This window comes from Symsagittifera roscoffensis, chromosome 2 (genome assembly GCF_963678635.1).
Source record: "Symsagittifera roscoffensis chromosome 2, txSymRosc1.1, whole genome shotgun sequence".
In the NCBI taxonomy this organism is placed as follows: Eukaryota; Metazoa; Xenacoelomorpha; order Acoela; family Convolutidae; genus Symsagittifera; species Symsagittifera roscoffensis.
In genome coordinates, this window is record NC_087063.1 from 36,681,717 (window position 1) to 36,890,806 (window position 209,090).

At 35.0% G+C, this 209,090-nt stretch overlaps 5 protein-coding genes across 5 annotated transcripts; all 5 read right to left on the bottom strand.

Moving 5' to 3' along the window:
• Nucleotides 1–8,053: 8,053 nt before the first annotated feature.
• LOC134839805 (ovarian-specific serine/threonine-protein kinase Lok-like) lies at nucleotides 8,054–143,792 on the bottom strand. Its single transcript, XM_063855428.1, has 7 exons — nucleotides 143,783–143,792; nucleotides 26,712–26,801; nucleotides 22,763–22,868; nucleotides 9,820–9,947; nucleotides 8,420–8,507; nucleotides 8,214–8,279; nucleotides 8,054–8,145 (listed from the first exon to the last, which is right to left on the bottom strand). The coding sequence occupies exons 2-7, from the start codon at nucleotides 26,745–26,747 to the stop codon at nucleotides 8,054–8,056; spliced, it is 516 nt and encodes a 171-aa protein (XP_063711498.1). The 5' UTR covers nucleotides 26,748–26,801; nucleotides 143,783–143,792.
• LOC134839430 (arylsulfatase J-like) lies at nucleotides 37,329–55,136 on the bottom strand. Its single transcript, XM_063854976.1, has 9 exons — nucleotides 54,811–55,136; nucleotides 48,958–49,171; nucleotides 48,009–48,223; nucleotides 44,881–45,053; nucleotides 44,402–44,589; nucleotides 41,329–41,539; nucleotides 41,092–41,187; nucleotides 38,323–38,536; nucleotides 37,329–37,684 (listed from the first exon to the last, which is right to left on the bottom strand). The coding sequence occupies exons 1-9, from the start codon at nucleotides 55,006–55,008 to the stop codon at nucleotides 37,607–37,609; spliced, it is 1,587 nt and encodes a 528-aa protein (XP_063711046.1). The 5' UTR covers nucleotides 55,009–55,136; the 3' UTR covers nucleotides 37,329–37,606.
• LOC134839439 (uncharacterized) lies at nucleotides 67,608–69,670 on the bottom strand. The gene is made up of 2 exons (XM_063854988.1): nucleotides 69,331–69,670; nucleotides 67,608–68,306 (listed from the first exon to the last, which is right to left on the bottom strand). The coding sequence occupies exons 1-2, from the start codon at nucleotides 69,662–69,664 to the stop codon at nucleotides 67,672–67,674; spliced, it is 969 nt and encodes a 322-aa protein (XP_063711058.1). The 5' UTR covers nucleotides 69,665–69,670; the 3' UTR covers nucleotides 67,608–67,671.
• LOC134839032 (signal recognition particle subunit SRP54-like) lies at nucleotides 81,406–83,377 on the bottom strand. Its single transcript, XM_063854428.1, has 2 exons — nucleotides 83,114–83,377; nucleotides 81,406–82,959 (listed from the first exon to the last, which is right to left on the bottom strand). Exons 1-2 carry the CDS (start codon nucleotides 83,366–83,368, stop codon nucleotides 81,679–81,681), a joined length of 1,536 nt encoding a protein of 511 aa, XP_063710498.1. The 5' UTR covers nucleotides 83,369–83,377; the 3' UTR covers nucleotides 81,406–81,678.
• On the bottom strand, nucleotides 89,679–91,525 carry LOC134839018 (U3 small nucleolar RNA-associated protein 25 homolog). The gene has a single exon (XM_063854408.1). It carries the CDS (start codon nucleotides 91,482–91,484, stop codon nucleotides 89,697–89,699), a length of 1,788 nt encoding a protein of 595 aa, XP_063710478.1. The 5' UTR covers nucleotides 91,485–91,525; the 3' UTR covers nucleotides 89,679–89,696.
• Nucleotides 143,793–209,090: the final 65,298 nt, after the last annotated feature.

Consider the following 209,090-nt stretch of genomic DNA (forward strand, 5'->3'; position numbering starts at 1 on the left):
AAAGGTTAAAAGTGTGTACAAGATGCAATATCGATTAGGTAACTTTTTAATTGTGTACAGTTTTTCTAGTGTTTTTCCGAATTTTTGTGCAAAAATTAATCAAATTTTTTAACATGTGTGCGAGTTCGGAGCACTTAACTCAGTTCTAATTGTTTTTCAATGGTTTACCTTGAACCTCTCATCTATTCTCATAATTAAAAAGAAATTGAAGAAATTAATTACAGAAAACGAAGTTAAAACCAAACAATCTTTATTTACAAAAAGATTTAATCAAAGAGCTGTCGAGCAGCAGAAGAGTTCTGGAGGTTCTCTATGGAACGCAGAGCTGGACGAGGTTCCATTGCTGGTGGTTGTTGTGGAGGAGCGTTTTGAGGCGTCATTGTTTCTGAGAATCCCTCATCTTCATCTATTGTGATGGGGTTTTCGACTGATCCTTCCTCCTCCCAAGGAAAGAGGAAGTCGTCGACTGGTTGAGCCACAAATCTTGAGTCAGGAATCTCGGGGTAGTTCATTCCCACATGCTCAGACACTTCCTCCATCATTTGCATTGTTCCAAGTTGGTTCTCTGTGATGGGAACTTGCATCATATGATGTTCGTTGAAATCCCTTCGCATCACTTCCACCATGTGCCAGACTTGGATTGGGATATCCATTCGTGCCAGAAAAACTCCAGAGACTGTTTCTCGCACTTGAATTTGTACTAGATCAGGAGAAAATTCTACAGAGTACATGAGGTTGCTGTTTTGCATTGAGAAGATCATTTTGAGCAATAAATTGAGTACAAGAGTAAAAATAAGAAAGAGTTGAGAGAGGGGTAGTTGACGGAAGATAAGTTGAAATTAAGGTATTGATAGCTGAGAGAGCAGGTAGTTGACGGTAGTTAAGTTGAAAATAAAATGATTTTTAGTTAAGAGAGAGGGGTACCTTCAACTGGAATGTGTGGGTTTAACCAATTAGAACGGATTTTCCTTATTTGGATTGTAGTCGTGTCCAATCAGATTTTAGTTTCCTTCTATGGAATTCTTATACAAAACTCGTGTCCAATTGGAAACAAAGCTACATTTTACACATTGTCGTTTCCAATAACAAAAAAGTTCATTTTTGTTCTAGTTGTCGTATCCAATCAGAAGACGCTTTTAAGGACTTAAGTTTTCCAAATAGGTAAAAATGTACACAAAAGCAATTGCAAAAATAAATGACCAAAAGTTGTTTGCAGTAAAAATAAGAAATATTGCTGATTTAAGTAACAAAAGAAAGAAAATTAATAAAAGTAACATCTCTGCAACTTTTTTCATCAAGTTAATTGAATTTTTTGTATGTAATCAATGAGAAATTGCTGATTTTTGAGTAGATAGTCAAGTTCTTTCATTTTGATGTAAATTTGGGAAGATAACTCAAAGTTGACGAATTTTTCAAAGCAAACTTCTGGAAATCTGATTCCAAACCGAATCAAGCAGGATTTTGAACTTTGAAAATCCTTACAGAAATGAAGGAATAAAGAACTTTGCTGAGGCGTTTTTACAAATTTGGGTTTTGGATAGGGGATAAAAAGAGTTTTTGATATATTATCGTACGATTTTTTGATCAATTTCAAATTCTCGAGAATAAACAAAATTTTTTTCCTTGTGAGGTGTAATTCAGCCGTAAGTTTAAAACTTTGATACGCAATATGTGAATCCAAAGTAAACTCTTTGATTGAGTAAGTTTCTCTGAAGAGACCTTTACTTAGTCGGATAACTCTATTTTGTACAATAAAGACGTCCAAAAAATTATGAAAAAAGTAAGAGTCAACATCTATTTCATCAATAAGAAAATCAATTGGATTTTTTTCTTTTTTCTTATAAAGTAACTCGAGGAAGCTCAAATGTTTTTTGATAGACATTTTTCAAATAATGATTAAGGTTTTTTAAAAATAATAAACAATTCACTTTTAGAAAATGCTGAATTCTGATTGGTTGATTTCCAACAAACAGTGTTACTAAAAGAATACTCAATTCTGATTGGTTGATTTTCTCTAATGAAAAGCAAAAAAAACGTATTTCATTCTGATTTTCTTTTACGTTAAAAGCAACTGCTTTATACTTTGTATAACTACTTGAAATAAATTACAAATATTTTTAACAATTCAAAGTAAGTAAAAATTATTTTTATTAAATTTTTTGGAACATTTTAAATCTCCCACTTCGATATGTACCAAGTTCTAATCCCTTTATATTGAGACTTAAAAATTCTCCCATTTTTTAGATGCCATCGCTGAATAGAAATGAGAAAGTGAAATGCGAGGATTGTGGTAAAGAGTACAGGAGGGATCATGCGGCTCGACATCACAAGAGTTGTGCGCGAGGAGTTATTTCTTGTCCGGAATGTAATTATTGTACTTACAACCAGCAAGAAATGAAACTCCATACGAGCAAGAAGCACGTAAAGTCAAACCCAAAGTCAACAAAGTGTGTATCGTGTGAGAAAGAATTTCCAAGCTATTATTCACTTCAACAGCATCGCAAGAAGGATCACGGAATGAAAGCTAGAAAAACAAATGATTCTGTTGCTGATTTGAATAAAATCTTGGAAAACGAGGAGGATAGTGATCAGCTACGAGATGAGTTGAATGCCTGTCAACACTTCTTGACAGATACTGAGATGGAAAATGGACGCCACAAAGTATTCAATTTTCAACTTTCAAAACTAGATCCTAATCTAGTTAATGAAAAACTGAATCAAGTCTTTGAAAAACTTGATTGTGCAGCAAAAATCAACATTGCCTTGGGATTTGTCTTACGTAATATAGAAACAAGCGAATATCGTTATTTCTACGCTCATGAAAATAACACACTCTTTGATAAATCTATACTACTTTGTACTAAAGCAGACTTGACAACTATACAGAACAAGGTCAATGAGCAAGATATCATTGAAATTTGTACACAAGAGAGACAAAATACGAAATGGCGATTCAAGCTGATCACTAATGTGACCATTTTTGCAGCCTTACTGAAAAATGTACCTATGGGATGTCCAGATTCTGTGATTCCCGAACCACTTCTGAGGAATAACCATGTTAATTGTTTGATTTCGAATCAAGACACAAAACAACCATACAATGACAATTTGTGTTTGTTTCGAGCGCTTGCAGTTCATTTACATGGAACAACTATTCTTGAAACATCCACTTCCAAGATCTTTAACGATTTTCTGGAGAAATCGGGTTGTGATCCGAAACAGTTTCGTGGAGTTTCGATGGATAATCTACCAGTAGTTGAAGATGTAGTAGAGAAAAACATCTTTATCTACGATATAAACATTGAAGATGGAGACTTCGTGGGAGAATTAGCTCGGAGAAGTATCGGTAAATATGAGAACACAGTGAAACTTCTACGATACAACAACCACATTATTTACGTCAATAACATCGACAACTTCTTCAAATGCTTCCGATGCCCAACTTGCGATACATTTTTCCACAAAGCAGACCACTTCAACAAGCATCTCCTACGATGCAAAGATCGAATCAAAAACATTTACCCCAAAAATGTTTATACTCTACGAGAGACGTTATTTGAAAAACTGGATGGGTTCAATATTGAGTACACAAAAGAACAAACCTTATTCAAAAATGTCGCTATTTTTGACTTTGAATCAATTTGCGTGCCATCCGAAGAACTAAAACCAACCGAAACAATAACTTGGATCGGGAAGCATGAACCCATATCAGTGTCAATTTCATCCAATTTGCTTGACAAACCCATTTTTTTGTGTGACAAAGGTCCACAATCCCTCATTATTGACTTTGTGGCAAACTTGGAGTTGTTAGCCGAAAAAAAATAAAACCGAAATGCGATCAAAGTTTCTGGAAATTGAAAATAACATCAAAAAGCGATTACACACAATTTTCAGCATACTTAAAGAACGAGTTAGTTTCAACAAGATTGAAGCAAGAGAGTTTTCCGCGTTTTGTTCAGAGAAATTTCAAGTTTAACGCGTTTTGTTCGGTTATTTCAAATCAGCCCTATATCACGTCAAAAAATACGATTGAAACACAACGCATAGCTAGCTATGCTATGGTTTTGCAAAAACAGCCAGTTGGCCAAACTAGGTTGGAACTCAAATAGACATAAAGAGAGTAGAACCCAGCCTCATACTGCAACGGAGAACTCATGATATACTGTTCGGTGAAGTGAACCTCGTAATCCCTCATACACGAAGGACCGAATGCGCGAAAAGAAAAATCGGCCAATCAGATTTCACCAAACTAAAATTTGGAAAGAAAGTAAACATTTCCAGGGACTGAAAATTGATATTGGCCGAAAATATTAACGGCGAAAATATGCAAAATTTTTAAATTGTCACTGACCGCCGCTTAAATGGAACAATTTTTTTATTTCAAGGGTTCAGTTATGAAAGAAGCAAATTGTTGCATCATTTAATTCATTTTAGTTGAATGGCAATGGATTATTTTCAAAAAAATTGACTTCCTGATAATTTTTGTCGGCCTATGGCTCACAATTTTTTCGCCCATTCAGCTCTTCGCGCATGAGAATAGCCCCCGAATTGAACTCATGGTTACGTAGCAGTATTTAGACAACCGCGTATTCAGACTTGTCAGTATATAGCTAAATACCGTATAAACCAATCAGAATCGAGACAAGGAAGAAATGAATTACTAATATTTATTTATTTCGTAAATTTGTTTTCTCATCTCGATTCTGATTGTTCAAAACAGTATTTGCCAGTATGGTTATTACAGTAATTGTCTGCGGGTGCCGGATATCAAGCCGACGGACTTCAAGCCGAAACGTTAAGTTAGAGACTTCAAACCGAAAATTTTCTCCTTAAGTCATGATAATTGAATTATTTGAAAACTACAAAATTTCCCATTTTCATGATCTTTCCTCAGTAGTTACAGGCATTTTCATAAAACTATCCTCCGAATGCGATGTTTAGGAAAGTTCTAAAAAAAAACTATTCACGGCAATTTTCTTCTTGTTTATAATTTATGCATTTCAAAACCGGCTGATATTACGAATGGATGCCAATCCTAAGTGATTCATTGTCAAGAATAACGCTTATTATGGACTAAACAAGCCTAAATTTTTGAAAGGCAAATTGTTTTTGATGGAAAAATAGCGATTTGAGGTGCTTATAAAGTTTCAATTTCGGCCTGAAGTCCCTTCGGCTTGAAGTCACATCGACTTGTTGTGCTAGACCCCAATTACGCGTATAAAACAATTCAGTTTGTAAATTTTTCACCTTCCTGTTAGAATTGAGATAGCACAAACTTACTGCAGCGATCAAAGAGAGAAAGCGTCCAAAGTGGACAAATTCACAAAAAAAGTTACAAAATGTAACCAATAGTAACTAGTCCCTTAAAATTAACCAGTTGGCACTTGTAGGTCATGGTGCTAGGGCTTTTAGCAGACAGGTTTGTTAACAGACACAGAACAATTATAAAGTTTGACAGCTAACTTCAAACGCGACATTGGCGATTAGCAACCGCTTGTTCCGCTGCGCTTCAATTCAACACGGGGAGGGTTCTCAAGCTTAAAGGACCGATTGCTTGAAAGATCTCATTTAATCAAAATCGCTAAACGTTTCTATTGGCTAAATGTCTTTCTCACAAAACCGAAGTCAGTATTAACCGAAAATGTACTAAATCAAAGGAAAATAATCAAAAATATTACAAACTGCGGGTTACAACCGCATAACGATTCAGATAATCATCAAGATTATTGAGTTCAAAACCAAAAACAAATTTTCAGACTTGAAAACTGTTCTGCTTATTGTCTATTTGTCAATATTAACTTCAATGGCCTGGATTTATTTTCTTTCTATGAGATTTTCGCGATTTACTTTGAGATTTCGAATACTCAATTCTGATTGGCTGAAAGTAAGCCAAAATTAATTTTCGGTCCTTCAAGCATGAGGGACGCCGCCGTCAACACGAGTGTTATTGTGCGCGTAAACCTTTGTTTTGCCGCTAAATTAGAATCTTGTGTTATTTGAAGTTGATAGTTTTAATGTTAAATCGCGAGATAATTGTCTTGGGCCCCAGACTGAGCGTCTTTTTGAGCTGGGCCCCAGACTGAGCGTCTTTTTGAGTCTGGTAATCATCCATTTATTACCTTTGTCTCCTAAAAGAATTGTTTGCTAAACGATCGTTCCCCGTAGGTCATATATCCTTAGAAAGAGTTCGTTTTCTCTTTTGGATCAATCATCCTCCCAACCAAGGAAGCTCATAGATTTCGCCCGATGCTGAATTTCTCAATTATAACACTACGCTCATATACACTGCTGATTTAAATTAACCGGACAAAACGAGCTAAACTTGAAATTTAAAACGCGTTTTTCTCAAATTGTGTCGAGTTTAAATTAAAACTTATGAAGATAAAAATTGCTTAAACTTTAAGCAGAATTGAAATTTGTTTCGTAAAACTCGGGCCAAAAATTTTACCACAAAACTTGGTCATTTTGGCTTTTCTTAGTCAATCAAAAAGTACGCCAAAAACACCCAGTCGATCACAGACATAATTATATCAATATAATTATATTGCAAGCCTTTTAAAAATTGTTTTTAAATAAAAAATTGATTTTTTATTTAAAAAAATGATATTATATATTGAAAAACAAAACGAACTTTTTTGTCTATCAAACAAAAATAAATCAACTTATACAATGTTTTGGAGAATATACCCTGCTTAAAATTTGTTGGGCTACGTTAGGCGCTTACTTTGAGCTGATTATGTCTGTGATCGACTGGGTATTTTTGGCGTAATTTTTGATTAAGTAAGAAAAACCAATATGACCCATTTTTGTGGTAAAAATTTGATCCCGAATTTCACAAAACAAAATACACCATATTAATTCTGCTAAAAGTATAAGCTAGGTTTGTCTTCATAAGTTTCCATCTAAACTCAACCCATTTGAGGAAAACGCGTTTTAAATTTCAAGTTTAAAGCGTTGTGTCCAGTTAATTTAAATCAGCACTGTATCACGTCAAAAAATATGATTGAAACACAACGCTTGGCCAGCTATGCTATGGTTTTGCAATAACAGCCAGATCGATAGACTAGGTTGGAACTCAAGTAGACATAAAGAGAGTAGAACCCAGCCTCATACTGCAACGGAGAACTCATGATATACTGTTCGGTGAATTGAACGTCGGAATCCCTCATACGCGAAGGACCGAATGCGCGAAAGAAAAGGCCAATCGGATTTCAGTAAACTAAAATTTGGAAAGAAAGTAAACATTTCCAGGGACTGAATATCAATATTGGCCGAATATATAAACGGCAGAAATATGCAAAATTTTCACTGACCGCCGCCGAATTGGAACAACATTTATATTTCAAGAGTTCAGTTATCAAAGAAGCAAAATGTTGCTTCATTTAATTCATTTTAATTGAATGGCAATTGCTTCTTTTCAAAAAATTGACTTTCGGCTAATTTTGTTTTCGTTCCTTCGCTCAAGATTTTTTTTCGCCCATTCAGTTCTTCGCGCATGTGAATAGCCCCCGAATGGAACTCATGGTTACGTAGCAGTATTTAGACAACCGCGTATTCAGACTCGTCAGTAAATAGACAAATACTGTATTAACCAATCAGAATCGAGACAAGGAAGAAATGAATAACTAATAATTAATTATTTCGTAAATTTGTTTTCTCATCTCGATTCTGATTGGTTAATACAGTATTTGTCTGCTTACTGACGAGTATGAATACGCGGTTGCCTAAATGCAGTCCGCACTCCGGAACTCACGATTGGCAGAAACCAGCACAACTTAATCAACGGTAATTAATACCGCAAACTTGATGCCACTTTAACTTATTTCCGTCTTTTTCCTACTCATAATTTACTTCATATGCCATAATTCTGCATTATACAGTTTCGTCTTAGAGATTTCAAAAGCAAAAATGCAGGATATCCTTTATCTGTTGAAATTTTAAATCTGCCTTGTTCAAAAATGAAACCCGCATATAAATAATTACAACTTTGATTGAGAGACTAATTGAAGAAAATTAAGAATGTAGGTTAAGATATGAAGAACCACATAGCTGCTCACTTTCCGAGTTGTTTGGACACGAGGTATTTGTCGGCCACATCCGAATGCACACTGCTAGAGGTCGACTTCGCAGACACAAACATGAACACTAAAGAGAACAGCTACAACTAATCTAGAACATCTTTTCATCGACCCACTAATGTTTTTGCCACTTACCTTTTATGGAGTTAGTAGCTAAGGAAATTTCATCATTGGACTGCAATACGTGGAACTTGTTTTTGCCTAAATACATAGAAGAACAAATCTTTTTGGCTGAAAAATCAAGAGATTCGTTTGTACATTCTTTAAAACTTCGGACTAGCCGTTTTTAGGTGTGACAGATACTGAAATATTTGAGCATAAAAGTGGGACAGATAACTTACCGACTTTATTGCCATTGACAAGAGTTCCATTAGAACTGATATCTTGAAGAACTACATCGAAGTCATCCATATCTGCACTGCAAAGTTGCTAAAAAGAACTGAAAATATAACTGTTCGAAAAGGAACATCCTATGATCCTAAAAACCTTTAATATTTAACAACTTTTCTGGAAAATAAATTAAATCTAAGCCAGAAACTTCCCCATTTCGATTTAACACAACCTACGTTGCCACAAGTAAATCCCTTTCAGCGTATAGGTTCAAGAAGATAGCCAACAAGACAGGACAGCTGGTGAAGTGTCAATGGACTCTTTTTTTTGCAAAACTGAACTTTATATCACCTTCACGCTCTTTAAATAGAAACGTACGGATGTTTATTTTCAAAAAAGTATAAAAATGTCAAAAATTGGACATTTAACAAGGATATATCTGATTTTTATCATGTGCACAGAAAACACGCTTTTGCAGAGGAGATTAAGACATCTCCGTTTCACGAATTTCTAAATTTTAGAATTAGCATGATCGTTTTTGCGAAATAGAACAAAGTCTAAAATTGGATCTTAAGGTCAAATATTTCGTAAGTTCATAGCGGAATCCTTACCAGTATTGGAAAAACAAATGCTTGTTCATTCGATTGAAGCCTTAATCTCCAATTCCGCGCAGTAGTTTTCTGCGAGGAAATCAATAAACTTCCAAAAACGCACAGAAACTCAAAAAATTGAGCTTTGCTAAATCCGAAAATCCACAAAACTTGTGCGTAGTTGCAATGCAGACAAAACACCTACACCGGTTTTTTCGACTGAACCCTATGCCTCAAGTTTTTGACAAAAGTTTTTGACGAAATTTGGATATCACCTGAGGCCATAACTCGTTTTCTACAAAAATTCGTTCGGGAATAGCAGCTAATACAGGTGAGACTTCACAATGTTTTTTCGATTGAATGAACCCTTAATCTGAGATTTGACATGCTAGTGTCCGAAAAAATAAAAATAATTCAAAAACTGGGCCGAAAATTCTCCCGTCTGAAAATGTCGAGTAAAGTGAAAAGAGACAGGCGGAAATTGCAGGCACACAAAAAGTAGCCGATCTTTCCATTCAAACAACTTTTTTGAAAATCGGTAAAACGATAAAAGCAAAAATGTTCCAACGCGTCTAAAAACCATACATTTTTATGAAACCTATTTCTATCAAATAAGAGCTATCCACTTATAAACCAGATACAAAAAGAAGCAAAAGTTAACCAAAAATGATGCTGCAAACGTGCCACCAAATTAATGACCCCTTATATTTGCGACTTAGGCTGGAAAAAAAGTGCAAACCTAATGACAATACGCTCCGAATGTGTAAAAATAAATGGAGAGAGGTTAGATTAAAGAGCTGTAACTATAGCTAGGTGTTTACCTTGTGGATGATGAAGTGTTTCTTAGAAATGACTGCAAGCGATGCACTGGAAAAGGCGTCAGCTGGGAGAATGCAGTCACAATCTTCACCCTTTCCAAATGAATACTTCTCAACAGGCTCTAACAGAACTGAAACGAAACACACTTCAGAACATACGCCTTTTCAATTAACAACAAGCAACTCCGCGCAAAGTTCAAAATATAGCAAACAGGCAGTTGGAAAAAGTCAATGAAGGCAATTAAACTGAAAAAAAAATAATGACTTGTTTTTTTTTAAACTTCAACTTTGGGAATTCAAAATAAAAATTAGATGGCCTTACAACGTGTTTGAAAAACTATGTATGATTACCACTTTTTTGATAACAATAACTCAATTTGAAAAAAAAACTGGATCATTAGGTAAAGTTTTAAAGTTTTTCTTCCGCTGGGAAATCTGAAAATTAAATTCCTCTTTCGAAACTAGAAGTCGATCACGTTTTTCATGACCTATACCCTTTCGCTAATAGATAGTGGAATTTGCCTTCCTTTTAACAATGAATTGAACTTGAAAAGCAATCAAAAGTCAAAACAAGGAAAAATAAATTTGAGCCTGACCAAATGTTAAGACTTTTCCTGAAAAAAATCATCTCGACCTAAACAGCTGCGTTCATCGACTCTTAAAAAGCTTTGAACTTGAACAAGGATAGAAGAATCGTTTTTAATCTTGTTTTTCGCCAATCTTGCTGCTGTTTTTCGTTCAATTAGGGCAATTGATGTAGTTCAAAAAATGGAAAAATAAGATAATAGTAGCAAAAATGATTCGAATAATCGCATTAGAATTGAATCGAGATCTATGTTTCATTTGTATATTTCGTCCTATTCAACATGAAATATGGAAACTTTCACACCAGTTTTTCTCGAATATATTTTTTGAAATTTATTGTGAAAACCCAATCAGGGCTGAAAAGGCTCTTAGATGATACTATACTTGACTACCTACGGATTGGTATTGAAGTAGTCGCAATCGGGCAGTAGAAAAATTACCACCTAATCAATAGTTCTTTCTCATCCCTTTAGAAGGTGGTTGAAACAAAAAAAACTAGCATCGTTTGGAAGAAATTATACACAAGAAAATGTTTGATAAAAATTTATGGAATTATCGTTTTGCATTGCTCAAAACTGTGGTAGCAGATGTCACTGTGCATTGAAGCAAAATTTGTCAGCAGACTTTTAGTCAAAACTGCTCATAGGAATCAAAGACCAAATTTGGGTTTTACGTTGTAAACCTTTTGAAGTCATGGCCAAAATCATTTGATCTGATACCAACCTTCATTTGAATCCTAACAAACAACTTGCAAAAACGAAAAAACAACTAAAATAATCAGATCACTTCATTTTAAAAAAAGTTCAAATTAAAAGCAAAATGAAATGCGGAAAAACTCGGTCGAGGCTTTTTTTCCTGCGTTTAAAAATCAAAATAATGATAATTGATTCAATTGTTACAATTTTTTTTTCTGAAGACAGAACAAAAGTTTGAAACTGTAAAATTTCAACTGGTTGGGTAGACGTTCATTTTTTGTTTCTCTGATTGAGTAATTTGGACAGTTAGAAGACTAGCTCCTGCTATTTTTATTAGGAATAAAAAAACGATTTAGCGTTCGCTGAATTCCAGAAACTTGGATGAATTTGTAGATATCTCGGTATTCAAATCAATTTACTCAGGCAGAGAGAAAAATGAATTACAATAAACACGCCGGTAGAGATTGAACAGTTCCAAAAATGTATTATATTCCACTCAGACAACATTCGCCCGGAAAGTACAAAACGACGGGAAAAAAACATAATTCCATAACGATTGGGTAGCATCAAAAATAGCTCTTATGTATTTTCAAGCGCTGAACGAAGTTAAGTAGTTACATGCAAAGTTGTGAACGCAAGGCTTCCATATACCAAAAGGTGATTCCTAAAAATGGGGCTAAGACCTCTCTTTTTATAAGTTTTTATTAAGTAGAAAAATTCCACATCCATTGGAGATGGAACTTTTCCTAATTCCTAGCTCCTCATAACCTGAAAAATAACTCAAGACGATGAATAAAATTCAGGACAAAAAGCTAAAAGTCAAACAGTTTAAAATACAGTCCAACTGTAAGCTATTCCAGACATGGGATCTCCATCAAAAAGGCAGCCAGCCTCTTCACCGCTGGGAAAAGTTATCACAAAATATCTCCGACTACCCGTTGGGTAGCACAAAAAAATAGCCCCTGCTATTTTTTTCGTCCGAAATAAGAGAACGAAAAAACATTAGCTAAAAATCTGCAAACTTGCATGATTTGTGGATAGCTAGGGATTCAAATCAAATCACTGAGGTAGAGAGGAAAAGAGTTTAGCACAACCCCACAGGTTGCAATTGAACAATTTAAAAATTGCATTTTATCCATTAAAACAACATTTGTCCGGAAAGTACAGAACCACTGGAAATTAAACCTTATTCAATGTAGATAGTTTAGAGTCAAAATGATCTTTTATACATTTTGAACCGTCTCTTTCTAAGCCATTCAATGTGTTCCTTCGTGAATCGGGTCAACGTTGGTATTTGAAGAGTAGTGGCCGAACGATTGAAGTTAACTGGTTTCATGCAAAATGAAGAACGCATGACTGGATCTCAGCATCCACATACCATAAGGCCGCTCCTAAAAAAAGGGCTGATACCTCATTCTTTTGTTGTTTTTGTTTAGTAGAGAAATTCTATGTTTATTGGAGCTGGATCAACTCTTCCCTAATTCCTAGCTCCTCAAATCCTGAAAGATAACTAAGGATGTTAAATTAAATTCAGGACAGAGAGCTACCAATCAATATGCAGTCCTCAATACAGTCTAACGGTAAGTCATTCCAGATCTGAGATCTCCGTCAAAGTAGCAGCTTCTTCACCAACGGAAAAAGTTATCACAAAATATATCAACCTTCCCGATGTGGAGCACAATTCAAGTAACAATTGTATTTGCATTATTTCCCTTTAGATTCCCGTAATTCCTTCGATCACTAGTTCTCCACTAAATCTCTGTCGTTTTTCCGCTCAATCTTCTGTGTTTTCAGAAAAGATTGGGTTTATCAGTTGGCGCGAAAGTGAACTGTTCCTTAGCCTTTACTTTTTATCTATTGCGTCATTTAATGTCCTTAAACATCTTTCCGGACAAACTGCATGTTCCCAAACACCAATCATTCCGCTCGAATGGCACGTAAGCCGAAATCATTTCGTTAAGATTTTGATATGAAACGAAGAAAAATAATCTCGAGTCAGTTTCGAACATCGCCTCGACCCTCTCTCGGCCACATAAAGAGGAAGAATGAAATTCTCGATGTTATTATTTTTTAAATCAGACGAATTAACTCTAAATACATCAGTAACGAAGAGCGGACAGCTAACAAAATCATAAGGGTTGCCAAATGCTGCCCTGGTTTGAAATCAAATTAGATGTATCAGATAAGATTACTTAAATGCAACCGCTGAAGAAAAAGATCTTGCAAATGCCCTAAAAAATACATCAAAATAGTATGGGGCACCATCTCAACAAGTTGTACATCTACTGAACAAAAGATGGTTCAATTTGAATGACATTAGCTTAACTGTAGTATAAAAAACGAAGTTACGATGTTTCAAAACGGATTCTTTTGCAGAAAATATTTGAAAACTCATTAGTCGTTGGCACCTTTAATCGGTTTCATTACAAAAAATTAAACTTGTTCACATAGCGATTACTGATTCAACTAACGATGTCTCCTCCCCTAAATCCCTTAGCATCAAAATCATTGAATGGTACCTTGAGAGTCAGTAAACACCTAACTGAGCCGATGCGGTAGTAACCAGTGAAGAAGTCCAAGTAGGAGCTTTCAAACGCCAAAAGCGATTTGAAAACCCACATCAAAATTGTAAAAAATTTGGCAGCAGACTTACGCGTATAATTTGTTCTATTTAAATAACAGTTGAGTTTAAATACAAATCATAAACAAAAAAATTGATCAGTTCTTCATTGATTAAAATGAATAGATCGCGCACTTGGTGAGCAATCTGTTAAACATTGGCTTGAGAAAACCAGCAAAACTTGTGGTAAGAAGCGAATTTTCTCGAAGTAAGTTATAAAGCTTTGTTCTCCAGTAACTAGGTGACACTCATTGAACTTTGCTTTCCGACAAAGTGTTTTAATTAAACTAAAGTTGCCCTTCCAGTATTGTACAAAACCGCATATTTAAAGTTCATTTACATGGAGCTGGTGAACTGTTAGAAACCTTTTCATCCAGAAAGGCATTTCGTAGGCTTTCAAATTTTCTTTTAAAGTAAATTAACCGAAGTGTTTTTCTTTCGTATCATTAACAGGGGCAAAAGATTTGTCTAAATAGTACAACCGTAAACTAGAAAACCGTATTGCAATTTGGTTTAATGCTAGACCTTTAGTATTTGATTAAAACAGTCTTATGAACATAATGACGTACTTTCGGAGGATGCCACATTGTTTTCTAAGCTTGGCTCGATCGAAATCAATACGAAAATTAATGGATATCTTGGTATCCAAATGAATATTAAGATATTTGCAAGATGAAGCACGTTTTATGGGCATGTTACTAATATGAAATTGATGATTGCAAACACTACACAAAGATAAACTAACTTAAATAGTTTTTTCCAAACTCAGGGACAATTTATTAATTATTAACATTTGCTGACAGCTTCTAAGTCTTTATTGAAGTTTTCAACGGAGCAGTTTAAACAAAGTATACTGATGTCGTCTGCAAACAAGAACGTTCACTTAAAAAGCAGACATTTGGAAGGTCGTTTATGTATATAAGAAACAAAGGTGAACCTAAAATAGAACCTTGAGACGCGTTACACTTGAGAATCTCTGCCAATTTCTAACACTGATAATTACGCCATATATATCTAATTTTCGAACACAGATTCAGCCAGATGTTTCAAAACAGTAACAATCGCAAACGCGCTTGCTTTAACAACGAGGTTATTTATTCCATCAACACCAGAGGAAGATTTATTTTGCAGCTAAGAAAGAATAGTGTGAATTTCGAATTCCGAGACATGATAATTACGCATGCAAAGACTCGCTGTGATAAGAAGTTGATCAAATGTTAGGTTTGGTATGTTAATGGATAGATAATGACGTACTTTCGGAGGATGCCACATTGTTTTCTAAGCTTGGCTCGATCGAAATCAATACGAAAATTAATGGATATCTTGGTATCCAAATGAATATTAAGATATTTGCAAGATGAAGCACGTTTTATGGGCATGTTACTAATATGAAATTGATGATTGCAAACACTACACAAAGATAAACTAACTTAAATAGTTTTTTCCAAACTCAGGGACAATTTATTAATTATTAACATTTGCTGACAGCTTCTAAGTCTTTATTGAAGTTTTCGACGGAGCAGTTTAAACAAAGTATACTGATGTCGTCTGCAAACAAGAACGTTCACTTAAAAAGCAGACATTTGGAAGGTCGTTTATGTATATAAGAAACAAAGGTGAACCTAAAATAGAACCTTGAGACGCGTTACACTTGAGAACCTCTGCCAATTTCTAACACTGATAATTACGCCATATATATCTAATTTTCGAACACAGATTCAGCCAGATGTTTCAAAACAGTAACAATCGCAAACGCGCTTGCTTTAACAACGAGGTTATTTATTCCATCAACACCAGAGGAAGATTTATTTTGCAGCTAAGAAAGAATAGTGTGAATTTCGAATTCCGAGACATGATAATTACGCATGCAAAGACTCGCTGTGATAAGAAGTTGATCAAATGTTAGGTTTGGTATGTTAATGGATAGATAATGACGTATTTTCGGAGGATGCCACATTGTTTTCTAAGCTTGGCTCGATCGAAATCAATACGAAAATTAATGGATATCTTGGTATCCAAATGAATATTAAGATATTTGCAAGATGAAGCACGTTTTATGGGCATGTTACTAATATGAAATTGATGATTGCAAACACTACACAAAGATAAACTAACTTAAATAGTTTTTTCCAAACTCAGGGACAATTTATTAATTATTAACATTTGCTGACAGCTTCTAAGTCTTTATTGAAGTTTTCGACGGAGCAGTTTAAACAAAGTATACTGATGTCGTCTGCAAACAAGAACGTTCACTTAAAAAGCAGACATTTGGAAGGTCGTTTATGTATATAAGAAACAAAGGTGAACCTAAAATAGAACCTTGAGACGCGTTACACTTGAGAACCTCTGCCAATTTCTAACACTGATAATTACGCCATATATATCTAATTTTCGAACACAGATTCAGCCAGATGTTTCAAAACAGTAACAATCGCAAACGCGCTTGCTTTAACAACGAGGTTATTTATTCCATCAACACCAGAGGAAGATTTATTTTGCAGCTAAGAAAGAATAGTGTGAATTTCGAATTCCGAGACATGATAATTACGCATGCAAAGACTCGCTGTGATAAGAAGTTGATCAAATGTTAGGTTTGGTATGTTAATGGATAGATAAATTCCAATCGAGGAAAATTAGGTATCTCGCCGCTATTTGACTTTTTTAAACAATAAAGAATTTTGGAGGTATTTGTAAATTCTTTAGTTTCATTTCAAAGCAATTGCCTTAAGTCACCAATACATTCAATTACAGTTTTACTTCAGGCATTTTCGAAGCGTAGCCTTTATCATTGTCGCACTATTGTTTTAGCCTATATATTTGCCTTGAGTCACCAATACATTCATTAAATTTATCATAGAACTAAATATTCATGCATTTTAAAATTTCAGTTAGTTTTACTTCGGGCAATTTCGAAGCGTAATCTTGCTCCTGGTTTTGTTTTTGAACCAGGCTTTATGCAGCCTGTTATGCTTTGCAATTACGTTTTTATATGATTAGTCAACTTTTGGCAATCGGTTTTCCGTTCTCTTCCTTTGGATGTTTTCAATGGTGCGAACTTATCTAAAACACTATGTATATTCGACTGATATTCAAATAGATCATCAAATGATTTTGTTGTGTCAAGTTTTCAAAATCCAGTAACTTATGCACTGAAGCAATATTTAAGTCATCCATCTACCAATGACATTTCTAGAAAAGTGTATCACGATACGTTTTTGACAATAGCACGCTGGTGTTTGTGGTATTTAGCTCTAAAACAATTGGGTAATGATCAAGGAAGGATTGACTTTCAAGCGTATAGGCGAGTTCAACATTATTATCTTTTACTATCATATGGTCTAACAGAGTCTCGCAGGTAATTCCTAATCTGGTCGGATGATCAATGAGTTGGTTGAGTTCGTTATTTTCGATGACATCAGTGTATTTTGATGACAGGTTGATTGCTTTCAGAACCTTAATATTAAATCACCGCATATTTTAGCTCGATGCTTTTTGTTGTTAATGTTTTATAACACCTTTTCGAATTCTTCTACAAAAGCAAATTTGTTATCTTTGGGAGGGTTGTAGACCAGCATCATCCCGAAAACTTCATTATTAACTTTAGCTAAAACCGAAATACTTTCAGCCAATTCAGATGCAAACTCTTCGATTACAGTTACGTTAACCTTCAATTGCATCATGACTCCACCTCCCAAGCCTTTTCTAGATTTATTAGTTATAGTATTAGAACCTTTTAACCGGTAGCTATTGTGATCATTACAATCCTTCAACCATGTTTCACTCAGGCAAATTATATCAGGTGCTGACTTAAGGCTATGCATTAGTCCTTCCAATGCACCGTGGTAATTTTGCGTTACCGTACAATCAATTTTAAAAAGTTAGCACATTTTGAATTAGAAGAATTCAACGACTTTGAATACAGTTGCTACTGTTTCAAAAAACTGCTTTTAATGTCTTCCATCGTGTATTGAAGCTTCTTTCCTCCTTCGTATAGCCCTTTTATACAACTGATGCTGTTTTCTTCTTAAATTTGAAATACATAATGCCCTCTCGTGCCCAAGCTGATTCCACCTGTGAGTCTTGTTTCTTGAGAAGTTCTACTTTGGCTAATCGTCTAGAGAAGCGCACTATGATTCGGTCGTGAGCTCGTATTTCGACCAGATAACCAATGGGCAATAGAGATATGTCTTTCAATTTCAGCTCCAGTTCCTCTAGTGACATTCAGACCTTTCTCAAAGCTTTTGCCGTAATCTTCAAGATCGGCTTCTGACACCGCTTTTAAGTTACCTTTTCTAGCCCGAGCTCTATTGTTTTTTGTCTCCTTTAAAACTGATTCGTTGACATCGTTCAGGCCCTGATTTATCAAGGATTTGAAAAAGCACCCAATGTTACTTCCAATTTCGCAACGCATTTTGAGATTTGCTTCTTGAGAACTTTTCAATACTGGACTCCATGACCTCATTGATATTGAAGCTTGATTCAGATATTGCTGCCAAATCAGGATCAGTGAGGCACAACTTCGTTTTGGGGAAGATTTTAGAATAGGTGTTTGGTCTTGATATCTGAGTTGTGGAACATAATTGCTATCATCTTGATTATCGCATTCCTCTGGTACATCTGTAATATCAGCAGTTTTGGTTTGTGAGTATTCCATTTTACTTTTCTGAAACTAATTAATAAGTTTATCAGATCGAAAAGACTAAACCATTTTTACTCGACTCTTACTTTAACAAACAAACCGTAAAGTGGTCGACACAACAATCTAGAATAACACTGAATAAAACTATACCACTCGTGACAAATTTAAGCGCAAGTACGCAACTTTTCAAACTTTTATCAGATGTCTAACTTTACGAGAACTATTTAGATGCAAGCTTTTGCTCTACTCATTTTAATTCCACCTGTTTTGACGAGAAGGGGGTTGAGGGGGATGAGCTGGGCCCACTTCTTCTCGGTTGCCTCCCCATTCTGTCCATGTGATCCATCCTCATTTTCATCCAGATCACTGCATTATTGATGCGTTTCTTTACCACAAAACAATAAATACCAAACAAATAGCGTTTGCTGAAGTCCAGAAACTTGGATGAATTTGTAGATAGCTCGGTATTCAAATAAAATTACTCAGGCAGAGAAAAAAATGAATTACAAAAAACACGCCGGTAGAGATTGAACAGTTCCAAAATTGTATTATATTCCACTCACACAACATTCGCCCGGAAAGTACAAAACGACGGAAAAACATAATTCTATAACGATTGGGTAGCATCAAAAATAGCTCTTATGTGTTTTCAAGCGCTGAACGAAGTTAAGTAGTTAAATGCAAAGTTGTGAACGCAAGGCTTCCATATACCAAAAGGTGATTCCTGAAAATGGGGCTAAGACCTCTCTTTTTATAAGTTTTTATTAAGTAGAAAAATTCCACATCCATTGGAGATGGAACTTTTCCTAACTCCTAGCTCCTCATAACCTGAAAAATAACTCAACAAGATGAATAAAATTCAGGACAAAAAGCTAAAACTCAAACAATTCAAAATACAGTCCAACTGTAAGCTATTCCAGACCTGGGATCTCCATCACCGCTGGGAAAAGTTATCACAAAATATCTCCGACTACCCGATGGGTAGCACAAAAAAAGCCCCTGCTATTTTTGTCCGAAATAAGAGATCGGTAAAACATTAGCTAAAAATCTGCAAACTTGCATGATTTTGTGGATAGCTCGGGATTCAAATCAAATCACTGAGGTAGAGAGGAAAAGAGTTTAGCACAACCCCACAGGTTGCAATTGAACAATTTAAAAATTGCATTATATCCAATAAAACAACATTTGTCCGGAAAGTGCAGAACGACTGGAAATTAAACCTTATCCAATGTCGATAGTTTAGAGTCAAAATGAGCTTTTATACAATTTGAACCGTCTCTTTCAAAGCCATTCAATGTGTTCCTTCGTGAATCGGGTCGACTAACTTGTTACTATTTGAAGAGTAGTGGCCGAACGATTGAAGTTAACTAGTTTCATGCAAAAATGAAGAACGCATAGCTGGATCTCAGCATCCACATACCATCAGGCCGCTCCTAAAAAAAGGGCTGATACCGCATTCTTTAATTGTTTGTGTTTAGCAGAGAAATTCTATAGTTATTGGAGCTGGATCAACTCTTCCCTAATTCCTAGCTCCTCAAATCCTGAAAGATAACTAAGGATGTTAAATTAAATTCAGGACAGCGAGCTACCAGTCAATATACAGTCCTCAATACAGTCTAACGGTAAGTCATTCCAGATCTGAGATCTCCGTCAAAGTAGCAGCTTCTTCACCACCGCAAAAAGTTATCACAAAATATATCAACCTTCCCGATGTGGAGCACAATCTAAGTAACAATCGTATTTGCATTATTTCCCTTTAGATTCCCGTAATTCCTTCGATCACTAGTTCTCCACAAAATCTCTGTCGTTTTTCCGCTCAACCTTCTGTGTTTTCAGAAAAGATTGGGTTTATCAGTTGGCGCGAAAATGAAGTGTTGGGTTCAGAAAAGATTGGGTTTATCAGTTGGCGCGAAAATGAACTCTTGCTTAGCCATTACTTTTTATCCATTGCGTCATTTAATGTCCTTAAACATCTTTCCGGACAAACCGGATGTTCCGAAACATCAATCATTCCGCTCGAATGGCACGTAAGCCGATATCATTTTGTTAAGATTTTGATATGAAACAAAGAAAAATAATCTCGAGTCAGTTTCGAACATCGCTTCGACCCTCTCTCGGCCACATAAAGAGGAAGAATTAAATTCTCGATGTTATTATTTTTTAAATCAGACGAATTAACTCTAAATACATCAGTAACGAAGAGCGGACAGCTAACAAATTCATATAAGGGTTGCCAAATGCTGCCCTGGTTTGAAAACAAATTAGATGTATCAGATAAGATTACTTAAATGCAACCGCTCAAGAAAAAGATCTTGCAAATGCCCTAAAAATACATAAAATAGTATGGGGCACCATCTCAACAAGTTGTACATCTACTGAACAAAAGATTATTCAATTTGAATGACATTAGCTTAACTGAAGTATAAAAAACGAAGTTACGATGTATCAAAACGACTTCTTTTGCAGAAAATATTTGAAAACTCATTAGTCGCTGGCACCTTTAATCGGTTTCATTACAAAAAATTAAACTTGTTCACATAGCGATTACTGATTCAACTAACAATGTTTCCTCCCCTAAATCCCTTAGCATCAAAATCATTGAATGGTACCTTGAGAGTCAGTAGACACCTAACTGAGCCGATGCGGTAGTAACCAGTGAAGAAGTCCAAGTAGGAGCTTTCAAACGCCGAAAGCGATTTGAAAACCCACATCAAAATTGTAAAAAATTTGGCAGCAGACTTACGCGTCTGATTTGTTCTATTTAAATAACAGTTGAGTTTAAATACAAATCATAAACAAAAAAATTGATCAGTTCTTCATTGATTAAAATGAATAGATCGCGCACTTGGTGAGCAATCTGTTAAACATTGGCTTGAGAAAACCAGCAAAACTTGTGGTAAGAAGCGAATTTTCTCGAAGTAAGTTATAAAGCTTTGTTCTCCAGTAACTAGGTGACACTCGTTGAACTTTGCTTTCCGACAAAGTGTTTTAATTAAACTAAAGTTGCCCTTCCAGTATTGTACAAAACCGCATCAAATTTGAAAATTTTATTTAAAAATCTTTCTGAATGTAACCCTGAGACTGATCGCACAGCGAATATTTAAAGTTCATTTACGTGGAGCTGGCGAACTGTTCGGAATCTTTTCATCATGGAAGGCATTTCGTAGGCTTTCAAATTTTCTTTTAAAGTAAATTAACCGAAGTGTTTTTCTTTCGTATCATAAACAGGGGCAAAAGATTTGTCTAAATAGTACAACCGTATACTAGAAAACTAGAAAAGCGTATTGCAAATTGGTTTAATGTTAGAGCTATAGTATTTGAGTAAAACAGTCTTATGAACATAATGACATACTTTCGGAGGATGCCACATTGTTTTCTAAGCTTGGCTCGATCGAAATCAATACGAAAATTAATGGATAACTTGGTATCCAAATGAATATCAAGATATTTGCAAGATGAAGCACGTTTTAAGGGCATGTTATTAATATGAAATTGATGATTGCAAACACTACACAAAGATAAACTAACTTAAATAGTTTTTTCCAAACTCAGGGACAATTTATTAATTATTAACCATTTGCTGACAGCTTCTAAGTCTTTATTGGAGTTTTCGACGGAGCAGTTTAAACTAAGTATACTGATGTCGTCTGCAAACAAGAACGTTCACTTAAAAAGCAGACATTTGGAAGGTCCTTTATGTATATCAGAAACAAAAGTGAGCCTAAAATAGAACCTTGAGAAGCGTTACACTTTGACCTCTGCCAATTCCTAACACTGATAATTACGCCATATATATCTAATTTTCGAACACAGATTCAGCCAGATGTTTCAAAACAGTAACAATCGCAAACGCGCTTGCTTTAACAACGAGGTTATTTATTCCATCAACACCAGAGGAAGATTTATTTTGCAGCTAAGAAAGAATAGTGTGAATTTCGAATTCCGAGACATGATAATTACGCATGCAAAAACTCGCTGTGATAAGAAGTTGATCAAATGTTAGGTTTGGTATGTTAATGCATAGATAAATTCCAATCGAGGAAAATTAAGTATCTCGCCGCTATTTGACTTTTTTAAACAATAAAGAATTTTGGAGGTATTTGTAAATTCTTTAGTTTCATATCTGTAATATCAGCAGTATTGGTTTGTGAGTATTCCATTTTACTTTTCTGAAACTAATTAATAAGTTTATCAGATCAAATAGGCTAAACCATTTGTACTCGACTCTTACTTTAACAAACAAACCGTGAAGTGGTCGACACAACAATCTAGAATAACAGTGAATAAAACTATACCACTCGTGACAAATTTAAGCGCAAGTACGCAACTTTTCAAACTTTTGTGAGATGTCTAACTTTACGAGTACTATTTAGATGCAAGCTTTTGCTCTACTCATTTTAATCCCACCTGTTTTGGTGAGAAGGGGGTTGAGGGGGATGAGCTGGGCCCACTTCTTCTCGGTTGCCTCCCCATTCTGTCCATGTGATCCATCCTCATTTTCATCCAGATCACTCTAGTGAAAAACAGGGGGGTAATCAACATAATATTACATGTTCATCCACGCTCATTAAGTAGTTGAACAACAAAAATTTTGATCTCATGCCTAGTAGCATCGAAGGGATGCATTATTGATGCGTTTCTTTACCACAAAACAATAAATACCAATCATTTTGCAAAAAATGGTTTCTCAGGACTGGTAAGCACGCAACACGGGCATCCATAAAGCAGTTCTGCAAAAAGCAATGCCAAAATTTTTACATAACGCCAACAAGATTTTGGTCAAAAATGGTTTAGAAGTTTCGCGATTGCTTCATTTGTCGGCAATTTTGAATGCTGTGAAAAACAACGTGCAGGGATTCATCGAACACTAAGTACTAATAAATAGCAAACAATTTGGCTTTAACCCGTAGTATCGCGACTTAGTTTTCCTAGTTTACAAAAATCATTTCAAGATTTTGCTTTCATTAGCAGTTTTAACTTATTGAATAAATCCCCGGGCTGAATCTTGGTGATTTCCTATTAAACCCTCAACTCAAATTTTGCTCTGACTTCTTATTTGGACAGTAACCACTGTAACACAGACTTCAATTATTTCAAATGTTATTATCTTAACCGATGGCACCTGAGGATACATTTGGAAAAACGAGGAAATTAGCATAGTACTGATTGATCGGTGGCACCAGTCAGTGGCACAATTGGAAAATCAAGAGATTTTCATGATCTTCCGCCATTCATCGCCTGGCTTTTTGTTTCGTTTTATGATCTCTTTCTTATTCTTTCTCTTTCACTGCTTCTGATCTTCAAATTTTGCATTTTTGCGTTCATCTTGTTCAGACTATGAAACAATGTCGGCCCTATATTTTACAACATTTTCTAAGGCGGAGGTAAAATGAGCCAAGTGCTGATACTCATTAGGTAACGGATTCTGTCGATAACATTTTCAGAAAAAACCGGATTCCAGCGATGACCGTAGCAGAAAATTAAACTTAGTGAGAGTTTTTCTTAATCATTCATTGATGCGTTGATCTCAGGAAAACGATGGTACAAAGTGAGCACCAAACCTTTTGTGTTTTATTTCAGTTCAACTTACAATTTCAGAAAAAAATAAGTTTCTTTAATACGGATGTGGGGTTTCCTTGATGACGATTCGATTGTTTTTCCTGAATGACGATTCGGTTGTTTCTTGAGATATCCTCAAAAAAAATTGTTCACACCCTCGAGCAGCAAAAAATCGAGGAGGACAGAAAACTCTGATTTTCGTTGCTCTGCGATAAAGTTTAGTTGTTCAATTGTGAACACGCCATAACATGAAACACGTTTTTTTAGGAGAGTTTTTAGTTCAAACAAAAATTATAATTCTGGGTGATGGACACATGCATTAGCGCAAAATTACTTCCCTATACCTGTAAAAAAAATTAAAAAGCAGCCCCAATTAGCCAAAACCTTGCTAATTTACTAACACAGAGGCGAAGCTGACCTTCGCAATACTTGCGATACAAAAATGAATGACTATGCTTAAAAACAAACGAATGGACAAATAAGAAAGGAAAAAAATACTTCAAAATTCCGTTTTCGTCAAACAAAAATTATAAAAAATTGCATAAAAAACGCCAAAAATCCTGGATAAAATTACTGCACCTTTGGAAACTTTACATGGATATTTCGTAATGCCAGAAATAAGCCAAACCTTTATTCAAAGAATCCCTTTCTGTGGGGACTTGGCCGACAAAAAAAAGCAGACAGACGATAGGAATCGACCTCGAACTCTAAGTCTTTGTCTTTTCAAGTTACGGTTTTACCGCTGTGCCAAGTGCGCAGAAATCGCCTTGAATTTAAATTTATAATAAGCAATTAACTCACGTATAAAATTCTCACGCGCAAGTTCTTTGAAGTTGTTTACGGTTAAGAAGTCTAGTACCCGGCTGCAACACCCTTGTTTGTCGAAAGGGAAAAAAATCGACGTCTCGATCCTTGATTGTCGCAATTGAAGTTTTTGATTTTGGCTCGACCTGTCCCAAAAAAATTCTCAGGCGTGGGGTAGAAATTTTAAACCAATTTTGACTACCTCGAAGAAAACTCAAAAGAGAAAAGAAAACACCAACACAAGAGCTGTACAGCTCATCACGGTGAACCGCTGTTGTGCCCCTGTTTTAAGAACAACACGCAATTTTATTTGGTTATTTTTCTGGGCTGGGTAATATTGCTTCACCCTCAAGCAACGAGCACGGATCATGGTGGGCCTCGAACATCCGACCTTTCGATTGAGAGGCGGAGACGTAACCACTTCACCACCGCTCCCCTAACATGCTATGGCCTGAATATCTGCTCTGAGCTTTTTGTTACTTCGACTAAATGTAAGTGAAGAGTCTTCCTTTCAAAAGCAAAAGATTTTTGGCTTGTTAACATACATAGGTGAATCAACATGTTGAAAAAGCATACTAACATCTGCAGATTTGTCATCTCCATATGAAAGATAAAAAAGACGTTTTAATTTGAAAAATTCGATACAAACGTTGAAAAACTCTCGTTATTTTCTTATTCAAATAAGGACCTTCGTAAGAACAGGCTGTGATATTTTTCTACAAACATGTACAGCAAAGAGCAACCGGCGGATCTTTTTAAAACTGTCATTGCAACAAAAAAAACCATCAAGTAGAATTATGCAAGCTCTGAATTGTTTCAAAAACATATGGCATCCCAGAACTGTGTGTTGACAACACTGCACATTTGAGGATGCCTTCTCTGAAACAATTCTGACCTTGGGAATTTGTAATTACATTGCATCATTCTGGTTCACGTTCCTTTTTAGCGAACTCGAAATATTTAATTACTGCTATGGTTTTACCAAAAATATTGGACAACGTCTCAAAAATCTGATATCATTCTGACCTTGAAACAGAGAAAACGCACTGAAATTTTACCCGAAACTCTAAAATTGCATTCGAACTGTCAAAAGAGCAAAGCAAAGCTGCGCTTTTTCAGAGACATATTTTGTTGAATAAATACCTTCAAATAATTTCTATTCAACAATGATCTGCCATGCAGTTTATCAAACTTCAAAAAACATGAAAAAAGGGACAAAAAAGTGTTTTATAAAATGACATTCAATTTCAAAAAACTGTTTTATAGTTAATGCCAAACTGGCAATATTTTTTATCGGCCAACGAATCTGAATGAAGTTAATTAACCTACAACTGCTCATTTCGACGTTGGATTTCAGTTTAAATACCGTGCTCAAAAACTAATTAACATAAAATTCTAGAGGTTTTGACCTATTAAACTTCTCATGTAACCGATACTGCCAACAATTTGGCATTAGCTATAATTAGTTTCAGCTTGAATTATTTACCCAGCTCAAACTATTTCTTGTGTGAGGGCCTAGCATAGCCCACTAGATGTCGCCACGATTGGCATAAATTTGGGAGTTGCGGTTGAAAAATTATTGCCCTTTATCAGTTCAATTCGCTTTCTCGGATCCCACAGCAGTTCGTTGTGATTGATGATACACATTTAGATCATTTGACGATTAAAAATCTGACCGCACATGGGTCGTCAGTATATGATTGTTGCCGGTATATGATTGTTGGACATCTTTATCACTTAGAGGGAGAAGAGGAATGGTGGAGTGGGGAACACTGTAAGTGGGCATATTTGGTTGGACAACAATTTGATTCCACGTGTGGCTCCGTGCTCCTACTCTTATAAGTGTCCTTTACTCTCCCAGAAAAATAAAGTTATCCAACAATCCACTGTTTGGGTCAGCTAAAAAGTACTGACTGGCTGCCGGTCAAATTCAACACAAGAAGATTAAATATATCAGGTTGATAGGAACGAAACCATTCAAAAATCATCTTACGTAGCAGTCTTCGATAGCAAGTGTCTCGCCGTACATAGTTCAAACGAGGATGTTAACTGTCATTTAGACCTCTTCAGTTTCATGATACCTGAAAATTTTATCAGACATGTATTATTTCTAATGTGCGTATCAGCTAGCTGCAACTAAAAATTGAGCAAGGAAGCAAAACATTTATTTCAGGTTGTAATTAACTCTATTTAAAAAAATTAAAATATGGTTCAATTAAGATCTCAGAAGAACAAGGGAAACTTATTTAAATCTGCTAGCCTCTTTGTTTTAATCACATCCTAAACCTTAAAAATTAAAATTAGACAGAGTTACTGGGCTAACATATAACACCTCATTCGTTGCTGCAAAAAATAGCGAAAAAAAAACGTTCGATTTTTTATGACTGTTCGGTCTATAATCTCTGGTCATTTTTCGAATTCTTCCTTCGAAACTGAATTTTGAACGTAAGCAACTGCAGAAATATAACGAAACCCTCAACTAAGAACTTGAAAACTTACCTAATCAAAGGATCTCATATAGAATATCAGTCTTCAGTAATTCTTTCGTCAAGTTTTCTAGTGAACAGAAAAAGTTAGTTTTCAATCCCAACTGATAAAGAAAGAAAGAAGAAAAATTTTCTCCGGTCATTCATTACATAAATTTGGCAATTCATCGTTATAAGTAATTATTAAAATGAGACTCGGAGAGGATAGACAACGGGGCCATATGGCCCACAAACGCCTCCCCTAGCTATGCATACATCTTTCACAATCAGTAAAAGATTTTTTTTTAATGTTTTTAGAATTTGTTGAAAATTTGTAATTTCATCCATATCTCCTAAGCTACGAGCATTTGGACAGTCAAGTATTGTCATTTTAATCCGGAGCCTATATTATACCTTCGCTAGCAGGCAATGTCGGTAAAAAAGAAAAAAAAACTAATTCAAATTTAGATTTTTGAACTTTTTTTTCAAAATCGTAAAATCGTCCATATCTCCTAAGCTACGAGCATTTGGACGGTCAAATATTGTCATTCTAATCAGAAGCCTATATTAGGCCTACGTAAGCAGCCAACCGCCGGTAAAAGAGAAAAGTAAAACAAAAATTTAAAATTAGATTTTTTTTTTTGAATTTTTTTTTAAATCGTAAAATCGTCCATATCTCCTAAGCTAAGAGTTTCTGTAAGGTCAACTTTTAGCGTTAGAACCTCAACCCTAGGATACACATCATTAGCATGCAACTACGGGTTCAATACTTTTTCTTCTGATAATTTGAAAATGTAATCGAAATCGATTTTTTTTTCTAAGTTTTTGAATATATATTTTTTAAAATCGTAAAATCGTCCATATCTCTTAAGCAAAGAGATTCTGGAAGGTCAAATTTTAGCGTTAGAACCTCAACCCTAAAATACAGCCCCGTCAGCATGTAACCACGGGTTCAATAAAAAAAAATTTTATAATTTGAATATGTAATCGATTAACTCTTCATTTTGCACTAAAAATACAGTTTTAAATGTTTGACAAAATGTTAGTAATTCTGTTTTCGAATATCTTTCAACATCCTCGGGGATCAACTTTTGCGCTGAGAGAAGGTTGAAAAGCTTGGTAGCACGATATCGAACGGAAAACCGATCGATTTTTTCCTTACATATGGGTTCAGCTAATAGTTTTGTTTTCGACAGTATCTCGTCCATATCTCCTAAGCTAAGAGTTTCTGTAAGGTCAACTTTTAGCGTTAGAACCTCAACCTTAGGATACACATCATTAGCATGCAACTACGGGTTCAATACATTTTCTTCTTATAATTTGAAAATGTAATCGAAATCGATTTTTTTTCTAAGTTTTTGAATATATATTTTTTAAAATCGTAAAATCGTCCATATCTCTTAAGCAAAGAGATTCTGGAAGGTCAAATTTTAGCGTTAGAACCTCAACTCTAAAATACACCCCCGTCAGCATGTAACCACGGGTTCAATAAAAAATTTTTTTTATAATTTGAATATGTAATCGATTAACTCTTCATTTTGCACTAAAAATACAGTTTTAAATGTTTGACAAAATGTTACTAATTCTGTTTTCGAATATCTTTTAACATCCTCGGGGATCAACTTTTGCGCTGAGAGAAGGCTGAAAAGCTTGGTAGCGCGATATCGAACGGAAAACCGATCGATTTTTTCCTTACATATGGGTTCAGCTAATAGTTTTGTTTTCGACAGTCTCGTGGCCCTTTTTTTCTTTTCAAAGGAGAACAGATTGCTTAAAAAACTTTGAGAGAGAGACTTTGTGACAGCACGAAGCACGAACTTGAGTAGTTCGTAAACATGAATTTCAAACACCGATAAGAATTTATTCTCTAGAAAAATATCACGAGAACTATCGCTACGCTTTCGAAAATAGATGAATTTAAGAATTTTCTTTTGCAGTAGAAATAAACATTCAAGCGAACTGTAACTACAACAACCGTATATCAGAATTCCGTATTGAATGATAGGAACCACATTACTTCTATAGTATTCAAGCAATTGGTTTCGTGGCGCATAATGTCAGTTTCGATAAAATCCCGCATTGTTTTCCGAGTCTCATTTTCACCTAACAGATATGACTTCGAAATGATTATTTATAGTCAATATATAAACCTAGATAATTACAAACAGGTTTATTAATCACCTCTGAGCAATTAAGTGTGAGTTTTGAATTGGAAGCACTTTTTATGCTCATTTGTATTGTCTTATCATTATTTATAATTAGCTTATTTCCATGTAACCAATGGTCAAGATGACGAAGATCATCTTTAATATCTATAATCTGGCAGCCTATAGCAGTTATGTTGGTGTCATCTGCGAATAAGATTACTTCTGCTGTTTTACATGTCACGGGCAAATCATTAATGTATATAAGGAAAAGCAACGGTCCTAAAATCGATCCTTGTGGGACGCCGCATTTTATTTTTTTTCCAATCTGAAGAAACACCATTTACTTCAACTCGTTGTTGACGATCGTTGAGGTAGGACCTAAACCATTTAAAGCAATTGTCTCTAATGCCATATGCATCAAGTTTCGTCAGAAGTATTTCATGATCGAGAGTATCAAAAGCTTTTCTTAAATCAAGGAAAAAACTATAAGCCTCCTTAAACGAGTTTTTAAGTCTTATTTTTTCAGTTAGCTCAACAACTGCTTCTATTGTACAATGTTTTGATCTGAACCTAAATTTCTTGCTATACAACAAAGCGAATTTTTCATGTTTGCGTAGATTCGATTATACATTGTTCTTTCGTATACCTGGCTCCATACAATAAGTAAAGAGATTGGCCGGTAATTATTTTCATCTAATCGGGAATTGTCTTTATGAACAGGAATTACTTTTGCTTTACGCAAAGCAGAAGGAAATATGCCTTTTTCAAAAGAAAGGTTGACTAGAAACGATAGGAATGGGGAAGTAACGTTTTTAGATGCTTTCACTATTTGATTGCTAATATAGTGATCCCCGGATGTTGATTTGTTGTCTAGTTGACAAATAAAATCGTTGATTTCTGATGGCATTGTACTGTATAGAAACATTGACCAATTTAATTAAGGTACTGGAGGTGGAGATACATTTGGAATATCTGTTTCCAAGTTTTCACCAATGTTGATGAAAAAATCATTGAATCTATTTGCTACATCTTTTTCAGTTGGATTATCATTTAGTTTTTGGCATGATTTAAGAATGGGCACTTTAAAACGAGATATAGATTTTCCATTTAGCTCATTAAGTAATTTATATGTTTGTCTTATATGATGAGGGAGACAAGCTCAATTTTTGCAACAGTGGCAAAAAAAGAAAAAACTAAAATTCAAGAAAACGCAACCATAAGCCATATTATAATGTGAGCTTTGGAAAAAAAATACAAAAACCACGGTATTTACCTCAAGCTTCCGCCGATATAGCTCATTCAAGTGATATAATGCATAAACTTAGCCAAAAAACAACAAACAGAGTGAGAACGCTAACACTTGCACAGAAAAAAAACGAAATTGAAAAAAGCTCAAACAATTAATCTGATGTGAGGCTACAGGTCTATCAGACACTTACACTAAGCTGAACTTTTGTTGCTTAGGCTATAAATAAAACTCTTCGAAATTAGTTTTTAACATGAAAAGTGCCGCGTACACAGGCAGCTTTCGCAATTTGTATTGCGAGGGAGATTCTCTGCGTAAGAAAATTATCTGCCCTGGGTTCTTCGGTACACGTGCTCATTGGCTGAAAAATATATCCATCATTAATTAAATCTCTATATTTGGTAGAGTTGCGATCTTCCGCCTCGGCTGCCGCCACTCCGGGATGAGAAACCAACCCTGTGCTCATTCTACTAGGGGCTAGGGAGTCAACTACCGTTACATTCCACAGGAGCTGCCTAGCAACATGCCATGGGACGAGCGTTAAGCGGTCTCGTCGCTTCTGCTCTGTTCTGTGGAGGTGTCGTAGCTCTAAAACAGAAGGAATATGAGCGGAAGAGTACTTTGGTCTATAAGGGCAATTGAACTGGAGTGCCTAGAGAAGCTCTCTGCACGTTTCAGACAAGATAGGCCCTGCCATCCATCTTCAGTTACATCTTTTCCGCAAACGAATCTATGTTTTTCACGAATTTTTGAACCTAGGCAGAGTCAATTGCACTTCTAAGCTACTGATTTGACAATTTTAATCTTAGGATTTTACGCGGAATGAAACTCAACCATTGCGATTCGAATTTATCCTGGTAAGCATTGAACCTTTTTACATCAGTGGGTTCTAGTTTTAAAATCAATTGAGAAGTTTAGTTATCAAAAAAAAGGCTTGGTGAGTTTTTTTTTAATTCCATCTCCGGAGCTACTTCACGAGCGTCAAAGAAAAAAGACAGGCATTTTGGTATATGAAACTCTTTGGCCACTATTGTATCTGAGAAAAAACAATGCCAATGTCTTATCTGAGACTTTCTCCTTGATTGAAGACACAGATGTCTGCTGAAAAGATGGTTTAACACAAAAAAAGATGACCTTGATTGATGAAAAGATAATGGTTGCCGATATATGTTAAGCAATCCAAAAGGTCAGACAAAAATTTTAAACGAAGAAAAATTTCGATGAGGCAAACGTTGGATTATAACAGCAGACAATTACGCGGATTCATTTTCTAAAGTGGTTCTTTTTTCAGCCTAATCCCAATTGACTTTTACAGATATGGCTTTCTTTGCACCAAACTAGATACCGAAAAAACAATCCATAGAAACTTTAGTTTGTATCAGATGACAGATCTAAATTAATTGAAAAAAACTTACATACAAGAAATTCAATTGATGCAACATGGCAAAAAATGAAACAAAAAACTTCGAAATAGTTATGGTTAATTTTGAAAGCTTTGATTGATTAGCAGAGAGTGTCTTTCCAAGAAACCTGTTCAAGCAATAAAAGTGCTGAAAATTTCAATGCAACTTTCATAGCCTTGATTATTTCTTGAATCGAGAAAGTTTTCGGGAGAAAATGTTCAGCAATACAATTTTAAAAATTTCAAGTTGTTTTTGAAAGGTTCAGGTAGCTGAAAATGGGTAATAAAATCTACAGCGGATAAATTCTACAGCCTGAAACATTTGAAGTTGTTTGCAAAGTTTTTTTTCAGCAGGCTAATCAAAATACAAAATTCTGAAATGCTTTGAGAAACTGTTTTGATAGCTAATTGCTTCGCTAACTTTTGTTTCATTTTTAGTGCAACTTTTTTCAGCAAGAAAAAATTGAAACAAAAAATAAGTTAGTCTCATAGTTCTAATTGATTCTCGAAAAGCGAGAACCTTTTTAAAGCCTTCTAATAAAGCGATAAAACTAAGAAAAAAAATTAACGTTGATAGCTTGGGTCACTTCGTGAAAACTTGCATTTTTAACACTATCCTTGCAAGAAATGCAATTACTGCTACTACTAATGTGTTTATACTCCGGTTTCCTATTGTGGCGGGGTTGGACATTCGGAAAGCATTCAAGCTAATTAATGAAGAATAACACGTTTTTTCATGCGATTCGAGCACGGCAGTCTGTGGATTTGAGGCCAAAAGTATTCAGGTTTTGTTCAACACAATCAATCTAGCATTTTTCGGCTTTCTGGTGGTCTTTTCCTTGGGACTGGAACATATCTGTTGATTTTTGCGCAGATTCATTTTCTCTTCGATGAACGTCGCCAAACTGTGGTAGCCGCGACAGCACTTGTAGCTTGTACAGATCAACAAGACCTGCTTCAATGGTAACTATGTCTTCATGGGTGCCTCCTGCAATCCTACGCAGAGCCTTCATATCAGCATTCTTGAATAAATTGGATTTTGCCTTGGTCTGCGCACAGGTTTCCGAGCCGTACATCAGAACTGGCCTGAGACAAACTCCGTAGATATGACTCCTTGTAATCAAGTCAATATATATTCAGCAGCAGAGGCGCAATTTGCCGCCATTCCGTCCAAAAAGCTGATATTCTGATAGATTAAGTACGTTTTGCATCACTGTGAACGGAAAACATATCACCAGATAGCAGAGCTCTTCGACAATACTCAGTATTTCCAATTAATTGATCCGCAGAGTCGCATTCTGGTTTGAGTGATAATTGGAAAGATTATTTCATCTTGGACAAACATAATTGTGATTATGTTAATTTATTTTCGTCAGGCCGCTGTATTTTTGATGGACCTATCGATTACAAAAATTGAAGCGTATTGAATTGACGCCAACTCCCTTTAAGCAACAAGCGCATGGATATTTTCCGGTTTCTTGAAGAATCTTTGTTTCATCCACGTTGATTTTTAAAACGCATTTTTGCAAAGTCTTGTTAGCATATCACAAGCTTATCTGCTTATAGCATATCCCATGGTATTATAGAACGGCAGTTTCTTTTAGCCTCTTCCATTACTTTTAAGAATAACAATGGACTAAATACCGATCCTTGATGCACGCCTACTTTAATTTCTAAGTAATCACTACACTCTTTTGGCCGAAGAACTCTGGTGTCCAATTCGGTAAACAGACACATTACTAGTCGTACCAGATTTTTGATTACTCTGTTGCCTCAGAGCGCATGGGATCAATTCCCTGGAAACACTTTTTTGAGCTCAACAAATATGTGATGCAGGGTTTTTTTCTTTTCCGCAAACAGTTCTTTCAATTGTCTAATGAAACAACGGCATCGGTAGCTGATGTTCCACACATAATTCTAAATTGCGTGTCATCTATTTTCATCAGTTGTCTCAGAAGTTTCTCATGCGCTTATTTTGAAAAATTTAAATGCGTGTTCCAATGCTTCTAAAATGCTTAAATGCTTGTTCCATAGTTAAATGCGTTTTGCATGGTTAAATGAGTGTTCCATGGTTAAATGCGTGTTCCATGGCTTCAAACTCTTCTAAAATATTTAAAGCAAGCTATTTCAGCAGAGAGAACTGATATCTGGAAATGGAGCGCGAAAAAAACTCAAGCGATGATACTTTCGAATATCATTCGTTTTAATTGTAGATAAATTAGAGTAATAAAATCAAATCAAGTAAGGTATTGTTACTGAATGAAATATAGTTAGTTAATCACTAACTCAGCCAGTTAATGAAATTTTGCGGCATGCGCCTAAGAAAGCTTTGCAAATAAGCTGAACATTTTCAAATTTCATCATCCGTGCTCATTTCACAAAAAAGGCTAGTGCCTATTTTGATAACCTCACGATTAGTTACACAATAGGTTCTTACATTTATATAATTTTTTCTTTAACTAGTCGGAAATTAATTGAAAGGAAAATAAATCTATGCTTAACCCTACTTCTTTCCTTGTAAAGATACAGCTATATAGATTGTCCACAAAAAACAAGATATCACATACGCCCGTCAAACCAGCTGATTTACGAGAAGCATGAGACTATGAGGAAAAACTCATAAAAAAGAACATTTTGCTTGTGCTGGCCGAACATTTCATGGTCAAAATTTAATTCAAACGTAGTAAGTTCTCACGAAAAACCTCAAAACAATCAATTAAACCAAAAAACTTTACAAATAAAAAGTGCGCAATCTTTTGTTAGAAAGCTTCACTGGTGTTAAACTTAATAACTTGAACAGATGAACAATTTATTCAATTTGAACATCTTACAGACCTACTTTTTAATAAAAAACAAGTTCTCGGTCTGAAAACAAGTTCTCAGCCTCTGTCTTCGCATTAAGCGATTTTTTTTACTAATGATTGCCGATATTCACTAAATACTGTAAATTTCATTATCTAGCGAATTTTTGCCACGCCGCAAATATTGGATTGTAACTGCAGACTACTACGTATTTTAACTTTCGACGCTGGGCTTTTTTCCAGCCTGCTTTTCTTTGACCTTATACAAAATTGGAACCAGAAAGTGTGCTTTCCTGGAACCTTTATTTTATAACAGATGACTCAAGGAATAAACTGAAAAGCTGAAGTTAAATCACATTCACTTAAACTTTTTACTCGTTTTACAATTAAGGCTAGTGCCTATTTTGATTACCTCACTATTCATTGCCATAGTTTTTGTTGAAAATTCAATTAAACTAGATTTATCTTCGCTAAACTTTATTTTTGCACTTAAAAGTTTGAAATTTTGTACCAAAAAGTTCTTCAAACCCATTTCATACGATTAGGGTCGCATATATTCAGCTGAAAACATTCAGTCCACAATAAAAGGTCCTTGTTCACATATGGTTTTGTGGCTTCAAATTTGCTAATTAAAGCAGCCCATTTTCAAAAAGCTTGAAGATATGAGCAACAAAAACCCCATAAAATAATATTTTGTTTTTAGACAGATTACAATAGTCAAAAAATTTTAAGCAAGCAACTGGAAAAATTTCTCCAAATGAATTTAAAACTATTGAAAAATGTTTAACACTCCGATTAAAAACTTCGATTATTTGTTCAGTGAAGCAATAATCAGCTATCAGCAGTTGGCTTAAATTTAGACTTAGGGATGCTGATTTTGACACTCAATAATTGAAACATAAAAAACCGCACAGAAAAACAAGGATAGCCGGTTACTGTGCAAGTAGCACAGAATGTTCCGACCATAGTCTTTAGAAAATTATTGTTTAAGTTTTTTTTCCAAATTATTGTAGTTTTTTTCTACTTGGTGTGATAAAAGGATCTGACGTAAAAATATAATTTAGACATATTAGAAAGTCATGGTATTAAAAGCAAATTGGTTAAGAAATTTTTGTAAAAAAAATGACTAGACAGCTAGAGAAGACATATTCGAAAATAAAAAAACTCCAAAAACTAGTTTTACTTGTTTCTATGAACAGAAAAACCCCAAAAAACAACTTTTTATTTTAAGACAGACTTCAATGGTCAAAATATTTTAAGGAAGCAACTGGAAATATTTCATTTCTCCAAATGACTTTCAAAGTATGATCGCTCCGGAGCATTGAGTCACAAGTTCTCAATCTGTTTCAAAACCCAGCAGCACTGAATGCGCTTTGATTAAGCGGATATCATTCTAATTATTTAAATTTACCAAAATAATTAACGCTGCACATTAGATTTAGGAAAAAAAGTTAGTTGGAAAAAATGATAATTGACTCAAAGAACAAAATCGCAATCTCGACACTCTTGAAATTCTAAGAACTCTCATAGTTGATCATTTTTGATAAAAATAATTTAACTAAAAAACTGTTCATTTTTTTATTCCGCTGGAATATCTTTATATTGAAGCAACCACTTTTGATACATTAAATCTCATTCACGTTTTTTGCGCCATTTTCACTTTGATTAATTAATGTAGAGCGTAATTTGCCTCCCATTTAGCAATTTAAATTTAACGCGCTTAAATAGAAATCTGCCCTAGAACACATTTATATCGTAAAACACAAAACGGATGTCGAAACAAAATCAGGCATCGAAACGAATTACTTGAGAAAAAAATCAAACTTTTGCTTGAAAACTAAAAATAACAAGTCTCAGACCACAAAAAAAAGACAAAATAATTCAAATGTTCACGCTTTTTTGTTCGGGGGTTAGCTAGCTTAGAACACACTACCAATGGCTTTATTATCGTACAAAAAAGCAATTGTAACTATGAATGAATAAATATGAAGTTTTGATGCTCACTCATATTCATCTAAAAATCGAACATTTCGAACTTTTTCTCGACCTTGAAAACAGTTTTCAGAAATTTATAATTGAGTCACGACTGTAAAGTCTTTAATATGACAAATTATTCTATCCTATGTGAAATTTAATTGCAGAAACTGTTTTTGCATGGAAAATTCTAGCCAACAGACAGTTGGAAATGAATCAATGAACGCAATTAAACAGAAAAAAAATACTGGCTTGTTTTTTGAAAAATCTCAACTTTCGAAGAAAACATAGATAGCCGTAAATCTCTAAGTTTCTAAAGCAAACTATGATTGTCACTTTTTTCGATAAAAAACCCAATTAAAAAAAATTGTGTCAATAACTAAATTTTCTCTTGGGCTGGGAAGTTTCCTTTCCTTTTAAAAACGGAACAGATCTGAACTTAGAAAGGCATCAAGAGTCAAATTGCGATAAACTAAATTTGAGCTTGAAACAAAAACGAAATAAAATCATCATAACCGGTACAAGGATCTGAACAACGTTCATTGACTCTTAAAAAGCGGGGGAAATATAACACGCTCAAATGCAAGTTCCTTCTCACTTTATAGCCGAAATAAAAAGCGGAGACATTTTTTTTCAGATACACTCCAGCTGAAAAATAATTTTCATCAGATTGTAAAATTTTCATCAGTTGCGGGTCAAAAGAACACAATATCAGAAACACCATACGCGGATTAGAAGAATGGATAATTTTTAATTTCATCTGTTAGAATATATACACCAAAATGGAACCAGTATTAGGCACACAATCAATTTGAAAGCATTTCAGTAAGTATCTCATCGATACCAAATTGTTTCATTCCCATGGGCCCCAAACATTGCCTCTCAGAGCAGGATTCGCTCTCACATCTGGGGGCTTGATGATTGACGGCACCTGAAAATTGCATTTGTAACGCATATCTAGTAACAATTATTGATCTTCCTCATTTTATATGCACCATCAGAGTGGTAACTTACAGATCTTGTTATATTATGAAAGCCGATAAATTATTCTGGTAACTCAATTATATCGAAGACAAAATTCTTATTAGTTATATACTGCTTCGAATACTTCGCCATGTGGGGAGTATACGGCGTAGGGCTTGTTTTTCCGACTGATTTTAGAAAGGAAAGGATTTCTCGTAGGAGCCAAGTGTCATCACATTACAGCTTTATTGGTCGTGATTCGAATTCCAAAAAAATGTGCCGAGAAAAACAGATTTTTCTGGTTTGTAACTGCTGTACTTATATCACTTGTCGGAACATTGTCTCATTCTTTCACAGCAACCGGCTATTCATATTGCATTTATTAACATCCTTTGCTTTTGCATGGATTTAAAAGGCTTGAGCTTCATGCGCTTCACTAGATAGAGTTCATGTAATATCAGTTTAGGCGTGTATTAGCTAACAAAAGATTGATCTTTTTTTGTACAATCGAAGTGTCCTTTTCTCAAATGAGTGAAGCAAGCTCCCATCTTCAGAAAAAGATTTATCTTCTTAAATCGGTAAGTCGGTGATTTGACTTGGCCATACCATGGTGCTGTTGAAGTGCTCCAATCTGGCCATTAGCTGCGTCACTATCTCGGGGTGAGTGGGTGCAAGATTGTTGTATTCGCATGGATCCTCTTGGATATTGAAAAGACAAACCCCCTCCTCGCCATCTTGAAATGTGCATTCTGAGTAATTCTGGGGAACATTGCATTCTACTACAGGTAACTTCCAACCGTTTCTGACGTAGATGCGGTCTCTGAAATAAGCAGACAGAATCAATAGAAGACACAGAGGCGAAGCAGATTTTCGCAACACTCAAGATACAACAAAACAGTGCGTCACAAGAAAAAGAATAGAAAAAGAGACGGAAGTCAAGAAGGAAACTCGGCTAGTTTCAGCCTAGTTTCCAAATGGCCGTTATTGAGGCCAGAGCTTTTTGCCTTTAAATAGGGTGGAGCGACTATACATAACAGATCCTTTATACCTGCTCTTTCCATTGAAATCTTATTTTAAGTTTTGGCGAGGTAGTCTGACATTCCCCCGGTAAAATGTTCGAAGAACCTTTGAAGGTAGAGAAAGGTGAAAGGAGACAAGGAAATTACTCAGACACACAATGTAGTAATCAGTCTTTTTGTTGGTACCAAATTTTTGAAAATGGATAAGTTATTGTCAAGATACTAAAAATTTAGCAAATTTGAAAATAAGAAATGAAATCCCATACATTTTCATAACAACTGATTTTGTCAAACAGGAGCTTTTGCCCTCGAAACTACGCAATATAAGTTGACTAAGCGGACAAAACATACACCGAAACCGTGTAACCGAAAATAAAATTTGAAAAAAGATTAAATTATTCAAAATCAGACTGGGCAAAATGACATATTACAGAACTTTCACTAAGATCAAAAACACTTTAAAATCAAAAGAAAATCCATGTTTTACCAAGGAAGCCGATAAAAAACAAAACCAAAAATATACAACCTGACTTAAAAAACGGAGAAGGAACCGGAAGAAACTAGGCTGAAAACCATGAATCCGAAAAAAATCAACTTTTATTAAATTTATTTAAGTCTTGAAATTAACATCGTATAAAATTAACCATTCTGTGAACTAAGTTATTTACGGAAAAGTCTAGTAACCGATTGCAATACCCTTGCTTATCGCAAGGGTAAAAAAACAAATACGGGTTTGCCTAAGGAGATCTTTCAGTTATCTTTCAGCTATTAGCCCAATCTAATTTCACAGCTTTCGTCCAGATTTCAAATGACATGTTAAATTTGGGCTCCTTAAAAACCTACTAGTCCTTATATGCATTTTATATACATCTGAAAAAAAACATAACAATATACAGTTGGAAACTAGTCAATGAACGCAAAAAAAAAAACAAATAGTGCCTTATTTTTCGAAACAATCTCAACTTTTGAATTTCAAAGAAAAAAAAGATGACCTTAAAGCCTTTTGAATTTCGAGAACACTTTATGATTAATATGTTTTGCTAAAATTAACAGTTCGAAAACGCTGTATTGACAGGTAAATTTCTTATTTCGCTAGAAAATCTGTGTTAAACAACACTTTCGAAACTAGATTTCTATCACGTTTTTCGTGACCTTTTCACTTTTGCTGTTTAATAGTGGAAGTTGCCTTCTTTTTAAGAAAGAAAATGAATTGAATTTAAAAAGAGATCAAAACTCAAACCGCGAAAAATTGAAACTGCACCTGAACACATTTTAAGACTTTTGCTGGAAAAATAAACAAAAAAATCATTGCGACATTTATAAGAATCTAAACTACGTTCATCGACTCTTGATCAAACGTACGTTTTCCATTTTTTAAGATCAATTTTTAAGCAAAAAGGGAGAGCCAGTTGCTCCAGATATACCACCGAAAACTACGATCTCACTGATCCCAGGAATACAATTGTGAAAAAATATATATATTTTAATTAAAACAATTTTTCTAGTTTTTCTGAGGTTTTTTAGAGCAAAGAATTAGATTGAATAAGACTGAATTAGATATTACGCCGCAAAATTTGGGAACCGGTTATTATTTTTAAAAAAAAAGAAAAAAGTCAAGTATAATTACACAAGGAACCATTAGGAGGCCAAACTGTTCACTGGATAGGCACACAATTTGGTGTCTGTAAATCACAGGAAACCAGAGAATGCTTTAAACATGGTCCAAAAAGTAAATGGTCGCCATTTACAAAATTTCCGTGAATTCCACACACAAAATTTTGTAACGTAAATTTTGTCTGCACATTGGTTTTGTTGCGGATTCAGCAACAAGCGAATAAAACGGGTTGTTCAGAATTCCGCAAAAAAGTAAGTAGATTCCGCAAATTTATGTGGATTCCGCTTATAATTTGCGGATTCTACTTGCATTTATGGATTCCACGACAGCTTAATTTTACTAAACACATCAATTATTATTTGGATATGGATTCCACAAACTGTTCCGTAAATTTGCTGCGGATTCCACAAATTGTGTTGCGGATTGGGTTGCCTGTTTTTGGAACGATTTTGAGCAATTAAGTGTTTTAGCTATTTGTCCGTGGAATCCAAAACACCAAAGAAAATCAAAGAAAACGGTTGCGGATTCCGCGGCAATACTGTTTTTGTCCTGTTGCGGAATCCGCTCAAAATTCACATAATCTGAATCAGGGCCAATAAGGCTTCAATGCGATATCACACATGAGTCCTACGAGATTTTCTTGACGTAAGGGCGATTAATCATTCGGGAAAAACAAACCCCCCTACGCCATAGTTCCTTCCCTCTTCGAGAGGTGGTCGGATTAAAAAGCGGACTGCGTACCTGTCAGTTTCGTTCAGTGGTCCAACTGAGTATGACCAATCGTATGGAGATCCATCTAACATCCCAGACGTCACGTGATGCAGTTTGTAGTCGCCTCTTTGACACAAAAACTTCATGTAACTACTTGAATATTAAAATGAATTTTAAAAAAAATCATAATTTTTAAATTGACGTCCCAAGTGGTTCCAGAGGATCCTCTACGTCAGAATCTGGCTGAAATACAAACTTGAAACTTACACAATGATCGCTGATTCCCCGTACTCCTCATATATATTAACAAGCACCTCGTCCCTTGGCCCTCTCCGACCACCAAAATCCTCACTGGTCATTTCACTCCACTGACTCATTCCATCTATATCATCCGGGAGGTTTTCTGGGTTACCACCTGCTCCTTCCAGCAGTGTGGGCAGCCAATCGGTGATGTGAAAGTAATCAGAATACAGCTTGCCTGAAATCAAATTTCATTGTAATTTCCAAAATTCCAAGTTGTGTGAGAGCAATACTTCAGATTATTTGGTTCAACGGTTTATGTACATAAAAAAAACTATGATCGCTATAATACCGAGCACAATATCATATATTATTACAAATTCCGTTCGTTCATAACGTGTACATTTGAATTTATCGAAACGTATTGTTCCTGCTAAGAAAAAAGTGTCGGAATACTTGTGCTCGGGTGGATTTTATTATGAATTCCTAAAAAGTAACGGAATATTTATGCTTGAGATAGCTTTTTAGACCAATTTCGGCGATGGGAACAAAAATATCCCAATGAAGAGAACGATTCCCTTAGTTCAAATTCAAAAACTGTCAATTTGACCAAGTTCCTTGACTAATTTACGCGCCTTTTTGAAATTTATCGATCATACGAGCACGAATTAATAAACAGTTAACAGACAATTGGAACAGATCCAATGAACGCAAAGACACAGCAAAAAAAAACGAATAATGAATAACACTTTTTGATAAAATTAACTCAATTTGAGAAAACTCAATACTAGAAGCCGATCACGTTTTTTGTGACCTTTACACTTTTCCTGTTCCATAGTGGAGTTAGCCTTCCTTTTATCAAACAAATTTTTTTTTAAATGGAGAATTGTTCTGAACTAAACTAAATCTAAATTAAATTGAGGCAGAAAATTGCTCACATTAATTCCAACTAATAGTAATTTATATTTCAGATTGGCAATTGAAGGAAAATAGCGTTCTTAGTTTATCAAAACTAAAATTTAGTTTATCTTTACCAAAAAATTATTCGGAACTAGTTAAGGAGCAGTCAAAACAAAACATTGATTCACTCTGAACGGCTTAAATGTCCTGGCCTCAAAATTAAAAAGATATTTCGACTGCGATCAATTTTAGGACAACGGCGAAGCAGAGCTTCGCACCACTTGTGATACATCACAAACAGATCATGGCAAGCTGGCCATTAGTAGTAGACAAAGAAAGTATTAGAAAAATATCGATAACTAGGCTTATTGAAATCTTCAGACGCTCTTCTCGATTGAAATTTATTTTGCGGGAAACCTATTGATTAAAACAATTGCTGGCAGTAAGCATGGGGAAAATATCAATCAACAAATCATCCGACAAAATTGGGAAGACGCCCGATAATTCGAAAACATCTGAAGTTGATTACTTCAAACTTTGCACATGAATTCAGCTTGCACATGGATAAAAGTATCCAATCCAGGGGCGGATTAAGGGGGGGGGGGCGGACGCCCCCCCCCCCCTCAGGGATTTGACCCCCTGCCGACCCAAAGGGTCCCCCCTTTGATACTTTTTCAGAAATCCATTTTTGGCCGACCGACCCTAAAATTTTAGGCGCCTTCGGCGCCAATACATGCTATTTTTGAGGGGGAGCGCGCGCCAAAAAAACGCATTATTTTTACAAAATTTTTCAAAAAGTGCCCAAAAACGGCTTTTTTGACTGTTTTTTCAAAAAAATTTGCCTGCGGCGCAGAAAATTTTTGCCAAAATAAGCGCAAAACAGTGCTTTAGGAGAGCGCGAAAAATAAAAATCAATTTGGTCGACCTAAAAAAAAAAAAGGTCGTCAAAATTTTGGAAAATTTTTTGAAAATCCGCCCCCCCCCCCTCGAGAAAATCCTAGATCCGCCCCTGATCCAATCCCTTCAAGCGGCACTAAGTCGATAACGTGTTCGCCGAAACTTTTAAAACCGAATAATCCGCTCAGCGATAAAAAAAGGAAAGCAATAACAAGTCTTTGTTGGATTGCAACAAACATAAACACTTATTTCATCACAAGCAAAGCGGAAGCTTCACAACAGTTGCTATACAACACAAAGACAGCCTTGTAAATTAACAGACAGATAATGCGGCGGAAGCAAGTCAGTCGAGAGAAAATTCTTTTTTAGAACGACCTACAAAAAATTGCAGACGCAAGTTGAGCCGAAGACAAAATGATTTCATAAAAAATTTAAGATAAAAAACTTCGAAATTCGAAGTTTTTACGCCCTATATTTTAAAACGCAAACAAAACAATCTAATTTTGCATTTCAAGTGACAAAAAATGGGGTGAGTAAGTCAATATAACATAAATCGAATCTCGTATTAAGTCCTACCCTCTGTTGGCAAGCTCGCAACACGTTGGCGCGACTGCGGCGGTCACTATTTTGTTCATTATGTTTGTTGAACAAAAAACAATTCTCGGCCTGCCGGCTTGTTAAAACAATTATTAATTGGGACTGTTTTTCGGACTGTTTTGTATCGGACTATTTTTTCGTTCATTTTCATACTTTTCCGGACTGTTTTGTATTGGACTGTTTTGTATGGGACTGTTTTGTACAGACACGTGAAAAAACAAGGTCGGGCGGGGTCTCGTACCCAAGATATTATGTTCAGCATTCGCATGCTTTACCTCTAAACATAAGGCCTGAATGGTGTCCGAATTGCATAAAATAGAGAGGTATACATGCATACATTGACACTTTGTGGAAAAGAAAACAAAGTCCGGCCGAGATTCATGAAAAATTGTTAAATGAAAAGATCTAGTTCCCAATAACAAGACATTTGCTCTCGCATATGTAAAAATATGGGGGTTCGAATATTGCGAAACGGGATAATTGGTGCGCGCTATTCACCAGTTTTATATTAAAGCGTAGCGTGAGCGAAAAATTATTTCGGCTCATAAATCAATCAAAATTGGTCCAAATAACTGGGAAACATATCACTTCGCACTTCACCTTGCGTTACTGAAAGAATAGCAAAAACAGAAATCTGGACTAATGGGAGAGAATTTTTTAAAAGTTTAGTACAACCCAGTTGTCTACTAAGATGAATAAAATCTACCTGATGGAATTCCAGGCCCCGATACTATTGCGGGCGTTCTGACACCACCTTCGAAGTTGTTGCGCTTCGCTCCTCTCAAAGGATAATTTGACTGACCACACAGTGTACAAATTTGGCCGCCATTGTCGGAGGCCACAACTATTATGGTATCATCATGAATTCCCTCTTGCTCCAGAACTGCTACCATACTTAAGAGGGATCAAATCAAACATGAGACAGTTAATTTGATTCATGGAGCCAAAAAAATTTATTTCCCACCCCCGCCAATTTTGTTAGTTTTGTTGAAGGAAAAAACCATTTTGTGCAGTTCGCTTCAACTATATATCTTTATTTTCATCATCTAGATACTAAAAAAACATATAACATTATGGCCCTTGCATATTCAAGTACATATATTATATATTGAATGGGTTTAACGTAACACTAAGAAGGAATGGACTAGTGTATATATGTTATCACTTCACTTCACTTAACCGCACCTTCCCACTGAGTCGTCCACTGCGGCCACCTGAGTGAGGTAGTCTCTCCTGGTGTCATTGTATACTCCGTGGAATCTGTGGATGAGTGATGTCTTGCCCTGGGTGGGACTATGGACCCCCCTGTGGGAGAGGTAGAGGAAGAAGGGCTTGGACTGGTCTCGCATCTCTATCATCTGAGCAACATGAAAACAGAATGCGGATTAAAGATTGTGAAAGTGCTGGGAAGACTATAATTGGAAGGCGGCGCTTTGCTGTAGACATCTCGCGTTTCAAGATTCCCGACCTTTCTCTGAAAAACCGAAAGTTAGCGTGAAAATTTTAAGCAAATTAGGTGAAAATTGGAAAAACTACTTAATCAGAAACTCAGCCGACAAAATCTGAAAAAAAACAACACGAATTCTAAGTGAAAAATGAATTATTTTTCAACTAAAATTCATACTAAAACTTAGTTGGAACGCAAAACAAATCCATGTAGTCTGAGTTGTAAATATCACACTGTACTAGGAAATACACGTAATACAAGTAAAAATCATTTAAATAAAACCAAAAATGAGCCGAAAAAAATTAGAATAAAACCACAAATTCAAAAACATAGCGAACAGACAGCTAGGAAAGAGTCAATGGACGCAGCTAACGTAAAAAAAACACTGACTTGACTCTTTTTTTTAACAAAAAAATCAACTAATAACTTCAAAGGAAAAATAGAAGACTATAAAGCTCATTGAATTTCTAGGACAAAGCATGATTGAAACTTATATGATTGAATTGACCCAATTTGACAAAACTATCAATAGATTAACTTTTTATTCCGCTGAGAAATCTGTATATTAAAACTTTCGAAACAGGAAGTCGACCACATTTTTCGTGACCTTTACATTTTTGCGCTCGATACTGGAGTTTGCCTTTATTTTAACAAAAAAATGAAGCGATCTTTAAAAAAAACACGATTATGGGAAGCACGAACAATCTGTACGATAAATCGTCAAAACCGCTGATGAGCCCTGTAGTGGTTTCTGATGAAAAGTATTATTTATTCAGAGCCCTACAACGCAATGGATTTATGTTGGACTGAAGTAACTAATTAGAAAAAAAGGAAAATACGCAACGATCAGTAGATTCAATGATTGCTAGAAGGATATCACCAGAGAGCTAAGCGTGCTATATTACAGTCATCGACGTTTCACGTTCCGAAAAAAAACATGAGTGAGGATGGCCTCCATCCTAACCCGTCTAACATAAGGGAGCGAGCGGCTGATTTTAAAACGGACTTCCAGAAAAAGGAGTGATATTCATAAGTTTTTGATAAGTAATCAAGTCCAGGTAAGGATCTGAGATTTTAATGGTTTTAGAGGTTTCCATCAGACGGTATATAACTAGTAAGTTAGCACCACGAAACACCAGGCCTAGATTAAGGCCGATTATTTACCAATTCAGGCTCAGATTGAAGAGTCGAAGAATAAAAAAAAAACACGGCAATTTTCCGAAGCAGAATTTTTCATCCGCCAGTTACCAAAACTCAAAATATTAATTTGACGAGCTTAAAACTAACTTTTTCGGGCTTCAATTTTAAATTTCTCCTATTTAATCAGATTTGAGCCTGCTAGCTTGCTTTATTCGCTCGAACAAAGACAAAAAATCAAAAATTTGCAACCGGTTTTTCTCAACACTGGGAAAACTTTTTCGAAACATTGTAATGTCGTTCTTATCACGGTTGGCGCAGCGAAAGGCAGCCATAGAGGCGACATGGCAACGGCAGATACTCTTGGTGGCTAATGGGGACCAGTCACCGAGAGCTTCAGCGGATAGAGGAATGAAAGTGACACCTACCTCATAGCAGGCTGAGGCATGTTTGGCAACCTTTTGGTCGTCAGAAATTTTAAGTGCGTAACCGGCAGAAGTTCCAGCATGGGAGAGGGTGGCAGGTTGCAGGGAACTTATAACGGTGACTTCCAGAGCGACGGGACGACCACGAGACTAGCAAGGTAGGAAAATGTCGCCTGAACGAGAACAAGGACGGGTTTTGACAAGGACTGGAGAAAGGGCGGCTTAGGAGGCAAGGTTGTAAATAGTGTCGCGTAAACGGTCGCTGCGGTGGATGCGGTCACCATCGGAGGAACAGGCGAGGGCGTGGTCGCTGAAGACATCCAAGCTCTTGGAGCAATTATGGCATGAGGACTCTTCGCTTAAGAGAGGTATGCCTAGTCGGAAACACAAGGCGACTCTGAACTCAGCGGCAGACAAGGAGAGACCGAGTGCCTTCAACGGGACAGCCGGAATCCAGTCGCCACTATTGGCCAGAGAACAGGACAACAACCTTGCCTTTTCTCACTCCGTGGTAGCCGAAGCAGACACTCACGCCAGCTGGCGCCACTGACGATGTCGGTGAGCTTGGTTTGAGCTTTGGGGGCGAAAGAACATCGGACAGACTGAATAGTGGTTCGTGGCCTTGGAGCGCGGAGACACAATTCTGCACAGAGCCGAGGCTTGCTGGGAGGGGTTGGTTATGATCTGGTTAGCGAGGGTCTTGGTGTCGACATAACTGCCTAGAAACGCGGGATTGCAGAGCTTGGAGACGATGGGCAGCACAATGCCTCCCTTCGAAAACCGGTTTTTGCTTCAAGAGCACTGTGGACAGCGCTGTAGAAATCTGAGAGGGGCGAGGAGAGGGAGCTGGGGTCGCAGGTCCAAAGGCTGAAGATGATCTTCGGAAGTGCAGCGCAGCTGCGAAGAAGGTGGAGCTCCAACTAGGGGTCTTCGAGCAAGCGAACAGACTTCATGAGTTCCTTGCACTTCTCGACACCTTAGGAAACATCCACTGAACAAACTCTTGGTTGTCGGAAACTGGAGCGCCGAATAAAACAAAAATAAAAAAACTAAAACACACCCGAATACTAAGTTCCTCCCCTTTTTTCAATGGTCGGAACAAAAAACAAAAAAATTATTACGGCCTATAAAGGAGTCTCTACTACGTTCGTCGACTCTTAATTACCTTTGCGATGCACGTTTTGCCAATCAAAAACTCCAAATGTGCAAAGATCATCAATCTTGAACAACAAATTTGGAAAATATTGTTTGACCGCAGGTTCAAAATGGACTTTAAACATTTGAATTCTGGCAAATTGATTTACGATCCGAGCATGCTGTGTGAACAAATCAGTAGCATAGTCTCCGTACAGGTCCCACATGGGTTCCGAGTAGTTGCACCCCATATCCCAGTGCATGTCTAATCCCCAGAAGCCCTCAGTCTCTCTTGTGTGCATATAGTAGTCTATCCCACTTTCGTACATCCCTAGGAACGTATCGAAACCACGTCTGGTTGGCAAGTAGGGTTCTTGGAAATACCCTGGAACAACATTAAACCAATTGAGTAACGACATAAAAGAGCAGAGTAAAACAGAAAGCTGCAAACAATAAAAACATTGGCAAAACATTGACAAACAGTAAAAACATTGGCAAGGAAAATGAAATTTCATGGCCCGAGAAAGGAAACCAATGCAGAACAAGACTGCTCCTATATCAGGTCAACGCCCTGAATGTTCCGACAGCCCCTTAATCCATGTCGAGAAGTTTTTGGGAAGAGAAAATATTGAAAAGCTATACACTTTGGATAATATCAAAGATCAAGTGTGAAAGTTTGAGTCATAAAAAAGCGGGATAATTCGCATTACGTTTTTCCGTACTATGAATGCAACCTTCAAATCGCACATAAATTGGTCCAGCGGATAGCCAAATGGGCAATTTTCAAACTCCATAAACTTTGCAAAAACTTGGAAGTAAAATATCTTTTTACATTTGATTTCAGGGACTCGATATCTTCAATGGGGAACAAAATTTTCATGTTGAAAACTATTATTTCGATCGCCAAAAACTGACTGAATAAAAACAATCACACCAAGCATAAAAATTTAGTTTTCTTTGAAAATCAGAACATTAATTTTGCCTTTCTGTTTCATTGGTAGGAAGCTGCAGACAACTTCGCACAATCGACCGCAAGCTGTTGTTTGTATCAAAGTAAGTTTTGGTCATCATCAATTTTCTCCATCATTTTCTTTAGAACCTCAATCACGATGGACTTACCAACATGCCACTTTCCGACCGCGTGAGTGTCGTATCCGATATCCTTAAAGTATTCGGGCATGAATCGCTCGTCCAAGGACACCCCAGCTGGAACGGCTCCTTCTATGACCCCGTCCTGCAGCCCAATGTTGATCGCATATTTGGAGGTCATCAGGGCACCCCTGGACGGACTGCACACTGGTTGGGTGTAGTGGCGGTGCAGCACTGTACCATACTAGTCAAAACAAGGACCGTCAATAATAATATATTATCTACTGGTGGTTCGACTACTACCTTTGAAAGCATATTTGTATCGCATGAGTTAATATTTTTCCAGTTTCATCATGCCACAAAGCATCAGATATTGGTATTTTGCGGTAATTCGGAGAAAGTGGGAATGAAATTTGTATGTGTTCTTTCTATGCACAATTAGGGTGCACGTACAAAACAGTCCCAAGCGAAACAGTCCCATACAAAGCAGCAAAAAAAGTCCTAAAAAAGTAGTCCCATACAAAACAGTCCAAAACCATTTGAGTTTTTGACGCTGATCGTTTGGCGCTGATAGCGATGATTTGCACTTTGGAACATCAAAGATGAGCGTAGTTGAAGAACTAAATTTAGAACAAAAACTCAGATCTAAATCAAAGGCCTCATGGTATAATGGTTAAAGCGTAAGCCTCAAACTCTAGAAATCTAAGGATCGAATTAACGGCCACAGAAAAATGGACTCAAACTTAGAAAGTTGGGTGAGGAGGAAAAGAAATCAAAACCTTGTATGTATCCAATATTTTGCCAGTTTCAAATCGACCCTAGCTCATCATCATCATCATCATCATCATCATCATCATCATCATCATCATCATCATCATTTCCTTCCGCCTTGTCCCAGTCTACTGAGGTCGGCGGGGAGCCCCTGAATTGCCGAGCGCCATGATTCCCGTTTGAGGGTGTCTTCTTTCCTGAGCCGGCGTGTTTTCATCAAGCTCTCCACTTCACATATCCAAGTTTTCTTTGGGTCTCTTTCCTTCCACTTCCAGGTCGAGTGCCAGACGAAACGGGTCTGCGGTATCTCTTCGCATAACATGACCGGACCATCTCAATTGACTGGTCTCAACCACACTGAGCACAGGGCAATCGATATTCAAACGCCCAAAAAGTTGCCCGGTTGGCACACGGTCCGCTAGAGAGACTCCACACATCATTCGCACCATGCGTCGTTCAGTAGACGTGATGCGTTGTTTAGCGAACGCATTTAGTGTCCATGCTTCACATGAGTACACAAGGACTGTATCCTGTCAGTTACAGTGACTTCCATATCACCACTTGCATCTATGCAATGGCCAAGATAGGTGAATTTGCAGATTTGCTCGAGTTCCCCAAAGTCTTCTTCAGTGCGAGGCTGAGTGTCCTGACAGCCTGTGCACGCTGAGAATTGAAAAAATTCAGTGAATTTGACTAACTTCCCGCGCAGCCCAGAGCAACGCCTATGCACCCACTTTTTGCATATGGTGCACATGATGGAGTTAGCACCAAATCGCTTGCCACAAACACTGCAGGGGTCGAGTGCAGTAATGGTCTTCGACATCACTGGCATACTAAGAGCTTTAGTTTTACCAACGTTCACTTTCAGGCCTTTGCGCTCCATTGCTGTTTTCCAGTCGTGATACTTTGCAAGCACCTCTTCGACTGTTTCACCCGGAAGTGCAATATCATCTGCGTACAATAGCTCCATGATGTCATTTCTTCGCATCGACTCGGTGACGTACTGCATGACTGCTATGAATAACAGAGGGCTCAGGATAGAACCTTGATGGACTCCCACTGTGACTTCAATCTTCAGACATTTCACCGTCCACAAGTACCGCTGTTCGTGTAACCAGTATACATAGCCACAACTACCTGCACTTGTAGCTCTGGAACTCCTTGGTACCGCAGTGCCTCAATGATTGTCCGCGGGACACGGTCGAATGCCTTCTCCAAATCAATGAAGATCCAATGTAGCTTCTTTCTTTTCGCCAAGTACTTCTCGCAAATTTGCCTTGTTACGAAGATCGCATCTACTGGCCCTCTTCCGGGCATGAATCCAAACTGTGTATCAGCTATTCGGATTAGCTTCCGGAGACGAGTTTCTAATCACTTCTCAACAATCTTCAAATCGAGACCCTAGCTCAATTTTGGAAAATCAAGGAAATTAATCGAACTTGGAAAAACTTTTTGCTTGGCAATACGGAATAAATTTATAACAAAATAAAAATATGTTCATAATTTAATATTATCAGTACACCCCCTCAGAGACCCAATGATAACGTCAGATTGATATGCCTTAATCATAGTCATTAAATTTTTACCGAGATTTTGGTATTTAATTTTTTTAAGTCTAGCTATTTTTTGTCCTGTATACATTTTTCCCAATTAAATGTCGTTATTTTTCTGTTCAGCCTTGAGCTTCCGGATGAGTTTTGGAAAGGCAGGGTGCTTGCTATTGATTAACTTTACAAACTTGCTGTTCCAACCGTCTACAACGATGATGGTGCGAGGAAGTTCGTTTTATACTCTTTGATGGTAACTCCATTGCTCTTTGTCAAATCTGGGCTTCTTTCGTCCTCGAAAAGTCAGTCTACTCATATCTGTCCTCCAAATAGTTGTAAATTCGATGAATTTCATCGGATGATAGAGCTTGCAGAACTCAGCAGGGACGTCTTCTACGGGTAGAAACGCTGTTGACAGAAGCAATCGATTAAGCTCACGAAGCTTAAGTTCATTGCTTTGACTCAAATCGAAAAAAAACTTAATTTTAGCTCTCTGATGGGTAGCTGCCATTGAGTTTCGCATAGCTTTCTTCAAAATCAACTGTAACGTTTAGGGGACTCAACTTTTAACACATTGAGAAAGCGACAATAAGTTGATTCCTTTTTATCGGAAAGCAGAGCGTAAACGAGAGGTATAAGACATCCTCGAACAGAAGCGTGTATTTATAAACTTGGTAAAATGCACTCGGAGCAGTCAAAAACGTTCAATTGAAGAACCAATCATCTGACAGAACAAGCATCTCTAGCCCAGGTAAAGTGGCGAACACAGTAAGCTGATCATCATCTTGGGCACCAGAATCGTATCAAAAAAACGGCTCCCAACGTGAGTTTTCTGTAGGGCCAGAGGTAATTCAAAGCCAGTCAGCAAAGTTGACTCTGCCATCTTTGGTCTTGTTTTGAAAGTTTATTTACAGCTGGTTAAATAAAAGAGTAACTTGGTAAATGAACAACTGTTTCCTGGGCTGCAAAAATAACCTGCCGTGGTGTTACATTCGAAACTGATGTTACAGCTTTAAGCGTTTTCCTGAACTTACTTTTTCGATATCAGCCGGATAGGGGAAGTGAAAGTGATCTTTAACGATCTCAAATGAGTCCTTTTTTGCACGCACACGTCCATTGCAACTCCTTTATGCACAGTGCCAGGAAAGGAACAAATTGTCGGACAGTGTTCGGTGTTTATTATATGCACACCCTTCATAAATTAGTAATTTTTATTTAAAAGAAAAAAATCTTTTGATAGTAAGTGAAGTGTTTCCACTGAGTGATGCCGTGTTCGCAAAAAGAAACAACTTAGGAAACCTGTATGTTTCAACTGGATTAAACAGAGTCAATTTTTCAATTGTGTTTACTTCTATGTTTCGCGAATTATTGCTTTTAATTAGTGGACGCTGCTGTTATCTAGGTAGGTTTATATTCTCTTCTATAATACCAACTATAACCCGGATTAGTTAATTTCAGAAAATTTAAATCCGAGCAAAATTTTCTCCGTTTCTGGAACAATTGTCACTTTTATCAATTGAACTGTTTTTCGGGCTACTTTTTGAACTTTTTTGGGACTGTTTTTCTGGACTTTGATATAATTTTTCGGACTATTTTGTACAGGACTGTTTTGTATAAAGAGGACTGATTTGTAAAGCCACGAAAATTAGTTAGAACAAATAAGTTAGACATCCTATAGAAGATGAGCTATCAGAAGCGTTTAACTACTCTGCCTAACTAACTTAATTAGCAATCAGAAGGCTTTAACTGACTTTAGCAAGGACAGTCCATTTTCGTTTTAGTTCTCACATTCCATGTTTTTGTTCAGCGAAGCTTTTTTGCCTTGAATCTTGCACAGCAACAAGCAACCAACCATTTTTGTTCCGACTTTCGGAGAAAACGGAATAGTTACGCTTGGTTTGGTTTTTTTATTCAGTCAATTTTTAGCGATCGAAACAATAGTAGTTTTTGACCAAAAAATATGCTCCATTGAAGACATCGACTTCCTAAAATCAAATTTACAAAGATATTTTACCTCCGATCATTTTGCAAAGTTTTGGGAGTTTGAAAATTGCCAATCTGGCGATGCTCTGGAAAAATTTATGCGATTTTTGAAGAATTAATTCATAATCCTGAAAGCGTAACGCGAATGATTTATGCGTGAACAAAATCGTTCCAAATTGAATTGAGGCTAGCTAATCGGTCGTACTAATTTCGAATAAATCCATTTTTCACACTTGATCTTTGATTTTCTCCAAAAATTACAGTTTTTTAGTATCTTCGTTTCCCAAAATATTATTCGATATGGATTAGGGGGCAAAAGGAACACTCAGGAGTTTGCCCTGACATACGAGCAGTTTTTTTATTTATCTGCTATTGTTTTAAACTTGAAAATGCACAGCAACTGAAAAGTTTTCCACTCAGGTTATCCAGAAACTACCTTGTGCACAAATACCAAAACTATCCCTTTATTCGCAAACTTAAAGCGGTACAAGTGTAATAGAAGGGTCCCGGTAAAAAGCAGTGTTAGAGAAAAAATTTAGACAAATACTGCAATAAACTAACTCAAAATGCAACCGTCGGTCGTTTTAAAACTTTCTCGAACGTAATTAGCGTGCCTAAATCGCTCAAATTTATTCGATACTTTAATAAAACTTTTTCTCAAACGTAATTAACCTGCCTCATTCGCGCAAACTTATTCGATACTTAAATTGACGTCATCAAAGCACTAAATTGAATAATTTTGAGGAACTATTTACATTAGGGGACCAAGCTAACATCCTCCCCGCCAAAGCAGGGGGGGGGAGGATGTTAACTTGGTTCTAAGTGAAAATTATCAGCCGATCAGAATTGGCCATTTAACATGAAGCGATTTTTGAGGACAGTGAATTTTGAAAAAAAAAATCAGAAATTTGCTTCGATTTGCATTTTCATAACAATACTTAAAACGCTGACGCTTGAGCTTACGGCGGCTTCAATGCTTGGCGTAGTTCTTTAGCTCACGGTATATAATAATTTACACAGAGGCGAAGTTGCACTTCGCATACACAAGCAAAAATATGACCGATAACGCTACTGTGAAAATGAATGAGTTAAACTTTCAGTCTAAAAAATTTCATAAGTGACGCACGCCAATATCGAGTGACGCACGCTACATAATTGCTAAGTGACACAAGCCTATTTATACGCATTAGCAGTACCAGTCAATTTGAAAAACGAAATTTACCAAGTAGCATGCCTCAATTTATAGAGCGGACGCATTTAAACTAGTATACGAAAAAATTCATTAAAAACATTTGACCCTGCCCCGGTTCGAACCCTCTTATTTTGCTGCTACTCTCCTTCCCAACCTCTACGCTACAGATCCATGATGCATCAAAGCTAAAGTGCTATTTGCAATACAATAGTATGTGTTAATATCCTTAGCATTGGCTGTACACTTAATAGCTGGATCAAAATGAGCACTTTCAAAATGAACACATTTAGTCTTAACAATTGCATCGCAACAATATTTGCGACTAAAAAGAAAGTTCAAACTATAACACAAGCTATGCTTGTGTAAAAACAAATTTTAGACGTTCCCTACCTGCGCCAATTTGTCTATGTGGGGTGTCTTGGTCTGAACACTTCCGTGGTATGAAACATCGTTGAAACCCAAATCATCAATCAAGATGAACAAAATATTGGGCTTTGAAATTTGTGTTGCAACATTTGAAACCTGGAACACTAATATTAACAGCAAAACTTGGATCAATGGTTTAGTGATGAAAGATGTTAATAACATTTTAAAGTTTCGAGTAATCCAAAGAATGCTCAGCGTCCAATTTCTATTATTTTCATCATGAGGCTAGATAAAGCGGTGTCAGAAGTTTGGTCCTTATATTTAATTTCAAATATTCAACTCTTCTAATTCATCGTCTCAACTTATCAAACGAGATAAAGATGGTTTACTTTGGGCGTTTCGACGGTAGGCTAACAAGCCGAAAATAAGATTACCATTCCAACAAGACGAAAATTAATATTGTTATGCACAGTAGCTTGCCGAGGAGGAGGGGGGGGAGGAGGAGGTGGCGATCGCGTCCTTCCTCCATCAATTCTGGTTGCCAAATTTCTCCAAAAATTCCCCTTTGGTATAACTTTACAAAATCCATTTTGGGCTGGCCCCAAAATAACTAAATTTGAGGAAGCGCGCGCCTAAAAAACGCATTTTTTGTCAAAACTTTCCAAAAATCTTCCGAATTTTGGCCTGTTTTTTAAAAAGTTTGCCTGCGACGCAGAAATTTTTTGATAAATCAGGGTCTTTTTAGTAATTTGTGAGAGCTCGGAAAATCAAATCGGCCGACCTAAAAAAAGGTACGCAAAAATTTCAAAACTTTTCGAAAAACTGCCCCCCCCATAAAAAACTTCTGCGGACGCCACTGGTTATACAATTCTCTTTTTAAATGCAATTGTTGCGTAATTCTGACGTAATTTGCATTATTCTGATGCAAATTTGGCTTCAATATATGGCGGTTTGTTGAGCCTCCGCCGGATTAAACGGTGTTTCACTTCATAAATTGCATAATAGATCCTGAATGGTGAACTGATATACGTCTAATTGTCATGTCAGAATCTGACGACAGAGGCGAAGCAGAACTTCACACCACTTGCGATTCAGAGAAAAAAAAACTAAGTTTCCTTCGTTTGTCCAATTTTATAGAAAACTGAGAAATTAAAACAAAGCCGGAATAGTAAGACAGTAAAAAAATACAAAACCGTATTAAGTAATGACAAGATTTACACCTCATAACTACAAATCCACAAAAAATCATAGCCATTAGTATGCTAATTAACAGTCACTCGTGTTTTTTCGAGAAAAGCCATTCACTAATCAGATAGAACGATAACAAAAAAAAACTGAAAACAAATTTTCAGAAAAATGCAAGAAACATAAATCCACAGCGACTATGGATGGTATCCGTTAAAAAGAGGAGCTGAAAAATACGTCATCAAAAGGACTCACCAAAGTTTTAGAATTCTTTTACGATTTTTATCTCACTACCAGCTCGTCTGGTCATGTCTCGGATTATCGAAACTTTACGACAAAAATAAAATACAGGATATAGCTTTACCACAAACTGCATTTGCATGAGCACTCCACTTCAAATTATCGGCAACAAATATTCTCATGTCTTTTTCGCAATGTGATTGTTCAAGTTCTCCCGATTCAATTCGTAGTTTTATTTCCCCTTTTTCATTAGAACGAATTGAAGTGACATATATCGGGGTTGAAAAAACATTTGATTTTCGAAGCACCAATTCTCTAAGATTTCGAGATCATTCTAAGACCTGACGGGTCCTTTATCGAGCGTAATTGTAATAACTTAGCATCGTCAGCAAGCATAAAAGGCTTTGATTTCATCTTACGGTCAAAGTCGAAAACGTACAGAAGAAATAGCAGTGGGCCAAGAAGGGAGCCTTGTGGCACTCCGCTTGTAATAACAAAGTACTCTGATGCTACATCATCAATTTGTACAAACTGAAATCTTTTCAACAAATGGCTTTCAAAAACTTTTATCGTACTTGTAGAAGAGTTTTATCGAAAAAACAGAAATATTTGTGCTGTTTCTGCGTAACACAGAAGGCAGTTCATCATTCCCTCTGAAATTCGTGACATCGATAGATTCCAGTATGGAAAATATCCTAGGTTGTGATGTGTCGCAGTGGCTTATGATAACATCACTCTTGACTTCAGGGACAACTGAAGTTTGTGCAACCACATGAAAAAAGACAGAATGAAAACATGCGTCAAGCAAATTGCATTGATTTAACATATCAGCAGTGATGTTACCCCATCGCACAGAAAGTGGGATTTGTGACTCTTGATCTTATTCATTTAAAACACTTGAAAAACGGCTTTATACTTCGGTTAATTGCTAATATAGCTTCGCAAACTGTTGATCAATTTCAATCATTGGTGTAATCTGGTTTCTAAGCGTGATATTTTTTATGTCAAGCACAAATTTTGATGTCTTTGCTGCTGTTGTTTCACTGTTTTGACTTTTTTGATTAGGTGATGTTTTTCTGGAGACCCATGGATGTAGACTGCTTTGATGTTCTGTTTTAAGGGGAGCATACTTCTTCAAGTGAGAATTCATCCAGATGTACCTCTACTTGATCATATCGTTGATAATTGACCAACATTTCGGCAAAACTGGAACATTTTCGTTGTTCTGAGGGAGTTTTTCATAATCAGACATTTGCATTGCTAAATTTTCTCTTCAAAGAAATTTGTGCAGCTTCCGTCGAACCATTCAAGCTATTTTTTGTTGGTTTATGATCTGAGCAAGGAAAAAAGTGGCAAAAAAAATTTCCTACTTAAAAAGATACGATTGCTTAGGCACTTTTTAGATTGCCTGGGCCATTTTAGGTACTTTTTGGAAAGTTTTGACCAAAAAATCGCGTTTTTCGGTGCGCGCTCCCCCCTCAAAAATTGGTATATATTGGCGCCAAAGGCGCCTTTAAAAAACTTTTAGGGTCCGTAACCAAAAATGGATATTGTACAAAGGGGGACCATTTGGATCGACAGGGGGTCGAATCCCTGAGGGGGTGGGGGCATCCGCCGCCCTAAATCCGCTACGGATTAAAAATCTCACAAATTATCCGATCGTTCTCTGAAAAACAGACAGAAAGTTGAGGCCTTAGGCTGCTGTAAAGTACAGTTTATCTAGAAAAATTTAGAAGGAAATTGCAAAAAAAAAGACTTAATCAGAAACTAAGCCGACGAAATCTAAAAAAAAAACAAATGCAAAATCAAGTTTTCTTTCTAAACAAATTACGAAGGCAATACGATCCACGTAGTCTGAGTTGTAAAACAGCACTGTACTAGATAATACATATAGATTTTACCAATTTATATTCCTTATTAAATAGTTCCAGATAACATGATCGATTCGAGGAGTGGTAATTGACACTCCCTTCATCCAATCAATCGCTGTCGGCCGATTTGCTGTAAAGTCATTCGTGCGCATTTTGTGCGACCGCATCGAGGATCGAATCACATATTGCGTGTATGTGCGAAAAACCTGGAAGGAAAGCGACCATCAATCTGAGCGACCAATTTCTTGCGGTGAATTGCTTCACGCCTTGGTAGCCAAGCAAAGCAACTTTACCTGTGGCAGTTCGGACGTTTGCGTCTACCACAGGCTATCCATCAATTTCTCTTCGACTATGATCAGTATCTCTGGGAGACAGCATGCATGCAAAACATGCAAGGCACCAACAACAAATGCAAAAATATTTTATTGTGTAGTGTGCTCGAGTGAAATGCATTGGTCAAAGTAGTGTACTGGCTTCTCCGAAATTCTTCTGCGCGAATTACAGAATAGCAGAAACAATGTTATTCTCATATGCACAGTTACTTCTACAACAAGAGTCCGAGGTATCGAAGAATTTAATGAAGGCAGAGTAAAGTGCGAACTGGTCGAGATGAATAACATATTAAAACATTTGGACGTCGAGGCTGAAATCAAGGATATACGGAGAGTGGGAAAGTACGATGCGAACCGAAAACAACCTAGGCCACTCTTACTAACTATCGGCAATGGTATTGAGAAAAGGCTCATATTGTAATCTAGGCTTAGGACTCTCTGAGAGTATGAAAGCGACAATGTGATGAAGTCTGGAAAAAACGCGATTGTTTCCATAGTAGATACCTCTCAAAAGAAGAACAAGAAAAAGAAAATAGAGCATTACTGCTGCCAAGGGAACGAATCAATGAAGGTGAAAATTCTAATCAGAGACTTTTGCTAATCAGAGACTTTTTAGTCTCTGATTAGCAAAAGTCAGAGAAATTTGCTAATCAGAGACTTTTTAGTACAATCATACGAAAACGGAAGATGGACCGCTACTACTAATTAACTAAGAACTCAACGACTAGCAACGCCTCCGCCATTTCTTAACATCTTATCATACAATGTTCGAAGCATTTTAGATTAACAGCGCCGAACAACTTTTGTGAACGCTCTCTTCTCACAGACAACAATAGACGTTCTTTGTCTTTCGGAAACGTGGCTAGTTGAAGATGTTCCTGAAAATGGGATATTCCTCAATGGGTACGCAGTCCACAGATCCGACAGACAGTGTACGTCCAGTGGCGGCACTAAGCATGGAGGTGTTCTAGTCGCAGTTCGAGAAGACTCACTCTCAACTACTGAACTCAAACTTTTCCCAACTGAAAGAAGTGACAATGACGCCGTTACAGCTCTTTGCAAGCGAAATAACTCTATTTTTCTCGTGTGCTCAGTCTACTGTGCACCAACAGTGTTTATCGATGGAGTCTAAAAAAATTCCAATGCTTAATGGCCTCTATAGATAGAACTCGGAGATGCTATGGATGCCATTTCACCATCATCACAGGTGATATCAATTTACCGTCTACAGATTGGAACAACATGACTTCAGCGGATACCTTTGAGTCAGATGTGTTAGAACTGCTTGTCCAATATATGACTTTGAGCAAATCATAAGAACCATTGACAGCGGTCACTTGCTATCAGTATTTCTCGCCAACAATCCAGAAGCAATCCTCAAAGTTGTTGAACATAAGTCATTACACAAAGCCTATCGAAATCTGGGAAAGGCGCGTTCCAACCACAAGCCGTACTTGATACAACTCTCCCATGGATTGCCCGTGAATAAACGTGAACTGACTAAGAGTTATTCGTTCGCTCGAGTGGACTGGGACGAGGCCACAAAATACATCGTGGAAAACCCTTTTCTGCCGAGATGTTTTAGCAATGTAGATGTCCTGACAACTTCGTGGTATGACTGGATTGCGAAAATCCTGGAAATTAATGTAGAAAAACGGACTAAACATAGACGGGATCTCCCTTTCAGGGTTTCATCAAACACTTCTCATTTGACGAAACAGCTGTCTTCCTTGCGGAACAAATTCAACAAAACAGCGAAGCCTTCGATCGGAGTCAAAATTGACGTAGCTGAGAGAAAATTGAAACAAGCAGTACACAACGAACACTCAATTTATGAAGACAAAGTCTTCAATTCTCGACAGTTTGACAAAATTTTTAAATACTTCAAATGCGTCAAGCAACCACAAGGTATACTTGCCATAATGCATCATGAGGAAAAAGCCCAAACAAACTTTGAGAAGGCCGAGCTTTTCAACAAGTTCTTTCAGAGCGTTTTCAACAACAAGTCTGCGGAGTGGGTCACTCCCCATACCAATGATGATCCACAAAATGATTTGCGGCTGAATCCGACTCGCGGAAACCTAGCAAAAACTCTGCGAGGCTTGAGCTCTTCGAAGGCTAGAGGACCAGATGAGCTTCCAAATTTATTCCTGAAAAACCTAGCTGAAGCTCTGGCGCCGTCACTTCAGATTATTTTTAGAACAAGTATTTGTAAATGTGTATACCCAGAGAGATGGAAAACATCGGAAAATATTCTAGTGTTCAAAGCTGAAGATCGCACACTAGTGAAGAAATATAGACCCATCTCACTTCTAAAAAAAACGATTCAAAAGTTTTTGAGAAAATTATTTTCGATGCAATTTATGAGAAAGTACAGCCGTTGCTACACTGTTTAGTTTGGTTTCCGTAGACGACGCTCCGCTATAAACCAGTTGTTAGTTAAACAAGATGCTGTTTACAAGGGCCTTGACGACCACTCTGTCTCTGAACTTTCCGCCATCTATGTCGATTTTGAGAAAACGTTTGACATGGTTGCACATGATAATCTACTGCGAAACGTTTTTGATATGTGTATCAAAGGAAGCGTTTATCGGCTGCTAAAAAGCTATCTGACACAGAGAAGACAAAGAGTTCGCATTGGTGGGGAAATATCATGCGAACTCGAAGTAGGTAGTGGAGGTCCACAGGGGTCGATTCTTGGGCCGCTTCTATTCCTCATATACATCAATGATCTTCCCAACTGCATCACCAACCAGGGTGACCACTTGGTCTGTAATTACAGACCGGTCTGTAAAGTCTGTAAAAAGTCTGTTTTTTTTTTACATTGGTCTGTATTTTATTGCTGGGCAAAGTTTTCATTGACATTCTGCTTTAATCAGGGTTCCTACCAATGTTAAATATGTTTCAGATATGCCATGTGTCTTCTCTCAGACTATCTTTACGACAGTTTAAGATTTGTTTCTGATTTCTTCGACAGAGAGTCCTTTGAGAAATACATTCCGTCCCAAATTCTTCTGAATCAGATGTCTGCAGCAAGCCATCTTTATAAGGAATCTGAGAAGCAGCGCATGAGAGAGGAAGACAAATTCAAAGTGAAAAGCAACGAGTTGCGTCGGCAAATTGGTATTTACCAACGGAGATCGTCAAAAGTCCTCAAGCGCGAACTGTCAGAAACAGAAAAAGAATTGGCAGAAGCCGAAAAAGTCCTTCAAAATATCAAGGAGAAGAAAGAGCGACTCCAAAACGAACAAAGGGGAATTAATTCCCGATCAGATGACATTTCAGCGAAGATTGTAAACGTGATCTTGAAATAATCATTTTGTTCTTTTTTGTTGTAATTTAAACTATCATTCGAAATAAATTTTTTGTGGAATACTAGTTTTCGCTGCGTATTCAGGCTAGTCTGTATTTTTTCACGCCCGAAGTGGTCACCCTGCCACCAACTCGACTACCTCGATGTTTGCAGATGGTTTAAAGTCTTCAACACCAACAACAAGGTCGGCCTCGTGGAAGACCTTCACAAAGTAAACAAGTGGTGCCTAGAGCATCGTATGTCTATCAAAATTCAGAAATGAAAAGCGCTTACGTTAAAAGGTTCCTCTACTGATTTTTTGCTCTGTGGTTCAAAAATAGAATTTTCGAGTTGTGAAAAAGACCTCGGGGTAATGGGGAACTCGCGATTGACTTGGAGTGAACACGTCAATTTTAGAACTCAGAAAGCACTCAAAGCGTTTTTTCTACTTAAAAGAGACTGCTCACCAACCATCAGCTGGTCCATTAAGCTCAACCTCTACTGCGGCATGATTGTTCCTATTTTAGTTTATGCTTCGCAAGTTTGGTACCCAAATAAAGGACACACGTCTACTCTGGAAAAAATACAAAAAATGGCCACGAGTTGGATACTCAACTACCAGCTACCAAGTTATAAGCAACGCTTAGTCTTTCTTAGTTTACTTCCTATTACTCTTTAGAACGAAACGCACGATTTATTGTATCTCTCAAATGTCATCGCTGGTAGATATGACTTCAACTGGGAAGACTTCATCTCCTACTCTGCGGATGTCAACACGAGGACGAGTTCTGGCGTCAGGTTCAATATTCCTAAAACTCGGATTCAATATTCATAAAATTAATGGAAACTTTTGGTTCCGGACAACTGTGCTTGCCCACAAACTTGACAATTGCATTGACTTCCACAACTCTATTGGGCTAAAACCTAGACTGAAAAAAAAACACTACAGGAGCTATTTTGTTAATACTTGTTCCACGGACAGACCTTGCACCTGGAGACTATTGTGCTTTTATCCCAACTGTAATGGATCGTGAGATGTTGCTATGTATTATATTTGTTTTGGGCAACGCGCACTTCGGTTCCAGCTTTTAGCTTGGGCCGAGAAGCCACAATATTATTATTATTTTTATTATAGCAATTACTTACTAAATAGAACGCAAACCACAAAGCCGAAAATAAAAAACATTTTTTTGTCTATCTGTCAAAAACAAAACTAGTATGGACTATGAATCAAGCAGCCATGCCTGTATATGACTGTTTAAAAATCGCACTAGTAGGCGTTCGAAGCTGCCGGTTGCCTACGTATTAAAAAGAAAGATGTTTATCGAAAAATAGTGTATTTCCGCAAGTAAACTAACTTCTTATCGTATCAGCCGACTGTTCTATAACACATGTGTATTTTTTTCGTTAGTTTAAAAAATGTAGAACTTTAATTTATACACTATTTCATGAGCGGCAACCTGTAGAACACTCTGGTCATCAGGAGCGGATTTATGATTTTTTTGAGGGGGAGGGGGGTAGGGGATGGACGACAGAGGGCTTTCGGAAAATAGTTCGAACTTTTTTCAGGTCGGCAAAATTGATTTTCTGAGCGCTAACAGAACACTAAAAAGACTCCATTTTGACAAATTTCAATTTTTGAAGAAGAAAGAGGTGAAAGGTAATGCGGTTTTTGGGCACTTCTTGGAATATTTTTGACCAAAAAATTGAGTTGTTTTCAGCTCGCGGTACCCTTCAAAATAAGCATTTATTGACGCTGCTATTGTAGTTGTTGTTTGTTTGGGGGCGCGTCCGGCATACTCTCGTTCACTTCAAGGGACATTGCGACCTCCGTCGGCCGAAGCCACAAGTCTATTGGCGTCAGGTTCGTTCTATTTTGGGGACAAACAAATAGTAGTAACGCTGTGTGGGGTGAAGGTCAGAAAGACAGTTTGGAGTAAGATTTTGGTCTATCTTAATCAATTAAGTATTTAGGTAGGGGCTGTATCCTAGTCTTATTCGGGCAAGCGTATGCCTCATCAAGCGTTGTAGTGTTTGTTCTGTTTTTGTAACTTCTGGGGGTCCTTAGAGGTGAACTTTGCACTCGATTGGTGTGATTATTTCTCACGCAGAGGCAAAGCAGCGCTTCACACCTCTTGCAATACAAAACCAGAAAGCCGCTAAGTGCAAAATAAAATAAATTAGGTATTAAAATAAATTAGGCTAGTTTTGAAACAAAACAAGCCAGGACAATAAAAGAGAAATCGAATTGGTAGAGAACTTACCGAGCGGTACCAAGTATGGATAAACCTCCAAGCAACCCTTTCAGCCAAAAAGAATCAACGATACTTAAGACCTGAAAAAGCTAACGAGCCCTCCTCCCCTCACAACACAAACACGCATTATAAAAATGTTCGCTCGTCAAAAGAGGCAATATGAGGCCATTACGCCGATATAAATTCCACTCGAAACCTATCAAACCGAGAAAAAAGTAACCAAGAACCAAAAGAGCCAAAAAAAGTTGTCATAAAAACAAAAGCTATAATTTCTACTAGCGTGTAACGCACCTCCGGTGATTCGATTTTTGAACAATTTATTAAGAAACCGCATATATTGAAAATTAGATATGGAACTTTTGAGTGTATTCTGATAGCACGCAATTAGAGGATTCGCAATTTCACATTTTGTAATGTTTTTTTATTCAAGTTTTTTAAATTTTTTAATCTCGGAAAGTAAATGCAATTGCATTCAGACGCAAGATTTTCAACTCCTGGGAGTGATCATACAGTACCCAACTACCGTGTTGTGAATTTGAAACTTTGAAAAACTTCCTAACTTAACTTTTCTAAGAAAACTTTTTGAAAAAATCATAGAAAACAAAACTTCATATCTTTCTGAAAGTTTTTTTTTGAAAAAAAAAAATAACTTAAAACGTCATATCTCGAAATCAACAAAGATTTCAGCTGTCAATTTAGGAGGCAAGATTCGCAAGCCCTGAGAGCACTCTGACGGTCCCAGCTACATAGTTGGGAAGTTTGGATTTGAAAAAAAAAACTTGATTTAAGTTTTGAAAACTTTTTGAAAAATCACAGAAGGCGTCATTTCTTGAAAACAAAAAAGATTTGAGCAGTGAAATGTAGGAGCAAAAATTGCAACTCCTGTGAGTACCCTGACAGAGCCAAACTATAGATATGGAAACTTCAAGTTTTGTGAAATTTTTTATATCTAAGTTCTTTGAACAATTTAAAAAATAATACATAACAAATTAACATCTTGCAAACTACGAGCATTCGAGCAGTTGAATTTGAAGGCAAAAATTGCAATTTGGAACTCCTGAGAGTACCCTCACAGTGCCCTCATATCTGACTGAAAAAATACAAGGATTTGAGCAGTCATATTTAGAAGGAAGAATCGCAATCCTTGAGAATACCCTGACAGCACCGAACTAAAGATCTGAAAACTTGTGAAAAAATCGTAAAAAAATCACTGTTTACTGATTTGACTTTGGAAGCCAAATTCTCAACCCCTTGGAGAACCCTGACAGCATCCCACTATTTGGCTGCTTATTTTAATCTCGATGAAATAAAAAAAATCAAACTGGAAAATCTTAACCATTGCGAATACGATATAGCTTAAACGTGAAAAAATTCTTTTGTTAAACATGCTAAAATAAAACGTTGAAAAAGCTTGAGCGTGGCGAGATAGTAAAGCCCACATTTAAATATATAGTAGATGAAGATTTTATCAATTTGTGCAATCCAGTGAGCATAAAAATGATATTTACATCGAAACAACAAAAAATTAGGTCACAAACCAATACAATATAAGACGAAATAATTTGGGCGGAATAAAAATTTAAAGCAAATCAAAACAAAAACATACGAAGTCATGAAAATACAAACAGGAGAAGGCGAAGCTGCACTTCGCAAACACTAGCGAGAGCACGACAAATAAACAGCTTAATTAAGTGAAACAAGACAAATAAGAAAAAAGCCTCAAATTGTTAAAACTGCTACGTTTCGGATTCGAGCCTGTGACCTCGAGATTTGAAGTCTCACGCCCTGCCCTCTCGGCCACGAAGGCTTAACACTTGGCAAAATTTAGTCATAAATAAAGCAACTACTTATGCTACTAAATTAACAATGCAATACAGATATAGTGGCAGCAAATAAGTGTAGACACAGTTTTGCAAGTACAAATTCTGAATATGACAAACTGGAGGCATCCACGCGAATTTTGCATGATATGAATTGGAAAACCTAAAGCCACATTATTTATAAATTGTGCATTTCAAAAATTTAAAAGATATATTGAGCTAGAAAAATTTCTGAAACCGAGTTTTTAGTAATGTTATGTTGTTTGAAAGAAATAGCTTTTTCTGGTTCGATTGATGAATTAAAAATGCATCACCTGTGTCATCTTATTACTATTCGAATGTCAAAGCATATGCTATGAAAAAGCTGTAAAAATGCCTCAAGAGTGGCACCAAAGTTTGCGACTTAGGCTGGAAAAAAGAAGGTTCTTCCTAATACACTCGCTTCGCAAATGTGAACCCCCTCAGTGCTTAAGAGGAGAGGAACCAAAAGGCCGCGATCGAGGGCCCTCATTAGTATAGACGAAATAGGGAGCCGGCTAAAAGACGCAGTCTCCGACAAGGAAAACCGACCTGTTTTGTCAACTGACAAACAAGTCAACAGAGAAGCACAAAAGTCCTTAAGAGCCATTTTAATGGGACAAAGACGGCTAATTATAGCGATTTCACACGTCGTCAACTCAAGTCCGCCATCAAGAAACTAAAAAAGGCTCAAGTCCGGGACCCAACTGAGTGAGCAGCGAGATGCTGGCTCAGCTCCCCGACCCGGTACTGCAGGCGCTTCTCGCCCTAATCAGCATGTTATGAATTGGAAAGCATTAAGCTACATTATTTTAAAATCGTGCATTTTAAAAACTTGTGAGATATGTTGAGTTAGAAAATTTCTGAAATCGAGTTTTCAGTAATGTTGTTGTTTAAAAGAAATAGATTTTTCCAGTTCGATTGATGAATTAAAAATGAGTCAATTATCTTAACTTATTACAATTCGAAAGTCAAAGCACATGCTAATAAAAAACCGTGAAGGTGCCACCAAAAGGTCGCTAGTGTAACCAATAAAAGCAACTACAATGTGAAAAGCGTACAGCAAAAAAAAACAATTATAACAATTATACGATGTGGCAACTAAGTTAAAAGTAGAAAAATAATAAGCCGAGAATTTTTTTGAAACGAAAAATTACCTGTTTGATAAAAAGGTACTGTTAGCTTTGAACCCAGAACCATTGTCGTCCCAGGCGTATTCTTCATGTCCAGGCCGAGAAGTTTGAATTCAATATGAACTAAACCTATATTTACCAATTCTAATATTGACCAATCTGTTAAAAAAGTTTTTTTTACGGGAAAAAATATCTAGTACCTGATTGCAATATCCTTCGAATTTCAAAGCACATGCTAACAAAAAACCGTGAAGGTGCCACCAAAAGTTCGCTAGTGTAACCAATAAAAGCAACTACAATGTGAAAAACTACAATGTGAAAAGCGTGTTTTAAAATTGCTGTTTATAAACGCTCTTAGGTGGTTAAAATTGTTGAAGGATCACAATGGTCTGCTTCTAATAAACTTTTTCAAATGCCTCGTTAAAAGAGTTTAAAATATTCACGCATTGCTGGCGGGGCGGTCGAGGTTGAGTATAGTACAAAGAGAGGGGGCTTATTGGCGCCTTTAGAAAAATTTAAGGTTGGCCGCCGACAATGAATGTCATAAAATAATACCAAAGGGGGACCCATTGGTTAGTGAGGGGGTCGAATCCACCAAATCCGCCCCTGCTGATCAGGACGATTGTTTTCTGCTATGATACAACCAAAAACTGTTGTAAGCATTGATTTCAAAAATTGAGCTCACCAAAGTTTTATTTCACAACAGCTACTAAACGTGTCTCGGCAACTATGGATTGTTTTACACAGACTGCACATTACTAGTCTGTGGTATGTCGTCATTATGTGAGTAGTTCAAAATAGTGTTTGTGACTGCTGTTCTGCAGAGAGGGCATTTGAGCCTGATGAGGAAACAGCAGCTGTCACAGACACACATGTGTCCACAGGGCAAAAGACACACACTACTCTTCTCCACCTGACACACAATACATAGCTCCTGCCCCAAGTACACTTTCTTCAGGGGGTAGTGCTGATTCTCTGCACAGAGTAGAGACTGGAGAAGCAGCGCCGACTTCCGAGTATTCGAGACATTTTTTATGTGATAAACAGATAGAACACCACGAACTCTTTGATGAGGTTGTGAGGTATTTGCAGTGTTGTTCAGCATTGTAACCACAGTTAGCGGATACCTCGATCGGCTGTCAATTGGCTGGTCACGGTTAATGTTCACCTCAAACATAATATTTTCCGAATGTTCTTTCGGTTGGATGAGCAGATTAGTGTTGAACAGTTGCATGGCATGAGGGGAGCTGCAGTTGTGAAGGAATCTAGTCACAGTTGAGATGGGCACATTGTATGCCGCCAATGTTGTGAATACTGCATTTGATATACGCTGTTCTGTGCCACTCCTGTTTACGTTCACTTCCAATTTGAAATCTAAAATCATTGACCCCCCAAAAAAACTCACTTATTCTTCAAATAACATTTTGTTGCCCAAAAAGTGCCAGGTTTAACCTGAAGATCTCACTCAGCAATTATTCCCATGGTATGCCGTTGATAGCCTATGATAGATAGTTTTTTACGATTTCATCGAAATATAACATGAATCACATTTTCAAAAGGAACATGAGCCCCTGATTGCTTTTTTTTTTTTTTTTATTAGCCCCCGGCCTGCTCAGTGCAGGACCAACCGTGGGGGAGGGGGAGATGTCATCCATTTTGCCGCAGCCGGTCCCACCTTGAGGAGGCGGATGACACTGGGACCCCTCCAGCCGTGACCGAAGCGGGATTCGAACGCATGACCCTCGTGTTAATAGAGATGTGCCTAACCCCTGATTGCTGTGCAAGAAACACTGAATGCTCCGACCATAGTAAATAAAAAAATGAATCGTATTGAAAAAAGAAGACTTTTTAATTGCAAAAAAAAATGATTTTTTCAAATCTATATTTTTTAAAATTTGTTTCTATTCTTTCTATCTTACAGATTCTTTTTAGCAAAACACCTGAATAAGATGAAAAACTGCAAGAATGAGAAAACATAATAGCTACAACAATGATCAACTTGTAGCGGCATCAAATTCAGGAAGCCAGCCTTTCGGCAAATTTCTTCTTAACTAGTCTTAAATTAGAAAAATTCAGACCCATTTTTCTCGACACCGTATATGCCATAGTGGTCGAAACAGCAAAAAAAGAAAGATACAACTTTTTGGAGCGGTCGATCAGACCGATCCGACTCATAATTTCACTTTAAAAATTTAATGCTTTTCTAGCAAAATTGAAATCGCAAAAATCTGTGAAAAATGAATGCAAGGAAGTACCTAGATTCGATTAATTTTCTTTTCTACATGATTCAAAAAATCTTGAATAATTGTCAGACTATAAAAAGTGACTTAACAAAATGTTTGTACTAGGCAAACATATAAACTTAAGGGAAGAGAATAACTTGAAACATTCATCTCACTTGTCTGGGATTGAGCAGTGAAGAGTGGCGACACATGTGTGACTGGGATATCCACTGAATGAAACTGATTCGTGTCTAAGGAGGAGTCCACATAGTTCATGCTGGGGAAACTGACTCTGCCTCCTGGAATGACGTTCCCCTCGTTCTCCAACGCGGCCTCCATTCTCTGATTCTCATTCAGAGCCCGAATGAACTTCTCGGGATGTGTTATCATCTGGACCAGGAACCAGACAAAAAGTGCAATTGAGCAGATGCAGAGGCAATAGATGAGCATGTGGTACTGGTCCAGTACTATGATGTCATCATTTGAGTCGGCAGAGTCCATGGCTGCCATTAATCACATCTGGATGATGCCAAAAAATTAATTCAAAATATCTCATGATATCACGGTTTCAAGTGTAGCAAGAAGGCAGAAAAAAGCAATGGTTGATTTGAGAAATTGTATTAAACTGAGTCTTGCTTTCTTTGGGAGGTAGACTGGATTGAAATAAGGTAGCCATACTTCAGTAAAAAAAACTGCAACCTCAGATTTCAAACCCTGTACATCCCCTTATTTCATCCAAACTTTCGCGCTGTAAATTGGTCATAAAAGCAAAAAAAAGACCAACTTTTTTACATTATTGCGATACATGCGCAGAAAACGCAGAAATTGGAAAAATATCACACCAAGGCGATGCAGAGCTTCTCGCCACTTGCGATACAACACAAACATAGCTTGACAAACTAGCAATCAGAAACTGAGACGAAAAACAAAGCTTTTTGAAAAAGTCAAGGAAAGCTAGGAACTTTGCATCAAAAAGCGGTTAAATAGCCGAAAATTTTATGAGCAGGCATTAATTGTGCCACAAAAAAATGCTTTCCTAACAAAGCTAGAAAACTTTGAAAAACTTTCAAATTAGCTCCACTGATGCAATATCATGCCAATAATCCGATTGAGTTTGAGCCAAAAAAAACTTTCACGAGTAAATGAAAAAAAAAAAACGAAAAAAAAGCGAATTTATACCGGACCGTAGTTGGTAATATTAAAACCAAGATTAAAATAAATCAACTATTGATTTTAAAAAAAAACGAAATTATACCGGACCGTAGTTAGTAATATTAAAACCAAGATTTTAAAAAATCAACTATCGATTATTACGGGTATATAATCTTCGAACCAATTTGAGAAAATGATTTAGTGCTTTTGTCGGACAATTTCTTTACAACAACAAGCCCATGTTCCGATATGATGAGGTTTGCTGGTCGTGAGCACAATCATCGCATACGTAAAAATCCCGCGCATGTTAATGGACGGCGAAAAAAGTTTCAAAGAAAACTTTTAAAATTAAGTTCTTTTTAATTATGACGAGGTTTTTTCAGCAAGCGTTTCAGTTCAGAAAGAATAGATCTAAGTTAAGCCAACTGAAAAAAACTCGCTTGATATCTCCTATGAAACTTCTTTGAGTTAATCAACATCGTCAAGTTGACAGGAAATCTAAGCAATGCAATTCATAATAACCTGAGCAATAAGTAGCCCAGGACACTAGATGAACTCTTCATCTAAATTACACCCATTTTAGTTAAAATGAAGTGAAACTGTACGTTGTGTCTGTTAGTAACTGATCAAAATTTTTTGACATAATAAAACATAATTTGACGGCGTCTCAATTTCATGAGGACATTTGACTCTGCAATTTGATGAAAATTAACACTTTTTTCTAAATCGAACAATTAAAAAAGAGGCTTATCCGAAATTTTTGTAACTGGCATATTTTGAACCCAGACACAAAAGTAGAAAAAGACAAAGATACAAAGAGTAGACCAACAAAACGCCTTTTCACATTTATTCTAAAAAGTGTATTCATACGTAACTGAAAAAAATTCAAAAAGAAAAGAATATACATAATTAAAGATGCAAAGGATTTTCAAACACAGAGGCGAAACGGAGCTTCGCATCCTTTGCGATACATCACAAGGGTAGCATTCCAAGCTGGCAAATAGAAAATGAGACGGAAAAAAAAACATGTCAAAACAGTAGTTTACAAAACACGCGCTGAATTAATTATAAAAAACACTGATTATTTTTCACTTCTGATTTTCACATATCTACAAAATCAGAGTTATGTTTATAATTCAATTATTGCCTTTCAAACTACACCACAAAATAAAAAGACTAAGACGATGAAATCTGAGCCGAAACCACTAACGAAAAAAAAGCAAAAAGAAAATATACAAAATCGCAAAATCCGGGTCAGTAACTTTATAGTTTACAGCAGTAAAACAACAAAAACTTCAACTACAATGGAAATTGCTTACAGCTGAAGCAAAATCAGTGATGTGTCAACTAAGTCGACAAGAGAAAGTCCGGTTGGAGGGGTCTCAGTGTTAGCCGCCTCAAGGTGGGACCGGCTGCGGCAAAATGAACGACATCTCTTTTATCCACCAGGAAAAGCCTCAGCTGGAATAAAAAACAAAAAAAAAACGTCAATTCAACATCCGACAATTCAATTTTCCCAGAAAAAAGTTTTCAGTTTCAACCATAATCAGCACCCGTTAAGTTATGACTAATTTGCGAGAGCTCACCTGACAAATTGCAGAGCCCGTGCAATTCGAACCAGCAACCATATGCTTGCTGGGCACCATCACTAGCGCCAATTTTCTGTAACACTGAATGATGTTAAAATTTCGTTAATAGTTGTATATCGAAACTACTTTCGCCATTTGTTTAAGCAAAAAAAATTACAAAGGCGAAGCTGCGCTTCGCAAACACTAGCGAGATTACGGCAAAAAGCAGCTCTATAAAGTGCAATAAAAAGAAGAAATAAGCCTCGAATCAGTAAAAACTCGGCTTCGTCTTGGGTTCGACCTGCAACCTAGAGAGTCTCACGCACTAACCACTCAGCCACCGAATCTTAATACATCAACCCACTAGCCACATATAAATGAAATAAAATACAATATGAAATTTCCAATGCTACCGATCGTGATTATAGCTGAACTGTCATCAAACAATAAGTGCTTCAAACTCCAAAACAATTGAAGATTGAACACTTTTTTATTTCAAAACAAAATTGAGCCAGTTTGAGAATTTAGGATCAATAGGTAAATTTTCTTTTTGCGCCAGAAATTATGAAAATTTAAATTCATATTGAATTAGAAGTCGCTCAGATCTTACGCGGCATCTCCATATTTCAATACCGAAAGAAAACTTACAACAAAAAGAATTTTCTAAATACCTGTTTCGATAGTCAAAACAAAAACAATATCAAACTTCAAATAAATATGCAGATCAAATCAAAAACCAACCATTCGCTGAAATTAAAGCTCTGTTATACCGAGATGAAAGTCGACCATGTCTTCATTTGATTCTTTCGATGAGATGTTGTTTGCCTTTAAAAAATTCATTAATTCTCTTTCATGCCTCAGAAATACATCGGTGGTCAAAATATTAGTCAAGTTAGCTTTGTAGTTTTCTTTGAATATTTCTGGACGAGCAAGTTGAGTTTCAATTATCCAAAAGGCCCATATGAGCAAGAAATGTCGAGCCTTATTGTCTTCCGCTACTTTTAGGAACTCGCTCGCCAGACCGTGCAAGTAATGAATCGCTTCTTCTTGAGGCATATCGAAAGGGCAAATGGCTAAGAAAGTATAGATTGCACAAGCTGATATCTCGTCAACTTCGAGAGCTATCGATAGATCTAATTTGTAGTTGGCTCCTTTGTCATCACTAAACCAAATCCTCTGAATTGTGAAATTAGCTAAATACTTTTTCATGGTTTCCTTACAGCCTTGAATATAAAACAACAAGCTTTTGATAACTAACAGCAGCGTTTCATGCTCCTGAAATCTGACATTTTTTACAGCCAACAGAAGACGCGGCACTTTTGCTTCCATAGTTATTTCTGAATTTATGTCAGCGATGATGGACTCGAAAAGTTTCTCTCCAACGAGGCTCGCCGGAAAGGTAAGGCAGTCGTTTGAGCTAAGAGTAAACAGCTCTCTTTGCAGTGCCAAGTTGCATTGAGAAATAGCCTTTTCTATTGCTGCCAACAGGAAAGTGAATCTGATTTTGTTTCTGTACTCAAACGTATTCAGAAACAAAACTAGAATTTTTAAAAGTGTACTTCTAATAACATTATTCACGTTTTGTGGCCTCAAAAAATTACAAATAATATTTTCTAACATTTCATCGTCAATTGCCTCAAGTTTGATTGAATCTTCAGAGCTTATTTCCTCTTGCTCGCGTACTGCAGCAATCAAAATCAACTTTTTGAAATTTTGGAAACACCAAAACTTAACTAACTCAGCAGTTTTTGGATGGTCACTTTTGTTATTAAGATACGCATTGAGGAGCTTCGCAAATTCCATCTGCAAACGAGGATTCTGCAGCAAATGAGGATAGTTCAAGAGTTCCATTTGGAGGACCCCTAATTTGGGAAACTGCTTCATGACTGCGGCGACACATCGTAAATTCCGAATATTTTCGACTGTTTTCGAAAGGAACGAAATGAACTCGCAGACTTCATTCTCATTACATTTAGATTTAGAGGCGGATATTCGGATTATTTTGTAGCTGTCGTCTTTTTTGAACTTGACTCGAAGATTGGAGTCTAACTTGGGAATCCAGTTCAACAATGAACAATGTGCTGATATTGTCATTTTCAAACTAAAGTAAGAACATTTGGTCGTTGTGCAAACAGCACAGAATTCTTCGCGCCGTACTTATATTTGCATTGAACTTTTAAATTTTTTAATAGGAGGGGAGGCTTTGCCTGAAACCAAACCTTGTAAAGTATAGTGTCTCCTGAAACCAACCTAAGCCAGTATAGTTTAATTGACGTATGGAACTACGTTGCTTTCATTTTTGCTTACAATTGTAAAATACGACAGTGGCTTGAAAACAACATATTCGGACATTTTTTCTCAAAACCGAGCCAACTTTTTGACTGTAGTCCGCATCACGTCTAAAAAATTTTCAAGATGATCCATCACTTGGCCTCGTACGACACGTCTCTGTGGTTTCAGAATTTCAATGAGAAAAGTACTCGAATACAAAGCTGTTCCCACTTGGCTTGAAAAACATTTTTGAAGGATGCGTCGTAATGATCAAATACGCCCGTGTTTTCGGCAGTAGCACCAGAGGGCGAATCTGAGGATTGACGAAGTTTAAGGGAAAAAGTCGTTCACATATTTTTATCATTTCTAAATATTTTTTAAAATAATACACAGGTTTGAATATGGTACAGATTTGCACCCTAAGTCTTTTGGAAAAATAGAAAAATTTTGCTTTCAATTGCCTGGTAACAAAAATAACGGAGGGTGCCTTTCTGAGGAAACAGATTATGCCCCTGCAACTCGTGCTTAAAGAACGCACACATATTAGGTAGGTTAACACATAGCAAGGTGTATATATCATCTGAAAAAATGAGCTACGGTATAGCCTGAAACCGAAGAGCGATAGTCTGCGTACGAATTCGCGTTAGTCTGAAGATAGACGTCAAAGGCTAGGTCAAGCGCGCTGAAGAAGATAGACTTTGAACTTAACTCTAACTAAGCATCCGAAATAATTGAATGACTCAGTTAGACAAGCTGTTTACATAGAAAAAAAATTTTACGTTCCGTTTTGTGGACGCTTGTATATCGAATGCGTGAAAAGCAAGCTTTGAGAAGTAAAAGAATTTTCTGCCTATGGGATTCGAATCTCCGACATACAGATTCAGAGCCTTATACGAAGAAAGAAAATATAATTCTCGAAAATCAAATCAAATCTCACTAAATTAATATCAACAATTACTTAATTTGAAAGTAAGGGGGATAGAAGAAAGGCATATACCATGCCTATATAATCTCTGCCTTGATCATTTAAACTAAGATTGACAGCACACAGCATTTTTATTGCAAAAAAAAAATAAAAAAAAAATACAACACACATTTTATTTCCTCTTTTCCTCAAAAAAAATTTAAAAAAATACAACACACATTTTATTTCCTCTTTTTCCTCATGTATCGTATGAAGAAAAACAAGTGTTTTAAAAAAATTGATACCACTAACAATTTTCAAGCAAACAAGAAATTCAAATATTAATCATAATAATAATTTTTAAAAATCATTTATTATTGTTGGTTGTTAATATTTTCAAGGAGAAATCTCAATATCAAACAACCAAAACTGGATTTTTAGGTATATACTAGGAGTTTGAGTTTCTGAGCTCAAAGTCAACCTGAAGTCATATTCAAATACAAAGTCACCCTCAAACATTATTTCTCGAAAGCCACAAGGTTCTGATAATCTATATTCTGGGGTTGAACTTGCAGTCTCACCCATGCGTCAGGTAACATGCAACCACACGGTTTCAAATCAAAAAGTCGGAAAAAAAACGTTTTAAGTCTTCCTAGATATTTCACAACAAGTTTTTAGACAACTACATTTTTCTGCTGACAGATGAAACAAGCATTTTTTTCTTTACGCAAGTTACCAACTATATAATTGTCCTCAGGGGCGGATTTGGGGGGGGGGGGGGGGGGGGGGCGGACGCTTCGTCCCCCCTTTGGTACTTTATCAGCAATCCATTTTTGGCCAATCGACCCTAAATTTTTCTAAAGGCGCCTTCGGAGCCAATATATACTGTTTTTTGAGGGGGAGCGCGCGCCAAAAAACGCGATTTTTTGTCAAAATTTTTTTGTGCCCAAAAACGGCTTCTTTGACCCGTTTTTTCAAAAATTTGCCTGCGGCCAGGGGCGGACGCCCCCCCTCAGGGATTCGACCCTCTGCTGATCCAAAGGGTCCCCCCTTTGATACTTTTTCAGAAATCCATTTTTGGCCGACCGACCCTAAATTTTTCTAAAGGCGCCTTTGGCGCCAATATATACTATTTTTTGAGGGGGAGCGCGCGCCAAAAAAAAACGCGATTTTTTTGTCAAAATTTTTCAAAAGTGCCCAAAAACAGCTTTTTTGACTGTTTTTTCAAAAATTTGCCTGCGGCGCAGAAAATTTAGCCAAAATAGGGGCAAAACAGTGCTTTGGGAGAGCTCGAAAAATCAATTTGATCGACCTAAAAAAAAAAAGGTTGTCAAAATTTTCGAACTTTTTTTGAAAATCCGCCCCCCCCCCCCCTCGAGAAAATCTTAGATCCACCCCTGCCTGCGGCGCTGAAAACTTGACCAAAACATAGTGTTTTTAGTGCTTTAGGAGAGCTCGAAAAATCAAATTGGTCAGCTAAAAAAAGGTCGTCAGAGTTTTCGACAATTTTTTGAAAATCCGCCCCCCCCTCGAGAAAATCCTCCTAGATCCACCCCTGATTGTCCTTCAATTTGTGAACAAAAACATTTTTACAATGCAATTACATTTTTCCAACATAAACTGTTATCAATTCAGTTTCGCTCAAAATATTCAACTTCTTATTTCGATGTCCTATACCTTGCCAATTTCGCTACACTATAAAAGCTCTCACTGCCTCCTAAATACCAGGCATCAAAAAGTGCGGAAAAACATGAGGCTAATACACCGAGGCAGTACGTAGATACTGAAAATGAGCCCTAACATCCCTTCTAGTGAAAAAATCTGGACAGACAAAGAAACTGCATAAAATGATCTATAAGCAACTCTGAAAACTTTATGCCCCCATCACAAAATTAACGCACAGATAAAAATTACGCCCCTCAAGCGCCATATTATGAAGCGAATAAACCGATAAAACATAAGTTGAAACCATTTAAGCCAAAGAATTCTGAAAGAAAACCGGAAACAAAAACGCCGAAAAGAAAAACCAGTAAGAAATAAGTAGACTAAACACAAAAAACGTAAGTGCTTACTTGAAAAATAAACATTTGGGAATTTTGAACTAGCGCTAGATTCGTGTTTACGGTGCTCCACCATTTATCGTGGCAATTGCTTCCTAAAACATATAAGTGAATCAACAGAATTGAATGCAACCAAAAAAACTAGGCTGGGGGCAGCCAACTGCGATTTCTTCTTTGTAAATTGAATAAGTAATAAACACTTTGTTATGTTGCTGCACTAACTTCCGCTTCAAAACTCAAAAAACAACATTTTTTTCTGAATCGTTTCGATAAAATGAACGAATTCCTGAAATTACTAGACTCTCTCGAAAAGATCTGGTAGCAAGACAACCATATCTGAAAACTGAAAACAATGAACCTTAGCATGAATTAAGTTGAATGGATCTCCATCTTCCAACTTAAAAAGGGACGGCCAAATTAAATTCTGGAAGCATCTAACAATTCAATAACTTGGAGGAAAACAAAGAAAGCTAGATTTCTACGTTGAAGAATATTTATTACACAGAGGCGAAGCTGAGCTTCGCACCACTTTCGATACAACAATTACAGGGTTAAAACAGGATGGCGCTCACAAACTAGCAAAGAGGAGTTCGAAAGATGTTACCCTTGAAAAAAAAACGAAGGAGAACGAAAAAAAATAGAAAATTATGTAATTTTTTAAAGAGGTCCAAATGCTGCTGATTTTGAGCATAAAAAAATGGCGCCACAGTCTTATCGCTTTCATATATCATACCGAGAGCTTGCAGGAAAAAAATAATTGGTAAATCAGCCTAAAAAAAACAAAAAAATTGAAACTAACTATTTTATATCGTCAATGCTATTTTATAAGAGGTCAAAACTATTTTATAGAGTGGAAAAAAAATAAACAAGAACAAAAAAATTAATTTAACAAATCGAATTAGTAAAATTACAAACTATTTTTTTCAAAAATGTCGAAAAAACGGATACTTAAAATCCTAAAGAGCTCAATAACAAGCTCTGTATTTGCAACAGAGAGGACTAGTATTTGCAACAGAGAGGACAATGAAGTCAATGAGTCCAGGAATGGGCCCTGTGACCAAACTTTTTACGGAAAAAAGTCTATTACCCTATTCCATTACCCTAGCTTATCGCAAAGTTCATTAACACATATAAATGAAAAATCATTCCACTTAGCCGACTGCTTGTTAAAGCTTCAAAATCTAACCTTATATTATATGTCTTGATGTGGAGGCTGGTAGCATCAAGCAAAGTTTTTACTTTCAAATTCAAACTATTTACGAACCAAATAAATCAAAGTTTGAGGTTCCCGACTTGGAATGATTTTTTTCTACTTCATTATCAATATCAAAAACAAAATAATGATTTGCCTATTTTTTTTTACTTATATGGTGTATAACTAGAGACAGGTCCTTTAGGAAACTTCCAAAACTTTACCTATATGTTTATGTCTGAGACAACTGGAATTTCTATCTTTTTATTTTTAACACAGAAATGAGACCCTAAAAAGATGACACCCCACCACAGCGCTTTCCAGATTTTAGATTCAAAATTTTAAATTGAATAGTTACTTTAATTTCTTCACTGATATTCTTGTTTAACTTGATCATTTCATCTTATTCGCCCGAACGCATGTCAGTTGCTGTCAGGAATTCTTTAAGCAAGCATTAGTACTTGACATCAATCAGCCTGTTTTTGCAGAAAAAAAATACAAAAATCATCATATGTTTTACACTAAAAGATTTGAGCAGCCAGATTTTGAAACCGGTGTCTCAACTCCTAATATAATATAACCCTGATAGCACACATCATACCGTTGCTTTTTTCAAAATTTGTGATAAAAACACTCAAAAATCAATCTTTGAATGTTAAGATAGCGAAAAAGCAAAAACAGCTGTAAGATTGAAGCATTCGCACTCCAACAGATGTACATTACGAGGCACTTTGCACTGGATAGGTGCACAATTTTGTGTCTCTAAGTTCCTGAATTCCAGAGATAAATCTTTCAACATGTTAAAATTTTGTCTGAACAATCAAAGAAAACGAAAGAACAAAATAAAAACAAATAGAGCGTCCTTGTTGCGGAATCCGCTTACAATTCACAAAAAAAAACAGCTTTGCCTCGTTATGTGTGTTGAAAACCGTAGATGACTTCGTGGATATTTTCAGCTTTGCAAAATTTTGTCAATTTGACAAATCAGCACAGGGACTACTTAGACTTGACTCAAGTGAAACAACTGCTAAATAATGCTGTTAAAATAGTAGCTTAAATAAAAGTCCATCCATTGGAAACCAATCCAATAAAAATAAGCAGAAACACCGCAGCCAAAAATGATATATTCCCTGCAAATATTCGTAATAGCAAACTATATTAGAACGCATCTACTAGATTGATTTTAATCCGCTAGAAATAGCAAGCATTACAATAATGATAAACTCACATAGAAGCATCACATGAATAAAGGTTTTCATCAAATTAACTCTTCCGAAGAAAGTGGACCAATAATCTGCCTTTGCAAAGATTGCGAACATTTTGGCGCTCCGGCAGTGGATGGCGCCCAGAAATCATCTGAGTGCGTGTTCACATCGCACGCGCGCTGGCTGCCATTTCCGAAGAAAGCTCTTGCAACTAAGTCATAGCGTAAGGTGCTCCAGTTAAGTGAGCTCTGGGTCAACCTAAGTGTTTAACATCCAATTTAAGCCGCTGACAATTTTGAAGCCGCTATAGTTTTGAAAAATAACTGCCCTCTACGTGAATCAAACCAGGTGTCACGATCCTTCAAACAATCTGGCTTGTGAAACACTTTATACGGGCTCGCTTGTTTAAATTTAAGACCTGATTACATCACAAATTATCTCATCTAATATTCAATATCTATTCACAATTTCACATTCTTTCAAAGGAACTTTTACAAATGGGCAAAGCAGAGTTTCACACTAACTGCGATTCAACAATAGGTTCTACATCTTCAGGGTAAACGTTTACTGTAAAAACAGCAACATAAATTTCACATTTTCACGCAATCAAAGACTTCAAAAATTACGTAAGATCTAGGCATTTTCTACCCCTTATGATTAATCTGAGGTCACTTGGCAAATTCAACTCTGGCAAAAAAAATTGTTAAGAAGAAAACTTTTGGAGGTATTTATTGTAGGCGGTATTGCTCGGAACGCAATTACTTCGGAACTACGTAGCTAACAGACAGTTGGAAAAGAGTCGATGAACGCAAGGCAACAAGAAAAAACTGACCTAATTTTTTCAAAAAAAATGAACTTTCGAGCTTCAAAGTAAAAACTATAAGGCCTTAATGCTCTTTGAATTTCCAGAAAAAACTTGTGATTGATAATTTTTTTTGTAAAATTAACCCAATTTGAGAAAACTGGATCAATAGGTAAGAATTTTGTTTCGCAGGGAAATCTGACAATTTTTGTAGCCTTTACACTTTCGCTGTTCGATTAAGTAGTCTGCCTTCCTTTTAAGAAAGGAAATGAACTGAAAGTTGAAAGAAATCAAAAGTAAAACCGCGAAAAATCAAATTAGCATAAGTCAGCCTAGAAAAAAAAACAAGGAAAACTCACGACTTATAGAAGAGTCTGATTTACGTTCAACGACTCTTAAAATCATGCCCTTTGAAAAAAATTATGATTGACAATATTTTGATAAAATAACTCATTTTGAGAAAACCGGATCAATAACTAAAGTTTTGAGTCCGCTGGAAAATTTATACGTAAAAATCCATTAGAAGGCGTACACAACTTTTCGCATCATTTCCACGTTCGTATTGAGAGAGCGCAATTTAAGAACTTAACTCAAAAGTGCATATATACCTAAGTGCATTCATAAATGCATTAATATGTTTTAATGCAGATCTGTAGTTATTAGAGGATTTTAAGACGTTTTCCCGAGAAAAAAAAACCAACAAAAATCAGCAAGGGGTATCTATGAGTCTTCACTATGTTCAGTGACTCTTGAGTAAAAAGTCGAAAATGATTGGCTAATTTTGTGCAGTAGCAACCAAGCCGACAAACAAAGCACGATTAAAAATTTCTGTCACAAGGCTATTTATTGAAAAAAAGTTCCTGACTGTATCAAACCCCGGACCTTTCTACCAGCTGCCGAGTGCGGATTAACACCTTTAGTTTCATTAACATAAACTGGTGTGTCAAATGGTTCTAGTGACTTTGTTAAACTATTGGTCAACCAGAAAAATTCAATATTCCGATTTGATAACACTTGCGCAAGCGTACTTTTTTTCTTCTAAAATCTAACTCATACCGGCTCCTCGTGTAATGCTGTGAACTAGCATTAAAAACAGATAAGTTAAATATCAATTTTATACATTAGATATGCTGCAACTTCCCCATAAATTCACGCTTCATATAACCTACAGAATTTGAAATACTAATTAGGAAAAAGAAATCAACCCAATAAAATTACGACGCCGTAGTTGCGTTTGTTTCTTGACAGGAAATTATTGCTCAGACTACTAAGAATTATAATTTCTGTCACCAAATGTAAAAAAAAGTTCTGAACAATATATGAGTTCTCGTCAGAAATTGCGACATAATTACACTAGATCAAAAAAGTTTTCACATGAAACCAAAGTTCGGTCCTCCTCCAGGACCTTGTCCGCCTCCCCCTCCTTTCTGAGTGCTGGAAAATTGCTTCATCATATTCTGCAGTCCACCCATGCCACCCATCTTCTGCAACACTCTGGGATCCATCATTCTCGCCATTTCCGTATTTAGCTTTGCCATTTGACCTTGGTTCAGATTCTTGGGATTTATGTCTCCATTCTTACCAAATAGACCTTTGATTCCTCCCATTTTGCGCACCATCTGAGCGAATTTGCCGTATTGCGTGAGCAGTTCTTGCACATCCCGGTTGGAAACTCCAGCTCCCCTAGCGACACGTGATACTCGGCCCGGTTGTCTGGAGAAGATTTTGGCACCTTCTAAGCTATCCAACTCTTGGTCGTTCATGCTGTCCATAATAGTCATCATTTTCTTCAGTCTCGCCATCGACTCTTGCTCGGTAGATTTGTTCATGAAGTCCTGACTGAAACCAGGAATCATATTCATTATCTGCCCAAACGGACCCATCTTCATGATGTTTTGGAACTGCTCGTACATGTCTCGCAGCGTAAACTGTCCTTTATGTAACTTCGTCATTAGCTCCTCGTTGTCATCTAGTTTAAGTTCTGTCACTTTCTCGAAGAGAGAGTTCAAATCACCCATTCCCAGTAGTTTTTGAATGAACGCTTGAGTTTTGAATGGTTCCAAGTCATCGATATGTTCACCAGTTCCGATAAAAACAATCGGAGACTTCGTCGCAGCAACAGCTGACAGAGCACCTCCACCTTTCGCATGGCCGTCCAGTTTTGTAATGATAACGGAGCCGATGTTCACGTGCTTTTTGAAAGCTGCTGCCTGACCTTCGCAAGCTTGACCGATTGAGGCGTCCATGACAAAAATAACCTGATCTGGCTCGACAGCATTGTTCACTTGCAACATTTCCTCGAAAAGAGACTCTTGCTGTTTGTGTCGTCCGCTCGTATCAACAATAATTATTTCAAAATTCTCTTCTTTAAATCGATCCACTCCTTCTTTGGCAATCACAGCTGGATCGGTTTCGACTTGGTTTCCATAAAAAGGGATTCGCGCTTTTGTCGCATTCTGCTTCAACTGATCAAATGCACCCGCTCGGAAAGTATCAGCACATACCAGACAAGTTCTAAATCCCTTCCGTTGGTAATAATAGGCCAGTTTAGTACACGTTGTCGTTTTGCCGCTTCCTTGCAGACCGACAAACATGATGATGTTCGGCTTTCCTTTCGTGGGTGTCCACGAGTCTTCTCCCGGATCAACGAGCTGGAAAAAAAATAAATTATCTAAGACCTTGAATCTTCTAAAACCAAAGAAGGTTCTCTTGGCAATCATGTTTTGTCATTATTTTGAAATGAAAACAAAGACCGCTAAGGTTTGCCTTGATTAGTGGATAAAAACTCTGATAAGAGCCAGATACCTTGACGAGTTCCTTGAAAACAGCTGCCTGAATCATCCTTCGTTTGTTCAGACCACTGGCCATGTTCTCGATATCTATCTGGGCCTTGATGTTGGTTCTCAGCTGTTGCACCAGTTTCACATTCACATCGCTCTCCAGCAAAGCCCTGCATACCAAGTTCAGGGTGTCTTGGAATGCCCGTTCATCAATCACTGTTGCGCTGTTCAGGCTTTTTAAAGCGCCCGTTATTTTACGGCCCAGCTCTGCCAAAACCATTTTGAATCTGAAATAAAACAAGAAACAGGTTAGTTTTCAACATATGAGCATGAAATCCAACTTGCTAGTCACAAACCGAAAACTGTCTGACAAGCCAAGCTTCTAGACAGAGGTAACATTAAAAATGGGAGGATTTAGAAGTAAAGACAATGAAATAAGACTTTTTTTATTAAGCACAGCCCCAGATCGACCAGCAAATCTTGCTAAAGACCCCAAACAAGCAAAATATGAGCAAAAAAATCTTATTGCTGGCAAATTTTCAGAAAACGCCATAGGAAACTTAGGCTAGATAGTGGTTTCCAAGAGTTACCAAAAAAACTTTTCGATCGATAAACCAACCTAGATCGGCTTCTTTTCAAAAGTAAGCCTGGACTAGTGAGTGAAGGCATATAACTACTGACTCTTTAGGACATTTGAACAAAAAAATTATAACAAATTTAGTGTGATTTCGACATTTGAGTTTTTGTTGAACAAACGCACAGTCAGGCAATTATCATCCACGTCATTTTCCACAACAATCATTCTCAAAGCTACCCATTGGTTTAGCAAACAAAGTCTCTCAAATGTTTCAAGCTGCACCTTCGATACGGCTGATCCTGAAGACCGATCGAAAGAAGCTAACCGACATTTGTGAGCTTGCGCTGCCAGTTCACATTGGTGTGGTTTTAATTCTCTCAAACCATCCCTAGGGACCACAGCTCCATCGCCATAATCAATGTATTCCACGTAACATTCTTTGGCATTGGTCGTACCCTTGTCGGATATTTTGGCTCTGAAATAGTTGCAATCCCCTGCATCGTAATAAGGCGCCGCACAGAAAGTGCCATTAATGATTGAGGCTAAGGGGTTCAACTTCTCGAAATTAATTGCCAGGTCATCTTGTAATTCATCCAACAAACTAGCATTTTCATCGACCGCTTGCACCCAGAAACTATCCACATCTTTAACTGCAGAAACATAAACGTCGAATTGACTGCCTGCAGAGGACGAGGCTAATTTGGAACTAACTTTTATACTGAAATTTTTGCTATAAAAGTTGGTAAGAAGTTCATGCAAAAATTCTTCTGTTCTTCTAACTTGAGAGCAAGTTCCGCTTAATGATAGATTTTCATTCAAACATTCAGTTGTCGCATGCAGTTCTGGATTTTCAGTAGCCAAAGTGCTTTGAATTAAGTGTCTCAAATCCAGTGCTTCCATTACATGGCTTGGCACAAATATTTCTTTCGTTCCCACTTTACTAATCTCTGCAAGCAATAACTTCAGCTCATCGAAAGCTGGTTCAACGTACCCTTTGAAACCAGAAACTGCAACAGAAAAATTATTAGATGAGGTGTCGCAGTCCATCTTCACGCGCACTTTATGCTTGTCTTCTATAGTTGCCAATTCGTGTTGCTGATTCTCAAAGAGGTCGTAAAACGTCCCTCTGCTCACAGGCATTTCCAGAGCCTTGATTTGGGAGAGAACAGCTTTTAATGCCTTTCGGTCTTCCAAGTGCCTGAGTATGAATTTTATAATGAACACGGTTGGAAAGGCAGAAATACCAACAACAAGAGATAACCATTTAATTTGAATCTTGTCGAGCATCGCATCAAAAATCTACAAACAATCAGTATGTGAATACTCACTGAATTCTTTGCCTTCGAAAAAAAAATGGCAGCCCACAAAATTTCAGAAAAAGCTCATTAATTAAGTTAAAGCATGTTTATTTTAGTGAAAGATTCGAAATTTAATCCTCTGCACACATCGGACTGTTTTTCGAACACAAAATGCAAGTAGAAGCAACCAAGCCATCAAAACTGGAATAATTAATTTCATCGCACTGTGAATTCTTCAAATACACATTCACCCTCTGAACCAAGTAATTCATGTTCTTTCGGAAAAAAATCAGGATTCAAACCAAAAAAAAATTAAATTTGAACGCGAATTAAGTTAAAACCGGCGAAGCGAGTTTCGCGCCACTTAAAATACAAAGAGTGTGAAAGTAATGGAAAAAAAAACAAAATTTGAATGAAAAGCTAAGAAAAAGCACCGTTCTCAAAACATATTTCAACTGAATTATGTTCAAGGTGAATTATTTAAAGAAGGGTGTGCGAGTTGGATTAACCAGGAAGTTTCTATTAATTATGGTAAAAAAAAACAATTAATTGAATCATTCATAATAAAACTATTTGCCGACTTTTTATATACAGAGGCGATGCGGAGCTTGCATCACTTGCGATACAAAACAAGCAAGCATAATTTACATAAGTCGAAAAAAAGTGAAAAATATTGAAAAAACTAGGTGTAGCAATAAATAAACCTTCGTATGTCTTGATAGACGTTCATTCTAGGCAAACATGCCAACATTTAATTAGCAACGGGAAAAAACTTACGAACAGGAAACAAAGCCGACAATCTTTGAGCAGACACAGTTGAGCCGAAAACAAGATTTTATAGAGAAATAAGTTCAAGTCCCTCCTGAAAGTACAATGAACAACACTTAAAACTAGAATAAAATTCACCCACCGCGCAAGAAACCGGGATGTGTCAACGAAGCTGACCATCTTTGAGCAGACACCGAATGAGCCAAAAAAATTAAAAACAAACTATTTTTACAAAAGTTTTTTAAGAACCCACTGAAACTACACGGAACACCGAGGCGAAACTGAGCTTCACACGACTTGCGATAAAAAACAAGAAAGCCACAAACTCGAGATCTATCGAAAAACTAAATCTATCAGAGTGAATATGGTTTATTTTGAACTAAAAACGTGCCAAGTCAATTGAATATAACATTGGCATCGAAACAAAATTATCAAGCGGTAACAAAGCCGAAAATACATTAGAAGAAACCCTTTAAGCCGAAAAACATTCAAAGAATTTATTAAGTATCCCTCAGCCACAAACATACACACTCACACGAAAAGATTATAAGCGCGTCAAATGAAACAAAACGAGGCCACTTAGCCGATATAGTATTGGCCGAATCCTATTAAGCCGAACAAAAGGAAATCAAAAAAGCCGAATTTTCAAAAAAAAATTCAAGACAAAGTAGCGTGTAACGCATCTCCGGCACTCATATTAAACCGCATATATTAGAAATAAGATCTGCATTCTTTGAGTGTACTCTGACAGCACCCAATTACAAGGTTGGTAATTACATTTTTGTTAAGTTTTTTATACAAATTTTGAAGAACCATAAAATTTTGTGTTTTATATAAGTTTTATATAAGTTCTTCGGAAAATTTAAAATGAACTAAGAAACGTCACATCTAGGAAAATAAAAGCAATTGAGCAATCGCATTTGGACGCAAGATTTGCAACTTTTGAGAGTACTCTTATAGAACCCAACTACAACGTTGGGAAACTCAAATTTGAGAAACTTTACCTTAAGTTTTCTAAAAAACAGAACCACAAATTTTTTTTTTGAGAACCAGAAAAAATTTCACATCTCGAAAACTATCAAGATTTCAAGGCAACATTCGCAATCTTTATAAGTACTCTGACAGCACACAACTACAGGGTTGGGAAATTAGCTTAAAAATCTTCAGATTACAACTGAGAAATAATAAGTGAGTAATTTCCAGAAAACTTTGGCTTTTCATTAAAAAAAAAAACTGCAGCTAAATTTCAAACCATTCGAATCGTTTTCACTTTATCGATTTAAAATGAAATTTCTCGAGCCATACGAGAATAAAGATGCTTAAATTCTTGAGACTACCTCCAATTTCGGACTAAAAAAACTAACCAGAAGCTTAAAATGCCTGGCATCTACTTCAAATCTTTTTCGTTTTAACAGAAACTTTTGGAGGGCACAAAAACTAACAACCTTAGGAATTACATTTGAACTGAATTGATTAGAAGTAAATTTACTAAAATGAAATTAGTTTTCGAAAAACTATTAAAACGCTAGTAAAGCAGCAAAAAGCGAGCAAGTAAAGCGACAAAAATAAGGCCGAATTCAAACTTATATTTCAATTTTTATTACTTGTTTCTGTAAACCTAAATTTTTCCATTGAAAAAGTATTGAACAAATCTTGAGAAACGCTATATCTGAACAAAAGTTTTGAGCAGAAAAAGTTAAAGGCCAGATTTGCACCCTGAGAGTTTCCCCTGAATGTACCTTGACAGAACCCCACCGTTAAGGTTGAGAATTTCAAGATCGGTTAGTTTTTCACTTTTTTTAAAAGAAAAATCATTTAAAAAATATCACCTCTCGGAAAGCAAAAAAGAGATTCTAATTCCTTCTATGAAGCTCAGTTGGGCTTGTGTTAAGCCTAAATCAGCTTCAGAACATTTCTAGAGCTGAAAAACAGCAAACTTCAAGCTTTTGCACCTAAAAACAGCAAAATTGAGAGTCATAATTAGAGAACAGATTGGCAACGCCGATGAGTAACTGACAGGAGCCCGAAGAAAAGTTGCAACTGAACGTACCCTGACAGCACGCCACCATATGATTGAGAATTTCAAGTTCTATTAATTTTTTTTATATCCAAGTTTTTTTGAAAGAACCCATATCTCGAAAACCAAGATGATTTGAGCAACCAAACTTGGACACCAGATTTGCAACCACTGAGGGTACGCTGACAGCACCCCACAATTGGGTTGAAAAGTTTCTAGTTCGGTTAGTTTTTCATTCAAATTTTTGAAAAATAACTTAAACATATCTTAAAAAGCACCAAATCTCGAAAATCAAAACGATTTGAGCAGTTATATTTGGACGCCAGCTTTGCAACCCCTGACTATTCCATGACAATACCCCACTATAAGTTTCAGAAATTCAAGTTCGGTTAGTTTTTTTCTATCTCGTAAATTTTTTTGAAAAAAAAATCATAAAAAACGCTTTGAGCAGTCATGCTAGTAAGCCATATTTGCAACTCCTGAGTGTACCCTGGCACCATCCCATTATGGGGTTGAGAACTTCAAATTCGGTCAGTTTTTTATAACTAAGTTTTCTGAAAACAAATTGAAACCATCATAAAAAACACCATATCTCGAAAACAAAAAGATTTGAGCAGTCATATTTTGACGCCAGCTTTGCAACCCCTGAGCGTAGCCTGACATCAGCCCACTATAGGGTTGAGAACTTAATTAAATAAATTTTGAAAACAAAAAATTTACGTTGTGAATAAAGGAGAAAAAAAAAGTTAAAGCATTCACGTTCCAACAGATTTGACTCCAACGTCGACTTGAGTAAACAATTCAAACCTTGCAATGTTTTGGCCTTTTAGCAGACCAACATAACGACTTCATAGACATAAGCCAAAAAATTTAAAACATTACAATATACGAAATAGCTTAAATATGCAAAAATTCTTTCGTGAAATATGCAAAAAGTACTACGTTAAGAAAGCTTAAACATGTCGACATAGAGACTTCTTAAACATGTGTCCAGTGAAACGCCAACTAAATAACCTATAGACAATAAACTGATCAAAACCTTTGGCGAAAAAAGTCAACTACAGCCAATCACAGACAACTGGGGGAAAACACTTTTGAATCTATTGCTTTTCACTAAAAGCCTTTGACAGCTCTTCGTTCAAAACCGATCAGAAAAAATCTTCAGATTACAACTTAGAAATAATAAGTGAGTAATTTCCAGAAAACTTTGGATTTTCATTTAAAAAAACTGCAGCTAAATTTCAAACCATTCGAATCGTTTTCACCTTATCGACTTACATTGAAATTTCTCGAGCCATACGAGAATAAAAATGCTTAATTTCTTGAGGCTACCTCCAATTTGAGACTACAAAAAACTAAACAAAAGCTTAAAAAGCCTGGCATCTACTTCAAATCTTTTTCGCTTTAACAGAAACTTTTGGAGGACACAAAAATTAACAACCTTGGGAATTACATTTAAACTGAATTGATTAGAATTAAATTTACAAAAATGAAATTAGTTTTCGAAAAACTGTTAAAACGCTAGTAAATCAGCAAAATGCGAGCAAGTAAAGCGACAAAAATAAGGCCGAATTCAAACTGCCGACAAAAAACATCTATTTTCTGCTGCAATTTTTTGCAATTTCAGTTGCATCAGGTACAGTGATTAGGAAACACAAATGGATGTCAAACACAGTGATGACTTAATTTGCCTAGCATGAAGTGATGACTTAATTTGCCTAGCATGACTAAATTCTAGCATCCTGTGTGTAAAATCATTTACGGTCAAAAGTCTAGTACCCTGTTGAAAACTGTAAGAATATTGCAAAGATAAAGACTTTCCCATGAAACAAAAATATCAACAAGATATAAATGTCAGAACATCGCTCAGTGCTCGATTTCAGGGGACTTGCTAATCGCAAAGTTAAACACCTTACCAAAGTTAAACACCTTACCACTTCGAAATACGTTAATTACCACCAGTTATAAACATGTGTGTCAAATTGGATGAATTTATCAACTTCTTACAGTTTTCTTCGTTAACAATTGGTAGCAACCGCAATGCATCGTACTGGCAAAATATAGTACTACAAGACAACTCAACCGAATCACTGTTTGCCCCGATTCCGATCATATTGCACAGCTCGGAGTAGAAATGGTCATATCTCGGCAGTTGGTAGAAAAATAGTCGTTCAATTCCCTTGAAGAACAACCGGTTATAAAAATGGAATCTTTCAGTCATCAGCAAGAACTTCACTTCGCCTTTGCGGAATTTTTTCATTCTATCTCTAGCTTTTTTGTACGTGTCATATTCAGAAATGGGAACGAAATCATACTTATTACGCCTCAAATGGTTTCTTACTTTGACAAAGTCGTAATAATCTGGTATGTAAATGACTATTTTGCATTTATGAAGCTCACGAAATTCCTTCAAAATGTGATTGCAGAAAAAACCAAATCGTTCATTATCCTGCTCAGAGCAAGAACTTGCAGCAAATCTTCTGAACACATGGACAATTTGACTAACAACGCGATTTAGCTGACCTTTACCCACGTTGCTTATTTTTTCTTCAACAATTCCCGAAATGTTATGGCAGAATTTGGAGCTAATCGAGTTAAACTCAGGTGCCTTAAATCTCGAAGTAATTATGTTTTGCCGAAAATATTTCATTTGCTCGTCAAGACACCATTCGTGAACACGAGCAAAATTAGCTTCGTGCGCTTCCGTAGGTTTTTTGTTAATAATTTCGAAAATTGAAATTACATGGGACCAATTCTGCATCATCAACACATCTGCCTGATCAAGGTACAAAACTTGAATGCTTGAAAGAAAATCTTTGTCTCCGTGTTTGTCTTTTATATCTCCCACAATTTGAAATAGACCAAGGGGCGATGCGACGATTATATCAGAGCGATAAAAGTGAGAGTAGAGACGTATCTGCACAGGAGATACACTCAGCCCAAATTTAAAATCCTCGTCAGTATTTCCATACATCATATCCAGATAGTCTTGCGCTCTGTACTCGCTGATAGGTTCATGGCCATCCGGTCCATAATCTATCTCAAAACGCTTTTTCTTGGTGATTTTATGCTTTTTACTATCTTCAAATAAGCGGAAGAAAACTTTAATAATATTGTATGCAGAGTTCCTGAAGGGTGTCAAAATTAAGCATGAAGGCCTGGTTATACATTGATCCCTATAGTCATCAGGTTGGTATTCAATCTGCTGTTCGCTCGCTCTCTTCAATTCCCTGTTATTCTGCAAGACAATTGTACGCGATTTTAAAACATGATTCAATATGTGGAGACTAACGACCCTTTGTATTTCTTGCAGATTGTTTGAAGTAATCAATGAGCTCCGAAAATCCGAATAATCTACGAGCACTTTCATTATACGGTTTTGCAACCCAGTTAGATCCCCAAAATTTCCAGTAAACATTTTTTTAAGACGCGGCAAAAGTGATTGACTATTGAAATTTTTCTTTTGGTGGTCCTCATCTCCATTGATGACTGCTTTATTAGAAACGGTTTTCACTTGATCTGTTTCAAATGCAGTTAACGAACCTCGGAAGAACTTTCGATACAGGGCATCTTCCTTGTATATTTCTCTACTTCTAAGTTCAGCTAAACAATCTGCTTCATTCTTGTCAATATCGGCGACATCATCCTCTACTGTTGATGTTTTGTCAATCTTTTGTTTCTTCGCTGAATCTTCATCAGGATTCTTTTTTCGCTTTCCAGATGCAGAAATTAACATTTTCAATCAAAAAAAAAACATCAAAAAATAAAGAAATATAATTTGAAACGAAGTGGGCAGTATACGTTCAAATAAAATGTTTCTTAATGAAAAACAATGAAAGAATTAATTTGGAGGGAACCGGTTTCATCTATAACAATCGTCCCCTTATGTCACATATGAGGTTAAGAAGAATAGGCCCTATAACCATTGGCTCAAGGACACTATCATTTGTGTTTTTGCACCTCATTCTGTAGGAGCCAATTCGGCTCGCTTAAGACATGGGACTACAAAATCGTGTTACAACTTAAAGGCCACTACCAAAATACACCCCCACCACTCTAGAAATAAGAACGTCCCCATGGCTAGGTCCCCATGGCTAAATACCTAAAACACTCGAACGCCGTTAAAAACAGGGTTAGAAACTCAAGTATACCATTAGTTTTTATAGGACAGTGGAACTTTGATCCATTTCAGATGGATCAAGCTAAGACCCGCCTTATCTCAACAATACTCACACGTAGACATGAATCTAGGCTCGTAAATAATTCAACTAAGATAATTCTGGAAGTTTAAGTAATTAGCTTTAACTCAATTATTAAATAGTTTCAGATACTTGAAATGTTTACCGGGGTAGCAATGGTTGCCCCGCGATAAAATGTCCGACAGAAGATATCACTTGCTCAAGACATCATCTTCAAAAAAGCTCCTGATTGCGGATTCTCAAGCACGCCATCTTGATTTTCCAAATTTCAATATCTTGTCCCTACCTGGGGCCCGAAAAAGTTTTCGTCATCGGAATCCCTCATCGTAGTGAGAACCGAGCTCGATCTGCAAAAATAAACGAATTCCTAAGAAAGATAAAAGGAACTTGGAAGTTTAGAGGAATGAGTTAAAAAATCCACAGCTCATATCATTTGAAAACTGACGAAGTGCACCTCAGTGAAGAAGGTCTGAAGGGCATTAAAAGTATTCTCAAGAATAAAATCTTATACGATAAACATTCGAACATCTGCAATACAGAAGGACATCTGGTATATTACGAGTGTCGTTTCAAGAACTGTCAGTGCCCCTATTAACGTAAGTAGAAATAGTGAACCGCAGGCCTCCCCTTTTCGGGAACCACCAGGTTTGTCTATTTCTTCTTTTTCCCCTGAGTGAGCCACAGGCCTCCCCTTTTCGGGAACCACGAGGTTTAACTGTTTTTCTATCCATAGTATAAGCAAAAATGGGCAAAAACTGCAAAACATGTAAAAGAGGCTTTGCCGGCAACGAGAAAACATACACTTGTGTCGCATGCAACGCTCAAATGCATTTGGAACCAACTTGTGTTGGGTTGTCTCTAGTGGCCATAAATGGAATAAAAGAACTAGGGCCGAATGTCATTTTGCTTTGTAATACTTGTGTGCAAAATAATGAACGAGACAACTTTATAAGATGCAAAACCCTGGCCAACATAGACGAGAAGCTCTCAAACATTGATGTAACTGAAAGCCTTAAAAGCATGGAAAGAAGACTTACCGATTTAGTAGATCAAAAAATTGGAAATGCAATGAAAACGACATGCGATAAAGTGGAAAAAACTTATAGTGCCGTTGTAGCTGCTGAAACCACCACCCGGATAAATCAAGCTCAAACCCCTCAACATGCTGCCAGATCTAACTCTGATCACAACAAAAATCAAAGTTTTAGGATACAAGGGGTCAAAGAGGACCCTGAGAAAACAAAAGGAGAAAACCTTGTCCCAACAAATGACGAACTAAACGAAATACTAGACATAATTGGAGTGAAGCCGAAAATAATAGAACTAAAACGACTGGGAAAATTTGATCGTAATCGAATGAAGCCAAGAACACTGCTGGTAACTGTACCTAGCGAACATGAAGCACGACTAGTACTAGCAAAAAGCCGAGAAAAGCGAGAACAATTGGTCGAAAAAGAGGTCTACCTGCTACCAGCATTGACCAAAGAGAGTGCAATTAAAGAGAACGAAATCCTTAAGAAACGAAGACAACTACTAGATGAAGGCGTTCCTCGCGAAAAGCTGAAAATAAGGAATTTAGAATTGTTCAATGATGGTGTGAAAGTAACTATTGACACTGAAGTTCAGGAACCCCAGCATTGACTAGGATTCCTCAACATTCTGCAACTAAATACTAGAAGCCTAATCAACATAGATAGAAGAACTAAGCTAGCAAATGCAATTGCAGTTGGAAATTTTAATGTCATATGCTTAAGCGAAACTTGGCTTAACGAGAATATTCAATCATCAGAGCTTTTTCTAAGTGAATATAACATCTATAGATCTGATAGAGCTATTGTGAGTGGTAAAAACTGTCACGGAGGCAGCCTAATAGCTGTCAAGAATAGTCTAATTACCGAGGACTTATCCACCAAACATGACATTCCTGATTCATGTGTGCTATGTAGTATAAAACTTCATCAAACTGAAATGATAATTGGCTCATTCTACAATCCGCCAAAAAACAGTAATTACAGATACAAAGTGCATGAATTTGAACAACTGATCAAAGCCATTCCTAAAAACAAACCGCTTCTCTTATGTGGGGATTTAAATTTCCCAGAAACAAACTGGAACACCCTCACCAGTACTGACGAGGAAGAAAACCAAATACTGCAAATTTTTGAAAATGGACTCTTTAGGCAGGCGATAGATTTCCCAACATGTGTGAAGAACATACTAGACGTAGCCTTTTATCGGAATTGCTATACAAGTGCCGAACAAGATTTTAACGTTTCCAAAATTTATGACTGCTCAGATCACAATGCCATAATATTGTCTATTGAATGCACGGTATCAGAGCCGAAACCATACTTGGAAAATTTTAGAAGTTTTGGAAATGCCGATTTTGAAGGAATAAACAATTTTATAAACGAGAACCCATTTGAACCAGTATGCCACACAAACATTAACAAAATGCATGATGAGTACACCCAATATTTGGATGAAATCATTAAGAGTTTTGTGCCTCTCAGAACAAGACATAGGAAATCACTTCCACCTTGGATAACAAGTAGCACTTCAAATTTGATCAAAAAATTACAAACAAAACGGCAATCATGTATACTCAAACCGACCAACTACAGAAGACAACAAGTTAAACTGTTTGAAAATTTAGTAACTGAATCATCGGAATTGGACAGGAAAAACTACCAAGAGGAATTGTTTAGAACACGGAACACTAATGTAATTTTTAAACACCTAAAGAACTTGAATAAACATACAAGTCTTCCTAAGTTACTCATAAAAGATGAAGTTGAAAGCACAAATCCAAACGAACAAGTCAACATGCTAGACGACTTCTTTCATTCAGTTTTTAATCCTAAAGAAAGTTTTAGTATTAGAGATATTCAATTTGAAAATACCTTGTTCACGAATTTTGATATATCGAAAAAGACAGTAAGTGAGATTTTATCAACTCTGGACGCAACAATGGGTTGCCACCTAGCTTTTTTCAGAAAACGAACCGCAATATATGCAAACCGATGAACAAACTTTTGAGAAACGTAAAACGCCTACGAAAAATACCTGATTCATGGAAAACAGCTGCAGTTACTCCTGTTCACAAAAAAGGTGACCGAAAAATGGTGAACAACTATCGACCAGTATCGCTATTAAATATTGACAGCAAAGTCCTTGAAAAATGTATATACAAAGACCTGTACCCTTACTTTGCCTGGTATTTGACGAAACATCAACACGGTTTTACTAAAGGTAGATCAGTTTTGACAAACATGCTCTCTTTCCTGAAAGAAATATATGAAGCGCTTGACAATGACTCTAACGCAGAAATTGTAGCATTCTACACTGACTTTGCAAAAGCCTTTGATAAAGTTCCGCATTTTGATCTACTTAAGAAAGTTGCACTTATAGGAATAGGAGGCTGCATGTTAGAGGTACTCTATGACTATTTGAAAAACAGGAAACAGTTTGTACGAGTAGACAATATCAGCTCAAAAGTTTTAGAAGTCACTAGTGGTGTTCCCCAAGGATCACTTTTAGGACCACTGCTCTTTTGCATTTTTATTAACGACCTACCTGAAGTACTCAAATTCTCTGAACCATATATTTTTGCGGATGATCTTAAACTACTTTCCATCAAAAAAACATCAATTGAAATTCAAGAAGATATGGACAAAATTCAGCAGTGGGTAACTGAAAACAAAATGGAATTAGCACTAGATAAATGTGCAAAAGTAAGTTTTAGGGGCGGAGACGCTAACTTTATGCTTTTTGGTGTAGTGCTTGGAACATCGATGGTTGTGAAAGATCTGGGAATTTTTGTGTCGGGCGATTTAAGTTGGAAGGTACACATTGAAACAAGATTAAAGAAGGCAAACCAAGTACTGTACCTCCTGAGAAGAAACCTATCAGCAAAGATAAATACGTTTGTAAATTTAGGCCTGTATAAGTCACTAATACTCCCAGTGTTATTATACGGACTCTCATGTACACATATATCGAGGGGGGATCAATTGCAGTTGGAGCGATTTCAAAAGAAAGTAATCCGATGGATCACTGGAAATAAAACGGGAGTGTACATCAACGAACTACGCTTGCTAAACATTTTACCCCTGCCCATGTTCATCCAGCTAAATAACATCTTACTTCTTGCCAGTCTTGATTCTAATGAACGAAATGAAATAGTTTTAAACAGGCGAACCACACGGGCTAGAAATACAGAAATTTTTGAGATGCGAAAAGTGAGAACGGAAAAAGCGAGAAACGAATTTGTTTTCAGAACCAGTAGCATTGTAAATCGATTAGAACCATATATTTATTTTGATAAACGAATCGGCCTCAAGACGAGAATTTTAATCACGATGTGGAAATTTGTAAACGAGAGATTTTCAGAAATGACAACGTGCACGTGGCAATTATTCTGTGATTGTATCACGTGCAGAAACAAGTGGACATTGTTTTAGAGAAGACGCCGGGACCAAGAATCCCAACAGCAGTGCTGTGAATCCCCAACAACAACAACAACAACAACAATTAGTTTGTTCAACAAAAGACTTCAATTACCCGGTTAGGGAATAAATCAACAATGAATATAGTAATTTAGTTTAGGTAATCACTTGTTTTTGAGCCATGTGCTAGCATCATCTGAGTATATGTCTCGGGTTTAGTGAAAAAGTCAATTAACATGGGCCTTTCGTCATGCGACGGTACGTGCACAAGTTGGATAGGACCGTACCAACGCTATATAAAAATTTTGAGAATGCTTTAAAATTGTAAATTCAAACAAACGTTTTCGCACATTTTTGTGCATCTTCAGGTTTTGAAAATTCTAAACTATCTGTACAAAATGATCAAAGATCATAAAAAGTGTCATACACATCATTATTTCAAAATTTGTAAGAATTCAACCAATCAAAACTTTACAAATATCACTGAAATTATGTAACAACTATTATGTAACATTTTTAAGCATTTTGTCCCAAATTTTTGAGAGTTTTCATACTTTTTGTTTTCAAAATTTCGTTTTGTCGCTAACTTTTAAGCTAACGTGTAAGTTGTTTCAAAATTTTGTTGTTTTAGCCAGAATTTTTCGATTCTGGAACTATAGCTTTAGTGTCAGCTCCCTTCTTCTAAACTCGTCGCTTGTGTTAATTGCCGGTCTCTCTTTCCTAATGTGCAGCGCCTCTAATGTAAGTAACTTGATGCTCCCAGTGTTATTATACGGACTCTCATGTACACATATATCGAGGGGGGATCAATTGCAGTTGGAGCGATTTCAAAAGAAAGTAATCCGATGGATCACTGGAAATAAAACGGGAGTGTACATCAACGAACTACGCTTGCTAAACATTTTACCCCTGCCCATGTTCATCCAGCTAAATAACATCTTACTTCTTGCCAGTCTTGATTCTAATGAACGAAATGAAATAGTTTTAAACAGGCGAACCACACGGGCTAGAAATACAGAAATTTTTGAGATGCGAAAAGTGAGAACGGAAAAAGCGAGAAACGAATTTGTTTTCAGAACCAGTAGCATTGTAAATCGATTAGAAACATATATTTATTTTGATAAACGAATCGGCCTCAAGACGAGAATTTTAATCACGATGTGGAAATTTGTAAACGAGAGATTTTCAGAAATGACAACGTGCACGTGGCAATTATTCTGTGATTGTATCACGTGCAGAAACAAGTGGACATTGTTTTAGAGAAGACGCCGGGACCAAGAATCCCAACAGCAGTGCTGTGAATCCCCAACAACAACAACAACAACAACAATTAGTTTGTTCAACAAAAGACTTCAATTACCCGGTTAGGGAATAAATCAACAATGAATATAGTAATTTAGTTTAGGTAATCACTTGTTTTTGAGCCATGTGCTAGCATCATCTGAGTATATGTCTCGGGTTTAGTGAAAAAGTCAATTAACATGGGCCTTTCGTCATGCGACGGTACGTGCACAAGTTGGATAGGACCGTACCAACGCTATATAAAAATTTTGAGAATGCTTTAAAATTGTAAATTCAAACAAACGTTTTCGCACATTTTTGTGCATCTTCAGGTTTTGAAAATTCTAAACTATCTGTACAAAATGATCAAAGATCATAAAAAGTGTCATACACATCATTATTTCAAAATTTGTTTTAGCCAGAATTTTTCGATTCTGGAACTATAGCTTTAGTGTCAGCTCCCTTCTTCTAAACTCGTCGCTTGTGTTAATTGCCGGTCTCTCTTTCCTAATGTGCAGCGCCTCTAATGTAAGTAACTTGATGCTGCTGGACGCCTGTCGATTATTTTCCATTTAATTTCAGACTTACCACTCTCACTACCAAACTGCCTTATATGCTGTCCAACTGGGGTATCCTCTTTTCTTGTGGTGAGATGTCGGACCGTCTGGCCAACAAAGATGGATATGCACCCTCAACATTCAAGTCTGTACACCACTTTTGATTTCATAAGAAATTTGAAATGATAATTCAAACGTTTTCGAACATTTTGTGCATCATCAGGATTAAAATTTTTTACAATACTTACAAAACGATCAAAGATCTGAAAAATGAGAAGCCTGTCTAAAAGGGCTCTAAAACTTTTAAACCAATCAAATTTGAACAACTGTAATTACATAATATGATTACGTAATCATGAATAACTTTTTCGTGTAAATTTCTGAGATTTTTTTAGTTTTTTGTTCTTTCATGGTTATAAAATTTCGATTTGGGAATATTTTTTGATTCTGACATGTCAGTTTTTTAACTTTTAGCCATGTTTTACATAGACTATAATTTTGGTGTTAACTCCCGGCTCCTGAATTCATCGCGTGTGTTGATCTTCGGCATCTACCTCCAAATATGCAAGGCCTCTAGTGTCAGTAGCTTATGGGTGTTGGCTGTTTGGTCTATAATCTCTGACTTCAGCTCAGCAGTACCGCCTACCTCCTTATTACATTCTAACAAGTGTTGTCCTACTGGGGAGTTCCCTTTGCGGTGTTCATCGACCCTCGTGGCTAAATGTCGTACTGTCTGGCCGACATAGGTGGAGTTACATCCACTACATATAAGCTTGTACACCACTTTGGATCTCAGTTCACGAGCAAAGGAAGTTTTGAAGGATGGCAAGCATTTTTCAATTTTCTTGTTGTAAAAATCATTTGTGCCCCGGATAATAGCCGAACCTTTGCAGCTAATTGAGATGGATTGCCTCGATATTGCATTGTAAGAAGGGGGGTGAGTCTTTCAACCATTTTTCATTTCCCGGTTCTGATGCCTTCACCTCTAAATTTTTCTTTCCCTCAATGATTTTGTTAAAAATTTCAAACACTACCCTGTCAGACCAATTTTTTGGATATTGATTTTCAATCCATTGCTTCCGATTTGGTTCCAATGCCTGGTCAAAATATTCCCATGTTGAGGTACTTCTGAAAACCAATAACGTTTCTTTTATACTGCAACGGTTCGCAGCCTCTGAAATTTAGAATGGTGCCGGTTTCAGTGGGTTTTTGGTACCAACCACATGTGACCTTTTGCTCAATCCACGTTGACATTTAAGTCCAAAAAGGCCAAATTACCGTTACTATCAAGTTCTTCTATGGTGAACTGCAAGTTCGGATGCAACTTATTGGCAGCCTCGAAAATTAACCCAGGATCGCCCTTGACCGTTCTAACTATGTCGTCCACATATCTTATATAAACTTTAACACCATTCACAGTCCGATCTGCTTCCTGTTGTTTTTTGCAAGTCATGCAATACCAAATTGTTTCAGCGATGTCTGCGTATTCGGAATTCGGATTCCGATATGTTACCACGCCCTAAGTGGTGCCCATTCAAACAAGCTTTGCATTCTACCCCTTTTGTCCGATATGTCACCTTTTTCTGACATCTAGGGCACACTTCCTTGTTACCCTCACTTAGCAAAGTCAATTTTGAGACTTCTTTCTATAATGCAGGTTCGTATTCTTTGAGCCACAAATTGGCCAATATTACTGCAAGGGAGGCGCCCATTGCTAAACCGTCTTTTTGTACATAGCACAAACCATTGCATTTAAAGTGTATTTTACTCACTGCCAAATTCAGTAGTTTTTTCAAAGTCTTGCGAGATGTTTCCGGAGGGTTGACTTGCTCATATAATCTCCTCAGGACTATTTCAAGCGCTTCCTTGAGCGGCACATTAGTGTGCAAACTCTTTACATCAAGGGAGATTATACTCTCGTCAGAGTTTAACTCAGTTTTCTCCAAGATCTCCCTGGCCATTTGAGTGTTCGTTTCTATGTTTGACCCCTCAATTTCATCAAAGTAATTTGCCAATCTTTTATTTAGGTTGTCATATGAGCTACCAGGTAAAAAAAAGGACGGGACGAAGTGGTGTGCCTTGTTTGTGTACTTTTGCTAATCCATTTAGCCTAGCCGGCTGCGCTCCCGTTGATCTCAACCTATTATACATCGCTTCGGTAATCTCGTCCTTCTTTTTCATGTCGAGTAATTCTTTGTTTATGTCTTTTTCAAATTTCATAATCACGCTGTCTGTCAGATTCTACCTCTAACTAAATTGTTCTGCCTGTAATGAATCTTTCAGTTTTTTCTCATATGTCTCCTTTTCCATTACACAAAAACCCACCTCCCTATCAAACGGCACTGCCAGAAGAACGTTGTCCTTCAATTACTTTTTGGCTTTTTCAACAACTTTGTCAGAGGGGGTCTGTTTCACATTCTTAGCATATCTCTTTGCAGCTGCTTCAACCTCACATAATTTTTCTCCGGGTACTCTATTTATCTTCAGTTCAGACAAAAAACTATCCATGTCAGCAAGGAAGTGAATTTTATTGAATTTGTCTCGTACCGGATGTTTTGGTCCAAAACTTAAGACTTCCCGCACCAAAGCGGCAAAATCACTTCATCTAAAATTCTAACTGACCTTTCATCCAAGTTTTTTAATGGTCTATCCTGTCTTTCCCAAAGTTTTTCAAGCTTTCTCTTGAGTCGGCTTATCAGGTTATTGACAATACACCTTGCTTGCTGGTTCAGATAGAATTTAACCGAAGGCCACCACTTTTAATCTATACCCCTTCTCACTACCTCTCTTGCTTTTACTAGGTTACCCGATGCCTTGACCCTATCCGCATTTGCCTGGCTTATCTCAGATCTCAAGAGTCTCAGTTGGAAGCTTTGCACCGCTTGATTCGAAACAACACCGTTATCGGGCACGCGAAACCGTAAAAAGTCTGGTATAATGTCGTTATGGAGACATTTTCTCATCTCAGAAAGTTAATTCTCAGAAAACTGCTATTAATTTTATAAAAAACTTTTAAATAATCTAATACAAGTTTCCAAGTGAGTTTTATTTTCAGGACCAATTTAAGGAGTGGTGGTGGCAGCAAAATTGCGGTCATCTGTTCTTTGCAGGCCACGAGCACTTAAACTCATGTGGCACTCAGCAAAAAAAAACTGTCACAACAAAATCTTACCAATTATTGGTCATTCGGTTCCGGCTGGAGGTCCCCAGCCAACACCTCCGCTCTCCGCGCCCTTGCCCTGCGGCGCCCCTGCGATGGTTTCTTGGTCTGGGCCCGTATCCTTGAGAAATTGCCTGGCAGGTGGTCTCGATAGAACAGCAGCACCCGTAGTGACTTCAACTCCAATTCACTTGACTGGTGCAGTTGAAAACATTCACTGAGGACCGCAGGATTCTGTCTCTTCCTTCTAGAGATAAGGCTACCAATTTTTTTTATGACGATTATCTCTGTCTTCCGCAGATCCTCAAAAATATCGGGAGTGCCCGTTCTCCTGCAGTAGACAATGCCACTAATTTGTCTTCGCTTTGATTGTAAATACGCCAGTAGTTCATCAAGTGGGCAGGGCGTATAATTTTTTGTGCGATGTGATTGTTCAGCACGTCGTGCCAGATAAAATTCTGCTTACTGGCCAGAGGTTGCAGTTCCAATAACACTCGTAAATCCTTCCCCCTGTTCAAGGTATTGGGGTTCAAAGAAAGGCCGGGGACTGCGTAGACCTTCTGCTGCGTCTCTCTCCGTTCCTCTTGCTCAAGATCTTTCAGGCTGTGATAAAGGGAGCTGGCAACTACAATCATCGAAACTTTAACTCAAACACTACTGTCATTATGACCAAAAAATGGTAATAAAATTCTGTACAAATAGAGAAAAAATTTTTTTCGAACTAATGACTGTTTTCCTTAAAGGAATATAACAGTTTGCTTATAGCTTATCGCCAAAAAGGGTTAGAATTTAACAAAAATGGTTATAAGAAATTTAAAATGTTAATTCAAACGTTTTCGCTTTTTTTGTGCATCATCAGGATTAAAAATTTTTACAATATTTACAAACCGATCAATGATCTGAAAATTGAGAAACATGTCTAAAAAGGCTCTAAAGCTTTTTAACCAATCAAATTTGAGCAATTGTAATTACATATTATGATTACGTAATCATGAATAACGTTTTCCTATAAATTTCTGAGATTTTTTAGTTTTTTGTTCTTTCATAGTTATAAAATTTCGATTTGGGAGTATTTTTGATTCTGACATGTCAAGTTTTTAACTTTTAGCCATGTTATACATAGACTATTCCGAGGGTTGTGCACTGGAAAAGGAGGATTTTAGAGGGGGCATACAAGTTTTCATTTTCCTCGTCGAGAATATTATCAGCTTTTTTTTGCTAATGTCTGACTGTGATTCCCTCTATATTGGACCATCAAGATGGGTGGTGATCACTGCTATAATTACAGGGCTTTTTTTTCTCAGCCATGTTCTTTTTGTTTTTGCCCTCGTTGATGATATTTTCAAGGGCATGGGATGCAACCCGCGACGACCAACTTTCCAGATATTGGTTAGCCAACCACTGCTCACGGTTGATTTTCATAGCTTTATCATATTCTTCCCATGTTGACGTACTGCGGAAAACCCAGTGAACAGTTCCTTCAATCACACTTCTCTTGTACTGAAGGGGGGCGCAGCTTCTAAAATTTAGTATGGTACCTGTATCTGTTGGTTTTTGATACCACCCACAGCTAATTTTCCTGCTTTTGTCAATACTTATTTGTAAACCCAAAAATGCCAAATTTCCGTTTGTGTTTGGTGTCTCTATTGTGAACTGTAAATTTGGATGTAGTAAGTTTGCAGCCCGTAGCACTTTTTCGGGATCACCCTTCAATGTTCTCACTATATCGTCAACGTAACGGAGAAATAACTTAGCTTGCTGCACTGATTTATTTTTCTCTCTGATTGCGATGCATTTTCTACAGTTCCAGACGGTTTCACTTAAATACTCATCATCTGATATATCACCGCATTTTACGTGATACCAGTTCAAACAGCAATCACATTCTACACCTTTTGACCTGTACGTGACTTTCTTATTGCACTCGGGACATGTTCCGTTAAGATCTTTCTCGGGCAAAAACATTTCGGGAATATCACTCGATAGTGCAGTTTTGTACTGCTTCAGCCAAAGATTTGCTAAAATAACGGCAAGAGATGTCCCCAATGCCATACCATCATCTTTCTGAACGTACCATGTTCCATTGCACTTGAAATGGACTTGACTAACTGCCATATTCAACAGTCTCTTCATGGTTTTCCTAGCAATTGATGGTGTTTCATCTTGCTCATACAGTTTTCTCAGAGCTATATCTATTGCTTCTTTCAGTGGAACATTTGTGTACAAACACTTCACATCTAGAGATATCAAATTTTCATTGGGCTCAAGATTAGTGCTCTCTAAGATTTCTCTCGCATCTAGTGAGTTGGTTTCGATGTTTGCGCCCTCATTTTTCTCGAAACATTTTGCAAGAACCTTTTTCAAGTTATAATAGGAGCTACCAGGCAAAGAGAGGACCGGTCTTAATGGGGTGTTCACTTGATGCACTTTCGCCAACCCATAAAGCCTGGCGGGCTGCCTCACAGTAGACCTCATCCTTGTGTAGAGACTCTTCCTTGTTTCATCTTTTTTGCTTATAGCCAACATCTCCTTATTGATGTCTCTTTCTATCTTCAAAACAATCGCATCACTTGTTCCTTTATTTTTGCTGAAATGATTTGAATCTAATGTATCCGACAACTTGATCTCATAGGTGTCCTTTCTCATTACACAAAAACCCAAGCATTTGTCATACGGTACCGCAACTAATCCATTACTCTTCAGATACTTTCGGGCCTTCTCAATGCTTTTGTCAGATGGTGTTTGTTTCACCCTTTTAGCACAGGATTTTGCCACAGCTTCGATCTCCCAAAGGGCCTCCCCGGGGACTTTATGATTTTTGAGATCCAATAGAAAGATGTTAATGTCGGCGAGAAAGTGTGTCTCATTAAGTTTATCCCTGACGGGATGCTTCGGCCCTAATGCCAGCACTTGTTGTACCCAATTTGGTAATTCAACATCATCTTACCGAACCCTCACCTTGCTTCCCTAGAACTCGGTCTTGCCTTTCTGATAGTTTCATTAGCTTCTTCTGATGGGTCTCTTTGAGTGTTGCTGTCTGTCTTTGTCCCCTAAGACTTAAATATTTAATTACCGAAGGCCAAAACTTCTCATCTACACCGCTCTGTACTACGCCTCTCTCCCTTTCTAGTTTGACTTCAACGTTTTTCTCATCTGTCCTTGCCTTGTTTTTCTCCGTTCTTAAAAGATTTGTCTGAAAACTGTGTACCGCTTGGTTCGAAAACACCCCATTTTCCGGTACCCTGAGCCTCAAAAAATCAGGTATAATGTCTTTTTCTAGACAAACTCTCAAAAATTTAACACGTTGATGACAGTTGATAAATTTAACATATATGGACGCATAATCACGGACTAATTTCCAAATGAGTTTGTTTTTTAAAGTCCAAATCAAGATTGGAGGTGGGAGTACAACTGTGCTCATTGGTTTGCAGGCCACGAGTAATAAACCTCACGTGACACAAAGCATTTCAAATAACCCAAGCTTAACTCAACCTCTCTGTTGAAGCCTCTTCGTCAGTTGGACCAACAGTTTCCTCGCCTATGTTCACCAGTCTTCTGTTCTCCGCCCTCCTTCTCGATTGAGATTTCTTTTTTAGTGTTTGAACGAAGCTTGGACAAGACAGCTGGCAGGTTGTCTTGGTGTTCGAACACAATCCGCAAAGACTTTAGCTCCAGCTGGACGTCCTGGTGCAGTGCCTGATATTCGTTGACCAGCTCCGTTCTTCTCTTCCTCTTTGAAATGAGACACTTTGTAATAGGAATGACAAGAATACCCGAGCTGATCAGCTGGTTCCTGATATCCGGTGTACCGTTTCTCTGACAGTATACAATTGAGCTGATATTTGTCAGTGTCTTCAGGATTTCTGTCAATTCATCTGCAGTGCAAGCTCTGTAATTGTTGTTTGTGCGGTGGCTGTTGATAAAATTATTGATGATGTCGCGCCACACCACCACTTGACGTTTTTCTGCTAAAGGTGCCCTGCAGAGTAGGCTTGGGAGGTTCTTCTGTGGGTTCGTGGTGTTCGAGTTTAAATAAAGTCCCAGAAAAGCCAAAATTTTGGGCAGAAATTGTTCTTTTTCCGGGTTGCTAAGTTGTTCCAGGCTGTGGTAGAGGGAGCCAGCCGCTACAATGTAGAACATTTCAATTCTAACATGGTAAAATGTAAAAAGATTTTTCAACTAAAAAGATTTCTCCACTAACCAGCTCCGTGACAGTTGATAAATTTAATCTGTGTTATAATCGAGGAGAGCCGATGTATTTAAGTTTGGCTATATATATACATCGGCCAAATTTAATGAATAAATCAAGTCAATATTAATGCATCAAGAGAATTGTCAATTAAAATTTACCCTCCTCGATTATAGCACAGATAGAATTGTCTATCTTGGATGTATGTTAAAGATTTTTGCACCCCCTAAAGCAGAGGAATGCACTCCTCAGAAGTACAAAACTAATTTTTGTTCTTATAAAGTTAATTATGTCCGAGTATGATTCGTTCCATTTCTCGCTTAGTTTCTCTGCTAGTTTCTGGATGGTTTTTGTAGAGCCTGGTGTTGCTCCTCCGGTACACGCAAAAATTAGTGGAACAAAGCTGCTGTGTTCCACATCCAGAATTCTTTGTTACTATTTTAATGTTTTGACAATCTGATGACATTTGTAGGCGTCAGATATATTGTTGGGGCAGGATTTAGCATGTGGGTTGAAAATTTTTACATCGAAAAAAGGTTCGACTGAATCGGCCTCCCCAGAAGCCATTTGACTTGATGTCAAGTTGAGCGTCAACTTCAGTAGTGGCTGTTTTGTTGTGTAAGCTTTCGCCTTCAAACGATTGAAGTTTCGGCTCTATTTCAACATGATGACATGCTTCGTCCAGGAGTGTCACAAAGGTATCGCGAATTTCATTATGTCTTAGGTGAGTGTATCCACCTTTGGGACAGTGTAGGGAGTGAATCGGTGTGAACGGTTGTCCACACGGGCATGAATGTGCGGTGTTTGGTGGTTCCCATCCATATCTCAGATGTAATCCATCTTTAAACTCTGATTTGTTGAGGGGAAAATTGTATCTTTTTAAGAATAGCACGCTTAGTCAATTCCATGCTCCTTTCTGTGACGCTAGATTTATTGTCAGTTTTTTTTCTGATGAGCAGTTTTCCTTAACTTTAGCCTTTTTTGAGAGTGTGATATTCTGTCTCTCAGTTTTGATGTTTCTATTTTTACGAGTTTGTTCCGTTTCAGCTATTTCTGGATCACTGTTTTCTAACGGATCACAAATGGCTTGTGACCACTCATAATTTCTGGAAAAAAACCGTGTACCGAGGAGGTCTACTCCTCCCATTCTCAGTGGTAGTGCAAAAAGGTTGCGATTTTCATCGGTTATACGGTTTTTACCAGTATTACTAGGAAGTTGCTGATGTCTTACATTTTTCTTAATTTCATCCATTTTCCTAAATGCTTTGCGGAGTTGTTCTGGTTAGAAAGCTTAAATTATTTTGAACTCCCTTTGTGTAGACGGAGTACGCATTTTGTGGGGATGATTTAGCTATTTTTGAAAACGTTTCAGTTAGGGTAGCTGTCTCTTCAATTTTGCTTTCCATGTATTTATCGCATGCTGATGGTGTTCCTATAACCAAACCAAGGACTCTAAAACCGTCTACCATTGTAATATTTGTGCCTTCGAATACTTTTATGGCGCTGTCACGACGGTTTTTTTTACTATGAGTTGACACTTGGAAGGCTTCACATTGTATCTGAAAGCCTTTCCAGGATGTTCAGTATTGCGCGGAGACTGTTAAGAGCACCTTCAGCGCTTCCATCATCTGCGTATCGTTTTTGGGTGACATTTGGCTTTAACAGGAGCTCAATCAGTGGGATTATCCTAATTCCGTACATAGCCATTTCGAGGGGATCACCTTGCGTTGTGCCTTCCGTAGATGTCAAAACTGTGTTATTGACATATAGATTTGAGGGTTGTTTATATGAGTTGGCCAGCGCATGATGTAGCGCCGGACAAAGGATTTCTACATTTTTTAGAGCAAGTTCTCTATTGAGCGAGTTGAAGGCATTTTCTGCATCAATAAGTAGTATGGCGTCCGTTTCCGGTTTCTCAAACTCGTTCCTCAAGCTGTGGACAGCATATTGGATTCCACATTTCTGGCCTAAGCAGAGATGGAAATGTTTTCCGATATTTTTAAGGTCTGATTTTATACATATGGTGATGGTTTTGCCAATTATTCTTCTCAGGACTTCGCCTATACCAATGGGACTTACCTCTAGATTTTTGTTGTACGACACGAGAGTTGTACGCCGCTATGTTTTCATTGGGGAGAACTTTAGTTGCTATTGTATAGGATAGTTTAGTAAATGTTTTGCAAAGCTCAATGGATGTCTGGTTGAAGTGAGTTAATATCCTTCTCCAATCTCACGCATCTAGACCTGAGGGACCGTGGCTCCGACATCTTTGGGGCTGCAGTACTTGGTCCTTGAGGTTCCTATTACCAGTTTCCTGCTCCACTTGGGTAGCCACTTCGGCCTGTACTTCGGCACGGTCATTCACTAAACAGGGTACAAAAGAGGCAAAACAAGAGAAAGAAGAGAGTGTAAATGGATTGTAGAAAAATAGATTTAAAAAAAAATAACAAAAAAAAGAAAGCAATACAACCTGGTTTTTTATGAGTGGAGGTTCCGGCGGGGATGTCCGGGTAGAGGGAGAGTATCGCTGCTTGTCGAGCTTATCTCTAAAATCCCGTACCGGGCCTTCTTCTTGCAAGCGTACCATTATGAGCGTATCATATCGCATGAAACTATTTATTAAGTTTATCACAACAATTAGGCTAATTAGATTTAGTGAAAGAAAATTGCTTCAGCTTAGTTTTGAACGAAAAACCTTTTGAGAAGACATCCAAATCCAATTTCGCTGATATGTTATTGTATGACTTGACGACGCTGGCAGAATATGATCTTTCTGATGACTTTCTGCAATAACTTGCTGTGTAGACTAATTTTACCTTGTTCTCAGATCGCAAACCAGATCATGTTGGCAGGGACAGACAGAAAATTTGTGACATTCGCCTGGAAGTACATATCGACAGAAAACGAAGCTAGGTTATGAAACGACTGGCTAGGGTCTAAACACAGCTTCACATGCTTTTAACCGTCTCTACCAAAGCCAGTTATAAGTGTGTTCCTTATACATCGAGTCGACAAAATCATTATTCTTTTCGGTCTATCGGCCAGAACGCGCAGATTAACTTAGTTACATGCAAAATAATGAGCTCATGGCTGGGTCTCAGTATCCTCAGACCACGAGGTCACTCCTAAAAACAGGGCTACTACTTTTTTGTTATATTACAATTGTTTTTGTTCCGTAGATAAAAATCATCATTTCCATCGAAAATGAATCAACCCTTTCCCTCAACTCCTAGATTCTCGAAATTTGATGTTATTTATTTCAATTCAGTGCATATCCGGAAGCTAAAAGTTGATAAAATACAGTTTCAGTGTCCTTCCCGAGACCCTTCCGGATTTCTGGAATCCGGATGAAGAGCGGTCTTGTCGTCCTTCTGGAAGGGTGGTAAAATCCTCCCGGTACCCTTCCCGATTCTGATGTTATTTAATTCATTTCAGGACATATCCGGAAGCTAAAAATTGTTAAAATACAGTTTCAGTTTCCTTCCCGAGACCCTTCCGGATTTCTGCAATCCGGATGAAGAGCGGTCTTGCCGTCCTTCTGAAAGGGTGGTAAAATCCTCCCAATACCCTTCCGGAGTCTCGGGAATTGTTCGGTAACGCTTGTACAGCTACAATCGTTACAATTCGGACAGCTTCATTTGTAATCTCAATCGTTAATACTGTTGTGTCTTCGTGAAATACTTTCTGTTCTGCTCTATTTGCGAAAATCTTCGTTATGTCTTTCGCACATTTTCATTTAATGCAAAGTTTCAAGATCCTGACGTGTCTTTATTTCAGAACGAACTATTAAAATTTATTTGTCACTTCAAATTGACCTTTCCTGTTTCGTCAAATTGTACGTTTAGCACAGTAAATTTATCAAAACTGCCAATTTTCCCACTCCGACGTCACAATAAAAAATCGATCCTGCCATGCATTTTGGCGCCATTCTGATCAAATGTCACATGCTCCCCGGAGAGCCCGGTCAATGTCCTCATTGAGTTTCGTGGTATTCATTAAAATGGTACTGTGCCATCGAACAGAATTCACAAAATGCATGAAATCACTTTTATCCACATCAAATCGAGAAACTGCAGAACACAAATGGCATCATACTACATTGTTATAGCCTTCTATCTTTGTTCACTAGTCTGCTTTTTGAGGATGTGATTCAAGATAACACATTTTTTTTTGAGTTTTAGTACCATGATCTTGATTTAATACTTCTTCTTCTAGGTTTAAAAGGTGTTGGGACGCAGGACAATCCTGCCAACCAACAAACTAAAATTTTGTTACTATCCTTCCTCTCTTCGAAAATTTAGTTGTTTTTGGTCCAGAATAAAACAATTAAGAAATTCGGTGGCTAGAAGGAACAATGAAATAACCCTCCTTCTTCAAGAGATTACTCAAGACCTTCATATCACCACAAAGTGATCAGTCATCTTAGTTGATTAAAAACAATCATGCAGGCTAGAATATTTAATATACTTCTCAATCAAGCCTCTCTAAACAAACATTAGGTGTCTCTAGAGCCACTAATTAAAATTACAATTTAAATATAAAAATGCTACAAATTCTCAAAATCAAAATCAACCAAAATTTTTTCTTTTATTCAGTTTCAATTGCAAGCTTAGTTGCTTGGTTTCTCATGTGAGTTTTTCTCAAACAAAACAATTCAACATTATCTTCTTATTTACTTCTTCGTTCATTTCTTTCTTTTGATCTGCATCGTTTAGAAGTTCTAAAGACATCACCATGTTTGTGGCAATTAATGGCATGTGAACTCATCATGTGTCAAAATGATGTTCGTCCAAATTCGTTTTCTTGACGCCTCCGACATGGTTCTACTTCCATCATTACTCGGTGGATTTCGTCACTCTCGTCTATTGCATTAAAATCTGTTGCTGCTGATCCTTTTTGCTAGTGACTTTCAAAGTCGCATATTTTCCCACTAGCATATCCCATGAACTTGTTTCCCAGAATCGGTTCTAACTCATTTTTGGTTCTTCCGGGAACTGCGGCAAACATTTTCCATAGCAACTCGCAACATTTTGCATACACAAATTTCATACCATCCGGGAGATGTGAGTAGTATATGTTGGGGCAGTTCAGCCGGGGGGGGGGGTGCGGACCCCCATGTAGTAACATAGGCTATAGAGTATCCGGTCCGCACCCTATGTATTAACATAGGCTATAATTTTCCCAATGTATTAAGATAGGGAATAGATTTCCTATGTATTAAGATAGGGAATAGGTTTACCATGTATTAAGATGGTAAGGTTTCAGATGGTAAGTTTCAGAAAAATGTTTGGCGCCTGATCTTACCATTTTTTAAGATAGTGTTTAGATTTCCCATGTATTAAGATAGTGTATAGATATCCCTATGTATAAGGATTAGAAATTCCTTGTATTAACATAGGGAATAGATTTCCCAAAGTATTAAGATAGGGAATGGTAAGGTTTCAGTGTGATGGTAAGAAAATAGTAAGAAAAACGGTATTTTTTGGATTTTGTGTGGAAATGTCTAGTTTTTTCGCAAAAATCTCGGCATGCGTTATGTAATTCTTGAGTGTTACATGTAGAATGTGCAATGAAGAGAATATGTTTATTGGTTGATGGTAAGTCCATGGTAAGATGTGCAAAAATTTGGAAATGCTTATAAAAAAAAATTGATATTTTTTCAAAAAACTTCAAAACACGATATGATTTGATATATTTTGACTTAATAACTATTTTATTAGATGATCCTTTTTTAAAAACTGTACTCAATCTAGCTTAAACTATGCTGAAACCTACTGAAACCTTAAAAAATTTTCAAGTTTTTGGAAAAAATTGCAAAAATTTCAATTTTTTGGAGAAAACTGCCAAAATTTCAAAGTTTTTGGAAAAACTTCAAGTTCTGAAAAAATTGCAAAAGTTTCAAAGTTTTTGGAACAAACTGCAAATTTTTGGAAAGAACTGCAAAAATATCAAGATTTTGGCTAGTTTTTTTTTGCTTCTGATCTAATTCAATAAAAAGTAAATACGTTTAGAGTTTAAAATTAAGCTCAAATTGTATTTCAATTGGCATCATGTTGAGACACTGATACAAAACTTTGAATAGACATATGGAATTTTCCAAATTTTTCTCACAAAAAATTGAAATACGATAAATTTAAGCATTATTTGAGTAACAAAGCGGGTTATATAATGCTCTCAACATTAACAAGAAAGCTCATAAAAGCTGAATCGAAATTGAAACTTGTGGAAGATAGTGAAAAGTAGTCATTTTTTTATGATTTTCTGTAGAAATGCTCTTTGTTTTAAGGTTATTCCTGCTTTCTGCTTATTGCATGTTTTCGCTATTGAACACACTTTGCAAGAAAATTTAGTCAGAACTGTAGAGTTTAGTCGGAAAATCTATCAATTGAACGAACAATTTGCTGGCAAAGATGAAGTTAGAACTGATACCGTCTGTTTATAACGATAAAAATTGTAAATGTCTTCCTCAAGGTTCCATTGATAGGCGGTACAGTAAATTATTTCAGCAAAATTACAAATTTTTGGTCAATAACTATCGATTTTGTTGCAAAATAAATATTAAATAGCTTTTTTTCTTACTTAAAAGGGAAGTCTCCTCAAAAATATTGAAGTGAGAAAGAATCGGTGCTGGTTAAAACATTAAAAAAAACATGTAAAAAAGGATAGTATAAATGTATTTTTACAATTTAAGAACAAATTAGGAGGAGCTCTATTAGTTATATTCTGAAAACCTCCGGAAATACGCAAGGGAACCTAGTTCCTAACATCTACATTATCTAAAAACTTCTAAAAGAGCGCGTCTCAAAAAATTGATTTAGCAAAGGAAATCAAGGTGCAAACTGGAACAACTGCGTAATTTTCGGATTTTTATTTAGCAAAAGAAAACTCTATATAGTTAAAAAAATAATGAAATGTAGATCTTGAAAGCTGTTTTTGCTTTATGCTTCAAGTATCTTCTTCCAAAAGGTGTCGGATTGAGTTTACTTTACAAAAACTATCCTCAAAACATCTGTTTTTCATAAAAAGTTACCTTATAGATCAAAGGATAACAAACTTTTCTAACGAATTACACATAAATACCAACCCTTGATACTTTTTATATTGGAGATTTTCTCAAAATATGGTTTATAATCTAAATTTTAGTAAAGTTATCTCAAAACTCCTAGTGAATTAAATTGAGTTTCTATCTCATTTTCTCAGTTTCTGCTTCATCTTTTATCTATCAAACTAATCCAATTTGAACAAAAAATTTTATTTGAAAATTGAAATTTTGATGGAAAAATGAATCTTTTCAACAAACGTTCAACAATCCGAAGCTGAATGAATACCATGAATCCTTTGCTAAACGTCTTTAAATGATTTTCTCTACTTGATAATTTTATATTGCTGTTTCAACTCTGAATTTCTGTTTTGAAGTAAATTTTTGGTTGAGAATGATGTATATTATTATCTTAAATTTTTCAAATGTTAGCAGAAGATACATTTTCCAGGACAGCTATCAATTTTTCTTCTGAATTGTAGACAAAAAAGCAAAAGAAAACCATAATTCTTAGTAAATCAATCCCCAATATCTGCTACGCACTATTCTATGATTACTCTTACAATCACTAAGCAAGGAAAACTTTAAAATGGTTACTAAGTAAAACCTTTCAATAAATCAATGTTTTTATAAATATCCAGTTTTTTATAGTTTTTCAACAAATACTTAAGCACTCCTTAGCGTATGTGATTCACTTTTACTACAAACTTATTGCAACAAAATCTCCGCAAGCTTGCAACCAATGGAGTTTTTACTGTAGGTTAAAGATTTTCGGATTGATTTTCGTCGAAAGTTTCACGACAATTTGAACTCGATTGTTGCTGGTTTTACCATCAATCAGAACCTTTGAATATGACAGAACAAGAATAAGGACAAAAACTGTAAATTTTTTACTAAAAAAATTTCAAATATATTGTATAGACTTTTCAGACAAGGTAAAATTTTTTATTGATTGTATTTACTACTATGTTTTTCTTAAAAATATATCAATTTTACCTTACCTCTCAATCAGTTTTTTGAGACTTCCGAGCACATACTTTAACATTATATTGACACTGCTTCTTCTTGATATGATTAGTAAGTTCCTCGCTGCTAAATGTATAAAAGTTACAATTGGAACACTTTAAAACGTCACAGTGATTTCGATGTCTTGACGCATCTTTACGTGTGTATTCTCTTCCACATTCAAGAAATGCAATTCTTTTGTTTCCATTAGGTAACGGCATCTCAATAAAAAAAAAAAGAAAGAGAAAAAAAAATTGGAGATTTAGAATGTCCCAAATTTTCAGAAAAGAAAAGTTGAATAGGCTCAAAAAATGAATAAAAGTGAATAAAAACAGCAAATTTCTTGAACAATTGTTTTTGACGTGAAATAAAATCAGAATAGATACGCTATTTAGCCTAGCTGAAATGAAAATCATCCAATCTAACCATGGAGTTTTCAAAAACTTGCTATTTGCTATCAACCAATCAGAATCGAGCATTCATTTTAAGGAAATTTTTAATTTTTTCTGATACCAACCAATCATAATCGAGCTTCAATGGTCATGGAATTTTTAATAGAGTTTATGTCAACCAATCGAAATTGATTTTTACTTCTCATGGGTTTTTCAACAGTTTTGATATCGTTTGTAGATATCAAGGATTTCTTTACAGGTAGTATTTGTGATAATAACCAATCAGAATGAAGTATTCACAGATTTTAAAATACTTTGTAGATCAGAACCAAACTATGTTTATGAAACTTCCCAATCAATCAATTTAATTGAATTTTTCTAACATAACTAATGTATAAAATTTGATACCTTAGAGAGATAAATGAGATTTCTGGTCTGGTTTATACTGCTTTTTCGATGCTGAATTCAAAATTTGAAATTTCAATCAAAATTTTTTCGATTTGTTCTATTTCTAACCAGTGAAAAGAGAAATTACCGATATATAGATTTTTGTTGTTTTCTTTCTGGTATATTGTAAAAAAAACAACCGGAAGTTTTTTAATTTGGATAGTCGATTAAAAGATAATCTGACAACTCTAGATTTGTATCAAATTCAAAACAGTAATCGAAATGATGTTCCTTATCTTCAATATTTGCTTCATAGAATCTTCCATTTTTTTGTTTTTTACTGATTGACCACTCAATTTGAGTTAGTTCTTCTAAATAAAAACATTATTGATAAATTTGGCAGTACTCTTCTTTTCTGAAATCTCCTCTCCATCTTTTTAACAGAATTATTGAACTTTCTGTGTTTCTATACAAGTTAAAACTAATACGATCTCCATCGACGTCATCTGTCCACCACTCTTTTTGTTTTTTGTAGTAGTTCAACCTTAAAATCTGATAAATGTTCATTTCAGACATTGAAAACGATTTTGATAGAAACATATTTCTTACTGAAATTAACAAAGAAACTTGAAAAAACTCGAATTGTTGAACCATTTTTACTTATTTGGTAATCAACATAAAGTGTATTTCCCTTATTTAGAGACTGTTTATTTTTAAGCTAATTCATGTAGCCAATCAAAACCTCAAACTAAGGCAATTGAAAACAACCAATGAAATTCAGAATTTCGAAAAGTAATGATAATGTTACAACTAACTATACATTTTGTTTGTAATGTTGTTCAAATAAGACAATTTTTACTCAACTTTTGATTGATAAAAGCATTAATTAAATAATTTTTTTTGTAAAGTTTTAAACAAATAGTGGAAAATCTATTGTTGATTGGATAGAGCTTTATGTCAATTTTGATTAAATTTTCATGTTTTGTCTGACTTTTCCTCAGATATCCCAGCTCTAAATGTGAACTTCAGTGACAGAAGATAGTTTTGAACCAACAATTTTTCAATTAACCAACATACAAAACATCACAAAGCATTAATGAGGCTTACCATTATCAACAAACAAAAAGTCTCCCAAAATTTGGGACAGTTCTTTGAATTCGTTCAAAGTATAGTTGACATAGGCAACTTGTTTCATTGCTTCATTCTCTTTTGCAGTAAAGAGTCGAATCTGAATGTAGGGTGGCTTGTTCACACTGTACTTCTTGATTGTGACACACACCCTCGTCATGTTGTATGTTGCTATTTCATATACTCTATTACAGATCTCCAGCTCCTGATCCATCGTTGATTCTTTGCCAGGTTTGGCTTCATATATAGGTACGAGTCCAAGGTTTTCAGCATCGTGAATAACAGTATTCCGGATTGTCGATAATGCTTCACCTTCTTTTTCACTAAGATAGACTTGTTGGGACTTTTCAAATTGTCCCAAATCGTTAATTTTTAATAGTTGAAAGCAGGGCTCAAAATAAAATTTCCCTTTGTAGGATTTTTGGAACCAAACAAATCTCCCAACTCTTGTTAGATTTTTTAAAAAACCAATATAATTGGGACTAGTGTCTTTTCTTGAGAATTTTGAAGAACAGACTGATCAGATCAACAGAAATCAGAAAAATGATTTTGAGATTTATTGAAAATTGAAGTAAAATGTATGACTCATCATGATTTCCATTTATGGAAGTAATATCAAATAAGGAAGGTTTTGTATGAAATTTACATATACCGAAATCACGTAGGCGTGACTTCTCCTATATAAATCCACAATTCTCAGCAAAAATCATTCTTCCAAATGGCTGCTGCTATGTGTCAAGCTCTTCCCAGCTTTTAATCAGATTATTGTAAAAAATCACTATTTATTTCCGTTTTCAGTGATTTTTACGAAAAATACATAGTAACACAGGATTATTGTGTCTCTACCCACAATTCTTTATGTTCTTTGGAAAATTGTAAGTTCCATTTGGTTTTAATAGGAATATCTCTTAGCCAAATTTTTCAGAGATTAGATAAATATGTATACATATATCAAGAAATTGACTGTCTTTACACTTTTTTCAAACACAGATTCTATTCAAGTATTGTTACGTCAAGCGGAGAAGTGTTCAATCAGCTTAGATGAGCTGTTCAACATAATTTACGATGGAGAGGAGTCGAAAAGATGCCTAGTATTGCAAAGAAACGACTAATTCGGAAAAAATTCAAGAGACATTATTTATGTTCCAACCAGAAACTGGCTTCCACACAAACTCTTGGTTCAGCGTATCTGGATAGAATTCGAAAAATTCAAAACTCAAATTATGAACCTGATTTGTTCAAGATTATTGATTGCTTTATTGATTGTCATGGTTCTGTGCATAGTGATTATCTAAGCTTTGTGATAAAATAATCAATTGTTTTCAAATGTGCTCTTAAAAGTTTACATTGATAAATCTTTAAAAACAAAGCTTTGGTTCAGGAGCACTTTATTCAAATGATAAAAAAAACCAATTTACAATTCAATGGGAAACTTAAAAAAATGTGTAAAAAATCAAAAAATGAGTTAATTTTTGAGTTCCTTGTCACTTTCTTCTTCATGTGCACACCGTGTTTCCTTCTAAACAGAGCTAAGTTATCCTGTTGAACCTTCAATTTTTCTTTCTTGTACCTTCTATCACGAATTGTTTCAATTTTTCGCCAATCATGTAGGGAAATTCTTAAGGGACTGAAACACTTCTTCAGATCTCTGTAGAAGATGTCAAATTCAACCATTTTTTAAAAATAGTCATTTGTAGTAAATATTCACTTGTAAGCAAATGAAAATTTTTTCCGTATCCCAGATCCACAACTTCAGCAAAATATTTTTCATTTGAATCATATGAAAACCCGTACTTTTTTCTCGAAGATGATTTAGACATAGCCAATTCTTTTCCAAATTCCCTAACTCTTCTACTCTCGAGTTCTCTCCATTACGAAAGATCTATGATAATTTGCTCATTAGCGTGGGACATTTTATTAAATTTGAGAATCTTGATAGTTTCGGTGACAATTTCAAACTGGATGCAGTAACTCGCTCGTTCTATTATGATTGGTTTCAAAGTTTGAGATAGATTTCCGTTTCTTCTAAAAATTTTTCTCATGTCGGTAAAATGAACTGATTTGTGGGAGATTTTCTAATGAAATGAAATATATATTTTTTCACCTGTAGATTTTGACTGTGGAAAAACTGAACTCCAAAAATTTTGCAACACTTGATTGACTTTAATTGTTTATAAAGGATTTTGTAAAATAAGAATTTTTTGTTGACTAAGATTTTTCAAAAGGGAAGAATTTCATTGAAAACTATTCCTATTATTTACAACCCTGGTTGCGTATCTTTATTTAGATTTAAAAAACTAGCAAAATAACTAAAATCCACAAATTTTTTTCATCAACGTCATCACTTTAGAGTTAGTTCTGGAACTGTGATTGGTTAAATTTTAGTGATTATTTCTAGAATTTAGAAGATTGAGGAAAATGTAGATGTTAATATGTAATGACTTTTTATACAATTCAAGGATTTCATCTGTAGATTCTAAAAATTAGAAGATTCTAGAATTTAATGAATAATGACGTCAATTTCTCTGGTGGAAATATTCCATAACTTTTACTGTTCTATAAAAGTTAAAGTGTAATGACGTCATTTTCTCAGGTGGAATTACTTTTTTATTACCTAAATAATTCAAAAGACACTTTCCTAGCTTTGTTGAGGAATCATGTCAGACCCTCTGAGTGGCTTTTTCAAATAGCTTTTCTTAAGATAATTGAATATTTGTTACAAAAATTTTGTCAAAAATAATTTTTTCTAGCCTGAACAGTTTTTAACATATAAATAAAAATAATTTTTTTTTACGTATACATATCTAAGAATTTTTTTTTGGTAAAATACACGTTTTTTTTTGGTTTTTTCAAAAATTATGTTAAATTTTTTTTCATTTCTAAAATGATAAGGCAAAAAACGCAAAACTTTGATGTAAAAAGCATGTTGACTTATTGCTTAGAAAACTTCTAATACCTTGGTTTTCAATTGTTTCTGATCAACAGACATGCAAAAAATAGTTTTCTGAAGGATTTATTTTTGAATAAAAATTTCATAAAGATTAGCAATTAACTGTGCAAGAAAAATTGTAATAATTTATTTCGGCAAGATGGGAAAAGTGTTTCAATTTTTTGAAGCGTATAGGAAAATTGTTTCACTTTTTTTGTACAAATGCGAAAATTGTTTCAATTTTTGAGACAAAATGCGAAAAGTGTTTTAATTTTTTTAACAAAATGCAAAAAATGTTTCAATTTTTTTGACAAAATGCGAAAAGTTTTTAAATTTTTTTGACAAAATGCGAAAAATGTTTCATTTTTTTTTGACAAGATTCGAAAAGTGTTTCACTTTTTTCCTACAAATGCGAAAAGTGTTTTACTTTTTTCGACAAAATGCGAAAACTGTTTTACTTTTTTCGATAAAATGCGAAGAGTGTTTCAATTTTTTTGACAAAATGCGAAAAGTGTTTTACTTTTTTCGATAAAATACGAAAAGTGTTTCAATTTTTTTGACAAAATGCGAAAAATATTTTACTTTTTTGATAAAATGCGAAAAGTGTTTCAATTTTTTCGACAAAATGCGAAAAGTGTCTTACTTTTTTTGCGACAAAATGCTAAAGTGTTTCAATTTTTTCTACAAAAGGCTAAAAGTGTGTACAGGATGCAAAAACCATTAGGTAACTTTTTACTTGTGTAACAGTTTTTCTAGTGTTTTTCCGAATTTTTGTGCAAAAATTAATCAAATTTTTTAACATGTGTGAGAGTTCGGAGCACTTAACTAAGTTCTAATTGTTTTTCAATGGTTTACCTTGAACCTCTCATCTATTCTCATAATTAAAATGAAATTGAAGAAATAAATTACAAAGAACAAAAATAATACCAAACAACAATTATTTACAAAAACATTTAATCAAAGAGCTGTCGAGCAGCAGAAGAGTTCTGTAGGTTCTCTATAGAATGCAGAGCTGAACGAGGTTCCATTGCTGGTGGTTGTTGTGGAACTGGAGGTGTCATTGTTTCTGAGAATCCCTCATCTTCATCTATTGTGATGGGGTTTTCGACTGATCCGTCCTCCTCCCAAGGAAAGAGGAAGTCGTCGACTGGTTGAGCCACAAATCTTGAGTCCGTAATCTCGGGATAGTTCATTCCCACATGATCAGAAATTTCCCCCATCATTTGCATTGTTCCAAGTTGGTTCTCTGTGATGGGAACTTGCAACATATGATGTTCGTTGAAACCCCTTCGCATCACTTCCACCATGTGCCAGACTTGGATTGGGATGTCCATTCGTGCCAGAAAAACTCCAGAGACTGTTTCTCGCACTTGAATTTGTACTAGATCAGGCAAAAATTCTACAGAGTACATGAGGTTGCTGTTTTGCACTGAGAAGATCATTTTGAGCAATAAATTGAGTACAAGAGTAAAAATTAGAAAGAGATGAGAGAGGGGAAGTTGACGGAAGATAAGTTGAAATTAAGGTATTTAGAGCTGAGAGAGGAGGTAGTTGACGGTATTTAAGTTGAGAATAAAATGAGTTTTAGTTAGGAGTTACGGGTACCTTCAACTCGACTGTGTAGGTTTAACCAATCAGAATTGATTTTCCTTATTTGGATTGTAGTCGTGTCCAATCAGATTTCAGCTTCCTTTTATGGGATTCTTGGATAAAAGTCGTATCTAATCGGAAACAAAGCTCCATTTTGGATTTTGTCGTATCCAATCACAAAAACGTTCATTTTGTTCCAGTTGTCGTATCCAATCAGAGAAATGTTCAAGGACTCAAATCTTCCAAATAAGTAAAAATATACACAAATGCAATTGCAAAAAATAAATGACCAAAAGTTGTTTGCAGTAAAAAAAAAGAAATATTGCTGATATAAGTGACAAAAGAAAGAAAACAACAAAAATGTATATATCGGTAATTTCTCTTTTCACTGGTAAGAAATAGAACAAATCGAAAAAATTTTGATTGAAATTTCAAATTTTGAATTCAGCATCGAAAAAGCAGTATAAACCAGACCAGAAATCTCATTTATCTCTCTAAGGTATCAAATTTTATACATTAGTTATGTTAGAAAAATTCAATTAAATTGATTGATTGGGAAGTTTCATAAACATAGTTTGGTTCTGATCTACAAAGTATTTTAAAATCTGTGAATACTTCATTCTGATTGGTTATTATCACAAATACTACCTGTGAAGAAATCCTTGATATCTACAAACGATATCAAAACTGTTGAAAAACCCATGAGAAGTAGAAATCAGTTTCGATTGGTTGACATAAACTCTATTAAAAATTCCATGACCATTGAAGCTCGATTATGATTGGTTGGTATCAGAAAAAATTAAAAATTTCCTTAAAATGAATGCTCGATTCTGATTGGTTGATAGCAAATTTTTGAAAACTCCATGGTTAGATTGGATGATTTTCATTTCAGCTAGGCTAAATAGCGTATCTATTCTGATTTTCTTTCACGTCAAAAACAATTGTTCAAGAAATTTGCTGTTTTTATTCACTTTTATTCATTTTTTGAGCCTATTCAACTTTTCTTTTCTGAAAATTTGGGACATTCTAAATCTCCCATTTTTTTTTCTTTTTCATTTTCCTCCTATTGAGATGCCGTTACCTAATAGAAACAAAAGAATTGCATTTCTTGAATGTGGAAGAGAATACACACGTAAAGATGCGTCAAGACATCGAAATCACTGTGACGTTTTAAAGTGTTCCAATTGTAACTTTTATACATTTCGCAGCGAGGAACTTTCTAATCATATCAAGAAGAAGCAGTGTCAATATAATGTTAAAGTATGTGCTCGGCAGTCTCAAAAAACACTCCAAGAGAAGATAAAATTGATATATTTTTAAGAAAAACATAGTAGTAAATACATTGAATAAAAAAATTTTACCTTGTCTGAAAAGTCTATACACTATATTTGAAATTTTTTTGGTAAAAAAATTACAGTTTTTTGTCCTTATTCTTGTTCTGTCATATTCAAAGGTTCTGATTGATGGTAAAACCAGCAACAATCGAGTTCAAATTGTCGTGAAACTTTCGACGAAAATCAATCCGAAAATCTTTAACCTACAGTAAAAACTCCATTGGTTGCAAGCTTGCGGAGATTTTGTTGCAATAAATTTGTAGTAAAAGTGAATCACATACGCTAAGGAGTGCTTAAGTATTTGTTGAAAAACTATAAAAAACTGGATATTTATAAAAACATTGATTTATTGAAAGGTTTTACCTAGTAACCATTTTAAAGTTTTCCTTGCTTAGTGATTGTAAGAGTAATCATAGAATAGTGCGTAGCAGATATTGGGGATTGGTTTACTAAGAATTATGGTTTTCTTTTGCTTTTTTGTCTACGATTCAGAAAAAAATTGATAGCTGTCCTGAAAAATGTATCTTCTGCTAACATTTGAAAATTTTAAGATAATAATATACATCATTCTCAACCAAAACTTTACTTCAAAACAGAAATTCAGAGTTGAAACAGCAATATAAAATTATCAAGTAGAGAAAATCATTTGAAGACGTTTAGCAAAGGATTCGTGGTATTCATTCAGCTTCGGATTGTTGAACTTTCGTTGAAAAGATTCATTTTTCCATCAAAAGTTCAATTTTCAAATAAAATTTTTTGTTCAAATTGGATTAGTTTAATAGATAGAAAATGAAGCAGAAACTGAGAAAATGAGATAGAAACTCAATTGAATTCATTAGGAGTTTTGAGATAACTTTACTAAAATTTAGAAAATCTCCAATATAAAAAGTATCAAGGGTTGGTATTTATGTGTAATTCGTTAGAAAAGTTTGTTATCCTTTGATCTATAAGGTAACTTTTTATGAAAAACAGATGTTTTGAGGATAGTTTTTGTAAAGTAAACTCAATCCGACACCTTTTGGAAGAAGATACTTGAAGCATAAAGCAAAAACAGCTTTCAAGATCTACATTTCATTATTTTTTTAACTATATAGAGTTTTCTTTTGCTAAATAAAAATCCGAAAATTACGCAGTTGTTCCAGTTTGCACCTTGATTTCCTTTGCTAAATCAATTTTTTGAGACGCGCTCTTTTAGAAGTTTTTAGATAATGTAGATGTTAGGAACTAGGTTCCCTTGCGTATTTCCGGAGGTTTTCAGAATATAACTAATAGAGCTGCTCCTAATTTGTTCTTAAATTGTGAAAATACATTTATATTTTCCTTTTTTACATGTTTTTTTAAATGTTTTAACCAGCACCGATTCTTTCTCACTTCGATATTTTTGAGGAGACTTCCCTTTTAAATAAGAAAAAAAGCTATTTAATGTTTATTTTGCAAGAAAATCGATAGTTATTGACCAAAAAATTGTAATTTTAATGAAATTATTTACTGTACCGCCTATCAATGGAACCTTGAGGAAGACATTTACAATTTTTATCGTTATAATCAGACGGTATCAGTTCTAACTTCATCTTTGCCAGAAAATTGTTTGTTCAAATGATACTTTTTTCCGACTAAACTCTACAGTTCTGACTAAATTTTCTTGCAAAGTGTGTTCAATAGCGAAAACATGCAATAAGCAGAAAGCAGGAGTAACCTTAAAACATAGAGCATTTCTTCAGAAAATCATAAAAAAATGACTACTTTTCCAGAAAAGTAATAGATATTTATCCCAAAAGTAGTATTTTTGCTTAAATAGTTTACTGTAGCACCTAACAAGGGAAACTTGAGGAAGACATTTACAATTTTTATCGTAATAATCAGACGGTATCAGTTCTAATTTCATCTTTGCCAGCAAATTGTTCGTTCAATTGATACCATTTTCCTCCTAAATTCTCCAGTTCTGACTAAATTTTCTTGCAAAATGTGTTCAATAGCGAAAACATGCAATAAGCAGAAAGCAGGAATAACCTTAAAACATATAGCATTTCTAGAGAAAATCATTAAAAAAATGACTATTTTTCCAGAAAATTGATAGATATTTATCCCAAAAGTTGTATTTTTGCTTAAATAGTTTACTGTAGCACCTCACAAGGGAAACTTGAGGCAGACATTTACAATTTTTATCATAATAATCAGACGGTATCAGTTCTAATTTCATCTCTGCTAGCAAATTGTTTGTTCGATTGATACTATTTTCTCCCTAAATTCTCCAGTTCTGACTAATTTTTCTTGCAAAGTGTGTTAAAAAGCGGAATCATGTATTAAGCAGAAAGTAAGAATAACCTTTAAGAATAGACCATTTCTACGGAAAATTGTGAAATTATGTTGCAGAAGCAACAAAGAGATAATCATCAGTTATGAAGAAGATTTTGTTGAATTTGAGCAAATATCGAATAAATTTTTAAGAAAAATTTATCTCGTTTTTAGTCAATTTTAGCTATTAACTGTTCAGTTTTCATCATTGATCTGAAATTCTGTACTATTAAGGTGAATAACTTCTCTGAATTTGTAATTTTTGTACAAATTTGGGTTATTCATTGAGCAAAAATCTAGAAATTTTATGGAATATTGCTCTTAATGTTCATTTGTATTGAGAGTCCTATTTCAATTCTCCCTGAATTGGACAAAAAATTAGTTAAATATCCAATTAAAAGGTTGTAAATGGACAATTTTTAATAAATTTGAATAATTTTTATTTTACCTTCTCAAAAATTACGGTTATTTTCACTACCTTCCACAAGTTTCAATTTCGATTCAACTTTTATGAGCTTTCTTGTTAATGTTGAGGGCATTATATAACCCACTTTGTTACTCGAATAATGCTTAAATTTATCGTATTTCAATTTTTGTGAGAAAAATTTGGAAAATTCCATATGTCTATTCAAAGTTTTGTATCAGTGTCTCAACATGATGCCAATTGAAATACAATTTGAGCTTAATTTTAAACTCTAAACGTATTTACTTTTTATTTAATTAGATCAGAAGCAACAAAAAACTAGCCAAAATCTTGATACTTTTGCAGTTCTTTCCAAAAATTTGCAGTTTGTTCCAAAAGTTTTGAAACTTTTGCAATTTTTTCAGAACTTGAAATTTTTCCGAAAACTTTGAAATTTTGGCAGTTTTCTCCAAAAACTTGAAATTTTTGCATTTTTTTCCAAAAACTTGAAAATTTTTTAAGGTTTCAGTAGGTTTCAGCATAGTTTAAGCTAGATTGAGTACAGTTTCTAAAAAAGGATCATCTAATAAAATAGTTATTAAGTCAAATTATATCAAATCATATCGTGTTTTGAAGTTTTTTGAAAAAATATCAATTTTTTTATAAGCATTTCCAAATTTTTGCACATCTTACCATGGACATACCATCAACCAATAAACATATTCTCTTCATTGCACATTCTACATGTAACACTCAAGAATTACATAACGCATGCCGAGGTTTTTGCGAAAAAACTAGACATTTCCACACAAAATCCAAAAAATACCGTTTTTCTTACCATTTTCTTACCATCACACTGAAACCTTACCATTCCCTATCTTAATACATTGGGAAATCTATTCCCTATGTTAATACAAGGAATTCCTAATCCTTATACATAGGGATTTCTATACACTATCTTAATACATGGGAAACCTAAACACTATCTTAAAACATGGTAAGATCGGGCGCCAAAAATTTTTCTGAAACTTACCATCTGAAACCTTACCAGCTTAATAATGGTAAACCTATTCCCTATCTTAGTACATAGGAAATCTATTCCCTATCTTAATACATTGGGAAAACTATAGCCTATGTTAATACATAGGGTGCGGACCGGATACTCTATAGCCTATGTTAATACATGGGGGTCCGCAACCCCCCCCCCCGGCTGAACTTCCCCAACATATACTACTGATGTGCCTATCTCGGAGACAACGGAAATACGGCTTTTGGTGTTTTTTTTTCGGGAATGCGCCTTCTTTCAATACATCCATTATATCGCCTATTGCTTCCAAAATGTCTTTTATTGCTGGCCACACTGCATCTCCCGCCCTTGAAGGCTCCCTGAGTCTGCTCAGGGAACCCCTACTACGCAAGTGATCGTTTTTATACCGGCGAGAACACGATTGTTATCGGGTTCATTTCGGTTTGTCGTTGAACTCCGATCGGCATTGATACAGACTGAATCAAATTCAGGTCAGTTCCCGCCAGCATTATTACGTGAGGCCAAAAAAAGGACTAAGAAGTATGCACAAAGTCGGAGCTCGCAACCACTAATATCTTAGTTTTCTTCATTTCTACCTTGTCATATGCCGCGAAGATAATGAGTCGCGTCTATTCGAAATCTCAGCCCGCCGTATCTTTCGACATCAGCTTCTTGGGCCACTGATTTTGGATAAGCTCTTTCTTTCACGTGAGCTATACATCCTCACATGTTTTCCTATTGGTGCTCTAAATGTCAGAAATCTTCGTGGCCTCTCTTCTCTATTTTGTTTGCCATGGTTCATTCGTACGTCCTGTAAGGGTAAGGCATTTACTGGACCCATGGTGTTATTTAAGGGCAGTCCCTCAAGGTCGGCAAATCATAATGCTGTTTTGGAGCTAAAGTTGATTCCGGCTGCTACCAACCAGTCCACTCCCAACATCGAGTAAAGTCCGTTCACGGAGAGTTTTGCCCCATATTCAACATCCTCATCACATTGGATGCAAATTTTTTTGTTTGATGTTCAACTTCATCAGGTCTTGTTTATAAACGTGCCAGGGGAAGGTATGGGTCTCGACCACATCAAAGAACTTCTGCCAGGACGTCGTTCCTCCCCGCTATTGGATTGATGGGTCCCAATCTCCGTCGAGGATGAATGGTCCTCCTCACTGGTGCTTCGCTTAGTCGATCAAATATGTCTGACCTCTGCCTTCGTTCGCTCGAGCTCTGAGGCACCTGTGGCACTGCTGGGACTGATCCAAGTTGTGTCTCCAGATTAGGAGGCACGAAGGTCGAGATTGCCGGCACGTTCGTGGCTTCTTCCACTCTAAGTACTCCTATATCAAAGAATTCGACCTGCAGCTCATCTAATAGCTCCTGGAAGACACGAATCATCCAGCCTTGTCCTTCTATGCTGTCAAAGTTTATCCCATCAGTGGTGAATCTGGCCTGATCCATAGCTCTCAGCTCATGTTCTAAGTCCATGAAGATCATTTGTCCAGCATTGCGACTTGCAAGATTTCGCGCATAATGTTATTCCATCTGATGACCATTTCATTTTGCCATCTTCCAATAGACGATAGCGTCCTCGTGCTCACCGGTATGGTGCAAATGGTAAGTACATCGCTCTTAAACTTCTGCCATAGCGTGGTGAATAGTCATAACATCATCGTCTCCCACTGCACTTCTTCTTCGTCTGAGCTCCTGGAGACGTTGTTTGTGCCTATCCCGAGCGGCGGTTGCTGCAAGTACATTGCTGGAATCCGCGTCGATTGGTTAAAACACGCTCGCATGTCCCTATCTGGAACTCCTGTGAAGTCGTTCTCAATCAAGTTGATCTTCTGTATGTCAAATACGCGGGACACTTTCTTCATGGGCATCATTTTAGTGAGGAGACCTTGAAATTATTGTGTTCGAATGTGATGTTGTATGTCTGATCTTGAGGATATATCTATCGATTGTAAGTCTATATTAGGGTTACGAGCAATTGCTTTTGTACTTTCTGGTGAGAATTTCTTTTATGGTGGAATGAGAGTAGGGTATGGAGTTATAAGATATTCTTTATCCTCGTTTGGGTTTAACTGTATTACATTGTGGCTATTTTCAGTGCCACATGGGACAGCTGTATATCAAAAAGTTGTACGTCTTGAAAAAGTATGATCAAAATACAATTTATTTTTGTAGAACATAGGGTTTCTTTTATAACATTTTATATTATCTTCAAAAACGTACACTGATGATAAGTTTTTAGTATACATGTAGTACCAGAGAATGTTTCCTTCGTAGTCATGTTGGCTCTAAACTATGGCATCAGTCGTCTTCTGGACCATATTTTCTGTATTTCATCGGAATGTTCAAGATTTTTCACATTTTCTCAAAAAGATCTTTGGTCGGTACCTCCTGTCGATTGTTCTCTTTAAGATGAGCTTCCAGCCTTTCAATCGCCAGCCTTTTGAGAAAAACTCCAACATAAAAAGTGTCAAAGGTTGGTATTTATGTGTAATTCGTTAGAAAAGTTTGTTATCCTTTGATATATAAGGTAACTTTTTATGAAAAATCAGATGTTTTGAGGATAATTTTTGTAAAGTAAACTCAATCCGACATCTTTTGGAAGAAGATACTTGAAGCATAAAGCAAAAACAGCTTTCAAGATCTACATTTCATTGTTTTTTTTTAACTATATAGAGTTTTCTTTTGCTAAATAAAAATCCGAAAATTACACAGTTGTTCCAGTTTGCATCTTGATTTCCTTTGCTAAATCAATTTTTTGAGACGCGCTCTTTTAGAAGTTTTTAGATAATGTAGATGTTAGGAACTAGGTTCCCTTGCGTATTTCCGGAGGTTTTCAGAATATAACTAATAGAGCTGCTCCTAATTTGTTCTTAAATTGTAAAAATACATTTATATTCTCCTTTTTTACATGTTTTTTTTAATGTTTTAACCAGCACCGATTCTTTCTCACTTCAATATTTTCGAGGAGACTTCCCTTTTAAATAAGAAAAAAAGCTATTTAATGTTTATTTTGCAAGAAAATCGATAGTTATTGACCAAAAAATTGTAATTTTAATGAAATAATTTACTGTACCGCCTATCAATGGAACCTTGAGGAAGACATTTACAATTTTTATCGTTATAATCAGACGGTATCAGTTCTAACTTCATCTTTGCCAGAAAATTGTTTGTTCAAATGATACTTTTTTCCGACTAAACTCTACAGTTCTGACTAAATTTTCTTGCAAAGTGTGTTCAATAGCGAAAACATGCAATAAGCAGAAAGCAGGAGTAACCTTAAAACATAGAGCATTTCTACAGAAAATCATAAAAAAATGTTTACTTTTCCAGAAAAGTAATAGATATTTATCCCAAAAGTAGTATTTTTGCTTAAATAGTTTACTGTAGCACCTAACAAGGGAAACTTGAGGAAGACATTTACAATTTTTATCGTAATAATCAGACGGTATCAGTTCTAATTTCATCTTTGCCAGCAAATTGTTCGTTCAATTGATACCATTTTCCTCCTAAATTCTCCAGTTCTGACTACATTTTCTTGCAAAATGTGTTCAATAGCGAAAACATGCAATAAGCAGAAAGCAGGAATAACCTTAAAACATATAGCATTTCTACAGAAAATCATTAAAAAAATGACTATTTTTCCAGAAAATTGATAGATATTTATCCCAAAAGTTGTATTTTTGCTTAAATAGTTTACTGTAGCACCTAACAAGGGAAACTTGAGGCAGACATTTACAATTTTTATCATAATAATCAGACGGTATCAGTTCTAATTTCATCTCTGCTAGCAAATTGTTCGTTCGATTGATACTATTTTCTCCCTAAATTCTCCAGTTCTGACTAATTTTTCTTGCAAAGTGTGTTAAAAAGCGGAATCATGTATTAAGCAGAAAGTAAGAATAACCTTTAAGAATAGACCATTTCTACGGAAAATTGTGAAATTATGTTGCAGAAGCAACAAAGAGATAATCATCAGTTATGAAGAAGATTTTGTTGAATTTGAGCAAATATCGAATAAATTTTTAAGAAAAATTTATCTCGTTTTTAGTCAATTTTAGCTATTAACTGTTCAGTTTTCATCATTGATCTGAAATTCTGTACTATTAAGGTGAATAACTTCTCTGAATTTGTAATTTTTGTACAAATTTGGGTTATTCATTGAGCAAAAATTTAGAAATTTTATGGAATATTGCTCTTAATGTTCATTTGTATTGAGAGTCCTATTTCAATTCTCCCTGAATTGGACAAAAAATTAGTTAAATATCCAATTAAAAGGTTGTAAATGGACAATTTTTAATAAATTTGAATAATTTTTATTTTACCTTCTCAAAAATTACGGTTATTTTCACTACCTTCCACAAGTTTCAATTTCGATTCAACTTTTATGAGCTTTCTTGTTAATGTTGAGGGCATTATATAACCCACTTTGTTACTCGAATAATGCTTAAATTTATCGTATTTCAATTTTTGTGAGAAAAATTTGGAAAATTCCATATGTCTATTCAAAGTTTTGTATCAGTGTCTCAACATGATGCCAATTGAAATACAATTTGAGCTTAATTTTAAACTCTAAACGTATTTACTTTTTATTGAATTAGATCAGAAGCAACAAAAAACTAGCCAAAATCTTGATACTTTTGCAGTTCTTTCCAAAAATTTGCAGTTTGTTCCAAAAGTTTTGAAACTTTTGCAATTTTTTCAGAACTTGAAATTTTTCCGAAAACTTTGAAATTTTGGCAGTTTTCTCCAAAAACTTGAAATTTTTGCATTTTTTTCCAAAAACTTGAAAATTTTTTAAGGTTTCAGTAGGTTTCAGCATAGTTTAAGCTAGATTGAGTACAGTTTCTAAAAGAGGATCATCTAATAAAATAGTTATTAAGTCAAATTATATCAAATCATATCGTGTTTTGAAGTTTTTTGAAAAAATATCAATTTTTTTATAAGCATTTCCAAATTTTTGCACATCTTACCATGGACTTACCATCAACCAATAAACATATTCTCTTCATTGCACATTCTACATGTAACACTCAAGAATTACATAACGCATGCCGAGGTTTTTGCGAAAAAACTAGACATTTCCACACAAAATCCAAAAAATACCGTTTTTCTTACCATTTTCTTACCATCACACTGAAACCTTACCATTCCCTATCTTAATACATTGGGAAATCTATTCCCTATGTTAATACAAGGAATTTCTAATCCTTATACATAGGGATTTCTATACACTATCTTAATACATTGGAAACCTAAACACTATCTTAAAACATGGTAAGATCGGGCGCCAAAAATTTTTCTGAAACTTACCATCTGAAACCTTACCATCTTAATAATGGTAAACCTATTCCCTATCTTAATACATAGGAAATCTATTCCCTATCTTAATACATTGGGAAAACTATAGCCTATGTTAATACATAGGGTGCGGACCGGATACTCTATAGCCTATGTTAATACATGGGGGTCCGCAACCCCCCCCCCCCGGCTGAACTTCCCCAACATATACTACTGATGTGCCTATCTCGGAGACAACGGAAATACGGCTTTTGGTGTTTTTTTTTTCGGGAATGCGCCTTCTTTCAATACATCCATTATATCGCCTATTGCTTCCAAAATGTCTTTTATTGCTGGCCACACTGCATCTCCCGCCCTTGAAGGCTCCCTGAGTCTGCTCAGGGAACCCCTACTACGCAAGTGATCGTTTTTATACCGGCGAGAACACGATTGTTATCGGGTTCATTTCGGTTTGTCGTTGAACTCCGATCGGCATTGATACAGACTGAATCAAATTCAGGTCAGTTCCCGCCAGCATTATTACGTGAGGCCAAAAAAAGGACTAAGAAGTATGCACAAAGTCGGAGCTCGCAACCACTAATATCTTAGTTTTCTTCATTTCTACCTTGTCATATGCCGCGAAGATAATGAGTCTCGTCTATTCGAAATCTCAGCCCGCCGTATCTTTCGACATCAGCTTCTTGGGCCACTGATTTTGGATAAGCTCTTTCTTTCACGTGAGCTATACATCCTCACATGTTTTCCTATTGGTGCTCTAAATGTCAGAAATCTTCGTGGCCTCTCTTCTCTATTATGTTTGCCATGGTTCATTCGTACGTCCTGTAAGGGTAAGGCATTTACTGGACCCATGGTGTTATTTAAGGGCAGTCCCTCAAGGTCGGCAAATCATAATGCTGTTTTGGAGCTAAAGTTGATTCCGGCTGCTACCAACCAGTCCACTCCCAACATCGAGTAAAGTCCGTTCACGGAGAGTTTTGCCCCATATTCAACATCCTCATCACATTGGATGCAAATTTTTTTGTTTGATGTTCAACTTCATCAGGTCTTGTTTATAAACGTGCCAGGGGAAGGTATGGGTCTCGACCACATCAAAGAACTTCTGCCAGGACGTCGTTCCTCCCCGCTATTGGATTGATGGGTCCCAATCTCCGTCGAGGATGAATGGTCCTCCTCACTGGTGCTTCGCTTAGTCGATCAAATATGTCTGACCTCTGCCTTTGTTCGCTCGAGCTCTGAGGCACCTGTGGCACTGCTGGGACTGATCCAAGTTGTGTCTCCAGATTAGGAGGCACGAAGGTCGAGATTGCCGGCACGTTCGTGGCTTCTTCCACTCTAAGTACTCCTATATCAAAGAATTCGACCTGCAGCTCATCTAATAGCTCCTGGAAGACACGAATCATCCAGCCTTGTCCTTCTATGCTGTCAAAGTTTATCCCATCAGTGGTGAATCTGGCCTGATCCATAGCTCTCAGCTCATGTTCTAAGTCCATGAAGATCATTTGTCCAGCATTGCGACTTGCAAGATTTCGCGCATAATGTTATTCCATCTGATGACCCTTTCATTTTGCCATCTTCCAATAGACGATAGCGTCCTCGTGCTCACCGGTATGGTGCAAATGGTAAGTACATTGCTCTTAAACTTCTGCCATAGCGTGGTGAATAGTCATAACATCATCGACTCCCACTGCGCTTCTTCTTCGTCTGAGCTCCTGGAGACGTTGTTTGTGCCTATCCCGAGCGGCGGTTGCTGCAAGTACATTGCTGGAATCCGCGTCGATTGGTTAAAACACGCTCGCATGTCCCTATCTGGAACTCCTGTGAAGTCGTTCTCAATCAAGTTGTTCTTCTGTATGTCAAATACGCGGGACACTTTCTTCATGGGCATCATTTTAGTGAGGAGACCTTGAAATTGTTGTGTTCGAATGTGATGTTGTATGTCTGATCTTGAGGATATATCTATCGATTGTAAGTCTATATTAGGGTTACGAGCAATTGCTTTTGTACTTTCTGGTGAGAATTTCTTTTATGGTGGAATGAGAGTAGGGTATGGAGTTATAAGATATTCTTTATCCTCGTTTGGGTTTAACTGTATTACATTGTGGCTATTTTCAGTGCCACATGGGACAGCTGTATATCAAAAAGTTGTACGTCTTGAAAAAGTATGATCAAAATACAATTTATTTTTGTAGAACATAGGGTTTCTTTTATAACATTTTATATTATCTTCAAAAACGTACACTGATGATAAGTTTTTAGTATACATGTAGTACCAGAGAATGTTTCCTTCGTAGTCATGTTGGCTCTAAACTATGGCATCAGTCGTCTTCTGGACCATATTTTCTGTATTTCATCGGAATGTTCAAGATTTTTCACATTTTCTCAAAAAGATCTTTGGTCGGTACCTCCTGTCGATTGTTCTCTTTAAGATGAGCTTCCAGCCTTTCAATCGCCATCATAACTCCAACTATCACTATTGTTATGGGCTGTGATGAATCTGGTAAACCCATGGAGAGCAGCTCTCCAGAGTCCCTGCTCAACCCCAGATTACTTTGCCCAGGACATCACCATGTTTGTGGCAATTAATGGCATGTGAACTCATCATGTGTCAAAATGATGTTCGTTCAAATTCGTTTTCCAGTTGCTGATGTCTGACATTTTTCTTAATTTCATCCATTTTCCTAAATGCTTTCCGGAGTTGTTCTGGTTAGAAAGCTTAAGTTATTTGGAACTCCTTTTGTGTAGACGGAGTACGCATTTTGTGGGGATGATTTAGCTATTTTTGAAAACGTTTCAGTTAAGGTAGCTGTCTTTTCAATTTTGCTTTCCATGTATTTATCGCATGCTGATGGTGTTCCTAAAACCGATCCAAGGACTCTAAAACCGTCTACCATTGTAATATTTGTGCCTTCGAATACTTTTATGGCGCTGTCACTACGGTTTTTTTTACTATGAGTTGACACTTGGAAGGCTTCACATTGTATCTGAAAGCCTTTCCAGGTTGTTCAGTATTGCGCGGAGACAGTTAAGAGCACCTTCAACGCTTCCATTATCTGCGTATCATTTTTGGGTAACATTTGGCTTTAACAGGAGCTCAATCAGTGGGATTATCCTAATTCCGTACATAGCCATTTCGAAAGGATCACCTTGCGTTGTGCCTTCGGTAGATGTCAAAACTGTGTTATTGACATATAGATTTGAGGGTTGTTTATATGAGTTGGCCAGCGCATGATGTAGCGCCGGACAAAGGTTTTCTACATTTTTTAGAGCAAGTTCTCTATTGAGCGAGTTGAAGGCATTTTCTGCATCAATAAGTAGTATGGCGTCCGTTTCCGGTTTCTCAAACTCGTTCCTCAAGCTGTGGACAGCATATTGGATTCCACATTTCTGGCCTAAGCAGAGATGGAAATGTTTTCGATATTTTTAAGGTCTGATTTTATACATATGGTGATGGTTTTGCCAATTATTCTTCTCAGGACTTCGCCTATACCAATGGGACTTACCTCTAGATTTTTATACAGAGATATCAAGCGACACGAGTTGTACGCCGCTAGGTTTTCATTGGGGAGAACTTTAGTTGCTATTGTATAGGATAGTTTAGTAATTGTTTTGCAAAGCTCAATGGATGTCTGGTTGAAGTGAGTTAATATCCTTCTCCAATCTCACGCATCTAGACCTGAGGGACCGTGGCTTCCGTGCGTTTTCGGGCTCTTTGCAAAGTTCTCGTGGGTGCATTGTATGCAAGAGAACTCATCGTAATAAAATTTGCTGCTCTGTAGCTCGCCACATGAGACATGGATGTAAGCTTTTCAAATGATACACCATATGCCTCCTTTTTGGAGGTGGCTTTTGCAAATATGGCAGTGCGTTTGATCGGGCATAATTTGGCAGCGAGGAGGTGGTGAATATAATGGTGAATATATACAAGTTAGCTGAGCGAGCAATAAACTGAAGATTTTATTACCATAAAAAGAAAAATGAATACCATCTTTACAAAACATATTAGCACTAAAATCAACGTTTAGAATGGGGGAAAAATTCGGATTCTTGAGTGGTAAAATGTACTAATAAGGCGAAACAAAATGTTAGTTGGAGCACCAAGTTTTCTGTTTGTGAAGACATTATTCGCAGAGAGGATGATTTTGGGGATAATTAGCACAATTAGGTTAAACTTATGAATTACCAAAATTATTAAGAATCTCCAATCATTAGCAAAGTCTGAAACCGTAGATGAGTTATCATTAAATCCGGCTACTATAGTAACACAGTTTAGTTTCTGCGAGGGTTAGCGCGAGACAGTAGCGGCAAGGTAGGCTAGTTTTGCACCTCCGTACGAGTGAACCGTGGCTCCGACATCTTTGGGGCTGCAGTACTTGGTCCTTGAGGTTCCTATTACCAGTTTCCTGCTCCACTTGGGTAGCCACTTCGGCCTGTACTTCGGCACGGTCATTCACTAAACAGGGTACAAAAGAAGCAAAACCAGAGAAAGAAGAGAGTGTAAATGGATTGTAGAGAAATAGATTTAAAAAAAAAACAAATAACAAAAAAAGTGAAAGCAATACAATCTGTTTTTTTATGAGTGGAGGTTCCGGCGGGGACTTTCGGGTAGAGGGAGAGTGTCGCTGCTTGTCGAGCGTGTCTCTAAAATCCCGTACCGGGCCTTCTTCTTGCAAGCGTACCGTTATGAGCGTATCATATCGCATGAAACTATTTATTAAGTTTCTCACAACAATTAGGCTAATTAGATTTAGTGAAAGAAAAATTGCTTCAGCTTGGTTTTGAGTGAAAAACATTTTGAGAAGACATCCAAATCCAATTTCGCTGATATGTTATTGTATGACTTGACGACGCTGGCAGAATATGATCTTTCTGATGACTTTCTGCAATAACTTGCTGTGTAGACTAATTTTACCTTGTTCTCAGATCGCAAACCAGATCATGTTGGCAGGGACAAACAGACAAATTGTGACATTCGCCCGGAAGTACACATCGACGGAAAATGAAGCTAGGTTATGAAACGACTGGCTAGGGTCTAAACACAGCTTCACATGCTTTTAACCGTCTCTACCAAAGCCAGTTCTAAGTGTGTTCCTTATACATCGAGTCGACAAAATCATTATTCTTTTTGGTCTATCGGCCAGAACGCGCAGATTAACTTAGTTACATGCAAAATAATGAGCTCTTGGCTGGGTCTCAGTATCCTCAGACCACGAGGTCACTCCTAAAAACAGGGCTACTACTTTTTTGTTATATTACAATCGTTTTTGTTCCGTAGATGAAAATCATCATTTCCATCAAAAATGAATCAACCTTTTCCCTCAACTCCTAGATTCTCGAAATTTGATGTTATTTATTTCAATTCAGTGCATATCCGGAAGCTAAAAGTTGATGAAATACAGTTTCAGTTTGTTTCCTTCCCCAGACCCTTCCGGCTTTCTGGAATCCGGATGAAGAGCGGTCTTGTCGTCCTTCTGGAAGGGTGGTAAAATCCTCCCGATACCCTTCCCGATTCTGATGTTATTTAATTCATTTCAGGACATATCCGGAAGCTAAAAATTGTTAAAATACAGTTTCAGTTTCCTTCCCGAGACCCTTCCGGATTTCTGCAATCCGGATGAAGAGCGGTCTTGCCGTCCTTCTGAAAGGGTGGTAAAATCCTCCCAATACCCTTCCGGAGTCTCGGGAATTGTTCGGTAACGCTTGTACAGCTACAATCGTTACAATTCGGACAGCTTCATTTGTAATCTCAATCGTTAATACTGTTGTGTCTTCGTGAAATACTTTCTGTTCTGCTCTATTTGCGAAAATCTTCGTTATGTCTTTCGCACATTTTCATTTAATGCAAAGTTTCAAGATCCTGACGTGTCTTTATTTCAGAACGAACTATTAAAATTTATTTGTCACTTCAAATTGACCTTTCCTGTTTCGTCAAATTGTACGTTTAGCACAGTAAATTTATCAAAACTGCCAATTTTCCCACTCCGACGTCACAATAAAAAATCGATCCTGCCATGCATTTTGGCGCCATTCTGATCAAATGTCACATGCTCCCCGGAGAGCCCGGTCAATGTCCTCATTGAGTTTCGTGGTATTCATTAAAATGGTACTGTGCCATCGAACAGAATTCACAAAATGCATGAAATCACTTTTATCCACATCAAATCGAGAAACTGCAGAACACAAATGGCATCATACTACATTGTTATAGCCTTCTATCTTTATTCACTAGTCTGCTTTTTGAGGATGTGATTCAAGATAACACATTTTTTTTGAGTTTTAGTACCATGATCTTGATTTAATACTTCTTCTCCTAGGTTTAAAAGGTGTTGGGACGCAGGACAATCCTGCCAACCAACAAACTAAAATTTTCCTACTATCCTTCCTCTCTTCGAAAATTTAGTTGTTTTTGGTCCTGAATAAAATAATTAAGAAATTCGGTGGCTAGAAGGAACAATGAAATAACCTCCTTCTTCAAGAGATTACTCAAGACCTTCATATCACCACAAAGTGATCAGTCATCTTAGTTGATTAAAAACAATCATGCAGGCTAGAATATTTAATATACTTCTCAATCAAGCCTCTCTAAACAAACATTCGGTGTCTCTAGAGCCACTAATTAAAATTACAAAATAAATATAAAAATGCTACAAATTCTCAAAATCAAAAATCAACCAAAAGTTTTTCTTTTATTCAGTTTCAATTGCAAGCTTAGTTGCTTGGTTTCTCATTTGAGTTTTTCTCACACAAAACAATTCAAACTTATCTTCTTATTTACTTCTTCGTTCATTTCTTTCTTTTGATCTGCATCGTTTAGAAGTTCTAAAGACATCACCATGTTTGTGGCAATTAATGGCATGTGAACTCATCATGTGTCAAAATGATGTTTGTCCAAATTCGTTTTCTTGACGCCTCCGACATGGTTCTACTTCCATCATTACTCGGTGGATTTCGCTGATCCTTTTTGCTAGTGACTTTCAAAATCGCATATTTTCCCACTAGCATATCCCATGAACTTGTTTCCCAGAATCGGTTCTAACTCATTTTTGGTTCTTCCGGGAACTGCGGCAAACATTTTACATAGCAACTCGCAAGATTTTGCATACACAAATTTCATACCATCCGGGAGATGTGAGTAGTATATGTTGGGGCAGTTCAGCCGGGGGGGGGGGTGCGGACCCCCATGTATTAACATAGGCTATAGAGTATCCGGTCCGCACCCTATGTATTAACATAGGCTATAGTTTTCCCAATGTATTAAGATAGGGAATAGATTTCCTATGTATTAAGATAGGGAATAGGTTTACCATTATTAAGATGGTAAGGTTTCAGATGGTAAGTTTCAGAAACCATCTGAAACCTTACCATCTTAATAATGGTAAACCTATTCCCTATCTTAATACATAGGAAATCTATTCCCTATCTTAATACATTGGGAAAACTATAGCCTATGTTAATACATAGGGTGCGGACCGGATACTCTATAGCCTATGTTAATACATGGGGGTCCGCAACCCCCCCCCCCGGCTGAACTTCCCCAACATATACTACTGATGTGCCTATCTCGGAGACAACGGGAATACGGCTTTTGGTGTTTTTTTTTTCGGGAATGCGCCTTCTTTCAATACAACCATTATATCGCCTATTGCTTCCAAAATGTCTTTTATTGCTAGCCACACTGCATCTCCCGCCCTTGAAGGCTCCCTGAGTCTGCTCAGGGAACCCCTACTACGCAAGTGATTGTTTTTATACCGGCGAGAACACGATTGTTATCGGGTTCATTTCAGTTTGTCGTTGAACTCCGATCGGCATTGATACAGACTGAATCAAATTCAGGTCAGTTCCCGCCAGCATTATTACGTGAGGCCAAAAAAAGGACTAAGAAGTATGCACAAAGTCGGAGCTCGCAACCACTAATATCTTAGTTTTCTTCATTTCTACCTTGTCATATGCCGCGAAGATAATGAGTCTCGTCTATTCGAAATCTCAGCCCGCCGTATCTTTCGACATCAGCTTCTTGGGCCACTGATTTTGGATAAGCTCTTTCTTTCACGTGAGCTATACATCTTCACATGTTGTCCTATTGGTGCTCTAAATGTCAGAAATCTTCGTGGCCTCTCTTCTCTATTTTGTTTGCCATGGTTCATTCGTACGTCCTGTAAGCATAATGCTGTATTGGAGCTAAAGTTGATTCCGGCTGCTACCAACCAGTCCACTCCCAACATCGAGTAAAGTCCGTTCACGGAGAGTTTTGTCCCATTTTCAACATCCTCATCACATTGGATGCAAATTTTTTTGTTTGATGTTCAACTTCATCAGGTTTTGTTTATAAACGTGCCAGGGGAAGGTATGGGTCTCGAGCACATCAAAGAAATTCTGTCAGGACGGCGTTCCTCCCCGCTATTGGATTGATGGGTCCCAATCTCCGTCGAGGATGAATGGTCCTCCTCACTGGTGCTTCGCTTAGTCGATCAAACATGTCTGACCTCTGCCTTTGTTCGCTCGAGCTCTGAGGCACCTGTGCTGTGGCACTGCTGGGACTGATCCAAGTTGTGTCTCCAGATTAGGAGGCACGAAGGTCGAGATTGCCGGCACGTTCGTGGCTTCTTCCACTCTAAGTACTCCTATATCAAAGAATTCGACCTGCAACTCATCTAATAGCTCCTGGAAGACACGAATCATCCAGCCTTGTCCTTCTATGCTGTCAAAGTTTATCCCATCAGTGGTGAATCTGGCCTGATCCATAGCTCTCAGCTCATGTTCTAAGTCCATCAAGATCATTTGTCCAGCATTGCGACTTGCAAGATTTCGCGCAGAATGTTATTCCATCTGATGACCTTTTCATTTTGCCATCTTCCAATAGACGATAGCGTCCTCGTGCTCACCGGTATGGTGCAAATGGTAAGTACATCGCTCTTAAACTTCTGCCATAGCGTGGTGAATAGTCATACCATCATCGACTCCCACTGCGCTTCTTCTTCGTCTGAGCTCCTGGAGACGTTGTTTGTGCCTATCCCGAGCGGCGGTTGCTGCAAGTTCATTGCTGGACTCCGCGTCGATTGGTTAAAACACGCTCGCATGTCCCTATCTGGAACTCCTGTGAAGTCGTTCTCAATCAAGTTGTTCTTCTGTATGTCAAATACGCGGGACACTTTCTTCATGGGCATCATTTTAGTGAGGAGACCTTGAAATTGTTGTGTTCGAATGTGATGTTGTATGTCTGATCTTGAGGATATATCTATCGATTGTTAGTCTATATTTGGGTTACGAGCAATTGCTTTTGTACTTTCTGGTGAGATTTTTTTTATGGTGGAATGAGAGTAGGGTATGGAGTTATAAGATAATATTTATCCTCGTTTGGGTTTAACTGTATTACATTGTGGCTATTTTTAGTGCCACATGGGACAGCTGTATATCAAAAAGTTGTACGTCTTGAAAAAGTATGATCAAAATACAATTGTAGAACATAGAGTTTCTTTTATAACATTTTGTATTATCTTCAAAAACGTACACTGATGATAAGTTTTTAGTATACATGTAGTACCAGAGAATGATTCCTTCGTAGTCATGTTGGCTCTAAACTATGGCATCAGTCGTCTTCTGGATCACATTTTCTGTATTTCATCGGAGTGTTTTATTACCTTAAATTGTGATATCTGCTAATGTAGGTTTTGTTTAATACTTATGCCAAGATTCAAGTTGTCTAATTACAGGGTCAAAGTTTTGGTAATTTTGAAATAATTCTAGTGTTTTTTTCCTGTAACTGGTAGAAAAATGTTTTGAGTTTCGATTTTTGAGAGAAGTAATTTATCTAAGGGGTCTTTTAAATAACATTTTTTTTGTTTATAGTGTATTTCAAATTTAAATCTGAAGAACCTGTTAAATTTATACTTTCTGTTTAGTTTTTATTTTCTATTAAAGTGAATAGGTTTATCCTTTATAATTTTAGCTTAGGTGAGTTTTGGTGTGAGTTGTTTTTGATCCATGATGAGTATGGTATTGGTTTAAATGTAGATTTTCCTAATAGAGCTAATTCGTAAAGTTTATTTTGGCAATCAAGTTATAAAAGAATTAAACCATTATGTTTTCGGTTACAAGTCAAATTAAATTTTGTGTGTTGTCAGGATCGGTTTTTATTGCATATTTGCATTCCAATCGTGGTGATGTAACGTCTTTTACAAGGAAAACTTTATATTTTCTGGTATTTATACGGTTGTTTTCCTTGTTAGTAGTTCAAGTGGTGTGTTTCGACTAAGTGTGTCTGGATATTGATCTAATATTCAAACATTTCGTGTTTTGTTTGTGATTGTATAAAAACATCGTCTATATATGTGATAACATTCTTACTGAGAATGAGTGGTCGGAAAATTTTGAACATAAAGGCTGAAAAAGCAGCTCGTCCTATGAAATTTCCATCAAATTTTCTACTAACTTCGTTTTGTTGGTTTCCAATAACGAACTGAGGTAGGCGTTGTGATTGTTCATCTAATTGCATTTGATTAAAAGCGCTGTTCATGTCAGCTGTCATATAATATTGTCTAATTATTTTAATTAAAATTACCTGGATTGGTTCTATGGGCCAATTACATTTAGATTCATCAATTAGTGAATTGAGAAATCTTGCGTCTAAAACAATTTTCAGTGATTCTGCTTCAGCGCGAACGGTTACAGGGTTCATGAAAGTGTGTCTTTTTGGTTGTACTTCTCTAATTACTGGTGAGATAATTTCATATTGTTCCAGAATGTCTTGTAATCTATTTAATTTGTCTTGTAAGCGAATTGGTACTTTACTTGCTTGCTGCTTTTTAAAAACTGCATCAGGTTTATGAGGTAGGTGTGATGGTGAATTTATTTTTCCAACTTCAAAATTAGATGTAGCATAAGCCAGTAGGTATTTTAGTAACGGTTCTGCTAATTAATCAAACTTGTTGATTAATTTGAGACTGTTGAAAATTGATCTCCAGAGTCCCTGCTCAACCCCAGATTACTTTGCCCAGGACATTACCATGTTTGTGTCAATTAATGGCATATGAACTCATCATGTGTCAAAATGATGTTCGTCCAAATTCGTTTTCCTGACGCCTCCAACAGTGGTTTTACTTCCATCATTACTCGGTGGATTTCGTCACTATCGTCTACTGCATTAAAATATGTTGCTGCTGATCCTTTTTGCTTGTGACTTTCGAAGTCGCATATTTTCCCACTAGCATATCCCATGAATTTGTTTCCCAGAAAGGGCTCTAACTCATTTTTGGCTCTTCCCGGAACTGCGGCAAACATTTTACATTGCAACTCGTAAGATTTTGCATACAATAACTTCATACCATCCGGGAGATGTGCCTATCTCGGAGACAACGGGAATACATATTTGGTGTTTTTTTCGGGAATGCGCCTTCTTTCAACACATCCATTATATCGCCCATTGCTTCCAAACTGTCTTTTATTGCTGACCACACTGCATCTTCCGCCCTTGTAGGCTCCCTGAGTCTGCTCAGGAAACCCCAAGACCTGCAACTCATCTAATAGCTCCTGGAAGACACGAATCATCCAGCCTTGTCCTTCTATGCTGTCAAAATATATCCCATCAGTGGTGAATCTGGCCTGATCCATAGCTCTCAGCTCATTTTCTAAGTCCATCAAGATCATTCGTGCAGCATTGCGACTTGCCAGATTTGTTATTCCATCTGATGAGCCTTTCATTTTGCCATATTCCAATAGGCGATAGCGTCCTCGTGTTCACCGGTATGGTGCAAAAAGTCAGTACCGCGCTCTTCAACTTCTGCAATAGCGTAGTGAATAGGCATACCATCATCGACTCCCACTGCGCTTTTTCTTCGTCTGAGCTCCTGGAGACGTTGTTTGTGCCTATCCTGAGCGGCGGCTGCTGCATGTTCATTGCTGGCCTCCGCGTCGATTGGTTAAAACACGCTCGCATGTCCCTATCTGGAACTCCTGTGAAGTCGTTCTCAATCAAGTTGTTCTTCTGAATGTCAAATACGCGGCACACTTTCTTCATGGGCATCATTTTAGTGAGGAGACCTTGAAATTGTTGTGTTCGAATGTGATGTTGTATATCTGATCTTGAGGATATATCTATCGATTGTAAGTCTATATTTGGGTTACGAGCAATTGCTTTTGTACTTTCTGGAGAGAATTTTTTTTATGGTGGAATGAGAGTAGGGTATGGAGTTATAAGATAATATTTATCCTCGTTTGGGTTTAACTGTATTACATTGTGGCTATTTTCAGTGCCACATGGGACAGCTGTATCTCAAAAAGTTGTACGTCTTGAAAAAGTATGATCAAAATACACTTTATTTTTGTAGAACATAGGGATTCTTTTATAACATTTTATATTATCTTCAAAAGCGTACAATGGTGATAAGTTTTAAGTATACGTGTAGTAACAGAGAATTTTTCGTTCGTAGTCAATGAAATATGATCTATCGTCTGATAATAAAGATCCTGCATAGGGTTTTTCAATACTGCTAATGCAAGTGATTGTAATATTTTTGTACGTACAAGTTCACATATGTGATGAACTTTTTCTGTCTCCGATAGTGACATTTCTTGAAAAAACCTACTTATTGTGTAGTCCAGTTTCATATCTAGGACTATATGAAAATATGTATTATTCATCAGTAAAATTTCTTGTAAACGTGTGCTATCTTCATCTTGTGAGCAAAGTTTTCCACCAAAGTTTCCTGCGTTTTTCAAAAATGTTACCGGGATATATCATTTTTCATCGTTGCGGTTTTGATTTGGGTGACTTGGGTGTATATTCAGTTTTCCTGTTTTCATGTCAAAACCTTTTTAGTATTCGACAAGAATTTCTGAATATAATTTTGAAAAGTAGTGTGGTATATTTACCAGCGACTTCTTTTTCAGGGTAATTTTGAAACGTGTTAGTTTATTTTCCGTAACGTCGATATTTTTATGATCTTGTGGGTTTGATTTTTTCCTATCAGGGTTGATTTTTTCTAACGGAACTGATTCAATAAAATTTTAATGGTGAAAATTAATCATTCTTGCGTTGATTTTAGCAAATTGAAATGTGGTACATGTGTCTTCAGGGAACCAAACAATGGTTAACTGTGTTCGAGTGGTAGGATGGCAATGACTTTCGTCATTTGTACAGGGCAAGCAAATTTCTTGATATAGAATAGTATCACCTTTTAAGTAATGTGTTATTTGTACTTTATCTAATTGATTTTTCTAATCGAAAAACATAATTTCTGGTTATCCTTTATTTTTTGTGTCAGCTTCACAATTAGAGGAATTATGAATTCCAATGTGTGGTATTCAATTTTTGTCATGTAGATCATAAGTTAAACGTCCGTGTGCGCCGTAGATCAGGTATTCAGCGTCTAATTTAATAAGACCTTGTATCTTTTGAGATCTGCTTGATGTGCAGAGTCTGAGCTGACTTCATAATTTACTTATTTGCGACTTGAGCTTTTATCCGTAGTTAATTTTAATCGTGTTAAATCGTTTTCGCAACATCAGGGTTAAAATTCAAGAGTCTTTTGATATTACTTTGATAAAAAGAATCGTGATGGAGCCTATTTTTGTTTCAGCGTGAAACTTGAGAGCAATGTAAATTTTTTCTGAAAAGTTTGCTATGATTTTATATCCGTTTTAAGTGGTAGCTCGAGTGATTGATAAAAATGCTGCTTTTATATTTGTTGATTCTATGTCCTGTGGTTCAGATGCGCCTGGAGTTACTTGATTTTTTGCGTACTTATGTAATGTTTTCTGTTGATTTACTTCGCAATCATAATGTATAACTAAAAAGTCTTTCTTGTGGTCCCGTTCGGTGGAAGTATTTTGATGAGATTTAGGTTCTAAAAGAACAAGGGGGAGAGAGTTTTAAGGAAAAAACTATTAAAAGATACATTTGTAAGATAGTCCTGAAGGCGGGTTGTAGAATGTTATGTATCCAAAAATTTGTTTGTATATCTATCGTATTTATAGATAAATTCTGTCATGATAAATGGAGGTCGCAAAGTTTGAGCTGTTATATTTGGTGGAAGTAGAGGTAGTGCGTGATGAACTAAATTATTTATTTCCACTGATATTTCAAATTTGAGTATTATTTTTTCTTGAGTAAGAATCTGTATATTATCTTCGTATATCTTTGTATATACTTGTGGATGTCGTGTCTATTTTGAAATCGTGTTAGTGTCCAAGTATGTAGTCTACTGCTGTCAACGATGTTGACAAAATAGGGGAGCGTTTGCTACGAATGTATTGCAATCTAATCGTAGAGGAATACTGAGCGCTAAAAGTTCACGATATTTGATTTTGGTTGTTGCTGGGTCGTCTAGTTCAATTAAGGTCTTGTTGGAGGGAAGATTAGATGTTATACGTTGTTTCGTATTGTGGTTTGCTTAGAGGTGCGTGGCCGATTGCTGGTATCAATGGTTCAGATAATGATGCGAGTCTTTCTTCGAATGCATAGATATTTTCTTGAAAAGAAATGCTTGTAGATGATTGAGATTGATTCGTTTGGCTATTTGTTGGTGTTGTTACGGGGGTCTTGGAATGTTGTGGTTGGTGGTTGTTGATTAGCAATTATAGAATATTTCGATTTTTTTCCTTTTTTAGTTAATTTTATGTTGTTTATAGTGTTCTTCTATAAAAATGATTAGGAGGATGGTTGTTTTCTTATGCATTTACAATTTTTCAAAATTAGGGAAACTAGAAAGGTGAGAAAATTTACGAAGAGAAGAAAAATAATTTTGCTTATTAGGTAAATGTCGTAAAATTTAAATAGTTGTTGAAAAATTGTACCTGAGGAGGACGTCAAGGGTTTTTGAGAAGGTACAGTAGGCTTTTATGCGGAAATGGATAACTACAAAGAAGCTGCAAAAAATTATGACAAGGAGAAATGCTATTTCTAAAGTATCTAAGATGAAAAAAATACAAAGTTAGAAAAATATTTCAAAATCTGAAACATTTATTTTAAAATATTGAACTGGTCGAGAAAGAAGCACTTGAGAAAGGATTTGGTTTGTCAAAACATTTTTTATTTTTTCGAGTTGAAAATGAGTGTGGTCAAAGTTTTTTTATTGGTTTTTGACAAGTGGGTTGGATAAAGGCAATTTTTGGTAAAGAAAAGTCTGGAGGTCTAGGAATGAGCTTCCTAGTTTTGGTTTTATTTATTAGATGGTTAGGGGATTTATTAATTGTTTTTTATGTTAGGGGTTTTGTGAAGTTGAATCGACTTTAGGCTAAGTCATCATGTCGGGTTTTGTCTTTAGGCTTATTCATTATTTTTCCTAGGGGGAAAAGAGTTTTATAAAATGAGGCGATACTGTTGATTTTTGTACATGATGATAGATGAGGGTTGCAACTTCTATATTATGTTCATTTAAATTGTCAAATACGAGCGTATTTTTGACCTGTATGTATTTTAGTTACAGCTTCATATCTATTTGAAATTGCAATTTGTCAGCTAGTGAAGTGGTGTCAAAGTGGGGGTGATGTTTCGAAATGATTTTGATTGGTTAAAGTTGAACTCGTTTGTTCAATTAATAAAGAAAATGATATAATTCAAATTGATCTGAGTTTCATGATTGTATCTTTAATTGATCAGAGGGGGTTTTCTGAAGTTCAACTTTCTTCAATATTTTAGATTGAGGACTGAAAGTTTTATAGTTTTTTCGTGGTTGACCTCGGAGTCGAGATGATTTACGTTGTTGTGATTTTTTTGTGGTTTCTTGTGGTAAAATTTTTTCTTCTAATTCGCGATTAAGACTTTGTTTTTGAGGTATTTTTTTTTATTGATCACTGTACTTTCTTGTTGAGTGGTTTTAGTTATTTGTTTTTTTTTGTTTTTAGTAAAATTGATGAATGATTTAAATGTTGGTTTGTTTGTTGGTCATTTTTATCTGCGTATTATTTTGGGTAAACACAAAAAATTTTCTATCTTGTACTATTTCTTTTTTGTTAGAACCAATAAGTTTATATGTAACGTCAGTGGGTTTTTCAATTTTTTGATATGGTATTTTTCGGCTAGGTTGCAATTTTTTATATATTTCTCTTTGTGTTACAAAATTTGGGATTAAAACATTGCTCAATGGTGGCCTGTGTGAAACGTGAATTTATTGGTGATTGAAAGTTTTGTCTTTGTAATAGCTTTTTGGCTTTTTTTTGATAAACTTCATTGTGTTTTTATTTCGGTTTACAATCTATTCTGTATGTGTTCCATAGGCTAATTTTAGGGTTTGTGGATGATGAAAATTATCTTCATTGTGTCTATGTAATGCTAAATTACAACAAATTGAATCTTTAGAAGCTTGGTAATAACTTTGTTCGTTCTTTGAGGAGTTTTCCTTGATTATTGAATTCCGCGGTTTTTGATTGAAAACCGTTTTATATGGTGATAGTCTTAGAATTGTTGTAATTTGTGAATTATAAGCTAGTGGAAATAGTTTAACGTCAGTTGAACAGTTGTTGTATATACTATTGTTTCCATTTATGATACATCAAAGATAATCCTGTAGGGAGCGGTTCATACCTGCGACTAAACCATTAGTCCATACGGCATGGTTGTTCGAAATTTATGCTTATTATTATAAAGATGGCATAGTGTGATGATTTCATTATTTATGAGTTCAGTGCCATTGTCTGTAACAAGGGTTTTGGTAATCCAAATTTGGCTATCCAACGTTCGTAGAGTGTTGTGTATGCAAAATAAGCATTACAATGGGGTACAGGGTTGAGTGCTACGAAGTGGGTAAATGCATCAACTATTACCATTTTGTATGAATTTCCTTCTGAGGAGGGCAATATAGAGTATTTTGTGTCGAATGATAATCTGTGGTTAAAATATCAACTTTGTCCTTCATAGCCTTGTTTTTCTGCCAATTGTTTTTGATGTGGGTATGGTTTATTTAAATGACATGTTTTGTAATCGTTACATGACCTTTTTATCCAAATTGGTGCATTTGGAAAATAGAAATTTTGATTGAAGTTTGAAAAAACTTTTCCTGATCCTATATGTCGTTTGGTATTTATGGAATGTGAGATGTGAAAGGCTAGAAGTATCATACTCAAAGGTAGACAAGGTGATTTTGTTTCTGGTGTTTGATATTCCAAAAGGTTTTCATTCTCATTTTTTGTTGTGTTTTTGAATTTTCTGAATCATTTAGGGAGTGTTTTATTACCTTAAATTGTGATATCTGCTATTGTAGGTTTTGTTTAATACTTATGCCAAGATTCAAGTTGTCTAATTACAGGGTCAAAGTTTTGGTAATTTTGTAATAATTCTAGTGTTTTTTTTTCCTGTAACTGGTAGAAAAATGTTTTGAGTTTCGATTTTTGAGAGAAGTAATTTATCTAAGGGGTCTTTTAAATAACATTTTTTTGTTTATAGTGTATTTCAAATTTAAATCTGAAGAACCTGTTAAATTTATACTTTCTGTTTAGTTTTTATTTTCTATTAAAGTGAATAGGTTTATCCTTTATAATTTTAGCTTAGGTGAGTTTTGGTGTGAGTTGTTTTTGATCCATGATGAGTATGGTATTGGTTTAAATGTAGATTTTCCTAATAGAGCTAATTCGTAAAGTTTATTTTGGCAATCAAGTTATGAAAGAATTAAACCATTATGTTTTCGGTTACAAGTCTGTGTGATGTAACGTCTTTTACAAGGAAAACTTTATATTTTCTGGTATTTATACGGTTGTTTTCCTTGTTAGTAGTCCAAGTGGTGTGTTTCGACTAAGTGTGTCTGGATATTGATCTAATATTCAAAAACATTTGGTGTTTTGTTTGTGATTGTATAAAAACATCGTCTATATATGTGATAACATTCTTACTGAGAATGAGTGGTCGGAAAATTTTGAACATAAAGGCTGAAAAAGCAGCTCGTCCTATGAAATTTCCATCAAATTTTCTACTAACTTCGTTTTGTTGGTTTCCAATAACGAACTGAGGTAGGCGTTGTGATTTTTCATCTAATTGCATTTGATTAAAAGCGCTGTTCATGTCAGCTGTCGTATAATATAGTCTAATTATTTTGATTAAAATTACCTGGATTGGTTCTATGGGCCAATTACATTTAGATTCATCAATTAGTGAATTGAAAAATCTTGCGTCTAAAACAATTTTCAGTGATTCTGCTTCAGCGCGAACGGTTACAGGGTTCATGAAAGTGTGTCTTTTTGGTTGTACTTCTCTAATTACTGGTGAGATAATTTCATTTTGTTCCAGAATGTCTTATAATCTATTTAATTTGTCTTGTAAGCGAATTGGTACTTTACTTGCTTGCTAATTTTTAAAAACTGCATCAGGTTTATGAGGTAGGTGTGATGGTGAATTTATTTTTCCAACTTCAAAATTAGATGTAGCATAAGCCAGTAGGTATTTTAGTAACGGTTCTGCTAATTAATCAAACTTGTTGATTAATTTGAGACTGTTGAAAATTGATCAATGTGAGAAATTTTTGTTGTTCGCTTGTGTTATTCGAAGTTTGAAATGCTGGTTCAAAATAAGGTGTTTTTTTTTTGAAATAGTCTGTATTTCGTTTAAAGTAGTTTTTTTTAATTTCTAACTGATAGACGTTCATTAAGAATTGTCGATTGACAAATACATAATTAATTTAAAATATTATTTACTCTAAATGCTCTTTCTTCGGTTGGTTAGACTGTTGCATTTATTTCGCAATATCCTAGAAGTCCTAGGAGTATTGTGATTTTTTTGGTGAATTTTTGTATACGTGTATTCTTTGTATGTTTAATGGATGAGGTTGTTGCTCTAAAAAACTTGTGGATTAGTTTAAATTCGAGGCCAGACATGTAGAGCTGTTGTTCATTTTGATGAACATTTAATTGATCAACTTGGTTTATAGAAAATTATTTAAATATCCTGATGATGGTTTCAAGTGTTTGCGTTGTTGATTCTAAATAGGGTAAATTTTTGAGAAAAATGGGGTTTATTCAAAAAGTTTTTGAAAGAATGTTAGAGATGTATTAATTAGTTTTGTATACTTGTCTTTTATATGTAACCTGCTATTTAAAAAGTTAATTATGGGAACATAATTTGTGATAACCGGTATTCAAACGATATTGTGTTTTACATCTGCGATATTGAACATTTTTTTAAAAGGTTTATTTAAAAGTTTATTTTGTTATCTTGTTCGGGTTGGTTTAGACTCAAATTAAAATATTTTTCATACATAGGTTGTATACGTGTATTCTTTGTATGTTTATTAGAGGAGGTTGTTGCTCTAAAAAACGTATGGATTGGTTTAAATTCGAGGCCAGACACGTATAGCTGTTGTTTATTTTGATGAACATTTTATTGATCAAATTGGTTTATAGAAAACTTTATAAATATCCTGATGATGGTTTCAAGTGTTTGCGTTGTTGATTCTAAATAGGGTCGAATTTTGAGAAAAATGGGGTTATTTATTAAGTTTTTGAAAGAATGTTAAAGATTTATTATTCATTTTTGTATACTTGTCTTTTACATGTAACTTGCTATTTAAACAATTAATGGTGGAAATACAATTTGTGATAACCGGTATTCTAACGATATTGTGTTTTATGTCTTCGATATGGAATATTTGTTTGAAAGATTTAATTAAAAGTTTCTTTTGTTATCTTGTTCGGGTTGGAACAAGGTGTATTTGGTTTTTTCCAATTTTTGTAGGACTTGATCCTTGTGCTGTTGCTAATTTACTTGAACTTTTTGAAGTTGATTATATTGGGTGTAGAGTTTAAATTTCATTCCCTGTCGGGAGGAATTTAATTTTTGATTCTGCTCATGAATCAATTAAGATATCAATTTCAAGGTCTAGTGATTGAAATTTTTTTCCTCTTTGGGCTTTCTAAGATTAGTAGTAGAATTGTCCAAATTTTTTTAGCGGGTTGTATTTTATTTGTCGTATTTTGATATTTGATATAAATTATTCATACTTGAACTGTTTTGAATATTTTGTGGAGTGTTATCTGTGTGAATGTGACTATTGTTTGTCTTTTCGAGATTTAAAAAGCTTGCCCTGCTTTGATAATACTTCGAATCGATTAGTGTTTCGTATTGGTTTTCATATTTAATATTGATAAAAGCATATTTTCTGTTTCGCTTTAGTCGTCTGTGGTTTCGCAATGTATATGATTTAATTGTAAGTGTGAACCTTCTGTATTATCTGTCTGGTTGAGTTTCTTCTGTTGATTGTACTTGGTTAATTTGTCTGTGGTGTACTGGTGTAGTACTTCTGTAAATTTGGTGTGATTTTGTATGTTCAGAGTTAGATCTATGTGGTGACTGAGAGTAGTTTCGCTGTCTCCTTGCGTAATTGTTGCATCGATTTCTGGAGTTATCACGGGATCCATTATTGTTATTGTTGTAATTTGGTCTATTCTTGGAGTAGTTTCTTGATCTGTTATTTGAATCATGTCGATTTCTTTTGTTTGAATAATTTCGATTTCGATTACATAATGAATTACTTGAACAATCACATGAACAGTCGAGAGAGAAGAATTTGAAAATGATTTGGTTTGTCAAAACATTTTTAATTTTTTCGAGTTGAAAATTGAGTGTGGTCAAATTTTTTTAAAATCTTTGACAAGTGGGTTGGATATGGGCAATTTTTAGTAAAGAAAAGTGTGGAGGTCTAGAAATGAACTTCCTAGTTTTGGTTTTATTTATTAGATGCTTAGGGGATTTGTTAGGTGTTTTTTATGTTAGGGGTTTTGTTAAGTTGAAGCGACTTTAGGCTAAGTTATCATGTCGGGTTTTGTCTTTAAGTTTATTCACTATTTTTCCTTGAGGGTAATGAGTTTTATAAGTTGAGACGATACTGTTGACTTTTGTATATGATGATAGGGGAGGGTTGTAACTTTTTTATGTTCAATTAAATTGTCAAATATGAGCGTATTTTTGACCTGTATGTATTTTAGTTACAGTTTCATATCCATTTGAACTTTGCAATTTGTCGGCTTGTGAAGTGGTGTCAAAGTGGGGTGATGTTTCGTAATGATTTTGATTGGTTAAATTTGAACTCGTTTGTTCAATGAAAAAAGAAAATGATATACTTCAAATTGATCTGAGTTTAATGAATGTATCTTTAATTGATCAAAGGGGGGTTTCTGAATTTCATTTTTCTTCATTAGCTTAGGTTGTGGAATGAAATTTTTATAGTTTTTTCGTGGTTGACATCGGAGTCGAGATGATTTACGTTGTTGTGATTTTTCTTTTGTTTCTACTGGTGTAATTTTTTCTTCTAATTCGCGATTAAGTCTTTGTTTTTGAGGTATTCGTTTTTGATTGTGTTTTTCAGTGTGTTTTTATTTCCGTTTACAATCTATTCTGTATGTGTTCCATAGGTTAATTTTAGGGTTTGTGGATGATGAAAGTTATCTTCATTGTGTCTATGTAATGCTAAATTACAACAAATTGAGTCTTTAGTAGCTTGGTAAAAACCTTGTTCGTGCTTTGAGGAGTTTGCTGTGAACATTATTCGTTTCCGCGCTTTTTGATTGAAAACCGTTTTATATGGTGATAGTCTTAGAGTTGTTGTAATTTGTGAATTATAAAATGTGGAAATAGTTTTACGTCAGTTGAACAATTGTTGTTTTTACTATTATTTCCATTTATCATACATCTAAGATATTCCTGTAGGGAACGGTTCATACCTGCGACTAAACCATTAGTCCATACGGCATGGGTGATCGGAGTTTATGTTTTTTGTTATAAAGATGGCATAATGTGTTGATTTTGTAATTTATGAGTTCAGTGCCATTGTCTGTAACAAGGATTTTTGTAATCCAAATTTGGCTATCCAATGTTCGTAGAGTGTTGTGTATGCAAATTAGGCATGGGGTACAGGGTTGAGTACTACGAAGTGGGTAAATGCATCAACTATTACCGTTTTGTATGAATTTCCTTCTGAGGAGGGCAAAATAGAGTATTTTCTGTCGAATGGTAATATGTGGTTAAAATGTCAACTTTGTCCTTCTAAGCCTTGTTTTTCTGCCAATTGTTTTTGATGTGGGTATGGTTTATTTAAATAAAAAGTCATGTAATCGTTACATGAAACTTTAATCCAAATTGGTGCATTTGGAAAGTAGAAATTTTGATTGACGTTTGAAAAAACTTTTTTTGAAACCCAAATGTCGTTTGGTTTTTATGGAATGTGAGATGTGAAGGGCTAGAAGTATCATACTCAATGGTAATGGTAAACAGGGTAATTTTGTTTCTGGTGTTTGATATTCCAAAAGGTTTTTATTCTCATTTAATGTTGTGTTTTTGAATTTTCTGAATCATTTAAGGAGTGTTTTATTACCTAAAATTGTGATATCTGCTATTGTAGGTTTTGTTTAATACTTAAGCCAAGATTCAAGTTGTCTAATTACAGGGTCAAAATTTTGGTAAATTTGTAATAATTCTAGTGTTTTTTTTGTAACTGGTAGAAAAATGTTTTGAGTTCTGGTTTTTGAGAGAAATATTTTATCTAAGGGGTCTTTTAAATAACATTTTTTTTGTTTATAGTGTATTTCAAATTTAAATCTGAAGAACCTGTTAAATTTATACTTTCTGTTTAGTTTTTATTTTCTATTAAAGTGAATAGGTTTATCCTTTGTAATTTTAGATTAGGTGAGTTTTGGTGTGAGTTGTTTTTGATCAATGATGAGTATGGTATTGGTCTAAATGTAGATTTTCCTAATAGATCTAATTCGTAATGTTTATTTTGGCAATCAAGGTATAATGGAAAGTGTTTCAAATTATTTCTTTTTGTGTTGTCAGGATCGGTTTTTTATTGCATATTTGCATTCCAATCATGGTAATGTAACGTCTTTTGCAAGGAAAAACTTTATATTTTCTGGTATTTCTACGGTTGTTTTCCTTGTTAGTAAGTCAAGTGGTGTGTTTCGACTAAGTGTGTCTGGATTTTGATCTAATATTCAAAGATTTTGTGTTTTGTTTGTGATTGTTTAAAAACAACGTCTAGATATGTGATAACATTCTTATTGATAAGGAGTGGTCGGAAAACTTTGCTCATAAAGGCTGAAAAAGCAGCTCGCCCTATGAAAATTCCATAGAAATTTCTACTAAGTTCGTTTTGTTGGTTTCCAATAACGAACTGAGGTAGGCGTTGTGATTGTTCATCTAATTGCATTTGATTATAAGCGCTGTTCATGTCAGCGGTCGTATAATATTGTCCAATTATTTTAGTTAAAATTACCTGGATTGCTTCTATGGGCCAATTACATTTAGATTCATCAATAAGTGAATTGAGAAGCTTGTGTCTGAAACAATTTTCAGTGATTCTGCCCTAGCGATAACGATTACAGGGTTCATGAAAGTGTGTCTCTTTGGTTGTACTTGTCTAATTACTCGTGACATAATTTCAAATTGATCCAGAATGTCTAGTAATCTATTTATTTTGTCTTGTAAGCGAATTGATACTTACTTGCTTGCTGCTTTTTAAAAACTGCATCAGGTTTAAGAGGTAGGTGTCATGATGAATTTAATTTTCCAACATCAAAATTAGATGTAACATAAGCCAGTGGGTATTTTAGTAATGGTTCTGCTAACTGATCAAACTCTTTTTGATTAATTTGAAACTGTTGAAAATTGATCAATGTGAGAAAATTTTGTTGTTTGCTTGTGTTTTTCGAAGTTTGAAATGCGGGTTCAAATTAAGGTGTTTTTTGAAAAACTCTGTATTTCGTTTAAAATAGTTTTTTATTTTTTTAACTGATAGACGTTCATTAAGAATTGTCGATTGACAAATACATAATTATTGTAAAATATTATTTCTTCTAAATGCTCTTTCTTCGGTTGGATAGATTGTTGCATTTGTTTCGCAATATCTAGGAGTAATGTGATTTTTTGATGAATTGCTGTATACGTGTATTCTTTGTATGTTTAATGGATGAGGTTGATGCTCTAAAAAACTTGTGGATTGGTTTAAATTCGAGGCCAGACATGTATAGCTGTTGTTTTTTTGATGAGCAACTCATTGATGAACTTGGTTTATAGAAAATTTATAAAAATATACTGATGATGGTTTCAGGTGTAAACAAAGTGCGAAACTCTATGGTAGTGTTTTTACAAAAATTTTGGGGCTGAAATCAAAATAGACCTGGAAAAAAGACAAAGTTGTAAAAATCAGGAATTGAAATGTTTTTATAGTAACGACTCGGGGGAACTAGAAGGGATGAGTATCATTTTTCCTGCTGTTAAGCTAGTCGTCACTGAAGTTAAGCGTCCTCTACTTTGAGACATTTTTGACGCCTCGTGGCCTCTCTTCTCTATTTTGTTTGCCATGGTTCATTCTTACGTCCTGTAAGGGTCTGGCATTTACTGGACCCATGGTGTTATTTAAGGGCAGTCTCTTAAGGTCGGCAAATCGTAATGCTGTTTTGGAGCTAAAGTTGATTGCGCTGATACCAGCCAGTCCACTCCCATCATCGAGTAAAGTCCGTTCACGGAGAGTTTTGCACCATATTCAACATCCTCATCGCATTGGATGCAAATTTTTTTGTTTGATCAGGTCTTATTTATAAACTTCATCAGGTCTTGTTTATAAACGTGGCAGGGGGAAGGTATGGGTCTCGACCAAATCAAAGAACTTCTGTCAGGACGTCGTTCCTCCCCGCTGTTGGATTGATGGTCCCAATCTCCGTCGAGGATGAATGGTCCTCCTCACTGGTGCTTCGCTTAGTCGATCAAACATGTCTGACCTCTGCCTTTGTTCGCTCGAGCTCTGAGGCACCAGTGGCACTTATGGGACTGATCCTAGTCGTGTCTCCAGATTAGGAGGCACGAAGGCCAGAATTCATTGCCGGCACGTTCGTGGCTTCTTCCACTCTAAGTACTCCTATATTCGAAGAATTCGACCTGCAACTCATCTAATAGCTCCTGGAAGACACGAATCATCCAGCCTTGTCCTTCTATGCTGTCAAAATATATCCCATCAGTGGTGAATCTGGCCTGATCCATAGCTCTCAGCTCATTTTCTAAGTCCATCAAGATCATTCGTGCAGCATTGCGACTTGCCAGATTTGTTATTCCATCTGATGAGCCTTTCATTTTGCCATATTCCAATAGGCGATAGCGTCCTCGTGCTCACCGGTATGGTGCAAAAAGTCAGTACCGCGCTCTTCAACTTCTGCCATAGCGTAGTGAATAGGCATATCATCATCGACTCCCACTGCGCTTTTTCTTCGTCTGAGCTCCTGGAGACGTTGTTTGTGCCTATCCTGAGCGGCGGCTGCTGCATGTTCATTGCTGGCCTCCGCGTCGATTGGTTAAAACACGCTCGCATGTCCCTATCTGGAACTCCTGTGAAGTCGTTCTCAATCAAGTTGTTCTTCTGAATGTCAAATACGCGGCACACTTTCTTCATGGGCATCATTTTAGTGAGGAGACCTTGAAATTGTTGTGTTCGAATGTGATGTTGTATATCTGATCTTGAGGATATATCTATCGATTGTAAGTCTATATTTGGGTTACGAGCAATTGCTTTTGTACTTTCTGGAGAGAATTTTTTTTATGGTGGAATGAGAGTAGGGTATGGAGTTATAAGATAATATTTATCCTCGTTTGGGTTTAACTGTATTACATTGTGGCTATTTTCAGTGCCACATGGGACAGCTGTATCTCAAAAAGTTGTACGTCTTGAAAAAGTATGATCAAAATACACTTTATATTTGTAGAACATAGGGATTCTTTTATAACATTTTATATTATCTTCAAAAGCGTACAATGGTGATAAGTTTTAAGTATACGTGTAGTAACAGAGAATTTTTCGTTCGTAGTCAATGAAATATGATCTATCGTCTGATAATAAAGATCCTGCATAGGGTTTTTCAATACTGCTAATGCAAGTGATTGTAATATTTTTGTACGTACAAGTTCACATAGGTGATGAACTTTTTCTGTCTCCGATAGTGACATTTCTTGAAAAAACCTACTTATTGTGTAGTCCAGTTTCATATCTAGGACTATATGAAAATATGTATTATTCATCAGTAAAATTTCTTGTAAACGTGTGCTATCTTCATCTTGTGAGCAAAGTTTTCCACCAAAGTTTCCTGCGTTTTTCAAAAATGTTACCGGGATATATCATTTTTCATCGTTGCGGTTTTGATTTGGGTGACTTGGGTGTATATTCAGTTTTCCTGTTTTCATGTCAAAACCTTTTGAGTATTCGACAAAAATTTCTGAATATAATTTTGTAAAGTAGTGTGGTATATTTACCAGCGACTTCTTTTTCAGGGTAATTTTGAAACGTGTTAGTTTATTTTCCGTAACGTCGATATTTTTATGATCTTGTGGGTTTGATTTTTTCCTATCAGGGTTGATTTTTTCTAACGGAACTGATTCAATAAAATTTTAATGGTGAAAATTAATCATTCTTGCGTTGATTTTAGCAAATTGAAATGTGGTACATGTGTCTTCAGGGAACCAAACAATGGTTAACTGTGTTCGAGTGGTAGGATGGCAATGACTTTCGTCATTTGTACAGGGCAAGCAAATTTCTTGATATAGAATAGTATCACCTTTTAAGTAATGTGTTAGTTGTACTTATTTTTTGTTGTGTTTTTAGTTGTGTTATTTTTTGTGTCAGCTTCACAATTAGAGGAATTATGAATTCCAATGTGTGGTATTCAATTTTTGTCATGTAGATCATAAGTTAAACGTCCGTGTGCGCCGTAGATCAGGTATTCAGCGTCTAATTTAATAAGACCTTGTATCTTTTGAGATCTGCTTGATGTGCAGAGTCTGAGCTGACTTCATAATTTACTTATTTGCGACTTGAGCTTTTATCCGTAGTTAATTTTAATCGTGTTAAATCGTTTTCGCAACATCAGGGTTAAAATTCAAGAGTCTTTTGATATTACTTTGATAAAAAGAATCGTGATGGAGCCTATTTTTGTTTCAGCGTGAAACTTGAGAGCAATGTAAATTTTTTCTGAAAAGTTTGCTATGATTTTATATCCGTTTTAAGTGGTAGCTCGAGTGATTGATAAAAATGCTGCTTTTATATTTGTTGATTCTATGTCCTGTGGTTCAGATGCGCCTGGAGTTACTTGATTTTTTGCGTACTTATGTAATGTTTTCTGTTGATTTACTTCGCAATCATAATGTATAACTAAAAAGTCTTTCTTGTGGTCCCGTTCGGTGGAAGTATTTTGATGAGATTTAGGTTCTAAAAGAACAAGGGGGAGAGAGTTTTAAGGAAAAAACTATTAAAAGATACATTTGTAAGATAGTCCTGAACGCGGGTTGTAGAATGTTATGTATCCAAAAATTTGTTTGTATATCTATCGTATTTATAGATAAATTCTGTCATGATAAATGGAGGTCGCAAAGTTTGAGCTGTTATATTTGGTGGAAGTAGAGGTAGTGCGTGATGAACTAAATTATTTATTTCCACTGATATTTCAAATTTGAGTATTATTTTTTCTTGAGTAAGAATCTGTATATTATCTTCGTATATCTTTGTATATACTTGTGGATGTCGTGTCTATTTTGAAATCGTGTTAGTGTCCAAGTATGTAGTCTACTGCTGTCAACGATGTTGACAAAATAGGGGAGCGTTTGCTACGAATGTATTGCAATCTAATCGTAGAGGAATACTGAGCGCTAAAAGTTCACGATATTTGATTTTGGTTGTTGCTGGGTCGTCTAGTTCAATTAAGGTCTTGTTGGAGGGAAGATTAGATGTTATACGTTGTTTCGTATTGTGGTTTGCTTAGAGGTGCGTGGCCGATTGCTGGTATCAATGGTTCAGATAATGATGCGAGTCTTTCTTCGAATGCATAGATATTTTCTTGAAAAGAAATGCTTGTAGATGATTGAGATTGATTCGTTTGGCTATTTGTTGGTGTTGTTACGGGGGTCTTGGAATGTTGTGGTTGGTGGTTGTTGATTAGCAATTATAGAATATTTCGATTTTTTTCCTTTTTTAGTTAATTTTATGTTGTTTATAGTGTTCTTCTATAAAAATGATTAGGAGGATGGTTGTTTTCTTATGCATTTACAATTTTTCAAAATTAGGGAAACTAGAAAGGTGAGAAAATTTACGAAGAGAAGAAAAATAATTTTGCTTATTAGGTAAATGTCGTAAAATTTAAATAGTTGTTGAAAAATTGTACCTGAGGAGGACGTCAAGGGTTTTTGAGAAGGTACAGTAGGCTTTTATGCGGAAATGGATAACTACAAAGAAGCTGCAAAAAATTATGACAAGGAGAAATGCTATTTCTAAAGTATCTAAGAAGAAAAAAATACAAAGTTAGAAAAATATTTCAAAATCTGAAACAATTATTTTAAAATATTGAACTGGTCGAGAAAGAAGCACTTGAGAAAGGATTTGGTTTGTCAAAACATTTTTTATTTTTTCGAGTTGAAAATGAGTGTGGTCAAATTTTTTTTATTGGTTTTTGACAAGTGGGTTGGATAAAGGCAATTTTTGGTAAAGAAAAGTCTGGAGGTCTAGGAATGAGCTTCCTAGTTTTGGTTTTATTTATTAGATGGTTAGGGGATTTATTAATTGTTTTTTATGTTAGGGGTTTTGTGAAGTTGAACCGACTTTAGGCTAAGTCATCATGTCGGGTTTTGTCTTTAGGCTTATTCATTATTTTTCCTAGGGGGAAAAGAGTTTTATAAAATGAGGCGATACTGTTGATTTTTGTACATGATGATAGATGAGGGTTGCAACTTCTATATTATGTTCATTTAAATTGTCAAATACGAGCGTATTTTTGACCTGTATGTATTTTAGTTACAGCTTCATATCTATTTGAAATTGCAATTTGTCAGCTAGTGAAGTGGTGTCAAAGTGGGGGTGATGTTTCGAAATGATTTTGATTGGTTAAAGTTGAACTCGTTTGTTCAATTAATAAAGAAAATGATATAATTCAAATTGATCTGAGTTTCATGATTGTATCTTTAATTGATCAGAGGGGGTTTTCTGAAGTTCAACTTTCTTCAATATTTTAGATTGAGGACTGAAAGTTTTATAGTTTTTTCGTGGTTGACCTCGGAGTCGAGATGATTTACGTTGTTGTGATTTTTTTGTGGTTTCTTGTGGTAAAATTTTTTCTTCTAATTCGCGATTAAGACTTTGTTTTTGAGGTATTTTTTTTTATTGATCACTGTACTTTCTTGTTGAGTGGTTTTAGTTATTTGTTTTTTTTTGTTTTTAGTAAAATTGATGAATGATTTAAATGTTGGTTTGTTTGTTGGTCATTTTTATCTGCGTATTATTTTGGGTAAACACAAAAAATTCGTGCAGCATTGCGACTTGCCAGATTTGTTATTCCATCTGATGAGCCTTTCATTTTGCCATATTCCAATAGGCGATAGCGTCCTCGTGCTCACCGGTATGGTGCAAAAAGTCAGTACAGCGCTCTTCAACTTCTGCCATAGCGTAGTGAATAGGCATACCATCATCGACTCCCACTGCGCTTTTTCTTCGTCTGAGCTCCTGGAGACGTTGTTTGTGCCTATCCTGAGCGGCGGCTGCTGCATGTTCATTGCTGGCCTCCGCGTCGATTGGTTAAAACACGCTCGCATGTCCCTATCTGGAACTCCTGTGAAGTCGTTCTCAATCAAGTTGTTCTTCTGAATGTCAAATACGCGGCACACTTTCTTCATGGGCATCATTTTAGTGAGGAGACCTTGAAATTGTTGTGTTCGAATGTGATGTTGTATATCTGATCTTGAGGATATATCTATCGATTGTAAGTCTATATTTGGGTTACGAGCAATTGCTTTTGTACTTTCTGGAGAGAATTTTTTTTATGGTGGAATGAGAGTAGGGTATGGAGTTATAAGATAATATTTATCCTCGTTTGGGTTTAACTGTATTACATTGTGGCTATTTTCAGTGCCACATGGGACAGCTGTATCTCAAAAAGTTGTACGTCTTGAAAAAGTATGATCAAAATACACTTTATATTTGTAGAACATAGGGATTCTTTTATAACATTTTATATTATCTTCAAAAGCGTACAATGGTGATAAGTTTTAAGTATACGTGTAGTAACAGAGAATTTTTCGTTCGTAGTCAATGAAATATGATCTATCGTCTGATAATAAAGATCCTGCATAGGGTTTTTCAATACTGCTAATGCAAGTGATTGTAATATTTTTGTACGTACAAGTTCACATAGGTGATGAACTTTTTCTGTCTCCGATAGTGACATTTCTTGAAAAAACCTACTTATTGTGTAGTCCAGTTTCATATCTAGGACTATATGAAAATATGTATTATTCATCAGTAAAATTTCTTGTAAACGTGTGCTATCTTCATCTTGTGAGCAAAGTTTTCCACCAAAGTTTCCTGCGTTTTTCAAAAATGTTACCGGGATATATCATTTTTCATCGTTGCGGTTTTGATTTGGGTGACTTGGGTGTATATTCAGTTTTCCTGTTTTCATGTCAAAACCTTTTGAGTATTCGACAAGAATTTCTGAATATAATTTTGTAAAGTAGTGTGGTATATTTACCAGCGACTTCTTTTTCAGGGTAATTTTGAAACGTGTTAGTTTATTTTCCGTAACGTCGATATTTTTATGATCTTGTGGGTTTGATTTTTTCCTATCAGGGTTGATTTTTTCTAACGGAACTGATTCAATAAAATTTTAATGGTGAAAATTAATCATTCTTGCGTTGATTTTAGCAAATTGAAATGTGGTACATGTGTCTTCAGGGAACCAAACAATGGTTAACTGTGTTCGAGTGGTAGGATGGCAATGACTTTCGTCATTTGTACAGGGCAAGCAAATTTCTTGATATAGAATAGTATCACCTTTTAAGTAATGTGTTAGTTGTACTTTATCTAATTGATTTTTCTAATCGAAAAACATAATTTCTGGTTATCCTTTATTTTTTGTGTCAGCTTCACAATTAGAGGAATTATGAATTCCAATGTGTGGTATTCAATTTTTGTCATGTAGATCATAAGTTAAACGTCCGTGTGCGCCGTAGATCAGGTATTCAGCGTCTAATTTAATAAGACCTTGTATCTTTTGAGATCTGCTTGATGTGCAGAGTCTGAGCTGACTTCATAATTTACTTATTTGCGACTTGAGCTTTTATCCGTAGTTAATTTTAATCGTGTTAAATCGTTTTCGCAACATCAGGGTTAAAATTCAAGAGTCTTTTGATATTACTTTGATAAAAAGAATCGTGATGGAGCCTATTTTTGTTTCAGCGTGAAACTTGAGAGCAATGTAAATTTTTTCTGAAAAGTTTGCTATGATTTTATATCCGTTTTAAGTGGTAGCTCGAGTGATTGATAAAAATGCTGCTTTTATATTTGTTGATTCTATGTCCTGTGGTTCAGATGCGCCTGGAGTTACTTGATTTTTTGCGTACTTATGTAATGTTTTCTGTTGATTTACTTCGCAATCATAATGTATAACTAAAAAGTCTTTCTTGTGGTCCCGTTCGGTGGAAGTATTTTGATGAGATTTAGGTTCTAAAAGAACAAGGGGGAGAGAGTTTTAAGGAAAAAACTATTAAAAGATACATTTGTAAGATAGTCCTGAACGCGGGTTGTAGAATGTTATGTATCCAAAAATTTGTTTGTATATCTATCGTATTTATAGATAAATTCTGTCATGATAAATGGAGGTCGCAAAGTTTGAGCTGTTATATTTGGTGGAAGTAGAGGTAGTGCGTGATGAACTAAATTATTTATTTCCACTGATATTTCAAATTTGAGTATTATTTTTTCTTGAGTAAGAATCTGTATATTATCTTCGTATATCTTTGTATATACTTGTGGATGTCGTGTCTATTTTGAAATCGTGTTAGTGTCCAAGTATGTAGTCTACTGCTGTCAACGATGTTGACAAAATAGGGGAGCGTTTGCTACGAATGTATTGCAATCTAATCGTAGAGGAATACTGAGCGCTAAAAGTTCACGATATTTGATTTTGGTTGTTGCTGGGTCGTCTAGTTCAATTAAGGTCTTGTTGGAGGGAAGATTAGATGTTATACGTTGTTTCGTATTGTGGTTTGCTTAGAGGTGCGTGGCCGATTGCTGGTATCAATGGTTCAGATAATGATGCGAGTCTTTCTTCGAATGCATAGATATTTTCTTGAAAAGAAATGCTTGTAGATGATTGAGATTGATTCGTTTGGCTATTTGTTGGTGTTGTTACGGGGGTCTTGGAATGTTGTGGTTGGTGGTTGTTGATTAGCAATTATAGAATATTTCGATTTTTTTCCTTTTTTAGTTAATTTTATGTTGTTTATAGTGTTCTTCTATAAAAATGATTAGGAGGATGGTTGTTTTCTTATGCATTTACAATTTTTCAAAATTAGGGAAACTAGAAAGGTGAGAAAATTTACGAAGAGAAGAAAAATAATTTTGCTTATTAGGTAAATGTCGTAAAATTTAAATAGTTGTTGAAAAATTGTACCTGAGGAGGACGTCAAGGGTTTTTGAGAAGGTACAGTAGGCTTTTATGCGGAAATGGATAACTACAAAGAAGCTGCAAAAAATTATGACAAGGAGAAATGCTATTTCTAAAGTATCTAAGAAGAAAAAAATACAAAGTTAGAAAAATATTTCAAAATCTGAAACAATTATTTTAAAATATTGAACTGGTCGAGAAAGAAGCACTTGAGAAAGGATTTGGTTTGTCAAAACATTTTTTATTTTTTCGAGTTGAAAATGAGTGTGGTCAAAGTTTTTTTATTGGTTTTTGACAAGTGGGTTGGATAAAGGCAATTTTTGGTAAAGAAAAGTCTGGAGGTCTAGGAATGAGCTTCCTAGTTTTGGTTTTATTTATTAGATGGTTAGGGGATTTATTAATTGTTTTTTATGTTAGGGGTTTTGTGAAGTTGAATCGACTTTAGGCTAAGTCATCATGTCGGGTTTTGTCTTTAGGCTTATTCATTATTTTTCCTAGGGGGAAAAGAGTTTTATAAAATGAGGCGATACTGTTGATTTTTGTACATGATGATAGATGAGGGTTGCAACTTCTATATTATGTTCATTTAAATTGTCAAATACGAGCGTATTTTTGACCTGTATGTATTTTAGTTACAGCTTCATATCTATTTGAAATTGCAATTTGTCAGCTAGTGAAGTGGTGTCAAAGTGGGGTGATGTTTCGAAATGATTTTGATTGGTTAAAGTTGAACTCGTTTGTTCAATTAATAAAGAAAATGATATAATTCAAATTGATCTGAGTTTCATGATTGTATCTTTAATTGATCAGAGGGGGTTTTCTGAAGTTCAACTTTCTTCAATATTTTAGATTGAGGACTGAAAGTTTTATAGTTTTTTCGTGGTTGACCTCGGAGTCGAGATGATTTACGTTGTTGTGATTTTTTTGTGGTTTCTTGTGGTAAAATTTTTTCTTCTAATTCGCGATTAAGACTTTGTTTTTGAGGTATTTTTTTTTATTGATCACTGTACTTTCTTGTTGAGTGGTTTTAGTTATTTGTTTTTTTTTGTTTTTAGTAAAATTGATGAATGATTTAAATGTTGGTTTGTTTGTTGGTCATTTTTATCTGCGTATTATTTTGGGTAAACACAAAAAATTTTCTATCTTGTACTATTTCTTTTTTGTTAGAACCAATAAGTTTATATGTAACGTCAGTGGGTTTTTCAATTTTTTGATATGGTATTTTTCGGCTAGGTTGCAATTTTTTATATATTTCTCTTTGTGTTACAAAATTTGGGATTAAAACATTGCTCAATGGTGGCCTGTGTGAAACGTGAATTTATTGGTGATTGAAAGTTTTGTCTTTGTAATAGCTTTTTGGCTTTTTTTTGATAAACTTCATTGTGTTTTTATTTCGGTTTACAATCTATTCTGTATGTGTTCCATAGGCTAATTTTAGGGTTTGTGGATGATGAAAATTATCTTCATTGTGTCTATGTAATGCTAAATTACAACAAATTGAATCTTTAGAAGCTTGGTAATAACTTTGTTCGTTCTTTGAGGAGTTTTCCTTGATTATTGAATTCCGCGGTTTTTGATTGAAAACCGTTTTATATGGTGATAGTCTTAGAATTGTTGTAATTTGTGAATTATAAGCTAGTGGAAATAGTTTAACGTCAGTTGAACAGTTGTTGTATATACTATTGTTTCCATTTATGATACATCAAAGATAATCCTGTAGGGAGCGGTTCATACCTGCGACTAAACCATTAGTCCATACGGCATGGTTGTTCGTAATTTATGCTTATTGTTATAAAGATGGCATAGTGTGATGATTTCATTATTTATGAGTTCAGTGCCATTGTCTGTAACAAGGGTTTTGGTAATCCAAATTTGGCTATCCAACGTTCGTAGAGTGTTGTGTATGCAGAATAAGCATTACAATGGGGTACAGGGTTGAGTGCTACGAAGTGGGTAAATGCATCAACTATTACCATTTTGTATGAATTTCCTTCTGAGGAGGGCAATATAGAGTATTTTGTGTCGAATGATAATCTGTGGTTAAAATATCAACTTTGTCCTTCATAGCCTTGTTTTTCTGCCAATTGTTTTTGATGTGGGTATGGTTTATTTAAATGACATGTTTTGTAATCGTTACATGACCTTTTTATCCAAATTGGTGCATTTGGAAAATAGAAATTTTGATTGAAGTTTGAAAAAACTTTTCCTGATCCTATATGTCGTTTGGTATTTATGGAATGTGAGATGTGAAAGGCTAGAAGTATCATACTCAAAGGTAGACAAGGTGATTTTGTTTCTGGTGTTTGATATTCCAAAAGGTTTTCATTCTCATTTTTGTTGTGTTTTTGAATTTTCTGAATCATTTAGGGAGTGTTTTATTACCTTAAATTGTGATATCTGCTATTGTAGGTTTTGTTTAATACTTATGCCAAGATTCAAGTTGTCTTATTACAGGGTCAAAGTTTTGGTAATTTTGTAATAATTCTAGTGTTTTTTTTCCTGTAACTGGTAGAAAAATGTTTTGAGTTTCGATTTTTGAGAGAAGTAATTTATCTAAGGGGTCTTTTAAATAACATTTTTTTGTTTATAGTGTATTTCAAATTTAAATCTGAAGAACCTGTTAAATTTATACTTTCTGTTTAGTTTTTATTTTCTATTAAAGTGAATAGGTTTATCCTTTATAATTTTAGCTTAGGTGAGTTTTGGTGTGAGTTGTTTTTGATCCATGATGAGTATGGTATTGGTTTAAAAGTAGATTTTCCTAATAGAGCTAATTCGTAAAGTTTATTTTGGCAATCAAGTTATAAAAGAATTAAACCATTATGTTTTCGGTTACAAGTCTGTGTGATGTAACGTCTTTTACAAGGAAAACTTTATATTTTCTGGTATTTATACGGTTGTTTTCCTTGTTAGTTGTCCAAGTGGTGTGTTTCGACTAAGTGTGTCTGGATATTGATCTAATATTCAAAAACATTTGGTGTTTTGTTTGTGATTGTATAAAAACATCGTCTATATATGTGATAACATTCTTACTGAGAATGAGTGGTCGGAAAATTTTGAACATAAAGGCTGAAAAAGCAGCTCGTCCTATGAAATTTCCATCAAATTTTCTACTAACTTCGTTTTGTTGGTTTCCAATAACGAACTGAGGTAGGCGTTGTGATTTTTCATCTAATTGCATTTGATTAAAAGCGCTGTTCATGTCAGCTGTCGTATAATATAGTCTAATTATTTTAATTAAAATTACCTGGATTGGTTCTATGGGCCAATTACATTTAGATTCATCAATTAGTGAATTGAAAAATCTTGCGTCTAAAACAATTTTCAGTGATTCTGCTTCAGCGCGAACGGTTACAGGGTTCATGAAAGTGTGTCTTTTTGGTTGTACTTCTCTAATTACTGGTGAGATAATTTCATTTTGTTCCAGAATGTCTTGTAATCTATTTAATTTGTCTTGTAAGCGAATTGGTACTTTACTTGCTTGCTAATTTTTAAAAACTGCATCAGGTTTATGAGGTAGGTGTGATGGTGAATTTATTTTTCCAACTTCAAAATTAGATGTAGCATAAGCCAGTAGGTATTTTAGTAACGGTTCTGCTAATTAATCAAATTTGTTGATTAATTTGAGACTGTTGAAAATTGATCAATGTGAGAAATTTTTGTTGTTCGCTTGTGTTATTCGAAGTTTGAAATGCTGGTTCAAAATAAGGTGTTTTTTTTTTGAAATAGTCTGTATTTCGTTTAAAGTAGTTTTTTTAAATTTCTAACTGATAGACGTTCATTAAGAATTGTCGATTGACAAATACATAATTAATTTAAAATATTATTTACTCTAAATGCTCTTTCTTCGGTTGGTTAGACTGTTGCATTTATTTCGCAATATCCTAGAAGTCCTAGGAGTATTGTGATTTTTTTGGTAAATTTTTGTATACGTGTATTCTTTGTATGTTTAATGGATGAGGTTGTTGCTCTAAAAAACTTGTGGATTAGTTTAAATTCGAGGCCAGACATGTAGAGCTGTTGTTCATTTTGATGAACATTTAATTGATCAACTTGGTTTATAGAAAATTATTTAAATATCCTGATGATGGTTTCAAGTGTTTGCGTTGTTGATTCTAAATAGGGTAAATTTTTGAGAAAAATGGGGTTTATTCAAAAAGTTTTTGAAAGAATGTTAGAGATGTATTAATTAGTTTTGTATACTTGTCTTTTATATGTAACCTGCTATTTAAAAAGTTAATTATGGGAACATAATTTGTGATAACCGGTATTCAAACGATATTGTGTTTTACATCTGCGATATTGAATATTTGTTTAAAAGGTTTATTTAAAAGTTTATTTTGTTATCTTGTTCGGGTTGGTTTAGACTCAAATTAAAATATTTTTCATACATAGGTTGTATACGTGTATTCTTTGTATGTTTATTAGAGGAGGTTGTTGCTCTAAAAAACGTATGGATTGGTTTAAATTCGAGGCCAGACACGTATAGCTGTTGTTTATTTTGATGAACATTTTATTGATCAAATTGGTTTATAGAAAATTTTATAAATATCCTGATGATGGTTTCAAGTGTTTGCGTTGTTGATTCTAAATAGGGTCGAATTTTGAGAAAAATGGGGTTATTTATTAAGTTTTTGAAAGAATGTTAAAGATTTATTATTCATTTTTGTATACTTGTCTTTTACATGTAACTTGCTATTTAAACAATTAATGGTGGAAATACAATTTGTGATAACCGGTATTCTAACGATATTGTGTTTTATGTCTTCGATATGGAATATTTGTTTGAAAGATTTAATTAAAAGTTTCTTTTGTTATCTTGTTCGGGTTGGAACAAGGTGTATTTGGTTTTTTCCAATTTTTGTAGGACTTGATCCTTGTGCTGTTGCTAATTTACTTGAACTTTTTGAAGTTGATTATATTGGGTGTAGAGTTTTAATTTCATTCCCTGTCGGGAGGAATTTAATTTTTGATTCTGCTCATGAATCAATTAAGAAATCATTTTCAAGGTCTAGTGATTGAAATTTTTTTCCTCTTTGGGCTTTCTAAGATTAGTAGTAGAATTGTCCAAATTTTTTTAGCGGGTTGTATTTTATTTGTCGTATTTTGATATTTGATATAAATTATTCATACTTGAACTGTTTTGAATATTTTGTGGAGTGTTATCTGTGTGAATGTGACTATTGTTTGTCTTTTCGAGATTTAAAAAGCTTGCCCTGCTTTGATAATACTTCGAATCGATTAGTGTTTCGTATTGGTTTTCATATTTAATATTGATAAAAGCATATTTTCTGTTTCGCTTTAGTCGTCTGTGGTTTCGCAATGTATATGATTTAATTGTAAGTGTGAACCTTCTGTATTATCTGTCTGGTTGAGTTTCTTCTGTTGATTGTACTTGGTTAATTTGTCTGTGGTGTACTGGTGTAGTACTTCTGTAAATTTGGTGTGATTTTGTATGTTCAGAGTTAGATCTATGTGGTGACTGAGAGTAGTTTCGCTGTCTCCTTGCGTAATTGTTGCATCGATTTCTGGAGTTATCACGGGATCCATTATTGTTATTGTTGTAATTTGGTCTATTCTTGGAGTAGTTTCTTGATCTGTTATTTGAATCATGTCGATTTCTTTTGTTTGAATAATTTCGATTTCGATTACATAATGAATTACTTGAACAATCACATGAACAGTCGAGAGAGAAGAATTTGAAAATGATTTGGTTTGTCAAAACATTTTTAATTTTTTCGAGTTGAATATTGAGTGTGGTCAAATTTTTTTAAAATCTTTGACAAGTGGGTTGGATATGGGCAATTTTTAGTAAAGAAAAGTCTGGAGGTCTAGAAATGAACTTCCTAGTTTTGGTTTTATTTATTAGATGCTTAGGGGATTTGTTAGGTGTTTTTTATGTTAGGGGTTTTGTTAAGTTGAAGCGACTTTAGGCTAAGTTATCATGTCGGGTTTTGTCTTTAAGTTTATTCACTATTTTTCCTTGAGGGTAATGAGTTTTATAAGTTGAGACGATACTGTTGACTTTTGTATATGATGATAGGGGAGGGTTGTAACTTTTTTATGTTCAATTAAATTGTCAAATATGAGCGTATTTTTGACCTGTATGTATTTTAGTTACAGTTTCATATCCATTTGAACTTTGCAATTTGTCGGCTTGTGAAGTGGTGTCAAAGTGGGGTGATGTTTCGTAATGATTTTGATTGGTTAAATTTGAACTCGTTTTTTCAATGAAAAAAGAAAATGATATACTTCAAATTGATCTGAGTTTAATGAATGTATCTTTAATTGATCAAAGGGGGGTTTCTGAATTTCATTTTTCTTCATTAGCTTAGGTTGTGGAATGAAATTTTTATAGTTTTTTCGTGGTTGACATCGGAGTCGAGATGATTTACGTTGTTGTGATTTTTCTTTTGTTTCTTGTGGTGAAATTTTTTCTTCTAATTCGCGATTAAGTCTTTGTTTTTGAGGTATTCGTTTTTGATTGTGTTTTTCAGTGTGTTTTTATTTCCGTTTACAATCTATTCTGTATGTGTTCCATAGGTTAATTTTAGGGTTTGTGGATGATGAAAGTTATCTTCATTGTGTCTATGTAATGCTAAATTACAACAAATTGAGTCTTTAGTAGCTTGGTAAAAACCTTGTTCGTTCTTTGAGGAGTTTGCTGTGAACATTATTCGTTTCCGCGCTTTTTGATTGAAAACCGTTTTATATGGTGATAGTCTTAGAGTTGTTGTAATTTGTGAATTATAAAATGTGGAAATAGTTTTACGTCAGTTGAACAATTGTTGTTTTTACTATTATTTCCATTTATCATACATCTAAGATATTCCTGTAGGGAACGGTTCATACCTGCGACTAAACCATTAGTCCATACGGCATGGGTGATCGGAGTTTATGTTTTTTGTTATAAAGATGGCATAATGTGTTGATTTTGTAATTTATGAGTTCAGTGCCATTGTCTGTAACAAGGATTTTTGTAATCCAAATTTGGCTATCCAATGTTCGTAGAGTGTTGTGTATGCAAATTAGGCATGGGGTACAGGGTTGAGTACTACGAAGTGGGTAAATGCATCAACTATTACCGTTTTGTATGAATTTCCTTCTGAGGAGGGCAAAATAGAGTATTTTCTGTCGAATGGTAATATGTGGTTAAAATGTCAACTTTGTCCTTCTAAGCCTTGTTTTTCTGCCAATTGTTTTTGATGTGGGTATGGTTTATTTAAATAAAAAGTCATGTAATCGTTACATGAAACTTTAATCCAAATTGGTGCATTTGGAAAGAAGAAATTTTGATTGACGTTTGAAAAAACTTTTTTTGAAACCCAAATGTCGTTTGGTTTTTATGGAATGTGAGATGTGAAGGGCTAGAAGTATCATACTCAATGGTAATGGTAAACAGGGTAATTTTGTTTCTGGTGTTTGATATTCCAAAAGGTTTTTATTCTCATTTAATGTTGTGTTTTTGAATTTTCTGAATCATTTAAGGAGTGTTTTATTACCTAAAATTGTGATATCTGCTATTGTAGGTTTTGTTTAATACTTAAGCCAAGATTCAAGTTGTCTAATTACAGGGTCAAAATTTTGGTAAATTTGTAATAATTCTAGTGTTTTTTTTGTAACTGGTAGAAAAATGTTTTGAGTTCTGGTTTTTGAGAGAAATATTTTAATCTAAGGGGTCTTTTAAATAACATTTTTTTTGTTTATAGGGTATTTCAAATTTAAATCTGAAGAACCTGTTAAATTTATACTTTCTGTTTAGTTTTTATTTTCTATTAAAGTGAATAGGTTTATCCTTTGTAATTTTAGCTTAGGTGAGTTTTGGTGTGAGTTGTTTTTGATCAATGATGAGTATGGTATTGGTCTAAATGTAGATTTTCCTAATAGATCTAATTCGTAATGTTTATTTTGGCAATCAAGGTATAATGGAAAGTGTTTCAAATTATTTTTTTTGTGTTGTCAGGATCGGTTTTTTATTGCATATTTGCATTCCAATCATGGTAATGTAACGTCTTTTGCAAGGAAAAACTTTATATTTTCTGGTATTTCTACGGTTGTTTTCCTTGTTAGTAAGTCAAGTGGTGTGTTTCGACTAAGTGTGTCTGGATTTTGATCTAATATTCAAAGATTTTGTGTTTTGTTTGTGATTGTTTAAAAACAACGTCTAGATATGTGATAACATTCTTATTGATAAGGAGTGGTCGGAAAACTTTGCTCATAAAGGCTGAAAAAGCAGCTCGCCCTATGAAAATTCCATAGAAATTTCTACTAAGTTCGTTTTGTTGGTTTCCAATAACGAACTGAGGTAGGCGTTGTGATTGTTCATCTAATGGCATTTGATTATAAGCGCTGTTCATGTCAGCGGTCGTATAATATTGTCCAATTATTTTAGTTAAAATTACCTGGATTGCTTCTATGGGCCAATTACATTTAGATTCATCAATAAGTGAATTGAGAAGCTTGTGTCTAAAACAATTTTCAGTGATTCTGCCCTAGCGATAACGATTACAGGGTTCATGAAAGAGTGTCTCTTTGGTTGTACTTGTCTAATTACTCGTGACATAATTTCAAATTGATCCAGAATGTCTAGTAATCTATTTATTTTGTCTTGTAAGCGAATTGATACTTACTTGCTTGCTGCTTTTTAAAAACTGCATCAGGTTTAAGAGGTAGGTGTCATGATGAATTTAATTTTCCAACATCAAAATTAGATGTAACATAAGCCAGTGGGTATTTTAGTAATGGTTCTGCTAACTGATCAAACTCTTTTTGATTAATTTGAAACTGTTGAAAATTGATCAATGTGAGAAAATTTTGTTGTTTGCTTGTGTTTTTCGAAGTTTGAAATGCGGGTTCAAATTAAGGTGTTTTTTGAAAAACTCTGTATTTCGTTTAAAATGGTTTTTTATTTTTTTAACTGATAGACGTTCATTAAGAATTGTCGATTGACAAATACATAATTATTGTAAAATATTATTTCTTCTAAATGCTCTTTCTTCGGTTGGATAGATTGTTGCATTTGTTTCGCAATATCTAGGAGTAATGTGATTTTTTGATGAATTGCTGTATACGTGTATTCTTTGTATGTTTAATGGATGAGGTTGATGCTCTAAAAAACTTGTGGATTGGTTTAAATTCGAGGCCAGACATGTATAGCTGTTGTTTTTTTGATGAGCAACTCATTGATGAACTTGGTTTATAGAAAATTTATAAAAATATACTGATGATGGTTTCAGGTGTAAATAAAGTGCGAAACTCTATGGTAGTGTTTTTACAAAAATTTTGGGGCTGAAATCAAAATAGACCTGGAAAAAAGACAAAGTTGTAAAAATCAGGAATTGAAATGTTTTTATAGTAACGACTCGGGGGAACTAGAAGGGATGAGTATCATTTTTCCTGCTGTTAAGCTAGTCGTCACTGAAGTTAAGCGTCCTCTACTTTGAGACATTTTTGACGCAAAAACAGAAGGGGCTGTTGCGAAAATTAAGGACCCCTTACTAGATTTTCTTTAAGGGTGGGGATCTCACTTTAAGGAGCGACCCCAATGGGAATCGGAACGCGATACAATACTTCTAAACGATGCCACTGGGACGGAATTCGAAGAACTTTACTACGTTTGCCGGACATACCAAGGAATTCAAATCCAGGCAAGCCAAACGCCATAACAAGTATAAAGCCGATGCTGTTGTTCTGTTGAAAAATTTAGTTTTCCGAAAAAAAACTCCATCATTTGATTTGATAACCTTTCTAAACGCAAGTGTTATCTACTTAGCTGCCTGGAAAAGATTATTATCAAAAATTTTACAGATTATGATTTAAGATATCAACACCCGAAAGAACATTAGAAAATCTTAACGCTTCTTCTTTAGGCTTCGACAGTTAAAATGTTACCATGTTACTATCTTTCTTGACACCCATCCAAAAATGGCATTCGTTAAGGAGCTCATTTTTTTGTGAAAAAATCCATCAGCGGTGTCGATATAATTTCCCTAAACATCCCCTCTTTTTGACGTGTTTGGAGCTCATAAAATGTTTCTTGTGGACATAGGCAAAATTTTGATCTACATCCGCGTCTGTTTTTGTTTGTGGTTGTACAAAAATTTTGTCTAGATATGCGATAAGATTCATACTAAGAATGAGTGGTCGGAAAATTTTGCTCATAAATGCTGAAAAAGCTGCTGGTCCTATGAAAATTCCGTAGAAACTTCTACTAATTTCGTATTGTTGGTTTCCAATCACGAATTGATGTAGGCATTGAGACTGTTCATCTAATGGCATTTGATTATATGCGCTGTTCATGTCAGCTGTTGTTTAATATTGTCAGTTTTTTGTAGTTAAAACTAACTGGATTGCTTCTATGGGCCAATTTCATATAGATTCATCAATTAGTGAATTGAGATATCATGCATCAAAAACAATTTTTAGTGAATCTGCTTTATTGAGAACGGTTACAGGGTTTACGAAAAGGTTTTCTTTCCGTTGTACTTTTTTTAAATTACTGGTGAGATAATTTCATTTTGTTCGAGAATGTCTAGTAATCTATTGAATTTGTCTTGTAGGCGCATTGGTACTTTACTTGCTCGCTGCTTTTTAAAAACTGCATCAGGTTTAAAAGGTAGGTGTAATGGTGAATTTTTTTTCCAACATCAAAAAGAGATGTAGCATAAGCCAGCGGGTATTTTAGTAATAGTTCTGCTAATTGATCAAACACTTGTTGATTAATTTGAGAAATTTGAAAATTGATCATTGTGAGAAATGTTTATTGTTCGCCTGTGTTTTTTGAAATTCAAAATAATGGTCTGAAATAAGGTAAGTTTTAAAATAGTCTGTATTTCGTTTAAAGTAGTTTTTTTAAATTTCTAACTGATAGACGTTCATTAAGAATTGTCGATTGACAAATACATAATTAATTTAAAATATTATTTACTCTAAATGCTCTTTCTTCGGTTGGTTAGACTGTTGCATTTGTTTTGCAATATCCTAGAGGTCCTAGGGGTAATGTGTTTTTTTGTGAATTGTTGTATACGTGTTTTCTTTGTATGTTTAATGGTTGTGATTGTTGCTCTTCAAAACTTATGGATTGATTTAAATTCGAGGTGAGACATGTAAAGCTGTTGTTTATTTTGATGAACATTTTTTTGATCAACTTGGTTTATAGAAAATTAAAAATTATTTAAATATCCTGATGATGGTTTCAGGTGTTTGCGTTGTTGATTCTAAATAGGGTAAAACTTTGAGAAAAATGGGGGTTATTTTTGAGTTTTTGAAAGAATGTTAGTGATGTATTAATTATTCTTGTAAACTTGTCTTTAATATGTAACTTGCTATTTAAAAAATAATTATGGGAACATAATTTGCGAAATCCGGTATTCCAACGATATTGTGTTTTATATCTGCGATATCGAATATTTATTTAAAAGGTTTGTTTAAAAGTTTATTTTGTTATCTTTTTCGGGTTGGTTTAGACTCGAATTAAATTATTTCTCATACATAGGTTGAAGACGTGTATTCTTTGTACGTTTAATAGATGAGGTTGTTGCTCTAAAAAACTCGTGGATTGGTTTAAATCCGAGGCCAGACATGTATAGCTGTTGTTTATTTTGATGAACATTTTATTGATCAACTTGGTTTATAGAAAATTATATAAATATTCTGATGATGGTTTCAGGTGTTTGCGTTGTTGATTCTAAATAGGGTATAATTTTGAGAAAAATGGGGTTTTTTATAAAGTTTTTGAAAGAATGTTAGAGATGTGTTAATAATTTTTGTATACTTGTCTTTTATATGTAACTTGCTATTTAAAAAATTAATTATGGGAATATAATTTGTCATAACGATATGTGTTTTACATCTGCGATATCGAATAATTGTTTTAAAGGTTTATTTAAAACTTTATTTTCTTATCTTGTTCGGGTTGGAACAAGGTGTAATAGGATTTTTCCAAACTTTTTAAGATTTGATCCTTGTGCTGTTGCTAATTTACTTAAAGTTTTTGAAGGTGATAATCTTGGGTGTAGCGTTTGAATTTCATTCCCTGTGGGGAGGTTTTAATATTTGATTCTGCTCCTGAATCGATTAAGAAATCAATTTCAAGGTCTGGTGATTGAAAATTTTTCTTCTTTGGGCTTTCTAAGATTAGTAGTAGAGTTGTCCGAAATTTTTTTAGGTGGTTGTATTTTACTTGTCGTATTTTGATATTTGATGTAAGTTATTCATACTTGAACTGTTTTGAATAAATTGTGGAGCGTAATCTGTTTGAATGTGACTATTGTTTGTCTTTTCGAGATTTAAAAAGCTTGCCTTGTTTTGATAATAATTCGATTCGATTGGTGTTTCGTATTGGTTTTCATATTTAATTTTGATGAAAGCATATTTTCTGTTTCGCTTTAGTCGTCTATGGTTTAGCAATGTATATGATTTAATTGTAATTCTGAGCTTTCTGTATTATCAATACCGGGAGAGTCTGGTTGAGTTTATTCTGTTGATTGTAATTGGTTTATTAATCTTTGTTGTACTGGTGCACTACTTTTGTAGTTTTGTTGTGATTTTGTATGTTGAATGTTAAATCTCTGTAGTGACAGAGAGTAGTTTCGCTGTCTCCTTGCGTAATTGTTGCATCGATTTCTGGAGTTTTCACGGGATCCATTATTGTTTTTTTTGTAATTTGATCTATTCTTGGATTAGTTTCGTGATTTGTTATTTGAATCATGTCAATTTGAATTCGATCTTGAAAATTTATTGCGATATTGATTGTTTTGATTATTCGATTTGCAATAACTATTCTGCTGTTTGGAGATCTTCCTCGAAAAGTGATTCGATAGGGTGATTGTTGTCTATAGTTATTGTAGCTGTCTGGAATTGATTTTCTTGAACTATTATTACTGTGATTGATGATTCTAATGTTTTTCTTTGGTAAGTTTGGGTCTTTTTTCATACATAGGTAAAAAGATTTATTTGGTTCGTTTTGGTTTCGTGGTTTGTTTTGATTATCCAGTTGTTTTGTCTGCATTCAGCAATGCTATGTCCATATCTACGACATTAATTGCACCATTTTTCGAATGATGCTTTTTCTTTGAAATTTGGATTCTTTTCGTAGATATTTAAAATTTAGGTGATTTTTTCTGCTAATTCATTGTCAGAGTCATGAATAAGATTGATTTGTGAAGTTGTTGTCTGAAAGTTGTTTTCATATTCTAACTTTAAAGTCTGTTTCTCTTAATTTCTTAATGATTTCAGCTTGTTGTAGTTTATCTACTAATTTTCGGAAAACTAGGATGGGTTCAAGAATCGATGATGGATGTGATGCTCTCCTTTTTTTGCGCTTTTACCTAGTTGTGGTGTTATAGCCATCATTAAGACTTCTGTAATTTTCATGTTTTTGAAATTATGCGTATTAGGAGAATATGCTTTTCATACTATCGTTTCAAATCCTAACTGTGAGTTATTCGATTTGATTGTTTCGTTTCTGGCTCCACGAATTTTATTGCATAGGACTCTTTGGTGTTGTTTATTTCTTTCAGAGTCCATTATTTTCCAGTCTGATTGAATGTCTATAGGTAAAATTGAAAACCGTTTTTGAGCTGCTCCATCAAGTGTGGTTTGGATTAGAGCTGTATGTCTATTTATCCAATTTTCATGGAGTGGTGTATTTATTTGTTCAGGTACTTTACTTAAAATTAACTTAGCTGTGCCTGCGTTTAAGTAGTCTTTTTTTGAGTTTTCAGGATCTGTTCCTGTAAAAATCATTAGTGGTTTATTTGAAGATATAGATGATCCAACGAAAAATTATGGATTCATAGTCAAATCAAGTCTTTAACAAGGATTTCTGGTAATCCAAACTTGGCTATCCTATCCAATGTTCGTAGACTGTTGTGTATGCAAAAAAAGCATTACAATGGGGGTACAGGATTGAGTGCTACGAAGTGGGTAATTGCATCAATTATTACCAATATTTATGAATTTCCTTCTGAAAAGGGCAATATAGAGCATTTTCTGTCGAATGATAATATGTGGTTAAAATATCAACTTTGTCCTTTAAAACCTTGTTTTTCTGCCAATTGTTTTTGATGTGGGTATGGTTTATTTAAATGACATGTTAAGCAATCATTACACAAATTTTTTATCCAAATTGGTGCATTTGGAAAGTGGAAATTTTGAATGAACTTTTTCTGATCCAAATGTCCTTTGGTATTTATGGAATGTGAGTTGTGAAAAGCTTGAAGTATCATACTCAATGGTAGACAGGGTACTTTTGTTTCTGTGGTTTGATATTTACAAAAGGTTTTGTTTTCTCATTTATTGTTGTATAACTGTGTATCATTGTGTGTTGTTGGTTTTTGTGTAAACAAGATAATTATAGGTTTGTGATCTGTAAATAAAACTGTTGGATGATATGATGCAAGGACTAAAAGTTCATATTCTGTGACAGTATATATTATGGCTGTAAATTCTCTCATATATGTAGAGAGTCTGGGTTCGGCTTGTGGAAATAGTCTTCAATTTGCTGAGATAAGGTTCATTTTGTTAGTACTTTTGTGTGATTATAATAGTTCTGCGCCAATTCCAAAGTTTGTGGCGTCACACATAGCGTAAAATGGTTGATTCGGATCTGGGATTGTGTTTGATATCTGTTCTGTGAGGAGAATTTTTATTTCATTAAAATCTGGGGACCCTGGTAAAATTATACTTCCTGTTTAGTTTTTATTTTTTAGTAAAGGGAATAGGTTTATCCTATATAATTATGGCTTAGGTGAGTTTTGCTGTGAGTTGTTTTTGATCGATGATGAGTATGGTATTGGTTTAAATGTAGATATCCCTAATAGATCTAATTCGTAATGTTTATCTTGGCAATCAAGGTATAATGGAAAGTGTTGTAATTTAATTATTTGTGTGTTGTCAGGATCGGTTTTTACTGCATATTTGCTTTCCAATTGGGTGATGTAACGTCTTTTTGCAAGTAAAAGTTTTTGCAAGTAAATATTTTCTGGTATTTCTACGGTTGTTTTCCTTGTTATGAATTCAGGTGGTGTGTTTCGACTAAGTGTGTCTGGTAATCTAACGTTTCTTCCTGCCATCCAAATTATATGTAGGTTTGGAAACTTTATTAGGATAGTTGGAAATCTATAATTCTATGGTTTGGGTTTGATTTTTGGGTAAACAGGATAATTATAGGTTTGTGATCTGTAAATAAAACTGTTGGATGATATGATGCAATGACTAAAAGTTCATATTCTGTGAGAGTATATATTATTGCTGTAAATTCTCTCATAAATGTAGAGAGTCTAGGTTTGGCTTGTGTAAATAGTCTTCAATTTGCTGAGATAAGGTTCATTTTGTTTGTACTTTTGTGTGATTATAATAGTTCTGCGCCAGTTCCAAAATTTGAAGCGTCGCACATAGCTTAAAAAGGTTGATCCGGAAGAGGGATTGTGTTCTGTAAAATTATACTTTCTGTTTAGTTTTTATTTTTTAGTAAAGGGAATAGGTTTATCCTATACAATTAATGCTTAGGTGAGTTTTGCTGTGAGTTGTTTTTGATCCATGATGAGTATGGTATTAGTTTAAATGTAGATTTTCCTAATAGATCTAATTCGTAATGTTTATTTTGGCAATCAAGTTATAATGGGAAATATTGTGAATCATTTATTTGTATGTTGTCACGACCGGTTTTCACTGCATATTTGCATTCCGATTGTGATGATTTAGCGTCTTTTGCAAGGAAAAAAATTAATTTTTCTGGTTTTTCTACGGTTGTTTGCCTTGTTATTATTTCAGGTGGTGTGTTTCGACTAAGTGTGTCGGGTTATCCAAGGTTTCTTCCTGCCATCCAATTTATATGTAGGTTTGGAAACTTTATTAGGATATTTTGAAATCTATAAACTCTATGGTTTGGGTTTGATTTTTGGGTAAACAGGATAATTATAGGTTTGTGATCTGTAAATAAAACTGTTTGATGATATGATGCAAGGACTAAAAGTTCACATTCTGAGGGAGTATATATTATGGCTGTAAATTCTCTCATAAGTGTAGAGAGTCTAAGTTTGGCTTGTGTAAATAATCTTTAATTTGCAGAGATAAGGTTCATTTAGTTTGTACTTTTGTGTGATTGTAATAGTTCTGCGCCAATTCCAAATTTTGAAGCGTCACACATAGCATAAAATGGTTGATCCGGATCTCGGATTGTGTTTGATATCTGTTCTGTGAGGGAATTTTTATTTCATTAATTTTTTTGGTGTTCTTATGTCCATTTAAAATTATGATGCTGTCCAGGATTTTTTCATAAAACGGATTTAGATATAATTGCAATTTATAGACATAATTGCTTAAAAATTTTAATATTCCAAGAAACCCTTAAATTTTCTGTTTAAATGATGGCGGTTGAAGTATCAAAATAGCATTTATACGCGATTTTATTGGGTGATTGGGTTTTTCTTAAAAATCTGTCCAAGGATTTTAATACAGATGAGAAATAAATGTGATTTATCTGGGGCTGCTTTCATGTTTTCTTTCAGTAAGTTCTGATGATATTGATCAAATATTTAAACACTTTGTGTTTTATTTGTGATTGTATGAAAATATCGTCTAGATATGTTGTAAAATTCTTACTAAGAATGAATGGTTGGAAAATTTTGCTCAAAACGACTGAAAAAGCAGCTCGTCCTATGAAAATTCCGTAGAAAACGAATTGAGGTAGGCATTGTGACTGTTCATCTATTGGCATTTGATTATATGCGCTGTTCATGTCAGCTGTTGTTTAATATTGTCAGTTTTTTGTAGTTAAAACTAACTGGATTGCTCCTATGGGCCAATTACATTTAGATTCATCAATTAGTGAATTGAGATATCTTGCATCTAAAACAAATTTCAGTGATTCTGCTTTAGCGAGAACGGTTACAGGTTTTATGAAGCTTCTTCAATTACTGGTGAGATAATTTTATTTTGTTCCAGAATGTCTAGTAATCTAATTAATTTGTCTTGTAAGCGAAATGGTACTTTACTTGCTCGCTGCTTTTTAAAAACTGCATCAGGTTTAAGAGGTAGGTGTAATGGTGAACTTATTTTTTCATCATCAAAATAAGATGTAGCATGAGCCAGTGGGTATTTTAGTAATAGTTCTGATAATTGATCAAACTCTTGTTGATTAATTTGAGAAATTTGAAAATTGATCATTGTGAGAAATTTTTTTTGTTTGCCTGTGTTTTTTGAAATTTAAAATAATGGTTTGAAAAAAGGTAAGTTTTAAAATAGTCTGTATTTCGATTAGAGTTGTTTTTTATATTTTTATATTGTTTATTGATAGATCTTCATTAAAAATTGTCGATTGACAAATACCTGGTAATTTTAAAATATTATTTACTCTAAAGGCTCTTCCTTCTGTTGGGTAGACTGTTGCATTTGTTTTGCAATATCCTAGAGGTCCTAGGGGTAATGTGATTTTTTGTGAATTGTTGTATACGTGTTTTTTTGTATGTTTAATGGTTGTGATTGTTGCTCTTGAAAACTTATGGATTGATTTAAATTTGAGGTGAGACATGTAAAGCTGTTGTTTATTTTGATGAACATTTTTTTTATGAACTTGGTGTATAGAAAAGTTATAAAAATATCCTGATGATGTTTCTGGTGTTTGCAGGGTACAATTTTGAGAAAAATGGGGATTGTTTATTAGGTTTTTGAAAGAATGTTAGAGATGTATTATTTTTTCTTGTATACTTGTCTTTTATATGTAACTTGCTATTTAAAAAATTAATTGTGGGAATATAATTTGTAATAACAGGTATTCCCACTGGTATTATTGTGTTTTATATATGCGATATGGAATATTCGTGTAAAAGGTTAATTTAAAAATTTTTCTTCCATTGTTCGGGTTGGAGCAAGCTATATTTGGTTTTTTCCAAATTTTGTAACACTTGATCCTTGTGCTGTTGCAAATTTACTTGAAGTTTTTGAAGGTGAAAATTTTGGGTGTAGATTTTGAACTTCACTCCATGTGAGGAGGTATATAATATTTGATTTTGCTCCTGAATCAATTAAGAAATCAATTTCAAGGTCTGGTGATTGAAAGTTTTTCCTCTTTGGGCTGTCTAAGATAAGTAGAATTGTCCAAATTTTTTTAGGTGGTTGTATTTTATTTGTCGTATTTTGATATAGGTTTTTCACACTTGAACTGTTTTGAATAACTTGTGGAGCGTAATTTGTTTTGAACTTGACTGTTGTTTGTCTCTTCAAGATTAGAAATGCTTGCATTGTTTTGATAATTATTCAAATCGATTGGTGTTTCGTATTCGTTTTCAAGTTCAATGTTAATGAAAAGCATATTTTTTGTTTCGCTTTAGTCATTTGTGATTTCGAGTTGTATATGATTTAATTGTAATTCTGATTTTCTGTATTATCAATACCGGGAGAGTCTGGTTGAGTTTATTCTGTTGATTGTAATTGGTTTATTAATCTTTGTTGTACTGGTGCACTACTTTTGTAGTTTTGTTGTGATTTTGTATGTTGAGTGTTAAATCTATGTGGTGACTTAGAGTAGTTTCGCTGTCTCCTTTCGTAATTGTCGCATCGATTTCTGGAGTTTTCACGGGATCCATTATTGTTTTTTTTTGTAATTTGATCTATTCTTGGATTAGTTTCGTGATTTGTTATTTGAATCATGTCAATTTCTATTGTTTGAATAATTTCGATTTGGATTATATGATGAACGATCATTTGAATATATCTATTTTGAGACTTTGAATAGGAACGATTCCTGTTATATTTTGAGCAATTGCTTCTGTTTGACTTTGATCTTCAATATTTATTGCGATATTGATTGTTTGGATTATTTGATCTGCAATGACTATTTTGCGAAAAATTTTGTGAATTTCTTCTGTCTGGAAATCTTCCACGAAATAATTTCGATAGAGTGAATGTTGTCTACAGTTATTGTAGCTGATTGGAAGTAGTTTTCCCGAACTATTAATACTCTGATTGATGATTCTAATGTTTTTGTTTGGTAGGTTTGGGTCTTTTTTCGTTTAAAGGTTTAAAAAATTATTTGGTTCTTTTTGGTTTTGTGGCTTGTTTTGATTATCCTGTTGTTTTTGTCTGCATTCAGCAATGGTATGTCCATGTCTTTGACAGTAATTGCATCATTTTTTAAATGATGCTTAACCTTTGAAACCATTTTTTTTGTAGATATTTAATATTTGAGTGATTTTTCTGCTAAATCATTGTCAATATCATGAATATGATTTGTTTGTGAAGTTGTCTGAAGGTTGTTTACACATTCTAATTTTAAAATTTCTGTTTCTACTAACTACATAGTGATTCCAGATTGTTCTAGTTTATCTACTAATTTTCGGAAATCTAGGTTGGGTTCTCGATTTGATGATGGATGTGATGCTCTCTTTTTTATTGCACTCTTACCGAGTTGTAGTGTTAGAACCATCATTAAAACTTCTGTCATTTTCGTGTTTTTGTAATCATGCGTATTAAGAGAATAAGCTTTTCTTATTAACGTTTCAATTCTAACTGTGAGTTGATTGATTTGATTATTTTGTTGGGGGTTCCAAGATCTTCATTGCATAGGACTCTTTGGTGTTGTTTATTTCTTTCAGATTCGAACATTTTTGAAAAATCTTGTGTGAATATTCCGCAGTCTGATTTAATGTCGTCTATAGGTAAAACTGAAAACCATTTTTGGGCTACTCCATCAAGTGTGGTTTGGGTTAGAGCTGTACGTCTATTTATCCAATTTTGATGGAGTGGTGTATTTATTGGTTCAGGTCCTATTTTTAAAATTAACTTAGCTGTAACTGCAGTTAAATAGTCTTCTTTTGAGTAGTCAGGATCTGTTCCTATAAACACCATTGGTGATTTATTTGAAGATATAGATCATCCAACGATAAGTTATGGATTCATAGTCATGGATTCATAGTCAAAAACTTGTAAGTTGGGTCTTTTTGATTTCATGTTGTTTTAGATAGTATGATAATGGGATTTCATTTGGCATTTAAGTAATGTGTTAGTTGTACTTTATCTAATTGATTTTTCTAATCGAAAAACATAATTTCTGGTTATCCTTTATTTTTTGTGTCAGCTTCACAATTAGAGGAATTATGAATTCCAATGTGTGGTATTCAATTTTTGTCATGTAGATCATAAGTTAAACGTCCGTGTGCGCCGTAGATCAGGTATTCAGCGTCTAATTTAATAAGACCTTGTATCTTTTGAGATCTGCTTGATGTGCAGAGTCTGAGCTGACTTCATAATTTACTTATTTGCGACTTGAGCTTTTATCCGTAGTTAATTTTAATCGTGTTAAATCGTTTTCGCAACATCAGGGTTAAAATTCAAGAGTCTTTTGATATTACTTTGATAAAAAGAATCGTGATGGAGCCTATTTTTGTTTCAGCGTGAAACTTGAGAGCAATGTAAATTTTTTCTGAAAAGTTTGCTATGATTTTATATCCGTTTTAAGTGGTAGCTCGAGTGATTGATAAAAATGCTGCTTTTATATTTGTTGATTCTATGTCCTGTGGTTCAGATGCGCCTGGAGTTACTTGATTTTTTGCGTACTTATGTAATGTTTTCTGTTGATTTACTTCGCAATCATAATGTATAACTAAAAAGTCTTTCTTGTGGTCCCGTTCGGTGGAAGTATTTTGATGAGATTTAGGTTCTAAAAGAACAAGGGGGAGAGAGTTTTAAGGAAAAAACTATTAAAAGATACATTTGTAAGATAGTCCTGAACGCGGGTTGTAGAATGTTATGTATCCAAAAATTTGTTTGTATATCTATCGTATTTATAGATAAATTCTGTCATGATAAATGGAGGTCGCAAAGTTTGAGCTGTTATATTTGGTGGAAGTAGAGGTAGTGCGTGATGAACTAAATTATTTATTTCCACTGATATTTCAAATTTGAGTATTATTTTTTCTTGAGTAAGAATCTGTATATTATCTTCGTATATCTTTGTATATACTTGTGGATGTCGTGTCTATTTTGAAATCGTGTTAGTGTCCAAGTATGTAGTCTACTGCTGTCAACGATGTTGACAAAATAGGGGAGCGTTTGCTACGAATGTATTGCAATCTAATCGTAGAGGAATACTGAGCGCTAAAAGTTCACGATATTTGATTTTGGTTGTTGCTGGGTCGTCTAGTTCAATTAAGGTCTTGTTGGAGGGAAGATTAGATGTTATACGTTGTTTCGTATTGTGGTTTGCTTAGAGGTGCGTGGCCGATTGCTGGTATCAATGGTTCAGATAATGATGCGAGTCTTTCTTCGAATGCATAGATATTTTCTTGAAAAGAAATGCTTGTAGATGATTGAGATTGATTCGTTTGGCTATTTGTTGGTGTTGTTACGGGGGTCTTGGAATGTTGTGGTTGGTGGTTGTTGATTAGCAATTATAGAATATTTCGATTTTTTTCCTTTTTTAGTTAATTTTATGTTGTTTATAGTGTTCTTCTATAAAAATGATTAGGAGGATGGTTGTTTTCTTATGCATTTACAATTTTTCAAAATTAGGGAAACTAGAAAGGTGAGAAAATTTACGAAGAGAAGAAAAATAATTTTGCTTATTAGGTAAATGTCGTAAAATTTAAATAGTTGTTGAAAAATTGTACCTGAGGAGGACGTCAAGGGTTTTTGAGAAGGTACAGTAGGCTTTTATGCGGAAATGGATAACTACAAAGAAGCTGCAAAAAATTATGACAAGGAGAAATGCTATTTCTAAAGTATCTAAGAAGAAAAAAATACAAAGTTAGAAAAATATTTCAAAATCTGAAACAATTATTTTAAAATATTGAACTGGTCGAGAAAGAAGCACTTGAGAAAGGATTTGGTTTGTCAAAACATTTTTTATTTTTTCGAGTTGAAAATGAGTGTGGTCAAAGTTTTTTATTGGTTTTTGACAAGTGGGTTGGATAAAGGCAATTTTTGGTAAAGAAAAGTCTGGAGGTCTAGGAATGAGCTTCCTAGTTTTGGTTTTATTTATTAGATGGTTAGGGGATTTATTAATTGTTTTTTATGTTAGGGGTTTTGTGAAGTTGAATCGACTTTAGGCTAAGTCATCATGTCGGGTTTTGTCTTTAGGCTTATTCATTATTTTTCCTAGGGGGAAAAGAGTTTTATAAAATGAGGCGATACTGTTGATTTTTGTACATGATGATAGATGAGGGTTGCAACTTCTATATTATGTTCATTTAAATTGTCAAATACGAGCGTATTTTTGACCTGTATGTATTTTAGTTACAGCTTCATATCTATTTGAAATTGCAATTTGTCAGCTAGTGAAGTGGTGTCAAAGTGGGGGTGATGTTTCGAAATGATTTTGATTGGTTAAAGTTGAACTCGTTTGTTCAATTAATAAAGAAAATGATATAATTCAAATTGATCTGAGTTTCATGATTGTATCTTTAATTCATCAGAGGGGGTTTTCTGAAGTTCAACTTTCTTCAATATTTTAGATTGAGGACTGAAAGTTTTATAGTTTTTTCGTGGTTGACCTCGGAGTCGAGATGATTTACGTTGTTGTGATTTTTTTGTGGTTTCTTGTGGTAAAATTTTTTCTTCTAATTCGCGATTAAGACTTTGTTTTTGAGGTATTTTTTTTTATTGATCACTGTACTTTCTTGTTGAGTGGTTTTAGTTATTTGTTTTTTTTTGTTTTTAGTAAAATTGATGAATGATTTAAATGTTGGTTTGTTTGTTGGTCATTTTTATCTGCGTATTATTTTGGGTAAACACAAAAAATTCGTGCAGCATTGCGACTTGCCAGATTTGTTATTCCATCTGATGAGCCTTTCATTTTGCCATATTCCAATAGGCGATAGCGTCCTCGTGCTCACCGGTATGGTGCAAAAAGTCAGTACCGCGCTCTTCAACTTCTGCCATAGCGTAGTGAATAGGCATACCATCATCGACTCCCACTGCGCTTTTTCTTCGTCTGAGCTCCTGGAGACGTTGTTTGTGCCTATCCTGAGCGGCGGCTGCTGCATGTTCATTGCTGGCCTCCGCGTCGATTGGTTAAAACACGCTCGCATGTCCCTATCTGGAACTCCTGTGAAGTCGTTCTCAATCAAGTTGTTCTTCTGAATGTCAAATACGCGGCACACTTTCTTCATGGGCATCATTTTAGTGAGGAGACCTTGAAATTGTTGTGTTCGAATGTGATGTTGTATATCTGATCTTGAGGATATATCTATCGATTGTAAGTCTATATTTGGGTTACGAGCAATTGCTTTTGTACTTTCTGGAGAGAATTTTTTTTATGGTGGAATGAGAGTAGGGTATGGAGTTATAAGATAATATTTATCCTCGTTTGGGTTTAACTGTATTACATTGTGGCTATTTTCAGTGCCACATGGGACAGCTGTATCTCAAAAAGTTGTACGTCTTGAAAAAGTATGATCAAAATACACTTTATATTTGTAGAACATAGGGATTCTTTTATAACATTTTATATTATCTTCAAAAGCGTACAATGGTGATAAGTTTTAAGTATACGTGTAGTAACAGAGAATTTTTCGTTCGTAGTCAATGAAATATGATCTATCGTCTGATAATAAAGATCCTGCATAGGGTTTTTCAATACTGCTAATGCAAGTGATTGTAATATTTTTGTACGTACAAGTTCACATAGGTGATGAACTTTTTCTGTCTCCGATAGTGACATTTCTTGAAAAAACCTACTTATTGTGTAGTCCAGTTTCATATCTAGGACTATATGAAAATATGTATTATTCATCAGTAAAATTTCTTGTAAACGTGTGCTATCTTCATCTTGTGAGCAAAGTTTTCCACCAAAGCTTCCTGCGTTTTTCAAAAATGTTACCGGGATATATCATTTTTCATCGTTGCGGTTTTGATTTGGGTGACTTGGGTGTATATTCAGTTTTCCTGTTTTCATGTCAAAACCTTTTGAGTATTCGACAAGAATTTCTGAATATAATTTTGTAAAGTAGTGTGGTATATTTACCAGCGACTTCTTTTTCAGGGTAATTTTGAAACGTGTTAGTTTATTTTCCGTAACGTCGATATTTTTATGATCTTGTGGGTTTGATTTTTTCCTATCAGGGTTGATTTTTTCTAACGGAACTGATTCAATAAAATTTTAATGGTGAAAATTAATCATTCTTGCGTTGATTTTAGCAAATTGAAATGTGGTACATGTGTCTTCAGGGAACCAAACAATGGTTAACTGTGTTCGAGTGGTAGGATGGCAATGACTTTCGTCATTTGTACAGGGCAAGCAAATTTCTTGATATAGAATAGTATCACCTTTTAAGTAATGTGTTAGTTGTACTTTATCTAATTGATTTTTCTAATCGAAAAACATAATTTCTGGTTATCCTTTATTTTTTGTGTCAGCTTCACAATTAGAGGAATTATGAATTCCAATGTGTGGTATTCAATTTTTGTCATGTAGATCATAAGTTAAACGTCCGTGTGCGCCGTAGATCAGGTATTCAGCGTCTAATTTAATAAGACCTTGTATCTTTTGAGATCTGCTTGATGTGCAGAGTCTGAGCTGACTTCATAATTTACTTATTTGCGACTTGAGCTTTTATCCGTAGTTAATTTTAATCGTGTTAAATCGTTTTCGCAACATCAGGGTTAAAATTCAAGAGTCTTTTGATATTACTTTGATAAAAAGAATCGTGATGGAGCCTATTTTTGTTTCAGCGTGAAACTTGAGAGCAATGTAAATTTTTTCTGAAAAGTTTGCTATGATTTTATATCCGTTTTAAGTGGTAGCTCGAGTGATTGATAAAAATGCTGCTTTTATATTTGTTGATTCTATGTCCTGTGGTTCAGATGCGCCTGGAGTTACTTGATTTTTTGCGTACTTATGTAATGTTTTCTGTTGATTTACTTCGCAATCATAATGTATAACTAAAAAGTCTTTCTTGTGGTCCCGTTCGGTGGAAGTATTTTGATGAGATTTAGGTTCTAAAAGAACAAGGGGGAGAGAGTTTTAAGGAAAAAACTATTAAAAGATACATTTGTAAGATAGTCCTGAACGCGGGTTGTAGAATGTTATGTATCCAAAAATTTGTTTGTATATCTATCGTATTTATAGATAAATTCTGTCATGATAAATGGAGGTCGCAAAGTTTGAGCTGTTATATTTGGTGGAAGTAGAGGTAGTGCGTGATGAACTAAATTATTTATTTCCACTGATATTTCAAATTTGAGTATTATTTTTTCTTGAGTAAGAATCTGTATATTATCTTCGTATATCTTTGTATATACTTGTGGATGTCGTGTCTATTTTGAAATCGTGTTAGTGTCCAAGTATGTAGTCTACTGCTGTCAACGATGTTGACAAAATAGGGGAGCGTTTGCTACGAATGTATTGCAATCTAATCGTAGAGGAATACTGAGCGCTAAAAGTTCACGATATTTGATTTTGGTTGTTGCTGGGTCGTCTAGTTCAATTAAGGTCTTGTTGGAGGGAAGATTAGATGTTATACGTTGTTTCGTATTGTGGTTTGCTTAGAGGTGCGTGGCCGATTGCTGGTATCAATGGTTCAGATAATGATGCGAGTCTTTCTTCGAATGCATAGATATTTTCTTGAAAAGAAATGCTTGTAGATGATTGAGATTGATTCGTTTGGCTATTTGTTGGTGTTGTTACGGGGGTCTTGGAATGTTGTGGTTGGTGGTTGTTGATTAGCAATTATAGAATATTTCGATTTTTTTCCTTTTTTAGTTAATTTTATGTTGTTTATAGTGTTCTTCTATAAAAATGATTAGGAGGATGGTTGTTTTCTTATGCATTTACAATTTTTCAAAATTAGGGAAACTAGAAAGGTGAGAAAATTTACGAAGAGAAGAAAAATAATTTTGCTTATTAGGTAAATGTCGTAAAATTTAAATAGTTGTTGAAAAATTGTACCTGAGGAGGACGTCAAGGGTTTTTGAGAAGGTACAGTAGGCTTTTATGCGGAAATGGATAACTACAAAGAAGCTGCAAAAAATTATGACAAGGAGAAATGCTATTTCTAAAGTATCTAAGAAGAAAAAAATACAAAGTTAGAAAAATATTTCAAAATCTGAAACAATTATTTTAAAATATTGAACTGGTCGAGAAAGAAGCACTTGAGAAAGGATTTGGTTTGTCAAAACATTTTTTATTTTTTCGAGTTGAAAATGAGTGTGGTCAAAGTTTTTTTATTGGTTTTTGACAAGTGGGTTGGATAAAGGCAATTTTTGGTAAAGAAAAGTCTGGAGGTCTAGGAATGAGCTTCCTAGTTTTGGTTTTATTTATTAGATGGTTAGGGGATTTATTAATTGTTTTTTATGTTAGGGGTTTTGTGAAGTTGAATCGACTTTAGGCTAAGTCATCATGTCGGGTTTTGTCTTTAGGCTTATTCATTATTTTTCCTAGGGGGAAAAGAGTTTTATAAAATGAGGCGATACTGTTGATTTTTGTACATGATGATAGATGAGGGTTGCAACTTCTATATTATGTTCATTTAAATTGTCAAATACGAGCGTATTTTTGACCTGTATGTATTTTAGTTACAGCTTCATATCTATTTGAAATTGCAATTTGTCAGCTAGTGAAGTGGTGTCAAAGTGGGGTGATGTTTCGAAATGATTTTGATTGGTTAAAGTTGAACTCGTTTGTTCAATTAATAAAGAAAATGATATAATTCAAATTGATCTGAGTTTCATGATTGTATCTTTAATTGATCAGAGGGGGTTTTCTGAAGTTCAACTTTCTTCAATATTTTAGATTGAGGACTGAAAGTTTTATAGTTTTTTCGTGGTTGACCTCGGAGTCGAGATGATTTACGTTGTTGTGATTTTTTTGTGGTTTCTTGTGGTAAAATTTTTTCTTCTAATTCGCGATTAAGACTTTGTTTTTGAGGTATTTTTTTTTATTGATCACTGTACTTTCTTGTTGAGTGGTTTTAGTTATTTGTTTTTTTTTGTTTTTAGTAAAATTGATGAATGATTTAAATGTTGGTTTGTTTGTTGGTCATTTTTATCTGCGTATTATTTTGGGTAAACACAAAAAATTTTCTATCTTGTACTATTTCTTTTTTGTTAGAACCAATAAGTTTATATGTAACGTCAGTGGGTTTTTCAATTTTTTGATATGGTATTTTTCGGCTAGGTTGCAATTTTTTATATATTTCTCTTTGTGTTACAAAATTTGGGATTAAAACATTGCTCAATGGTGGCCTGTGTGAAACGTGAATTTATTGGTGATTGAAAGTTTTGTCTTTGTAATAGCTTTTTGGCTTTTTTTTGATAAACTTCATTGTGTTTTTATTTCGGTTTACAATCTATTCTGTATGTGTTCCATAGGCTAATTTTAGGGTTTGTGGATGATGAAAATTATCTTCATTGTGTCTATGTAATGCTAAATTACAACAAATTGAATCTTTAGAAGCTTGGTAATAACTTTGTTCGTTCTTTGAGGAGTTTTCCTTGATTATTGAATTCCGCGGTTTTTGATTGAAAACCGTTTTATATGGTGATAGTCTTAGAATTGTTGTAATTTGTGAATTATAAGCTAGTGGAAATAGTTTAACGTCAGTTGAACAGTTGTTGTATATACTATTGTTTCCATTTATGATACATCAAAGATAATCCTGTAGGGAGCGGTTCATACCTGCGACTAAACCATTAGTCCATACGGCATGGTTGTTCGTAATTTATGCTTATTGTTATAAAGATGGCATAGTGTGATGATTTCATTATTTATGAGTTCAGTGCCATTGTCTGTAACAAGGGTTTTGGTAATCCAAATTTGGCTATCCAACGTTCGTAGAGTGTTGTGTATGCAGAATAAGCATTACAATGGGGTACAGGGTTGAGTGCTACGAAGTGGGTAAATGCATCAACTATTACCATTTTGTATGAATTTCCTTCTGAGGAGGGCAATATAGAGTATTTTGTGTCGAATGATAATCTGTGGTTAAAATATCAACTTTGTCCTTCATAGCCTTGTTTTTCTGCCAATTGTTTTTGATGTGGGTATGGTTTATTTAAATGACATGTTTTGTAATCGTTACATGACCTTTTTATCCAAATTGGTGCATTTGGAAAATAGAAATTTTGATTGAAGTTTGAAAAAACTTTTCCTGATCCTATATGTCGTTTGGTATTTATGGAATGTGAGATGTGAAAGGCTAGAAGTATCATACTCAAAGGTAGACAAGGTGATTTTGTTTCTGGTGTTTGATATTCCAAAAGGTTTTCATTCTCATTTTTGTTGTGTTTTTGAATTTTCTGAATCATTTAGGGAGTGTTTTATTACCTTAAATTGTGATATCTGCTATTGTAGGTTTTGTTTAATACTTATGCCAAGATTCAAGTTGTCTTATTACAGGATCAAAGTTTTGGTAATTTTGTAATAATTCTAGTGTTTTTTTTCCTGTAACTGGTAGAAAAATGTTTTGAGTTTCGATTTTTGAGAGAAGTAATTTATCTAAGGGGTCTTTTAAATAACATTTTTTTGTTTATAGTGTATTTCAAATTTAAATCTGAAGAACCTGTTAAATTTATACTTTCTGTTTAGTTTTTATTTTCTATTAAAGTGAATAGGTTTATCCTTTATAATTTTAGCTTAGGTGAGTTTTGGTGTGAGTTGTTTTTGATCCATGATGAGTATGGTATTGGTTTAAATGTAGATTTTCCTAATAGAGCTAATTCGTAAAGTTTATTTTGGCAATCAAGTTATAAAAGAATTAAACCATTATGTTTTCGGTTACAAGTCTGTGTGATGTAACGTCTTTTACAAGGAAAACTTTATATTTTCTGGTATTTATACGGTTGTTTTCCTTGTTAGTTGTCCAAGTGGTGTGTTTCGACTAAGTGTGTCTGGATATTGATCTAATATTCAAAAACATTTGGTGTTTTGTTTGTGATTGTATAAAAACATCGTCTATATATGTGATAACATTCTTACTGAGAATGAGTGGTCGGAAAATTTTGAACATAAAGGCTGAAAAAGCAGCTCGTCCTATGAAATTTCCATCAAATTTTCTACTAACTTCGTTTTGTTGGTTTCCAATAACGAACTGAGGTAGGCGTTGTGATTTTTCATCTAATTGCATTTGATTAAAAGCGCTGTTCATGTCAGCTGTCGTATAATATAGTCTAATTATTTTAATTAAAATTACCTGGATTGGTTCTATGGGCCAATTACATTTAGATTCATCAATTAGTGAATTGAAAAATCTTGCGTCTAAAACAATTTTCAGTGATTCTGCTTCAGCGCGAACGGTTACAGGGTTCATGAAAGTGTGTCTTTTTGGTTGTACTTCTCTAATTACTGGTGAGATAATTTCATTTTGTTCCAGAATGTCTTGTAATCTATTTAATTTGTCTTGTAAGCGAATTGGTACTTTACTTGCTTGCTAATTTTTAAAAACTGCATCAGGTTTATGAGGTAGGTGTGATGGTGAATTTATTTTTCCAACTTCAAAATTAGATGTAGCATAAGCCAGTAGGTATTTTAGTAACGGTTCTGCTAATTAATCAAATTTGTTGATTAATTTGAGACTGTTGAAAATTGATCAATGTGAGAAATTTTTGTTGTTCGCTTGTGTTATTCGAAGTTTGAAATGCTGGTTCAAAATAAGGTGTTTTTTTTTTGAAATAGTCTGTATTTCGTTTAAAGTAGTTTTTTTAAATTTCTAACTGATAGACGTTCATTAAGAATTGTCGATTGACAAATACATAATTAATTTAAAATATTATTTACTCTAAATGCTCTTTCTTCGGTTGGTTAGACTGTTGCATTTATTTCGCAATATCCTAGAAGTCCTAGGAGTATTGTGATTTTTTTGGTAAATTTTTGTATACGTGTATTCTTTGTATGTTTAATGGATGAGGTTGTTGCTCTAAAAAACTTGTGGATTAGTTTAAATTCGAGGCCAGACATGTAGAGCTGTTGTTCATTTTGATGAACATTTAATTGATCAACTTGGTTTATAGAAAATTATTTAAATATCCTGATGATGGTTTCAAGTGTTTGCGTTGTTGATTCTAAATAGGGTAAATTTTTGAGAAAAATGGGGTTTATTCAAAAAGTTTTTGAAAGAATGTTAGAGATGTATTAATTAGTTTTGTATACTTGTCTTTTATATGTAACCTGCTATTTAAAAAGTTAATTATGGGAACATAATTTGTGATAACCGGTATTCAAACGATATTGTGTTTTACATCTGCGATATTGAATATTTGTTTAAAAGGTTTATTTAAAAGTTTATTTTGTTATCTTGTTCGGGTTGGTTTAGACTCAAATTAAAATATTTTTCATACATAGGTTGTATACGTGTATTCTTTGTATGTTTATTAGAGGAGGTTGTTGCTCTAAAAAACGTATGGATTGGTTTAAATTCGAGGCCAGACACGTATAGCTGTTGTTTATTTTGATGAACATTTTATTGATCAAATTGGTTTATAGAAAATTTTATAAATATCCTGATGATGGTTTCAAGTGTTTGCGTTGTTGATTCTAAATAGGGTCGAATTTTGAGAAAAATGGGGTTATTTATTAAGTTTTTGAAAGAATGTTAAAGATTTATTATTCATTTTTGTATACTTGTCTTATACATGTAACTTGCTATTTAAACAATTAATGGTGGAAATACAATTTGTGATAACCGGTATTCTAACGATATTGTGTTTTATGTCTTCGATATGGAATATTTGTTTGAAAGATTTAATTAAAAGTTTCTTTTGTTATCTTGTTCGGGTTGGAACAAGGTGTATTTGGTTTTTTCCAATTTTTGTAGGACTTGATCCTTGTGCTGTTGCTAATTTACTTGAACTTTTTGAAGTTGATTATATTGGGTGTAGAGTTTTAATTTCATTCCCTGTCGGGAGGAATTTAATTTTTGATTCTGCTCATGAATCAATTAAGAAATCAATTTCAAGGTCTAGTGATTGAAATTTTTTTCCTCTTTGGGCTTTCTAAGATTAGTAGTAGAATTGTCCAAATTTTTTTAGCGGGTTGTATTTTATTTGTCGTATTTTGATATTTGATATAAATTATTCATACTTGAACTGTTTTGAATATTTTGTGGAGTGTTATCTGTGTGAATGTGACTATTGTTTGTCTTTTCGAGATTTAAAAAGCTTGCCCTGCTTTGATAATACTTCGAATCGATTAGTGTTTCGTATTGGTTTTCATATTTAATATTGATAAAAGCATATTTTCTGTTTCGCTTTAGTCGTCTGTGGTTTCGCAATGTATATGATTTAATTGTAAGTGTGAACCTTCTGTATTATCTGTCTGGTTGAGTTTCTTCTGTTGATTGTACTTGGTTAATTTGTCTGTGGTGTACTGGTGTAGTACTTCTGTAAATTTGGTGTGATTTTGTATGTTCAGAGTTAGATCTATGTGGTGACTGAGAGTAGTTTCGCTGTCTCCTTGCGTAATTGTTGCATCGATTTCTGGAGTTATCACGGGATCCATTATTGTTATTGTTGTAATTTGGTCTATTCTTGGAGTAGTTTCTTGATCTGTTATTTGAATCATGTCGATTTCTTTTGTTTGAATAATTTCGATTTCGATTACATAATGAATTACTTGAACAATCACATGAACAGTCGAGAGAGAAGAATTTGAAAATGATTTGGTTTGTCAAAACATTTTTAATTTTTTCGAGTTGAAAATTGAGTGTGGTCAAATTTTTTTAAAATCTTTGACAAGTGGGTTGGATATGGGCAATTTTTAGTAAAGAAAAGTCTGGAGGTCTAGAAATGAACTTCCTAGTTTTGGTTTTATTTATTAGATGCTTAGGGGATTTGTTAGGTGTTTTTTATGTTAGGGGTTTTGTTAAGTTGAAGCGACTTTAGGCTAAGTTATCATGTCGGGTTTTGTCTTTAAGTTTATTCACTATTTTTCCTTGAGGGTAATGAGTTTTATAAGTTGAGACGATACTGTTGACTTTTGTATATGATGATAGGGGAGGGTTGTAACTTTTTTATGTTCAATTAAATTGTCAAATATGAGCGTATTTTTGACCTGTATGTATTTTAGTTACAGTTTCATATCCATTTGAACTTTGCAATTTGTCGGCTTGTGAAGTGGTGTCAAAGTGGGGTGATGTTTCGTAATGATTTTGATTGGTTAAATTTGAACTCGTTTTTTCAATGAAAAAAGAAAATGATATACTTCAAATTGATCTGAGTTTAATGAATGTATCTTTAATTGATCAAAGGGGGGTTTCTGAATTTCATTTTTCTTCATTAGCTTAGGTTGTGGAATGAAATTTTTATAGTTTTTTCGTGGTTGACATCGGAGTCGAGATGATTTACGTTGTTGTGATTTTTCTTTTGTTTCTTGTGGTGAAATTTTTTCTTCTAATTCGCGATTAAGTCTTTGTTTTTGAGGTATTCGTTTTTGATTGTGTTTTTCAGTGTGTTTTTATTTCCGTTTACAATCTATTCTGTATGTGTTCCATAGGTTAATTTTAGGGTTTGTGGATGATGAAAGTTATCTTCATTGTGTCTATGTAATGCTAAATTACAACAAATTGAGTCTTTAGTAGCTTGGTAAAAACCTTGTTCGTTCTTTGAGGAGTTTGCTGTGAACATTATTCGTTTCCGCGCTTTTTGATTGAAAACCGTTTTATATGGTGATAGTCTTAGAGTTGTTGTAATTTGTGAATTATAAAATGTGGAAATAGTTTTACGTCAGTTGAACAATTGTTGTTTTTACTATTATTTCCATTTATCATACATCTAAGATATTCCTGTAGGGAACGGTTCATTTCTGCGACTAAACCATTAGTCCATACGGCATGGGTGATCGGAGTTTATGTTTTTTGTTATAAAGATGGCATAATGTGTTGATTTTGTAATTTATGAGTTCAGTGCCATTGTCTGTAACAAGGATTTTTGTAATCCAAATTTGGCTATCCAATGTTCGTAGAGTGTTGTGTATGCAAATTAGGCATGGGGTACAGGGTTGAGTACTACGAAGTGGGTAAATGCATCAACTATTACCGTTTTGTATGAATTTCCTTCTGAGGAGGGCAAAATAGAGTATTTTCTGTCGAATGGTAATATGTGGTTAAAATGTCAACTTTGTCCTTCTAAGCCTTGTTTTTCTGCCAATTGTTTTTGATGTGGGTATGGTTTATTTAAATAAAAAGTCATGTAATCGTTACATGAAACTTTAATCCAAATTGGTGCATTTGGAAAGAAGAAATTTTGATTGACGTTTGAAAAAACTTTTTTTGAAACCCAAATGTCGTTTGGTTTTTATGGAATGTGAGATGTGAAGGGCTAGAAGTATCATACTCAATGGTAATGGTAAACAGGGTAATTTTGTTTCTGGTGTTTGATATTCCAAAAGGTTTTTATTCTCATTTAATGTTGTGTTTTTGAATTTTCTGAATCATTTAAGGAGTGTTTTATTACCTAAAATTGTGATATCTGCTATTGTAGGTTTTGTTTAATACTTAAGCCAAGATTCAAGTTGTCTAATTACAGGGTCAAAATTTTGGTAAATTTGTAATAATTCTAGTGTTTTTTTTGTAACTGGTAGAAAAATGTTTTGAGTTCTGGTTTTTGAGAGAAATATTTTAATCTAAGGGGTCTTTTAAATAACATTTTTTTTGTTTATAGGGTATTTCAAATTTAAATCTGAAGAACCTGTTAAATTTATACTTTCTGTTTAGTTTTTATTTTCTATTAAAGTGAATAGGTTTATCCTTTGTAATTTTAGCTTAGGTGAGTTTTGGTGTGAGTTGTTTTTGATCAATGATGAGTATGGTATTGGTCTAAATGTAGATTTTCCTAATAGATCTAATTCGTAATGTTTATTTTGGCAATCAAGGTATAATGGAAAGTGTTTCAAATTATTTTTTTTGTGTTGTCAGGATCGGTTTTTTATTGCATATTTGCATTCCAATCATGGTAATGTAACGTCTTTTGCAAGGAAAAACTTTATATTTTCTGGTATTTCTACGGTTGTTTTCCTTGTTAGTAAGTCAAGTGGTGTGTTTCGACTAAGTGTGTCTGGATTTTGATCTAATATTCAAAGATTTTGTGTTTTGTTTGTGATTGTTTAAAAACAACGTCTAGATATGTGATAACATTCTTATTGATAAGGAGTGGTCGGAAAACTTTGCTCATAAAGGCTGAAAAAGCAGCTCGCCCTATGAAAATTCCATAGAAATTTCTACTAAGTTCGTTTTGTTGGTTTCCAATAACGAACTGAGGTAGGCGTTGTGATTGTTCATCTAATGGCATTTGATTATAAGCGCTGTTCATGTCAGCGGTCGTATAATATTGTCCAATTATTTTAGTTAAAATTACCTGGATTGCTTCTATGGGCCAATTACATTTAGATTCATCAATAAGTGAATTGAGAAGCTTGTGTCTAAAACAATTTTCAGTGATTCTGCCCTAGCGATAACGATTACAGGGTTCATGAAAGAGTGTCTCTTTGGTTGTACTTGTCTAATTACTCGTGACATAATTTCAAATTGATCCAGAATGTCTAGTAATCTATTTATTTTGTCTTGTAAGCGAATTGATACTTACTTGCTTGCTGCTTTTTAAAAACTGCATCAGGTTTAAGAGGTAGGTGTCATGATGAATTTAATTTTCCAACATCAAAATTAGATGTAACATAAGCCAGTGGGTATTTTAGTAATGGTTCTGCTAACTGATCAAACTCTTTTTGATTAATTTGAAACTGTTGAAAATTGATCAATGTGAGAAAATTTTGTTGTTTGCTTGTGTTTTTCGAAGTTTGAAATGCGGGTTCAAATTAAGGTGTTTTTTGAAAAACTCTGTATTTCGTTTAAAATGGTTTTTTATTTTTTTAACTGATAGACGTTCATTAAGAATTGTCGATTGACAAATACATAATTATTGTAAAATATTATTTCTTCTAAATGCTCTTTCTTCGGTTGGATAGATTGTTGCATTTGTTTCGCAATATCTAGGAGTAATGTGATTTTTTGATGAATTGCTGTATACGTGTATTCTTTGTATGTTTAATGGATGAGGTTGATGCTCTAAAAAACTTGTGGATTGGTTTAAATTCGAGGCCAGACATGTATAGCTGTTGTTTTTTTGATGAGCAACTCATTGATGAACTTGGTTTATAGAAAATTTATAAAAATATACTGATGATGGTTTCAGGTGTAAATAAAGTGCGAAACTCTATGGTAGTGTTTTTACAAAAATTTTGGGGCTGAAATCAAAATAGACCTGGAAAAAAGACAAAGTTGTAAAAATCAGGAATTGAAATGTTTTTATAGTAACGACTCGGGGGAACTAGAAGGGATGAGTATCATTTTTCCTGCTGTTAAGCTAGTCGTCGCTGAAGTTAAGCGTCCTCTACTTTGAGACATTTTTGACGCAAAAACAGAAGGGGCTGTTGCGAAAATTAAGGACCCCTTACTAGATTTTCTTTAAGGGTGGGGATCTCACTTTAAGGAGCGACCCCAATGGGAATCGGAACGCGATACAATACTTCTAAACGATGCCACTGGGACGGAATTCGAAGAACTTTACTACGTTTGCCGGACATACCAAGGAATTCAAATCCAGGCAAGCCAAACGCCATAACAAGTATAAAGCCGATGCTGTTGTTCTGTTGAAAAATTTAGTTTTCCGAAAAAAAACTCCATCATTTGATTTGATAACCTTTCTAAACGCAAGTGTTATCTACTTAGCTGCCTGGAAAAGATTATTATCAAAAATTTTACAGATTATGATTTAAGATATCAACACCCGAAAGAACATTAGAAAATCTTAACGCTTCTTCTTTAGGCTTCGACAGTTAAAATGTTACCATGTTACTATCTTTCTTGACACCCATCCAAAAATGGCATTCGTTAAGGAGCTCATTTTTTTGTGAAAAAATCCATCAGCGGTGTCGATATAATTTCCCTAAACATCCCCTCTTTTTGACGTGTTTGGAGCTCATAAAATGTTTCTTGTGGACATAGGCAAAATTTTGATCTACATCCGCGTCTGTTTTTGTTTGTGGTTGTACAAAAATTTTGTCTAGATATGCGATAAGATTCATACTAAGAATGAGTGGTCGGAAAATTTTGCTCATAAATGCTGAAAAAGCTGCTGGTCCTATGAAAATTCCGTAGAAACTTCTACTAATTTCGTATTGTTGGTTTCCAATCACGAATTGATGTAGGCATTGAGACTGTTCATCTAATGGCATTTGATTATATGCGCTGTTCATGTCAGCTGTTGTTTAATATTGTCAGTTTTTTGTAGTTAAAACTAACTGGATTGCTTCTATGGGCCAATTTCATATAGATTCATCAATTAGTGAATTGAGATATCATGCATCAAAAACAATTTTTAGTGAATCTGCTTTATTGAGAACGGTTACAGGGTTTACGAAAAGGTTTTCTTTCCGTTGTACTTTTTTTAAATTACTGGTGAGATAATTTCATTTTGTTCGAGAATGTCTAGTAATCTATTGAATTTGTCTTGTAGGCGCATTGGTACTTTACTTGCTCGCTGCTTTTTAAAAACTGCATCAGGTTTAAAAGGTAGGTGTAATGGTGAATTTTTTTTCCAACATCAAAAAGAGATGTAGCATAAGCCAGCGGGTATTTTAGTAATAGTTCTGCTAATTGATCAAACACTTGTTGATTAATTTGAGAAATTTGAAAATAGATCATTGTGAGAAATGTTTATTGTTCGCCTGTGTTTTTTGAAATTCAAAATAATGGTCTGAAATAAGGTAAGTTTTAAAATAGTCTGTATTTCGTTTAAAGTAGTTTTTTTAAATTTCTAACTGATAGACGTTCATTAAGAATTGTCGATTGACAAATACATAATTAATTTAAAATATTATTTACTCTAAATGCTCTTTCTTCGGTTGGTTAGACTGTTGCATTTGTTTTGCAATATCCTAGAGGTCCTAGGGGTAATGTGATTTTTTGTGAATTGTTGTATACGTGTTTTCTTTGTATGTTTAATGGTTGTGATTGTTGCTCTTCAAAACTTATGGATTGATTTAAATTCGAGGTGAGACATGTAAAGCTGTTGTTTATTTTGATGAACATTTTTTTGATCAACTTGGTTTATAGAAAATTAAAAATTATTTAAATATCCTGATGATGGTTTCAGGTGTTTGCGTTGTTGATTCTAAATAGGGTAAAACTTTGAGAAAAATGGGGGTTATTTTTGAGTTTTTGAAAGAATGTTAGTGATGTATTAATTATTCTTGTAAACTTGTCTTTAATATGTAACTTGCTATTTAAAAAATAATTATGGGAACATAATTTGCGAAATCCGGTATTCCAACGATATTGTGTTTTATATCTGCGATATCGAATATTTATTTAAAAGGTTTGTTTAAAAGTTTATTTTGTTATCTTTTTCGGGTTGGTTTAGACTCGAATTAAATTATTTCTCATACATAGGTTGAAGACGTGTATTCTTTGTACGTTTAATAGATGAGGTTGTTGCTCTAAAAAACTCGTGGATTGGTTTAAATCCGAGGCCAGACATGTATAGCTGTTGTTTATTTTGATGAACATTTTATTGATCAACTTGGTTTATAGAAAATTATATAAATATTCTGATGATGGTTTCAGGTGTTTGCGTTGTTGATTCTAAATAGGGTATAATTTTGAGAAAAATGGGGTTTTTTATAAAGTTTTTGAAAGAATGTTAGAGATGTGTTAATAATTTTTGTATACTTGTCTTTTATATGTAACTTGCTATTTAAAAAATTAATTATGGGAATATAATTTGTCATAACGATATGTGTTTTACATCTGCGATATCGAATAATTGTTTTAAAGGTTTATTTAAAACTTTATTTTCTTATCTTGTTCGGGTTGGAACAAGGTGTAATAGGATTTTTCCAAACTTTTTAAGATTTGATCCTTGTGCTGTTGCTAATTTACTTAAAGTTTTTGAAGGTGATAATCTTGGGTGTAGCGTTTGAATTTCATTCCCTGTGGGGAGGTTTTAATATTTGATTCTGCTCCTGAATCGATTAAGAAATCAATTTCAAGGTCTGGTGATTGAAAATTTTTCTTCTTTGGGCTTTCTAAGATTAGTAGTAGAGTTGTCCGAAATTTTTTTAGGTGGTTGTATTTTACTTGTCGTATTTTGATATTTGATGTAAGTTATTCATACTTGAACTGTTTTGAATAAATTGTGGAGCGTAATCTGTTTGAATGTGACTATTGTTTGTCTTTTCGAGATTTAAAAAGCTTGCCTTGTTTTGATAATAATTCGATTCGATTGGTGTTTCGTATTGGTTTTCATATTTAATTTTGATGAAAGCATATTTTCTGTTTCGCTTTAGTCGTCTATGGTTTAGCAATGTATATGATTTAATTGTAATTCTGAGCTTTCTGTATTATCAATACCGGGAGAGTCTGGTTGAGTTTATTCTGTTGATTGTAATTGGTTTATTAATCTTTGTTGTACTGGTGCACTACTTTTGTAGTTTTGTTGTGATTTTGTATGTTGAATGTTAAATCTCTGTAGTGACAGAGAGTAGTTTCGCTGTCTCCTTGCGTAATTGTTGCATCGATTTCTGGAGTTTTCACGGGATCCATTATTGTTTTTTTTGTAATTTGATCTATTCTTGGATTAGTTTCGTGATTTGTTATTTGAATCATGTCAATTTGAATTCGATCTTGAAAATTTATTGCGATATTGATTGTTTTGATTATTCGATTTGCAATAACTATTCTGCTGTTTGGAGATCTTCCGCGAAAAGTGATTCGATAGGGTGATTGTTGTCTATAGTTATTGTAGCTGTCTGGAATTGATTTTCTTGAACTATTATTACTGTGATTGATGATTCTAATGTTTTTCTTTGGTAAGTTTGGGTCTTTTTTCATACATAGGTAAAAAGATTTATTTGGTTCGTTTTGGTTTCGTGGTTTGTTTTGGTTATCCAGTTGTTTTGTCTGCATTCAGCAATGCTATGTCCATATCTACGACATTAATTGCACCATTTTTCGAATGATGCTTTTTCTTTGAAATTTGGATTCTTTTCGTAGATATTTAAAATTTAGGTGATTTTTTCTGCTAATTCATTGTCAGAGTCATGAATAAGATTGATTTGTGAAGTTGTTGTCTGAAAGTTGTTTTCATATTCTAACTTTAAAGTCTGTTTCTCTTAATTTCTTAATGATTTCAGCTTGTTGTAGTTTATCTACTAATTTTCGGAAAACTAGGATGGGTTCAAGAATCGATGATGGATGTGATGCTCTCCTTTTTTTGCGCTTTTACCTAGTTGTGGTGTTATAGCCATCATTAAGACTTCTGTAATTTTCATGTTTTTGAACTTATGCGTATTAGGAGAATATGCTTTTCATACTATCGTTTCAAATCCTAACTGTGAGTTATTCGATTTGATTGTTTCGTTTCTGGCTCCACGAATTTTATTGCATAGGACTCTTTGGTGTTGTTTATTTCTTTCAGAGTCCATTATTTTCCAGTCTGATTGAATGTCTATAGGTAAAATTGAAAACCGTTTTTGAGCTGCTCCATCAAGTGTGGTTTGGATTAGAGCTGTATGTCTATTTATCCAATTTTCATGGAGTGGTGTATTTATTTGTTCAGGTACTTTACTTAAAATTAACTTAGCTGTGCCTGCGTTTAAGTAGTCTTTTTTTGAGTTTTCAGGATCTGTTCCTGTAAAAATCATTAGTGGTTTATTTGAAGATATAGATGATCCAACGAAAAATTATGGATTCATAGTCAAATCAAGTCTTTAACAAGGATTTCTGGTAATCCAAACTTGGCTATCCTATCCAATGTTCGTAGACTGTTGTGTATGCAAAAAAAGCATTACAATGGGGGTACAGGATTGAGTGCTACGAAGTGGGTAATTGCATCAATTATTACCAATATTTATGAATTTCCTTCTGAAAAGGGCAATATAGAGCATTTTCTGTCGAATGATAATATGTGGTTAAAATATCAACTTTGTCCTTTAAAACCTTGTTTTTCTGCCAATTGTTTTTGATGTGGGTATGGTTTATTTAAATGACATGTTAAGCAATCATTACACAAATTTTTTATCCAAATTGGTGCATTTGGAAAGTGGAAATTTTGAATGAACTTTTTCTGATCCAAATGTCCTTTGGTATTTATGGAATGTGAGTTGTGAAAAGCTTGAAGTATCATACTCAATGGTAGACAGGGTACTTTTGTTTCTGTGGTTTGATATTTACAAAAGGTTTTGTTTTCTCATTTATTGTTGTATAACTGTGTATCATTGTGTGTTGTTGGTTTTTGTGTAAACAAGATAATTATAGGTTTGTGATCTGTAAATAAAACTGTTGGATGATATGATGCAAGGACTAAAAGTTCATATTCTGTGACAGTATATATTATGGCTGTAAATTCTCTCATATATGTAGAGAGTCTGGGTTCGGCTTGTGGAAATAGTCTTCAATTTGCTGAGATAAGGTTCATTTTGTTAGTACTTTTGTGTGATTATAATAGTTCTGCGCCAATTCCAAAGTTTGTGGCGTCACACATAGCGTAAAATGGTTGATTCGGATCTGGGATTGTGTTTGATATCTGTTCTGTGAGGAGAATTTTTATTTCATTAAAATCTGGGGACCCTGGTAAAATTATACTTCCTGTTTAGTTTTTATTTTTTAGTAAAGGGAATAGGTTTATCCTATATAATTATGGCTTAGGTGAGTTTTGCTGTGAGTTGTTTTTGATCGATGATGAGTATGGTATTGGTTTAAATGTAGATATCCCTAATAGATCTAATTCGTAATGTTTATCTTGGCAATCAAGGTATAATGGAAAGTGTTGTAATTTAATTATTTGTGTGTTGTCAGGATCGGTTTTTACTGCATATTTGCTTTCCAATTGGGTGATGTAACGTCTTTTTGCAAGTAAAAGTTTTTGCAAGTAAATATTTTCTGGTATTTCTACGGTTGTTTTCCTTGTTATGAATTCAGGTGGTGTGTTTCGACTAAGTGTGTCTGGTAATCTAACGTTTCTTCCTGCCATCCAAATTATATGTAGGTTTGGAAACTTTATTAGGATAGTTGGAAATCTATAATTCTATGGTTTGGGTTTGATTTTTGGGTAAACAGGATAATTATAGGTTTGTGATCTGTAAATAAAACTGTTGGATGATATGATGCAATGACTAAAAGTTCATATTCTGTGAGAGTATATATTATTGCTGTAAATTCTCTCATAAATGTAGAGAGTCTAGGTTTGGCTTGTGTAAATAGTCTTCAATTTGCTGAGATAAGGTTCATTTTGTTTGTACTTTTGTGTGATTATAATAGTTCTGCGCCAGTTCCAAAATTTGAAGCGTCGCACATAGCTTAAAAAGGTTGATCCGGAAGAGGGATTGTGTTCTGTAAAATTATACTTTCTGTTTAGTTTTTATTTTTTAGTAAAGGGAATAGGTTTATCCTATACAATTAATGCTTAGGTGAGTTTTGCTGTGAGTTGTTTTTGATCCATGATGAGTATGGTATTAGTTTAAATGTAGATTTTCCTAATAGATCTAATTCGTAATGTTTATTTTGGCAATCAAGTTATAATGGGAAATATTGTGAATCATTTATTTGTATGTTGTCACGACCGGTTTTCACTGCATATTTGCATTCCGATTGTGATGATTTAGCGTCTTTTGCAAGGAAAAAAATTAATTTTTCTGGTTTTTCTACGGTTGTTTGCCTTGTTATTATTTCAGGTGGTGTGTTTCGACTAAGTGTGTCGGGTTATCCAAGGTTTCTTCCTGCCATCCAATTTATATGTAGGTTTGGAAACTTTATTAGGATATTTTGAAATCTATAAACTCTATGGTTTGGGTTTGATTTTTGGGTAAACAGGATAATTATAGGTTTGTGATCTGTAAATAAAACTGTTGGATGATATGATGCAAGGACTAAAAGTTCACATTCTGAGGGAGTATATATTATGGCTGTAAATTCTCTCATAAGTGTAGAGAGTCTAAGTTTGGCTTGTGTAAATAATCTTTAATTTGCAGAGATAAGGTTCATTTAGTTTGTACTTTTGTGTGATTGTAATAGTTCTGCGCCAATTCCAAATTTTGAAGCGTCACACATAGCATAAAATGGTTGATCCGGATCTCGGATTGTGTTTGATATCTGTTCTGTGAGGGAATTTTTTTTTCATTAATTTTTTTGGTGTTCTTATGTCCATTTAAAATTATGATGCTGTCCAGGATTTTTTCATAAAACGGATTTAGATATAATTGCAATTTATAGACATAATTGCTTAAAAATTTTAATATTCCAAGAAACCCTTAAATTTTCTGTTTAAATGATGGCGGTTGAAGTATCAAAATAGCATTTATACGCAATTTTATTGGGTGATTGGGTTTTTCTTAAAAATCTGTCCAAGGATTTTAATACAGATGAGAAATAAATGTGATTTATCTGGGGCTGCTTTCATGTTTTCTTTCAGTAAGTTCTGATGATATTGATCAAATATTTAAACACTTTGTGTTTTATTTGTGATTGTATGAAAATATCGTCTAGATATGTTGTAAAATTCTTACTAAGAATGAATGGTTGGAAAATTTTGCTCAAAAAGACTGAAAAAGCAGCTCGTCCTATGAAAATTCCGTAGAAAACGAATTGAGGTAGGCATTGTGACTGTTCATCTATTGGCATTTGATTATATGCGCTGTTCATGTCAGCTGTTGTTTAATATTGTCAGTTTTTTGTAGTTAAAACTAACTGGATTGCTCCTATGGGCCAATTACATTTAGATTCATCAATTAGTGAATTGAGATATCTTGCATCTAAAACAAATTTCAGTGATTCTGCTTTAGCGAGAACGGTTACAGGGTTTATGAAGCTTCTTCAATTACTGGTGAGATAATTTTATTTTGTTCCAGAATGTCTAGTAATCTAATTAATTTGTCTTGTAAGCGAAATGGTACTTTACTTGCTCGCTGCTTTTTAAAAACTGCATCAGGTTTAAGAGGTAGGTGTAATGGTGAACTTATTTTTTCATCATCAAAATAAGATGTAGCATGAGCCAGTGGGTATTTTAGTAATAGTTCTGATAATTGATCAAACTCTTGTTGATTAATTTGAGAAATTTGAAAATTGATCATTGTGAGAAATTTTTTTTGTTTGCCTGTGTTTTTTGAAATTTAAAATAATGGTTTGAAAAAAGGTAAGTTTTAAAATAGTCTGTATTTCGATTAGAGTTGTTTTTTATATTTTTATATTGTTTATTGATAGATCTTCATTAAAAATTGTCGATTGACAAATACCTGGTAATTTTAAAATATTATTTACTCTAAAGGCTCTTCCTTCTGTTGGGTAGACTGTTGCATTTGTTTTGCAATATCCTAGAGGTCCTAGGGGTAATGTGATTTTTTGTGAATTGTTGTATACGTGTTTTTTTGTATGTTTAATGGTTGTGATTGTTGCTCTTGAAAACTTATGGATTGATTTAAATTTGAGGTGAGACATGTAAAGCTGTTGTTTATTTTGATGAACATTTTTTTTATGAACTTGGTGTATAGAAAAGTTATAAAAATATCCTGATGATGTTTCTGGTGTTTGCAGGGTACAATTTTGAGAAAAATGGGGATTGTTTATTAGGTTTTTGAAAGAATGTTAGAGATGTATTATTTTTTCTTGTATACTTGTCTTTTATATGTAACTTGCTATTTAAAAAATTAATTGTGGGAATATAATTTGTAATAACAGGTATTCCCACTGGTATTATTGTGTTTTATATATGCGATATGGAATATTCGTGTAAAAGGTTAATTTAAAAATTTTTCTTCCATTGTTCGGGTTGGAGCAAGCTATATTTGGTTTTTTCCAAATTTTGTAACACTTGATCCTTGTGCTGTTGCAAATTTACTTGAAGTTTTTGAAGGTGAAAATTTTGGGTGTAGATTTTGAACTTCACTCCATGTGAGGAGGTATATAATATTTGATTTTGCTCCTGAATCAATTAAGAAATCAATTTCAAGGTCTGGTGATTGAAAGTTTTTCCTCTTTGGGCTGTCTAAGATAAGTAGAATTGTCCAAATTTTTTTAGGTGGTTGTATTTTATTTGTCGTATTTTGATATAGGTTTTTCACACTTGAACTGTTTTGAATAACTTGTGGAGCGTAATTTGTTTTGAACTTGACTGTTGTTTGTCTCTTCAAGATTAGAAATGCTTGCATTGTTTTGATAATTATTCAAATCGATTGGTGTTTCGTATTCGTTTTCAAGTTCAATGTTAATGAAAAGCATATTTTTTGTTTCGCTTTAGTCATTTGTGATTTCGAGTTGTATATGATTTAATTGTAATTCTGATTTTCTGTATTATCAATACCGGGAGAGTCTGGTTGAGTTTATTCTGTTGATTGTAATTGGTTTATTAATCTTTGTTGTACTGGTGCACTACTTTTGTAGTTTTGTTGTGATTTTGTATGTTGAGTGTTAAATCTATGTGGTGACTTAGAGTAGTTTCGCTGTCTCCTTTCGTAATTGTCGCATCGATTTCTGGAGTTTTCACGGGATCCATTATTGTTTTTTTTTGTAATTTGATCTATTCTTGGATTAGTTTCGTGATTTGTTATTTGAATCATGTCAATTTCTATTGTTTGAATAATTTCGATTTGGATTATATGATGAACGATCATTTGAATATATCTATTTTGAGACTTTGAATAGGAACGATTCCTGTTATATTTTGAGCAATTGCTTCTGTTTGACTTTGATCTTCAATATTTATTGCGATATTGATTGTTTGGATTATTTGATCTGCAATGACTATTTTGCGAAAAATTTTGTGAATTTCTTCTGTCTGGAAATCTTCCACGAAATAATTTCGATAGAGTGAATGTTGTCTACAGTTATTGTAGCTGATTGGAAGTAGTTTTCCCGAACTATTAATACTCTGATTGATGATTCTAATGTTTTTGTTTGGTAGGTTTGGGTCTTTTTTCGTTTAAAGGTTTAAAAAATTATTTGGTTCTTTTTGGTTTTGTGGCTTGTTTTGATTATCCTGTTGTTTTTGTCTGCATTCAGCAATGGTATGTCCATGTCTTTGACAGTAATTGCATCATTTTTTAAATGATGCTTAACCTTTGAAACCATTTTTTTTGTAGATATTTAATATTTGAGTGATTTTTCTGCTAAATCATTGTCAATATCATGAATATGATTTGTTTGTGAAGTTGTCTGAAGGTTGTTTACACATTCTAATTTTAAAATTTCTGTTTCTACTAACTACATAGTGATTCCAGATTGTTCTAGTTTATCTACTAATTTTCGGAAATCTAGGTTGGGTTCTCGATTTGATGATGGATGTGATGCTCTCTTTTTTATTGCACTCTTACCGAGTTGTAGTGTTAGAACCATCATTAAAACTTCTGTCATTTTCGTGTTTTTGTAATCATGCGTATTAAGAGAATAAGCTTTTCTTATTAACGTTTCAATTCTAACTGTGAGTTGATTGATTTGATTATTTTGTTGGGGGTTCCAAGATCTTCATTGCATAGGACTCTTTGGTGTTGTTTATTTCTTTCAGATTCGAACATTTTTGAAAAATCTTGTGTGAATATTCCGCAGTCTGATTTAATGTCGTCTATAGGTAAAACTGAAAACCATTTTTGGGCTACTCCATCAAGTGTGGTTTGGGTTAGAGCTGTACGTCTATTTATCCAATTTTGATGGAGTGGTGTATTTATTGGTTCAGGTCCTATTTTTAAAATTAACTTAGCTGTAACTGCAGTTAAATAGTCTTCTTTTGAGTAGTCAGGATCTGTTCCTATAAACACCATTGGTGATTTATTTGAAGATATAGATCATCCAACGATAAGTTATGGATTCATAGTCATGGATTCATAGTCAAAAACTTGTAAGTTGGGTCTTTTTGATTTCATGTTGTTTTAGATAGTATGATAATGGGATTTCATTTGGCATTTATTTTGGTTGGTAATTTTGTGTGTTCGTAGAATTTTGTGGTTGGAAGTTATTATTGTATGATACTGAATTGCGTCTTGGAGGAAAAGGTTGTCTTGATAGTCGTGTTTGTTCACTTCGTGTATAAGGTTAAAAAATATCTGGTTGATAAATAGGGTCCGCTTGATCAATATTCCAGTTTTTGTTTCGTGGATTATCGTTAGAAAATTATTGGTTTTGGTTAAAATAGTCCTCATCTTTTAAATGTTTTAAATGGTCTGATTGATTTCTCGTGAATTGTTTGTAAGTTATATTTTTATTTTGTTTAAAAAATGGACAATTTTTGTTACGGGCTGTTAAAATAGTCCTCATCTTCTGAATGGTCTGGTTGATTTCTCGTGAATTGTTTGTAAGTTATATTTTTATTTTGTTTAAAAAATGG

Excerpts from the sequence above, each read along its gene's own strand:
- LOC134839805 (XM_063855428.1), bottom strand. The coding sequence starts at position 26,747 with ATGTACGGCGAGACACTTGCTATCGAAGACTGCTAC. Across the intron at positions 8,280-8,419 it reads TGTCAATGGCAATAAAGTCG|GCAAAAACAAGTTCCACGTA; the intron begins GTAAGTTATCTG and ends CTATGTATTTAG. Across the intron at positions 8,146-8,213 it reads AGCTACTAACTCCATAAAAG|TGTTCATGTTTGTGTCTGCG; the intron begins GTAAGTGGCAAA and ends TGTTCTCTTTAG.
- LOC134839430 (XM_063854976.1), bottom strand. The coding sequence starts at position 55,008 with ATGTTATTAACATCTTTCATCACTAAACCATTGATCCAAGTTTTGCTG. Across the intron at positions 44,590-44,880 it reads GTGGACGACTCAGTGGGAAG|TATGGTAGCAGTTCTGGAGC; the intron begins GTGCGGTTAAGT and ends ATCCCTCTTAAG. Across the intron at positions 38,537-41,091 it reads CCACTGAACGAAACTGACAG|AGACCGCATCTACGTCAGAA; the intron begins GTACGCAGTCCG and ends TGCTTATTTCAG.
- LOC134839439 (XM_063854988.1), bottom strand. The coding sequence starts at position 69,664 with ATGGCAGCCATGGACTCTGCCGACTCAAATGATGACATCATAGTACTG. Across the intron at positions 68,307-69,330 it reads CACTGCTCAATCCCAGACAA|ATTTCAAATTGGAAGTGAAC; the intron begins GTGAGATGAATG and ends CAATGATTTTAG.
- LOC134839032 (XM_063854428.1), bottom strand. The coding sequence starts at position 83,368 with ATGGTTTTGGCAGAGCTGGGCCGTAAAATAACGGGCGCTTTAAAAAGC. Across the intron at positions 82,960-83,113 it reads TTTTCAAGGAACTCGTCAAG|CTCGTTGATCCGGGAGAAGA; the intron begins GTATCTGGCTCT and ends TTTTTTTTCCAG.
- LOC134839018 (XM_063854408.1), bottom strand. The coding sequence starts at position 91,484 with ATGTTAATTTCTGCATCTGGAAAGCGAAAAAAGAATCCTGATGAAGAT.